We start from the raw sequence: 288,358 nt of genomic DNA, 5'->3' as shown, positions 1-288,358 counted from the left end.
AACTAAGCAGCTTTTGCCTGCAACAATAGGAAAGCCCTAATATTGACTGAGATTATGACACAGTTGGTATGAGAAAGTATTTGTTAATACTGCTCACATGAAAAAGGTTTTATTTCAGAAGAACCCAACAGAAAACAAGGGAGGAGGAGCTGCCTGTCCTTTATCCTCACTGTCAGAGGTCTTGTAGCCCTGGCTCCTCTTACTCAAGAGACAAGGCACTATCAAGTCTGCCTGAGCAGCCCTTCTGAAGCCTCCAGTTGTGATCATTCCTGTGTTCCCAGTCAGGTGGAAACAAGAGGAAGTGACTTCTGTGAGGTTTCCAGACATGAGAAATTTTACTGAGTTTCATTGTATATATTCTAAGAAAATCAGAACATGGTGTCACTCAAAAACCTTCTCAACAATCAATTCTCTCCTTGCTCTTATGACCTCCAGGTTGAATCCCAGGTGAGTTCTTGCTTCCAGATTTAATCTCCATCACTCAGCAATCTTCTAGGTGCTGCTGAAGGATTCCCATTCCTTGCTGAGCCTTGGGAACCCCTTTCCATTGCCCCTAAGGGCTGGATAACACTCGATGGCAATGTGATTCCATTTCTTCTCATAGAATCCCAGAATCACTCAGGTTGGAAAAGACCCCCAAGATCATTGAGTCCAACCTGTGACTGAACACCACCTTGTCAACTAAACCATAGCACTAAATACCACATTCAGTCACTTGTTAAGCACTTCCAGGGATGGTAACTCCACTACTCCACCACATTTGCTGCAATTTTTCATGCTCAGTGGCTTTCACCTGATCCAGTCAAAGAACACAACATAAATCACAAAACAAAAGCTAAATATACAGTCTACAAAAATATATCATTTTTTATTACACATAAGAAAAAAAGATTGTGTAAACAAATCAGATTTTCTTCCTGTTGTCACTCCTTTCCACCTGCCCTTAATAAATGCCCAACTCTGTGGCCAGAAGCTGGAGGGAATCTCCCATGGACCAGAAAACCCCAGGCTGGAACAAACATATCAGAGGTTCTTTCTTAAAGGCATTTACAGCATAATGGATATGTAGTTCCCTGAAGAATATCCTTTCCCAGGCAGTTGAAAATCATAATGTAAAGCAATTTGAAAGGTTAATGATCAATTAGACCTGGGGGCAAACATTAACTAGAGGGCTTGAAGGAGTTTGTCCTTTGGGTTTTCACTTTTTTGAGATGCTCCATCAAGCCAAACCTTCAGACTTTAGCTGAAGTGAATTACTCATTCAGTGTTTCTTCTAACATATGATTTTTTCCTTTGGGAAAAAAAAAAAAAAAAAAAAAAAAAAAAGGAAAAAGAGCAGAAACAGATTTCCAATACTCAGAAAAGAAAAAGTTACGTATATTTAAGTTACATATATTTATCTCCATAGGCGATGAACGTATAAAAAAATAAGGATATGAAGGATAAAAATGCAAACACCTATGGTAGTCAGCAGAGCCATGTCTGACAATGCTATAATTTGTATTTACCTCATGGGTTAGAGCTCAGCTGCTGAATGAAAACTCCAGTGTGCTTTATACACAACATCCTTCATCCATCACCCAGTCTTTATTCAGTTTTCTTTAACACAAAGGAAAACTTTTGTCACTTCAATTTTCTAGAAAGTCCTTGCTTTTCTGAAAGGAGCCATAGACAGAAGCAGTTTAACATATCCCACTGTGTGATCCCTGTGCATTTCCTGTATTGGAAATATCTGCTTCCTTAACTTCTGGAAAAAGATCATGGCTCTGCTGTGCTGAATGCACAGGCAAGGATCTGTCTTCCTAAGATACCCAGAAATACTTACTTAGAGAGGATGTAGTCAATAAATACTAGAAGTTTTTAGGTTGAAAAAGACCTTTAAGACCATCAAGTCCAACTACTCCCCCAACTCTATTGTCTCTTTATTCTATTATTTCTATAATCCTGCACAGAGAAGAAGAATAGAAATTGTGAACCTTGATATAGAGAAGAGCATTTAAAATTAGATTTATGTCCATCAGAAATACAGGTGCCTCATTCCTTGTTTCTTCAGTTTTTATGAGAATAATTGTGAGAATTATTGTTATATCAATATTTTGAGCTGATTTTGAGGAGAGCCTTTACCACCATGACAGAACAAGAAACCTGTTCTGTAAAGCTCAGACTACTTAGGATAAAATTATAGTATCAAATGCTGTGTTGTAGGGAAATGCTGAACAGGATTAATTAGAGCTATTTTAGGAAACAGAAGCAGTTTATGTGTCGAGCATAGAGTCGAGAAGACTAATATTCACATTCTCCTCTATCGGTCTGTTAAACTGCTATATAAGCACTGGTATGCATTAAAATAGAAAAAAAAAGCAAATTAGTTCATGCTGAGATCCATGCTCTGTGACTTTGTAGTCATAAAGTATCCCAAAAACTTCTTGGAAGGTATTTTTCCTCCCTCAGAGTCCTGCTGGTTAACTGTTAAACTTCATTGGCTTCATCTGCTTTCCATAAAGCATTATCTTAAGGACACTGAACATCTGAGATTATAAGGCATTTAGTTCCCCACATTGCAGTGTTCTGTGACAGAACTAATGTGATTTATAGCAGGCTATGGAAAAAGTCTGGATGAATAACCATAAAAATCCCAGGGTTAGGATGCTCATCTGTTACCACACTGGACCTTATTGTAATGCAGTGAAGAATACAATTAATTCAAAAGCCTTTGACCACTTTCCATGCACTAGAGGCTTGAGTCTATTAAACCTACATAAGTATTGGTCATTTATTAGGAATGAATTTCAAAATTGTACAAATCCATTTTTTATACAAATAGCAGAAGGCGCCAGACCAGATTAATGACTAAAGTATTGCCTGCCAAATTTCTTATTTAATTAAAACTTTGTCTTTTCCATTCTAAAAATGAGAAGAAAACTACTAGAAGTGACTTAAAGCCTGTTTTTCATATTATGTAAAAATAGTTGGCCTTTACTACTAATAAAGTTTTTCTGGTTTTTGTGTGAATTCATTTAAAAAGTAGATTGTGCAAATAGCATTTAAGACTCAAATTCCATCACAGCAAAAATCATCCCGTCAATGAAAATAAATCATATGAATTATTTTTTTACATCACATTAAAATAAATCATAATTTTATGTTTATTTGTTTGGGCCAGACCAGCAGTTCCAGCAGCTCGTCATAGATGTCTGAAAATGCAACATGGTCCTAATAATTTTTGGATCTAAAATGGTGCAAATTTTGGAACCTGATGGAAGGTTCCAGGTTCTCCAGGAGGGCAGGCAGAGGTGGAGAGGATGTGGAGGGTGTGTAGTGGAAGGGCTGGAATGCCTGGAGCACATTGAGAGCCTCTGGGCAAGAATCAAGGGGCAAACAAACAATGTGAGTGTCACTGTGGGGACAGGGCTCTATCTGCTACCCCATAAGAATGATCAAGATAACAGCAAGAAGTGCCATCTTCCTCAGTAGCAGGAGAACTGCAACCTCTGGTCTCTTCTCCAGTTTCTTTCTGGAGAAATCCAGAAATGGTCCAGAAATCTGGACCAAAAATGGTCCAAGTCCACTGTGCTGAAAGTTAGGATTCTCTTTCCCAATTATTCTAATTCTTCCTTGACACAGTCCTGGCAGTCCCAGGCAACCCATTCCCAAGATGATGGGTGTTATTCATTCTTTGAATTTCAGCATACTTTAACAAGGAAAATAAAGTTCCAGTAAGATTTCCTAATGGCGGGATCTCATCTCCAGGACAGCTACAAAACTATTTCAAGTCAAAGACAATTTCACAAATCCAGAACAGAAAAAGCAATATTTCTCACATTAAACCTGATTCCTGTTTGGTTTTGCCCTCTTCCCCTCTAAAAGCATCCTGCACCTGGAATACAGAAGTGCTTCCAAAAAGATAGGTTGTTTTTCATCCTGGTGGATCTATACAAGGGTGTTTTTCAATTCCAAGGAAAGCATCACCCAAGGGGAGTCAACACATTACAGCTGAGGCATTCGAAGGTCATGTCAGTCATCTGATGTTAAATCTCTCTCCTCAGCTCCCTGTAAGGTTTGTCTCACCTTCCCTGGGGACTTGTGAATATATTTTGTTGTTCAGTAAGATACAATACTAGAAGAGCTACAACCACAGCTCTGAAAGAGTGTCTCAGTCAAATCAGTCTAGTTGGAATGCTAATAACTTACACTACTACAAGATAAACCTCTCCATTGTCTCAGTGAACTACTTGGGTAGCTGGTCTCACCTTCCTCAAGAGCAGACACAGACTTACAATCAGTCTTAGACTTTTCTGAATACAAGCTACCTCTGTCTCCAAATATCACAATGCAACAGGCTCTGTGAGCTTAATACTATACATGAATTATTTTTTCAGAGTTGATAGACAGTGAGCTGCTTAAATGATTAACAGACATTTTCTACAAACGGGATTGTTTTTATTCTTTTCATCCATAAAGGCACAAAATGAGCTAAGGAAATGTGCAGGGAAAAAAAAAAAAAAAACCAACCCAAATCCTGTATATTTCTCCTAATTTTTTTTTCTTTCCTGATGAGGTTTATGAACCTGTTGTTGGCCTGTTGACCTCAATCTCTGGGGTGGGAGCAGTAGCCTGCACTCTTGAGGCACTTTCCATGTCTCAAAGTCAGTGGTGCTCAACTGCAACTTCAACTACTCATCCTCTGTCTCTACTCACTGCCAAGCTTTGACAAGTATCTCCAAAGTCCCCTTTGGGCTTCAAATCCCAGATCTTTAGATTGACTCATTATAAATGTTTCCAAAATATCAGCTCTCAAGCCAGAAGCATTTTGATGATAATTTTGTATTCATTCCATCAGGGAATCATTCTCTGCCACCTTTTTTTAACCTTCCTCCATCTTCTATGGTTTAATTTCAGTCATTCTGGTATATCACTCTTACATATCAGGGAAAAATGTGCCAGCTGAGAGACATCATGACACAAACCACCCAAAACACCTCTGCTCCTGACAGAGCATTAGACACCCTTCTCTCCATCACCTCTCTCCCCTGTTTTCAGATAATCATACAATCACTGAGGCTGGAAGGGGCCACAGAAGGTCTCTGCTGCAGTTCAGATGAGGTTGCTCAAGGTTTTGTCCAGTCAGGGCTCAAAAACCTCCAAGGATGGAGACAGCACAGACTCTGTGCAATCTGTTCTGCTATTTGCCTGTCCTATTTTCAAGCACTGTGCCTCTGAAAAAACCCAAAGCTGCTGCTTGCAGGATGCACAGAAATGGTAACAGAGCAGCAGTGGAAGAATTTAAGGGCAAAAATAATCATGCATGCAATTCCCAGAAATTTATCTAGAGATGGAAAGAGAATATCTTTCAATGGCTGCTTGTCCTGCCCTTTCTGACAATTTACATTTTCGTAACACATTTTGAGGACAGAACAGCAAGAGACACCCCTCTGAGCCACAGAAAGTCAAGGCACGGCTTTAATGGAACCCTCTCCAACTATTTTAAAACACATTACATGGCAATATCAAAAATTCTGTGGCCAGGACAACCTCTAATTGCTGCCTCCTAATACATTCCCTGTTTGCATTTTGCCTGCCATCACTCCATGCAATACACTTTACTAGAGATGCTAAATGGTTTTTAAAAATTGATTAAAGTTGACTAAGCTTCCTGTGTCTGCTTGCTCATTCATACATTGGAAAGTGAATCAGCACTGATTTAACATGTAGGAATTTCACAAGATGCAGGAAAACTTGCATGCTGGACCAGAGATATTTAATTATACAACATCTCTGGGCTAGCAAAATATTTAGTCCTATGATGCTGCTATTTAATTCAGTGGCTTTTCTATCCAGGACAAACTCCATGTATTACTTGGATTTGGCATAAATGTTACAGTAGTTACTATCATAGATACAGAAGCATTGATGTTTTTTTGCTATCACAGACATACTTCTAAAGAAGTAAATAGCTGAATAAGGAGTTAATGTTGCTTGGTGATGAGTCTTAGAAGAATTTCAGTTTTATTTCACTTAGAAATTATGGATCTGACTTCTTGGTGCTTTAAAAGTACACAATCTATAAGTTGTGTACTTTTGCAGTGGGAAAAAAAATGAACTGGAGGCAATTTGAGAAGGAAGCTCAAAGAATCTTTTTATATATGTGCATTTAAAATTTATATATGTATATTCCTACCAAATATAGTAACCTAATATGATAAATATATATATATCTCAAGCTGTTTACTTTCTGCAAGATTAACAGAGACAGCTTGGGTTTTGAAAACAAATAAATAACTGCTTGTTGTAAATTTCACATTAACTGTATCTTTACCTTTTTAATAAGTTTAATTGCTGCCTTGAAAAGTGCAAAATTGAGTGCAACTGGAGAACTGTTTTGACTTGCCTGCTAAGAATGTCAATAGTTATGTGAAAGCATATCACATTTAGAAATAGTGAGAAATATGCCAGACAGAGCTTGAATTAGATGACCTAAGAGAGCAGAATTAGTTAATTAGTACCAGTTGATGTACAGTTTGTGTAGGGCAGCTCTAAGCTCTCTGTTCATTCCATCCCTAATTTTGTATATTATATAAAATGTACAAACCTTCATTGAGGACATAAGCAAAACTGTGTGGATGTATTTTTATACACCAGAAAAAAATTTTATTCATCACACAAAGGTCTGTTTTTAAAAGAATATAGGTTTCCTTTCCCCATTCAAAAAAGGTATCTCTGTTCAGGCTCATGCTTTCAAAGCCGCCTACATTCAGAAGAGCACAAAACCTGCACCACAACTTTAGGGAAACTTTTAAAAAGGGCTGGGAAGATATGCTGAACTCTAACCCTCATATCCTGAACTGAAGACTTCATGGCTTAGACACTTCACTTTCTCTCCCTGAGTTTAGTGCATTCAGACTGAAGTTACCAAACAAAGTTTTCCTAATAGAGAGATTTTAACTGCTGAAGCATTTCCCAAGGGAAGTAACAAAAGTCTGGTAGTAAAGCCACTGGAAAGCAGCCATGATAAAATCCTGGTACACATGATTTAAGGAAGGCTGCTTCACTGGCTCTCGAGGGATCACCAGTTGTTCTGCTAAATAACTGCACTCTGTGGACACAAAGGACACAATTTACTGACATTAGCTGAGGGAAAGGGGCTTTTGGGCAGAGATGAGAATTTAAGACCTCTGAAGAATCTCAGAATCACAGAATATTCTGAGCTGGGAGGGACCCACAAGGATCTTTGAGTCCAACTGTTAAGTGAATGGCCCATCCCCAACCTTGGTGCTGTCAGCACCCTGTTCTGACAAACTGAACTGCTGTGGCATGGTGTTAGAGGGATGTAAAATTCTGTCAGTTATTACAACAACATCTTCTGGCATTTTTGAGCTTCAAAACTATCATTGCATCACGGTGGGGAAGAGAGCAGACATGTTTTTTAAGTTTTTCTGCCAATCCTTTGCACACAGAGATATATATATATATACACATTGTGTAATCTACATAGTCATGCAGCATATATACAGACATAAAACTCAGCTTGTCATGCAGCCAGAATCCACTAAAAGCAACGGGAACTTGTTGCTATGGAATTCTACATCCGGAAAGGATCATTTTAAACCTGTTTGTTAAGGCAAATTGTTTGTAGAGATGCCTCTGGGTTGGTGTTTTCAGCTACACTATCTAGTGCACATAGGTTTGTGCCAGAAGAGAAAACAGGACAAATCACTTTTATCCCATCTTGAAAAAACCCAAATCCCTGGCTGGGTATAGTTTACACTAAAACTAGGAGGGAAAACTTGTTTTATAATTTGATTTCAGCATTGTTAAGTTATTAACCACCATCTCAGCTTTCTCTCTCTGAGAATATGGACTGGATTAATTTTGGTAATCCATGTTTGAAACGTTAACTCAGATTTCTTTATAAGACAGGGAAGAGAAGAGGTCAGGGTCTAATTAATCGAAGTGACACCCAGTTTGTATCTTGTATCTATCTTTTCAAAAGTAAGTATCAGTTTTCCCGAAACAAGAAGCGAAAGAATATTTGATCCTAATGACATCCAAGGTTCAGCAATATTTTTCTGGACTGTGGTGCCTAACAGAGATAGATGATGTTATCTTACCTTCTAATGGAAAACTGCAGAAAGATAAAAGGTAATTGGGAAAATAAAATTCTTTTCAGGAAGCTATGAATTCAACTCTCTTTAAAGTATAGATAATTCTCTTAGTAAGCCCTTAAGAGGAATGATCATGTTTTCTGCTGCACTGACAATGAAAGGTAATCCAAGGAGATTATATTTTAGCAAATCATTAATTACATAGTTCAATATCTTAAACTGTATGGTAAATAGAGATGAGCCAAACAACCCAAATCTGTCACTGCTTTGTTGCATTGGGAAGCTGATGGGTTTCTTTACCCCAGAAGAGATTAATGTGGGTTTTCTCCAACTGTTTGTTGTGAAGCTGTGATACCTTGGATCAATAGCAAGCACACAAATTTAGGGGCATTCAATAGATTTTCCCTCAATTCAAGTGCAGGAAACTGAATCTTCGTGAAACATGCTTTTACAAGTGTAACAATTCAGTAACATAGAAAAAGGAACCATAGAATCACAGAATATCCTGAGCTGGAGTGACCCACTAATAGAAAAAAGGTACTAAAAAGGAGACAGGAGAGTGAGATTAAATCAAAGGTGTGCGTCTCAATGACTGTGCCGAGATGATTTGTGTTAAAATACAATGGGATGAAATAAAAAAAATTGACAGGTTTTATATGCCTGATTGGAGATCAGATGGGTGTGCAGAAAAAACCCAGGTAAGCTGCTCTCCCTATTTTCTCATCCTGTGCAATTGTAGGGATCTAGCTTTGGGAACATGGAGACAAGGTGGAGTGGCCACCATGATCAGAGCTCTGCAATAAAGAGGTTCAGGCTCTGCAGGAATGAGAGGATGCAAAGAGGGGCAATGGGCCTTGCCCTCCATGTAAGAAAACATCTATGGTGCATGAAGCTGTGCCAGAGGATGCATGAGGAGACAAGGGAGATGTTATGGGCTAGGGCTAGAGGAGGCAGGTAAAGCTCCAGGCTGCCTGACTGGAAAGTACAAGTGGATGAGGACTTCTATAGACAGATGGGAGCAGCTCTGGTCCTCATGGGGTTTTTCAACCACCCTGATATCCACTGGAGGGACAGCACAGCAGGGTATAAGCCATCCAGAAGATTCCTGGAGACCACCAAAGACTATTTCCTCACCCAAATGACAGAGTAGATGACAAGGAGATGGACTTTGTGGCACGTCATACACACCAACAGTGAGGACCTTCTTGTGAAGGCCAAGGGTATTATTGGCTGCAGTGGCCATGAGATAGAAAGTGAAGAATTAAGAGGAGAAAGAAGCTTCCCTACAGGTTGTAGAGCAATTGGGTAAGACATTAGGAGTGCTGATCTATCAGTAATGATGTTCTCTTGTTTTGATTGCTTTGCCCATCCTGCTAATTCCTTGCCCAGCGAGTGCCATGGTGTTGGCTAACATAAACCTGTCTTGAACATTCCCATGCATTTGCAGCTCTCTTTGAAACAGAAATCTCTGCCAACAGTCAGCAGCCCACTTGTCCATTTTATATGTGACTAGTGGCTGAATATAGAACCAGCAACATCTTCAATAGTCCACAGAAAACCAGTTCCATCCATAGTGAAGAGCTCCTGCCTTGCACGACCAACATGTGGATTCTGCACCACCTAGAGATGGATATTTTCTTCCATTTTCTTGCTAGATCCAAGAGCAGAAAGAGAATATGCCCAGGATCTGGATAGAAGGATGAGAAACAGTTCACCACAGTCCTATATATGTGGGTTGCAGACTACAAAAGGGATAAAGAATATGTAAAATACAAACATATTGAGAATAAAGGCGAGGTTTGTCAAGATGAGCCTGGCAGTGCCACCATAAATTAACACTCACAGGGACAGTGAAAAGTAAGAGATGAGTTTTAAAATACACTTTAAAAATCTCTTTCTGTTTGGCAGCTAATAATTTTTCAGCATTTTGGCTGGAAATAGTGCTTTGCCTCCTCCCAACCTTCTGTACATTTTCTGTACTCGTGTCTCCATGTCACTGAAATGCAACAGTCAGGGACCTCTTGAAACATTTCATTACATGTACAAATGTTGTTATATTTCAAAGGGAAAGGTAATTTAAATATGTCAGGTTTTGAGCTGTAGAGATGTTCTTTGCAGCACAGAAAAGGTAGATAAGGCAAAGTATAAGCATAACACAAAAATGGAGGAATACATCTTTTATTCCTTTAATCCTTCAAATTGATAATGATAATCAAGTACCAGAAACAAAAGAAAGTGCTAGAAAAAGCTCAAGGCATTAGATATGCAGTGCAAACAGACTATCTCTTTATAAATCACAAGAAATATGAGACTACACGCCTAAATTAGCTACAACATTGTCTAATTCCAGCAAGCCATGGGTGAATTTTAATTTACAGCATGTCTAAATATGACTGAGAATACTTGGAAAGCCCTAGTGTTTCAGATATTTTTCAACTTCCTTTTTGGAAAGCCAAACTCTGAAGTTCATGAGAAGATGAGAGCTTGCAAAAATCCAAAGTTTAAAAATAAGCATTTTTAAATTTCTAGTTCTTCACTATTAATTGATGCTTTCAAGCTCTGAATAATTTATAATGATAGCAATCAAAAGCAGCTGAAATGAAGTTTTGTGATTAGGAAAATAGTGGTTTATTGATGGCGTTGTACATTTGTTTGTAATAGCCAGGGCCACCCAGAAATTTGGTCTGAGAACCAATTCTTCCCAGAGAAACTGTAGCTGCCCCTTCTCCAGAAGTGCTCAAGGCCAGGTTTGGATGGGGCTTGGAGTAACTTGGTCCAGTAGAAAGTTTATGTAGGCTTTAATGCAACAGGATAATCTGTGAGTTCTGACTCCAGCCAGCACGAGTAGTCTGTACCCCGAGGTGGATGTCTGGCTCCATTTGAATTTCTAGAGATCTGCTTTGGGAATAGCACCCCCAAATCTCCACTCTTTCCTGTGGTCTTGGATATAGCTCAGATCACATCACTCAATTACCCTTAGTGTTCTCTTTCCTCTTCCTGTTGTTACTATTTCTGGTAGCAAAAAAAAGCCACCAGATGTCAACAGCAGACCCTGGGCACAGAGGAGCAGAAAATCACTGAAAAACGTGCAGGTATGACTATGAGACAGAAAGTGTTTCAGCTCATGGGTGCTTTTTTAAAGGATTTCAGTGAGGACATGACATGCTGAACTGGACTAGAAACCCACCAGAACCGTTCTCCACCAGAAGTGGACCCTCTGGTTTAAATTGGAGGTGCAGTGTTGTCTGTTGCCAGGCTTATTTTGAGGATTCACTGAGTTGCCTCAGGGCCTTTTCTCCTTTTAAGAATATATAGTTCTGTAATTAGTTTCTTCTGCATTTGAACCACTGAACAGATGCACAGACTGTCCTGGCTCCAGATCTTATCATTAATTGTCCCTCTCCCATAAAGAGAGGACAAGCACCTTATTCCAGCCTGCATTAGTGACCATGCCACAGTCATTACTTGTCCCAGTTTGTCAGCAATCCAGATGATTCCCTTCTGACTTGCTACTCTTCCCATTTAGGTTTGGATAAGTTTCCTTCACTTTTCTAATTCAAAATGAATTATGCTGAGAGTAGTATATATATGTTAACAAAATACTGTATACGGGAATTAGAGGTAAGCCTTATGCCAAATTCTGCCTATAATTCTTCAGTACTGCACAGTAGATGATATTCAGTCTCCAGCCATTTAATATACTGCCTGATTTACTTTTGTTCATTGTTTTGGATAAAGACAAAAAGCATCTTAAATGGAAGGTAGATAGAGAAAGCAATTCCAAATTTATAACTTTAAAAATGTACCATCCAGCCTTCAGCACGTCAGTTGCAATAAAAAAGAATTAGTAATTTTAGCTCTTGCAGGTGTATTTTCGTGTGGTTAGATATTGTGTTTTCTAAAGTGGCAACACAGGACGTGAAAGTTGGAGATGAGAGTAGAATAAGAATTCTACAGTTCATACAAATACAAGGTTTGTTAAAATCCCACCTATACACTATCAATAAAAGATGCCAACGATGAGCAGCACTGCCATATACTGGTCTAGTTCTGTGTGGAAGAAGTAACAATTTATAAATTCAGCCCATGAAAACCAGAAAAAAAGCCACCTACTCAATGTACAACACTCATATGCCTTTAGCTGGGCCATGTGGTTTTTAGAAAATCACTTTCCTGTACAATATTAAGAAAAAAAATCATTAGAATGGTAGAGGTAATATTTTTGTGATCACACTCCAAAAGGAAAAGCCCTCTTGTCAGAGAAAGGAGCATCAAGGGACATCTTATAGGGCTGTGGTTGCATTTTAGATGTTTTCAGCCATAAATAGTTAAATTTTGTACCTAATGGGTGAGTAAAGGGCTGATGCAGCTCTTGCACTGGGAGGGACAGGACAAAATTAACAGTAATGGAGAAGTTTTGACCATTGACTATTTATTCCTTCTTGTATGGATATATACATAGAATTAGAGGTTTTTCCTTGTTCAACATTTTTTAACATGAATATTTCTGTTTATAATCCTGAAACAGAACACCAGATGCATTTTTAAAAAGTCAGATCTAGATCTAAACTTTCTGTCTCAGATATATTATTAGATGAACAAGTTCAAATTTTAAAATTTTCTTATAAAACCACTCAGGCTGTTCTATATGAAGTAAAGTGACCCAAACAGGTCTGTAAGCACTGACATATTGCACCACAGGCTGATATATTCTTATTAAAAAGCAGCTACGGATTGCTCAAAGGAAAATTTATATTTCAAGCAGTGGAATAGAGAGACATCATAAAGTTTTTAATAGAATTACTGAATGCCTTGTGATTTGGAGTTCTTTAAAGATACAATAAAAATGACATTTAAAAATAAATCACAATTCAAATATCTGTCAACTTCCATAATCTCTAATATAGCTGAAGGAAATAATAATTTATCTAAAATTTAGAATTAGAAGAGATAATACAATATATCTTTCAAGTGCATGAGGGTCTCAGCTATTAAAACCAACATCTACATTGGGACCTTCATGCAGGTGTTGAAACGTTTGCTGGTTTTAGTTTTATTTCTAAAATCAAAGTCAGCTATGAGGGTCCCAGTAATATAAATTGTACAGGCACATCTAAACTGACAATTATGAACATTCTTGTATCTTTAATGGGGCCACCTGTAAACTGAATGGTAATCAAAGATTAACTATTTATTAGTCTAACTTCAGATTAAAAGCAACATCTCAACTTAGGAGAAGATTAGAGACTTTTGGTCTGAGCCTTCTCTTTCCTAACAGACTTCAAAATTTAATCAAAAAACATCCAGTTCCCATTTTTAGTGGCTTCTACCCAAAACACAACAATAAATAAAAGCTGAATATATTCAAAAGTACACGTCCATAATATAAAAGATTATATTATATAATTGCCTATGACACTGATCTCGTATCTAGCAGACACAGTGATCATCTTGAGAAAATTAATCTGATTTGCCTCACAATTTCACAATTCTTCTAGTCTAATCTTATTACAGGTTTTGGCTTTTTTGGATATTTCTATCTATTATTTTTATAAACATGTGTTGCTGAGACACATTTGGGGATGCAGTGAATTATTTCTGTTTGGAACAAGATTAACATCTCTGGTGCAGCTTCCTGGTGTATTTTTGGGATTGTATCAGTCTCACGATCACTGTGTGTTTTTGTCTCAGGACTTTTCTCGAAGGAAATGACAACAAAGATATTGAATTGGCTTAGGAATATTTCTGGAATATTATATTGTGGGAATCGTATCTGTTGAAAGCTATTTCTTAAATTCAATTTAGATAGAAAATGTAGACCTTTGTAACACATCTGAGTGCGATTTAAAAAACATAAATATACTTTAAGTACACCTCAGACTGAGAAAGTTCTGGCCAATACATTTCAAAGAATTCTCCATGATCCAAGAAGCACATGAAGTTTTCCAAAGTGCCTGCAGTATTTGGGTGTCTCATGTGAAGGAAGGCAGGATACCCTGAGTATGCAGGCGCATAAATGATGTAAGAGCTACCTACACTAAATGCTTGTTTCATTTTCATTTTACTTGTTCTTTCTTGAATTAATTAAGCAGTGAGAGAATATCCTTGAGGGCAGAGATGCCCTGCAGAGACCTTGACAAATTAGAGAGATGAGCAATCACCAGTTGTGAGGAGTTTAACAAGGGAAAGGGGCAGATTCTGCCCCTGGGACAGGGCCCCACTGGCTCTGTGTGTGTGTCCTGGGGAGGCTGTGGAACAGCTGTGGGAGAGACCTGGGGGCTGGTCCATGGCCAGCTGGGTCTGAGCAGCAGTGCCCGGGCAGCCAGGAGGGACATCCCTGCCCTGGGGACACCAGGAGGGACATCCCTGTCCTGGGGCAGCCAGGAGGGACATCCCTGTCCTGGGACAGCCAGGAAGGACATCCCTGTCCTGGGACAGCCAGGAGGGACATCCCTGCCCTGGGGACACCAGGAGGGACACCCCTGCCTTGGGGACACCAGGAGGGACATCCCTGTCCTGGGGACACCAGGAGGACATCCCTGTCCTGGGGACACCAGGAGGGACATCCCTGCCCTGGGGACACCAGCCCCAGCATGGCCGGTCAGGCCCTGCAGGGATTGTCCCGCTCTGCTCTGCCCTGGGGCGGCCTCACCTCAGGGCTGGGGGCACCTTGGGCTGCCACAATATAAAATAGACACTGAAATATCAGGGCTGGGCCACGAGGAGGGAGAAGGGTCTGGAGGAGCCATTTGAGGAGCAGTTGAGGGCACTTTGCTCAGCTGGGTAGAGGAGACTGAGACTTCACTGAGCTCTTCAACATCCCCCAAGGGGCAGCACAGGGACAGCTCTGCCCTCTGCTCCCTGGGACAGGGACAGGACCCAGGGAATGCCTGGAGCTGTGCCAGGGCAGGGTCAGACTGGAGATCAGGGAAAGGCTCTTCCCCAGAGGGTGCTGGGCACTGCCCAGGCTCCCCAGGGAATGGGCACAGCCCCAAGGCTGCCAGAGCTCCAGGAGGGTTTGGACAATGCTCCCAGGGATGCCCAGGGTGGGATTGTTGGGATGTCCTGTCTGGAGCTGGGAGTTGAATTGGATGATCCCTGTGGGTCCTGTCCAACTCAGCACATTCTGTGATTCTAAGGGGGAATGGCCTGAAGTTACAACAGGGGAGGTTCAGGTTGGATATCAGGAAAAATTTCTTCACTGAAGGAGTGGTTAAGCACTAGCCCAGTCTCTTCCCAGTGCAGTGATGAAATGACAATCCCTAGAGAGCAAGGGAGGGTGATGAAAGTTGAGGAGAGGTGGCAGTTCACAGTATGGTTTAGTGGCTGTCAGAGGCTGGATTAGATCAGTGTCCCAACACATCTTGGAATGGCTCGGATGGGATTGTTGGGATGTCCTGTGCAGGGCCAGGAGTTGAACTGCATGATCCTTGTGGTTCCCTTCCAACTAAGCATATTCTGTGATTCCATGAGAACTATTCATGACTGATTGGTCATTTGGGCTGTTCATCTACTTGTCAATATCTCCTGCACAACAGACAGAGTGTGATTTTTATTTATCTCTTCTCTCTCTTTCAGTCTCTTTTCTTGTATACTCCAGAAATGACCATAATCTGGAAACAGAACAAAATTAAAGCCGTGTTTTTGGCCACTATAAGGATGAAAACAAACTCTTGTGGAAGTTATTTTTCCTTACTCTATCACTGCTCATTTGTAACAAGAATCACAGAGCACTTCAGGTTGGAAAGGACCTTTAAAGTTTTTCTGGTTCTAATCTCCTGGAGAGAAGCACTTTCCACTATCCCAAATTGCTCCAAGCCCTGACCAATCTGGCCTTGAACACTTCCAGGGATCCAGGGGCAGCCAACAGATTATCTGGGCACTCTGTGCCAAGGCCTTCCCACCCTCATAATGAAGAGTGTCTTCCTTATATCCAACTTAAAGTCATCATCTTTCAGTTTAAAACTTGTCGTGTCCTTATAAACCTTGGGCAAGTTAGGGATTGTCCCCACAATCTTTCTTACACGTCTCCTTCATATATTAAACAGGCACACATTGCCAGCTCATGGCCAGTTTCTGTCCTCCAGTACCTGCAAGTACTTGGCCTTACAGCAGTGCTTAATTGATTAATTTACTAAAGAACTAAATCACAATAAGGATCGGAGCCTTTTGTCATTACATGATCTATTTCCCAGGTATTGAAGTGTTGGAGAAGCTGGTGGAAGCTCTACCCTCACATATTGGTCAGGTTATTAAGTCAGTGCAAAGCAGTTGCAGTTACCTTTCCTTAGAGTTTTGGTGTTTCTGTGACACGTTGCAGTGCACCCTCATGCCCCAGCAGATGTTCCCATATTAGGAAAAGGGTTTGAATAATAAGAGTTTGAAGAGAACTTATAAGGAAGATGAAGCAGAAACTTCCATGCTCTCCTCACCATAATTGGTTCAGTGCCAGGACAAAAACACCTGTTGGTGTCTCGAGCTGTTCCTCAAGAAATGGAGCTGTTTTCTATTGGGCATCTTGCCAAAAATCCCTCCTAAATCGTTAAATACTTAAGAGAGAGCATAGAGATTCTCAGGGCATTTTTGGGGTGTCTTAGCAGGTGTAAGGAATCTCTCTGCACTGTGCACAGCTTTTGTTCTTCTGTTTTGCATAGTTTGTTATTTTCTCTTTAATTAAAACCTTTTTGCTTTTGCAAAACACACCTGATCATGCTGTCTCACTAATTATTTTTAATCCATTTCTGAGAGGTTTGTGGACACCCTCAGAGTGTATTGAACCCTCGTGGGGCTAAAACCACACTGGCCCCACACAGAATTTCAGCAGTGACACAGCCATTGTTATCATGATCTCAGCTTAACCATCCTCAGTATATCCCTTGGACAAATCTGCACTCAGTCTGTACTTTAAGGATTAATGTTGGCTCTAACTAAAGACCAAATCAAACATGGACAACTTCCAGGAAAGCTATTTCCTGTTTCCATATAGAGGACATTATTTACAGCTCCTACATGTAATACACAATTAGAGTAGTAAATCTGTTTATTCACAGAAAGAATAATGAGTGCCAAGTAAATAGGAAAACTTAGAGGCAAGTATTATAAAAGCATTACTTTTGCTTGGAACACTATTAGCTATTAGCAAATATGTTCTAACAAACTGAAAAATGTCCAGAGGCTTAAGTGCTAAATCTGCATAAAAACCAACTGGTTTTTAGCTGGTTTGAGTTCCCTTCTGTTTTAATTGTATGGTATTTTCAAAGGATGGAATAGTTTATAGCTGTCTTTTGTTAACAGCACATTTTGGTTCCAGGTGTAACTGTTCCCTTTCTTCCTCTCACCCAGTTTGCAACTTTTGCCATTCTCATCTTAGAAACAAAATCATGGAATGTTTTAGAAATGTTTTTTGGAGATCATCCAGTTCAACCTCTTTGATTAAGCAGGCTGATCAGGGCCTTGGCCTGAAAAAAATTAAAGGAAATTTCACCTACAAAATCCCAGGAATTATTCTATATTCTTCCTCTTGAAAACAAGAGATGGTAAATACTATGAGGTCTACCCAGCACACGTTATTTCTAGATTTTCCCCTTTTCCTCCAACAGCAGAGAAAAGATATTGTAACCACAGTTGGCAAAAAACCTCTCTACAGAATTCAATTTCCTGTGCCTTTTTATTTTTTTTAGGGTTTTTTGAGAGTGAATAAACAAGCTAAGCCTTATAAAGCTAAAGTGCTAACATACCTGAACTTTGTCCTGTCTCTCACTAAGACTGGAATGTGTGCAAAGGGCTCTTTCAAACCTGTCTGTCTGCAACTACCATGTTGCAGGTTTTCCACTGCAGTTTTCAGGCCAGCCAAGAAATAAAAAATGCACTGTTAAAGGCAATAAATTATTCTACCCACTCTGTATTAGAGCAACATGTTTGTTTGTTCTTGACTGAAAGAAAGACATTTGATACAATAATTCAGAAGCAGATCAATGTTGTCCCTGGAGGAAAGGTCCCTGAGCCCAGGGAATCAAGTGTTTCAGATTTTTTTTTGAGACAGGGTAATGCCTTTGTTATCAAATAAAGTGTTCTTAGGTGACTCCAGCTTTATTCTATGTAGTATTTATATGTTATTTCAGAGAGAAACAGCGAGAAAATAGAATGATTTTTTTCAATATCTTTAATTTCTTACTTTTCCTATTCCCCCTTCCTTTTTAATTACCATCATTTGTGCCTTACCTCAGAACATCTTAAAAAAACAAGTCTGAAGATTAAATCTAATAAAGTTGATTTTGCATCAAATAACACACAGTCCATTCATTATGTTTCATAATCCCTTTTTCTCAAACTGTTCTGGCAGTCGTTGCTTAATTTTGACTTTAATCATCCGCGATCCCATAATGACTTTTTTTTGCACTTTAGAGTTGAAATAAACAACTGAATATAAGTTGAAATAAACAATTGAATGGTATCAAATTTGGAATGAAATAAAGCCAAACCAGCTCTCATCTTATTTCCTGGATGGCTTTAGCTTTCCAGTTCAGTTAAAAAAAATAAAGATATATCACACTCAAAAGGAGAGGAAATTACATATTTTGATGGTGAACCTCCACAAATGTTTGTTGTGGGTTTTTTTTTTTTTTTTTTTCACAAGAAACAAAGCTCTCTAGAATTCAGAGATTGCAATCATCGTGTGTGACACAAAACCTATTAATTAGCCATTAACTCCTAGTGTAAAGATAATGTACTTCTCCCTTGTAAACTTCTGAAGAAAATTAAAATGCAACCGTGAAGCAAACAGCAGCTAGTCAGGATTACAGCTATTTATTTCCTCAGTCACATAAATGAGTGATTCTTAACAAAATCTGGCAATTAGGCCACGTTCCAAGGTGATGTCAGCAAAAGCACCTTGTCATTGGAGGTGTGCTGCAGGTTCTTTAAACTGCCATTGTCAGCACCAATATGTCAAGTGTTGTTAAGGAGCACAATTTAAATTCAACAGAAAAACACAATTAAAAAATCAAATGACGAGTTTGATTTTATAGAGATACAGAAAAACTGATGTAACTAAACTTGGCTGGAAAAGGTATGAAATGAATTATGAAAGATCTCAAGGGAAAGATCTCAAAAAATCATTGTGCTGCATCCTTGCCCCAAAGTATGACATGTATATAAAATGCAGTTACTTTTTTGTCCCTATTTAATACAAAAAAAGATCAAAGATGCTATCAAAATTTTTTCAAGTAGTAAAGAAGCCTAATCAATAAAGTCTGCCACCCTGGTGTAGCACGTAATTTTTCATCTATTTAATAATTCAGTGCTATAATATATCAAAAACAAAGTAGAAAACCCAATCTGAAAATGAATTTAATGACAAACCCACTAAAATATTAAATTTCCCAGGAGTTTCTGGGCGTTTGAGCACTGTCTTATCAAAAGGTGAACAGAATGCCAGTTCCAAAAATCTTGCATAACAATGGTCAATATTTCTGTAAAGATTTATTTATATGGCTTTAATGTTGTGTGCTTACCTGAATTTGAATAAAATATCTGCTTCAGATATATGTGAATTGCTAGGGTGAAAAGTTGAACTCCTGAGAATTCTACAGGCACTTGTTGCTGTTTTTACTACGAATCTATCAGCTCTCTCTGCCTCCCCCACTGCATCCTGTTCTAAAATGTTTAGTGGCAGGGACACCATTCATTCTATTTACATTGTGACCAGACTGTCAGTGCACATTAAAAGTGGTTGCTTTCTAAATATGAAACATATACAAAGCTAAGGAAAAAATAACATAAATAATGTGTTCTGTGTGTTCCATCACCCACTCCTTCCTCAGCAGAGCACTGGATTGGCTGTTGTGTCCTGATCTCAGCCTATTGATTTGGAGAGCTAGCAGAGAAGGTGAATCATTTCCCTTCTGCCTGCTGGCCTGGTGCTTCCTCAAATCATATTTAAAAAGAAGCTCTGGCCTGCAGATTCACATGCAATCAGTATTTATATACGACCATGGATGTTCAATTATATATAATTACTAAATTGCAAATTGTTAGGGATGTTTGTTCATTCTTTCTTTTCTTCCTCCCTCCCTATCTTCTTTGTCCTCCTTCCCCCTTGCTCCTAAGAGTGATACTAATAAAATAAAAAAGCAAATAAGTTTCAGAAAATAGTGGTGTTAGAAACTGCATCTTCTGTCAGGTATTTATACCAGAAAACTTATAAACCCAGGGAAAAGATGACTTTGCGAATTAATCCTATGCATGCAATATTTCTAATATTATTTAATTATTTAATTATCTAATTTTAATATTATTCACTTATTTATTTTAAATATTATTTTAATTATTAATTTTAATGTCTTCTCTCTGCCTGCCACAGAGCAAGCAGAACTACAAGATTACATTGCAGTAAACTTTCTTTCAATTAAGAAAGAGTGAAGCTTGGGCTCCTCTGTTGTATTCAAATCTTATCACTTGGATCCCTTAGAAAGAGAACTTTTAAGCTTACCTGTCATTAGTCAATCAGCAGGAAAGATACAGAATCAATGTATTAGGAGCTCAGTTCTCCACTCACTTAAATCATCTGGAGTATCAGCTTCTTGCACATCCCAGTGAATTCCTGCTGCAGAGAAGCATGTAAGAAAAAATCACAAGGTTCCAAGCAAACAAATAATGAAATTTCTGTGTAATTCCCCATGTTTTGCTTGCATGTAAATTTGTTGCAAAAGAACACAACTGGAACAAGAACCTGTCCTAAACAAGCTGCTCTAGGTGGGCTCCTTGAGTACAGGGGGTGGGCAAACATCACCTGAAAAGGTCCCTTCTCACCTCAAACTTACTGTGGTTCATGAATAGATGTATTCCTGTACATCACTCAGGGAATCAGTGGGACAGAAATGCTGAAAATATTGATATATCAACATCAAAAGTGAGGATTTTATTTGAGGGATGATTATTATCAAATACACACAGCCAAGATCTTGCTCTTGCTTAGCAGTTACATGCTTAAACAAGTGATAACAGCTCATCTTCCTGCCATGTTTTGCAAAAGCAACGGGGTTGATGTTATTGGCCAGTCAACATCCTTTGTATCTTGCTGGTTTTATTCCTTGCAGATGACCTCCTGAATCCCCTTTGTGCAATTTGATCTCTTGAAGATACAAATTATTTACACGTTTGTGGCTGGGTGTGTTACAAAATGCCTGATGATGTGGGTGCTGTTAGCAAAGTCACAATGTGCTGTGGGTGGTTATACTGTATTCTTGAGTTTGTTTTGTTGTGTTTGAGGGTTTTTCCCCCTGTAGAAAAATGATGAGTTCCTTTGTACTCTACACAGTTTGAGTAAACCCCCTGTAAATGTTGGAGGTTGCGTATGCAAACAATGAAGGCCCAGACTTTCCTCCCATCACTATTTCCAAAGGTGAACCATTAACAGGGTAATAAATGTGTTAAAATTTATAGCCTACAGTATTCAAGTACAAGTAGAAATCAATTATTGTTTCCTATTAAAGTAGGAGCTATGGACTATTAAACAGTGTCTCAAATGGACCAAGGTTATTACTGGAAAAAAAAATTAATGGAAAACATTCTAACTCAATAAGCTCATGAGCTCTCACAGCAAGAGCCTTAATCGTTAGTGTTCCAAAATGATGTAGCATTACTGATCAATACAGAGGTAAGAGTGACCAGCAGGTTTTATCAGACCTCTGTGTAATGAAAACTAATGAAGTTTATGGGAAAGTGACACATGTTTACATGCTTGCAGACAAGTGAAAATAAATGAATTTGCTGCACAATTATGTGCAATTAAGTGGCAAATCCCTGACGACACGATACTTTCGTGGCACAGCACACTTCACATGGGTTTCTAGTGCTCTCCAAACACTGATGGAGCTTTCTGAGAAAAAACAGAATTTAGAAATGAAGATAGTTACTTAGCACATTTTCAAATCTCTAGCCAGTCGTTCAGATGGTAGCTAATTTAAATTAACTTTTTGGTTAAGGGTCTGAGACTTGGTAATAAAAGCATTGCTAATATTTAAATATAATAAATACACTACACTTATCCACTAAACAGGTATTTTTAAAAATAAAATTGAGTTTGTTCATAAAAGTATGCCAATGCTGTAATTATTCTTTTAGTTTTGATCCAAATCCCACTAGAGGCAATTGAAAATCTCCCAATGCCTTTGATGGAACAGAATCAGGCTCTTCTGTTTCTAAATTTAGTTTTGCCTGGGAAAGAGCACTGATATCTACTAAATGGTGGAAAAAGGAGTAACTACTGCCCAATTTTAATGTATAAAGCCTTTATCTATGTAAAATATTGCATGATACAGCTTGTTAACTGGAAGGAAATAAGAAAAAGCCAAAATTTTCTTGCAAAATGACAAATTGAACCATGTTCAAAGATCTGTCTGTATTAGATGTGCTGTTGAAAGGTTTCACTCGACTGTGCAGTTAAACACTTCTCTTCCATGCTTCCTGTGGATCAGTGGGAGAAGGAATTCAGAAAACCACGTAAAATTTGGGTTCAAAAGTAAACAGAAACATCATGTGTTGTTTTAGTGAGCAAAGGAGAAGAAATTAGAACAAAAGTAATTAGAAAAAAGTAATTAAGTGCATGAGGATGAGATAGTCCTTCTTTAAGCTGTAACCCCCAATATTCCAATTACTGGTAAAAGGTAACCTTGGAAAGACTTGCCTTAAGTTATCAGAAAATTCTTTCTCCCAAAGTTCAGGTTTTTAATTCAAAGGAGGGACAAATGAGGATTTTAGAAAGCCCATCCTCATCACCAAGACAGAGTGGGCTACACAGACTCTCAGTGCACTGACACCTCCTTTTTCACTCCTTTTGTCTCCTTTCCCCAAGATGATCTATCCCAAATGATGTCTTGTAAAGGACTCTTACACTGCAAGGCCACAGTGAAATGACTTCCCCAATTTTACCAGGTCTCTAATATATTAAAATTAGATGCTCATATAATTATATGCTTATATAGTTGTGCAATTTTATGAGTACATAATTATGGTGTAATTGTCCACTCTTCTAAGATTTCTCCTTAAGAGAAAAGGGAGTTAGGAAACTAGACTTTCAGAGCAATTTAAAGAAAATAGATGTTAACTTCTTCAAATCAAATAAATGGTGCCTGACAGGAGACCTGTGGGATTCTTCAATCACACACTCCACATACATACTTATATGGGACCATTCCAACAACACCAGCCAAGTGATTAAAAATTATTTTCCCTTTTTAGTTGCAAAGATTATGAGGCAAGAAGGAAACGTTGGTGCAGTAGTGCTTCATGATGTGGAAAAATTGTAAGTACACTGACTATTTTTTCTACTGGAATGACAACAATTCTGTCTCACAGGTTCAGCAAAAAAGGAAAATTAAATAAATTTGGTGGTGAAATAATTTTGAACAAAATAGTTCAGTCAATCTTTTTAAATATTTCAGGCTGAACTAGTCCTCCCCTTATTATTTTGAGGTCTTTGTAGGCTGAGCAGTTCAATGCCAAACGTGCAGTGCAGCCCAGTCTTCCTTCCTCACCAATTTCCACTTCTGAAGAAAGAAATGAGCTCCCATGAAGGTCTCTTTTAACTTGATTTTTCCCACTTAGGAAGCTTCATCCTGCTGGCACTAATTACTCCTGTTGCTCAGTTCTCTAAGTCACTGACAGATTTTAGCACCAAGTGCAATCCTACTTAGAACAGACTGGGAAAGGAACTTCTTTTCTTTAGACAGAGAGAGATATCCCTTTCCAAAAACATAAGACTGATCAGGGAAAACATTCAAATAAATGATACATGATGATCCCTTCTCCTTAACTCTTCATTTTTTGACGTCTCTATAATATACCACGTGCAGGTAAAACATCAATCCCCCTGAAGAAATCTAGGAGGATTACCTGCAAGCATTTCTCTAAAAACTTTTTTTTTGTGGGGAAATGGGAAATGTCAAGAAAAATTAGAAATCACAGTGGAATTCCCATGCTTTTAGATTCTGATTATTCAACAGAACAAGGATCTGAGCAGCATGAGCAAACCCACAATCAGACCCGCTTCTAGCAGCGGATTTGACCAGTAGAGCTACCAGAATAACCTGGCCTGTGAGCTTATGATTCTGCACTTAAAAAGTGTAATTTAGTGACAGACAACATCATTCTTACTTGATTTGCTCATTATAATCCTCAAGGCCTAGTGGAGGCACTGAGAGTTTAAGAACATCTTGATTTTCTGGAGGGGCCCATGTGTAGTAGGGATGTGACCCACCTCTGGCTGGTGAAAGTCATGTCACAAGGGGAAAACAGACTTTGAGAGTCCCTGAGGAAGACAAAGAGAGTTGTAGTTGATTTCTGAGGCAAATTTAAGCTGACCTAGACAATCGAGGGAAATGTTTAAAGAAAAAAAGAAGTGTGTGGGAACTGAAAAAGCAGAGGGCTTTCACAGCCTTACAATAAGCTTACACAGACAGAGGTTTGAAACAGTGTTGAATTTTAAGCCTTGAAATACTTGGAGCATAGAAAGTTTTTGAGCTGCAAAAAAAAAAAAAAATATAGAACAAGCAACTATTGTATGCTGTAAGGTGTACATGCAGTGTTTATTGATTGGCTTAAGTAGATGCTTATAAGCTTTTAGCAGTAGCCTATTGGCTAAAAAACTTTAAAAAGGCCTTGTAACAAAGAGAATTCTGGCTTCTATTGTTATGGCATGAGTTTTACCATCTTTTATGCCTCTACCTTCACTGAAACTGATAATGAAATAAAAAACTCATGGAATGCTTCTTGGTCACCCCATCCAATAACTGGTGATTAGATCCAACAGAATGGTGCCCTGTTCCATTTTTAAAATCAGAAATTAACTATCTATCAACCTTGTTGCTTTCCCTACCTTCCCACTGCCTTGGTTTTTAATTTTAATAAAAATATCTTAGTATTTGATGCTTTTTGTCATTCTAGGAAGTCACATGGAGATGTCTGAACAAAAGGAAATACACTCAGGAGAGACAGGCTTTATTATTTCATACTATATTTGGTCCTTGTGACTAGAGTGGATTTGTTCACTCAGGGTTTGTCTGTGACAGTCTCACACAGAACAGCTGTGATTGCATTTGTTCTATGAAGAGAACTGTTGGTTTATCAGGGATCATAGAGCCACAGGATGGTTTGGGTTGGAAGGGTCATGAAATCTCATCCAGTTCTACCCCCTGCCATGGGCAGGAACACCTTCCACTATCCCAGGTTGCTCCAAGCCCCATCCAACCTGGACTTTCACACTTCCTGTGGACGGTGCATTCACAACCCCCAGGGTACCAGTGGATGACCTTGCAGTTATTCAATTATTCAAAAAAGTAACTAAGTGACAATCAGTTAAATTCTACTGTGAGCAGCACTAGAATCCTAATCCATTTTATATCCAACATAGACCAGACCATCAGATGTCACAAAGCTGCTATAGTGCAGGGAAATCATGCTGGTTTCTATCAGCTGAGTGTATTTCTTAGTAAAAATGCAAGATGCAAATTGCAAGGATGTTGTTGTGGATAAAGGGATCAGACAGAGATTATGCAAAAAAGATAGGAATTGCCTACTGGTGTACAAGAATCTACTCATGTCCTGTCCTCATCTGACCTCATTTAATCTCAAATTAAGTGAATAATACAATCCTGTGTTATATTTTGAAATTACCCTGCTTAATAATACTTAAAATTTTCTTACCTGAAAATGCTGTTGTGCTGCCAAGAATATTTCCAAAGCAACACAGTTTTAGTCAAGTCTAATCTGTCCTTTAAGATGTGTAAGGCCTGCACTAAGTGCCTTGAGAATGTCTAATAGCCTGCTCTAATCTTGATAACCTGCTAATTAGGTGCCACCACCATCTGGTGTCCATGTGTATCTTGTCCTTGCTAGAAGGAGCTGGTGTTTTCACACACATAAACTTTCATTCAACTTGTCTTCACGCCAGTCTTAATATTTGTACTGCAAATCTTTACTGAAGGAAACTGTGCAGGCAGAATTGTTTTCTACCAGCCTGGTACAAAAGATCTGCTGTACCAACAAGTTGATTTATGGTGCAAAGCACCTGGAGGAAAAGGAACAACATGGACAGAACATTTTACAGGCTGTTAATAGGCTGCATTTACACAGATGAGTGAAGACTCTTGCATGTTCCTCCTGACTTAAGATTCCTATCATATGATAGAAGACTTCCAATCTTTAAGAGGCAGTAATCTGAATTTCATCAGAAATGTTCTGCTTTAATGCTGAACATTTACCTTGATTTTAAACTCTTGAAATGAATGCCTTTGCTGAAGGGTTTTATCACTAAAAGTCGTCGACGGGAATGCACAACACTGACTCCTTAAAAGAAAAAGGCTACATTTCATGTTTTATCAGACAGGAAATTCAAGATGATCTGATCAGAAACTGTTTTGGTTTTTGCCTGCTGAGAATCTGAATTGTGTGATTCCTAGAATCATTCATTGGTTAGAAATATGCAGATTTATCAATCCATGTATCCTGGCTTACCAAACAATTGCAAAAGCATAATTTCAATTCTTGAAGGGATGTTTTCTAGAAGAAAAAGGCTACATTTCATGTTTTTATCAGACATGAAATTCAAGATGATCTGATCAGAATTTTTTTTTTTTTTTTTTTTTTTTTTTTTTTTTTTTTTTTTTTTTTTTTTTCCTGCTGAGAATCTGAATTGTGTGATTCATAGAATAATTAATTGGTTAGAAATATGCAGATTTTATCAATCCATGTATCCTGGCTTACACAGCAATTGCAAAAGTATAATTTCAGTTCTTGGTTAATTTTTTTTTTTTCCCAGGGAAAAAGGAAAATTTCACAATATTTTATCAGAACAAATTCTGGAGCTCAGATTTCTCGGTTTTAAGAACTCATTACAGTAGGATATCCACATATTCTTTCATTTCAAAGTGCATTTCACTAGTTCTTGGGCCTATCTAAATGAGGGTGATATTGCCTATGTGAGTCTGTACAAAACAAACATTGAGCACAAGGGGAAAACTACATCAAACTCAGGTCCAAATGGATACATGTTCATGGTGCTTTTCTAGGTCTCCAATTTCTGTTCAGCCTGCTTCAGGAGAATAAAAGATGGAAAACAAATTATTGCATGTTTAAAGCCAGATTTTAGATTTGACTCAAGTCTTTCGATATCTAGAATAAGAAAGGAGCATGGCAAAGAGTGAAATATTAGGTAGAGACACAGCATTTAAATATAAACTATGTGAACTTCATTTAAAAATACCCCAAACCTTCCCACAGCCAATGTTAATACCAGTTTCATAGCGGGAAAAAAAAAGATCCTGCTTTGTATCTTTTCAGAAAATTATTCTAGCTCTTCTAGACATCCATCCATCCATCCATCCATCCATCCATCCATCCATCCATCCATCCATCCATCCATCTCAATCTGTTTCTGCATGGTCTTGTGTGGCTGTAAGCTCATTTTTGCACTATGGACCAAAGTGAAAAACATTATGATTATCTTAAAGTAAGTGTAGTATATATATATTAGATTTGAATATTACCAATGCTTTTATTACCAAGTCTCAAAATTTTAAGAGAAATTTTAATTTAAATTAGCTTTCATCTGAAGAGTCTTGGATTTGAAAAGGTTGAAATATTGACTCTAAAATAAATACTTTGCTATCTAGAAAGAGTTCACATAACAGTTGCTTATTATTCCTTCAAACAAAGCAAACCTCATCACCAAAGTACTTCTTCAGGCTGTGCTCATGGGAGAATTAATCCTCCTGACCCACACAAAAAATGTAATGAACAAAGTTGAATTTGGTTGAATACCAAACAATTCCCAGTGGATGATGAAGGTATCCTGAAAACTCCAGAGAAAAATTTTAAGGGGATTTTTAAGAAGGCACAGAGCGACAGGACAAAGGGGAATGGCTTTAGGCTGAGGGATGAAAGGGTTAAATGGGATATTATTGGGAAGGAATTGTTCCCTGTGAGGGTGGGCAGGCCCTGGCACAGGGTGTCCAGAGAAGCTGTGGCTGCCCCTGGATCCCTGCAAGTGTTCAAGGCCAGGCTGGATGGAGCTTGGAGCAACCTGGGATGGTGGAAGGGGTCCCTGCCCATAGCAGGGGGTGGCACTGGATGGGCTTTGAGGTCCTTTCCTACCTAAAAGAGTCTGAGATCCCATGATGCATAAATGAAAATGTCACTTGGAACTAGATTGTGTATATTTTTCATTGGTTTAAATAAGAAATATTTTCCTAGGTGTGCAACCTGCTGGTGCCTGATCTGGGCAGAGAAAAGAGAGAAAGTGAGAGCTATGGGCAAGAGCAAGAGTGGGAGAGAGACACCAAAACCATGTGCACAGGGAAAGAGCAACCACCTAAATCCTACTGGTGTCATAAAAGGATACAGGATGTCTAAAAAACACCTCGGAGATAAGCATTTCTCCAGCCCAAAGCGCTCAATTTAAGGCAAAACGCAACCAAAAATATATTATTTACAGCACAAAATCTCTAGAAATTGACTTTCATGAATTCACTGGATTTTAAATTATCTTTTAAAATTGCCTGCCTTATTTTATCCTTTTTATCTTTGGATTCCCAGATCAGAGGAAAATTCTGCATCTCCCAATGATTCTGAACAAAAAAATGTTTTAAAAATTAGACTGTTTTTTAGATATCTTTGGATTTTTTTTTTTCATCCTAATTAGTTATGAAAATCAACGCATATAATTTCTTGTTCTGCAGGAAAAAGATTTTTGGAAACAATGCTGTGATGTGTTTGTGAGAAGGAGGGATTTCCTTTTAATATATTTTCATTGGTTAAACCAGAATAAGTCACTGAAATGGACACCTGCAGCTAAATATGAAATATTAATTCAATGCAGTAATAAATACAATATTATTCTCAGTGGCCCTAATTAGAAATAAACCTCGACAATCTTCTAACACCATTTCTTATGCTTGAATAATGTGATTCATTTGAAAAACAGTCTATTTTCATAAAAAAACAACTGAAGCAATTAACTGGTCTCTATTTACCCACTTCTTAAGCAAAAAAAAAGTACTCCCAGTGCAGAATATATAACCTCTTTTATTTATCCATTTTAAATTAACATAGAAGACCTGGTAATCAATGAATTCATGGGAAAAATAAGGAAACAAAAGGTAAATCTGCTGATTGCTCACTGTGTTAAATTGAGCTTGGTTTAGTTTTGTATCCTTTCCCTTTTTCCTTCATTCCACAGGTAAATTCCATCAATCCTCACCCTGAAGAAGTTTGGAAGAGGCAGACGTGTTCCCAGAGGATAACTCAAGTGGGCTCCTTCTTAATGGCCCTAAAATCTCTCTTCTTGCACTTGAACTCAGTCTCCTGTGCTCCCTGCTCTGAAAAAAGCAGTGGGAAGTAAAATGTTAGTCCTGCCCAGGTCTCCAAGGGACTCAGATGATGGAAAACAGACATGGGTGATTGTGGAACACATGGAGCTGCAACCTAGGCAAGAGAAAGTCATCCTACATGATGTTTTTAATGGAGTTCTGGATGTGTGTTTGGTGTGGTATTTCAATGGTAATATATTTTTTAATGATGGGGGGAAAAAAGCAACAAATAATTTAGACAGAGCTGATTGGAATTAAAGAGCCCCTGGCTTTAAATTTAATTGGTTTATTCTTCTCTAGATCTAGATACATAGAACAAAATCCAGGGAGCATCCATGTAGCCCACTGCTCATGCAAAAAATTTCTGCAAGCTTCCAGAGGTAAAAGTATCAGGGGACACAGTAGTTTCTGTCTTCAGGGCCATGATGGTTCAGCAGAATCACCTGGTGCAGTTAATTAAAATTTTCTGGCATACTTTCTCCTCCTGTTCTTGAACCAAAGGACATTAAACTGAGAGAGTATGTTTAGACAGACTATTGGGAAGGAATTGTTCCCTGTGAGGGTGGGCAGGCCCTGGCACAGGGTGCCCAGAGAAGCTGTGGCTGCCCCTGGATCCCTGGAAGTGTCCAAGGCCAGGCTGGATGGGGCTTGGAGCAGCCTGGGACAGTGGAAGGTGTCCCTGCCCATGGGAACTGGGTGATCTTTAAGCCCCCTTCCAAGCCAAACAGTCTGGAATTCCATGACTCCATGATCTGTCATGGCCACAAGCTCAGTCACTCCTGTGAAGGAACCAGAGAGAGAGATGGAGGTGTCCAGCATCTGGGGAGGAACTGAATGCCAGGTGCTAAGGAATTCATTTTGTAAGTCCAATGGTGAGATTCAAGTTTGTGTCATAGTTACCAGCATGGTATATCTTGATATGTTGTGTCTGTGTCCACACTCAAGTGTGAAGTAATAAAAAACATCACAGAACATATTTATTAAATAAATAAGTTGAATTATTTATCCTGACAGAAAGAATGGGGCCACTTTGGCCCGTAGAAGGGTCCAATCAAGCTCACTTTCTGCACTGGAAGAAAAAGAAAATGTGGATTTTTGAAATACTTCTTTCCAGCAGGCAGTAGTTCAGTAGTAAATTCTTCAAACCAATTTTGGGGAATTTAGGTGTATTGTCACCACTCCTTCACAATGAAGAAATGAAATCAGAGACAGGAGTAATGTACGTATTAAATCAAAAGTGACAAGAAATAAAGAAAATGATCCCTCACTGAGCTTTCTGGAATGCTACCAGGATGGAATTGGTGACCATGCCAGGCTTCATATGAGACTTATGGAATGACACAAGAAAAGACTTCTCTGGCTGTGTATTTTAACTCAAGTCAGGATCAAAACTGTTTATGGATTTTTATTCGAACAACAGGTAATGAAATGGCAAACCCAGAGCTACACATTTATAATCAGTAGCAGCAATATGACACCTAAATGGCATGACTACATGCTCAACAGCTGTTAATAAAACCTTACAAATTTCCAGAACCTTTTAACACCTTTCTGCAAGATGTTCTAGGCATGCAGCCCCACGCGGTGCTGTTCACACCCTCCCGCGGATCCTCCTCCGCACCGTGTGTGCTGCCAGCACACATCCCTCTCCTGCCTCTGAGGGTTCCCCTCCCTGTACACCCTCTGTGTACAAGGAGATGCTGCTGGTGGTCCAGCTGTGAGTGTCCTCCTGCTGCTCCTCTCACCCCACTGAGCCACCAATATTTTGGCTGCCTGGGGCCCTGCATCCTTCCCAGTCTGGCAGGGATGGTTTGTGAGGAATAAACACTGGCCTGGGAGTGTCGTTGTGGGACACGAAAGATGAGAGACTCCAAATATTTCAGAAGGCAAAGAACATAGAAAAAGGCTTAATTGTCTAATTCTTACTACCTTTTATAAGGTGTTCCCATCCAGACTTAACATGGTTGGTGAATAGGAACGACACCTCTCTGATCCCATTGGTTAAACCAGAGAAACAGCAAAACACCACCTGGAGAAAGATTGTTTTGAGAAAGAAGAGTTGTTTGCCAAGCTTGTTTTGAGAAAAAGCTTTCTTGAGAATTTTTTTCCTTGGGGAAAAAGTTATCAGCTGCTAGCAGGCTGAAATCTCTCAGACCCAGAAATATCAGGCCCCATGGGAGGGTTGTTGGAAGGGTGACTCCTCGGGTGTCAAGCCCAGGCTTGTTGCTGTATGTTAGCTTCTTAATCCCTGCACCATGTATTTCCCATTCTTAATCTTATTCCTTTTCAAGCTGACTCCTTTCATCCAAAGTCTCCTGATCATGCTCTGGATGGATCTTAATGTCTCTATTCACAACACACAAAGGATGAAGCAGGCAGCAGCAGATCAACCAAGGAAAATCTCTGACTTCATTTTCTGAGTCCATCTTTTATACATTCTGGTCAGAGGGCCAAAGACTGGCTGTACAGGTTGCCACCCCTCTGACCTCATTGGTGAATATTACCGTCAATCATGTTTCTCCTCCCAGAGAACAAATATGTAAACACAAGTAGATAAATTCTAAAAATATACATTATTTTCATGAAGCTGAGTCAGAGCCTTACTGCAAAGATTCAAAGACTCAAAAGGAAGAAAATTCAGGGCGACATCTTAATTTGACTAATCATCACTGTAAGGAAACCTTGTTGTTTTTAATTTGCTCTTGATCGTAATCATCAGTGTTTGGGCAAGAATCCTCTCAGAGCTGAGAGTTTTGGGTGCTCTGGCCACACACTGTTGTGTTCACACTCCCTGAGTTATCCAGGTCACATTCCCCAGAGCTGTACTGGGTGTCTGTGGCAAGGCCTTGATACAGGGGGGCTCTTAGGGGTGGCTTCTGTGAGAAAATGCCAGAAGCTCCCTCGTGGTCAACACAGTCATTTCCAGGCAGCTTTGAGATGAACCTGAGTGGAAGAGGTTGTTGATGCCTACCTACCCTTGGCAGAACCTTCACAGCTGTCATCTGGAGAGCAGGCTGAAGTGGAGCAAGTCTTCTGGCAGTAGTTCTGACCAAGGCTGGAGCAGCCTTCTCCTGAAGGACTGACCCTGTGGAAGTGACCCCTGATGGAGCAGTTTGTGAAGAGCTGCAGCCCATGAGAAGAACTCAGCCTGGAGAAATTCATGAAGGATTTTCTCCCATGGGTGTGACCCCACACTGGAGCAGGGGAAGTACATGCTGAGGATGGAGTGATGTCTTAAGTTTCAGCTTCCATGTATTTCACATTCTGTGCTGCCCAGGGGTGCAGTTCTGAGCTCACAGTCAGTGTCACTCAGCTCTGCACAGAGCAGGGACACAAAAAAAATCCTTTTCCTGCTGAAGACCAAGGACAACTTTCAGGCCCAAAAGCACAAACAAGGGTGGCTGAAGGGAGGAACAAGAAGGACGGGACCTCACAACCTGGAGCTGGAATTGGACAATTAAACCCCAATATGCAAATGGACCAAAACTTATAAAAGTGTGAGACTTCATGACCAGTCCCCCGTTTTGTGACCATTCTTAGTCCACCTTGGGTGTAGCCCTGGCCAGGCCCTGTCCTGCCCAAGGTGTATCCTGGAGGTCTTTCAGTAAATCTTTACTTTATTCTTTGTTCCAGGTCAGCCTTTCCCAAGGCATCAGGAGCAGCAGGAAAACCATGGGATGCACAGACCACAACTCCTGTTCCTGTGTCCTGTGCTGCTCAGGTTCAGGAGCTGTACACGTTGGGAGTGAAGCAGAGCTCAGGAAGAAGGAAGGGTAGGAAAAAGTTCACTTTAAGTTTGTTGGTATTTCTCATTATCCTACTCCTTGGTTATTTGGTAATAAATGAATTCTCCAGAGCTGTCTATCTTGTCCATGCTGGTGATGTGTGAGGGATATTTTTGTCCTTACCTCGCCCACCAGCCCTTTAATCATAGTTTTTCTCCACTGTCACATTGAGAAAGGGGGAATGATAAAGCATCTTGGTGGGCACCAGATATCCAGGTCAGTCCAACTCAGGAGGCCATGCAGATTACTAAAAACTGGAAAACACAGACATAAGGAAAAGGTAGAGATTTTATTAAAGATTTTTTTAACTTCACAAAAATGGATGACAACATCTTTTAAAAATGTTATTCACCTGAATGAAGAAAGTTTAGAGTTCTTGGTCTGGCAGAGCTCAATCAATTTCACTTTATCTGTGCAGTGTATCTTGTTATTTCTGACACCCCCTTACAGCCATAAAGTCAAATATGATGCAGGTGGGTTGTGCAACCGTGGTGCCACCTGGCATTATTTCTGCATATATATAATGACATGACTTTAACAAATGCAGCCCAGAAACCCTATTTGCAATTTTTCTTTCATCTGGCATTCTGCCTTACTGATGCAGGTTTCATCTTTTGCCTTTTATGAGTTCTACTTTTCTCTCATATCAACAGTGAATCTCAAAAGTTTTGAAATAATTCTTCCTTAGGTGTATTAAGCTGACATTTTCCAAGACCAGTTTCATTGTGTTACTCTTTCCTGGCTCCCAGTATTACTATGTCCCTCTGCATTCTACTTCCTTGTCCTTAGTTTTGCTAGCATGTAAGTGAGTGATCAAGGACCACAGCATTTACTTAACAGAGAGATGAAAGATTTAACAGGTGCAGGTGGCATCTTCATCATCTTCATCGTCATCTTCATTCTCATCCTCATCAAGGTGCCTTCTAAAATCTCTTCTGAACTTAGGCCTAGATTTTTATTGCTGTTCCTTTAAACCATCTCACTCAATCTAGTTTTTTATCAGGAATTTTACTATTTCTTGTGGTATGCAGTTGATTCATGAAATTTTCATGTGTTCAACAAAATATACATTCTGCTTTTCAGTTGCAAAATCAATTAATTTGCTAGTGAAAAACAAGTTCTTACAGGTGAACCACTTGTCCTTATACCAAACACTTAAATCAACACTACAATCTGACCAAGGCTAAGTAAAGATGACATAATTTTTTGCTGTATATGGAAAGCTCATTGTTCAGAAGGGAAATTTCAGCTAAGGAAAAGGGAATACAACTTTTATCCATGAGTTCATCCCACAACTCTGATCAGCCTGTCCTTTGACAATGAAAAGGCACCAGAAGACAGGAACTCACCTAACTGGGTGATTACTGTGCAGTATGTAGGCAAACACCTCGTGCCAGTGAGGCTGGGACTTCGTGCCTGTGCTCTGAGGGACTCCAGCGAGGTAACAGATGAGATGGCAGCAGGTGTAGGAGTTCCCATGAATAAAACAGAACCAGCAGCAAGAGAGGAGGGGAGCAGTGGGGCTCAGCTACTCCATGTTGTCATTCCCTCACTGCAAGATTGATTCATTGAAATTATTTTAGCTGGCTAGTTAGTTTTTCCCCTAGAGTTGTCTGATAACTGATTTTCCCTCCTAGAGATGTGTTTTGAGTTTACCATGGCACACTTAGGAAAATGGCTAAGTAAAGTCTTTACAAGACTTGAGCAACTTGCTCAAGAGAAAATATAAAGTTATTTTCCTCTTCCTTTGGAGCTGCTGGAAGTACTGTGGTAGAATCAAGTCTGCTGTGTGTACTGTGCATTTTTCTTTTTTTCTGTACTTGCCTTTGGTTCTTAGATGCCTTCACAGAAGACTATAAAGGACCTTTGTTGGGTTAATTTTTTTTCTCACCCAAATGCATTATATAAAACCAACTTCTCTGCAGGAGAGCCTGGTAGTAACACGGTGGAATCTTTCCATTTATGTTGTTATGTACATTGTAAACTCTTGTCAGCAAATTGGATGCTAATAGAAGCAGAGGAGGATCCACGAGTGTGCGGCTAAATTCCTAACAGAGGCAGATCCAACCAGTGGGCTGCACTGAACTGGTATAGTAACTAAAAACCAAATTTACTGTTTTGCTACAAACACAGATGCTGGTGCTTCATCATGAGTCCCTTTTACCCAGGGGTGAGAGAGAGGGGGATTCTTGTGAGTAGCAGCAGATGGCATTTCTGCCTATTTTAAAGCCGTCTCATTAAGAGACGCCACTGAGAAAAACTGCGCGGACTTCATTATTTTTTGGGTAATGTGTAAATTTGGAGAGCATTATCAGCAGATTTAGTCATACTGTAAGAAAAAAATAAGTATGATTTGTGGTTATTTCCAAAGTAAGATGTCTCCTTTGCTCAATTCTTACGCTGTAAAAGAAGCTACAAAAGAAAGACAAGCAATTCTGAACTTCTTTATGGATTTACTAAAGTTATGTTGCAAAGTTCATGCAAAATGTTTCAAGATTCTTAATTGCAAAGAGGCCTGGAAAAGTTTGAAAATATAAACTGTTCTGAAATATCATGTTTTTATCCTCCAAGAAAAAAAAAAAAAAAAAGGATGAAATTTTAATTTCAGATTAAATGAAGAGTTTTCAACTGGAATTTCAGCTCAGAACAGTATTAGTGTTGTTTTTATTGTTTTTATCAGCCATCTGCCATGTACTTAGTCCTTAGTCCAAGTACAAACATGCGAGGACCAGTCCAGGGAATGTGCTGAGGCTCCAAGTGTTGCTTATTCCCGTTTCCTGTCTTGCTTAAGTAGTTAAGCAAAGAACTGAGAGATTACTAATACAGGACTAAAAGCTCCTTATTTCCTCGTGGCTTTACTTGCATGGAGCAGCAAATGCCTGCCCCAGATAGTGCAGGTCAGATGGGTAATGTATATCTGCATGTACTTCAGACATGGAGAACAACACAGACAGCTCTGTCAGGGATATAAACAAGCATTTTATGTTCCATTAGTCTCCCGGATTTTATTCTCACTTTGTCCAAGAGAAGCAGACTTTGATACCATACCTGCACTGAGTTATAGCCCATTATACTGAGAAACCTGAGAAATAAATTTGCAGGCATTCATACATCCCTCAAAGCACTCAGCTCTGAGATGCTTCACTCAGCCTCACCTTCCCAGCAGAATCCATTAATTGACAAGCCTGCCAAAGCACAGGAGAGAACTAAGGTGTGCACACTGAAAGCAAGAGGGAGGGCTGAGGGTCTTTGGCGTCACTGTCAAGAGGATGGAGCAGGCTCTGCTCCATGGGGCCCAGCAATGGCACAACAAGAGAAGCAGGGAAAAACTGATACTCAGGAGGTTTTGCCTGGACAAGAGGAAGAATTTTCCAGTGCAGTGACCGAGCACTGAAAGAGACCAGGTAGGGAGTGAAATCTTCCTCACTGGGGATATTCCAGAACCATCTGGACAATCCTGTACCCTGTGCTCTGGGATGGCTCTGCTGGAGCAGGGAGGAGCACTCGGGTGAGACACTGTGGGCCTTTCCAGCTTTGTTTGTGGTGTGATAATACAATGAGACCTTCCAGCCTTGTGCTGGTTCCTCTCATGGGTTGCTGTTTCTTGGGCTGCCCCACCCAGGCAGCAGAGTCCATGCCCATGACCCAGAGCTGGCAGCTGGGAAACCCAGAGCACATATTTTATCTTATTGCTGACCACCTCATCTTTGAGCTGGGCCTGACCTGTCCATTTTTTCATCCCTTCAAGTGAGGCAGATATTTTTTTAACAGTAGTTAGGAAAGTTTTTATTTCTGTAGCAGCGGAATTTTTCTCATAGAGCTGTATAACTGCAGAATCACAGAATCATAGAACCATAACTTCACTGCATCACAGAATGACAGAACAGCCTGGGTTGGACAGGAACCACCAGGATCATTCAGCTGAACTCCTGGCCCTGCCCAGACACCCAAACAATCCCACCCTGTGCATCCCTGGGAGCATTGTCCAAACACTCCTGGAGCTCTGGCAGCCTTGGGGCCGTGCCCATTCCCTGGGGAGCCTGGGCAGTGCCCAGCACCCTCTGGGGAAGAGCCTTTCCCTGATCTCCAGCCTGACCCTGCCCTGGCACAGCTCCAGATGTTCCTTTCTGTCCCGTCATGTGGTCATGACAGAGAAGAGATCAGTGTCTCCTCCTCCTCCTCTTCCCCTCATGGGGATATTGAAAAACTCAGTCAGGTCTGACCTCAATCCATTACACATCCACCATGTTGTATAATCTCCATTATACAACACCTCTGAAATGAGGGATTTTTCAGTGTTCACCTTATTTATTTTGCAGCATTGTCTCACATCTGAGAACAAGTGCTTTAGCAATTCCTTGGCTTTTTAATTCCCATGGTCAAGATTGCCAAAGAAGCCAAAATCACTACAATTTCTCAGTTGAATTCTTCCCCTTTGCTGTCCAGAAGCTTCATGTTCCACAAGCCAAGTATGTGAGCAGGAGAAACCTGCTTCACCCTTGGCAGTGTCTGGGAGGTTTTTAGGATCACAGAAGTCAATGTTGTCCAAGATTAACACACCCTTAGGGTCTGGATTTTGGATTTGGATTTTTTAGGTTTTGGATTTTTTGATGCAAAGCCCATGGAAGTTGTTATAAAGACTGCCAATGATTTTTGGCTTTAAGAGCTGATCCAAGTCCAGTAATGGTCACATTTTCTGCATCTTGTTTATGTAATAAATGAGGGAGCTTTTAATCCCTCTGAAATTAGTATGAGTTGAACAGTCATAGCATTGTCTGAGGGTCCATAAATGAATTTAAATGGGCATAGAAATAGATCTCTAGCTGCAGCTGTATTTCTCTGCAAACCTTGCAGATATCAAGTAGAAATAAGTAATTATTTTCTACTACACAGAATTTTAATACACCCTTTAGCTAAAATTTTAAAAGAATTCAGAAAGAACTTTAAATATTTTTAATCATCATAAAATACAATTATTTTTCTTTTCATGTTCTTGAATTATTTTCTGTCACTGATGGAAGGATTGTATTTTTCTTTCTAGTTTCAAAAGTATAGGTCCTACAAGGATGCAAAAGCAAAAAACCTCTAAATGATTTTCAATAAAGATTATAACTGTATTCTTTTTTCCTTTTAAATTCTGTTTAACTGGGCTTTTCAACTCAGGGGAGTAAGCAGGATGAGACACAGGATGTCAAAATGTTATATTTTCTAAATAAATTTCTGTTTGATTTTTATTAAAATTCCAGAAAAATGTAATATATATATTTTATATGGATAGCAAAACACAGCAACAAACAGCACCTTTTGGGCATCAGAGTCCCTTATGTCAGATTTATTAGTACTGAAGAAAGTTAACCTAAGATTCATATAAGCAAAGTCCCAAATTTGTTGACTGAAGATCTGCCTGCAAGGACTTAATTACATTTTCTCCTGAGCCATCCTGAAAACCTTCCTGAAGTTTTTGTTCTTGAAGGAGTGGGTAAACACTTTTTTCCTTCACCAACCTCTTCCTCCCCCTCAGACAAGGACAAGCACAAAAATTTGATCCATTAATTTTTTGCAGTCAGTTAATTGATGTGATAGTAAGGTTACAAAAGTGGGCAATTGCTCTCAAGTTCACCTCTTCTTATCCTTCTGTTGTCATTGCTTGAGAAATTAAATGCCTAAAAGTGGAGGTGCCAATTTAAAACCAAGCCTACAGAATGGCAGGGGATCCCCTTTTATTTAATCTGACACCAATCAGACACAAACCTCCTTCTGAATGCTGCATGGGAATACAGAAGGAAGATTTTCCAAGCTTGGATATTTATCACGAGATGGTCACTACAGCCTTGGCAGGGAAACATAATTTTCTATTGATTTAGGTAGAAGCAGAATTCCACTTTTAAAGTGAAGGGAAAATTCATATGCATAGTCTAATAACTGAGAGTCCTATTTTGATCAAAGAGTAATGCAAATCATGAGAATTGACAGTCTGTGTCTCTCCCTCACCCTAATAGCATACATTAACATCTATTGATACATAAATAGATCTCACTTATTAAAAGACTACTTTATGGTCTTATAGCATACATTTCATTTTTGTAGCAGATGGTGCTTTTTTGTTGCTGATGCTGATCACATTTGTTTTCTGGTAGGAAGTGCAACACTATCGACACGAGACCAAATTTAATATGTGAAAATAAAATCAATTCCTGCATTCTGCTTAGGGATGTTAAAGCTCCAGGAGACCTGCCTTTGTCTGAGGAGGTACAAACTCAGATTTTTTTTTTTTTTTACAGTTATATTGCCTAAAATGTTTAATCACAGCTTTCATTTTAAAATCCCAACTTTTCATTCCCCCGCAAAGCCTTTGTAAAGGCAACCTGTCAGACAGGACCACTTTGGGTGTTCCACGTTTTCCTTCCCCCCACCCAGTAAATGGTGTAGTTATTCTATAAATATAATAAGAGGTCAAACTTTGATTTTTCCACTTGCATGGGCAGCATGTTAAGTCTAGAAGATTTCCAGAGCCCCAACCACTAAGCTGTGTTCTGTGGACTGTGCCTGTATTTAGGTGTTTCAAACTCACACACTAGAAGAAGGGATAACCCAAACCTTCACAAAAAACAGAAGATAACAATTTACATTCAAGATGTCCAGGACAAGTCCAGGGAGTATCAATTTACCTGTGGAGAGTGAATTCAGGTGACAAAACTCCCTTGTGCCAGGGATCAGCTGCTGTAGGATAAACACTTCCAGCTTCTTCTGCTGCTGAGGTTGTGTTTTGCAGGGGAGTCCTGCCCTGTGAGGGGATGAGCAGGTGGAAAAGCCCCAGGGAAAAGGACTTGGGGGTGCTGTGGGTTATTGGGAGAAGTGAGAGATGGGACACTGAGAGTGTTAAAAGGATGAGTTATTGCTCTTCATCAGTCTCATGAGAGGGTGAAAAAGTCTTCACATCAGAAGTCAGAGGTCATGGTACATTTAGTTACAATGCTTTATATAAATTTATTAGCCAATAAACTGGTGCCTTAAGTTTGCGCTTTCATGTGTTTCACATTCTGTGGTGCCCAGGGGTGCAGTTCTGAGCTCACAGTCAGTGTCACTCAGCTCTGCACAGAGCAGGGACACAAAACAAATCCTTTTCCTGCTGAAGACCAAGGACAACTTTCAGGCCCAAAAGCACAAACAAGGGTGGCTGAAGGGAGGAACAAGAAGGATGGGACCTCACAACCTGGAGCTGGAATTGGACAGTTAAACCCCAATATGCAAATGGGCCAAAACTTATGAAAATGTGAGACCTTGTGACCAGTCCCCCATTTTGTGACCATTTTTGGGTCCACCTTGGGTGCAGCCCTGGTCAGGCCCTGTCCTGCCTGAGGTGTATCCTGGAGGCCTTTCAATAAATATTTACTTTATTCTCCAGCTCTGCCCACTCTCTGTTCCAGGTCAGCCTTCCCAAGGCATCAAAAGTACTGCCACAGTGTCTTTACACCAATCATTCATTGTTTTGTTTTACACATTTTGCTGCAGTGTGGATTTTCTTTACCAACTGCACAATGCCACACAAACCTACATTGCCACACCCAATAATTCTTTCTACCTTTATAACCACTTCTATAGCTAAACTTTAAAACTTTCCACTGCCTAGCTTGACATGTTCCTGCTTCAGCTACAAATCCACACCCTTGCTTCTGGTCTCTGAATCTGGAAGCCTCTTCCAAGGTCTTAAATCAAACCCTGCATTCATTTCTATGTCTAGGCCTGTAGGCACAAGGTTTTAGTAGTTTTCTGTGCCTTGATTTCCCACAGTGGAGGAAAGGCTGAGCATGAGTCAGCAATGCAAACTCACAATCCAGAAACCAAAATTGTGTCCTGGGCTGATTCCCCCAGTGTGATGAGAAGGAAAGGGGGGATTGTGCCCCTGTGCTCAGGTGAGACCCCACCTGCAGAGCTGCCCCAGCCCTGGGGCCCAGCAGGGGAAAGATGCTGAACTGCAGATTTTATCATGGGTGCATTCTGCATCACCAAAGCTAAATCGAATCCATTGCAGAGAGCACTTTTTGAACTTGTTAGCATGGATAGGTTATCTACAAGATGGGATGATAAAATTATTTGCTTCCCGAAGTTCTTTTATGGCACAAGCTGTGCTCAGTAGCTAAGTGCTCCTTTGAGTTGATGCACAACCTTTTTTACTCTGCAGCATGCAACAGCTATTCATCTATGTACTAATTCCATCCAAACTACTTCAAGTTGCTGACTTCTACCATCATTTAAACTATTATATCTCTGTTTTTCAAATAGCTGCTATTGTATTAAGTACTTTACCTAACCCTGGCATCTGTCTTTCATTTTTAGGCTGTTTTTGAACCTATATTTTTATCCAAGGTCTCAGTTTCCTTTGTGGATACTTGCAGAGCCTGGTTTCTTGTTCCTTATGAGGCATTTTCTTGTTTTCAGTGCTAGTCTAAGAACCTTTTTTCATCTTCTCATAGTCTTTATGTAGTGTACTAAAAAAGAAAAGCAAATGAGGCTTTGCTCTTGCTCTGTGTGTATCTACCTTTTCATTCTCTCACTTCTAGAGACATAATAGATGCCAAAATGTTATTTACTTTCTTGCTGCTGCCAGACATTGTGCACACAGCTGATATATCATCCTTAATCAATCCCAGGTCTTGTTACTGCTCAGTTCTGTGGGTTAATATTTTTATTTGTGCTGTAAAATTTGCATCATGAGGTTCTGGTCTCCATCTCCATTTTTTCCTTTCAAGGGGAATAACCACACTCCATTGAATCACACTGGAATTTAGGATCATGGCATAGGGATACTTTGCAGGATAATTGTTTCCTTGCAGCTGTTTCTGCACTTCTGTCATCTTCCCATTCTTCCTCCCCTCTTTTTTTCATTCAGGGAAATACAATGAGTCATTCCAGCTGATGCCTGGGAATTCAAACAGCTCGAGATGGTTGGGAACCTATTCCATATCCAATGATAGAAAATACAGAATTTTATAGCTCAAAGAAAGCCTCATTAGACCAAGTAGTGCCAGAGGCCACAAGTCCATGATATATTTACCAGCCCAAAAAGGAGTGGGGAGGATTTACTAGAAAAAGCAGCCCCTCTGGAATGTGTAGAGCACTCTGTGTCCTGGATAGTTTAATGTTAAATTTCTGCACCCTGGAGCTGCCGCAATATCTGTGTTCCCCTCCCCACAACACATTTCTTACCTAGAAATAACCATGCATTTAAGTGACAGTCAGTACAAGGTGAGCTCTGAACTTTAGCTCCCTGAATCCTGTGTTTGACACCTGTGAGCAGCTGCCATGGCAGAATTATCATAGTTCCTTAAAAATTTCCAGACTTTCAGGTCCCAAACCCGTGTGCTCGTTCCTCTGACTAAAGGGGTAAAGCACAGAAATGGGGAAATAAGTGAATCTTGCTGTTTGAATCGCAGCTGATTTGTCCCTTGCCAAAGCACCTCCAGCACCAGCAGAAATCTTAATTTCCACTTGAGTTCCTACGGAACAAAACAAACCATTTAGGAGCAGCGTGTGAATTGGTGAGCTGTCAGGCCACAAAGAGTGTTTTGTTTGCAAAACATCCATTTAGAACCTCATTACCCCAAACGAGCTCCACCTGCACTCCATTATAGCAGCTTTATTCTTTTGGTTTTTAAGTGTAGGAAAAGTTCGCCTTATCTTGAATCAAGTCGGTGAAACTCTAGGTAGGCAACGGTGTTGGATGGGCCAGTTTAAATTAAGGTTTACCTTGGTGGATGAAATATGTAACAGGAATAAAAACGCTGTACATGAATTACTGCATCGTTATAAGTAATAAGGTCAGAGGGATTTTTGCTGTTAAGTGTTTTCTGACCTTGCTCAGCTCTTATGCTGCAGAGATTTTTATAAGCTCAATATATTATTCAATGTTTTGCCAGGAAACAAAAATACTTTGTCTCTTTTTTCATGAGAAATTGATTAATTTCCTTTGATTCCTTAAAAAAATCTGAGGAAAGAGGTCACCAAAGAGAAAGACAGGTACCCCAAGTGTTCCTGAGCATGATTCCCTCTTGGAGCAGGTCATATTTATCCTAGAAGTTTTGAAATATAGAAAGTTGATATTTTCAGTTTTAACAAACAATTTTTTAGCAAGAACTGTAAACTTTCCTCTTATTCCACCTCATTTTCTAAACAGTTGTAGAGATGCTTAAGAGTCTGAAGCATTTTCACTTGTGTCTCGTCCTCCTGTTAGATGTTTTCCTGCCAGATTTTCTTCCAACCAGCTCTTCAGACCCTCACCATTGTTCTATTGTTCTACCTGGAGAGTATTCTTATCTTTCAATTTTCCACTTGTTTCTTACCCTCGGGATATTTGTCCTTTCACTAGGCCTACTGCAGTGTTTTAGTGCTGCAACATGGCTCTGCTGAAAGGTTCAGAGAGCACCTACGCTCTGCTAGGCTGAAGTGTTACCTCTTCTGGAGGGTTTTTCAGTGTGTTATCATGTTTTCTTCCAAATCTTGAAGCATTTTTTATATATAATTTCATAGAGCCCTGGTGACTTTCCAGCTGCCAACTAGTTAATTATTCTCTGATCATAAAGTCACGCAGAAACGTCTCCCAGATCATTCTTCCTGGTAGTTTAGTCAGAGGCAATGCATTCCCAGTAAGGCATTTTAGTCTTGGATAAATAAACGTGATATAGGAGCCAGCATCACCATCATGACACAGGATTCCTGTGCAGCTCAACTTGAATGTAATCAAATCTTGGCTTGGGTAAGCCAAGGGAAGAGACTGCTCTCAGAGACCCTGTACAGGCTCTGCCTAGTCAGCTTCATAACTACTTTTCATTATTAATAAGAATATTTGAACTGTTTTCTTTAAATGTGCAGTCATACCCAATTTTCAGAATCTTCCAGAGCAGAAGAAATGAAACTTTTGTTCATCCAAATGCAGCTTTCCCTATACTTTACTAATAAGATTTTTGCCCTAATCTGTATGTATCACATATGCAAAAATTCATTAATGCAGGTTAGCTTTAAACCTGCCAGTCAATGCAAATTATATTAAATGATAGGTGATGGTTTATATATTTGAATTATTGCCACCACCAAATGAAAGAATATGCTCCTTCAAAGCAGAGAGAGGATCCATGGCATAGAATAATAGAAAAAGAGCCAAAGGCTTTATTAAATTTGACACCTAATCTTTCCATCAACTTATAAAAATGCAACTGTTCTGCAGAAGTGACCTAGAGCCTTACACAGCAGCACTGCTGCAAGATGTAGTGTTCTCAGCCACTGCTGTAAAAATGCTGCTTTAATAAAAATGGTGAGCAGGTAGTTGTTATTTATTTTGCCATACAACCACAGCACTGTCATGGACCATCCTGAAAGGCTGCTGCACTTCAGAATGTCATAAATCTGGGAAGATGGCAACAATTGTAGGTAGAAGGCCCTTCACCTAAAAGCAAGAGGTTAATCCTGTGGTGTTAAGCATTGTGTAGCTTTTTTAGCATGTTGACAGTAAAAGGTACAATCCCACAATTTGCCAAACTCATGGAACCTTGTCAAAAAACTGTTACACATGCAAAGACACAGCAGTGACTTCTGGGTTTAGTCCCATTAATGTTTGAACTGTGTAATAGCTCAAGTTTCGTGCTTGCTGAGGAAAACCCTCATTAGTAATACAGTGAAAATGATATTAAAAAGGACATTCTAGTACCTCCTGTTTTCTTTGGCACTAGCCCTACCCTCCCAAGGTTCCTCTGTATCCTAAGGCTGGCAGCTTTGGTCTTCTCCAAGATTTTGGGAAGGGAGGATTAACCATGTGCAATCACCACCTTTACACATTTCCTGGGAATGTTCTGATGACTGCACTGAAGGATTTCTTCTCAGTCTTGGAGTCTGCCTGAGACTTTTACTAATATTTTTTTTTTTTTTTTTCTAGTAATTGTAAAAATCATATACCTTGGGCAACCAACTGGTAAATAGGTTTGTCTAGTTTCACTGTGTAACTTTCCTACAAGAAGTTGATTTCTCCTTCCTATCCTGCTCAGCACAATGATCATGTGCTAATCTAAACATTTTGGTGAATTTAAATTAGTGTGTTTTTCAAGATTTTAATTTCAGGGCCTAAAGTGGGCCAGGTGCTTAGTTGCTTTAATCCATCTACTTCTGACAAAATCAATTATTCTGATACAATACCAATGTGGGATTTTATCCACTACAGTTTTATCAACCTGTGGTCAGCAAAAAAATCCTCAACTATTTTTGCTGAGGGTGGAGATAAGACATTTATTTCAAATGCTTTCTATTTTTAACTGTTGTGGCTCTCTTGTTTTCGTCCCTCTTCATGGATGAATTTTACGAGCTGCTGGATCTGTCATCTGAAATGACAAATTTCTGCAACAATCTCTTAATTTTTTGAGATAGCTGAATGTATAAAATAGTACATGTAAATACACAGATTAGAGATATAGTGGGTTTGATTGCTTTTCCAATTCCTTTTTCTTTTATTTTTCTACCATTCCTTTAGTATGTGTGTGCTATATATTAATTTTCAAACCCTTTACCAATTCCTGCATGGCCTTAAAGTTAACACTTAATAGAGAATCTGTTTACCTATGTTCCTTACCAAAACTTTCATTGGAATTTGGAGTTCATGACAATTTGGACTCTTCTTTTTAATAAGTTGAGGGTTTAAAATAAATAAACAGCTGTTTTTCCTATGGAAGGGTTGATGGCAGAGATGTGAGTTTATGTGACTTTGTACTGATTTAAAAGGTCTCCCTGGTAGTAGCTCTGTTCTTTTTCTCCACTATAAGGTCATGACACAAGTATATTGGAGCTTTTTTACCATGAAAAGCCCCTATTAATGCTAAAGCAACCACCATGAAAGGAGAGCTGGGGGTCGTACTTAGTGGAGTGTGTCAAAAGTACAACTGTAGTGCCAAGGAGAATCTGTATCTCTTATGTTTCTGAATTTTCCTTTGGAGAACTTTAAGATAAATGAATTTATTCTGCTCTTATTCTGTTGAAATGGATGTTAACAGGCATATACTGGTTTGGAAAAACGGCATAAATATGTCAGATCAGAAGGGAAAAATGAGTAGTTACACCTTTGCTGAAGATGAGACAAGACACCCATTGCAATGAAACTATTATTGTTTGTGGCTCATTTATTTCTCTTATTTTATAAGTATTTCCTGTACAACTGGCTCACCACAACAAACCTCAGCCTCTACTCTGCTGCTCCATTTCCTCCTAAAGCATCTAATCTGGATGGATCTCATGGCAGAAAGCTTGGACAAGAACCATGGAGAAAATTATCTTAAGCTTATTCAAGATAGGCAGATGGTTCTTATAGTGTAACACAGGGAAAACTACGAGATTACTTATAGGTATTATTTGTCAAGTTATGCCTATAAAGAGAAGAGGAAAAAAAAAGCCTTTAAAATTGAAATTTATCCAACCAACCAGTTTGAAAATTATATTTATGTTACAAGCAATGCCTTTTTGAAGTCCAATGCAAAGTAAGATATAGGCTCCGTCAGATGTTCTAAACTCTGCACTAGAAAACTCTCCAACAAAACTAAAAATTGAAGGAAATGGGGACAGCAGGAGTATATGTTTCTCTCTAAGGGTAAAACCCTTTCTGGATGGAAATGAGAAGTGAAGTGATTAAAATACTTCCGTTGCTTCCAGAAAATATCTCTGCATTTAGAAAGACAACGTTGCTGCTTAAAAAGAAGAAGGAAAAGACTTTGGAAAACACATTTATTAAAAAAAAAAAACCAAAACCCTCACAAAACCAAAACCAACCAAGCAAAAAAAGCCCCAACCCCAAAACAAAAATAAAAAAAAACAGAGAATGAAATTAAAATTATGAGCACCACAATAACTCCTATCACTGTGGTCTATTCCTTGTTTTCTGGAGTCTCAGGCTCCTGACAGCCAATGCTCCCTGCCTGCTCTTCTTCACCTGCTGCCTTGCAGAGGGAACAATTTTGCCTAATCCCTCCAGAAGGAACATGGATAATAGTGACCCAGGTCTGAGCTAAGTGAGTGCAAATCCCATCAGCCTTATTTCCTCCAGTCCTGGAAGGCACCACAGACACTGCTGGGGATCTCCTCATACATGTTTTTCCTGGCATATCCCATTAGCTTGCACACCTGCTGAACATCATGCTATTATTTTATATCCTTGTCATGACCTGTAGCATTGGCCTCTGATAGTATCAGATATTTTGAATTAGAAAAGCTCAATATTATAGTGTGCTGTGAGTCCAAGGAAACTCTGGGTGAAAGTTGTGGGTCACACAGTCACGAAAAGTCAAATACTTGGCTGTGCAAATGAGACACTTGGTGGATCCAAAAAGACAGAGAAAGAAGACATAATAATCACTAGTCATATCATTGTCTGGAATATAATTTAAATGGAGATTCTAAAAGACCAAAATGTGTTCCAGAGAGGCTGCTTTCTAACTCATGCTTGAGCTAATCAATGCAGGAAAGAACCCTCAAACCAACAAAACACCCCAAACCCAAACAAAAGAAGTGTTAAGAGCAAAAAATTTTGACTATTTGTCTCACAAATTTTTCTCCCTAAAGGTTTTCATATGGCTTGCATATTACATAAACTCAGTCCAACACTTGAAAGAACCAAGCAGATAAACAGGGAGCGACCCTTTCTGTCAAGATAAGATTCTTACCTACACAGTGCATTGAGAACACTTCTTAGAGAACACCATAAACATAAACAAAGGGGCTGCTGGAACAAATCTGCCTGTCCTGTTGAGGGGATGTCTCTTCTGAGGGACAGCACCAACGCAGCTCTGATCTCTGCTCCCTGGGACAGGGACAGCACCCAGGGAATGGCTGGAGCTGTTCCAGAGCAGGGTTAGGTTGGAGCTCAGGGAAAAGTTCTTCCCCAGAGGGTGCTGGGCACTGCCCAGGCTCCCCAGGGAATGGGCACGGCCCCAAGGCTGCCAGAGCTCCAGGAGGGTTTGGACAATGCTCCCAGGGATGCACAGGGTGGGATTGTTTGGGTGTCTGTGCAAGAACAGGGGTTGAACTGACCCTGTGGGTCTCTTCCCACTCAGGATATTCTGTGATTCTGTGAGTGGAAGTGGCAGGATGAATGTAGGAGTATCCGTGGACGACAGGGAGAAGGAACTCTGCAGACCTGAGATATTCTAGAAGCATGTGGTTTATTACAAGGGTCGTGGGTAAAAAGGGCTTTGCCTTCAGGCACCAGCCTGGGCTGGAGGGAAGCCCCAAAGAGAGAGGGAGAGAGTAGGTATGAGGTAAGGGAGGCCAAAAAGCTAAGAGGGGTAAGAGAGGTAGGAGCAAGAGCAAGAGAGAAGAAGAGGGTGGTAAGAGAGATAGGAGCACCTCATTACAATACATTATATCTCTTTTTGTGTTGAATATTCTAATTTACAGTGACCAACTGGCGCAGGATAGAAAACCTACGACCTTTACATGCAGCCTATGAGAACTACTATATTACCGTACCATCCTATATTCTAAACGCTAAAGACTACTTTCTCATCTACCATTTCCCTGATGCCTTGGCAGGCTGGAGAGGGGCTGCATTCTTGGGTGTTTTTTGTTTTCTGTCCTTCAACCGAACTCCAACTAATCACCGTCTTCCTGCCTGCCATGATCACATCTCAGAGCTGCCCTTCATTTCTATTTCCCTCACAGGTTTTACATCTCCAGTATTTCTTACCAGGCAATCATATCTGTAAGCCCTTCCTGTCCCATCTTTCCCAACAGGTGATCATGTGGCAGCTGGCCAAAGCCAGCTCACCACTGGTATAAATTATTTCTGGGACAGGAGGCACATGGAGCAATTTCTGTGTGGTTTGTGTATATAATTACTGCCAGCTGCAGTGCTGAAGGGTTGGGTCACTGTGAATGCAGGTAGAGATCTTACCTTTATGATGGATGATGGATTGCCAAAAGATATTTTAGAGAATTTTTTCTCGAGCTACTTACAGATTAATTTTAATATTTGTTGAGAAGAGGGAGAGCTTGTCTCCAGGAAGTTTTCTGTGACCAAATAAGACTGTGTTTAACACTGGCCAGAGACATCAGTCATTATAGTGAAGGAGCGGAATCTTTAAAATGGACCATATTTGAGTAGGATGAGAAGAATTTTGGTTGTAGATTTTCATGGAGAAGCTAGCAGAATCAATCCACATGTCCTTTAGCTAACTTGAATGAAAAATCCTGTAGAAAACTTGTTAGGATAATGATTTTCATTTTCCAGCACTGCAAGATGTTGCAGGTGATGATGCAGTAATCACTGTGCAATAATAAGCACATTCAGAAACAGCATAACTTAAAATTACTTCATTGTTCCAGTTGCTGATTTGCAAATGGAAAATACTCCCAGTACTATTATAAACAGTGAGACTCACTGGCAGGCTCTGCAGAAGACTTCTTCTCTGCCACTTGCCAACTTTACAGCCCTACAGGAAGAGAAATTGACTAATCCACTGTAAAGTGCACCACAATTATCCGTGACAAGCATAAAACATTACTTTATTTATCAGTGTTGTGGTTTAGCCTCAGCCAGCAAGTGAGAATCACTCAGCTGCTCACTCACTCCCCAACCCCTCCAGTGGCACAGGGAGAGGAGTTGGAGAAAGGTAAAACCCAATTTCATAACTGAAATAAATGAAATAATAATATAAGGAAAACTCTTGACTTAGGGTAAGGGTTGCTGAGCAACACCCAAACCCTCAAGTGTGGGATTCACATTGTTCTCACTCTAAAAACCAAACACAGCACTGTACCAGCTACTAAAAGGAAAATTAACTTTATCCCAGCTGAAGCCAGGGCAATTAAACACTTTTTAAATTAACTGTTACATGTGGTACCTTGCAGAACAAGACCATCTACATGCAAACATGAACTGAATGAAATAATAATAAAAAAAAGTCTTGAAGACATTTATCCTGTATTTCTATAGAAATAGTTACCATTAAAAAAAGAACCCCTAATATCTGGTGGCTGTCAGCCCATATTGCTCAGTTCATTTCTTCACAGGCTTCTAAAAGTGAAGGGTACTTATTATTTTAAGAGTTCTACAGTTTGGAAGAAGTGAGAGATTTGAGTCTTGGTTGTGTTTTTTATTATTTTTTTTCTGTTTTTCAGTTTAATAGCAGCTTTATCTTAGGTACAGTTTGTATGAAATCCTTGAATGTATTTACAATTGAAGTTGATTTCATGTTGGCAGTGAAATGCCTGGTAAAATCTGTCAGAAATCGACCAATAGAACATGGACATGAAAAGAATGATTTTTTTTTCCAACCTAGTGTTAAATTTTTTTTGTTATTTGCTTAATTCAGCAGTTTGCAAGGCTCAGTTCAGAGGATCTGATTCAACAACAAGTGTCTGTATATCCAATGTGGTTCTATAAAAGAAATATTCAGAAACCAAAATATAAATTGGCAACTGAGACTATTAGCTAATGTTCTGAATAAAAAACATATTGTATAGTTCAAACTACTTCTAACTTGCAATCAATTCAGGAACAATTTTACAATCTTGTTTTGCCAACATTGTGAAAAATAACTATTTCCGTATCATCTTGGATTTTTGTGCATTTTAAAGTTATTTTTTTTTTTATTTAATAGAAAACATAAAATAATGTGTTAGTTACAGACAGGTGCCTGTGCAGGTAGAAGTGATGGCATCCCATGGAGCAGCAGGATCCCCTCCCCTGCTGTGCCCTCGTGGTGCTCCAAGGCAGCCCTGGAGCTCTGCAGGGGCCATCTGAGCAAACTTATAATGAGCCAGAACTCCTTAACCAAAAAAATTCCTGCCTCAGTAGGGTCAGAGCAGAACAGGCAAGTGTAAGATCAAACAGCAAGGAGTGTGGTGGAGGATTAAGGCAGTGATAGGATCCTCCAGTGATCTTTATTTATCAATTGCGTGCCCAAGTGGGTGATGAGCCCACAGCCATCCAGAGCCAGCTGAGTGCTGCACAACAACATCCACACAGCACAGCTCAGCCTTGGGGTTCCACAGCCCCTTGCTAAGGGGATAAAGGCTTTTTAGCTTCCCAAATAAAACTTCACCTGCATAAACTTCAGAATGAAGCTCCACGGAATTTGTTAAATATAGATAAATGCTGTTACCCATCTCCTGCAGCTGCTATGCTGACCTCTCTCCAGCTCGCTGGCCCCACACAGACCTCTCAGCAAAACTGCAGCAAATGAGCACAGCTGAGCCTCCCTGTGTCTGTGAAAGACATTTTTCTGGTTTTCCTGTCATTTTCTCTGATTTTTTATCCAATTTTTCTATGATTTTCTGTGATTTTTGTGTGTGTTGAACCATAGGCAGAGTAGCAGGAGATGAACAAGCTGGGCTCAATTATCAAGGAAATAAATGACCAAAGGAAAGGACAAACACCAAAAAACGGGACTCACCAAGCAGAGAAATGTGGTGGTGATTGGAAGCTGCTCAGAGAATGAAACACTGCAGCAAACCTCAGCTTAATATTATCAGTACTTTTTGTATGAGGAGGTACTCCCACCTTCTTAAGGGTTTGTTTTTATTTTCTATGTTTTACTAAATACATTAGGAACATGGAAAACTATTTATTTAACAGACATTGAGATTAGTGAACAAGGAAAGCTGCATGGAGATGCAGTGTTTTGCAGACAAGAAAATTCTGTGCCAAAGAACTCCACAAATGCTAAGGCAGAACAACTTCCCCATCTCTAAACCTGGTCCTGGAGCCTGTGGAGAGTTAACTGCATTAACTCTCAGCCAGCTGCTTCTTCCCTCCTCCTCCCCACCCCAAAGCAGGATGGGAGAGGAGAACAGGAAAGGCGAAAGTGAGGAAAACACATGGGGTGAGACAAAAAGAGTTTAATGACTGTGAAAAACCACCCCAAAACAGTGACAACAAAACTAAACCAAAACCCCCAGCTGATGGCAAGGTGATCCCTGACCACCTCCCACTACCAGACTGATGCCAAGGCAGGCTGTGAGCAGTGGTTGCTTTGGGAAATTGGTGATGTCTACTTTTGTTAGCGATTTGTTTTGAAGGTATGGCAGTAGAGGGTTTTTTTTTACCCTTTGCTGATTTTTTCCTCCTATTGTGGAAGGAAAATTCATTTCTGAGACTTCTGTTGTTGTTGTAGAAGGAGATGAATATCCTTGCCTTTGGTTTTCTTATTTTAATTATACAGAAAAATTGGGGTTTTTTTTACTAATTTACAAACCAGAGAAACTGCAATTTTTTTTTTCATTTACTTGTAACAGCAATTTTTATTTATTTATTTTTTTGCTATTTATGCAAGTCTTTGCGTTAAAAACACAATAGTGCTGACTATTGAATTTGGAAAAAGAATCACACTATGGTTATTTCTTAAGAGTGGAAAATGATTGGAGCACTAACTCTAAGGTAAAGTTACTGGGTCCAGAGTGGTTACACCATACCAAGTACATTTGGGTTAATACACACACCATCTTCTAGCTCCAAACTCAATTCAGGCTCTAACAGTGCTCAGTTGTCTAAAAAGAGCAATTGCCAACATATATGCTTGCAATATAATATATATACAATGCCAATTAGACACTGACAATCAATTGCCCAATAACTTCCAGGTTGAGACCACCTTCCATTTCCTTTGGACAGCCCAGATAGTGCTCAGTGAGAATGTTTCCTCAGGGTTTTGTTGTTGTGCTGTAGGGTTTTTTTAACTCTGTCATTTAAAGTGCACAACTAATGGGGATATTGAAATTGTCCCATGTTAATTCATTTTGGCAGTGTTACTTTTCATGTCTTTATCTGAAAACCAAACCAAGCAGGAGGATGGATGTCTGGTTCCTTAATGTCCAAATAGGAACAAGACAGTGTTTTGCTGTGTCAGAGCTATGCCAAAAAGTAAATGTTATTTCTAGGGCTGAGCAAAATCAAGGCAGCTAACTTGAAATTGAACATATGTCTTTTTTCAACCAGGTACTGAGATTTCATTTACTTTCTCACCAATCTCATTTGAAGAAATGCAACTGAAGTGTGGCTCTCTGGTAAAGACATTTTGCAACTCTTCAGAAATATAAATTCCTGCTGGCATGTGATTCAGCAAAACACATGCTAAAAGCATGAAGCCATCCTCATTTGCTGAAGTTTTAAATGTGTGTTTACAAGCCAGAGTGCTTCAGAAAACCCATGTGATGTCACCCTGATTTTTCAGCCTTCTGATTGTTTTTCATTTCTACTGGAGCTTTCTCATGCTTGTAACAAAACCAAAACGTGATATTTTGTAAACAACACATTGCTTTCCAGGAGGAAAGACTAATTGATGGACTTCTGAGTTGACCACTGGGGTCAGAGGGGTGTTTCTGTCCTCCCCCAATCCTTGACCAAATCCTAAAAGCTATATAAATTAAGATCCCCAGATAAACTGCCCTTTTCCTTTTCATCTCACATCCTGATGGGTGAATGTAGTTCTTTTCGTGTTCTCTTGCAACAATGTCAGCTCAGACAAATGGACAACTTAATCAAAGAAATGATGGAAGAGGCATTTTTATTTATTTTTTTTCACTGCCTCCTTTCCTTTGTGACTGGGAGGAGAAGCTGATACCTTCCTGCTCTCACCTCCCATCAGCTGGGAGACAGCAGAAATGTCAAAAGGCTGATGGCTGCTGCTGACAAGACACAAACCTGTTGTGTGCCATGACAACTCAGCCCAGGCTGCTGCGGGCCAGGAAAGCCAAAAAAAGGATACACAATTTTATTCATGTGCCACTTATTTTTCATATTGTTATGTTTGAGTTGGAAATTAAGTAAATGGAGTTCATCCATTTGAATTCTTCATGCTTTCTCTGTCTCATTAACTCCATAGCCTGGGCAAATGAGAAATGCTTGTAGAACTGCTGCATTTTAAGTGCAGGCTAGAGACTGGAAATGCGTGGAACAGAATGTGCAAGGAGCTGTATTTTTCTTGTTCACTGTCATTAGTGGCCATGTAGTTTGATTCTTATGAGTTAATGACACATAATAACAAAGGTTATTTTCAAAACTTACCACAGATCTTCTGCTCAGCTCATTTCTGTGGGAGATAACCAGATTTATGGAGATAATGCAGCAGATGTTATTCAGGGAATGACTGTCAAATGGAACCAATATCTGTAAAATAATCTATTTTCTAAATGCAAATCGCATTCTCTACAAGTTTTTCTTCACAGCAGAGCCACTTTGTAGAACTCTACTTTCTTATTGTGCAATTCCTTGACACTGCAAAGCATCCGCTGAACTTCACCTGGCTCCATCACCCTTCCAAACACTCTCTTTTTTCAGCTTACAGGACTTGTTCTTTTACATGTGCCACAAAAAATTCATTGAGAGGTTTTCTAATAAATTCAGGGTTTTTTTTTCTGTTCTACACCATTAAATCAAAAGTATTTCAGAGCCAAACTCTGTAGGAAGAGATTTTTTGTGTTAATACCTTGCCTAGTCTGGAAGGGACTGCTTTCTGGCTGCACAGAAATAACACAGCACCAACTGGGAGGATTTTTTCTAACTCTGTGTGCCAACACTAAGGTCAGGTGGGGCTAAAACCCAACAGAAGATGCATGACTCCTTTATTTAAACACAAGCACACTACAATTACACCTCAATTCCTCTACAAATCTGCAGAGGTCAGTGATTCTCACATTGCTTGTAAAGTCAGTGCTTGTGGCAGGGAGGCCCTCCTTGCTATAGCCATCATACCAACCACTGGAAATACAGATTATACTCCTTTCATAGGACTGGCCTTCTCTTACTGGGATACTACAGCAGCTGAATAAATTTTTCTTAGGTAAAACAGGTATTTCATGCACAGGAATCTCCACCACAACACTTCAACATGATTTAAAATGTGTCTCCTCCTTCATCTTTCTCTCTGCAAATATTTCTTGAAATGAACAGAGGCTGTTGTGATTTTCTAAAGTCCAGTTAGCAAGAAGAGATACCTGAATGCATTGGAGGATATTTTAAAAATGGCAAACCCATATTTTTTGCCTGCATGACTACTGGTCATTGAAACATGGCCAAGATATGCCAGAACTGAAAAAAATAGCAATGGGGTCAGTAAGGTATTGCAGCACGTTCTGCTGTCATTGTCCCACGGATTTGAAGACAATTCATTTTCTGTTGACCTTTTCAGTTTTTAATGTCAAGGCTGAGTACACTTTAGACTCACCTGATTTTACTTCTAGCACTGTGTGATGGCAGCCATCACTTGCCTTATGTGCCTTAAGAATTAACAGCTATGCAAAAAGTCCGGCACAGGACAGCCTTGAAATCCCTCAGAGAAATTCTTCCTCAGACACACAGTTATTCCTGTAGGCTGCTGGGTGTATTTGTATTTATATACCTCCCAGCTCCCTACCTGGCACAGGTGACAGCAGCTGTGAAGATTCAACAGAATAGAATCTTAAATCTTTCAAGAGTAGGGGTCAGTGGGTTGACAGGCCCTGGAGAAGTTCATGCCTCCACATCTCTGGTGCTATTGTGTCCCTCCTAGATGTGTCTGGCTGTGTCTACTGAGTTCAGCTTACAGGTCTTGCAATTAACACCTTCTGAAAGCAGTGGAGAAATAGCACCTCTTCAAAAAGGTTATTCTGCCTAGGAAAAATGGTGTTTCAATGGCAGGAAGAGCCTGAAAAAACCCCCCAGCCTTTGAGTTTGTCCCCTGCTGCTGAAGGACAGGGCAAGTGAATAAGCAAACATGTTTTATTTCTTTGATTTTTTGGGGAAAAAAAAAATTCTACAGTACTGGTTCATTTTCTGTGGGTGAAATGTTGGGAGATCCTAAAAATAATCTCCTTTGCAAGTGAGGAAAACCTCAGTGGGCATAATTTTATTCAAGTGAATCATATTTCTGTTAATGCAAGGTGCCCACCAAGCTGCTCTGCCCACTCCCCCTTCCAACTGGACAGTGGAGAGAAAATAAGATGGAAAACAACTCATAGGTTGAGATAAGGCAGTTCACTAAAACAAAAGTGAAAGGCTGTGTGCTCTCAAGCAAAGAGAAACCTGAAGATTTTATTCTCTGTTTCTCATCAGTGAGCAGGGTCCAGCCTCTTCCTGGGAAGCAGGACTCCAGCACGTGGAGCTGTGGCTCTGTGTGGGAACTGAAAAAGCAGAGGACTTTCATAGCATTGCAACAGGCTTACATTGAAGTTTGAAACAGAGTTCAATTTTAGGCCTTAAAATATTTAGAGCATAAAAATTTTCTAAGCTACAAAAAAAAAAAAAAAAAAAAAAAAAAAAAAAAAAAAAACCACCAAAAAAACCACAAAACCCCCCCCCCCACAAACAAACAAAAAAAAAACCACCAAAAAAACCCCACAAGCAGCTATTGTATGCTGTCAGCTGTACATGTAGTGTTTATTGATTGGCTTAAGTAGATGCTTGTAAGATTTAGCAGTAGCCTATTGGCTAAAAAAAACTTTTTGAAGACCTTGTGACAAAGAAAACTTTGGCTTCTGTTGTAATGACATGGGTTTTACTATCTTTTGTGTCTCTACCTTCACTGAAAATGATAATGAAATAAAAAACTCATGGAATGGCTCTCTGTCTAATTGGTGATTAGATCCAACAGCTCTGGAAGGTAAATGTTGTAAATAACAGATCTTCCTCCTCAATCCTCCACCCCCACTTGGCTTTTATCTCTGAGCTGATGTTACATGGTATGGGACATCTCTTTGGTCAGTTTGAGACAGCTGTGCCTGCTCCCTTCCCCTCGATGGCAGGGAATGGTGGGAGACAGAGCTGAGGCTGTGCCAGCCCTGCCCAGCAGCAGCCAAAACTGGGGGGTTACCTGTGGCCCTGAGAGATTTTAGCCTGCTGGCAGCTGCTGACTTTTTCCCAAGGAAAAATTTCTCAAGAAAGCTTCTTCTCAAAACAATCTTGGCAAACAACTCTCCTTTCTCAAAACAATCTTTCTCCAGGTGGTGTTTTGCTGTTTCTGTGGTTTGACGCATGGGATTAGAGAGGTGTCATTCCTATTCACCAACCATGTTCAGTCTATACGGGAACACTTTATAAAAGGTAGTAAGAATTAAAAAATAAAACTTCTTTTTCTATGCTCTTTGCCTTCTGAAATATTGGGAGTCTTTCTTTCGTGTCCTACAGCAACAGTTACTGCACCTCTGCAGCTCCCAGTGCAAAGCACAGCACCGAGGGCTGCGCTGGGAGCATGGACCCACCTCAGCCGGACCCACTGCAGCAGTGGAGCAGAAGCATCTCCTCTGTGACCAGGTGTCTCTGGTATGATTCTAAAGCATAATTCGAAATATGGCACCTTTGTTTCTATAATGAGCAAACACAGGGCTCGTTTAGATACGCAGGTCAATTTATGGGTGCAAACAGTAGCTAGAGACGAAACTCATAAATATGTGAAGCATTGTTTCCCAAGCAAAATATGAACGCTGGACACAGGCAATTAAGCACTCCCTGTGTTTTCTGGATAAATATGCAAATTTGGCATTCAAATCAGACTTCTAAAAAAAAATTCACCCAAGTTAAAGCACTAAGAACATAAGAAGTCCAAAGCTTAAGTCTTTTTGCTTAACTTTAATTACTTGCCATAATTTCAGTTAAGGGCAAGGCACTTTAGTAGGTTATCATTCTGCTCCTCCCAACTGTTTCAAAAGTCAAGTACAGTTTCCCCTGACACACCACACAGTGAATGGAATTTTTAGATGGAGAATTTACAGCAGAGTAGCATGCAGGGAATTCATTATAGCTGGGAGAAGGAAGTCACTGCAAGAAGGTGACAGTATTGTTTTGCATAATCGGTTTGCCTCTTGCAAACTGAGAGGAACTACTGAACTTAATAAATTACATACATTTTTCAGTAGTTAAAGAGAAGCACTTAGCAGGTTCTGGGAGAAAGAGGACCAAAAGGCTGATCATATGAAGTAAAAAAAAAAGTCATGGGATAAGCTGTTAAAATGTGCTTACCAACACAGATATACACTGTTGTTAAATGCAGATTTACAGGAGAGAGGACTCTAATGACCTCTAATTCAGGGTCACAAGGCTTATGAGAAGGGAGAATTTGATGTGCCACTCTCCCCTCACATCAGTCTGGTGCAGACAGCGTCCCAGTCTGGATTCAGCATTTTTGGTGGTGATGTAAGTTTCCACCTCGTTCAAGTACATTTTGTTCCATTGTTTGTGACTTCAGTACTCTGCCCTAGAATAAGATTTTATAATATTTTAAGGTTATAGATTATTAATGCCACTGAGCAAAAGGCATCGTAATCCTCTACAACCCTTTAACTCTGCTTCAGAATGATTTCCAGGGCTCAAATCAAACTGTGGTGGCAATTAGGTCTTGGAGTTGACCACAGGGAAAGATCTGTGTTGTAATTCCAAAGTAACTTTTTAACCTTTTGGTGACAGACATAATCTTTTCTGAGTGGACGGACAGACTTTATGATGGACATAATCTGTTCTACTGGAGTGTGGCAAGGGGCTGGAACTAGATCATCTTTAAGGTCCCCTCCCAAATGAACTATTCCATAATTCTATGAAGTGAATAATATCAGAATAGTCTTATTAAATTTAAAGTAGAAAAGAACCAGAAGAACTGGCACTACCTGAGGAAACCAAGTTGTCCTGCTCTGCAGGTGAAAGAAGGTGGCAGGGAGGGAAAGAGAGTGCAGTGAGATAAAGACCAGAGTATGTCCACTGCACTCCTGGATTCTGTGAAATAAAACCTCCACCTTATTGTGGAGTGTCTGAGCCAAAGACTAACGAAACCAATCTCTTATTGGGAGGGCGAGGTTGGTCAGGCTCAAAATCCTCCTTTAAGGCCGATTTAAACCACCTTTGGCGTGAAGGAGCTGCAAAGCAAGTTCAGCCCAGGACATCCCTTAGAGAGAAGAAGAAACCTGAGAGAAAGAGCAGAAAGGCACTATTAGCATAGCAGCACATCTCTTTGGGTGCATTCTGTGTGTGTGTCTCACACAGGTGTGCTGTAACTGGCCGGGCACTGCAGTACCCAGCGCTGCCGTGACGGTGCTGCTGCCCGTGCGCGCCCCGGCGCTGCTCACCCATCCCAGCCGCACACCGCCTCTGGCCTTTGTTTTCTATCAGATTTCATCGGGCTGGGAAAACGGACAGCACCCTTATTGAATGTCTTCAATCCCAGGTCTGTCTGACAGTCACTGCAGGCTTGATGTGCGGCAGTCTTTGTTAAGAAGCGAGGAATATTTACAAAAACAGGCTGACCTTTTAAACCGGCATTTTGTCAGGAGGAGCTGAAGGGGAGGAGATAAGGGGAGAGAAGGGGCAGAGGAGCCTTTGCTACCTGTTGCTGTAAGAGAAATCATATCCTGAAGTAAAGAGACCTTCTGTTTTTATATCTGCATAAAGAATCGGATATATGTCTACGTGTTTAACAGTGGCTACACTTGAAATGTACACTGAATTTTTTCCTTTACAAATTGTATCGTCCTTCCTTCACTCCTTTTCTTAGGTTCTCACTGGAGGAAAAAAAATCAATAAAGCCCCAAGCAGGGTAAATCATTGCTAAGATCAGCTCACTCCACAATTCTTTAGCATAAAAATGATTAAACATGCAGACAGGAACAAACCAATGTGATGCCAGAGGAATCTTGGGTTTCTGCGGTTTCTGACTTTTTCCCAGCAGATTCTGGAAACATTAAACTGCCAGACTGGCAAAGAGACAGGACTGCTCCACACTGGTGCTCACAGAGATAACAGAAAGGAGACAAAAAGCTTCTTAATAAACCCGCAGACCCTGCCATGTCTGTTACAGAGCGCACCCAGCACGGCGCGGTGCTGGCTCCACGCTGCCTTAGCACACACATCACACAGTGCTCGGTGCGCTCCCTGCGCTCACGGATCCCGCCGGGCACGGGCTGCACACAGCCGCGCTACACTGCAGGGATGCTCCGTGCTGTGTGCTGCTCCCTCACACGGGCTGCCTCTCAGCTCACTCTCGATAAGCCCTCAGCCCAGCTCTACCCGGGGAAAAGCATTTTTATTAGCCGTGAACGCGTGTGTGCTTCCAGCACGGCTGTAGGAGAGGGACCGGGAGAGGGGGGATGTACACCGAGCTCCGTAAATGCTGCCGCTGCCTCCCTCTCTACCCCACACGCCTTCAAATTGCGGAGCCGCTGTGCGAGGAAAAGGGTGATTTTCCCACCATTATCAGCGTTATTTCCGTGCCAGGAGCCTGGAAGCGCGGGGAGGCGGGGGAGTGGAGGGGCGATGCTCCGCTTACCCGGGCCAGGAGAGGGACACCGTGACGAGCAGGGACATTTCCCCCATCCCCTGTCCCCGGCACACGCTCCTGGTGTCGCGTCCCCCCGCTCGAGGATCCCGCAGCCCCTCCGTGCCGGGCAGGGCTGCAGGAAACACCGAATAAAGAGATGAGGAACAAAGGGCTGGCCGAGGGTGGGGGCCAGGTACGCTCTTACCCGCTCGGTACCGCCGCCGTGGCTCGCTGGATTGCGGCTGCAGCAGCAGCAGGAGGAGGAGGAGGAGGAGGCGGGGGAGGAGAGGCCGGTGCCGCTCCACCCGCAGCCTCAGGGCGAGCTGGCCCCTGTCCCCGCCGTGCCCGGCCCCGGGAGCTGTCCCCGGCCCTATCGCTGCCCCCGGCCCTATCGCTGTCCCCGGCCCTGTCGCTGCCCCCGGCCTGTCGCTGCCCCCGGCCCTGTCGCTGTCCCCGGCCCTGTCGCTGTCCCCGGCCCCGCTCCCGCCCCCGCCCCGGGGCACCGTCACTCTCGGCCCGGCGGGACGGGCCCCCGGCGCTCTGTGCCCCTCCCGGCTCTGTGCCCCTCCCGCTCCTCGGCGCGGTCCTGTCTGTGCTGCACACGCGTGGGCAAAGCCCCTCTGCTCCTGCCTGCGGCTCAGATCCCACAATTTGTTATTCTTTCCTCGAGAATCGCTTCCATCACCACCAAAAAAAAAAAAAACCAAAAACAACCCACCAAAAAAAACAAACCAAAACCCCTCACATCTACCCCAGCAAACCCATCCCTCTTCGCAACTCCTCTTGCTATTCGGGTTCGCTTCCCTCTCTCCTCCTCCTCCTCCCCTCCCTCTTTCCCGTTCTGGGCTGGGAGCCCGTCTCTGCCCATCGCACACACGCAGCGGGCACGCTGCTGTAAATGGGTTGTCACACACACCGAGCCGCTGCCGCTCCGCAAAGTCCCCCCTCCCCGCTCAGCCCTGCTCTAGCCTGAAGCCGCACATCATGGACTATATTCTTGGAGCCGGGATGCGTTTTATGCACAGCCGCTTCGCCTCCTGCAGTTTCTCCCGGTGAGTAGGTTTGATTTCGCGTTCAGGCGGCGCCTTCCCAGCAGGAAGGACGCTAAAAGCGGCAGGGAGAAATAAAAATAAAAGATAAATTTAAGAAAAGTTTTGCTTCCCCTCGCTCCTGAGCGGTCTGGCTCCACTTTCTAAACTCGCAGGAATTAGGGAACAGCAGTTCTGTCTCACTCCCCGCCGGTCCCCGCGCTGGGCGCTGATCGCAGCGCGCCGCAGCATCGCTGGCACAGCCTTCATCCTGCTTATTCATCTCATTTTAGTCGTGTTTCCATCGGGCACCGTACCTGCTCCATTCCCCGGGTTAACCCGTGCAGAAGAAGCGGCTGGCGTGGGCTCTGGGAGGGCTCGGTGCCCCCCGTGCCGGGGAAAGGATGGGCTCGCTGCTGTGCCCTGGGCAGTGCCGGGAACCCGCGGGGGGAGGGAGAGCCGCTGGAAAGTTCACCGCTCTGCCCCGTGCCCTGGACAACTTGGGCAGCATTGGGGGTGGGGAAGGACTCTCCAGAAGGGATAGGAAAGGATTTCTCATGTCCCGCCGCATGTGCTGGGAGGGCGCAGTGGCCGCAGGGGGGGCGGCCGGGGCTGTCTGTCTGTCTGTCTGTCTGTCTGTCCTACTGCTGCTGCCAGGGCTCCTCTCCAGCCGCTGCCACCTCCGCACCCTCTCCTCACTCACTTCTCCATCCCATCGCACCCGATTCATGTATCACTCTTTTCGGGCATACCTGTATTTTTGGCTGGCCAAGGAGCGGCTCTGAGGAGCGCAGGATAAGAGCGATGTTTGCCTTCCCAAAAAAGCGTACGCCCACCCACACATGCACCTGATGTAGAGGTAGATGGTAGAGGCTCTGGAAGCAAGCAGGGGCTTCTTTGAGAGAAAAAAAAGGAGAAGACCCAAGGGAAATAAACACTTTACGTTTAAAAAAATGGACAAGTGCCTTCAGAGCGCTATTTGTGATTGATACTTGCAGGATTTCACTGTCTCTAATTAGCGGCAGAGATCCCCCCCGGTGGATAGCAGCAGGTAGGGAGGAAGGGAACATGTTCTATCTCTCGGGGGGAGGTATTGACTGGGCTCCGTGTAACTCTCCTTTGGGTGCAGGATAAGCGTGTGTGTGTGTCTGTGTGTGCTCGGCCATGTCTCCAAAGCGGTACCTGCGGGGATCATCAGGAAGGTGCTGAAGGCTTGCAAGCAGGTAGAGGTGCCAGGGAGACATAACAAGACCCGAATTTATTGCCTGGTGGCAAGCGGGAGACGGGAAAGACCAATTCAATGCCAGAGTGTGCTCCCCCCGTGTTCTTCCCTCCACCCTCCCCCTCCGGGCACTGCTGCCTCCCCCCTCGGCCGCCAGATTGCTGCCTGATGTCTGCAAGGGAGTAGTGAAAAAGCCCTTCAAGCGTGGCATCCAAAATCCATCCTTCCCTCCCTCCAGCTCCTCTTCTCCCACCGGCTCGAAGCCCCCAGGCGTACTCATCTCCTTCCAGCTCAGCGTCCTTCTCCCGGAGACTCCAGCAGGTTTTCCCATTGCCCCTCTGCCCCCACCTCCTCCTGCCCCGGCCCTTTCCATGGGGCGGAGGGGATTATCCAAATCCCAGCCATTTCTCCTGAACTACCCGCCCCTGGCGCTGCCGCCGCCGGGATCCTCCCGCACCAGGGGCTGCTCAGGAAAGTTTCCGTGCAGTCATTCCCCTTCCCTCCCATGGCAGGCAGTGGGGTTCAAAACCTCGACCTGATTATAAACCCCTTTTCCCCCCTCCCATAAACCTTTAGGAAAGGAAAAAACCCAAAACAAACCAGCAAATCCTGAGGGATTTATGTTCTAGTGGGAACAGCTCAGCCAGTGAGCATCGCCTGGCCGTGCTGCTTAAATGTTACCGCTCTGCAGAGGAGATTTATGTGCCCATCAGCAGGATATTTCCCGGCTTTGAGAGCACTCGATATTCCCTCTGCTGACGGGGCTGGGAGATGGTGAGACACAGGCTGAGGGCACAGGATGGTTCAGCTCGCAGGGACTGTGACGGATGGCAGTAAAACGGTGTCTGGGCAGCAAAAGTGACACAGGTCGGAGCGGGTGGCGTTTCTGTGCTCAGCGGAAGGCGAGGGGGATACGCATCAAACCCTGTGCTCGCAGCACCAGATAAATCAATGCGGGTACCGTGGGCTTAATGGGCGATTGTGAGAAGCCAGAGTCAGGCGTGGTAACCAGACAAGGTTCCCAGTGCCCTCGGTTTCCAGCATTCCGCACTCCCAGCCCAGGGATGCCTTCTCCTCACACGGGGCTGGATGACTCAGAGAACAGAGGAATAACGGGCAGCAGCCGGGCGGGTCTCGCTTTGCCGGAGTTGGTTCTTTGCAATGCCCTGGCGGTGTGGGAACACCCCCCGAGCCCCGCGGCCCGGGGGAGAGAGCGCTCCCAAACACCTCTCTCCGCTGTATTTAGATGTCCAGGCTCCCTGCTTGTCCGTGTCTGGCTTCAGTGCCAAGCATTCCCTCCACCTGCCCTGAAGCCGCGGGGATTTGGGACTCCCTTTGGCCGGGAGCTCGTTTCCCCATTTCCCACAGCGGCGGCACACGGACATCCAGGGAGGTGCCTCTGGCACAGGGAACACCTTTGAGGGTCACAGTCAGCGTCCAGCCTGCCTCCTCAGCCTCCTGGGCTGAACGTGCCCCTCTCCTCCGTGTGTCCCGGGGGCAGGGCCGGGGGGCCGGTGCCGAGCCGGGGCTGGGGGACACGCCGCCCTCCCCAGCAGCGGCAGCACCGGGGGACAGCGCCTGTCCCGCCTGCGGGACCCCCGCCTCTCCCTCTCCATCCTGCCCATCCTGAGCAGCTCCATTTGTGGGGGAAAGAGCAAACCCCCCCGCCCCCGCCCGGGGCCAGGCGGCGGTCCGGGCGGGCTGGCCCGCAGAGCGAGCGGAGGCCGCACCGCAAAGGGTTAAGGCGGGGCTGCAGGGCGCTCCGGGCTGAGTCCTGTGTGCGCTCTGAGCCGCACCAGCCAATCCCGGGGACAGCAGCTCAACTAGATGTAGCATGCTGTAAAAAAGGGAGGTGAGGAAAATAGGGTGTAAGCTGTCACCCCGCATCGCCAGGCGGACCTGCTCTCCGGGCTGCGATTTCTTACACACATCATGCATTTAAAAAGGTAAGGGCTTTGTTACCGACAGCCTGTATTGTGGTTCGGTGCCGGATTAGAGTGCCTTTTCCGTGTAGCTTTCATTTAGTGATAAATTGTTCAGCGCAGAGTGGGAAGAAAGTGGAATGTGGCGTGATTTACTGTTCAGGAGTCGTTTTGAAAGGCTACATCAGCTCGGAGTTGTAATGATTTCATGTAGAGATGGAGCAAGTGAATGCATGTGAAGTAAAGTGAATTCATGACTGGCAGAAAAATGTAATGTATGCGATAAGAGAGGGCTGTTCTGTTGTAGCAGCAGAATCAGTTGTGGATCCATATGAAATGAAGGCTAATGTGAGATAGACCTGATTTTGAGAAAATGCAGAGAGTAATTCAGAGGCATGTATCTGCCAAGCAAGTCTGTCAGAATAAACAAAAATAACTTTTTTTTCCTTAGAAAAACCCCACGTTTATTAAATACAACATCACAAAAGAATACTATAAAAAGAAGTGAAGTCAGAAGCTTACAGAGTCTGTATGTTCAGAGACGAGTGACTCTGACACGTTGAGTGTAAGGAGATAAAGCTAGAGTGGCCCTGCTTACCCTCACAGGATATCAGAAATAACTTCAGAGGAGCAATCAGTTTAGGTATCAGACTTCACAGACTGCTGTCATTGCTCAACTCCATCCCTACCAGGAGTCACTCATTTTAAATAGGTGCTCTATCAGCTTCACCACATAGACCAGCTTTGGGAATAGAAACATTTGACTGGATCTCTTCCTCCCTGAATCTAAGCATAGCAACAGACCCTCGGTCTCAGATGCTGTTGCAGCGCTAATCAGCAGACTTCCACCCAGAAACTACCTACAAATTCTTGCCTCCAACTATTTTTCTCTCCAAGACGTGTGTAATTTAAGCAGGGGAGGAATTCAAAAAAAGATCTGTGATATTTTCTGTAAGCTGATCCACCTCCAGTGAGAGCAAACCTCCCCAGCAGATGCTGAGTTCACTGGAGTCGTGTTTGGGGTGCTTGTTCACGAAATGCTGAAACCCTGTGAGTGAAAACGTTAACTAAGAAACATGAAAACAAGCAGCTGAATGTTTTTACAGAGCTCGGTGCAGAAGGCAGCGTTTGTACAACAAGCCAACAAAACAACTTGAGAATCTTCAAGTGATGTAATCACCCCGTCTTGCCCTTTGCTATTTTTTCTACTACTCCCTGAATGCCTTTGTGAAGAATTAATTACGGAAGTCAATTCATTGTTTACACCAACGTGTCAAAAAATTTACTTTTTCGTCACATAGATCGCAGTGACTTTTTACTGCCCTCAGTCCCAGACTGTGATTTATGGGACTAAAATATTTTTACTTCATTTGTATTAATTCAAAATCACATCTGATTGTGATCAGCCTAAGTCATTTCTTGCTTGGGATGCAACACTCATTGAAAACAAAAGGAACATATTTTTTTACCAGCAAGCTTGCTTCTTCAGCAGTTTTTGAAAATCTAAATGGAGAATTGGATGATCAAACTACTTACCTAAGTTTTCCTTAGGAGAAAAAGAGTGGTGGAAGGTATTAGGTGATAGTTTCTGGAAACATTATTTTCTAGCTCTCAGCCGTACCTAGTGCAGCTCTTTCTTAATCCTTCCAAAAGCTTCACCTCTCCTCAAAACCAGTAGACATTGTTTTATGCTCCTGAAACACTAGTAATCTCATATGGGAGCAAAATCACCAGAACTACAAACAGAGCTCAAGTGCTCTTTGAGAAAGGTTGCACTGAAACCACTGTCTTGTTAGACCTGCAGGTAGTAGATTACAGCCAGTCATTTCATGGGGAAGTTATCTTCCTATATCATCATAAGAGAACATTTTTAAAAAATAATTTTGCAATTACGTTCTCTTCATATAATTGTTTTTCTTTTGCTCAGTCTATGTGTGTTCAGTGAGGGCCTGATCTTGGACAATTAAAGGAGAGCAGAATGCCCCTATTAACTTCAATAAAAGCAAGGTCAATTTCCAAACCAACATTTTGGGACCAAAATGAACTTCAGATTGAGAAGGAAAAAAAGTGATCATCATGAAGTTACTTGCTGAGCAGTGGGAAGCTTTGCTTGACATCTTGAGTCAAATAGTATTAAAATACTAAAGAATGGAAGAATAAGTGACCTGATCTTACGCTGATCTAGACCTCAGCAATTTTTAATGATTTATAAATCAACATTTTTCTGTATGAAGTTGAGTAACATTGAGAGAGCCCCAGTGAGCTGCAGGTAATCAGCACCTTGTGACTCAAGTCATCACCCCGCTGAAAACTGTAATGTGAATAAATTTGGTCTTTGAAGTTACTAATTTACATGTACCACAGTTTGTGTGCATACACAAATATGGTTTATATAGACATATGCATACATAGATATAAATATGCATGATGTGCACACCCATGGTCTGTGTAATCACTTTTTTGCCCTGGCTCACACCATGGGAATGATTATTTAGCCCAGTCTGTTTCCCATCTCCTGCTGGAAGTCTTCACCTGCTCCGTGTGCCACAAAATTAATGTGCTGAGGAGAGGGAAGAAGGACACTCTGCCACATCTGAGCTTTTCAACTTTAACTAATGAGCCTCTCACAAAGGCCACAGATTTTGTTCCACCTTCAGGAGAAGATTGACCAAGCAATATATATTGTTAGCTAAATTAACACCATTAAACTTTCTCTCATAATGAGGTGAGATGGTAAGGCTCCTGTGGCAGATACCTTTATTGTAACAGTTACATTAATGGGGAAAAATTCTGCTCGTCTGCAGTAACACCTTCACTGCCACATCCACCAGCCCTTGATTAATGAGGAAAGTGGTTTGTAAGGCACTTATTATACATTGGCAAGTAAAGGATGTAAATCTGGAGAACCAGAGCACTGCTCTATACCCTTAATCCCATATTATTCATGGCTACTGAGAATTCTGCAGGGCTAATTTAGCTCTTTCAGCACTTATAAATCTACTGGAAATGACAAAAACACCTGGTTAACTGAACATGGATGACCACACTGAAGTAAAATGGGATTATTAAAATCCATTATAAATGTTACTTCTTAGTATTTTTTTTTTTTTTTTAATTTATTTAAAATCTATTTCTAAGGAGGCTTACCATTGTTGGTGAAAAACACTATTAAATGCTGAAAAGGGCATCATGGATGGCGGTGTCAGCCTAAGTGTATATTTTCATTTCACTCTTTTTCACCTAAAGTATTATTGATCCCTATTCATTAACAATTTGCTGGGCAGAAAGAACATGCATACCTTACAACAATTTTAATATTGAACAATTCTGTGTGGTTTGTACTCAATGTGCTGCCCTAAAGGTTAGAACTGCTGTAGTTTAGGGCAGAGAGGATACCCACCTCTTTTTCTCCAGAACGTGTAGCTGCTCAGCATTTCTTGGATTAATCCCTTTATTCCTTTAGGTGTGTACCAGCATTTCTGAGGAAGATGCTTGTTTAGGTAAAGCACTGTTTATGCAGGTCGAGACTCATCCTGCTGCCAGTCTCTGGAGACTGGATTTATCTCACAGAGAGACATTAGTTGGTGATGTTCTCTTTTTAAGTCACTGCTCCTGTGGGATGTGAATCTGACTCATTGGCTTAAAAAGTAAAAGCTTTAGTAACTACCTAAGCACCCTTTAAGCTCTCTGTTAGCTGGAGTTTATTAGATTGATTCACATTAGTTGAAGAGATTGTAGTGGCTTTTTTTTTTTTTTTTAATTTGAAAAGTGCTCTTATATATAAACCAGTTTGACTTCTTCATGCTAGCTTGTCTTGGCCAGGCAAAGTCTAGAACATTTTCTCTGTCTTTCTGGAAAAAAAATTGGCTGAAATAAAGAAAACTGATGATCCTCATACTCAGAGAGACTGCAGTGATCTGTAATTCCTCATAAGCAGACGTATGTCTCTCATTCAGCACTGTACAGGTTCTACTGAAAGTTTAAAGCTCCTCAACATTAGCTGAACAAATTTCTGCTAAATAATAATGTGTTTTTCTATGAGCTACAATAAAATAGTATTTCATGCTTAGGCAGTTTTAGGCTGGGTCATATCTAAATTAAAAACAGTAGAGAGATTACAATTCCTGATGCAAACTCAGACTTTCACCCCTTGTAGCATAATGTTCGTAAGAAAGACGTCTTTTAGCAGACAGATTTTTTTTCCCTCTCTAATTTTGCAATTTCTTCTAATCCTGTCAAAGATCAAGCCTTGCAAGGCAGCTTTGGTGCTAGATTTATGTGAGATAGCAGGCTGCCCAGTACACATAACATAATCATTACTTGTACAATCAAGCTTTATCCATCCTGAGCTGCAATTAGCCCCAGACTGGTTTGTTGGAGCTTGAATCTTTGCTCAGTCAGCCATAAAGTCCCTACTCTAGCTATAAAAAATTAATAGCTATAACATGAACATTTAAGAGGACCTGGCTACTGCCCATGCAGTGGCTACAGGCTTGGAATGCTACAGCAAAGGGAAAAAAAATCATACAACAGTTTTGAGTAGGATCAGCTGTAGGACAATGGTCTCTTGAAGCTTCTACAAGTCCTGCTTTGGGAGCTGGCACAACAGGTGGTGTAAGTTTGCTTTTTCCTGCTAGAACAAATAGGTTGAAGATGAGGAACCTGAAAGGAGTTTTAACCGTCCATTTATATCAGCTGAAAACCATGTATGCCATCTGTGAAATCAGCTGTAAAATATGCTGTGAGATCTGGAGCACTTTTGTCTGAAAGACATAATAAAAGGCCAAAATAAAAACATTACTGTTCTATTAGATGTCATTGCTAAGAAATAAAAATTATAAAAGAATCCATTCTTCTTGCAAGGCATCCAGAAAAGTGTATTGAAAGAAAAATTTCATGCCATTAGATCTTTATGGATGTTATTCTTAACTACTGGTCTAAGTTGTAACCACTAATTTTTGCCTGGAGAATAAAATCAAGAAGAGTGTAAATCCTTGGCCAGATACAGCCTTAGCTAAAATTAGAGGGCTATGTCCAAGGGTGAGTCAGAGCCTCTAAACTGAGAAAATCATTCTTAGAAGTAAAAGAACCCCCAGCCACATTATTTGTGGATTAGGTCAGGTAATATCTGAAGGGATGCAAGTACATGAAACTAGGTTGGATTTTGTAAATATGTCCCCATTGCAATCAGTACAGTTCGTGGCTATTTTGGCTCTCAAGTCCAGAGAGCAAATATACACCATTATTTTTTCCCTTCATTATTGTACAAACAATATTAGCACTCCAACAGCTTCAATGAAACTTCTATTTTTGCCTGAGTCTGAAAATTCCTTTCCTCTCCATCCTTTTTCTGAGCATTTGCTGCAAAATCTCCAGGAATGGAAATTTTAAGCGGCAACAAAAATAGTCAGCCACCCTGTTGGTGGAATAATCAACTTCCTTTTTATTTTATAACATTTTTTGCCATCCAATAATTTGAAAGCATTCCATAAGCATTGATTGTTCAGGCTTCATAACAGAAACTGTCATTAAAGATTGTTAAGGGACTTGGCAGGGCTTATACAGCAAAATCAAAGTTGTACTCTAAGGAAACTCAGCTCCAAGTACTCTCCTTCCTCTCTGTAACCTGGATCTTCTTCAGTTCAACAATCTGTTGGTGAGCAAAGTTTCCTCCCACTCCATTCCATTTTAGCCCTCCTTCACTAATCAGTTATATTTGGATTTGTCCTCAGGCTCGGAAGCCTCTGGAAGCAAAGCTTTAGTGTACAGTGTGTAAAGAGCTGCTTCCTCCTGTTCTAGATGGCAGCAGCTGTAGGAGCTCGGGGTTTAAAAACCAGTACAGGGATGAATTAAAAGAGGAACGGACTGTTTGTTACTCCAGAATGGTTTGCAGTTAATTTACATTTGTCTTAGTCTCTTTGTATCCCACTGACACTTAGCTGTCAAACTGGGTCAGGAAACTTGTCTGGGGACTAAGAGTTACAAGTGAAGAGCAGATATGCTGCTGGAACTAGTATGTCATGACTTTTCAAAGATCTTTTATTACTTAATTTCAGGGTGTAGTTTTTACAAATCCCAAGAACCAACTCAATTGCCATTAAAACACACCCAAACAAGATGATCAGAGTGGAGAGTGTTGGATGATCAGAAGTTTAGCCCTTGGTTAAAAACGAATAATCCAGTAACCTGGAATGAAGGCTTCTAAACAGGTGTCTCCTGTTGGGATTTTCTTCAAACTTGAAAGCTCCAGTATGCAAAATTGTGTATCATGTCAGTCTGTGCCTGAGGAAATGCTGGACCAGAACCTCTGCCACAGCTGTTATTTTTCTGTAGAGCCACTCCCAAACTTATTCCAAGAGAGCATGTTCTGTTCCCCTTCTAACACTTCTCATACCATCAGATGCTTTAGCCAAAAATTTTTGGACAATTTGGGAGAATGTTTAGCACAACTTGTGTAATGGAAGAGTGACTTCAGACTGAAACATCATGCAGAGATTTCATGCAAAGAGTTTTTGCACATAGGATAGTCCATGTGCACTTGTGGCCTTGCAAGGATTGAGGTTTCATCCCCTGTGGACTTCAACTCCAATGGACTTTTATTATTGCAAATGTGCAGTCATCCAGCCTGAAGCAGAATTCAAGCTCTGAAGCAGCAGGTTTTCTGTGTCTTTGTGGCACCCTGGGTGTTGGTCAGAAACCCAGGGCTCATCCGTTGCAGAAATCAGCTTTGTTTTAGCTCCTTGTGTGACTGATACCTGTTGTCTGTCAAGAATTTTGGTACTATACACCATTTAAAGATGAGGAACTGAGACATGGTGAGGACTTGAATGGATTTTACAAGATCATGCAGTGAAAGGAAAATGGGGAAAGGCTTTAAGCTGAGAGAGAGTAGATTTAGAGACTTAGATTGAACATTGAGAAGAAATTCCTCCCTGTGAGGGTGGGCAGGCCCTGGCACAGGGTGTCCAGAGAAGCTGCGGCTGCCCCTGGATCCCTGGAATTGTCCAAGGCCAGGGTGGATGGGGCTTGGAGCAACCTGGGATAGTGAAAGATGTCCCTGCCCATGGCAGGGGTGGCACTGGGTGATCTTTAAGGTCCCTTCCAACCCAAATCATTCAATGATTTCTTCCTTTCAGTTCTTCACCTACATGGTCCCAGCAGCATCACACAAACTGGGACTGGAGGTCCTGGAGCCCCTGGTCAATCTGAGGTGGGTGCAGGACTCAGATAAGGCTGGTTCAGGCTATTGAGGCCTTTCTGTGCTCTCAGAGCCTTGACAGGTAATTTCTTCCCCTCAGTGGGCTCCTTGCAGAAACAGATTCACTCATTAAGGCAGAAGGACTGCAATGGCATTTTAGGGACGCTGCTTTACATCATCAGCTAAAACACATAAGGATCCGTTTGCACAGGAGGATGAACTTGAATTAACAGATTTAAAATGTGCCTGAGGGAATTTATACATCATGATTTGGGCAGCAAAGGGAAAAATTAGGTCTTTTACAAATATCAGACATTGGAACAATTACCTGGGTACGCCTGACAGCCATCAGATACTTCATGGGCTGAGGAGGCTGGCACTTGCTGCACTGGGAAGCCACAGAAAGTAAATGGGGACATCAGCTGAAGGTTCACAGGCATTTGCAGGAGTGGAATTTCTGCAGGTTCAGAGCAAATACCAAGGCACATTCTCTGGGCAAGAGCTGTAACACTCAGCAACCAGCCCTCACATTCCAGACAGACCCAAGGGTGGATGCACAGGTTGGGCTGACATATATTCTCTCTTTCCATGGATGCGTTTTATGTTTTCTCCTCTCCTCTGAAAACAGGGATGAGGAAAAAAAATATCAGGATTGTTTTTACAAAATAAAAACCAGACTGTGAGGGTGTAGTTACAGGGGTCTTGTCTTTGAGAGGGGAGAAGAAAGCTAAAATCTGTCAGTGGATAAGACTCTGTTTGAATGAAGGAAAGATGCTGATTTGCATGTAGTCAAAACTGCTACCACGAACTGATATGAAGACTTATTCTTAAGCCTGGAATGTAAAAACTCTCCTAAGCTTGTTAGACGTAGAATTAATTTCTCATTTCAGATCTATTTTCAGATTACTGTAGCTCAGAATGAACACCAGAGAACAACTTGATTCAATCCTCCTCTGGAAAATCATATTGACAAACATGGCTTGTCTATCTGGGTGCCTTCTAATTTTTCTGTAGTGTCACAGTGCTGTTCTCTGCAGCTCAGTGGTCAGATCTGGTGTCAGGGAGGCCTCACCATCCTCTGCCCCGGTCCTTCTGAGCAATCTGGGCCACTTGGCACTGGCACCAGCTGAGCTGTAAGATCCTTTCCAGCCCAAACCACAGTGACTCTGTGATTCAGTGATTCCAGTGGCCCAAACACCTGTTTTGTTTCTTTGCTCTGCCAAAGGCACATGTTGGGTCTCTTGCTCCTGCACCAGAGAGCTGGGGGGACTTCAGGCTGGAGCTCTGTCCAACAGCTGACTATGACCACAGGACAGAGCAGCCCACCTCAGCTCACAAGTCCTTTTGCTGTCCTTCCAGAAGTTCTGCTGGTGACATGTTTTTTCTGTGTATTTGAGTAACTTCTTTTGAAGAACAGAACCCATGTGGTGGCTAAGCCCAGAGAAGAGCACAACTGAGACACTTTTTGCTCTCTGCTCTGCCTTTCTCCTCTCTAGCTGATACTGATTGCAGCACTTGTGTGGGCCTGATATTTCTGGGTCTGAGAGATTTTAGCCTGCTAGCAGCTGCTAAATTTTCTCAAGGAAAAATTTCTTAAGAAAGCTGCTTCTCAAAACAATCTTGGCAAACAACTCTCCTTTCCCAAAACAATCTTTCTCCAGGTGGTGTTTTGCTGTTTCTCTGGTTTAACCAACGACATTAGAGAGGTGTCGTTCCTATTCCCCAACCATGCTCAGTCTGTATGGGAACACCACATAAAAGGGAGTAAGAATTAGACAGTAAAGCCTTTTTTCTATGCTCTTTGCCTTCTGAAATATTTGGAATCTCTCATCTTTCTTTCGTGTCCTACAACAACACACTTGCTGCTCTTTTCTTCCACAGCACATCATCAGCTTCACGGCTGTTTCAAATTCCATAGGCAGGTGCCTTCTCAGGTCTCATTCACTCAAAACTGTTACCATGAGAAAAAATGGCTTCTTGCAAAAAAAAAAGAATGAGAATCACTGATGATAACTCAGTAGGTCCTGTGGTGCTTTGCAAAGGTGGGCAATGTGATCATCACACTTCAGATGGGGAAGTGAAAGCAGAGACACATGAAGTGATAAACCCAAGGACTTACAGCAGATAAGAGCAATCTCTGAGACACAGACTATTGCTTTATTCTTTATGCAAAATGTCTTTCCATTTTTCCGTGTCAAAACACCTTTGAAAAAATGGTCTGAACTTATCTTGCCTTCTCTGGGCTTCACTGTTTCCCACCCAGTTTCAGTAAAAAAATGTTGTTTCTTGCCATTGATCCAAAGTTGCAGCATTCCTGGGAAATTTGTGTCATACCTAGAAAACAAATGGTTTGCTCCATTCCTGTTTTCCATGATGTGCGGTCTAAAAAAAATATGAAGAGTATTCTGACGCTGTTGTGCACCACAACGACACAAGACTCTGACTTCAGAAGGCTGAAAATGACTCATCTATTTTTGGGATGTGTCTTTCTTATATACTATTCTACATAGACCCATTTGATTGGTGAAACAAAGGTAAACCTCTTTAATCACATTGGTCAGACCAGAGGGACATCAAGCAGAAGTCCCTCCTAGGGAAAGAATGTAAACAAACTTGCAGTTACAAAAACACTTCTCCAGTTTACAAAAAAATCCCTGGGAAAAGCATTTCAGAAAACCAGAACATCTCAGGCACAGACCAGGGCTACAGTATTCTGCTACACCATGTATTGCACTCAATCAAAAGTAGTAACTTTGAAATCCCTAAGGTTTGTAAGTAATGGAGGGATGGAGTACCAAAACCCTCCTAAATGGTAAAAATTATGAGCTAGCTGAAATCCAACTGCCTACAGACAGAATTGGATGTATTCCCCTCCATCTGTTATCGTATTTTGCTTTGTTTGTTTATTTTTAAAATATGTATAAGTAATATTTAATATTTGGCTTAGTTCAAGGAAAGCCAAGCTTTGTGTAAAAAAAGCACCATCTTAGATATGTTAATTTTCTAAATGTTACAGAAAGTTATTTATTGCTTTCCTTTGAAAGGACATATCTGAGAATAACAGTCTTAAATTTTTATTTCATCATTATGGGAAGTTACAGTCAGGAGAATCCCACTTAAGCATAGACGATTCTCAATTTTCCATGGAGAACTGAGATGTCTCAGCATTTTCTTGAAATTTAGGCTAACATAAAAACCAAAGGACTCCAGAGAGACCTTGGTCTTCTGCATTTCCACTGGCAGAGGGGGATCTCAGACCAAGACCTCAGATGCATCTCTCAGATACCAGGGTAGAGAGAAATATTGAAAAAAAACCCCAAACCCAAACCTGATTTTTATTAAAAATGTCCATACATTTGGACAGTTATTTTATTTTGATCCTTGAGGACTGCAGGTAGATGTGGCCCAAAAAAGTTACTGATGATGCCTAACATCAACTTTATTGACTCTTACACAAAATGTTGCTCCACTAGTGAACCAGTAATGACCAATTTAGTAGCAACATCTCTACTGTATATTAAAACACCTGTATTATACTTCACTCTCACCTCTTGGGAAATAAAAGGTTACATGCACTGAGGTAACAATAGATTACTTTTTTCGGTTTTTTTTCCCTGAGATTTTTTTCCCACAATTTCCATTTTAGAAAGGATTTAAACTTACTGATTTTTTTTTTCTTGAGCATTGCTGTGCACACATCTGGGCTGGCTCTGTATATCTTAGTATACATGGGTCATTATTTAATTATTTATTTAATTATTTAAATAATTATTAATAATTATTATTTAATTATTATTTAATTATTATTTAATGTTCTGTAAGCGAGAGCTCAACCCACAGATCAAGCAGACACTTCAATCTGCACTATTTTAGCTTAGTGTCTTAGTGAGCTCATAAACTACCATGTGTAATTATATACATTTTTAATGTTAAAAAACCCCCAAAACAAACAAACAAACAAATAAACACAACAACAACAACAACAACAAAAAACCAACCCTAAAAACCTAAAAAAGAAAGACTGAATTTGGTGGGGCTTGCCTTACAATATGATGATATCAAAACCACCACAGATGTCCTGTTCTCTTGCTCACGGCTGAAGTTTGATGGAATTTGTCAGAGTGGCCAAAATGTTTGCACTGCACTGGCCAGCTCTATATCCTCACATGATGGAAATAAATGGATTTTGCCAGTCTCCAGAACCTTTACCTGTTCATGAGAAGTAGGACTTGGATATGGTATTTCCAGAAGATTCTGAGTCAAATTCCTGCTGCACTGATGCCAATGAAGAGAAAAGAGTTTTCTAACAGAGAAGAATTTAGCCTGTTTTGCTTCTTGAACTCACCTTAACCTCAGAATTTAGAAGCAGGACTAAAAGCTTAACAGCATTTACAAGTGGTAGCTGAGTGAAACCATGGGGATAACAGAAAACAATTGTGCAGAGCATCTGTACCTGATGCTGTCCTTTATGCCAGCACTTCAAAGAGACCATTGTTGACACGACATTTTTTATCACAGAATAAATATTGCATTATTTGCTCTCTGTATTATCTTCTCTACTTGAAAATCTACCAGCTCTGTTACTTAACAGGTGTTTTAGTTGCCATGCCCCACCCTTTATCTACCACAAATTTAATACAGATTGTTCTTCCCTCGAGTTCCATGATGGCTTTGGAACTGCAAACTTTGTGTGTTCCATATGCCCGGAACAGTCTTCCGAGAATGTTTTCAGGGCATTTGCATTAATTAGAGAATTTGAATATTCAAAATTATAAGATGTTTCTGATACTGTAAGCTTTGCAAAAAATCCTCTGGCTGGAATTTTCTGAATTATCTTTTAATAGGAAAAACACATTTAGATCCCTCTTAACCCCTCCCGTAGCAGTTGTCTTCTGTTCCTCATTTGTTAGTTTCCTTCTCAGGGGTGTTATGAGAATTAATGCAATGCAGAATGATTTTACAATGGCTGGACAACAGAGATGAGTGGATAAGTACCAGTTACAAATGCACACATGATTTTTCTCTGCTTATTTCTCTCCTGTATATTTATGCTCCTTTGGAATATACCTTCATAGATCTTTAAAACAAGGAGATCTTTAAAACCAGATTATTTTCTTCTGTACCCGCACAGGTTCTCTGCAGGTGTTTTTCCAGTGGTTAATTTATGACACACTATGAGGTGCAGCATTAAGCCAAAAATAAACTCCTGGCTCCTCCACTATTCCTATCCAAGTGCTCATTTAGTCTAGTTTTAGGAAGATGCTACGTACACACAGTAATTCATTTTCCAATCCTAATATTATAATTTTGAATTCAAAAGGGACTCAATTAGTCATCACTACAGTTTAACAGCCTGAAACCCTTTAGTGTTAATAAGTACACTAAAAAAGTAAATACTTTAACCAAGTATGTGAATTTTTCAATAGTTAGAAATTTTAATACAGCAGTAGGTATAAAATTAAAATTCTCATGAAACTCACTTTCTGTAGCTTCTCATAATGTCAAGAAATTATGCCCAGGGTCTTCCCTGTCTATACTAAGGATGATGGAAGGAAATGACTATGCTGTGGAATATATTTTTACCCCAATTAATGCTAAGAAGAGACAAAAGCATTTGTGGGTCTTCACTCTGTTGTGATGCTAAGGCTGGTCTGGAAGTGACTGGAATGTTTTCTTCATTTATACTGATCTATTTTTTAGCAGGAAATGGCAACCAAATGATCGTGGCTTTTATGGGCCAGTAGAACAATCTATTGCATTTCAGTTTTTCTTCAAATCTGTGCAGACTTTCTCATACAGTGGGAGGAAGGTTATGCAGTAGTGTAACCTCAAATACATGAATTTCAACCTGTGAAAGAAAAACCCCCCACCAGTCTAGGAAGATAATACTCAGACTTCAATATGCAGGCTCTTTTTGCATGGAAGTGGTGTCTTGGGAGTATAAATGAAAGTTTGAGAGGTTTCTGTTTTAGACTTCTGGAATTTAATTTCAAAAGGATATATAAAATTAATGCAATCTATTTTACGATCAGAAACTACTGCATGGTTGTAACTGTTTATGGTTACAATTCAGTGTCTTGGTCCATGCTCAGCATGAAATATGAGCAGGGTCTTTCTTTATACATTTATTGTTTGCAGGATCATGTCCAAATGACGTTACAAACAATTACACCACATAAAGCTTGAGTATTTATCTGGTTGTATAGACAGATTATTATATTCTTAGACTGTAAATTCCTGTTGGTTCACAAGAACCTCTGTGCTCTCATGGAGGCATTCAGCTTCCTGCAGACTCTTGAGAATATTAATGTCTCACATATATGAACTGAGCATATTTATTCAGTGACACAAATTTCATTATAATGTGTGGGGGTGCTGAGTGTTCAGTTGCAGGAGTGTTCTGTCAGAAATATCCTTCTTTTAGGGTGCACTTGCAGACCCAATTACTGATGGGAAGGAATAATTTCCCACCAAGTTCCAAAAGTCATAGCAAAGGGCATGGTAAAAATGTCATGATGAGTGCTGATGTGAGTGAATGTGATTCCAGCATTTTATTCCCTGTAAACTCATCAGCTAGCAAAAATTAAAGCTCTCACATTCATATGTTTTAGTTCATTCTGTGCTGTTTCACCTTAGACTGAAAACTGAAACCAGTTGCTTCTATATATTTAGGAATCTACATAACCTTTGTCATCTCATGATCTTGCATAGATGTTTTAATGCAATCTCTGCAGGACATTAGAAACATTAGCCCATTCCACAGGTATGAGTCCGAAGTACAGAGGGAAACTGAGGCTTGTCTTCACTGAGTTCCTACATAACAAAATCAATACTTGATTTGTGATTGGGCACACAAAAAAAATTGTTTAGGCACCATTTAAAAAGTGTTTCTAGGCTGATCCACTGAGCTGGAGTGATTTGGATTGAGAACAAAATGCTCCTGTTAGAGATACCCAAAATTTCAGCACCTGGAGTTGGTGTGAGTCACTTGAACTTGTCACTGTGGCTGCTCCAGAGCTCTTGATCAGGGCAGTCACTGTGTCCAGCAGTGCTGGTTTGGACAGGGTAACGTGGGTCTGTTAATTACACTTTGCAGTGAAGACAAACCACAATGTGATTTTCCCAAAGACATTAAAAGAGAAAGCAGCCTTGGTTTTCTGTATCTTGCCTGTTTTCTGTCCAATGTGTGAACCACGAGCTTATGTACAGACATTGCTGAATGATTTTGTACTGCTGCTAACAGACAAGAATCTGATGTTGCATATTTTTCATTAATGACTGGCATGAATGGAGAAAAAAACCTGAAAAAACCCCAACAATCCCTCCCCTGATGATTTGTGAAGGTTTCCCTTCGACAGTAAATATTATCGCTGATGATGTTAATGAAGACATTAGTTTCACAGCATTTGAAGTACTGAAACACTCCACTGTTAACTAGCCTAGTGGGGTTTATGCTAATGTAAAATATAATAAAGTAGAGGCCACTATCTCTTTAAGCTGAAAGAAAGGAAACTTGTTTCTACTTCCAAGGGATGCCTAGTGTGTGCTTATCTAATTGACTGTGTATTTTGTCTAGGTGTTGAGGGAAAGCTAAGAGAATGAAGGCTCTAAGTCCCCAGTGGAAGCATGATATGGCGATGCAGTGCTGGTGCTGAATTGTTCTCTCTGATGGCTCTATGGGAGTGGATAGCACTGAGTCTTCATTGCTGGGTTTTAGCAGTTGCTGCTGTCTCGGATCAGCATGCCACAAGCCCCTTCGACTGGCTCCTCTCTGATAAGGGACCCTTCCATCGCTCACAGGAATACACAGATTTTGTGGACAGAAGTCGACAGGGATTTAGCACAAGATACAAGATTTACAGGTATGAAGCAAAGGGAAAGCAATTACAGAGATACCATCCTCACAGGTTGTAAATGATCAATAAGGGTTTCCTTAAGGGAAAGGTTCAGTTGTGGGAACAAATCCATAGACACCAAATTCATTGCTGAAATATGTGCAAGGCCTTATGCAAGGCCACTGTGTATTATGGAAATGCTGCTTATGTTGTTTCTGTTTTGTTTGAAGAACTTTTTATAATTGATTATGTTGCTCTGAAAAAAATTGTTGTTTACTACCTACCTCTACTCTGTCCTGGTGATATGGTCAAAAATGTGCTAGGGATTCAAATACCACCTTTGGTTGCAGAGGGATCACTTTTGATCATGCATCAAATTCAAATGCTTTCCATGTGGCTCATCAAGACTTAAGCTGAGGTTTTAAGAATGAAATTGTGGCTCTGCATGTACTGCTGACAGAACAGACCTCATGGTACAAAGGAGGGCATTTCAAAAGTGACCCAAAAAGGTTTAATATTGGTTTATGCCAATGCTTTGAAAAGGGGTGGAATTGAGTGATAAGAGCCACTGTGAATTTTAACAGAGGTTGTAGGTGTTTGGTCCATCACAATTCTCAGCATTAGGCTGGGCCAATTCAGACCAAGAAAAGGAAAAAACGGGATGACTTCAAAAGTATAGGTCTGCTTGAGAATTTGGGCTTGCTGTGGAATTGTTTCAATGATATGTTTGTAACCTGTGAGTGTCTACTCTTTTGAGACTGGTGAAATATCTTCTCAATCTTTTGCAATGGGTGTAGCTCAGTAACATCCAATGTCATCAAGGACATGGGAAGGAAAAGAGGAGTTCAGTCTAATGTGAGTAACCTAATGGCAAATACACAGAAGGACAAATAAGAGGCCAGGAGAGGTTGAAGACTGAGAAAATAAATCTATAAGCAGAGAGGCTTTTCACCTCAAATTGTGATGGATTCCTCCCAACAGCCAAAAGAAAGTGGGGCAGCAGGGCAATACAAGGCAGATTTTCAGCTTCTCTAATAACTATCCATCCTACAAACACAGACCGTATTGCTATGGGAAGACACACACTGATTTCACTGAGAACCACGGAAGAGATTGTGCAAATGTCATATCTATTTTAGGCTACTATTCCCCAGTGATATCCAGTCCTTTAAAAGAAGGTAAGAGTGATATATGCCTATATGTATATTATATTTAGTGCAGTGTCCAGTGGACTGTGACAGAAGTGCTGGCCTCAGCGTGTAGAGATTCTATTTTTAAGGAATTGGCTTTATTTTCCTTTCCCAAATACATGCAGTAGAGGGCACTCTGTTGCAGGTCAATTTTGCAGTGGGCTCCTTTGCGATACACAGAGAAATTAAACACATTTTGAAAATAAAGTGTGATTTGGAAATATGCTTGATGAAGTGGCTTGTCTTAACAGAACAGCATTGCCCAATATTTACTGCATTTTAAAAGCCAGCTGTCAGGACCAATAATGTAAAGCCAATAATGCAGAGTCTGAGGCAGCATATTTTATTCCCATTATTCTGTATTAGTCAAAACTGAGCCGAAATTATCTTGCTAAAACATGAAAGATAGAATTGTATTTCATTTGAGCTCTTACAATCAGGTCCTTGAGAATTTTGCTCCTCTCAGCCATCATTACAGCAACATTGTTAAGTTTCACAGATCTGTAATCACACTGCTAATATTTATTTGGGTTTATGCATAGGTTTCAATTGACTTTAATTTACACAACCCCACGGAAAATGTTTCTCAGCTTTAATTCCATTCTCTGCCTATTCCCTCCAAGAAATGAATGAGGAAGCCAGAAGAGCCACAAGCTGTACTTTTTTTGATTCAGCCCTCCAAAACCAAATCTTATTGTAAAGTTTTCTTGTAAAATATGGCCCCATTAGTGAGTAGTGCAGAACACCGTGACCTTGTTAGAAGCCACACACTGTAAATTTAATCCCTGTTGCTTTTCTATGAGCTTTCCCAGGCTATAGGACTTGCAGCCTAATTGTCTGTTCATTCTCTCACCTGTCTTTTACCTAATGGAATCGATCCCTCAGGGACAGGCCTTTACTTGAAGGGAGAGGTAAGGAAGAGGAAAGCACCTGCCTGTATGGACTCAGCTGTATTAACAAGGGAGAAAGGTGCTCCAGTCCCTGAGCTCTTCATTTCAGCCCCTTGGAGCACACACCTGAGACCTGATATTTAAAGATTAAGGATGAAGGGAAGGCTTTTTCCTTCATTTTAAATCCATGCCAGGTCAAAATCCATGGGGCTTAGGGTGGGTGAAATGTGTAGGGTGAGGGACTTCAGGGGACTGTGTCCCATTTGAACCCTTCCTGGCAGGATGTTCTGGGCTCAGACAGAAAATGACTGCAGAACCCCATTTTTTTTTTTTAATGGCACAAATGTGGCAAGTAGCTGCAGGCCACCTAAAGGAATATCTCTCTTCTGCAGAAGGGGCTGGCCCCAGAAGAACCATTGGGGCTCTGAGCAGTAGCAGAGCTACTGTGTGTAGCAGAGCTACTCCTGTGTCTCCAGACCGACAGCATCCAAGCCTTACACAAGAGATGACCAATTGTATCTCTCTGCCAAAATCCATCAAGTCCTGCTGCCCACGGGAACTAACTTAGGATGACCAACTCACCCTGGGACTGTTGGTCTACAACTAACAGAAATGAAATGGCCTCAATAAAAATAACATAAACTCAGCAGTGAGTTGCACATATTCCATGTCATAGTTCAAGGTGTGTAGCAAGAGATTACAACGTGAGACTGCTGTCTGACTTTTGCTTTCCAACAATGGAGCAATTATTCAGTGACTAGAATGATATTTTCATTTCCCCTCCATTTGCAGTCTCAGGGGAGGCAGTAATGATGCGGAAAAAAATATCTTGATGGAATCTGTAATATTGCAAAGATTTTATTTCATTCCCTCATTAATAACATTCTCTATTTTAATCAAAGCCATATTAAAAAGCAGGGAGTGCATGTTATTCTGCTTTTGGTTATATCAGTTAATGCATTTTTCTGTAAATACCAAAGTTTCAGGTACAAAGGCCTTTGTCTTGTACCATTGACACTGGTTTGAATGGGATCAAGGTCATACACTGCAGGCCCATGAAAGACACAGAATGATTAAAATCAGATAATAGGACAGAGAACTAGAAAAGCACCCAGTAGAGAGAATAACAAAGAATATTAAAAGGGAATTTACTTGAAGGAAACATTGTCATTATGTTTCTGCTATTGAGTAAAACAGCGTTGTGCTAATTCTTCTATTTCTGTCATTTGCGTGGCAGGAGACAGACTGATTTTAAAGTTTAATTTCACATATGGCAATTGTTTTTAATGATACTCAGTAGGCTTACTTTTTTTCAGTTCTTATTTTACATAGCCTATTTCCATTTAAAATTAATGTAGTCAAACTTTTAGCCTAAAACAAGAAAGCTGATCACTCTATGGACTGTCTGGTAACACTTCTTTTCTCATGGAATCACAGACTGGTTTGTGTTGGAAGGGACCTTAAAGATCACCCAGTTCCCACAGGCAGGGACACCTTCCACTGTCCCAGGTTGCTCCAAGCCCCATCCAGCCTGGCCTTGGACACTTCCAGGGATCCAGGGGCAGCCACAGCTTCTCTGGGCACCCTGTGCCAGGGCCTCGCCACCCTCACAGGGAAAAATATTCCATCTAAATTTACCCTTTTTCATCTTAAAGCCAAGCTCTCCATTCACATGCCAATGAGGCAAAAAGCAACTGCTTTGTATCCACACCCTCTGGTCACTGTAAACAAGTGTTCATCCAATCATGAATCTTATAAATTATAGGGATGGAGCCAAAGATTTGCACCAAGGAACACACTGATTAACTGAGCCTGGTTTCTAAGAAGAGGTCTTAACTTCAGCATATTTTTTAAACATAAAAGTTACACTGTTTCTTACCTCCAGATCTGGCTTTCGTAGCACAAAGCAATCATGATAAAACCAACTAGTGCATCAGTTGTGGGAATGTACCAGCAGAAAAATCATCTGCTGCCCTTATTTTATTCTGTACATTAAAGTTCAGCTATATTCATGGGCAAACAGGCTGACTCCCTCCAAGGCCAGGAGTATTCAGTGTTGCAGGAGAGAGTTGGAAAAGACACATAAATATGAAATTAGTTTTAATCTGGTATTGCAGAACACGAAACAATATACGACTGGTATTATTGACATTGTTATAAGTTGGAAATGATGGGCTAGTTGTGCTGATAATGTGGCAGTGTTCTATTCCCTGTAGTGCTTCAAAGGAAATACCCTCCTGTAGGAAATTTAATAATTGCCAGAGTTTTTGGTGGTATTCATTGTCACTGACCTGTGAAGAAAACCACCAAGAAAGCACCTGGATGGATGGCTGCTGAAAACCCCTAGATTCATGGGAATGCTATGTCAATATTTCATGGAAGGTGGCTCCTGCAGTTAGCATCAATAAGTATTTTGGCAAGGAGAACCAAGTTTATAATTTGTTATTTAACACATAAAGGGAGTGCTGGGTCTCTTATGTAAATCAACTACCCAGACAAAGGGATTTAAATCCAAACAGAATGAGCCGAGAGGTTACCAGGATGGAAAGAGTGATTGTGAAATTATGCAAAGAACCTACATTGTATCAGAAGAGGTAATTTCTACAGAGATAGGGAAGTATTCATGCTATCAAATAAGGTCTTGAGGAAATCTCCTCGGGGATACTGTGGAGTTTTGTTGAAGCAAAATGATTTAAAACCTGAAACAGATGTGAAGAATCAGGGGAAGAAAAGGGCCTCACTTTTTCTTTTGAGGTGGAAATACTTGACAATACTTAGGGGGGGAGAAAAAAAAGAGCTGAAAGAGGATACAATTCCTGTCAACAGAACATATATTATAAAGTGAGATGAGCTATCAAAACCAAAACCCATTGCTGTGTCAAAACCAAATTGGCTATGAATAAACTGGCTATGAATAAATTTAGATTTGTTCTTTAGAAAAGATTCCTAATCATTAAAGAAATTCTGGGACATACAAAGTTACAGAACCTTCCCAATCCTACTGATAGGAGGAAAGGGTTATAAGATACGATGCAGATAAAAGTAGATGAAGTTTTAGTGACCACTGACATCCTTTGGGGCAACTGCATCTAATAAGTGTCCAATACTACTCTGCAAAAGGGAAAAAAAGAGAAATCTCTGGAAGTAGTGGGCAGCTCTTGGCAGCCTGGTATTCATGTGGCTTAAAAAGATTCTCTTAGAGGTTGTTTTAAAAGGGGTTATGTTCATGAGCAGCTACAAAAACAGAAGCATTTGAAAATAATGCCATCAAGTTAAAGATAAGAACACATTGGGTTCCTCTCCTTTGTCCTGAATCCTCTGGTGACTGAACCCAAAGGGCAAAGTGAGCAAGACTCAAGACTCTAACAGAACACTCACTAATGTGTTTCAACTCACGTGTGTGAACCTAGACTAGGGCCAACATCAGTTGGTTTTGTCATTTTTTTACTCCCTATCAAAATATTTTAGCCCACAGTCTCACTAGACTTCTTGACATGTGTGACAGACAGTGTTAATAAAATCCTAGGAGGATCGGTTGTGCAGGTACACAATATGCCCTGAATTGTAATTTTCACTCCAGTGTATGGTCTGGAATAACATTTCCTTGTACTCTTCCTGAGGCTGATTTGAACTGAGTAATCTGGAATTCAAAGCATGGAGAAGAACAAACAAAGTTCTTCCAACAATGGCTTTTAATACAAGTGTTTAAAGAGGAATAAAAGGAATGCTTCTCTCTGTCTTTTCCAGAAATTTGCTCTATCAGTGAATTGTTTCTGGTCTGTTGTAACTGGTCAGTTTCCTTTAGGGAATATTCCATTCAGCTTGGTGGATAAAATGTACAGAAATCAGATGAATCATCATTCGCATAATGTTTGCAAAGGGCTAGTCTGGGGAACGCACTAACTCCCCTTTTTAAATTCAGGGCTCACAGGCTGGTAACAGGGAAGAGCAGCTCAAAGAGTTTTTGTGATCGTGAGCTGATAAATTTCTACTAGGAAAATATATGTAGCCCAGCACATTTTTAAGAATGTCTGGATATGAAAAACATCAATGAGTTTAATTTTGGATTGTGATACTACAGCTTCTCTTATTCTAGTTAGGTGGGCATAAAAAACCATGACACCAGTTAAATACCTAGGTCTGGTGGAACTACTTGAATAAAGACATACCTGAGCAAAATTAAAGCTTTAGATGACTATTACTTCCAGGTCTAGAAATATCTGGATAACGTCCTCCAAAATTATTGAGTTTCAGTCCCTTTGTTCCAAATGCAAATCCCTTTCATAGGAAAGCATTTTTTGTTTAAATTTTATAGCCTAAAAACTGATCAGGTCATGATGCTTTACAATTAGCAATTCCTGTTATCAATATTATATTAGTTTCTTGATCTTGATCCAGGGGATTGTCTGGAGGGTACATGCTTGTGAAAAGGTGGAAATAAAGGAAGAGAAAATTTAAACTGAGAACCCATGCATACATAACTGAAAAGTTAAGAACTCAAAAGTAGGACCCTGATTTTTCAGGTGAATTTGATGAATTTTCAGATTAATTAAAACCAGAGCCTAGTTTAGTTTAGCCAGTATATTAAAGGATTGACAAGTCCCTAGACTGGAGGTTCACAAAGGTGAAGGAGGGTTTGGCTATCTCCAATAGCACTGGGAGAATCAGAGGGCTCCTAAGATGGGTATCAGAGTCATGAAAGGTGCAGAAGATAAGGACTGGATGGTTGTTTAGGTCTGTGCTCACAATCCCACTTGTGTAAAGGATCTACCATGCATGGATAAATGATCTCTCCATGGGCAGTAATGAAAGAACCTGGGATCTTGTGGGTACTTGTGGCCCAGGAAAAGGGCAGACAGAAATGAGGGCTCAGAGATGGACAGGAAGATAGGCAGGCAGTTCTGATTCCCAAAATGACCCTGTCCTTCCATCTCTCTGAAATCTATGAGCCTGCACGGCAGAGAAGTCATGTGCTCTGGGTTAAGGAAAGCCCTTTTTACTCAAGAGCAAAGGAGAAATCAAATTAATTTTTGAGACTGATCCGCAATATCAGCTCACATTTGAAGATCTTGGAAAAAAGGCCCCATCCCTGGAAGTGTCCAAGGCCAGGCTGGATGGGGTTTGGAGCAGCCTGGGCTAGTGGAAGGTGTTCCAGCCCTTGGCAGAGGATGGAACAAGATGGGCTTTAAGGTCCCATTTTGTGAGTCGCTGAAGAGCATGACAGCCCCTGCAGAAACAGTGTATTTTAAAGTGATTCTGCCTTCCTACAGAATCTTGCAGAACATTCAGTATACCACAAGTTATTTATCAGACTGCACAATTCTACAGAACCCAAAGGCCTGAAGGGTGTTTTTCCAGGGAGCAGACTCAGACCTACCCCATAACCCCTCTCTCCACTTGGCTGGCTCAGTGTCAGCCTGCTGGGTCTCGCAGTAAGGGTGGAGTTTCTCTTGGTGAGATAGAGCAGCCTTGGGCAGGGTGCTGGGGAGCAGTGCTGCTGTGCCAGCAGGATTAGGAGTGTTCTCAGGAGTCAGCTTGACAAGAACACGAGCGTGTTTCAGCTTGGCAACAAAGGAGGCTATTGATGCCGAGTTTGCCTTCTGTATGTCTTTTTTTCATAATACACCACAGGAGTCTGTGTTTTGACAATCTCTCTTTGTATTTCTCCTCATTTGTTCTGTGTATTTAATAAAAGATCCTAAAGAAACTCAAATGGCAAGGAGAAGAGCAAATCTTATTTTTTGTAAACATTATTATCATTCATTTCTAGAATATACCCTTTTTCAAAATCTAATATTTTAAGGATAATTATTAGATCAAACCTCCTACTGATATGTTTCCCAAGAACAAAGAACATTTATTTAGAGAATATGGTGTGTCATCATTTCAGTTAGTGAGTTCATGAATCATTTAAGTTGCCCTAAAAAAATTAGTATAATAGAGGCTGTAACTTAATGGTTTCATGCAATCACTGAAGTAGTGTAAAAGCTGTTTAACACTAATAACAGATACATTCTTCAGTCAGCAGGGTAGTCTGACAGGATTTTGCGCATGAAATCAGGTCATTTTCATTAATTCTTTGAAGACTTTTTGTTAGTTTGTTCTTTGTTCTTTCATTTGCCCTTCCTTTTCATTTTTGTTTCAGTATCCCTGCTGGTACTATCAGTGATGTTCAAGATGTAGAGGATATCAAACGCTGATGACTTTCATAAAGGAAAAAACAATTACCAAGATTTCTTTTAGTTACTGAAGAAAAAAGAAAAATGTATTTTTTTTTCATTACTTGAATCAAATTTTCTGTGTTTTGTTTTAACCCCCATGTTGTTGTTTTCTCTGTCTGCTGCTAGGGCAGTAGCTGTCTCCAAACACAATGGCTTTCAGGTTTCTTTCTTCACCATATGTTGTCTATATGGGTGGCATGTTATACAGGAAAAAAAAAAAAAAAATGACTGAGTAGGGCAGAAACCTTCTCTGTATAAAAAGACAGTGGTATTGATTGGAGTGTGTGATTCTTTGTATAGAAGGGCATTTGTGCCTTTTCCGTGCAGAAAAAGAACAACTGAAACCGAATGTGCTCACTGAAGAATTTTTGTCATTTTCTTCTACTATCATTAAGTTAAGGTCGTGGTCAATATCTCTGAATCCAAATCTTAGTTGTCTTCTAGCTCGGATTGATTGATTCTACAGGTTTTCACAGTCATTATGCTGGTTGTGAATATCTTTTTTTTTTTTTCTGTAGCTACAGGTTCATTCCAGCAAAGACCCTTGGGGAGAAAAGCAATACTTCAAAATAATGTCTTGTTGCTCAATTCTGCCTAGAATCCCAATATGATTGTTATGGATAACAGTGTTCTTAAGGTCATTAATGGCTCTGTATCTCAATTCATCTTCTGATACTCTCAATTTCTACTTTATTTATGCAGCTTGAGAAGAGAAGATATTGTTACTGACCAGACAATTTGATATATACAGAGCTCTGAAAAATGCACATGCAGAGCCCACCAGCAATTTAGAAGTTGTGTATGCAGGTCTCACATACATCCAAGAGATAGAATCTGGCTTTGAGGAGTGAATACTAATTTCTCGAGGGAAAAGCACACATAGAGGTTTTGACTTATATGAGTAACACAATTTAAAATCACACCAGAACAGACATTCTACCAAATATTCAGAAAGAAAGCAGAATCTGAGACCTGAGGAAATGTAACTGATTAATCTAAAACAAATATTTGTGTTTCAGGTAATTCTGGATTGTATCCTTACAGTTCTTGAAGTAAAACTAATATAGATTTCTTACCTATATCCTGACTGCTAGCAGTAGGGTTGGATGCTTTACTTGGAACTCAAATACAATATCATCTTTGCCTCCTGATAAATATGCTCTAATAATACAAAGTAAACAAAGACATTGGTTTATTATCAAGTCACTTTATTATCTAATTGTATTTTATTTAAACTACATCTTTAGCCATTAACACAAAATATTGGCTGCAGATTATAATAATAATAACAATAATAATAATAATAATGGAAGGCTAAACCTTACACAGCATAAGAAATCTGATAACCTCCATTAACAAACATAATGTGGCCTTTTCATGTATTTAACCATGCAAAATAAATTTAAAAAATAATAAGTTCAAGTGATTAAAACAGAATACATAGGATTCAAGCAAACAAGCAAGAGACTGATTATTTTCAGAGGTGCTTCAATTTCAAGGCTCTCAGGAATCTCAGGCCTCCTTTGTAGTGGAGAAGCAGGTGGACTTACAGCCCTGCAGGGTAGTTAGCCAAGGGTGTGTTGTAGATGAAGGCTGGAGGCAAGTGTCAGCACATAACAGGAAGAAAGTTTCTCTTCCTCCTCACCTCCTCAGAATTTGACAATTTGACAATGGCACCTCCTACAACAGGCACAAGGCTCTGGAACTAGAAGGCCAGAGAGCTGATGAGGTGGGCAAAAGTGCTTCTGTTGTTGTGGGGCCTCCTAAAACACCTGTATGACTTTTTGGAACTGGTCCTATGGGAGCCAATTTGGAAAGATGTCCTGGATCTGCTGCTTGCAAACCAGCTGGGGTTTTGTGAGCAAAGTGGAGGCTGGGGCTACCTGGGCCACAGCAAGCACAGAGATGTTGAATTTAAAATCTCTGTTGGCAGGAGGAAAAACCTCACCTCTGGCCATGAGGAGAGCAACCTCAGGCTGATCAGGGAGCTAGCGAGCAAGGGCCCCAAGAAAATGTTTTAAAGGTGCTGGGACCCATCAGCGCTAATCAGTTTTGCTGGTCAGCAATTCCCAAATGCTGGAAATCAAACAGATGAGGTGGAAGACCAGCTTGGCTGAACAGGGATCTTCTCTTGGAAATAAGGCTGGAAAGGAAGGTGTGGAAGCAGGATCAGATGATGTGGGGAGAATACAGAGATGCTGCTCTCCATTGTGGGGAGAAAATTTGTGCAGCCAAAGCTCAGCTGAAGTTGAGACTGCCAGAACTGTCAGGGAAAATCAAAGCAGTTTCCTCAAATACATGAGTGCTAAAAGGCAGAGTAAAAAAACTATTGGCTATGCCAGAGTGAGGATGGTCACCTCACAAACTGGGACAGGGACAAGACAGAGGTGTTTAATGCCTTCTTTCCCTCTGTCTTCAACATGGATGATGGACCCAGGGGATTTCAGTGCTGTGAGCTGGAAGACCTTGTCTGGGAGAATGATCAACTCCCAGTCTACCCTGAACTTGTGAGGGATCTGCTGCGCCAGCTGGATCCCTACAAATCTATAAGGGCTGGTGGGATTAATCCAAAAATCCTCAAAGAGCTGATGATCCTCTCATGACAATTTTTGAGCAGTCTTGGGAATCTAGAGAGGTCCAAGCTGACTGAAATGTGACAAGTCTTCTGCTGATACTCAGGAAGGACAAGAAGGACAAGAAGGAGGACCCTGGAAACTACAGGTCTGTCAGTCTTACTTCAGGGCCTGGTCAAATTATGGAGGAGGTTATTCTGGGAGGTATTGAAAAACACCAGGTGGACAACACAGTCATTGGTCACAGCCAGCACGGCTTCATGAGGGGAAAATCCTGCTTATCAAACCCGCTCTCCTTTTATGACAAGCTGACCCACCTGGCTGATCCAGGGAAGCCTGTTGATGTAATCTTTTCAGATTTCAGAAAAGCTTTCCAGACTGTCTCTTGCAGGATCCTTCTGGAGAAAATGTCCATCCCACAGCTGGATAAACACATCCTGAAATTGGTTGAGCATCTGGCTCACAGATAGGGCACAAAAGATTATAGTGACTGGAATGACACCAGACTGGAAACCTGTCACTAGTGGGGTTCCACAGGGCTCCATCCTCAGCCCTGTGCTCTTCCACTTCTCCATTTATGACCTGGAAGGGATACTCAGCAGGTTCACAGATGATACAAGACTGAGGAGCTGTTTGACTCCCTTGAAGGCTGAAAGGTGCTGCAGAAAGTCCTCAACAAATTAGAGAGATGAGCAATCACCAGTTGTGAGGAGTTTAACAAGGGAAAGGGGCAGATTCTGCCCCTGGGACAGGGCCCCACTGGCTCTGTGTGTGTGGCCTGGGGAGGCTGTGGAGCAGCTGTGGGAGAGCCCTGGGGGCTGGTCCATGGCCAGCTGGGTCTGAGCAGCAGTGCCCGGGCAGCCAGGAGGGACATCCCTGTCCTGGGGACACCAGGAGGACATCCCTGCCCTGGGGGCAGACAGGAGGGACATCCCTGCCCTGGGGACACCAGGAGGACATCCCTGCCCTGGGGACACCAGGAGAACATCCCTGCCCTGGGGGCACCAGGAGGGACATCCCTACCCTGGGGGCAGCCAGGAGGGACATCCCTGCCCTGGGGACACCAGGAGGACATCCCTGCCCTGGGGACACCAGGAGGGACACCTCTGCCCTGGGGACACCAGCCCCAGCATGGCCGGTCAGGCCCTGCAGGGATTGTCCCGCTCTGCTCTGCCCTGGGGCGGCCTCACCTCAGGGCTGGGGGCACCTTGGGCTGCCACAATATAAAATAGACACTGAACTATCAGAAAGCATCCAAAGAGGGGCTTTCCTTGAGGAGAAGCCTTGTGAGGAGCAGCTGAGGGCAGTCGATCTGTGCACCTGGTGGAGACTGAGGAGAGACCTCACTGCAGCTACAACTTCCTTGTGAGAGGAAGAGGAGAGATGGACACTGATCTCTTGTCTCATGACCAGGGACAGGGCTCATGGAAGTAGCCTGGAGTTGGATCAGGAGATGTTTAGGTTGGATATTAGGAAATAGTTCTTCCCCCAGAGGGTGCTGGGCACTGCCCAGGCTCCCCAGGGAATGGGCACAGCCCCAAGGCTGCCAGAGATCCAGGAGAGTTTGGACAGTGCTCTCAGGGATGCCCAGGGTGGGATTGTTGGGGTGTTTGTGCAGGGCCCAGAGCTGGACTCACAGATCCTTGTGGGTGCCTTCCAAACTGGCAGATTCTGTGTTTCTGTAGTGATGCTTTTGGTAGCAAATCACCAGGCTTGATACATTAGAATAAGTGGAAGACACGTAGACTGTGGTGCTTGTTAATTTACTGATGTCTAGGGCCCAAATATTGGTGATTGCTGTGAGAACGAATCAGTGTGAGTATGAATGCATATATTGATATATATTCATGAGTATATATTTCTGTAAACATGTATGTATGCACGTGCATGTGTGGGTATGTAGAGATATGTGGATATATACATGCATAAATATAGTTAAGTTAAATAAATTAGTTTAATTATTCACCTTTTTGCAGAGAGAATACTGTTCATTAGAAAGGAAAGTTTATAACCTCTGCAGTCTGGTGTCTCAATAGGACCCTTTGGCCAAGACATTAATGAAGTTTGCTATGGACATTTGCTCATGAATCAGACATCCAGAAAATCTTTGTAACTCTGGCCATGCCAAAAAATCTTTCCTGATTAGATCCTTGTATTAAAATGCCTATGGCAGAAACATTCTGTCAGATCTTGCTGCATTTTCTCATGTTTTTGGTCAACTCTAGATTATGCCTTAAACTTATCCATTAAATTTTAGCTATTTACAGCTAAACAGAAGACTTCTGAGAATCTGTAACTGAAACACATTGCCACAAAATTTCTTTTTCTTTTTCATTACCATGAAACTTATTTTTTATACAGGGCCTACTATGACTTTGCTCCATTTTTTTTCTCTGTTTTTCCATATGATTTTGGATATAGTTAATGAAATTAGCCTTGACAAGGTACAGAAAAAAAAATGCTGTATATTACAGGTGCTACAGAAGCTCTTCATTTAAATCTCATTTTCCCATAGATTCCTTGTGGGATAATGTCATGAGAAATTCATATGCTATAGATTTTCCACCTGTACCTTCATTTCTAGATCCACTACGTGCTCATGTGTTGATGGTGCTCAGACCTGTCAATAAATGTTTGATAAATATTACAAGTTGTGCACGACTCCAAACTTTCAAAGAATCTGAAAGGAGTTGGTGTTGAGTTCAGTGCCCAAGACTGCTTTGTTCCTTAGATATATTTGTCTTTTCACTTTTGTTTTGTTTTGTTTTGTTGTTTGGTTTTGTTTCAGGTCTTGTGTAGTGTCTGGAAGATGTTTTTATTGTCTTTGATTCTGAGTTGTAGTCCTTTGAAATTTGATTTTCCTTTTAGTAGAACTTTTTCTTGTGTGGTTGGTTTCAAAGGTGCATCTGTTTATTTAGGATTTTGCCTGATGAAGTAATGGTCGTGTATATTTTTACTTCTGACTCCTTGGCCTGGATGAGCACAAATGTGTGCTTGTTTACACGTTCTGAAGTAGCAGCTCTGTGTGACTTGGGTATGTGTTTCCTTGACACCCAAACTATGAAGGAGTCTTAGAAATCAATATAACACATCAAACTCCCTGACACTTGTTCTTTCAGAGGGACAAAAACAGTCAAAAAAACCAGAATAAGCAATCAAACTGTTCAATATTTTTTTTAAGTGATGGTAATTTTCCCATTTTATGAGATTGGCAAAATACAAATGACTCAAAAGGGAATTTTAACCGTAGTAATTAATTGGAATTTAGAGATAATTAACAAGAACATTTAAACTTAAAAGATTTTGAACTAGAACATCAAAATGAAAGAAAAATAATTGTACTTCTACTTTTAAAAATGTCTTAATGTACCAATTATATATTTATGGGGAGACAAAATTAGATATACAAGTCATGCTTATTTCACTCTATTTCTCTTGTCTTCACAGTTAAACCATGAGAATTCCAAACCATGAGTGGGTTTGTAAGATGTTATATGGTCGTTGACAGCTATAAAACAGTCTTTACGTAGTATTTATGCTAAAACAAATGGGACTTAGCTTGTTTATACATCACAAAAACTGAGGTCATGGGACTCCTGTTTCTAACTCAGCTTAAATCTTTGGAAATTCCTATGTGAAGTTGATATGCACGAGTTACCATTCCTCTCTTCCTCAAAAGAATTAGTTCTGTCACAGTAAGTGGACTAAAACAGTAGGCAAAAATCAGTTTTAGTTAAGTAAACTTGGTAATATTTCAGAATTTAGTCAGGGAGTGGAATTTTTGAGAGAGTAGAGTGGAAAGAGAAAGGTCCACCTTTCCAAACCGATTTATGGCTGACAGCTCTGTCTGAACAGCTGGTACCTGAGATAAAGTGGTTTTATCCTTGTGAAATATACATTTCCCAGTTGTGAAAAAGGGTTTGTGCTTTGCTTCTCTGCTGCCATGTGAGATCCTCCTGAAACGTGCTAACAAATCAGCAACTTCAGAAGGAGCTGGTCTGGCAAGAAATGCCCCTTAAGCCAGTAAACAAAGGAGGATGGTGGGAACAACCCCACGAGTGGAAAGGCCACTGGAGTGATTTCCTGCTAACATTACCTGCTGAGTGCAGGGAGAGGGAAGTGGCTCCTGCTTAATACCCACAGGGCAAATCCAGAGAGCCAGATGTTCTTCGAGGGCCAGAATGAATACAGTTGGATTTTCCACAACTTTCTGCCCCTTGGTTGATGGCTGATGATCTGACTGCATCTTGCAGTCAAGGCCTTTATACAAGGGTCATGTTTTGGCACTCACATTCAACTCTGCAGGGAGATTTTTGGGTGTGCCATTGTGATAACATTATTTTGGCCATTATGATGTATGGTCGTCAAATGTGAAAATAGTTTTAAAGTGATTTGTGGATTAATACGTCTAGAAATGGGTGAAATTCATTTGAGGATGTACAGTAAGTTCAGAAATAGATATACTCATCTGCCTGTAACAACTTCCTATATCTGTAACATCTACTACCACAATGCTGATCCATGACTGCCACTTTTTAAGAAACTGGGTTAAATCAAATCTAGAATCAAAGTAAAAGCTGTGGCTGCCCCATCCCTGGAAGGGTCCAAGGCCAGATTGAACAAGGCTTGGAACAACCTGGGCTAGTGGAAAGTGTCCCCACCCATGGCAGAGGGTTGGAACTGCATGAGCTTTAAAGGTTTTCCAACCCAAAGCATTCTATGATTTTTATGATTCTCAGAAATTGTGCAATAAGTTGGGTGGCTTTCATTATTCAGGCAATCAGACAAAATCACCAGTTTTCCTCTGCACATTTACTACTGATCAATATACTTCTCATTTTATGATTTCATGAGATATATCACTGAATATCTCACCTATCTGGTCTTAGCAAAATGTTCTGAAAGGTGGCCTACAACACATAACTAATAATCAAAACAGTCCTTATGTTTTCTGCTTGCTGAATTAAATTATCCTGCCATAAGTTTTGGTAATACCTTTCACTCAGTGCTGAAAAGAAAGGAGTGACATGAATGACTTCACATCACAAATGCCTCAGGCAAAGACACTTGAGTTATTTACCCTTTGGCTGTTACCAGGTCTTGAAAATCAGGAATCATTCTATCTCTGTGACAACATTATGCAAAAATGACATGACCTGTGAATTAGTCTCGTGGGGTATTAAACTCTCTGTCCCAGATGAAGGTAATCCACTTCCAGTTAAAGCAGGGGGGCTGAACTGACAAACCACAGAAAGTTCTGGGTCTAGACTAGCATGAAATGGTATGCTGATCTTCATTGTAAATTGACAGGCATACACAGAAGGAAATATATAAAAGTATAAATGTGTCCACTGTGGACTTGATGCTGAGACTAATCCAGCAAAAGGATTAGGATTTGGGATTTATTTAACTCCTTTCTAATATAAAGAGTGATGATGTTTTTCTCGCTGATAGCAAATGGTGGAATTTGGAGCAGTACTATGGAGATTTAATTCCCATGCTGTGAAATGAGGAACAGTCATGCTCCTCACAGGCAGGAGGTGAAGGCAGAAGCCTTCACAACCAGGGTGTTCAAGGACCATACATTTAGTTTTTACTGAGTTCAGTAGAAAAATGTTGAGGTGCTGGAGAGTAAGAAGGCCCTGCAGAGGGACCCAAACAGGATGGATGGATGGGCCAACACCAGTGGTGTGAGGGTGGTCACAAGGCCAAGTGCCAGATCCCTACACTTTGTCCACAATAATCCCCTGCAGCTCCAGGCTGGACCAGAGTGACTGGAAAGTGCCCTTTGGGAAAGGCCCTGGGGGTCCTGGTGCCAGGGGCTGGAGAGGAGCCCAGGGGTGCCCAGGTGGGCAGAGGCCAATGGCCCCTGGGCTGTGCCAGCCCTGGTGTGGCCACAGGCCCAGGGCAGTGGCTGTGCCCTGTGCTGGCCCTACTGAGGGACTTGGAGTGTCCAGTGTCCAGTTCTGGGCCCTCATGGCCAGAGAGGGGCTGGAGCAGGTCCAGGGAAGGGAACAGAGCTGGGGAAGGGTCTGGAGCACCAGGAGAGGCTGAGGGAGCTGGGAAAGGGGCTCAGCCTGGAGAAAAGGAGGCTCAGGGGGGACCTTGTGGCTCTGCACAACTCCCTGACAGGAGGGGACAGCCAGGGGGGTCGGGCTCTGCTCCAGGGAACAGGGACACGAGGAGAGGGAACGGCCTTGGGTTGCACCGTGGAAAGTTCAGGTTGGCTGTTAGGGAAAATTTCTTTACTGAAGTTGTAGCCAGGCTCAGGCACAGGCAATAGTGGAGTGCCCATCCCTGGAGGAGTTCACAAGGTGTTTAGATGTGGCACTTGAGGACATGGCTCAGAGGTGAACATGGTGCTGAGTTGATGATTGAACTTCACAGCCTCAGAAGTCTTTTCCACCGTTAGCAATTTTATGATTGTATGATTTCTCTGAGGTATTTCCAGGTTGGCTGAATGCCTTATTTCATACCAAATAAATTTTTAAAGCATACTTTTTTGCTGAAGTCAGTTATATAATTAACTGTTTACAAAAAGAAAAAAAAAAAACAACTTTGAGAATATGTGTGAATACATGTGTGCAGATTTTGGAACCAATCTTGAGGCAGAGAGGATGGATGTTACACACACACACTATGTTCCCTTTGTTTTCAGCCATTTTTAAAATACTGATAAGCTTAAATGAGCAGTTTCTGGAAGAAAACAATTGTCCAGTTTAAACCCCTTTTTTTTTTTATTGTCCTTTTTTTTTTTCCTAATGTTCTCATGTCATGCTGTGCAAGTTTGGTCAGGGTGGTGATATTTGTGAAAGGATTAGGTGTATTCTATATCTCTTTCCACTCAGGTGTCAGGTGTATTTGATGGTACAAGATGATTTTTTTAGTTTTGAATCTGGCAGAGCACAGAGCAACACATTCCTCGTTACCCTGAAAAACAAATGGAGTTCACCTTTGCTGTTCTACTGCAGTGCTTGTTCCTACTTTTCTTTTTAAATTATGTTTTATATTAATTTTCCCCCATGCCATGACCATCACACAGTTCCAGTTTGCAATGGGAAAAGTGATTGAATATTACAGGATGGAAACTGTCCAATTCTGCTTTTGCTAAACTGGAGAAGTTATTCAGATGTGAGTGTCAGATGAATAACATCAATTCTGATTTTCCAGTTACGTATTTAACTGCTTTTGTAGGATGGGTGCTCCTCAAGTGTGAAATACTCTTGTATCTCACTGCTAAAGAACATGGCCTTTTACATTTTCACATGCTTTGATTTCATGATAAAGTAGTAATAAAGGTAGGGGAACAAAGCTGGCCACGGTTTTTGTATTAGTCACTGATAGAAAGTGGCCTGTGTAATTTCTCTTACATGCTAAGCTACCTCTGGCTGTCAATATAGACACAATTCACCAATCAGCAGCAATAAAAGCTTTTTAATTGCATATTTTTGTTGCAAATATTTCTAAGTAAGCATGTCCAAAGTATAAAAAGCATAATTAAAATCTATAATTCAACTATCTGGGTCTATTGATAGAAATATGGCCACATTTTAAATGAGCTTTAACAGTTTAATAGCTCTGTGCTTCAAAGAAAAGTAGATTAATACAAATAGCCTGCAAGGAAAGATAAAGGTTCAGATCTCAGCAATCTGTAAAACTTTGCATTTCTATGGAATCCAATTTCAGGCTGCACAAATAAAGTTAAGAGGATGAGTAAACTTACTGCATAGCATATTTTGTTATCCTAACTATTGTTGCTCTTTGAATTAAATTTGATCATTCTGCTGAAGTTCCATTTTTGCTTTATATTCCTCGTGGCACAGATATGTTCTGTCTTTGATGTTCTCTAAATGTCATTGAGGCTAATGCCATATCAATTAAATATGCTGTTTAAGTGGTACTTTTTTTTTCACTAGTCAATCACTGACATTTTCTGTACTTCTTAGCATTAGCATTCAGAAACAGATTTTTAAAAGAACCTCATATTTTTAAAAGACTGCAGCCCTTGGTGTGACATTTGTTTATTTTGGTATACAAGGACAGTAATTGCTGTACTGAAGAAAGTGGCTTACTAGTTTCATATTAAGTATGATGATTCCACTGTCATTACTGGCAAAATATGTGAATTACTTGATGTGTTTAACAGGATTATAACTCCTGGTTTGGCTTATATCAGGTTCATATCCTGATTGCAAAAATCTTTGGGACAGAGAATGAAAGAGCAACAAAATAAATAATGATGTGAGGCTATAAAAATAAAAGCAAAAAGCTCGGTCTGACGGGAGGAAATCTTGAGGATTTTGTGAATTACAGGAGTTTAACACATGGGACTGAATTACTTACAGGAGGTGGCAAAGTACTGTGGATTTGATGATTAAGGAGCAGGAAAGGAGTTTGCAGAGCAACAGCATTGCTACATGAAATTCCATGGTTCTTAGACATAAATGAGGGAAAATTTACAAGTGAAAAGTTCAGATAATAGATCTAAAATTGAATTCAAAAGGCTTCTTGCTGTATATTTTTCCATAATATGAAGTGCATGGGTTCAACTTAATTTTACATAGTTTATGTCATCCTGCCTTAAGTAAATTTTGCCACCTGGTTGTGCCACTGGATGACACTATATCTCTCACCTAAACCCAAACGATTTTATCAGTTGCTAAAATTTTACTTTCTGTGTCACCATTAACCAACTTTTGCTGTAGAATAAGCAGTGGAGATAATATTTTGCTACAGAATAGCTTGGGAGATAACACTCCCCTCCACGCTCCTGTGCCTCTGAACCTTTCCTTGGTGTTGGCTTCTGACAGTGGCACTGACAGTGACACCCTTGGGTTACTTGCAAAGAGATTTCTTGACCCAATGTCAGATGTGGAAGAAAGCAAAATTCCTATTAATTCTGGTTTCTAATGGCATACCCTACCTTTGAGCAGCTGGAATTGCAAATTAACCATTCTTCAAAGATATGGACTTATAGTTACTCTAGGTTTTGTTATTATATTATATTACATACTACCTATTATAAGTATTACAGTTTGTACTTATTTTATTTTAAAAACCTCAATCCAACAACAAAAGCACTTCAGTTGTGTGATAATGGGTTTTGTTTCCTTACTTTTGAGAACTGTTTTTTTCCTCAAACATTCTGGACAGGTCAAGAAATATTTTGGAGAGGACAAAAACCTTTTGGGTGAAATTTTCCTCTTGTCTGCTTACCAAACCTGTGCTTCCTTTACTTCCATGTTATAGATGGATCTCAGGAAAACTTTCACCACTGAAAGGGTTGTAAAGCATTGGAACAGGCTGCCCATGGAAGTGGTGGAGTGCAAGTGTTAAATACATTAGATGTGGCACTTAGAGACAAGATTTAGTGCTGGCTCTGTCAGTATTATCTTAACGGTTGGGCCCAATGATTTTAGGGGGCTTTTCCAACCTTAGTTTTTCCATGATTCTACTATTCTATATTTTAGAGGCTATGCTTTGTAGTGCATCCCATGCCAATAGGGTAGGGAGCATTCTGCATTAACAGTGCAGGAGAACAAGGGCAGGAGACAGTCATGCCCCTCTTGTTCTACTCTTTAGGAGAAATGGCCATGTGGGAAAGAGGGATTAAACCCCCCCAAGAATAGTGACAGCTAAAATGCAGTGTAGCAATCTTTTCTGTGTATGTTAGTGAATATGTGTTCAGATGGGGACAGTTTAGGCTTTGAGTTCTACCAGATGGGTTCTAGAGCTGGATTCAGCTGTCTTAGTTGTACAGGGGACTGTAGATAGCCTGATTGGAGATCTCACAGTAAAATTTCCTCATATGGTCTATTTTTCTTCTTCTGAATGGCTGTAATTGTCGCTAAAAAGTCAATCTGTGCTCTTATACTGAGTGAAAATGGACTGGGCTATTCCTTACGTGGATACTCGTTTGTAAATTAGCTTAGAGATGAATTTGTAGCACAGCTAAATAACTGGGTGCATCAATGGCAAATCAACCTGTCCTCCTCTGCACAGGATGTGCCTCGTAAGGCCAGTGGGGGCCATAAAGAAAGTGCTCTGCCAACATGCCACGCCTCATTAGCTGAGAACCAGTCCTTAAAGATTGATCTTGAGCTTTCTTAAACTGAATTTTGCAGGTCAGATCTTTTGGGAAGAGCAGAATTGAGGTGTCTCCCAGACTTCTGCTAAGAAAATGTGAGAACAAACAGTAGGTTTGTTTGATTTGTGTGAGATTGGTGTCGTGCTGGGCATTAACCAGGTCAAAGAGAAATGCTGGTCAATTCAATCAAGCTTTAGAGGCGTAACTTTATTTTTTCCAGATAGTGTTTTTTCACTGTTTTTGACTGGCTTTCATGGTTTTCTCTGTGAGAAGCATACTGCCAGCTTCCTGATCACAATATTTTATAATGTACTTATTCTGAAATTCATTTGCTAGTTTGAAAGTATATATGTGTGTGTATCTGCAACACATACATACAATTTTCCATCATCCTCCCTTTGCAGGATGGTTTAGGGGGCTTTGAGCGCATTTAGCCTCCATATTTACTGTTACAGTGTCCTTGGGCAGATGTAAGAAAGTTCTGGACTTCTCTGAAATTAGCTGAATACATGAAATATTCCTGAATACCCAAAATATTCCTGAATACCCTTTGTAGTAAGGATGTATGCATGTATTAATATCACATTTATGTGTGCAGAAGGGTATGAAGAGAAGCAATTTTGAGGGATGTTTTACACAAACTTAGACTAATGGCTTCATGCAATCACTGATAATATCAACAGTGTGCTAAACACAACCAAACGAAATGCAAGCTTACTTTGGGAAGTCACTGCTCTGGAAGCATCTCAGAAAACAGTGTTGATTCACATCTGTTTCATCTGTTTGCTTCAAAAAAGACATGTAGAATGGAAATATATCTTGTCATATCAGAGGGTGGAGCTCAGGTGTACCCCTTATCTAAAGAGTGTATGATCAACCTGAGGATTTCTGTATGTTGATCTGTTCTCAATCTCCAAAACTGATTTGAAAACGGTAGTGGGTCATTAGCCAGAGTAAAGAACTCTTCAACATTAATTCATAAATATGCTCAGGTACTCAAAAGCATTTCCTCCAAAAAACTGAAGTCAAAAAAATGTGCCAATGTCACAGCTTTGTTGAACTGTTTTAGGTACTGTCAGGACTGACATTTCCTTTGGAAATCTGGAAAACATGATCAGCTCCCTGACTGCCATCTCTCCCTTTATGGAACAGGCTAAAATGCTGGGAATGATCTAATTCAGAATGTCAAATATTTGATGCTGGTAATTCCAACAGTTATAGAGCTTTCCTCCAGTGTCTTTCTGCCATTTTAAAGTAAAGTTATACTGACAAAATGCTGAAATAAATGTATTAACATTTCTATTTACTTTGTTAGGTTAACTTCAAGTAAGAAGCTGAGATGATAACACAGAGAGAGAAATGGTTACAAAAAATCCCAGAGAAACCAAGTTTATTAAAATTTCCTTACTTCCAAATAGTCAAGCTGATGAACTCCAAACACTGCATTATGCAATGGCTTTAGCTCTACCTGAAAGGAAAGGAAATATCATGATATAGCCACAACTTCAGAAGTGATGCTGCTGCAACCTGTCATCCTCCCCCAAAATCCCTAGATATAGATTCTTCACTGCAACCCTCTGGATGCAGCTTCCTGGAGGTTTTTCTAAAGCACACTTTCACCTAACAGTTGAATTTAAATATAGCCTCCCTGTTGCAGGCTTGTGGGTTAAGTGTCATTTCAGTGTAACAGTCAGCATATGGTGCCTGGCGCAGGGAGAAAGAAAATTGAATTCGAAGCCAAGCTGTCAGGAAGCTGCTGCATGTCTCCAAGATAAACTGCAGAGTTTCTACACTGCTTCGGGGCCCCTTTCTGATATTTATATTTGTATTTGACACTTTGGGAGTGGTCACAAGGTGTCCTTGGAGGGGAAAGAAAAAATTACTCAGAAATTCTGGTGCCCTGGCACACGGAATTAAAAAATGGTTGAGACTATTACTGCAATTAGTGAGCAGCTCTTTTAAACTGCAAACCTGGATGAAGAGAGAGTGCTTTGAGCAGAGGGACCCCCCTGAGCAAGGCTCAGAGCTGTGCTTGCCCATCTGGCCTCCAGATTTCACAAACCTCTTAGGAACAACAGGTGAAAGGCCAGGTTTGACCCAAGACAGCCTTTGGTTTTCCATCTATCTCTTCCCTACTAAGGCAATCTTTTCCCCTGACTCCTTCTTATCACTTTGGTTTACTCAAAAAAATGGCTTTTAGCAGAGAGAGTAAATCCAACAGAAGGGGTTGCTGCTCTGGTAAGGGAAAGAACATTGCCAGGCTTTACTAAATTATTACATCATCCCTACAATTTAGCTCTTGTGTAGACTGGATGGAACAGGTTGCCCAGAAATTCTGTGGCAGCTGCCCCATCCCTGGAAATGTCTAAGGCCAGTTTGGATGGGTCCTGGAGAAACCTGGTCTAGTGGAAGAGGTAGGGTATGGAACTGGATGAGTTTTGAGATGCCTTCCAACCCAAACCATTCTCTTTACAAGATTCAATTCTGAAACCACATGAAAATTTTCTCAAAATTATTTCATTTAGGCAATCATTTGAAACATTGACTTGTTGAGAGTTAAATATTTCTGTATGAACTGCACATAACTCTCTCCTAAATGTTTTTTTGTTTTTTTTTTTTCATTTCTCTTCCTGGTAGTTTTGGGAATTATCTAATTCACTATAAAAACATCAAGAAGTGTGAACTTAATATGGTGTAATGACTAGCAAAAGTAAACCTGTATATGAAAGATGTTTTGAGATTCTGTAGAGGTTTAGATTCTCAGTAGTCACAGTTCTGATCAAAAAGTAATTAAAATTCTAATTTCAGCTACCCTCCTGAGAGACTAGTATTCCATCTCTTTGTGTTAGTTTAGATTTTCATTTTTTAGAATTCTTATAGTTTGACTTATTTAAAAACTAAAAAGACCAAATAAACTAAACCAATTCTTTGTATTGTTGAAATATTAACACACTTCTGACCATTATTGCACAGTCAATAATCAGCATTACTCAGTGCTATATTCATCCCTGTTCTTCCTGGGAATGAGGTAATTCTGGTGATACTTGGGAATACAAAAAGGTGACTATTGTAGGTCACTTGTGGCTGAACTGCTCTGCTCTACACTACTCTAATCTGGTCTAATGAATTTCCTTGACTTCCTTCCTTCCTTCCTTCCTTCCTTCCTTCCTTCCTTCCTTCTTTCCTTCCTTCCTTCCTTCCTTCCTTCCTTCCTTCCTTCCTTCCTTCCTTCCTTCCTTCCTTCCTTCCTTCCTTCCCTTCCCTTCCCTTCCCTTCCCTTCCCTTCCCTTCCCTTCCCTTCCCTTCCCTTCCCTTCCCTTCCCTTCCCTTCCCTTCCCTTCCCTTCCCTTCCCTTCCCTTCCCTTCCCTTCCCTTCCCTTCCCTTCCCTTCCCTTCCCTTCCCTTCCCTTCCCTTCCCTTCCCTTCCCTTCCCTTCCCTTCCCTTCCCTTCCCTTCCCTTCCCTTCCCTTCCCTTCCCTTCCCTTCCCTTCCCTTCCCTTCCCTTCCCTTCCCTTCCCTTCCCTTCCCTTCCCTTCCCTTCCCCCTGGAGGGGAATGAGAAAAGAATAGCTGAGTACAGACCTTGTGCTTTAGGAGAAGAAGCTTTGGGCTATTCAGGGAACTGGACAGCTTGTTGGAAGGCAAAAGAGCTCTGGAAAGTTGGCAAGGCTGAAAAAGGAGAATCCTCTAAGCATCCTCAAGGCAAAGTCACCAAAATGAGTGGATGTATCAGGGGACCAGCTTGGGTAAGCAGAGCCGTGACAGAGCTTTAAAGCAAACAGGCCCTGCACAGGAGGTGGCAACAGGGACAAGCTGCCAAGTGAGAAACTTAAAGACTTCCCTGAACATGCAACAATAGTAGTAGTGTCAGGAAAATGAAAGATTCAGTGGAATAGAGACTTGCAAGGGACAACAAGGGGAACAAAAAGAGCTCATACAGTTAGGTAAGCAACTGCACAAGGCAAATTTGGACTCACTGCTGTATGGAGCAAATTACTTTAAAACAGAAGCACAGTAGGGCAGAGATTGCCAGTTTGCATCTGTTGATATCAACAAGCTTTTCTCCGCCCCTAAACTGAGTGAAGAGGTACAAAGGAGAGAAGAATTACCGAGAGAGAATGAGGGTGGAGTCAGGAATTACATGAGAAAAACTGGGTCATGCAATCCCATGGGACCTAGCTTCATCCAAGGGTGCTGGAAGGGCTGGTTGGTGTCCTTGTAAGGCTCCTTTCTGCTGCTCTTGAAAGATCATAGAGACTGAGGGAGTTCTGTGATGAATGGAGAAGTAAAAGTTGAACTCTTCTAAAATGGCCAAAAGAATGCTCTGAGAAACTGAACACCTGGGTTGTGATCAGTGGGAAAACCATGGGGTGAGACCTCCAGGAGAACATTTCTGGGGACGTGATGGCCACATAAAGTGGCTGAGGTTAGATTAACCAAGGTTAGATCATGTCTGACCCACCTGATTACCCTGTAGTGAAGCACCTGGATGAGTGAATGAGTGCACTGGCTGCCCTTTCCCCCTGCTGTAGTGAGGCTTTGGACAGTCTCACAATGTGCTTGAGGGCAACTTCTGATATTGCAGCCCAGATGGGAGGACAATCACATGGACAGCAAACACAGCTTGACTGCTTTCAGAAGATCTAGGCTGAGGGGCCTGATCCTTTACAGTCTGCTTATTAATGGGCTTACAGTGTTACTCCTATAAACTGAAATAAGAATGGTTCAGATCACATGTGGGGAGAAACTTGCCCTCCACGAGGATAATAGCTGTTAATAACTGTTAATAACTGTCAATAACTGTAAATAACTGAAGGGGTTACCCAAAGATTTGGTGCAGTCTCCATCTTTGTCTGATTTCAGCAGGAGGTTGGACCAGTGACCCTCTGAGTCCCCTTGCAGCCCTTAAGCCTGTGATTCTATAACCCTCACTGAGCCAGTGAGATGGCACTGACTGCCATTACAGGTGTTCAGAGAATGTTTTTCTCTCAAATGTCAGCTTTTCAGTAAGACTGAAAACCTCAGCTGTTCCTTGTATGGTTCCCCTCCAGACCCTTCACCATGTCCATGTGTCTCCATTTGGCTCTCTGTAACAGCTCAAGGTCTTTCTTACGGTGTTTGATGATTAGGTCAGTACAGTGCTATGATGGCAGCTGCATTCAGGGAGGACATTGAGGGTGAGGTGAGGCCACTGAATCCTTCAGAAAGATCCATGAAACTGTTTCCAACAGAAAGCGCTTCCAGATTTGGGTAAACATAGAGGAATTTCTCCCCCAACCTCTCCTAAACCACAGTGAACACCACTTCTGTCTTTAAAAAAAATGACTTTTCATGAAGGAAGGAAAAATGAAGTTGCGTGAGGAAGACACACATTCTATCTATACTTCTAACTGATGAAAAGCATTTTTCCTATTGAAAAGAGTTTAAAAGCAGAAAAACCCTTGTCCAGCTTCATTGTTCATTTCTTGCAGAGAAAGGATGCCCTACCATATTATCTTCAGAATATTCCATTGTGTTTTCTTTATGTATGGCTCAAACATATCTGCTTTATGAGGTGAAAAAATAGGCAGTGGTATATGTATGTATCCTGGGAGATTTAGCTCTGTAGGTTTAAAAGAGTAGGCTCAGGTCTTTCTGCATTAAGTCCTAGAAAAATGCTGATTTATACAGCTCATTAAGGGACTCAGAACTAACTGCTAACTGAGAAAATATGGGTGACTAAGCTTATATACCTTTGTTTGAGACAGATTCAGAGTTCAGGGCTTAGAGTGCTTTTTGCAACTGAGAAAACTTCTGCCCAAATCCCTTTTTCCTTATAGATTCATTGTGTGACCATGCACAAATCCTTTAGCCTGCTTTGCCACAGATAAAACCAATTTCCTGCCTCACAGGAATCTGTCAGAAGGAATACATGTAAATGTGCCCAGGTACTGTGGCAAGGGTAGGGGGTGTGGAAATTAATTGAGCACCACTTCGGCTCATTCTGAACTTGTTTGACCTTTCTCATTTAAAATTTAACTTTTGTATAGGTTTAAGGGGATTGTTTCCTGCATGTGTGTATGTGTGCCTTCTCATCCGAATCCTCTAGAAATGAAAAAACATAGCAGGAGGCAGAAACAGTGATTATAAATTGAGTTTATGATGAACAAGTTTCATTTCTGTTAGCACAGAGGGATGAATTTATCTTTTTCAAAACCATAACCTTGCATGGTTTAGCCCTTGATTTTACAGCACTGTTGGATTTTCAGCGTACTGTAGTGTCTTATGTGTTTTGCAGGTGTGATTTCTACGCAAGGTGCTCTTTGCTCTTTGTAGAAAGAAAAGCAAAGTGGTGGATGAAAGATTTAGGGAAAAATTGTCCAAACCTTTCACCCGCCTAGAAGTAGGATCTGGTTTCCATGGGATGGCTTTGTGAGATGTGAGCTGCAGAGGTGTTTCTAAAACAGCTCCACACAGATCCCTTGATCAAGCTCTTGCAGCAGCCGATGGTGAAGTACAGGGTCAGAAGCCAAAAAAAGCCTGATTAAAGTTTTCCCTGGACTAAAAGGGACAAGGAAGGTTTATCCCAAAAATTGGAAGCTTAAAAGAACAAAGGATTACTATGGATTATCCAATAAATATTAGTTTCCAATGTAAGCTGGCCATAGAAGGATTTGTTGGCATTTATTAGACTCCATCACTATATTCAGTGCCTTTAGCTGTGAGTAGAGAATTAGATTCAGAGTGCTTAATTTATGATTGGACATACTTTAAGAGAGATCCTGCTGTTCAGCCATGGCTCCTGGGACAACATTCACCCACAGGATAAGGAGGAATCTTTAGTAGACAAATTGGAGGCACCTCTCATTGCCCTGCGCTGTACTAGGTCAGATCAGAATTCCACAGTCCCTCTTAACCTTAAAACATATGGATAAAAGAATCTCTGAAACAGTGATGCTTCTTGCCCACAGATCATCACCCTGTCACTGGAAATGAGGGGACAATCTGTGCAATGAGAGCAGCTGCTGCACTTTCCACATCTTATAATAGGGCATGTTGCACTTACCTTCCCTCCACAATTTACACTGCATTCCTCACTGAAAGCACCACACAGGGGTTATTTGATTCTCTCTTTCCCCCCTCCGTGGATCATTTGAGACACTTTGAGACAACTGGGGGCTGTCATCGTGTGGTTTTACTTTGGTGTGTTAAAATATGAGAGTCAACAAATATGTACACAAAGCCCTACAGGCAAGACAAATTTTAGCAATTCACATCCACTTCTTTCACTGTTTTCACCTTTTGAATATCTGCTTGTTAGACCCAGACAAGGTGATGACAAATGTAATGAAGTCACTCTATGAAAGTTTCTCTCATTGATCTACTTGGACAACAAAATCAAGATTTTGCAGCATGAGCTCTTAACAATCTTGGAGACAGTCAGTGAAAGTGAAAAAATACGAATAAGAGATAAGATACAAATTTATTTCTTCAGGAAGGTGGAGAAGACTGGCAAGTGGCTTTTGTAATTGCCATCAAAATTTGACTACTTCTTCAGCAAACCTAGTAGATGTGAAGAAACGGAGCTGGAGAACAAATATTCTCCCATGTTAAAAATAGACTTCAAATACTGGAATGAACAGTTTAAATGTAAAACTCTTTGTGAATGAACAATCCATTGAGGAATTATTCAGTACAGCTGAAGGTCTTTATTGCATTTTTAAAACGTTGAATTTTGACATTTTCACCTCATTACTTGCATAATTTTCCAGATGATTTAGGAATACGCTGAACAAGAGAGATCCATGTGGGATGGGATGCAATAATCTTCTCCCTGGTGCACAACCCATCATTTTCCCCCTATATTTGTTTCCTCTCTTTTAGCAATCCACCAGAGGATCTTCTCTCTTGTCCCAATCCACCATGGCTTCTTTAGGAGATTTTGGCTAGGAAACTTCTCTAATGCCTTTGGAAAGCTGAGTGCCCTAAGATGAAAGTGAAGCTGTTTCTGTTTGGATAGAGGAAAGAACACCCTCTCTCTGGTAATCCCCTCCAGAAGAGCTGTAATGGGACCAAGCACAGCCAGTGTCATTACTACAGCAAAATCATCAAAGCCTGCCCATTTTTCTCTCCATACTGAAGTGGTGTCCTGGGACAAATTCTGCCACAGGCAGAGCAACTATTTGTGCCTCACCAGAGACATTTTGCCTAACACTCCCTTGCTGCTGTTGATCAGACCCTGTTCCTACTTTCCCAGTGCCTTTCATCACAGCTCAGAGCCTAAGCAGTAATAACCATCACCTGAACCCACGCAATCCAAACTGCTGGGTTTAAATCCTGAACCAAACCGAGGAGTCAGAGTGAGCATGTGTCCTCACAGCCCCCTCTGATCACATCTGCCTCATTCAATTTGTAGCTGTATAAGATTTAACCTGTAAATGAAAAGTGAAAATTGAATTTCTGGTGTTACTCAGTAGGCAGGCCAGGTTGCCTGTGGGCTTGGTAGCAGATGTGTAGTAAAACAGGCCTCAGTACCTTTCCAGTGCCATTCATGGTGTACGGAAATCTGCAGGACCCTTGGAATTCCAGCAGTGGTACCAGCTGTGAACAGAGAAAGAAATCGAAAAAGCTTACGTGGAAGGTGGGGTGTCTTTCTTCTCCAGGAGATTTCCTGCTAGTAGTTCTTGGATAACACAAAGAAACTGCACTGAACAACTACAAGAAGATATAGTGGAAAACACCTAAATATTTTCCTGTGCCCTTTGATCCATATTCAAAGCTGGTATATGGATTTTCCACAACATTGTGAAAAAATTGCATTAGGACAGTTTATACAGACTGCTTATAAAGGCTGAGTTATTCTTATGTTTTTATGTGATAGATTTGGAATTCTCTTTTTAAAATGAGTCAACTAAACCCCAATTTTGATGGGAAATTTATCCTTGGGTCGTCATGCATTTTTTCCAAAGCAAAGCATTTCCTTGTGCTATATCAAAATGTCAATTAGTTTTTATTTTACATGTTATCCTCAGTCAGAATATTATTCATATGGTACACCATGATCTCACTGGATAGAAACGTATTCCATCTCCTGGATTTGCAAATGAAAGCTGTAGTTTGGCACAAATTGTGCCAAAACTCGTGTTGTTGCTGCCTTGTGCCTTTTTTTGCCTCCTAGGGGCTAATCGTGGCATTAAGTTGGTCATTTATTTAAGATAACATAGAGGCAGGAGAGAAGACAAGGGTAAAGAAAGGTTAAGAAAACGTGACCCAGCAATTTCTTGGGAAATTAATATTTCATCTGAAAAGAAGCATTGCTCTCTCAAGTTGAAGAATGTGATGTGTCCACTGGGAGTGGCCTTTTGATATTTTTTATTATCTGTTAGTTTGCCAAGACTGATTAAATTACTCCTGAAGTGTTCACAGGCATGTTGGACCAGACTCCAACAAGCTGGTCTGGTGGAAGATGTCCCTACCCATGGCAGGGGATGGAACTGGATGGTCTTTAAGGTCTCTTCCACCCCAAACCATTGGTGCTGAAATTCTGCATTATTACTCTGTACAATAATATGTTTGCATAGTTCTGGGGCACAGAATCAATGGCAAAAAACCATAAGGGAGACAAGAACGGTCCTGGCTGGTTTGCTGAGCATGGAAAATGCTGCATAAACTTCCCAAACACATCAAGGTGCAGCTCCACCTGTCTATCAGCCTTCTGCCCTTCTTCCTTCAATGGGGAAACATTGCCAAATTCATGGGATCGTTCCACAGGCTTCTAGTGAAAGTCATAGATTTGTCTTGTAGAACCACAGCATGGTTTGGGATGGAAGGGACCTTGAGCCCATCCCATTCCAACCTCCTGCCATGAGCAGGACACCTTCCACTGGACCAGAGTGCTCAAAGCCTCATCCTTGAACACTTTCAGGATTCCAAGACTTTCACTAAAAAACAGAAGGCAGGATATCTGGAAGTACAAGAGGTAACGCACAAGTAGACCTGTGGAATGTGCTGTCACAAGGTAGTAGAAGGAGAAATATCTATGTGAATATTTCTATGAGAAACCACAATAGCTGTTGTCCAACGTGAACCTGACAAGGCTGTGAGCGTTCATATTTCAATTTTTAAGCTGGTAACCTTCTGGGCAATGAAGAAATTTGCTTCCATGGTGAAGCATTGCACAATTAAGCCTTCTCGGTTGAGTGCTGAATGCCTTCAGCTTCCAGGGAAGCTGAATACCTCACAGGCTTGCATTCCCTGCCAGATGCTTTGTAGATGTTAATCCACTCATCTGTGAACCATCCACTCTACCCCAGCTGGAGGTGGGATGCAGAAAGCACAGAGAAAATAGCCTGTTAAACCACGGTCATTTCCTATATTTGCACTGAAATGTGTGGCAGGACAGATCAAGGAAAAACATTCAAGGGAGTAACGTGTAATTCCTTCTTATTTTTTTTTCTCCTAATATTAATATTATAAATCTACTGTCTATTTATTGATTTTATTTAGCTCATTTAGAACTTTTTAAAGTGACAGGCCACTTAAAAAACCATTCTAAATCATCAAAAGAGCAAGCTTGGCAACACATGCGGACTCCCTCCTCTGGATCCAGTTGCTGTGGTTCAAGGGCACTGCTGAGAGAGGTTCTGTGGAGGATGGGAGAGGAGGTACAAGGGGAAGAGAATGAAGTCAACCTCAGTTCCCAAAAGGCTTTCTGTCCTGGTAAGAATCCCAGCCAGAGGTCATCCAGGGCTCTTACTGAAAAACAGAAGCTGCAGAGTCAGAAACAAAAAAGTATTTTATTTCTTAGCCAGCTCTGTTGGGTTTCAAGTTGCAGGCTGGATGGGATGAGTTTCATCTAACAAGTTTAGCTCCAGTAGGAGAAAAGCAAATCAAGGGTCTATCAGCTGCCAATTTTCAGTAGAATATTTTACAGAGAAAATATTTTGATTTTGAATCATGAGCTTCCAACTTTTCACAAGTATTGAACTTCACTCAGACTACCTTATGACACATCAGCAGGTATATTAAAGGAGTCCTTGACCTAGGAGGAATTAATATATCACTAAAGCATATGACTTCCATTTTTCAACTGGTAATATTTATATTTTTTGCAGAAACCAGCTTTTAAGATATTTTTCTTCTTTCCTTTCACTCTCTCTTTTCCTCTGAAGCTTTAGAATTTGATATCTGTCCTCCTCTAGCTAAACTTAATATTTTATCTGGGTGTTGAGATGAAAATACACAGATTTTAAATGAGAAGAGAAGCTGTTTACAGGTGTTAGATTTCCCTTGGTTTCCAATCTGTGCTGCAAAAAGCAATGAAGCTTACTCAAAGTATAAAACACCATTTGCCTTGGACATCTCACCTCCATTTAAAGTAGTTTTGCACCTGTCAATGAGGTCATGATTAAAAGCATATTCAAATTGCCTTTTACAGAGTACTGTCACAGCTCAATAATAATTGTCCCCAGTCAAGCAAGGAAATTCATATGATGTTTTCCTTTTGCTTCCAGTAGAAATTGAGAAATGGTGTAATAGGTTATATACTTTAATGTCTGTAAGTCTTGCAGCTCATCACCACTGTAAATAACTTCATTGTTTTTCCATTATTTTTCCATTCCATTTATTGCCCCTTCTGAGAATTACACAGCACACATGTGCCTCTAGGAGTTTGTTGAATTCTTATCAGATATCAGGTACAGTTGCTGCTCTACCCTTTCTAGCTGAGAGCTCTGAGCCAGGCACTTTTGAAAAGTGTGGGAGGAAAACATTCCTGTAGTGTTTTCACATGTGGGACACAGTAAAGAGAGTGAAGAGCCTTAGCCCTGAGCAGAGCCACAACTAAACAATCTCATTCCTTTGGTTTCCTTTCAAACAATGTTGGGCTAAGGGAAAGATCTCTCATCCTGCAGAGCTGACCCCAGGGTGGGAAGGGAAGAAAAGTGGTGTATCACCTTATTGCATAAAAAATTGGTCTCATAAATGAAAACAAGTTCTGTGTGTTTTTTGTCTATGTCTAGGCTGGAGGGCCTTTGGGTAATTATCAGTATCTTTCCATGAAAAATGGAAATAAACAAACTGATGAACAAGGACATTTGCAGTAGAGGAATTTGAACAGACTTTAAATTTTTTATCTTCATGGTAGATGATTCCTTTACTTTACTCTAAACATGTATGCTTTTCTTTTTTCCTCGTGGTGGTTGTTTTTTTTTTTTTTTTTTTAATCTGACCAGCTCCTTTTTCCTTTCTCTAGCCCCTGGTAAACACAACTGTGAGCCTATAAAATCCCTCTCTCTTTATCTTTTATGGGGATGCAGCAGTAGTTTGTAGCAGCTCCACACATTTTCGAGTCAGTAAAAGTGACACTTGTAATAAGCTTAGAAAGTGCATTTATTTAAGCAGTTAGTGACTCTCACTACAGTAAGTTTTCATTAGCTTGTTTTTTATTTTCATTCTGTTTTCAAGTCTCCTCTTTTGTACAAGGAATAACGAAGCTTGGTACCATGGCAGAGGCTTTTGATTTGCTTGCGAGCAGCAGCAGTTCTCTGAACAGCCTCAAGTTGCATCAGGAAAGGTTTAGATTAGCTGTTAGGGGAAAAAAAATCACAGAAATGGTTGTAAGGCATTGGAATGAGCTGCCCAGGGTGATGGTGGAGTCACCATTGCTGAAAGTGTTCAAAAAGCATTTGAATATGGCACCTGAGGAATGGTTAGTGATAAACATGGTGGTGGTGCTGGGCTGGTGGTTGCACTCTATTTTAAAGGTTTTTTCCAACCTTAGTGATTCTATGATTCCATTAATTGATTCCTCTCTGATTCCATGAATGTCCAATTGTCTGAATCTTCTGCACCATAGTGCCTTTTCCAAAATCCCATGAGGATGTCTGAAGTTGGCCAGGCACACCCAACATTCAGAGCCCCTTACATCCATGTAAAGGCATTTGTTGTGCACTTCCCTGGGAGATGATGTCAGTCTGCAACATTCGAGGACTTTGCCCATTGAAGCATAACCCTTCTCCTCCTCCAAAACTTATTACGTTGCAAATAAAATGGGATTTTTTTTGCTCTTTGTTACTCAAATTGCTTTAGCTGGAGTAATTAAAAGTGCAAGTGTCCTATGAAAGGCTGTTTTTGTGACACCCTTTTTCAGTCATCTCCTTAGACCTGACAGTGGCCTCACACCTTTCCTACCAACAGTTCTCACGACCTGTGTACCTCCGGTTTGAAGGCTTGTTCATCACCAATAAGTAGAGCAAGGAAATGAAATCCAGGAAATATATAAATAGAGGGATGTGTGACCACAGGAATAATCTGTATGAGATGTAGACTTCAGCTGACTGTAACTCAGCTCCCTGTAAATCAGCCTCCCATTCCCTGGCAGAAGATTTAACCAGCTTTTTCCCATGTACGCTGCTGAAAAGTCTTAACAATTATATAATGATTTTACTTTTTAGGCAGGTAGAGCTTTAGTAGTTGCTTTTCTATATGAAATCTCATATGCTTCAGGGCATGCTGACAGTTCAAAGCAGGGCATTCTTCATTAAATGCTCTCTACTTTGGAAGTGTCCTCCAAGCCACTTGGATTTTGTGTCTTTCAGAAGTATTTATGCATTTCTCTGTGCCTTTGTAGGATTAGATTGCAGGATAGAAGTAAGTCACATTAAACTTTTAAAAGTATTTCTTTAGCTTTTGGGTGTCAAAGTAGATATTTTTTAGGAAATAAGTAATGAACAGTGGACATAATAAAAAGTCAAAGGCTGTTTTCAGCAAGCATAGCCAGGGACTATATAAATAATGTTAGAAAACTCAATGTGAGCTGCACTGCAAGGTCTCACTTCCAGTTTTAGCCATACTGTGTTTTCTCATTAAAACAAGGAGCAAAAAGTAGGTTGTGAATCAGCGACAGCGTTTCCTAAATTGACCTCGCCTTTGGTGCCAGTAATAGAACTGGGTCTTTATTAAACCACTGAGTGTTCATGCCTCTTAACGTGCCCAGCTGGGCCATGTCTTTTTAGGCACTTATGCTATTTGCATCACAGTGGCAGGACATATGAAAAAGGTCCTGGGGCCATGCAGCTGCCATTTCTTTAAACTACCACCACTCCAGCACGTTTAAGGCTTTAAACAAAATGTATTTTAATGGGTTCTCTCTGTGTTCAGACTAAAAAACATGTAAGGTGACATGCTGGACATGAGTGCAAAAGGCTCCAATGTGCCTGCTGGGATGGAAGAATCTGGAAAATAAGAGATGAAGGAAACATTTGACAACCTGGGCAGTCCCAGCTGCTGGTCCTGGGAAGAGTGAGCAGTGTGGACAACCCACTTCTAACACATGGCAGCAGGGAGGAACATCTCCTAGGAATGCAGAGGAAGGACTTACTGCTCTTCTTGGTGAGGAAATGCTGCTTTCCTGTGGGCTAGAGGCTCTGAAGATAACTGGGATCTGAGGCACCAGGAACTGAAAACAATTCAGCTCGTCACTCAATGTGGGTTCATAAATAAAGGTACCAATATGCCAAATTGCAGAAGATGGGGTAAAAATCAGTAGCATTGAACTACTGCCGTAATAGTTGTCAATACTGCAATTATTTCTTAGAGCAGAGAGAGAGAAATGTTTGCATAGTTGGAAAAGATCTATCTATAGAAACAATCACACATGACTTCAAGATATACAACCTGTAATCTGTTTGTCTTGGCCAAAGGGCTCCTTTAACACTGCTTGACCCAAAAGGCACAGAAATGTTAAAGGGAAGGGATGGGAGCCCCAAAGGCTGGATCCCTTTCCATTCATAGAGTTTGTTTTCCCTTCAGCTCTACACTGAGAAGCTGTTCTTCAGTTCTTTTCCTGTGCCTGACTGTGCTGCCATGAACTGAAACACTTTTCATATTTCATGTCAGCAGTGGTTTCACTCCAGGGGTGGATGAAGTCATCCAGCCATAGGGCCTATATACACCTCAAAGTTTTTTTAAGACCTTAATGCTATTTTGTATTTTAAAAGCCATTACACTAATGAATTTTTTCCCCATATTAATCAAAGTGAAAATATTTACTTACTCTAGTTGCTTTATTCTCAGTTGAGAAAACACAAACAGTGAAAACTTTAAATAGTGTCCTTCCTGAACCAAAACCATGATGCCTTTATCAAGATGTTCTGTTTTTCTCATTGGCTCTTTTCCTCACATTTCAATGTACCATCCCATAATAACATCATGACTGTCTGTTGGTTATTAAATTAGCTTGAGCCAAGACCAGGCAGTCAGCAAAGGATGTTTGCTGCCTCTAATAACTAGAAAATTAGTTTAAAAAAGCTGCTTACATTAAGAAATAATGAAAATTATTTTAATTTGTAGTATGGATTAAGTGAAAAAATAATACATAAGAAGGTTATAAGGTCAAATTGTACCTAGTACAGAAGGGGAAAAGCAGTCTCGTGATATTTCACATAAACAGAGCAGAAGAAGATTTGGTTTTCCTTTTCTTTTTAATATCAACACAGACATTAAAGTACACAGATCCAAGAAGCACATGAATTATCTTGAGTGTTACTATATTATTTCCCGTGTATCTTGCAGTGTGTGCAGCATATCTCACAATTCAGGTTAAAGAGGACCACAGGAAGCAAGAGATGCATTCATGGCAGCCACTAATCTGCTCTGAAACCTGGGCTGTGTTTTTGAGAGTATTTTGGACTATCTGGATTTCTGTCACCTTTCTGAGGGGATTCTCAGAATTAATTTTTGGGATCCTAAAATATTTCAGTTAACTTGGGATTTATCATTAAGCAAATTAGTAACTTGACTTATTGGCTAAAATTACTTTGATGAGCCTGAATGAATTGAAATATTGAAGAAATGTGCGCAGCAATGACTTTTTTTTTTTTCAATGCAAGTAAATAAAAATCAGTTTTCAAATAAAATCCACATGCACAGATACAGGCATTATCTTCTTAAAATAAAATAACATTGCAAGACTAAACTTACAAAACCTATACACAACTTTATTAAAATACAGATAGGAAACACATCTTTTTCCTCTCTACAATTCCAGTAAAATCACCAGATACTACATTGGACAGTGTAAATGACATTGTATTCTGCTGCAGGACAAGTTGCAGCTGTGACAAAACCATATGATTGCAGGGACAGCTCTATATAATGGAAATTTCTTTAGGTATGAAGAGGTTACAGAAAAGGTACAATCTGCAGCTATCATATACCATCCAAAATTTCTTCCAGGTGGTATAAAACAAAGAGATTACTGAAGAGTGGATGATGGAGATGTGAAAAGCAAAGCCTGGAGGGGCTGTTTCATATGTTTTTTCATTTAGTAGCATTATGTATTTAGTTTCTTCATCCTCTGTTAGACCTCTGTTGTTTTTATGATTTAGTCTCTCTCCCTTTAGTAACTACTGGGTGATATTATAGAACTGGAGTATTTAACAAAAAAAAACCCACAAAGTTTTAATACTATTTAAAATGTGCAGATAAGAGGAAACAATTTGTTTAGTGACAATAGAAATCCAAAGGATTCTTGTTTTGGGGTTTGTTGTTATACAGATATTCTCACTTGGAAAGAGATTACCATTTAGGAAAAAAAATGTCAGCAAAAGTTGATGTTATTAAAAATAATTATATTTTAATTGTATTCTCTTTAATGAAGAAATTTCATTTTCAGAAAAGAATTTATGTTCTTTGAAAAATAATCTTTGCTATCCAAAATTGGCAATATTGCAAAGCAAGTTTTGAATGTGTGATAACTTTTGAGGCAACATCTTTGTATACAAATATCTTTCCAGAGTTTGTATGACCTTAATAATAAACTGATGAGATTTAAAGAAATTCTAGACCTGTAGTAGATACCATCCTATACAACATATAATACAGTCAGTCATTTATTCAGGATGAAAGGCTTCTCCTTGTTTCAATGATGAAAAGCTTTGAAAATTATCTGGGTTACACCTTTGGAAGTGAAGAGATGGTGCTGGTATTTTTTGGACTAATTACAGTAATATATCTAGATTTAGATTAGATATCTTAGAAATCTTTCCCTGTGAGGGTGGGGAGGCCCTGGCACAGGGTGCCCAGAGCAGCTGTGGCTGCCCCTGGATCCCTGGAAGTGTCCAAGGATGGGGCTTGGATCAACCTGGGACAGTGGAAGGAGTCCCTGCCCATGGCAGGGGGTGGCACTGGATGGATTTTAAGGTCCCTTCCAACCCAAACCATTTTGTGAGTCTGTAGTTCTGTATTTTTGTTCATGGGCCTTCAGGTATAGCAGAATACATCAAGAATGGAAATATGTTTGGAAATGCATTGTGGTTTCAGGGGGAGAAGGGTGGGAAGTGGTGACACATCAAGTCCTCTGGTGGCAGGAATCTGAGCCCTGCTTTGCCTCTGCTGCCACATCACAGAGCCATGCTTGGCTCTGTGGTAAGGAGGTGTGAAAAGCACACACAGTGCTCTGGAGCAGAAACTCTCCTGTCACAAGCTGTTGAGTCCTCCTGTAGCCCTCTGCATTCAAGTGATATTTGATGGACTCACTGGGACTGGGTTCAGCTTCTGGAACCTGCAATGCAGCAGCACCTGAATGCCTTAGTCTGGGCATTTTGCTTGAGAGGATTGTGCAGGGTTTTGCAGGGAACAGAATCAAACTAGAAATGCTTTTATCAGTAAAACCTTTCGTGATAAATATTCTTTCCTTCTGAAATGCTTATTCTTTTCTTCTAAAATGCTGTGCCTTGCTCAAGGAGAACCAAGGGATGAATTTTGGAATTTTTCTTTCCATCCTGTTTTTGGATTGTTGTCTGAACCCTCCAGAATGGTGATCAGTGCTGCCACTGAGATTTCTGCCTGTGTAGTTCATTTCTGTGCACTGAGGTGGCAACACAAACTTTAGAGGGGTGCTCATTAATGCAGAACTCCTTTGTAAATGCCCTTAAAATTTCCATGAAAGAAACATAATACTTACCATCTGTTGTGGTTTGAAAGCAAAACGAATGAGAGGCTCCAAGTCAGAGATATAATTTAATAAGAAGAAAGGTAAAAAGGTAAAAATAAAATAAAATAAATGCAATAACACAAAGGATCACTGACAGGGTCAGAATACAATCTGAGCAGGATGGTGGAAGCAGTCCAGGTGAGGTGCTCTTCCTGAAGCAGTGATCCTGTAGAAAGGTCTGGGAGCTCTGGTCCTCTGGGAATCCAGTGGGTAAGTGCCCCTTGCACTGTCCCAAATTTCAGCTTATATCCAGGTGAGAATGCTTGGCTCCTCCCCCTGGGCAGAGCATCTCACAATGGCATAAGAAGTGTGAAATGGGTCCTTGATGGCCCATTAACAGAGATAACCCCTGGAGGGAGTTACCTGTGACTCATGGGCCAGGCGTTAATGGGCCATTAGCAGGAGACACCCCAAAGGCCATTAGCCGAAGAGGCAGGGGGCTTGGGAAAACACTAGCCCACCTGGTTTCAACAGTTCATGAAGATGGTGATAGAATAAATACTTTGTGTACATCCTACACTGCAACCCAGGACACCATCTCATATATAGTGACAAGGCTTTATTTCTGTTCTTTGTGGTTGGCTCTGTTAAACTCCAATATTTCTTGATGAATATTTTTTATATTTGGAAAGAAGAACTTGGTTATAAACTTCTCTGCATAGTGGTTGGTTACAAATTTGTTTTTTGCCCCTTTAGATTTCCAATGATATGTTAAGCACATTTTTGATATTTCATTTGAAGGTTCTAAAGATTCTAAATTCTAAATAATAATTATGATTTCATTCTAAAGATTTTTTCTCATTATTTTTGAGATAGATACCAATGTTTGTTTTTACTAGAGTCCGCCATGTTTTATTTTGAAGGTCCAGAGTCCTTAAAGCTGTGTCATAATTCCTGTCAAGAAAAATTAAAACTGATGTTATTTTTTGAAAGATTATTATTAAATAAGTTTCCTACCTTTTTATAAAAGGCTAAGACTCAGTATATCATTGTATACCTGTTGAACTGGTAAAATTTGACTCAGGAATCCACAGATAGAAAGCAGCACATAAATTAATTTTTAATTTCTGTCTTACCTTTCCCAGTTGCTTTGAGTTCTGTGTACTTTAAAAGTTGGAGGGCCTGATATTATTTATTAATTCCTTAAATTTTCAGCTGGTCATTAGGAGCAGGAGTTTGGTCCCTTTGGGTTGTTTAGAGGAAGAAGAGATCAGCACAGCTCGGTGTCAGAGCCCTGTGCAGCTCTCGCGGCACTCAGCTAATCCCACTTTTTGTGGGCTCTGAAGGCAGGCTTGGGCTCATGCAACTGCTCAGCCTCCTGCTGAAAGACATCATTAATTTTCAGGATGAATTGGAACATTGCAGGGATTATGGCTTTTTTTTGGCAAGTGCAACTAACATCCCTTTCTAAACCTGAACAATGTCACAGTGTGTGCTTGCACAGGCTGCACTGACAGGGTATTCTTAATGGTGAAATAATAGAGAGTGAAAAGTCATCCTGTAGGCAAACTGTCAGCACAAGGGGAAATGGCCTTAAGTGGTGTCAAAGAAGGTTTAGATCAGGTATCAGGTAAAGTTTCCTCACAGAGAGGGTGGTCAGGCATTGTTATAGGCTGGAATCACCATACCCTGAAGGGGTCAGAAATTGTGTGCCTGTGACACTTAAGGACATGGACCAGTGGTGAGCGTGGTGGAGGTGCTGGGTTGATTTTCCAACCTTAACAGTTCTGTGATGCTGTGAAATGCAAACATAAGAGACCAATTCAGCTGCTTGCAAGGTTTAAAGCAGCACCCAATCTACTTGTATCGTAAAGTGATAAAAAAGGGTGATTTTCAGCAAGCTGACATTAGTGTCATGTAATTTATTTCCATTTTCTGTTTCTGCACATTGCCTGTGCTCTAGAAAACAAATGAGTTTTTCACAGGCAGCATTGATGGCAGGGTTTTATTTCAAGACCAGGTCCTATGCTTGCTCCTTATCACTTTTTAAGATAATCTGTCTTGCTAAATGAATAAACACTAAACTCCCTAGTAGGTAACTTCCATCTGTTTGAGGGAAGCATTGCAGGTTCACCATGTCTCTCTTTTCTGCACTATTTCCAGGACTTATCTGGACAGTTTTAATTATTTCTAGCAATAAATGTTCTCTGGACATTTACTTCAGTTACACAATTTTTAGAGGACATTCCTATCACTTTGCTTTCAGCCTGCCTGAACTGTTAATATCCTTAGCAGAGCTGAAGTTCTCTCAATACCTTTTTTCCCCTAAATATCTTTTCCTAGAGCAGCTGATCTTCTCTTACAACATCATTATTTTTATAAATTCAGCCCATAGGTATCTAGTTTCAAACACTGCAAGGGTTTTGTTGACCACTCTCTATTGCAAATAATTATTCTTGTTTAGGGACTCATTTAGAAAGGACTTCTTGTGTAATATACACTTTTCACTTGATATAATTTAAATTATTGTGATGATGTTTTTGGGTCTCCTCGAGAGCCAGATTTGATACCCTGAAACACAGTGAGTTGCTTAGGCTTGGCCCACCAAATTATTTTCTTACATCCCATGGCTGGAAATCTGTCTGGAAGAATTGCTTTCCTTCATAGCCCTACAATAATTCAAGAATCAAAGCAGATAAATCTGTTATCCCCATCCTTGGTGGTTTTCACCACCCAGCTGAATAAAGTTCTGGGCAATCTGGTCTGACCTCAGATCTGCTCCTGCTTTGAGCAGGATTTGGACTAGAAATGTGTTGAGATTCCTGTGACCCTACTGACACAATCAGCACCTGTTCATAACAAAATGTTGTGGATTTGGGGTTTTTTTGCGGTTTTTTTTCAGGAAAAAAACGAAACCACAATTGCTCTGCAAGAGTTTAATGCTTGAGTTATTTTCACATCTGTCTTCATAACTCTTCTTTCTTTATTTTTTTTTGGTAGGAACATTTTTCCCCCAGTTTTTGTAGACAGCATATCAGGGCTTTAATTTTCTTCAGGTCTTTCCTTCAGTCTTTCATTCATGGATTATCCACAGTGCCAGCCACACCTGTATAAGAAGGTGTGATGAATTTAACATTAAGCTTTCATTACAAATGTGGTTGCAAGTGTGTAGTGTCTTGATGACCTCTCCTTAGGTTTTCATACTCAAAACTGTTCCTAAATCTTGCAAGATCCTCCCATTAAAAAAAATTATATATATATATATATATATATATATAACGCAGAGAAATGTAAATTGACCGTATGACAAAAATAAAAAAATTGATTGCAAAAATCACTGTAAAGCCAGTGTTGCCATTTGCTGGACTTGCAGTTGTTTAGAGCTTGTGTCATCAGCAGGTGCCTCAGACAGGGAACTCAGGTTGCCTGGGTAAGATGCAGGATCTCTTCTTCTGTAACTTGTCCACCCACCAGTGGTCATTTGGAAGTGAGATTCAGAATTAATGTGTAAAATAGTTTCTGCTTTACAAGATTCATGAGTTTTGTACTATGGTAATCAACTATTTTTTCTCTTTGAGTAGAATTTATTTTTCAAATTTGTGTCATTTACTTTATGCTTAATATTTTGGCCATATCCCTTTTCATCTGAGATTTTGAGTGTCTTTTTTTTCAGGCTCTTTAAATTCCCATCTCAGTGATGCCTTGGGAAGGCTGATCTGGAACACAGACTAGACAGAGCTAGAGAATAAAGTAGGGATTTATTGAAAGGCCTCCTGTGTGAAAAATGAGGTTTATTTTCTTGGTAAATTTTAAGAGATAGATTTAATAAAAAATTAAGACAATTAGGAGATAAAAAAGCAAAGTACAGCTGATTGGGTGACTTGGCACTTAACCAAGTCTATACACTGCTATATTAGAGACATCTGTTAAATACTTTTTTTATTGCATCAGTTTGTTGAATATTCATATTTTTTTATAAACTATTCTCCATATTTTAGGAACTGGTTTGTATGGTCTTTCTTTGGGTTTGCCTTTTTAGAGTATGTGTGTTTTGTGGTTGTGTCTTTATTATTGCTTTCAGCTTGGGCTTTTGTTTATGCTTTCTTTAGGTGGTAGATGTTGATAGTTGGTATATCAACAGTAGGGTCTTTTTTATATGTTTATTGGATGTTATTTAGACCAAACAGACAGTTTAAGCATAATATATCAACTATTACTACTATGCTTAATTTTCTTTACTAAAAGTAGAAATAAAAAACTCATATCCTATATTTTTACTGCAATGTTATGAATCATATAGCACACATCTTGCAAAAAGCCAACTTTATAATATACATTTATAATATCCAGGATACACCTTGGGCAGGACAAGAGCCTGGCCAGGGCTACACTCAAGGTGGACTCAAAATGGTCACAAAATGGGGACTGGTCACCAGGTCTCACACTTTTATAAGTTTTGGTCCATTTGCATCTTGTGGTTTAATTGTCCAATTCCAGCTCCAGGTTGTGAGGTCCCATCCTTCTTGTTCCTCCCTTCAGCCACCCTTGTTTGTGCTTTTGGGCCTGAAAGTTGTCCTTGGTGTTCAGCAGGAAAATGATTTCTTTTGTCTCCCTACTCTGTGAAGAGCTGAGTGACACTGACTGTGAGCTCAGAACTGCACCCCTGGGCAGCACAGAGCCTGAAATACATGAAAGCTCAAACTTAAGGCACCATCAAGGGTGGGTGTGAAGGGTCTGAGCACATGGCAGCCATTTGGTGCCCTACTCTTAGAATGCCTGGTTTGGAATGGTGTCATTACATGATATTTATCTGCATGAAATGTAAAGGAATCTGTCCTTGGTAAAACACATTTAGAGCTCTGACACTCCCATTTCAAGGTTTTCATCAAAAGGAAACAAATCTCTGGGGGAAATTGCTCTATCTCAAGTGTCTCCACCATCTTCAATGCTCAAAGCAAGCCCAGTTTGGAATTTTGGGTCACAAAGCAAGTTCTACCAGGTGATGGTTTGATTCCCAGCACATAGTTTAATGAGACTGCTCTAGTTTTGTGTTTGATTGATGCTTTTCACAACTGGAATAAGAGGGGAAACTACAATTTAATAACACCTAGCTGAAAGGAAAGTGGAACTCAGATTTAAGGTATGAAAGATCTGAATATGGAAGAAATCACTGTTCTAGTGCCTGACTACCCTCTGGGGGAAGGACCTTTTCCTGATATCCACCTAAACCTCCCCTGACACAGCTCCAAGCCCAGGTGCAGAGTTTTAGTTTTCCATTCAGGTATTTATTCCAGCATACATTTCCCATTTCAATGGTTTCAGAGTTCTGATGTCATAAAAATTAGATTATAACAAATCCCAAGGATTCAATGTAATATGAAACATGAATCACAGCATCATTTAGGTTGGAAAAGAGCTCTAGATCATCTAGTCCAACCTTTGGCTGATCACCAGAGTCATGCTATGAGATAGATTAAATAAAATTTAATAAGAGACAGATAAAAGATTGTAAAGATCTTAGACAGCAAAGCTGATTAGGTTTTCACATAACAAAAATACACCACATGAAGTAATGTATTTAATTTAATGGAAGTGAGGCTACAGCCATTAGGAGGCTGGGCTCATAGTTTTGAGCTGATCTTTGCTTCTTAATTTACTTCTAGTTGTCATGACAGAGGCTTTACCCTCCGTCCCTTGCTCAGCTGCAGCAGGTAAATACTGTTTTATTACCTCTGAAATTAAAAAAATTGAGCTTTGCATCTGTCTTTCATCAAAGCAGCTGATTTCATATTCAGGATTTTTTATTTTTAGTGGTCAAAATTATGCACTTTCTAACTTCTGAGGATTTAAATGTAATGAGTTTCAGAATCTCTTATTATAAACACAACAAATTATTCACGGGATAATGGATGGAGAGTGATGAATTACCGGAACATAAATCTGTAACATTCACTCATGGTGGGAAATAACAGAGGAATGGCAAGGCTGATTTATTACTTGCTGGTGTATCTATTCCTGTTCGAGAGTGTTAAAAACTACAGTAGATAGAAAAATTTAATTAAAGTTATTAAAATGAGAAAACTATTTTCTGTTTTCTATTCCATAGTTGTAAAAGTTTTTCATTCTCTCATAAATTTAGGAGTAAGTGTAACATTCATCAAAGTGTAAAGAACAATGTTAGACATAGAGCTTATTGTAAATCTCATATTTCATCAACAGAAAGGATAATATGTGTCAGAGAGTGGAGAGCTCTGAGCTTTAGAAAGCCTAGCATAGAAAGAAATCATTTCACAACTATCTGAAATTCTCATACAGACAAAACACATTAAATCCATTTGAATGTTAAAATAATACATATAATAATGGCACAATGATTTTATTTCCTGTTTGAGCCATGACTTTTCAGTACATTGGAGAATTCTCCCCATGAAAAATTTCAGAACCTCTTTCTCTACGGTGTTGTAAATTCTTTCAAAAAGCAAGAAAACCCAGCAGTGTTTACTGGGAGGGAACAATATATCCTTTATTTGATGCTCCAACATGATCCAGATCTAGAGGAGGAAAAACGCAACAAAATCTTTCCAAATTGACCACAATCACTTTTCTTTTAGACTTTCCAAAGAGATCATGGGGGGAAAAAATAGTTTAAAAATGGACTTCTTCTTCTTTGATGGGTTTTTATTCACTGACACTTTATTTTATTGGTTTCTAACCTTCAAGTAGTTTGAATGTAATTTGCAACAAACCGATACGGAATCTCACTCAAACCAGCAATGTGTTTTATTCAGAAAAGGAGACTATAACAGGAAATTAGATCAGTTTTCAAAGTCTGAAGTAAAAGCCAGGCCAGTTAAGGTTCAGCTTCTCAGACAGTGCCTAGCTCTTGGTTATCCAGAGTTACTTCAGCCCAGGCTTAAGGAATATTTTGCCACTTCAAGAATTTTCAGCTCTACTTAAGAGCTGGAGCTTTTGTTCTCAGAAAGGGAATTTTTCTGCTGAGCCAAGGACATAAAACAGAGTTTAAATTCAGAGCATTCTTAGGGCTGCCTGTACTCCTGGAAAGATTTATTAGCTTCTAGTAGCAGCAGATATTTAGCCAGACTGCACTGGCAGAGTTCTGTGGGGAAATGCAACCAATGGACAGCCTGCAGAGGAGGAAAGTCGTGAAAAGCTTGACAAATCCAGGCAAGATCAGTGAGCTGAGCAGATGAAACAAGATCCTAACGAATGATCAAAAGGCTGTGTTAGCTCATACCAAAAGGAAAGCACTTGAACAATTTCCTATATTTCCCAGGAATGTGTATTCCCATGGTGTCTGCTCATGAGAGATCAGGGTGGTTTCCTTAAACATGTCATTTTAACAGAGTAGAACAGGAGCATTTGAATCCATCTCATAATTTATCTTGAATCAATACAATCTTCTTTTTGTTTTTGTTCTTATTTCATTTTAGATATTTCCTATAGTTTAACCTTGTAAAAAGTCTTTTGCTCTACACCAAAGGCTCTCCTTGTGTTCAGGGAAGAAAAATTCTTTAGAGTGGGGTGAGGAGGAATAACTCACACAGGCAGCCAAGGAGAAAAGGGGGAGAAAATCATGTGGGTCGACAATAGTAGAAAAAAATACAGGGAAAGCATCTTGATTGACCCACAGCATTTCTCATAAGGCCATAAAACCAGTTTTATTTAAGGACAGTTTTGCATCATTGCTTGCTAGGAATAATTCTTACCTGAATATTTGGACACTTCTACATCATTATATGCTTGAGGAACATGCTTAGTTTAGAACAGTAGGAAAAAATTATAGGGAAAGCATCTTGATTGGCCCACAGGATTTCTCATCTGATGGAGTGAGAGTTTTGTACAGACAGCACAGGTGTGAGAGCTGCCAAAAAATTTCCCATATGTTGAGAAGGAACATTGACCCATGTAGACAAAACTTGTAGATATTTACTTGTAGACATAAAAATGTGTATATTTAAATAATAAAACAGGAAGCTAAAAGAGAGCTGGAAAAAGACTCATTTATCACCCCTGTTTCTTAGATGGCTGCAATGAAGCACAAAGGTCATATAAAAGCTCTCTGGGGATTAAAATACTGAACTGCCATAGACCATGTGTTGAACTTAATGCTTTACCCAACAATGTAAATGCTCTTCTTCATTCAACAAGGGTATTTAGAGCCTTTAAACCAGTGGCAGGAACACACACACTGGGCAGGGACTCCGTGAACCTCTCCAAGCAGGAGGAACCTCTCCCAAGAACCTCTCTTATTTAAACCAATATCCCTGTTTTAAATGGTGCACTGTGTCTTGCAGGCAAATACCTGATTTAAATATGCTCATTTGAAGAGTGTGCAAACAGCCTATTTAAATTTACAAAGCAATCTTGTAGTTTTGCAGGCCATAAAAGCAGTTTTATTTAAGGACAGTTTTGCACCATTGCTTGCTAGAAATAATTCTTACCTGAATATTTGGGTGCTTCTACATTGTTATATGCTCAAGGAAAATGGTTAGTTTAGAGCAGTAGGATAACAGAAATAGAAGCAAACTTGTATATGTAGAAATGCTGACCAAACTTTAGCTCAGTAAGAATACCTAAATTAAATTCAGATAGTGCAAGTTGAGCACAAATGGTTCATTACCAATACAGAGATTAAGGCTTCTCTATTTTTCTTTCCACAATAAAAATTCAAGAAATCTGAGCTAAAATAACAACAAAATCAGCAATCCAAGCCCTTAGGTAAATTAGAGTTGCATGAGTTCACACAAATCTGCAATTAAAGATAAAAGAGAGAAATCATTCTTTTTGGTGTCATTTCTGTTTCATCAGATTTGCTATTTTCCAAGGATAATGAGGGATGGACATGCTCTCCTAAGAGTTCTGAATTAAACACCTGAAAAGGCAAGCAGAAAATGAGTCACGATGCTTTGTTAGATAACTGGAGCTTAAATGGTGACTTCACACAGTCACAAAATAATCTGGGATAAAATATTCATACACAACCCTTTGGGGCACAAGTTACCTTAAAAACAAAATAATTGATGCATTCAAATTTCCAAACTAATGGTGCCCTCAAGAACAACATGGAAAAGCTTAGTTTTCACAGAAATCTTCCTAAAATGAATAATTATTTTCATTTCAGCATCGCTTGTATTTTAGTATTGGCTTATTTAAACAAAATTGCAAAATAAACCAGTATTAGACAAGCCACTGTTTGGTTTAGCTTTCTGTTAGAGATGGTGATCAGGGATGTAGTAATTCAGAAGTAAATCATGAGCTTGCAGAGGGTAAGATGGATTGGAAGTGTTCTGTGCTATAGCATTAACATGGAAATAAAAATATTTGTGAACGTGTGGCCATGGATTGGCCAACTTGGTGAGGTGGACTTTAGGCTGAGGATGTGTTGGAAGTCCAATACAGCAGCTCCCATGTCAGTTCAGGTGATGTGAAGCTCCTGCAATGCCTGGAGCACTGCTTCCTCCTACATTTTTATATATGCTGCTGGAATTGCTCCTCCCAAGCCAGGAAAACCTGCTTTGTAGTTCCTCAGTCAGTGATGGATCCTTGACTGCACTTTGGGATCCTGGAGGTTTGCACTAAGACAGAGGGTTTGGGTTTTAGAAGAGCAAAGCTGAGCTTTCTCAGAGCTCAGCTGGGAGGGATTCTGTGGGAAGATTCCCTGGAGGATGAAGGAACTAGTGTGTGCTGAGGTTGTTCTAGAATGTTCTCCTGGAAGCACAAAAACATTCATGCTTTTTAAAGGAAAGGGAAGTAGCAGAAGAGAACAATGCCCCTGGCTTGCTGTGAGCTTCTGAGTTTGCTCAAATGTGAAAGAAAGAGTAGCAGAGATGGAAAAGCAGCCACTGAGGACTCCAAGGGCACTGCCAGGGTTGGCAGACCTGCAGTTAGAAAAGGAAAAAATCTCAGCTCAAACTGACATTGGCCAGAGATGTCAAAAAACTACAAGAAAAGGTCAATCAGTTATTGAAACAACAAGCAGAAACAGAAGAAAAATACCAGCCCACTGTTTAACTGGAGAAGTGTCACCAACAAAGCTGGAAAGATGGAGATTCTCAAAACGTCCTTCATCTGTCTTCCCCAGCACTGTTGGAGCCCAGAACTTGGGAACACCAACCCAGGGTTATGCAAACAGACCCACCACCAGTGAAGGAGGAGTTGTTTGTGAGCTGTTAGAGGAGTTTGACCCTTATAAATCCTGAGGGTGTTAAAAGGCTTGGCTGATGTAATTTTGAGGCTGCATCCCATAATCTTTGAGGAGTTGTAGAGGTCAGAGGTTATCCCAGAAGACTGGAAGAAAGTTAATGTCACCCCTACCTACAAGAAGGGGTTAAAGGAGGACTGAGGCAATTACACATCCATCAGTCTTACTTTGTGCCCTGGAGAAGTTGAAGAAAACCCTCACAGGTCAGGACAAGTCAGTTTACTCAAGGGAAAGCCAAAGGCTGTACATGCAAGCAATGAAACAACAAAATTTTATTCTCTACTTCCCATCAGCAGCACACACCCATGATTATTATTATTTTTTTCTGTGTACCACCCCAGAGATTTCTGCTAAGAGCTAGATTTTGACACCCAAGTTCAGAATGAATAATTATGTATTTCATAGGTGTCTCTCTCACCTACAAATACATATGTTATTTAAATCAAAACTCTACTGAGAGAAGTAGTGTGTTATATACTTGATGGCAGTGAAAAAAAAAAGCATCAGGAAGTGCCTACCAGCTCTCTACAAAAACTTCAGCCTGTGATATCAACACTGTTTTTATCACATATCCAAATACAACCCCATACCAGCTATAATGAAGACAATTAACTCCATCCCAGCCAAAAAATTGTGAAAGAGCTATGGAAAACTTGTCCTTTCTCTTTGAGACATCCAGTTGGATGCCTTATGAAGACCTTCTAATTCAAAATAAACATAATATAGAGCAGCATCTATTTCTGCATTAAAAAGACACATATCGAGTGGGCTCATGGTTGCATAAGGCTTCAGGAGAGGTGAGGAGGATCAATACATGGATTTGTGTGGGAAAACTACCCTGGTTTGGATTAAAAGCCAGCTGAAGGTATTGACAACATATAAAAAGTAAATACGGTATAGACTGGACACTGCTTTCCAAGAGTGAGCTGACTGGGATCTATATGGATTCCAGACTTGCTCAAATTACATTCATTTGGAGTTGTTTTCTCTCTGGAAAGGCAACATTTGCTTTTAGGTGCACTCCTCAGCATTTTAGGAAGTACTGGGTCCTTGGGGCTGCTCAGCTGGAGTTATGGTCTCACACGGCTTCAACTGCTGGGGGTCAACTAATGAAATAAGTTTAGGTTTGATTGCCATTGTCATCCCCTTGACAGGGAAAGAGACAGTGCTGGAAAACTCTGCTGAATTACCTGGAGTCTGCTTGTTCTCAGAAGTGATCCACACTGGGGGTTTTTATAATCTCCTCAAAAATTTACCTGTGGGAGAAGAGTAGCTGAGAGAAGCTCTTCAGTGAGACTGTGACTCATAGTTAGTTTTGTCCTATTCTCCAAATTTTCTTTTAGCTGTGCACCTGATTCCAGCAGAACCAGGCTTCAAACAGACTGTGATCATGAGCACTTGATTATGTTAGAATTTTTGGTACAACCAAGTCTATTCTCTTGCTCTGGGGGCTGATGGTTGCTGCTGGTATGTCTGAAGTACCTAATAATGCTTTGGAAAATCATTGGCAATGAGTTCCTAATTAATGACTGACCCAGCTGTAACTTAGGAAATGTCTAAAATGGGACATATCTTGAAAGCTGCTGCTGATGTCACAAGATTGGGTACATCCATATGTTGGTACCATCAGGATTTATGTTGTTTGTACCAGAAGGATATTTCCAGATTGAAAGCAGTCCAGTTGGTAATGAATTGGAGGCAGCAGATTTCATTCATTTCAAGAAGAGAAAAATATGTAACTGATGGGATGGACAAGGATTATTTTCATTGAATAATCCTTTTTTGGCTTCTTTGTTAGAGAAAACTTGCCTGAAAGCTTGAGAAACAGATTAACTATAAGTTAAAGGCTCTCTCCAGGTTTTGATTGTGCTTATTATTGAATGAGTTTTTAGTAGGTTTTATGACTCTGCTCAGATACAGAGTCACCTGGTGACAACCCAGTAAAGATTTACACTGCTGCAAGCTCAGAACCCAATTATTGTAACCTTTGCTCCATTACTGGTGAGATTTGTCCATTGAGTCAGAAGACAGCAATATGATTGCATGCATTTTTACAGGCTGGTCAGCCCAGTTTGTGCTTCAGGGTTGGCATCCATCAGTTTAAACTCCTGGTTTTGATTGTGAGATTTATATGAGGTTTTGTTTAGGAATTTCCACCTCTTTACCTTGTATCAACAACTGAACATCCATGACACAAAGTCTGTGCTTTGTGGGCTCACCATTTTGGAAGTAGATATTCCTTGAAATCCAAAAAAATATTCATCTTGCTCTGCTTCTAGAAAGTGCCCACCATAATTTTTCAACTTACAACCTCATTAGTTTTATAGTCTCTTTGGGTTTTTTTTCTGATTTCTTTACAGGTTTGATGACTTTAGAGAGTGATATTTTACGAATAATTTTGTATTTGGCTTTGTTATTCAGCATTTCAAGTGCAAGTAGCTTATTAAGAGGGAGAAATATTAGTTCAGGCGTGTATATAGATGTGGCTATTTTGTATTCTTGTTCAACTTCTGAAGGTGAGACTTTAACAACAAATTCTTTTGAAAAGGAAAATCCTGTAAGAGCAACAGGGTTTTCGAGAATAGCATATCTTTCTCCATTAAAGCGTGTCAAGTCTTATCTCAAGTGTATTTCTGAGTTTGCCACTTTCCATTCTTGTTCTGGTGTCACTGAATTAACCTTCTATACACAGTGTGATCTCAGAATCAAAAAGTTGTTAAGACCTTGAAGGTAAAACTCTAAAGATGTCATACATCTTCAGAGAATTACTTGTCTGAATGAAGCTGTCTTCCTTTTTTTCTTTTGAAGAGAGGGAAAAGTACATTGTAAAAATCCTGAGCTTCATAGTTGTGAATCCTGTCATTGTTCCATGCAGAAACCAACTGATCAGCTATCCTGGAAAACAGGTTGTTCTCACATCAGCAGAAGCCTCCTTTTTTGGGCTGAGTCTATGTCCACTGACACTCGGAGTTACTTAACAACTACTAGTCTTGTTTTTATATTTTTTCCTTGTGAAGGGGTGCAAAAATGAAGAATTAGCCCCCAAAGTTCTCTTTGCTCCCTCTAACATTCCCTCTGCAACTACTGCTACTACTCCAACTTAAGGAGTCTTAAGGAATGACTGGCTAAACCCCTGAATAGTGCAAATCTGAGTGTTCGGTTTATGATAGAAATTAAACGTGTGCCCATTACTGCAGCATCTCTCAGTCTTTAATGCAGACAGCCTTGTATTACTTTGGCAAATAGGGTGCTATTAGGAAGGACTTTCAAAGGGATGGGTAATTGACTGGTGCTATTATACTTGATGTATATTAAAATCATTCATTGCTAAAACTAGCCAAAAGTTCCAAAAGTAAACAAGAGAAAATAAATCCTTCTCATAAGGCAATAAGAAATGTAGAAGGTGTGGTTCTCAGCATGGTTGAGGAAATACAGATAAATCACTTTTTTTGCTTTTTAATTAGTATTTGAAGCTTGCATTGGTAGGAACTCTTTGACAGAACTGACAACTTTGGAATTTCATCACTTTGATTTCTACCACTTTTTCATTCCAATTTCCCTTCTACCGTGAAACAGGAACTCCAGCACTAAGTGCCACTAATGAGATTGTCATGTTGGGTTGTCAAGTCCCAAAATCTGGGCTGAAAAAAACTTTATTCTAAAAAATGTTATTCTAAAGCTTTGGTTTTTCAAATATGGGGCTAAATATTTTTACCATTCACTTGTGTCAGAAGTGCTGCCATATCTCCTGGGGAAGAGATGTCTTACAGTTTTGGCCCTTTTCCGAGCAGATGTCTAACAGAGTGATCCCAATATTGACTGCTCCAGCTAAGGCAAATATTTGCAGAACTTTGAATCAGAAGGGAAGGATTATGGGTTTTCATGCCCTGTGGTATGCCCAGGAGATGACATATGCAGCAACAACCACTTTTTCTCTGTATTTTGTCATCCTTGAATTCCTACAGTGAGTCATTAGCATTTATCACGTCTTTTTCTTGACCTGGGCACCACTATTCCAGTATTTGGTCTGTCTCCAAAAACACAGAGCTCACTTCTTGCAGCTGAAGGTTACTTTTGTAAAAAATCAATTTATATGCTGAGATCTTGTGTCCATAATAAAGGTTGGTCAAAAGAATAGGAAAAATTCAATTGAGGATTAAAGCTGGCTAAAGCATGATCCATATTCCTGAGAAATTATATTACTGAGCATTACCTTGCAGTCCAAAGAAAAAAAATCTGTAATGCTGGGCATTCCTCCACCTGTGGGCACAGCACAGAAATTTGGCATGAGGGTGAAGGGTACAGCTGAGCCTTAGGGGTGGGTTCAGAGCAGGGTCAGACCACAGTGTCTTCCACAGATCCTTTTCCAGCATGCACAAGCCCAGGGCTGCACTCAACTGAGGGGATTCAAGCAGTGGCTTCTTGCCAGTTTATTCTGCTTAACTAAATTCTTTTACAGCTGGCTTTCTTCTCCTGCCAGAAATGGTACAAGGGAATTGAAACAGAATAGAAAAGAAGCTGATCCTGAATATTGTGGTTTATTTTATTATTGTGGTTCATTGAAGGAGACAGGAAGCTTCAGTTTGGTTTCATTCTCCCTGCAGCTCACACACCCTCCTCCCACCCCCAGTCCAAAACACTTTTTTTTTATTATTTACAAGTGATGGGATGCACATCATAATTATCAGTTTGTTTGTTAGAGACTTGACCTAGTTGAGTTGAAAAGCTGTTTTCACTTACGCAGACAAGCAGAACCACCCTGAAATGTTTATGAAAAAATCTGGTGTACAGAAATGTTCTCACTGTAAACATTTTTCTACAAGAAACACCCAGATAAAAACTGTGGGCTTCCAAAAGATAAAACAGGCCCTCAATGTAGTTGTTGTAAATCTGTGTGGTGAATTTTTGATAATTTTTGATAAATTTTGATCCAAGACTACAACCACATTAACATATCTTCATGATATGGTTTAATGGCCATGGTGGGGTTCAGATGAAGGTAGGACTTATCTTGGAGGTCTTTTCTGTCCTTAATGAGCCTATGAAGTATGGTAATGAAGCAGGTATTTCCTAGAGTCAAAAGTTAAAATATAGTGGCAGTATTTTTACTGCCACCATGAAATCTTTCTTCCCTCTTGCAAGGTGCAGCATTACTGTGTGGGCCTGATATTTCTGGGTCTGAGAGATTTTAGCCTGCTAGCAGCTGCTAACTTTTTTTCCAAAGAAGAAGTTTCTCAAGAAAGCTTCTTCTCAAAACAATCTTGGCAAACAACTCTCCTTTCTGCAAACAGTCCGTCTGCAGGTGGTGTTTTGCTGTTTCTCTGGTTTCACCAATGGCATTAGAGAGGTGTCATTCCTATTCACCAATCCTGTTAAGTCTGTATGGGAACACCTCATAAAAGGAAGTAAGAATTAGACAATAAAGTCTTTTTTCTATGCTCTTTGCCTTCTGAAATGTTTGGAGTCTCTCATCTTTCCTTCATGTCCTACAACGACATAACCGAGTGTGCGTTTTCAAAATGTGAAAGTCATGAACATGGACTGAGCTGATGCTTTTGCCAAGATAAAAGTGTTTCACCCCATTTAAAATTGATTACCACGTGCCTAAGGGTGCATAGATACAAATCCATAGTTTAGGATACGAGCAGACAACGTTTCTCCAAAGGGAGAATTCCATAAGTTCAAAGGTTTGTCCAGCTGGCTGAACCAAGAGCAGCTTTCTCCTCCTCATTGCTGTGTGCCATGTTTTCTTCAAGCCACACTTGCACAGAACTTTCACAGTATTCCCTTGTTGTCTGAGATAATTTACTTTCAGCTTGATCTTGAGTAACTGGCCAGAGCTGGTTCTGTTCATCTGTGAAACAGAAGGTGTTACATCAGCGCTAAAAGTGCTTATGGAATGCAAACACTGTGGAAATACCAGCAGAAATATGCATGCATGAGAGTGTTAGCACTCTTAATTTTCAGCTGCTGAAGAATCCCACATGAGCTTTTCAGGGTTTTTGAGTGAGGGGAGGTTCTGCTTGCTTCCTAGCAAATTCCCAGGTGCGTAGAAATGAGACGGGGTTAAACTATATTGCAGAATATATAAGTTGTCGCTGTTTTACAGTGAAGGAAAATTAAAATTGTAACTGCTCAGCATAACCTGTGGGGAATTGGCTGGTGGCACAGCTTTGTAGAACTTTCCTTGTAGAACTGCTTAAGGCAGTAGGACTTTGCCCAATGTGTTGTTTATTAAATCATGTGTTTGGTTTTGGTTTTGGTAATCTTTAAGCACAAACGTGCTTTATTTACCTCAAGGGGTACCATGAAAATTCCCCAACAGTCCTTTTAATTTAATGTGATAAGAGAGGAGTGAAAAGACAGACTTGTACGATGCCAAATTTCTCCTATGGTTTTTGTCCTTTTTCTTTATTTTTCTCTAGTAACTGAGAGAGAAAAGGTTTACTTTAAATATTAGGAAGAAATCCTACCCTGTGAGGGTGGGCAGGCCCTGGCACAGGGTGCCCAGAGAAGCTGTGGCTGCCCCTGGATCCCTGGAAGTGTCCAAGGCCAGGCTGGACGGGGCTTGGAGCACCCTGGGACAGTGAAAGGTGTCCCTCCCCATGGCAGGGGGTGACACTGGATGGGCTTCAAGTTCCCTCCCATCCCAAACCCCTCCTGTGATTCTGTGACACCAGTCTTAATAATTTCTACTTCCACTGCCCACATTTCCTTCCTCACTGCCCACATCTCAGCTTATTTTTATTTCTCAGTACAAAAATTTGCTACCTCTTCTTCTCCTGTCCTTCTTCCTAATTTTCATCTGCTTTGGGTCTTATCATCAGAGCCTTCATCTCCAGTGGCTCATCTGAGATTGTGGCTTTCTTTGAACTTTGCTTCTGACCTTCTTCCTTATACAGGAGATTTGGGGTCATATTGAGGTCATAAAAATCTTCCTGGCAGTGGGGGGCACAAGCTGATCTTCATTAGGACCAGAAACTGGAGCCTGTTTTTTCAATTTGTGGAGAGATACCAGTTTGACACACTTGTATGCAATCCATGTTGGAAAAGAGGGAAATGAGCCCCTCTTGATTTTATAGAATTATATCTAAATTATATCAATAGGTATAAAAAACTTCCTGCAACTAAAGCAAGAGAGTTTCATATGTAAAACAACTCTCAATGATGAAGTTTTAAATAAATTCTACCATATTAAAAACAAAAACAAAACCAAACCAAAACAAACAAACAAAAAAAACCCACCAAAAAACAAACAAACTTTGTTTCCCCAGAACTTTAAAATCCTGGACAGCCTATTTCATTGTGCAATCCTAGTGGAAGCTCTTGAATGGGAGAGGGAGGGCACGAGGTTGAGAGACCCTGCAGTCAGATTTCCAAGCAATCCTGATAATGTTTGTTTTGGAGACAATATTGTTTCCTGAATGATCCTTGAGGAGTACAAGGTTGTTTTCAGTCTCTTTTTAGAGAACCTTTAGCAGAGTGGAGTCTGGTCCTGCTGGTGAAGTTTGCAAACATTGTTCTGATGATGGCACTGGTGACTCCAGCAGCACTGTGCTGACAGCAAACCTTGATCCACATGTCAGGGAGCAGAAACCTCACCTGCATCCCTGCCCAATATCTGTATTTGTGGGAAACTAAAGTTTGCAAGTTTGCAAAGAGAGAACCCAACTTTACTCCTCAGACAACACAGAGCTTTAAAAAAATAGTCCTTCCACTTCTGCACACTTAGATGTAAATCTCAGCCATCACCGGGCCCTGCTTGGTATAAGAATGGGGCTGTTTCACAGTCGATTTTCTTCTAAACCCAGGGACTTTCCACTGAGTTAATCCTTGTGGTTACATTTTGGAAGGTACTGCCAAAGGAAACGGCCTCAGCAATCATCCCAAATGGTTTATGGGATGTTCAAATCCAACACGTCTCTCATTCACATTATGCCTTGATGCAGATCAGTCTAAGCAGAGTGTGTGCAAGCAAATTCATTCACATGCACTGTAATAAGGCTCCACATCCCTCCAGGAGCTTTGAAAAGATGAGGGATACTTATCCCATTTTTATTCATTGATCCATCCATTCTTGAAGCAAAAGATATTATATTTCAAAGCTTCAGCCACAAGGACCTCCAGCCTTGCTGAGGAATTTTCTGAACCACTGACTCTAATTTCCATATTCTGGGGAGAACAGTAGAATGCATTAGATTAATATCTGAACTTAGTAAAGCATTTGATATCATAGTTCACAAGAATTATTCATGAAAATAATCTATCTTGGCTTGACTATGATTCTTTGGAGGAATTAATACTTAAAAATGCTTAAACGTGATTGTCTATGAGGATGTAGCTGACCTGGGGAGCAATCATATCAACCTCAGCCCACAGAATAAAAATAAAAATAATGTCATTTATGTAGTCCCTTATCCTACTCAAGGGAGGAAGTTTAGTCAGTAAAGTGTTTGAAAAGTGCTTTGCTATAAGTGACTGGGATATTTTGGCTGACATCCTGCTTTGCAATAGTACCCATTTTAGATTTACTTGCATATAAATACTCCCTGGCTTATTTTCCCTAAGAGGCCTCTGGGTGCATTTCATCAATTAAAAGAATATTTTATAAACCATTAACAATACTCTGCCAACAACTGGCAACACTTACCCAAAGCCCAACTAAATTAAAGCTGCCATGGTGCCGCAAGTGAGGAGCAAACACCACCCACACCTTTTTACAAGACTTTATTCTTCTTTCACTGTCCTTTAGAGAAAGAGAGACCAGCAGAGGCCATTCTGATGGGCATTGATAAGTGCCTGGGTGAAACACAAATGCCATGGAAGTGTTAGATGGCTCATTTTTGGAGAGCAGAAAGAAGCAAGGATAGACTTAGATACTCGATTTGCTCCGACCTTAAAGCACAAAGGTTGTGACCACTGAGAATTATTTATTGATACCTAGTTGCTAGCTTTTAGGATTTCTAGCTTTTGTCCACAGTGATGGAGAGAAAGGCACTCACAGTCACAAATTTAATCATTTTCAGGACCTTCTGTTTGCCAAGAATTTCCCGTTCTCAGAGTCACCTTTTCCCAAAATTCCCTATAGCTCGTGTACAAGCTGGAGAATTCTGAACTTGAAACTGAAAATTAAGGCTGAGTGTGAATTTGCCTTTTCCTGGGGGCAGTGGAGTTTGATGCTTTCTAGGCTGTTTCAGTGATTGAGATAAATATTGTGCAGCTTCTGCCTTGAAAATGATAGGAACTATCAATTTAATGAGCAGTTGCACTTGCTAAAGTGCTTTGCTCAATTTTTTTTTGTGCGTGTGCCGTGATTGAGTACAATATCAGGGTCACTAAACTATATCTTTATACTTTAATTGCATGCCCACATGTGTGATTGACTAAAAAATTGATAAATTGCACCTTGCAGAAAACAAAGAGCTTGAAAAAAAAATATGCTCCAGATCAGATTTTCTGTTTGTCGCCTTTTTTTTCCCCCTGCAGCAAAACTCTGCACAGCCCTGACAGCGAGGATACAAGGTCAGTGGAGATGCTGACATTTAATGCCTGTAGTAAACATTTCAGCATACAGAAAGCAATTATTTACAGCTTAAGCAGTGAGAAATTACAAAGCTTGTCTTTAGACCTTGTGGCTTCTTGGCTGGTATTTGCAGAGGTGATGTATACACAAAAGGATTTCTTTACTGCTGTATTTTCTTTACTGTATTGTCTCTAGATGTTATTGTGCTGAACTTTCTGAAGGCTAATAGCTCACAGAGCACAATAAAAAGTGGTTATTTAGCAACACTTCCATAGGTATAATGCTTTTCTTTTTTACCCTCTAATGCACCTTTTTAATAACTTCCAGCTGAAAATACTGCCCTTATTTCCTAGGAGCTCTTTGCCTTTACTAAATCACCAGTAGGTATTGTTGTTTTTACAAACCTCTTCACAAAAACAACCTTTAAAATATTATTATTTCAAGTAGCAGTTCACAGAACAGAGCAGTCCTTGTACTGAGCAGGAGAAGTCATGTAGTAGAATGCAAACTTCCTATTCTTTTAAATAATAACATGTTTTTTTGAAGCTTACCTAGATTTTTTGGGGTTTTTTTTATGTGAGTGGTGTATGCTGCTGTAATATTTTATAATGCCTGCTGTGCTATGTGTATTTCACAATTAGAAAATCCCACTTTCAGAATTTTAATGCACTACATGCTTTATAAAATCTGAATTTAAAAATAGTTTTCTATACAAAATCAAATTATAATTGTTTATTATGCATTGCTATTATTGTGTATTTTAACCCATGATATCAGGGCAAGTACCAAAGATGAGTAAAATGTGAATTTAAAACTGTAGCAGACTGTACAAGGAAAAACACCCAAAGGATAAATGACAACAGAAATAAAAAGTTGAGCACAGCAGGGATGTTGTGTGGTTACATTGCCTGAGAACGAGGCAGCTTGATACAGGTTGCTAAAATCCAATACAAGAAAACAGGAATTAGGGTAAGTAAAACTATTTCTAGGTAAGGACATGGCATGTAAAAAAAAAAAAAAAAAATAAAAATCCATGAAGGATTAGGAAAGCCAGGATATTTAACACTACATGTTAAATTCTCATTCTAAATTTGGGGATTTTTTAGTGTTGTGGTTGTTGGACCTTTGCTGGCCACTTTCGCAGTTCCCCTCCTTAACAGGACATGAGAATGAGATGAAAAAGCTGATGGGTTGTGACACAGACATAGAGACCACATAACAGCTACCAAGCTAAATAAGGAAAATTAATTTAGTTTTTTGCCAATTAAAATAGAGTAGGAAAGTAAAAACCAGAGACAAGAACTCTGGGACAGTTTTCTGAAAATACTTTTTTTTTTTTTTTTTTTTTTTTTTTTTTTTTTTTTTTTTTTTTTTTTCAAAAAAAACTGTGAATAATTTTTATGTATAGTCTGTTCCATTACTTTTTTTCTTTCCTCTCTGTCAAACAACTCCACTAGCCAAAAAAAATAACCCTCCAACAGTTCCTTTTTTTCCAGCTCTTGAAAATTCTTGAGCAGCTACAGCTGTTGGCCTTTTCCTTTGGGGAAACATCAGAGTTATCACCCTTCAGCTTAAAGCAAGACACTCTGCAAGTCTAGAAAAGAGCTGAACTGCCCTTGGCAGCTGTACTTGGAATCAGTCTCGGCTTCCCTAGGATGGGTGGCCCAAAAATAGTCAATTCAGGCCTCCAGTCAGCATCTGAGATGCACAAGACAGGCAGTTTAGGTGAGGAGATAAAATATGCAAGCTCCTGTAAAGATGTTGTGAGCAGCTTTTAGTGCAGGTGCGTGGCTCAGTCACACTCCTGTAGCTCGCAATACATTCTGCTCCTCCAAGAGTTACGAGCCTCTTCCTCATATTTATTTGTATGTGGAGTTATAAATTCCTGATCTTATTTCTCGCTTGTGGGATAAATTTTTCTCCCTGTGCATTCTTATTCATGCAGGCTTTCATTTGATCCTGCTGTAAGGTTCTTTCCTCCTTTTCATGCGCTTGAAAATCGTAGCTGCAGCAGTTCCCGTGCTCGTGGAATTATGCAGCTGCTTAACACTCCTGTCTTTCTTGTTGTGCTTATTCTCCTTCCTGGTGTAATCCTGGGGACAGGAGTTATGGCACTGGAGCCTCTTAAATCACCAGGGTTAACACGAGCACGGTTTGCACGCCCTGCAGTCAGAGATCCAAAGGCAAAGGGTGCCCTGGGGTTGGGTGTGATCCTGTCTCATGGGGCTGCTGGGGCAGGGGGTGGCCGTAGCTCTGGACACAAACCACCTTTCATGTTGCTTTTTGAGCTCCGTGGAAGTGCAGTTTTTTAAAAAAAAAACCTCAGCCAACAAACTGAGTAAATTATTTCCAGTGCCTTTAATTATGCATGAGCATTCCTAGAAAATTGTCTTAAAACGCATCCAGTGTGACCTATGGACTGTTTGTAATTTTCCTGCTGTAGTGGACACTTCACTGTACCATCTTCCATTCAGCTGACTAAAAAGAATGGAAATTATGCTTTCAAATAAATGAAGATGCACTTTCACCCTCCATTGTTTCTTCCTGCCCTTGTTCTTTTTTCTTTTGAGAATAAGCTGATCCCATCTGTCAAGGTCATGTACTGGGAAGTAGAAAATGCAGGTGCTGGGAGTTGTCCAGCAGTCTGGAAATATTTACTTGTGCCTCAGACAAATTGTTCATTTAGTTCTTAGACTGTTCAGCTCTCTGGCTCCTGACATTTCGAAATGACAGTAGTAAAAATGAATGTGGTGAGTGGAGTTGTAGCTGCTGGTTTATGTACTGCTGGAACAGGGGTTAATGAACCCCTTTTCTACTGTGTGAGGTTACAAAATACAGCGAAGAAAAGGCTTGTGGGGCTGGGAAAACCCTGAATGACATCAACATCATCAATAAATTCCTGAAGTAGGAGTAGTTCTACCTTCTGAGCTAGATTTGATAACATAGTGCACTTCCTCCAGTGTTAGGAGAAGGGTGAGGCACATCCAAAACTGGATAAAAGGACAATAAGAAAAGGTAAAAGTTGAGGAGGACTTGCTTCAACTCTCCTGTAGTAAACCTAAAAGAAAACCTTTGACAAAAATCCATGTCCAGTCCCACCATAAGAAGTATTAGCCTTAAAAAAATCTACAGGACCAAGAATTCAAAAATTACTAGAATGAGGAAAGGAAGAAAAGATCCTGGGAGAAAGAATCTCCACCAGTTGTCATACTGGATTTCTTTTTTTACCCCATGTAACCAACACCACGAGCTTCAGAGCACCTGGTGCACCAGTGACACACATCCCTCTTGCCAACCAAAAGTGGTTTCATGAGATTTAAATCAATTTGGAACTGAAAAAGCTTGTTAATGCTAAACAGTTTTGACTGTCAGGATACATTCAGGATCAATATTGGTAATGCAATGGATAAACGACAGCCATATATAAACAAGTAATAAATGTACACCCCTAATTTCCTGGTGGTCTTCTATAGCTGCTTGAAGGAGCTTTAATCTGGCACAAACAGACAGAAATATGCGCCTGTCCCTCAGCAAAAAGTGCAATAGCATCTACACAAAGGAATGAGTGCTTGGGAGGAAAGTGCAGCCAAAGTAATAAATAATAACATTGTGATTGCTGGATATGGAAAATAAAAAAATAAGCGCCTGCAATAAAAAATCACATTCAAGAGAGAAAATCAGAAAACAGATTTTAGGAGTTTATCCTGAATTTTTATATAAAGTAAAAATAATCTTAAAATGGAAAATATCTAAAACTTCAAGAAAAAATTGAGCAAATGAAAGGGGAACCCTGCAGGGTTATATGTATGAAGAGGCAGAGAAATAACATTATTTAAATCATCCTTTAATACCAGACTTAGAAGGATGTGAGAAGTTTTTTCTCTTCAAAAACCAGGGTAAAATAATGAATTTTTAGAAAAATTTGGTATTGTTACTATGGTAAACACAGATCAATCAAAGCTTACATGTCCTATTTGTTAGACATGTAGAAAAAAAGTCCCTACTACTCAAACTGCAATAAAAAACCCAAATAAAAAGTTTTTAAAAACCTATATATGTTTGATCCTTGCTTTGAGTCTCTCTAGATTTTTTTTCGTTTATAAAACCTGTTGCACCTGGCACACAGGTGACTGAACAATTATTTGTATGTCTAAGCTCCTAAAAAGCTTGTAAAAGGACTGAAAAATAATTATTTATGCACGTACGGAAATGGAGTTGTAATCAGAGAAAAGTGACTTTATAAGCAGTCTGCATGGGTTATGAAGGGATTTCAGTGTTTTACTCTAAAAAGCAGAGATAAATGATGATCTTTTCTAAATAAAACATATATTTTTAGTTTCTTTGTGAAAAACCCCTGGAAAAAAATATCAGGAGGTGCCATTTTCCCACATTGTCATTAACACTGTAAATGGTGAAAGTGGTTTCGAAAAGGAAATAGTGAGACTTTTTCAATGAAATCTCAGTCTGATGAAATTCTGTAGGAATATTGTGCTTCAGGGTGCGGGGGAGGTCCTCTTCCTCCTTGGTGGCCACCCTGCTGGTTCAACACCTATGCCAGGGCTGCAGAAGCACTTGCAAAAAGGAAAAATGAAAAAACACAAACACATAGTCTGGGCACAAAACCTCCCAGACTCTTTTTTGACCCCCTTCTCATCAGTTCCCCGTGTTGGTTTTACCCCAGTTACATATTCTCTCCTTCTCTGTCCTGGGCTCCCCCTAAATTGATCTATTTATTATTTCATTATCTATTATTTCACTTGTCCCTGGTTTCTATTTCCCCACTGACGTGATTTTTCCTATCTCAGCATACAAATTTAGAATGTTTGACAGCATTTCCAGCGTAATCCTGGCACTGCTGACACAGTTCCCTGGGTGCTGCTGGCCTTTCAAACGGTCTCCACAAAAAGTCCCCAGTGCTCCCTTCCAAATATTTCTAAAAAGTGCCTTTCTCTCCCATAAATCCCATTAAACTCCTGAAATTCTGGCCATTCCTAACAGCACTGTCTGTATTTTTTTTTCTTATCACTGTGCTTTTTGTTACACCCAGGAATTCCTTGTGTCATTCCTGGTGGTTTCCCAGAGTCTGTTCACTTCTCAGGGCTTAGTCCTTTACCTGTGTGCCCAATTCTCTAGAATCTCTGAAAATCTCAAGATAAAAGAACCATAAAATGAGAACAAAAAATTGAAAACTAAAATCATTATTAAATTTTAGTATCTTCTTCTTTCCTTTATTGCATAGTATTATTACACTTAGCAAAAATATTTAATAAGTCTAATTTGATAATAAAGTTTCCAGAAAATGTTTTGATAAGTCCAGTTTGATTCTAATCTTTGTTACATCCTCACACTACACGAAACTTCAGAACAAAGTGCTACACCAGAAGGCTGGGAAAAACATGTCTCCTAAAAATGTAACCCAAAAGTTACCTGATGCTGTTGCACACTACAATGACACAGGCTCTGACTTCAGAAGGCTGAAAATGACTTTTGTATTTTTGGGATGTGTCTTTTTTTTATACTATTTTGCACCAATTTGATTAGTGAAACAAAGACAAGCTTTTTCAATCACATTGGTCAAACCAGAGGGACATTAAGAAGTCCCTCCCAGGTAAAGAACGTAAACATAGTACAGTTACATAAACACTTCTCTTGTTTATAGAAAGTTCTCTGAGGAAAGAATTTTAGAAAACTAAAACATTTCAGGCAGAAACCAAAGCTACAGTTACCCAAAAATTCATTAATCCAGTAAAATATTGATCATATTGTATGCAATTGCCATCATATACAATCCACACATGACAAACTGATTTAAAAGCGGAAAAAGCCCTCCTCATGTGCTCTGTATCATGGCTGATAAGGCAATAATATTGAAGTACATCATTAAGCCTTGCAGCTAAATGTGAAATTCTGGTGGTTCTATGATGCTGTTGTTCACCACAACGACACAAAGACTCTGACTTCAGAAGGCTGAAAAAATGACTCCTTTATTTTTGGGATGTGTCTCCCTTTTTACACTATTCTACACAGACCAATTTGGTTGGTGAAACAAAGACAAAACTCTTCACATTGGTCAGACCAGAGAGACATCAAGAAGAAATCCCTCCTAGGGAATAAATGTAAACAGATTTACAGTTACAAAAACATGTCTCTTGTTTACAGAAAATTCCCTGAGAAAGGAATTTCAGAAACCAAAACATCTCAGGCACGAACCAGGGCTACAGTTCTACAAAAGCCACACACATTTTAGACCTTGCAGCTAAATGTGAAATCTTGGTGGTTCTGCAAAAGCCACACACTTTGGCACAGCAGGAAAAACTGGACACGTGGCTCCCCAAACTTTGTTCTGTCACGTCAATGCTAAAGAATCGATGACCAAACACCCCATCAGAAAGGCTCAAATGTACAAGCTGCAACTTCACAGACACTGCACAATCAATAATTTGAAAACCACATATCTAACCTTCAGGATGAACCCATAAAGGCAGCATCTTTGAGCTTCTTGAATTGCCACAAGGACAGTGCTGGATTAATGAGCACGCCGTGCCTTGTGGCTTGTCACCTCCCAGCAGCAGTGGCTGAGCCATTAGCTTGCAAAACATTCCCTGTCATCCCAGCAATCTGCAGATGCTGCTCCTTTGACCCCACAAAAACCTGTGTGCGCTGATCATTCCCATCAAGAGCAGGTGCTGAGGCAGGAGTTTAATGCAGTCACCTCCATCCTGAAGAGAGACATCCCTTCACCTTGGTGCACACTGCCAGGGATACACATCAGCCTTTCTTGGTGTTCAAATGTCCCTGACATGCCCTACAAATCCAACATCAGGTTTTGTAGTGAGCTGATTAACCAGGAACTTCACAAATGCCTGGCATGTTGGTGAACATTGGAGATACTCAAATATATTGGAAATATTCAACCAGCACAGAAGATTCTGCCTTGAATTTTCCCCAGCAATCTGGGGAAACAGGAATATTGCTCTCTTGATTTCTTGGGCTGTTGGATCAACAGGGATGAGCTGCACTGACAAACCCTGAGCTTTGGCTGGTGTCCCTGTGGGGCCCTGCACCTTGACGCACAGACAGCAAGCCAAGCCTCACCAGAGCTGCTTTTAACAATATTTCAGCAAATAAAAACTGATGAACTCCACACCATAGAAAGAAGGTTTGGACTTTTGAAAAGCTCCAAATCTGGGTTCTGCTCAGGTGCCTTCAGCCTGGCAGTAAACTCAGAAAGAATGAAATGCCAAATCCCTAAACGTGAGAAACATGTAGTTACCACATGAATGCTGTCCAGATGGTGACCATCCCTCTACCTGTGCTTTAGCCAATTTGTATCTGTGTATGCAGCTTTGACAGCTATTGAGTTCTCTTAGTTTTAACACTGGTTTTGGAATGCATTTAATTTTCATACTAAGAGGCTCAAATTGCTGATGTGGGATGGAATCCAAAATGCACTGAACTGAGCAGGAAAAAAAAATAAAATCACAGCCTGACTACATCTTGGAAATAGCAATTAGTGACTGAAACTTTTCTATGGCTGGCATCACACTCTTTAATAAATGCAGTGGAGTGTTGAAAGGCAAGACATGGACAGAACTGCATTGTCATGTGAGTGATTCTTCTCCATTTATTGTCTTGGCTTATTGGGACCAAACATGATTGAATGTGAGGTGGAAGGGATTCTGGTAGGATAGCCTCGTTCAGACAGCTCATCACAGCAGGCAGTTTAACATCAATATACTGTGTAAATAAACACCTTTGTAAATGGGAAACAACCACATTTCCAGTCTTTTTTGTACTCCAGGGCCTCAGCTGACAGGCAGCATTTTGGCTTCCTTGACGTGGAGTGATTCATGCAGTGCAGATACACTGCTGCTCATAACCAGGATGGCGCTTTTAAAAAGTGCTCAGTACTGCAAAATGTCTGTTTTCACAGCCCCAGGTACCAATAAGGGCTGCTCTACAGTCATTTACAGCATTTTCTGTATTATCAAGTTGAAATATAGTGTCATAGGAAATACAGAAATCATAGAATCACAGAGTGGTTTGGGTGGGAAGGGACTTCAAAGCCCATCCAGTGCCACCCCCTGCCAGAGACAGGGACACCTCCCAACAGCCCAGGACCCTCACAGGAGAAAATGTCTTCCTTGGAGCCTTCGCTTCTCCAAGCAGCCCCAACTCAGCCTGTCTCCATAGCAGAAGTGCTCCAACCTCTCCTATATATATTTTTTTAATAACATAAATAATTTTATTTTTTAATGCTGGTGCACAGCATATCCTGGTTCAAAGTATTACCACGTATATTGCAGGCTAACAGGCAAAGCTCCCCAGATTTCTTGGCCAAGTGGAATAAATCAGTTCTCTGAGTCACTGGGTGAGCTGGAACTTGGAGGACTTTGGATCTCTCAGGCCAGGCCAGGCTTGGTTTAGTTTTCTGTATAAAATCCATTTCAATTAAAAGCCTTGCTGACAGTAGCACCATTATTCAATCTGGGAAGAGTCATTCCATGCTGATAAAATTGGATTTTTTTGTCACAGTCTTTCGGACTCTATCCCCACAATGTGTAGCAATTTTGTGCAGAAAAAAAAAAAAAAAAAAAAAAAAAAAAAGGGGGAAAAGTGATTTAATCCATAGCGGTTATTGCAATTACAAACAGTGTTCACAAAACTGAATTCATAATTCCCCAAAGCGTCACAGGGCCATTCAGCCACAGCACAGCTGGGGAAGAGAGTGCTGAAGAAGCTGAACAAAATAACTGATTGGGGTGATCACAATGGGAGTGGTTTATTGCTGCCACCCAGCAGAAATTACCCACTTCCACCCCCTCGGGGCTTGCTGGGAAGTCACAGCACAAACCACTCAGCTCTCTCTGAGGATTGATGTTTATACACATAACTTCCTAGAAGGTATATTAATATAATTATAATCATTAATAAGCAGATATTTTCCTCTTCAGCATCTTCTGCACATTGAGCTCAGGAGCTGGATGTGGGGAGTCTGCAAGGACATACTGAGATATCACTGCCCCTGTGTCCTCTGGGGCCTGGAGGTCTGAAAATGGCAGCAACGTCTGTGGCAAAGCTAAAGGAGTACAGATGGGACAGTGGCAGGTTTGGGCGTTTGACTAAATCTTGTAGCTATTTGTGGCCATTCCTGGAATACTGATCCCACAATTTTTGGTATGAACTTTGCAATATCATAGAATCCTATCCCAATATTGGACACACAAAGGATGAGGCATACAGCAGAAAGTCAGGCAGGAAAGTTCTATTTAAATATTTCTGAGTCCATTTATATACACTTTTACAGAAGGCAAAAGATTGGCTACACAGGTTGCCACCTTTTCGACCTTGTTGGTGAACATCACTATCAATCATATTTCTCCTCCCAGAGGAGAAATGTCTAAACAAAGTAGATAATTCTAAATATATACATAGTTTACATGAAGCTGTGTGAGAATTCCCACTACAAATTTGCAAACACTCACAAGGCAAGAAAATTTAAAGTAACAGAATCATGGGATGGTTTGGGTTGAAAGGGACCTTAAAGCCCATCCCCTACTATGGGCAGGGACACCTTCCACTGTCCCAGGTTGCTCCAAGCCCCGTCCAACCTGGCATTGGGCACTTCCAAGGATGGAATAGCTACAGATTCTCTGGGCACCCTGAGCCAGGGCCTCCCCACTCTCACAGGGAAGGATTTTTTTCCTAATATCTAATCTAAAACTGCCTCTTCCAGCTCAAAGCTGTTCCCCCTTGCCCTGTCACTCCCCAAGCCCTTGCCCAAAGCTCTCCTGGAGCCCTGGTAGGAGCTGGAGAGCCTCAACAGCTTTACCCCAGAATCTTCTCTCCTTCAAACTGCACAATCACAACTCTCCCAGCATTTCTTTCATAGGAAAGGTGTTCCATCATTTCACAGCCATGGATGCCCTTTATAGCAGGGTTAATTTTACACCTGTCCATGAAGAACCTCCTTTGCTTCAAGGAAATCACAATCAAAATACACTTCTAAGCACAAAATAATCATTCATTATGATTTCTCTTATCTAACTGGTCTTTAGGAGAGCAAGGTGGGAGCAAACAGGCCCTGCTGATGCTTCACCCAACAAACTCTGTGGGATGAGTTATCTTGCAAATTCCATTTTTGATGACTTTTTCACTCCTTCCATACATGAAACAGTAAACAGGGGCAGTGAGGAAATGTATATCACTTCTGAGAAGTACCAATTGTATGTTGCTTTCTAAAGCAAGCCATTGAAATACTTTGAGGATTAGTATGCAACATGCAGAAGATGTTGAAGAGGAAAATATCTGCTTATTAATTATTATAATTATATTAATAAACCTTCTAGGAAGTTATGTGTATAAATATCAATCAGCATTTTTTATTTAATAGGATTACTTCTCTTTCTCTCATAACCTTATCTGGGAATGCAAACTGACAAAATAGAAAAGGAAAAGATCAATTAGATGGGGAAAAAAATGCATTGCCATTCAAACACTGAGTCATTTCTTAGCCCTCATTAACGAGCTCCTCAGCTCACCTCCTCTCCCTGTTACTCCCACAAGTTCAGTTTAAGCTTTTTCAGAGCAGCAGAAGTTATTCAAGCTCTGACTGATCAACAACAAACACAAAAACAGGTCAGAACCTTGAGTATCTCTGAACCATACACTTCACATAAGCACAGCAACGCTACTAAAAATAAAATTTTTTGGCATCATAGCAGGTGTCCAAAAGATTTCTGTTTTTCTGAAGAGTTACAGAGACTTGAGCTCTTATTCCAAACATTTTGAACATTTGAAGGACTCTGAAAGCAGCCACTCTTCTATAAAATGAAAACAGAAATGGTGCTGGGATGATTTCCCTCTTTGTTCTGGCCATGCCACAGCCCTGGCTGAACATGAGCTGTGCATACATGTGCACATACAGGGATCTGTGTCACAGAGCCCCCAGCCAGCTGTGCAATAGCCTTCATCTCTCAAGACCAGTGCTTTCAAGTGCTTTTCTGAGCCCATTTTTGCTACCTTGAGTCTTTTTTAGCTTACTGCAAAACTTGTAAGGGTTGGTACTGAGTTTAGTGAGGCTGGGAATCACCTCCCTTCCCTTCTCGTGGCTATGTGGGGGATCAGGGTCTGACAGATTCAGCTGTCTGGTTTGATCAGGGTTTCCACACTGAGGTTGTGCTATTTGGGTTCAATGTCAGGAAAACACCATTTCTGTTTTTCCCCACAGACATTGTGCAAACCTCAGAGTTACCAAGTGAAATATCCCACCTCCAACGGCTTTCCAAACATGCTCTCCAAACATGCAAGGTGTATTTGTGTTCTCTAACCTTGGAACACACTTCTCCTGTTTTCGTTTTTGGTTTTCCAAATGGTGTTAGCAATGGTGAAATTATCAGAGGCTCTCCTCAGTCACAGTGGTGTTAAGAAGAAGGAATGAAAAGAGAATGAGAGAAAAAAAGCCCTTTTTGGAAAGAGTTATTTAGCTGACTCTGTCCTCCATCCCTATCTATGACTATAATGTGCCAGGAGTATGTGTATAGACCATCCATGTGCAGAATACCAGCAGTGAAAGTTAAATTGAAGCCCATTGATAGTGGCACTTTCACCATCCTAACTTTTTAAAACTCAAGGTAAAAATAAGCCCCTGCTAGGAGGGAATTTCAGACAGGTACAGGACACCTGGGTCCATGTCTGTGTCTGCCAGTGGTCCCCTGAATGACCATGGTCCCCTCCCCTATTAATATCTCACCTTTTATAAAGCTGGTGTGACAAATACTGGATTGATTTGCCAAATAAAAATAGAAGCAGTTAAGGATGTGGGAGGAAGGTCAGGATTGATGCTCACATTTGTGCTGAGGGGTTGTCTCATTCAATACTCACTGATTTCTTAGTAACTGAACTTGGAAACTCTTCCTGGTATCTGGTATAACACTTCCAAAAACACACATTAAACTTGTCAGCATCTCAGCTCTGCAGAAGGAGAGTGACATCATTATAAGAACACAGTTTTTATGAAAGGATATATCCCACCTGATACATCCTGCATAATTTCAAAAGCACCAGCTTTTTTACTTCAGTATGTCAGCATTTCCATTGAAACCCTCATTTTAATGGCAATACTGTTCATCTGCAAAAAGTGTGTTCTAAGCAGAAAACAGGAACATCCAGGATCAAACATGAGCACACAACCAGTTAAAGCAGTATTAATGATTTTAAAGAGAGTCACTTGCCTCTTTTTAAAAACACAGCCATCAAGAATTTCAGCTTAATTTTTGAAGATTTGTTAAATCTTGGCTGGAATTCCAGATGGTCCATAAACCTCTTTTTAGAGAAGTATCTGCTACCAGGGGAAGGAATGGGCTTGGGGAAAAGATTTATTGGACCTGTTCAATGTTGTTAACACAAATCAGGAAATAGTGACAGTCTGAAAATGCAGGATTTCCAGGGGGGAAGGGAAAAATCCCCCCAAATACAACCCAGTAAAAAGAATGAAGATAATTGGCTCTGATCCTAAGATGCCACTGGGAATTTCCAAATGGGCCTCAGGGGATGTAGGAACACTGATCTTCAAAGGAAGGGCACACAGGGCTGTTACAAATTATGTAAGGTCTGATAAGGAAGTTACACGGTCTGATAAGGCAATTATCTGGAAAAATACCGTCCTTAAATCCAAATCAATCCAGAAAGGCACTCACAGGCAGGATTGGCAGTGTGATTTGGCCCCTCTCCATGTGCTCCTGAGCAGGATGGGGGGAGGAGAGGGGGCTTGGTTCTGATTCTGGCATGCAGGACTGTACAGACATTACAGATTAATTCATTGCACCTCGTGATTTCCAGCCTGTGGCTGCCCTGGAAAGTCTGAATAGTGCAGTTGGACATGATGGGCTTGGCTCTAAACTCTCACATATTTGAGTGCTGGACAGTCATGATGGCATGGGAGGCCAGAGGAGTGGGGAGCTGAGGCAGCATCTCCAGCTGCACCTTGGTGTCCCTGGATCTGTGTGATCCCAACTTGTGCAGGTTCCATCTTTGACCATGAAGCCAAGAATCACCTCGTGCACAGAATGGAAATGCTTCAGACCCATCACAGCTTGTTTCTCAACACGAGCTTGCTCATACCTTAGGTATTCACTTCCAGAATATATTTTCCCTTAGCTACAGCCACCCAAGAACAAGGGCTATGATTGCAAATTTAGTGGTTTCTTCAGCAGGAACTTTTCTCTAAAATGCACCCGTTAAGCATCTTTCCTGTGATTTGTAGCAGCTGTTGTGTCTCCATGCCAACTGATGGGGAAATGGGGGAAGGACAAGCTCAAAGTCATCTCTGAGCTCTGCAATATCTTATGAAGAAAAGCTCATGATTATAATGAGAAAAGTAATTCTTCAACAAAAGCTGATGGAGAGCACATGAAGAAGAGTAAGACTGTCAAGTAAAGAAAACCTGAGCAGGATTATCATCCTACATGAAAAGGGTGGAATTGCTTTGGAGATGAGACCTTCCTCTTGCCTCCTGAGATCAGCTCCTGGGAAGGGCTGATATTGGCTATTGTGAGTAATCTTTGTGCCAGTGCTTGTGGGGTGATAAAAGGCACGAGGATTTAAGGCAAATTTCCTTGCTTGATAAATCCAAGCCTTTTACCTGAGGAGAACAGGTAACTTTTGTCAGAAGTATGTGTGTAATTGCCTCAATTCTGAGGAGAGTGGGAACTGAGGCAATAACACACTAGTCCTAATGGCAAGAGAGAGAGCAAAAAACCCTTCAGCATCTCCATGAACGCAGGAGTATTTCAGAAATGCAATAAATAAAACACAAGTTCTCTGCCAAGCTGGAAGTAGAGTGACAAGATAGACAAAGAGAGAGAAACAGACCTGGGGGAGGACGAGCTCACATTGAAGCAATGACAGAGCTGCTGCATTTGCAGCAGTCTCAGCACATTCTCAGCTGTGCCGCTGTTGTTATCCCAGACAATGCATTTAAGTATTTGCTGCAATGCTATTTAGCAGATGATAATGAAATAGCAGACAAATGTACACGAGAAAAAAAAGATGGAAATATCTTGTACCTCCTCACAGGGAAGCCATCAAGCACAGAAACAGGGGAATGACACTGGGAGCACTTGGAGGAAGGCAAATGGTCCTCTGCTGTAAATTGGGCACTGGGGAGAAGGGACAGAAGTTCCAGTGAAGTGCAGCAGAGGGTAACGTTTGCCACCATGTGTCACCACTGCACCCAGGGAATGCAGAGGCACGAACTGCAAGAGGCACCAGTTTTTAGAAATTTATCTGCAGCCACTTCCTACTGCAGAGCAAAACAATAATAAATAAGAAAACATTGAAGGCAAAGAATGATCTCTCTCTCATCTCAGCTTTGAACAGCCCCAGTTGTGTGTCTTCTTCTTCACTCCTCTCTGTAGTCTCTGCACGAAGTCTGGAAGACTGAGTAAATTTAAAATATTTTTGTGGACAGATCTACTGACAAAGGACAGGGTTTGAATTTCTAACTTTAATAACAGACATGGATTTAATTGATTATATCAAATATCTGCTGAAAGAATTGCCTACACCAATGGATTTTTGCTACATTAAAGTCATCCTGAATTTTTAATTCACTCCCTAAGTTGAATTTACAGAATAATGAAATAGATGCACACACAGAACATGCAGGTAAATGAAATTGTGATGTGAGGTGGATACAATTGAGTGAACTTCACTATGGCCTACAAGTTACCTCAGCTTTGCAATTTGAGGTTAATGTGACTGATGCATTCAGACTAATGGCAGTTTGAGGGGTTTTCTTTTTCTCCTTCTCAATGTCAAAATATGTCCAGTATAATTTCATCCATTTTCCATCAAATTGGATGTGCCTCTCCTTTACTACTCAGAAGTTTCTGGGCATCTTTAACCCTGAAATTACGAGTCAATAACTTTGCAAAACAAAACTCTTGTGATGCTCTGTGTATATAAAAATTGGCTGCTCCATGCAAAATGGAAATAGGCAAAGGCCACTTTTTTCTGGCTGGTAGGTTTTCTCATTGTCAGGGAGTTCCAGAGGACATTTTGACCAAACTCTTCTCACTTTTATCTGCTTATAGTACTGCTTAAGAAGAGGTGTGAGCAGTACTGAGGAATCCTTCCAACAGCCCACAGTTCAGATTGCAATGAAGAAACGTCCAGATTAACTGGCAGTGACCTTTCTGAGTCAACATCCCTGCACTTTGAAATCTGAGCATTTCTAGTTCTGCCTTTTTTGCCTTTGATTCTGACCTGGTACAGCTGGAACTAAATATAGATGTGTAAGGTAAAACCTATGATCACTGCACTTCAAATGTGTCTTTCAACTTGCTTGCTAGAGGCCTTAAAAATTGTGTCATACACCAGTAGTCAGTGGGAAATAATCGCCTCTTCCTCGGATTAATTTATGATAAAGACACTTTTATTTAGGAATGTGTTTTATTTAACACCCTTCTTTTTATGAGAGACAATTTCCTATCATTCACATATCTTGTAGATGCATATTTTATCACTTTATGGTAGTGGCATGATGTTTGTAAAATTAAACAGAAAAATATTTTTACTTTCACTTATCAGTACTTGTTTGACTTATTAATAGAATAAATTTCAGTTGCAACCCTCTGTGGTGTCTAATTTTATGTAATAAACCTTGCCAGTAATGTAGGTTAAGGTACTGGGACACTGCTAAAATATAAATAACAAAGAAGAACAAATCATATCTGTAACCAAGAAGCTGACATATCCAGAGGGTAATTAAAAAGTCATTAGTTAGTTTTTTTAAAGTCATCTGAGGTTTTGGTTGATACAGTAAAAATTTAACATTTGTGTTCCGAATATTGATTATCAAAAAGATACACAATTTTCATCACAGAAAACGAAGCTGTTGGTTGAAATCGAATTTCTTATGTACTTCAGATTTAAAAAAAAAAGATCATTTACTATACTCTCCTCTAACAGGAAAAGCTGGAGTCACATCCAGTAATGAATGGGGTATGGCTTTGGCTCTTGTCCAGTTATCCAGAAATTCTCATAGATCAACAGGAATAGACAAGTGAGCCAAACCCAATGAAGCTAATTTTAGCTGGCTGAAACCAACACCATCTGGATCTCTGGCCTTGGTGACTTTCTATTGATCCAATTCTTCCAGAATGATTTGGTGCCAAGTGCATAAGGAAGCTTTCCAGGCTCATACTCTGCAATGGGAAGGTTCTGGTATCTTCTCCTTTGAGGGGTTCACATGCTGTAACTTTCTTTTTTGTTTTGTTTTTTTGATTGAACAGCCTTCTTTTTGTGTGTATAGCAGGTAAACATTAGTATCCATTTCTTTGCACAGTTCAAGAAAAGAAATACATCAATTTAAATTATTTTCTCTCTGAAGCCACAGAAACAGTTTGAAGTGGACAGATGAGCACGTTTCCCATGTGTTTCAGCTCATCTATACATCTGTTTGCTTATCCCACTTATGTTAATCCAATCAAAGGAGATTCATGCAGTCATCCCAGTTAACTGGCACTCTGGGTGTGGTGTCAAGTAGATACAATGAATTATCCCCAGCACTAAATACAAGGGAAATATTCTTACTGCATTCAAACATTGAATAAGCTACAAAAATATTCTGCCGCTGGACGCGCTGTGAACAAAAAGAATTCAAATTGATTGGGCATTGATTGTGAATAATTTACTCAAATACGTAGTTTTAAATCACTTTTAAGACCAGAGGGCTAAAATTACCAGTTAAAATTTTGTGGCTTGTGGATTTATTTACTGTCTCTTCATTTACTTCTCTGGGCTTTGTATTGAGATCCCACAGAGCAGACTTATATTAGATGTTACAAAACTTAGGGTCCACTTTACAGTTTTTAATGATGGTAATTATAATGCTAGCATTTGATATGAAAAATAATTTGCATCTAGTACTTCTTTTCTCTGTTAAAATCTCTAAATATAGTAAACATGATGCTCTAATCCCTAGGGACTGTTAGCTTTTCTGACAGGCCTTGGGTTTAATTTACTTACAGAGCAGTAGGATTGTCAGCAGAGCTCACTAATGGCATTATTTGTCTTCAGTGTGGGTATTTTAGGGTGTCATTAAATTACATCTCTTACACATGCTACATAAACCCCAAATACAGATATAAACTTATTTAGACCTACTACAAATTAATAAATTGGCCCTTTTAGATTAATTTATTTTTTTTTAGTTACTGTGTCCATTCAGGATGAGAACATTTCAGCTGCTGTTTTTTCACCAGTGCTGGGTAACTTTGCTTTTGCATATCATTTTCAGTGTCACAACTGCTTGCCAACAGTATCGGAGGGACTGGAATCCTAAGGCTCAAAATATTCTTGCACAACATCACAACATCAGAGTCGTGAGTGTGTTTATTAGACACTTGATAAGCCCAGAGAGTTGCCTTTCTTTGATGTTGGTATAAACACCAACTTCTGCCTCATTATTGAGGACACCTCCCAGGGCGAGGCCTCCAGTGGCTCAGGGCAAATTTGCATAACTCCAGCAGGTGCAGAACAAGCGTTCTCCTTTCCTCATTCCCCTGCCATTCCTGAACTAATCATTGTTTACTTCATTAGTCGTGCTTCCAGACCTGTATTTAGAAGAATGCTGCTTTATGGGAGCTATTGAGAGGATTTTGATGGCTCATCCTTGTAAAGATGCCCCGGGGAGAAGTTAGATATTCAAATGTCTGGGTATAGATTAAAACAAAGGCGAGCATTTACAATTTTTTTATACCTATTTTTGATTGTCTTTAATCAATTAAGTCAGAAGCCAGGTGGGAGATGGAAAGGCAAAAGAGAATTACTGACACTTTGCATATTTACTCCTCACTGAAGCGGATGCTGAATTTAGAAGACCAGATTCTACCTTAAATTAAAACTACTCTATCTTTAATTTTAATCATTCTCTTTGGCACATTTTAAATGCTTAGGATTTCCAGAGGGGTGATTTTCCATAGAATGCTTCTGCTCTTTGATTTATCTTGATTAAGGCAAGATATGGGCAAACTAATCCCCCTCAGGTAACAGCAAGTTTATTGTTTAATGATCCTTTGCACAGGTCTGCCATGCTTCTGATTTTTGCCATTACAGAAGCTTGTGTTATAGAGAAAGAGAAATTAAAAGCCCTAATACATCCAATTTTTTTTATGGTATCAATAAACTGGTCACAGAAGTGTCCCATGTGTGGGTGTGTTTGGCCAACAAAGAAAGTGCCAACCAGTAATGTTTGCTTTGACATGGCCTGAGGTCAAAGACCTGGGCAGTAAAGGGCAGGTAGAAACCAAAAGGGCTCCAGCAAGCAAAGGGATTTACTGCTGTCTCCTTATTTTGCCTGCCTTGCACCTTCCATTTGAAGGATTCACTTTTGTTCTGGGCAATTCAGCTATGACAGCTACAGCTGCAGTTTGAAATGAGTGTGTACACAATTATAAAAATACAACAATGTCAGGCAATGCCCCCTGACCTCAGCTCTGATGCTGGGAATATCATACCAATAATGCTCTGATACCTGTGCTGCTGTCAGCAGTCTGACTGGCAGCTTGATGTGAAGTGTTTGAACCATCTCATCCATCCATCCATCCATCCATCCATCCATCCATCCATCCATCCATCCATCCATTCATCCATCCCCATCTGCACCTTCCCTCAAATGTTCAAGGCTTGTGGAAGTGATATAGCCTACTTGCCTGTGGAACTAAATATATTTTAATCTCGACAACTTTGATTATTGGCACATTTTTGAGGGGTTATTGACACATGGCTTAGATAATCCTATGATGCCATGGTTATTACTTTGCTAAGAAATGGTGCTGGCAGGGCCATATTCCTGCCTGGTTATCAGAGTGCAGCTCAGAGGCCCAAGCACAGCTGCACAGAGATACAAATAATTGCCACTGGAGCATCTCAGGGAGAACAGAAACTGCTGCTTCTGCCCCTCTCAGGTTCAGCAGTGACTGCTTGGAGCTAGAGGGGGCTCCATTGCTGCATAGAAGTGAAGTAAGATCCTTTAAAATCACAAGGGAAAAGGAACCTCTACACTACACAGATCAAAGGGTGTCCCCATGTAACGTTATTTTTGCAGAAAGAATATAATGCTGGAAAACCCATTTAAAATCCCATCCTATTGTGCTTTCAAGAACACTTTACAGATATAGGTATCATGACTTCCATAAATGTCTCAATACTTACCTTTTCCAGCTGGGAAAACTGAGGCTGGAAGGGGTTGCTCTCTGTGTTTAAACAAGTGCGATTGGCAATGGCCATATGAGACTCTTAAAACATATTTTGTTCTTAAAATCCCTAAAGCTGCTTCCCAAACAACATAAGGTCAGAAACATACTGATGACTCACATAGTTTGTATCCTGGAACACTTGCTAGAAAAAAAGGAAATATTTATTCTGATACAGTGTAAATGTGTAAGGACATAGAATACCTACAGAGAGGAGGTTTTGCTCCCCATAAAGATGAGATCAGAGCTCAAACTGAGATGCCAGGTCTTGTCCACTGCACAAAACCATTTGCATTCCAGCTGTTGGCTGAACAAATACAAGCAGGAAAATATTTTGATTTAAAAAGCCTGAAGATTATTTAAGGCAAAGAGAATCTTGAAAGGACATTTTAGTTCCACTTTCCCAAGACATTGTCATCGAAGATCTAGGGCAGGGAGTTCCTGGAATCTTCAGCACATCTCTGGTGCTTTTCTATTTCCTCATGTACGGCTCCCTTGTGAGCCTTGTAAATGTTTAATGGAAGATCAACACCCTCTGATCATATCCCAGAGGGATTCATATTCCAGGGTGACAGGAATCCTGTCAGGGGTCACAGCCACTCCAGCACTCCCAAAGGGCTCTGCTGCTGGGAGCAGGGCTCTGGGAAGCTCCACTCCTCCCCTGGGATTGCTGCTGCTCACCCATCCTCGACTGTGAGCTTGAGAGATTTGAGCCTGCTGGCAGCTGATAACTTTTTCCCAAGGAAAAATCTCTCAGGAAAGCTTCTTCTCAAAACAGTCTTGGCAAACATCTCTCCTTTCTCAGAACAATCTTTCTCCAGGTGGTGTTTTGCTGTTTCTCTGGTTTAATCAGTGAGATCCAAGAGGTGTCGTTCCTATTCACCAACCATGTTAAGTCTGTATGGGAACACTTTATAAAAGGTAGTAAAAATTCAGACACTAGAGCCTTCTTTTCTGTGCTCTTTGCCTCCTGAAATATTTGGAGTCTTTTGTGTTCTACAGCAACACTCGAGTTCATCTCTCTCCTGGCAGCACATTCCAGCTGTGTCAGTGTCTCCCCTGGAAGAGCTGCTTGTCCCCCATGTCCAGCTGTGATCATCCTCGAGTTACAGGCACAGCTGAATCCCTACAAATGCCATTTATAAAAGACCCACAGAATGCCTGGAAATGTTGTTTCCTGATAAACAACCCTCCACTTTGAACGAGACATTTTCCCTTCTCTTTTCCTTCCCACCGAGGACATCAGCTTTTAAAGAGTCGCCCGTTCTCAGCACATTCACCTGAAATAATCCTTTATAAGGATTAATCCTCATAGGGTTTGTAATGAGGCTTTCCTTTCAGGAGCTGTGTGATTGCTATGAGCAGCCAGAGAGCACTTTAGTCTACAGCAGTGGTGTAAACAAAAATCAGCACTTTTGCACGGTCGTGCTTCAAGCAGTCACTGAACAATGTAGCAGAGGATGCAACGACGCAATGCAAGTAAGAGCTGGAGGAGAGAAATGCTTCATGCAAATAAGGATTTTTATATAATAAATAAGATCATCAATCAATCAATCAATAATAATAAATAAAATGAGATAATATGAAGTTTCCCTCAAATCCCATAGTAAAACCTGTTTGTTTTGCAGGATGTACCCATGTGTATGTTCAGGACTGACTGTTCCTCTTCCTGCAACCCCAAACACAAACAATCCTGTGATTTCAGGGATGAGCAGCAATTTCTTTATGAGCACTGCTATTTGTATGAACATACATAATTTCTTCCCCTCCTCTTCTTGGGTGTGAGATGAAAATGATAACTCAGAATCTTAATAATGGCTGAAATGATTCAAAGAAGCCTAGAGCTTAATAGTAATAAAAAGTTATACATATCTGCGCTTTTTCTTATTTTTAATCCCATGAGAATAAAAATTTACATAATAAAACTTTCAATTGCCCAGCTTCTCTGTAATTAAAATGACATCTCCTCGGTGTCTCTGAGTCAAAATGTGTCAGCTTTAGAAAAATACCAGCCTAAATAAAATTACAGTTGATTAAAAAATAATCTTGAAATAATTTTAATATCACCGAAACAAAACATTTTATCTAACCACGGTAAATCTACTGAAATGCTGAAACAGGCAGCTTCTACTGCATATTTGACATTTTCAGTGAAAATAACATTCTTGACTACAGCTCTAGACTACAGCTCCACTTTGGCATTTCGGAATAATTCCCCTTGCACACTGTGCCATCCACTACATGACAGATCCTTCAGGAAACATAGCAATTATAATCAACACTTAATAATTTCTTTTATTTTGTGTTCTTGTATCAACTCGTAGCAAACCTGCCTTGCATAAAGTATAATTAAACCCCATTCTTTTGCTGACAGTCCCTTATTTTCCTTGGTGATAATGCTCCTCTACTTTTCAGGAACTATTGAGGTGGGATAGCACAGTAACTGTGAATATTATTAATTTGTGTATTGAGACTCACCAACACGCCAAGATTTTCCTGTGCTGAAGTGTGTACAGGCACTGGGACACAGCTCTTGTTCAGCCTGCTTTGCCCCAAACACAGTTATTTATTCCTAAGTGAGCAATTGTTCACTTTCTATTTCTGAATAACATTTCATATGTTATTGGAAGTCTTGTGTTCTCCAATAAGATCCAACTGTGCAAGCTTTCCTACTAAGGAAAATCTTCTATCTCTTTTTATCTTCTTGTTATTTCGAAAAGGATTTAAACAGTTAGTTGATTTAATTTAATTTAATAATTTAATTTTATTTTATATTTTAATTTTATTTCTTTGGGGGCTATGATTGGGATCTTAGCAGCCCTCTGGAAAGTGGTGTGGCTATTTTGTTGTCACACGTAAAACCTTCTTGTTCTATGTTAGAATTTTTGGAGATTGCAGTGGATTTCCAAAAATAACTAGGTGGACTTTTTGGAAATGGGTTGTATTTTACCATATTTCTACTTGCTTAATTATTTATTTTCATAAAATTATACAATGGGAAAGACCTCCAAGATCACTGAATCCAACCTTTGACCAATCCCATCATACCCAGTAAACCACATCCCTTAGCACCGTATCCAGTCATTTTTTCAACACTTCCAGGGGTGGTGACACTGCCCTGGGCAGCCTGTTCCAATGCCTTTATTTTAGTGAAAATGCTTTTCCTAATAACCTGGACTTCCCCTGACACAATCTGGGGATGTTTCCCCTTGTCCTATTACTAATTGCCTGGGAAAAAAAGCTGATCCTCACATTTTGTGGGATTTTCTCTTTTTTTTTTAGCCTAGTGCCTCACCTTTTATCACATGCCATATTCTCAATTTTCAGCCGCTTTCCTGGTTTCTCTAAACCTTCCAAAGTGCTTGCCAGGGCCCTCAGCTTAATATTGTCTGCTTATTTTATGAATATACTTTCTATCATTCCACTCAATAATAAGAATTTTTTAAAAAGAGCAGGTTGAGGATAATCTCTGTAGGATCCTTTCTAATTTGATAAAGCACCAGGTACAGCAAACCCTTGGCCAACCTGGGTCTGCTACATTCACCCAAATGACTGTGATCACTCTTTCTGTGCTGAGATACACAAACCTGCATCATTTATTGGGGCTGTACAGATACTTATAGATAAAATTCTATCATGAAGGACTCCAGGCTGATCCACAGCACAGAGATTTTCCACTTCCTGATCATTTCTGGAGCTACAGAGTTTCTGTGGAGAAGGAGAAGACTGTAGCAGACTGCAGTGAGGTCTTCAATTAATTGATGCAACAATTTTCTCCCATGATGAGAGTTGGGGAAGTGCAATTTATGTATGCAGAAAGCTACAAAAATTAATCTAGAAAACTGAAATTTGCATGGTTAATATTTTATATTTTTATGTTGTTTTCCCATAAGCCAAGGTGTACAAACCACTAACCAGAAAATAGATTAAAAATTACAGTGCAAGTGAAAAGCATTTGATTTATAACAACTTTTAACTTTTCTTTGGTTCAGTAAATTAATTTTAATGTGACACGGATGTAAGACGTGGAGGATCTTTTTTCCTGTAATTTCCTTCAATTTCAGAAATTTCATTACTTATCACAGGATGCAGCAGTACCACTTAGAACAAGTTACAACAAAACCAGCCATTTTCATAACGAAAAAGGCTTGGATTGCTGCAACTCTTTTTATTTCTGTTTCAAGGAAAAAAAAAAATCAGAGAGGAAATGAAATCACCTGCTGCCCCAATTAGCATTTAAATAGTCCCTGTTTGGCAGCGAGTTTCTCGTGCTTATTTAGGTTAAAGAGGTGAAGAAAGCGTTTGTTCTTATCTGTGCAGCTGCTGCTGGGTCAAGTTTCTCTTGAAAGGGTGCAGGGATTCATGGCTATGTCACAATTGCTGGATCCAAGACCACTTCCTAATTCTTCACATCAAGGGCATTTTTGGTTTTATGCAGAGCAGGATATCCATGTATTATCCTTGTGCTTTGATTTCCTTGGGGAAAAAAAATTTAAAAATTAAACTTTTTGGGCTTTGTGGGAGAGGAGGAATTATCACCTCTCTGAGGTGACCCTGTGGCAAGGGGAGTCAAAGCCCAACCACACACAAGTGTCAGGTTTAGGATGAGCAGAATGCAGAGTAATGGAGAGGGTGGTTCCACCCTGTGTGTCTGAGCAGTTGTTTGAAGCTCATGACACAGGGTTGGAGCTCCTGCCAGGAAATCATAAGGAGAGATGTTCCTCAAATTTGAGATATTGGAGATATCAAAGTCAAGATATTCCTCAAACCCTAGGAATATTCACCTCTGCCTCTTTCTGCCTGGCAGAGATGGCACAGGGAGATAGGGGGTTGTGGGTTGGTGACTTTGTTTGTGTGTGAAATACTTCTTACAAGAAAAGTACAGCAAGGAGTCTGATGGAGGGACATTTCTGTTTTTGTGCTGTTTGGATAGTCGTTAATTTTCTGCTCTTTGACCTGATTTCACCTGGTCCTAGGTTCAGTGGGAGGGAAGCTGTTTAACACATGTGATGTGAAGCACATCAAGAACCAGCACAGGTTGTACCAGCTCAGAGAAAATGAATGTCTCTGGTGGTGGCTGTGGGTTTCTCACTCAGAGAGGACAGCTTTGTTACAATTCAAGCCACCAGCAGCATGAAGTGAGCATTTATTTCAGTGAAAGGAAGTTCTCAACCATCCTGTCTCTTTTCCCCTCTGCTTTCATGCTGTGAGACAGGAAGAGCAGACCCTGGTGTTCCTGCCTTGTTTTCAGTAAGACTCCTCATGAATATGCAGATTAGCTTGCTCCTGCAATATGTTGATAAATTTTTCCCCCAGGAACTGAAGTTGGGGGTCCCTTCACACTGGTCACTGCCAAATATCAGATGGCAAAAATTCCTGCTTTGTTGCACCTTGAACTCTACTCAAGCTGACAGTTCAAAGGGCAAGAATTTGTGATTGCTCACAGGGCCCTATGTCAGCAGATTTGCCTTGTGCACTGCCATTGCTCATAAGTATGGTATAAATGACCTCATTAATTTTCACACCTTGCATTTAATGGAACAGGTTCTTATTATCCATAAAATACTGGACTATATTTAACACTTAATCTCGATTTGGGGAATGCACAACACCCTGCAGAGGTACACTGGTGTTTTTTTCCTGGCAGCACTGCAGAGCTGGCAAGTGCTACAACCAAACAAAAATCATCTTGGCCGAGACATTAAGAGCAAATGTTAACTTTATTCTGGCCAGAACTGAATCCCTGGTAATTGCCCACCATTGTTCCTTACACAAAAAAAAAAAGTTGGAGAATAAACACCATCACATCTGTTGGACATATGAACTGAGAAGTCAGTTAATCTTGGATTTATTTCTAGATCTGCAGAGCCATGTTTCATTCTGTTTCCTCCTAAGCAAGCTTCCTAGGAAAAACCTGCAATGTTCATGTAGGGCCCTCATTATCCTGAGCCTGAGGCAGAACAGCAGCTAGGACAAGACAAGGTGGTCCAGAGCATGGTTGCTATACTGTGGCTAATAATCTAAAATTATTGGCTAATCAACCTCAAACTGAAATATACCTAGAAGACAAGTAATAATCTTAATGCTAATTTTAGTTATTGTGCCTCCTCTTTATTTCAATTGGTCTGCTTATCTTACTGCTGCTCCCAAATATGTTAACACTCATGTTTAATGAAAAAAAAAATGGAAGAGAAAGGCAGAATTACCCTGCCTATAGTTAAAGGTTTGGGAGGATATATCATGTATTGCTCCTGGTCTGCAGTTCTTGTCCCAACCTCTGCTGGGTGCATAAAGTCTCAGTCCCCCTCACTCTGTGTCAGGACTTGCTACCACAAGTCCTTTAGATTTATAATTAAAAATTAGATTTATTACTAAAATCTACAGTGTAGATGATAATTACATGGCATTATTCATACTACTTCATCTCCCTCTGGTGTTTATATCCCATCTGAAATTTTCCAAAACCACCTTTATTTTACTCTCTAAGACCTCTTCTACATAAGAGTGATAACAAAATGAATTTAGAGGCACAGAAATTTTATAGCAATGCATTTTCAATACATATATTTTACAACAGTAAACATGTAGAGCTTCATTCTATTTTCAGCTTCTTTAAAAAGCTTGTATTTGGACCCTGTAGAGGGGTTAAGTACCTTTCTCAGAATTTTTAATGTAGGTTGAGCTTCAGAATAGGTCAATACAAAATGTTAACTCTCCACAGGATGTATTACAAGGTACACTACCAGCTGACCTACCCAGTTTTGTACAATTCCCAGAGACCTGAAGGGTTTGTCTCCCCACCTTGTGTAATTCCCACATCCCTGCCATTCAGGAAGATGGACCAGAGGGCCTGGGCAGGTCAGAGAGCTGGGGCTGTGTGAACCTCATGGATTCCACAGAGTGAAGCGCAAGGTCCTGCACCTGGGTCAGGGCAATACCAAATGAACCAACAGATTGGGCAGAGAAGGGGCTGAGAGCAGCCCTGGGAGAAGGATTTTGGGGTGCTGGGTGACGAAAAGCTCCCTATGAGCTGGCCCTGAGTTCTCCCAGCCCAGAACCCAGCAGAGTCCAGGGCTCATCCAGAGCACTGTGACCACCAGGCCAGGGAAGGGCATTCTTCTCCTCTACTCCACACTTGTGAGCTCCCACCCAGAGCTCTGTGTCATGAAGTCCTTAACACAAGAAGGATGTTGGAGCAAGTCCAGAGGAGGCCATGGAGTTGCCGAGGGCACTGGAGCACCTCCCATATCAAATTGGGATAGGAGAGCTGGGAATGCTCTCCCATCCCAATGCAGAGAAAGGAAGGTTGTGTGGAGACCTCACAGCAACTTCCAGGGTCTGCAGGGGCTCCAGGGAACTGGAGAGGGACAATCCATCAGGAACTGGAATGACAGGATGTCACAATTGTACACTACAAGGACACAAAGACTCTGACTTCAGAAGGCTGAAAGAGTGACTTCTTTTTTCTTTTTATAGTATTTTACACAGACCAATTCAATTGGTGACAAGAAGAAAAACCTCTTCAATCACATTGGTCAGATCAGAGGGACATCAAGAGAAGCCCCTCCTAGGGAAAAATATGTAAACATTCTTTCCATTACCAAAACATGTCTCTTGTTTACAGAAAGTTCCCTGGGAAAGGAATTTCAGCAACCAAAACATGTCAGGCATGAACCAGGGCTACAACAGGATAAGGGGGAATGGCTTCCCATTTCCAGAGAGTAAGTTTAGATTAGATATTGGGAAGAAACCTTCCCTATGAGTGTGTGATGCCCTGGCACAGGGTGCCCAGAGAAGCCGTGTCTGCCCCTGGATCCCTGGAAGTGTCCAAGGCCAGGTTGGATGGGGCTTGGAGCAACCTGGGATAGTGGAAGCTGTCCCTGCCTATGGCACTGGATGGGCTTTAAGGTCCCTTCCAACCCAAACCTTTCTGTGATTCTATAAAGTAAGATAAATATGGGCTTTATTCTTTCACAGAACACATTTAACACTTCACTGTTTCTGTGGCAGAAATTAATAACTGAACTCCCATCCAGTGCTTTGATTTAGTTAAGAGCATTAGGAAGCTCTGTGTTTATAATCTGGAATTATATTGACAATTTTCTTGCCCTGATTCTCTGTTTAGCTCACCAGTGCAATTCCACTGCTTCTTTAGAGATAGTTGCAATTTAGTCCACTGGAGAAAAGAAGAACACCAGGACCATCTTTAATAAACTAACACTCCAAATTGAGTTTGGAATTAATACAAATAGTTTTCCTGAAAGCACCCTTTGCTGTGGTAGAAACATTTTCATATGCAGAATAAGAATCCTTGACGTCTTTTTTTTTTGTGTGTATGTAGAGATCTGAGCATTTCCTGCTACCAGTGAAACAGCACTTGCATAGGAGGAGAACATTTAGATGCAAAGAAGATCAGCTGCACATTCCCCCTAGAGCCAAGCCATAAACAAACAAATAAAACACCAAAGCATTTTCAGGAAATATTTTGGTTTACCTTCTACTCCTTTCAACAGTTTGAATTTGCTACAGACAACATTCGTGCAGTTATTATATTTCACAATATCAAGGCAGCATTTATGCATGTGTTTGTGAGATTTACACTTGTGTGAAGCCAGACTCATCCCAGAGGGTTGGTAGAAACAACTGCCTTTATAAATTCAAGTGCAGGTTAAGTAACTGTCATCCATCAGTGCTGTAAATAGCACTGCTGGCATCAAACTGGAGACAAAAAGCCTCCACTTTGGAAGGATAAACTTATAAATTGAATAGAAAATGAGCCAAATAATCTGCACTGTAGAAGGTGAAGTTTATACAACATTCTTCTTGGAAAAGGAACAATCCTGGATTTTTATTCACAGTTTCATAAATAAGGCTTTTTAAGGCTGTGTGACCCAGAGGTGTGTACCTGTATTTAATTGGCTAATCTAGTTGTAAGTGGGGGAAAATTCCATGGGAAATTAAGAGGCTCCTCTCCTAAAGGATTGATGAAAGACTATATTTAAAGGGTGGAACTGACTGAAAATCACAGGTTTTGTCTCTATGTTGTTTGTAGAAAAGTGAACACTAGTGAGGGGAAGAGAAGGGTTTTGAAGGTTTCATTTTTTCTTTCTCTCTGCTTTTCTTCTTTTTCCTTAGTGTGTGTTAATAAAATATCTGTTTACCTTAAGTAGGGACCTGTTTTGCCTTTTCCTCCAAAACCCTGTCTCCCAGAGGTAAAAAGGACACTCAAACCAGTACACTAAATTTGGCAAAACAGAAATTTGGCGAATGTGAAACAAACCACTACAAATGTTCTTCCTGGAAAAGGAGCAATTCTGGATTTTTACATACAGCTTCATAAACAAGGCTTTGGATCAGTATTTCTTTGAGAATATGTCTGAGACTATTTTGTTTGAAGGCAGCAATTTAGGTGCCTTTCCCCTCTTTTAGGCAGTCAGGAGTAACACCAGCTTTTGTTTTGAATGGAAGGCAGTTTGGGCTCTGTGGCATCAAGCACAAGCCAGTCCTGAGCATCAGGAACATCCCAGAAACAAGCAAGCAAACAGCTTCCAAAGGCTTTAAGAACTTCTATTCCCTGCCACACTATCCAGGTCACAAAGGTTTTTTTTTGGCTCTGGGTATGGGGTGGAAAGAGGTCATGGCTGCTCACAGCACTGCCAGAATCCTTAGCCTGACTGTGCCTCATTTTTCAAATGAGAACTAAGGTGAGTAAGAACACTCCTTTTAAATTTGAAATCATTTATCACGGTGTGGGTTTGTCTGCATGCCTCTCCATTGCCCAGTACTACAGATCAATTTGTAGTTCTGAAGCAGAAGTTGTAAAAATGGTAATAGAAGGCATTTCAAAGACTTTGAGACTGTGAGTTCTATCACATAATGATGAAGAATTTTAGCAGTTTGTGTTTCCCCTGTGATTCATCTGGGATTATCCATCAACACTGAATCTATGAATCCTCAGCTCTGTTTTATTTTCTCCAACAGATCTTTATGCTGATTCATTCTTCATAAACCGTATTTTCATGTGTTGATTTATGCACTAAAACACTTCCACAGATTAAAATTTCTTCCTTATCTCTACAAGAAACATGGTTCAATTCTTTTTCTTTTTAATCAGGACAAAAAGCTGAAGGAAGAAGAACACAATTTTCCTGCTGATTCTGAAGCAGTATAAGGTGTAGCCAAATCCCTAAAATCCAGCCCCAGTGAGAGTTCCAGAGACTTTTGAATTTCATTTTCTTAGGGTCCAGAATAATTAGTTTTTTTCCTGCACAATTAACTCCAAGGACAAGACCATAATATCAATTGACTCTTAAGGTTAGGCAAAAAGACTGTAAACAGACCTTTTTGCTTCTCTTTCTCATAACTCTTCTCCTTTTTGTGTCAAAAAGCTCTTTTCCAAGGCAATCTTCTCCATTTTAAAGGTTAACTACTGTTTCAGCTATAGGAAAGATACCTTCTTCTCTGAAAGTGAAACAGTTTTTTATCCCTTTTACAAAGCATAAATCCATACCTTTTCCTCACATTGGATTTCAGGCAACATTGGCTTTCATAACAGTCATAAATAAAATGAAAAAAAAAGGAGCAAGAATCTCCCAGTCAGAGGATTTTTTTGGATTTCATTTGTCTTCTGCCAGTCTAAACCAATGCACCATTTTATCAAACCTGTTACCTGTTTAAATAATAAATGGTTTCTATGAGCATGACATGAACTGGGAAAAAAAAAGGATGCTTTGAGTTTGCATGTAGAAGGTGTTGGAAAGTCTTGATACTGTCAAGGGGAGAAGGAACAGTTTTCCAATCCCTCTAGGACATATGACAAACCATGAAATCAACACTTTTTGCAGGGAAGAACAAATATATAAACCAGTGAGAACAGATTATTTTAATTATTTGGATGGACAACTACTTTTGAGTCCAAGTATGGGGTCAAAATACCTTACCTGCAGGCTGTGAACCCAAGTTGTTATCATCATTTTCACAGGATCCCAGGCAGGCTGGGGTTGGAAGTGGCCTCTGGAGATGATCCAGGCCAAGCCCTGCCAAAGCAGGGTCACCAGAGGGGTTGCACAGGGTCACACCCAGGCAGGATTGGAATGTCTCCAGGGAAGGAGGACCCACAGCCCCTCTGGACAGCGTGTCCAGTGCTCTGCCACCCTCAAGAAAAAGGAGTTTTTCCTCATCTTTGGGTGGAACTTTGCACTTTCTGTGTGTCAGTTTGTTGCCCATCGTCCTGTCCTGGGCACCGCTGAAGGGTCTGGCCCCATCCTCTTGGCATTCCCCTCTAAGATATTTGCATGCACTGACAAGTACCTACAGGCCAGAGCACATCTGAAAAACGAACCCCAGAAATATAAAAGAGGTGCAAAATCTCTTTCCTGCTTGCTCAGCCTGTACAAAACACCTTCCAAGCATCCCACCCCTTTTCCATTTCAGATGCAGTAGAGGCAAGGGAAGGTTTTACTGGGAATTCTCCCTTTCCTCTCTGCTCCCTGACACTGCTGCCACATGCAGAGCTAATGAATCACTTGCTTGGAGTTTAATCCTTGTCTTACAAGCCTGTGCAAACTGGTGAGATCTTACAAGCCAATTCACCAGCTCCTCACTCTCAGGTGATTCATGCAAACACATTTCAATTCTGAGGTACTGTACTGGCTGTTTATCCCTTGTGCCATACGTAAGGTTCTCCTGGTAAATGTGTTTCTGCTTTATTCTGTGCTGCTTGGTGATTGAGCTGCCTCTGAGGCAGGGGGTAAATAGGATTTAGCCATTAGGAGCTACTGATTTTGTGCAAATACCTTTGTATGAACATAGAAGTCCAGCTAAATGTGTGGATGGTGAGCTCCTGAATGAATGCACACAAAGGTATTTGGGGAGTTAATCACACACTGCGGGTAAAAGGCAAACAGGAATGCCACGGGACGAGATACAGAATTAATTCCCTCTTGCACTTCACCAGAGGAGGAAATTTTTCAGTACATATGTTCTAGAGGCTAAATATCAATCAGACATGCACAAAAGGAAAGCCACATCCTTCCCTCTTGTATCCCTTTGATGTTCTTGACAGGTGAGAGGTTTGAAATCATTGATGCCACAGGAGCTGACACAGTAATCCTGCTATCAGTAGTCATAAAAAAGAAATGTATCTGGGTACATTCTAGGTATAATGTATGTACTTTTCATTAAAATTCATTAGTACATTTCCACCTATTTCATTTGCATAATGAAAGAAGACAGGGAAGCTGATACAGATAAATTTGAGTTCTGGAAGTAGAATTCCAAATGCTATGAAGCTGATAAGGTGAAAAAGGCATAGAAAGGGGGGAAAAATTACTGGGATAAAAAGATATTAGGATAAAAAAGAAATCCTACTGACAGTGCTTATTCACTGTAAGGTAAAAAGCAATAATATAGAAAAAAATTACATATATTCAGTAAACCTTTCTGTTTTGACCTTGGCAAAAAGGTCAGACAATTACAAGCATAAAGTTGATAAAGAAATACTTTCCATTTCATTGAGGGCAAATATGTTTAAAAGGAGCTTATTGTAGCTTCAATGTTTTTCTTTCTGATCCCCACATGTAGATAATTGAAAATGTTAAGGGACACAGATGAGATGTGTTGTGTCCTATCAAGTCCTGCTTCTTTTCCTCAGGGGAATTTATTCTGTTTGTTTTGCTCATATTGCAATGTTTTTTCTCTATTATCATGTTTCTATACAAAGGTAGAAATTTCCAGGAGGTTGCTCAGTCACAATGTAACTAATTTCCCTTCTTTTTCACCTTGGATAGAGAAATCAACCCTAACAAGCATTTAGTAAAGATTGTGGCAGATTGTCCATTGTTTAACTGATTGAAATAAGCATTGAAAGTTCTATGACCTCTGCTGGAAAGGAGAATTTTTTCACTTGACAATCTGTGAATATCAGAGTCTTGGATATTACCTGATTCTAGATCTGTCCACATCTGGGTGAATCCTTTCTTTAAAAGTACTTTTTTTTTTTCTAGCAAATATTTTCTGTACTTCCTGTCTTGGAACTGCTAGCAGGTAAAAGGTTAGTATAAAATGAAACTACTTTCATCTCATCTTGGCCTTATTCAAGCCATGGCCTCAGGCATGAGAATTCTTCAGGCTTTTAAAAAAGGTAGGAGGAGAAAAACACCATAAATTCTCTCAATGAGAGAATTGCTTGCACTGCACGAGAAAACTCTAGACTCAGGCTCCCACTGTCATTCCAGCCCATTCAAAGCAGTCATGCTCTCACCATCCAAGAGTGAAGGTGTCTCATTTAGAAGACATTGAGAGAAAGGAACACAGAAGAATTCTTTTGTATTAGAAACTGTATGAAATTAATTTTCCAACTGTGCTCCACCTTATGCCACAATATTGTTCAATACCATTTAGGTTTACCAGTAATAGTACTGGTTTATAAAGCACAATAAATTACTTGAAATGAGGCCTAACATTGTTAATTTTGCCTGGGCTCTGTTTTGTGTGTGGTTGACCTTAGGTAGTTAGGAAGGATCCATCAAACTCACAGTAAATCTCTTTATAGGCTGATTCAGTCACTGCAATGGAAACGATTATATTCCCATTTCAAATCTCCTCACACTACCATTTTAGAGTACAATGATATTTTAAAATTTTTCTTTATCTTGATGTTTTATAGAGAGCTTTCCTTACAGCTCCCCATACCATAAGATTTAAAATGTATTGAAATGAATACAGGGATAGAAGCAAGTGTATAATTAAGGTACACATTTGGAAAAAAGTTATGTCTTGAAACTCAAAAAAGACATTGACAGTCCTTGTTGGCCCCTGCCCTAGGATTCCTTTCAGATCCACTTGCAATTTAAGCTTCTTTGAAGGTAAAAATTTGTCCAAAACTTGTATGATACTTTACCAACAGCTCTTTCCTGTCGGAACACTAATGGTTTCCTGAGATTAAACACCTCTCTCAATGTCATTAATAAAAGAAATAGTGTCAGAATGACAACTGCATTTTAAACTGTGCTTCTTTCCATCCCACACTGGTACTCTCTGGCTGGTCATTCTCCAACCTTGCACCCTCAGCAGAACTACTGGCAGGAGACAGGCTGTGGTCCACCCTTTGGGCTCAATATTTTCTGAGTCTAAGAATTGCTGAGCTCTTCTCAAAAGAAACTTTTCAACAGTTTTTCTTTTTCCCAAAACAACCTTGTGTAAGCAATATTCCTTTCCCATAACAACAGGTATTTTTTGCTATTTCCGTTACTGAGCCAATGAGAGAGGTGTCAGCCCTATGGACCAATAATGTGCCTTTTAGGGCAGCATGTTACAAAAGGGCTGAATGAATTGTAAATAAACCTTCTGATTCCTACTGCCTTCTGACTGGAGTCAAACATCTTTATTTCATGCCCTACTGCAGCCCCACCCAGTGGGAGTCAGCAGTGCTGAGCTCCAGGGCCCCCATGGCCACAGCAGCCAAACCAGCCAGGGATCAGATTTGTGCCAGGACATGCAAATCCACGGCTCTGATGTCTGGGAAGATGGAGAGAATGCTGCCCATGCCCTCGGGCACTACTTATGATAATAACATGATTCCATTACAGGCTTCGTCCTAGGAGCCAGCCTGACTGATTTCCTCTCTCTTGTGCGAGCCTGGGAGCTCTGAGCCATCATCCTTCTCCACAACAGGCTTTGCCTGGAGCTCTGAAGGGCTCCATGCAGGGAATCACATATTGGGCTGGAAATAGATGGGCAGCACAGGGGGCACCACCTGCCACTCACTCCTTGAGAGCACCATGGAGGCTGCTGCTCTTGGCTCTTACAGAGCACAAGAAGAGGAAAAGTAGGAAAGGACAAGCTTCTCATGGCTCCAGTGTTTGTTCTGAGTGGAAAATCGGTTTTCTTGAGCAGCAGCCAGCATGGATGCCATGCACTTCCATGGGAGGTGTTCTCCTGATGAATGGAACTCAGTGACTCTGCAAAGCAGCATTTTCTCTGCTCAGAGTAAGATTATGAACTCCACCAGATGTGCTGGTCTGCCTTTGGCAATGGGCAGGAGCTTGATTTCCAAAGGGGAATAATGCACATTGGGCACAAAACAAAATGTTTGGGGCTGGAGAGTTTGTGTTGGAGAGACTACAAGACAAACAGGTAAACAAAGGGGCGACAAGAGAGGGGAAAAGCTTACAAATTTGCTTGTTTCTAATCTTAATTTCACTTTGCTTGCAAAGTGAGATTAAGATTAAACCCAGAAATTATATGAATAGGTATATAGATAGACATGTTTATGTGCCAAATAAAAAGGAAGATAAGGATATGATTTTACTTAGAGTGACATTGCTAAAAAGGGAAATCAGCTCTAATTTTAGGAGCTACTAATGACCCAGAAAGCATTTGTGAAAACCTCCTCACTCAACATGCTAGAAATAATGCAGCATAACCCCTCACCCTGGACTTCATCACAGCTTTTACCCTGCCCCTACACTTTGCTCTCATAAACCCAGTTCTTTCTGCAGCCTGAAATATTTCCTCAGCTCTGGAAGCTGCTCATCACTTCTCGCTTGTCCAAACCCAGGTATCCCTGCTCCTGCAGACAGACAGACAATTTTAGTGTCCTGCATCCCTATTTTATCTTCAGAGAGGAACCTTATTCTTATCTCCCACAGGGATATTAGGTCTTCATTTCACCATATTCCAAAACACTTATTTTAAGAAAGACCTCAGCAAAATGGAAAAGCTGTTTTCTGAAATCTCTAAAAGCTTCAGCTCTGTCTGTGGACAACTGTAAAACTGTCATCTTTTAAAAAGGGTTCCATCTTCCTTATTCTACTCCCCCAGATTCCTCAGTAGTCAATTTGAAAGGATGATTACTTGCTGCACTAATAAATGCTTCCATTGATATGTTCTGGACCAAAAAATAATGATGAAACTTTTACAAAAGCACTTGCCTACTTCCTCTCTAAACACACAGCAAAAAAAACCCCCAAAACCGAACAAATTCTTCTGTAGCAAAAACTGTGGAAGGAACTCAAATTTGTTTAAGCCAAGCAAGTTTCTCTTAGTGCCAGAATAACCCAGTCCCTGGATTCAGTAAATAAAGGATTTGCAGCAGGTCAGGGCAACCTCAACTTGGAAATTCTTCTGAATTTGTTATGGATGTGGCCACTGTTTCCAGTTTAACTCTTCCAAGAAAGGATTTGCTGCATGTGGAGAGGGGCTGTAAGACATAATGTCTGAGCCCACTGTTGCCAGAGAGGCACCAAGGAAGGCGATGGATTCAGCCCAAGGCTAAGAGGGGATTCAAACAGGAGCTGTAATTACTTGCACAGAATGTATTTAATATTTAGAAAATTTTTCAGTTGCCCAGCATGCATTAAGAGCTCTAAAAATTGGAAACTGGAATTGGCAACGTTCAAACTGAAAATAGAATGCAGTCTCTGTGGTTAAATACCACAACAGATTGCTGAAGATTTCTGAGAAGTCCTCAGAATTGAAGTTGAGATGTTTTTCTGGGGGACAGTTTCTTCTCAGACCCAAAGGTCTGACAGCAAGAGGCATTTAGTGGGATTCCTCTGACTGCACTTTTTTAGTTTGAGGGGTTAGGGTGGTCTTCTCTGTCCTTAAATGCTGACAATGAAAATCAGATCAAGGGTGGCAGCAAACTCTTCTATAAGAATTGTATCTCTTCTGTTAATATTGTGTTTGAACCTCAGCTCAGATAACGAGCTTAGAACAAAAGGTTTCCTCAAGGCAGAAAATAAATATTTTACAACATAAAACTTGTAATATATTCTTGGTGTCAAAGCAAGTCTGTCTTGCTGGTCTGTTCAGGAGCTACAGTTAACCAATATTTTCTGATGTATTCAAATGAAAAATATGACCAGAAAGCAGAGAATTTAAACAACAAAAAATGGATGATTTTTTTTTTAACTGATTTATTTTTGGTGGTTTGTTTTTCACTTGAAAATTACATTTACAGTGCAGGGTAATTCACTGCTTTTAGTGTTGGCATTAATGTGATCAATATACGCAATGAGGATTTTTTCATTTTACAGGCAAAAAATATTTGTGTGTACTTTTTTCATTTCTCTCTACTCATATGCACTATAAGTAATAGGTTTTATAGTTTCCTAAAAGGAAAGGAAAATTGTGAGTGAAACTCCAAAATCTGACAACTAAATTGGAAAATCCCCTATCAGAAAGCAATTCCCAAATACTAATTTAGGCACGTTGATGATGTATGGAGTCTTTAAGAACTATGAGGATCTGTTTAAACTTGTGCCTTTGATGGTAAATTGCATTAAATTTCAGTTAAGTTCCAGAAATCTCTCCCTACCATCATCCTTCCCATTTGTTTGTGATTAAAAAATGTCGTCTGCCAGAATGTGTCTGAGAGGAAAGGCAGGATTTGGGAGAGAAAGAAGAGGATGCTGGAAATCAGAAGAGCTACACAAAAATGTATTTATTTGAGTTCTACTTGTAACTGTGGACTTAAAAGTATTAAAAAAATCCTAGTGTTGAGTATGTGCCACACAGCCTTGGTCACTCATGCCTTTGTTTCTGTCATCCTTCAAATATTCTTTTTTTGCTGCATCTTTGATTTCTTCTTCTGTGTTAATTTCATATTTGAGCATCTCTCTCTATTTACCTGGGACCTTCAGTAGGGCCTTGCAAGCTCCTTAAGCTCTTTTCTTTTCTTTTCTACAATCTTGTCTAAGAGGAATCCTGATTGATGTGGCAGGACAAAAGACTCAACAAAGTGGTGGCTGAAGCAGAGTGCTCAGGTCGCTTTCACTTTATTCCCAGAGTCTTTAACCAAAACAGCTGTTGCTGTATCTGGGAAAAGCCAAGTCACTGCCAAGGCTGCCTGTCTTGTCTAGATTTGAGGACAATGAGTCCTTCTCACTAATAGCTCTATCTGGTATCTTAATTGGCAAGTAAATTAATAAAAGATGTGTTTATTGCTGCACAATGAGTTGTTTGTTTTCCCCGCTGTCGTTGATTTATTTTGGGGAGGGGAAGGGGACAAGTTTTTGAATTAATTTATATCCTTCTTACAGCTGAAATATCATCACTTTTTAGGAGTCAGTCTTTCTGTCTATGTATTTTCTTAAAATGGGGGCCAAAATTATAGAAAAGAGGAATTATCACAGTAAGGTCAAACATGGTGTGACAGTGTTTCTTCAAGTTATCACATTTATCCTGTTCTGTACCAAGTGACTTAACATCAAAAGGCATGGACTCCTTCTTGTTACAATTTTAAAATTAACCTTATTCTAACAAAAATACTTTTTGCATCTGGTCCACATTTGGGGAAAATCATCGCTTTTTATTTCAGTTTCTACCAAATTGGGTTGTTTTAGAACTGCATCCACACAAGAGGCCACACAAAACCAACGGAAGCAGCAGCAACCTAAGTGGCTTAGTTTTTATTTATTTCTTTCCCAACAATTATTTTATTATGGACTACTGTCTCCACTTGTAATAAATAATCCTCTTTGCTTGTCCTGTCCATAACACATGACAGAGTATCACTGACAAGGCCCGTTGTAATTCCCAGCGAGTCGCCCCCAGCTACTCAGCAGAGCAGAGTCGTTTGCAAATGAAGGACATTTGTCTGAATGACACATTTCTGAATGAGAACTGCTTTGTTTTGCAGAGAGTTTGGCCGCTGGAAAGTAAACAATCTTGCTGTGGAAAGAAGAAATTTCCTTGGCTCCCCACTGCCGCTCGCCCCGGAGTTTTTCCGTAACATCAGGCTGCTAGGACGGCGCCCGACCCTTCAACAGATCACAGAAAACCTCATCAAGAAATATGGGACACATTTCCTGCTCTCAGCTACCCTGGGAGGTAGGGTGAATTCTTGGGAATGTTGGGGATGAGCTTGGTGTGAGTAGACCAAAAATGATGGTCACAATTGTTCCTCCTCCAAGCCAATGGGATGAGAAATGCTCTCTGCAGGAGCGGATTTTGTCTACAGGTCTTGTGGCCTCTCCTTATTGGTGCTTTGTATAGGATTAGAAGAATGTAGAAGACTTTCTGTAGTTAAACACCACAACAGATTGCTGAAGATTTCTGAGAAATCCTCACAATTTCAGTCAAGATGAGAGCTTTTCCTGGGGGATGGTTTCTTCTCAGTCCCAAAGGTGTGACAGTAAGTGGGATTTGATGACATCCCTTTGGCTGCACTAAAAAGGGGGCAGGTTGAGAGGATTAGGATGGTCTTCTCTGTCCACCTGTGCTCCTGCTACCCCTAGTCTTTTGGGGGTCTTTCTCTGCATTGAGGTCATTGAAGAGAGTGACTTTTTTTCCTGTAAGTTTCCTTATAACAATTAGATAACAGTTTACAGAAGTATCTAGGTCTGGTTGCAGTCCTGTAGAAATGGAGCCAGAAAACCAGTAACGAGTATTTCCAACAAATCTTTTAATTTATGAGACTTTTTAAGCTACTTTGTCAGTTGGAAAATCCCTATATTGTCACTGTGCCCTTTTTAGAATTAGTCTTCACTTAACCAGTGGGACTGCATTTTCACAATGGGATGATGAGGCTTTGCCATGTCACTCCCATTAACTTAATGGAATCTGCATCTTTCAGTCCCCACAGACTAATCTGGAAAGGGTAGCCCCATGGATAATTGGGATCCAGTCACCAGATGGATTGAAGAAATCCAGTGAAGAGGCCTAATGTTCAAAGGAGAGCATAAATTGTTCCAAATGAAAGATAATTAGTACCTGTGATTACCCATCTAGGCATTACACAATGAACTGACATTTTAGAAATGCAACTCTATCCCATTGTGGGTGATAATATTAAAGATAATTCTGGTTATTGAGTGTCCTTCCAGCAGGACAGGCTTGTCGAAATCCTTTATTCACCTGAGGAATGGTTTTCTCTAATACATTTCATAACTGAATCCTAACCATTTGTAAGGGAAATGAGAGCCCTCCTGGTCTCTCTTGGCTGATAGCTGAGATGTGTAACAACCCAAATGGCTCACAGAGGCTTCCCTTAGAAGGAGACCATCCTAGAAACAAGAGGAATTTCTGTCTTGCTGTAGTTATTTTAAAAAATAAAGAGCTAATTTCTATCATTATTTTGAGAACCAGTACCTTTGTAGCATTACCAGTAGAATTTGAAAAACAATTTATTTGTGTTGGCCAGCAATTTGTAACAAAAATCCCTGCACTTCTTTTAATTACTTTGAATATGTTTGCATGCAAAATATACAGGTTCTATGAATGACTGATTTCTTGAGTTTAGAACACATGGCACATTTGAAGAGGAAAATGCTGAAGAGAAAACATTTTCTTAAAATATAAAGTGTAAGAATTAAAGCTTTGGATGGAGCATTTATCCTACTTCAGGGATTATCCAATGGTAAAAATTATTTCTCAGTTATTTCTCATTGCTACCTATCTGCTAACTATTAACTAATGTAAACAGGAGTAGCTTCTCAGCCATGAGACAAAATTCACTGTTCAAGGTGAAATTGGATCTAACGGCTCTAGGAAAACAGTCTAACATGACCACAGCAGATCTTTATTTTCAATGCACACAAATTACCAAAGAACCACAGAGCTGGCAACTCTCAGGAGGTCTGGACCTGAGTAAAAAAACCCCTAAAACTTAATGGTGTTTCCTTTGAAGACATTTGAACATTCTAGCTTAGACATTCAATATCCTTCCCAAAGCCTCAGGATTTGCTGCAGGGAAGCTGAGGTAGGGTACCATTTTCTCACCTCAGAAAGGCTCTAAAATGCAGTAGCTGCCAGAGTCTTGCCCAAACTTTTGCTCAGGGGGAGACAGTGTTGAATTTTGGGCTCTGTCACTGCATAATGAAGTCAAAGGGAGTTTTTGTATTAACTCGGGGTTTGATTTAGATCCCTAGTCTCAATTTTTAGGTGTGATTTGAGGCACACCTGCTGCCTTCCATTATCACTGGGTGGGTGCTGAATGCTTTGAAAAATTAGTTCAATTACAATAATTGCAGGGAATTAGTAATTTCTAAGAAAGCTTTCATGAGGTAGCTAATAAACCCATACTTTCCTGGATGTGTTAGTTCTCATTTTTGGGCCGGATTGAATGGGGATTCCCACAGATACTTGTCCACATCTGATTAACATGTAATTAGATTTTTTTTATTATTTTAATAATGTATTAGCTCTTTTCCTTTAATTACAAGTTTTTTATTGTGAAAGCTTGTCACTTATGCAGCTTGTTAAAAGCAGAAGACCAAATGGAGTGTGCACAGCACTTTCATTTAATGAATCTCCAATCATCTGTATTCATGGACAGAGAGGGAAACTTGGCAAATGAACGATGCTGTGATAAGATTTGTGTGCCTCTGTGACCATTTGGTTTCCATAAAGATCCCTTTTCGAGCATAAAGGGAACTCTTGCACATGGTTGTTTGTGAAACATTCCCTAGTCTTTATTCACAAACACAGAAATACACCCCTCAAGGGCATTCAGAAATGAGAACTAGGGGAAAAAAAGTTCTATATTTCCTGCTGCCATGAGATAATGTGGAAAGTGACATTTCTCACTGCTTTTATTTCTTATGGAAATTTTATCTCCTTGTGACACAAGCCCAAAGTCCATAACTGGCAGCTCCAAGCTGCTTGATGGAAGGACCCTGCGTGACCCAGCGGATCCAGCACTCGGTGCTACTTTCCCTCCTTTTGTTTTGCATTTATTCTTTTGTCTTTTGCCTGCCCACCATATCATGCAATGATGGTCCAGTTTGCTGGAACTACACTTTAATGACTTTCAAAAAAAACAACCAACCAACCAACCAACCAACCAAACAACAGATATGAGCTTGGGAGCTGGAGGGTGTTGGGAAGCCTGGGGTACTGCTGTGGGATGAGCGTAAGAGGACAAAACTGAATCCCTTAAAAACATTTTGCTTTAATGATGTTCCTACAGAAAAGGCCCTTTAGCAAAGCAATAGAGTCGGTGATGAGGAAAATTAGCACACCACAGTGAGATGATAGGCTCTTGTTCCAGGCTTTTGGGTGAAGTGAGGCTGGTTTGGGTGCCCGGGCTTCACAAGGAATTTTTCCTTGCACCTGGAAACACGGTAACAGCTCCAAATAAACCAATTTGTGTGACAATGCCAGAGCTTCTTATGAACCGAGAACCTCGTTAGGGAACTGTCTAAGTGGTCATCTGAAATATGCTCCAGGTCGATTTATTTTTCCTGCTGTTGTCAGTCATCTTTGCTCAAGGTGTTCATTACCAGACTATCAATCCACTCGGCTCCTTGGGTCAGGAAGCAGCCCTTGATGCCGTTGAAGGCTTTGTGAATTGGAGGGAAAAGAGGTGGTTTTGTCTCTAAGACAGACAGCCTTAACAGGGGTGGGCAGATCAGCTCGACCCCAACCTCCCTCCACTGATTACAGCCCTGCAAGTGTGATGGTTACACCTTGACTTTTCCAGCTTTTCTGCCCCTCATTAGTATTCCCCTGGAGCTGTGTATCATTCTGCCTGCAGAGACGGGGGGAAATTGTCAGGTAGTGTAAAAGAGTGAATCTCAATGAATTCTGAAAGATTTATTAGCACTTACACTAACTGCTGATACGACCTCTGCTTTCCATAACGCTCTCTCAAGGTAAGATACAAACTGTTGGCAAATAAGGGAAGGAGAGGACAGTTTCAGATGACTGATGTGAGAAAGAAACGTGAAAATTTTGCATCAGACTTGCAAACACCAGTCACACCCCCTGTCTGGGTATGAAAATTCCCCAGCATTTAAGATTATAGAAGCTAAGGGGAGGAAAAAAGAGCACAAAATATATTAACTTTCTTTCCTCTCCCGTCTACTTAATTAAGAAAAAACTTAAATCCTTAAACAGATGGTCTGTATAGAATTAACGTGCACTGTTATTCACTTGAACCACAGAAATGATACCACATCTGGCCTGACATTAATTTATATCGTTTTTGAGCCTGTGCCTTTCCATCAGCATCTGCTTAAGTTTGGGAAAATGACCTGATAAAACCCCAATGGCACCTTTGGTGATCCAGACAGGAATAGATTTTCCACTAGCTAGTAGTAGCTGGTGCATTTATTTAGGTGTAGTTATTTAGGTGGTAACTGAGGTATTTTATTTAATCAAGAAACCTCTGAGGAGCTCATAGGCCAAAGACCTTTAGTCCTGTAAAAGATACATTTATGTGTATGAAGAGAGAGCTCTAAGCAGGCATCTGTGGGTTATGCCCAGCTATAGCTCCCTTGGAGTGTTGTCCCTTTATTCCTGTTTCCTCTCTTTCTGGCATGGAGTGGTGGGAACTGCTTGGATCACTGCCTTTTCCTACTGCTTCCCAGTCTACAGATGAAAATGTGAAACATCAAGGCCTAAAATCCCTTTATTATTCCAAAGATGTGGGTACAGGCAAACAATGTCTCAACGACTGAGGCAGAAAATAGCACTAAGTATTTATATCATATGAATATGTATTGTTATGTATAACAAAATATATTTACTCCTTCAATAGATGGTTATATTTAGTTACAGTTGTTACAGCATTATTCCAATTCCTCCATGTTGATTGAGATTTGCATTTTTAATTTAAATAATTCCTGAATATGTTCTTAAGACGAACACAAAATTAATTTCTAATTTCTGAGTGCCACCTACCAACAGTTATTTAGGAGCCTTACATCTAAATGGCCACAGATGGGTTGTATATCTGGGTAAATTTCTATATACCTATTTATTCTTTCTTTCTTTTATATATTTTTTTTTTTAACAGCATGTGTTGTTGGGAACAAGTTGAATTTATAAATGTATATCATGTACAATATGTTCCTATAAACCTAGCAAGAATTAAAAATTGAAGTTAGCTTATAAGCTTGCATATTCCAGGGCTGGTGGGGACAGTTGCTGTGTCAAGGTGAATGAAGAGCATCAATATCAGTGCCCTGCCCCTGCAGTGACTCTCTGCCAGTGACAGCCCCTACATGGCAATAAAACATCCCTGTAGTGACTGAGGTCTGCCTGAACCACCACTGGGGCTATGTGCCATTGTTTTTTGATAACTGGGTGTTTCCATGCTACTTCCTTTAGACCTGAGAAAGTGAATTTTACTGTCTCTTGAATTTTAGGAAAGGGAGCGAATGCTGCTTTCAGAACTGGTGAAAAGCACAGCTGGGAGGATTTGATGCTGAATAATCATGTTTTATAAGTGTTCACTGTCATTACTCCTTTTCAGTTCTTAAAATTCCTAACCTTGAACAGTTTTCTAAATCACACTTGTTTTCAACTGATGCTTGGATGTCTTCTTAGCCTGTTTTCTGGTGGGAGACAGTAACCAGTGAAAACCAAGATTCCTGTTTTCAATGCGACAAGAGAGTCTCTTTTGGCATGGGTTTCATTTTCTCCAGATGAACTTAAAACTCAAATTGTCTTCCCCAAATCAGGGTTGGCAGTGTTACTTCCCAAATCCTGGAGTTCTGGGTGCTGAAGGGAGCCATTTCCCAGTCCTGCATGGGTGTCTAAGCACTGATGTGTGGGGGAATCCACTTCTTCCAGTGAGAGCTCAGTCAGCTCTGACAGATGAAAAAACTCTGTTAAAAGACTTTTGGGCAGCAAATATTTTTTGAGCTGCCCCTGATGGCACCTGCTGGGTACACAGTGCCTGAGAATGCCAGGGATGAGCCAGGATTCCTTCAGTGAGACATTCAAAGTAATTTCAGCCTGGTCACAAAGAATGAAAACCCAAACATCTGTAAGGGAGAAGGGACAGAGCCTGCAGGGCTGGAGTGCCAGGGGATCCTGCCTGCCACAGCAAACCCACCAGAAACTGCCATAGAAAGTGTAGGGTCAAGCAGGACAAGGCAAATAGTGTTGGGGTTTTGGCTTCTTTTCAGCCACTGCCAAAGCAGAGATTGAAACGTGGGAGACACAGTTCTCGAGTTTGGACTTGGATGTTTATTATTTCTCATCCATTTATGAGTGACTTATGAGCCATGAGCTCTAACTAGCAGGTTAGAGAATGCAGGTAAAATGGAGGTGCTTCTAACTCTTTTCAAGGTATTTTAAGTGCTGATTACCAAAAAATGAGGTGTGACACCTATATTATCTATATTTCCAACCCAATAATGACCACCCAAGGCTGGAATGCAGACCCTTTTCACCCAGTTACAGAAAACCACCCAAATCCACAAAGAAGAAGGAAGAAGAAGGTGAAGAAGAAGGACTTAGATAATGCCCAAAATCCTCCATACTGCTTCACACATATATTACTTTATACAAAACTCCTAAAATCTAAGTTTCCAGAATTCCAACAAAATAGGACGATGTGATAACTGTGACGTGACCCAAAACATTCTTTTCCTGAGATGCTCTAATCAAAGTAAAGCATCACAGCGCACAACCCTGTCCTTTTTCAAGGTTTGCTGCTTTGTCTGTTTTCTGAAATGGGAGCTTTTATTGCAGTTCTGCTGTCTGCTCCTGGAGAGAAGAGAATGGGAAAATGGCTGAGATTTTTTTTTAAATTTTTTATTGTGAATGAAACTCAACAAACTCTGTTTTGGTAATAAAACTTAGCAGAATTATGTTGAAGTCTAAGGAGCCCCACCATTTTTACCAATGACTAATACAGATCAATCAAAAGTGTTTACATGAGAACAAGGTGTGGGTGGTGGGTGCTCTGTGGGCTGGAGAAGGTTTCCAATGGAGACAGGCTGGGAGAGCTGGGGTTGTCCAGCCTGGAGAAGAGAAGGCTCTAGGGAGAGCTTATTGTGACATTCCAGGACTTAAAAGGGCTTATAAAAAAGAAAAAGAGTGACTTTTTACATGGGCAGATAGTGAGAGGATAAGGGAGAAGGGTTTTGAGTTAAAAGAGAAGAAACATAGATTAGATGTTAGGAATATCTCAACATCACACTCAGCTCCCAGTGAGGGTGGGGAGGCCCTGGCACAGGGTGCCCAGAGAAGCTGTGGCTGCTCCTGGATCCCTGGAAGTGTCCAAGGCCAGGCTGGATGGGGCTTGGAGCAACCTGGGACAGTGGAAGGTGTCCCTGCCCATGGCATGGATAGAACTGGATGGTCTTTAAAAGTCCCTTCCTATCTGAACCAGTCTATGAATCTATGATTCTGTGATAATGAAACACGAAGAACCTCAAAAAAATATATTTTTGAAATATTTTCCAGAGGCTTTCTGCAGCTTTAAGTCATTGTTTTCTTTGACCTCACAATTCATTATGTTTTCAGTGGAAAGGTGGTTGACCTTGCAAAAGCCACTTTAATCTAAATAAACTAGCTCAGACCTCTGGAAAAGAGGAAAACATGGAGAGAAAGCTCCTAGTAAAATTTTGCATCTATTCTGTGCAGCCTGAACTGGTCGCTGGCACAATATCCACCCTCAGACCTCTGATGTTGCCTTTTCTGATACCACAGAACCATGGAACGGTCTGGGCTGGAAGGCATCCTTGGGCTGGGTTGCTCCAAGCCCCATCCAGCCTGGCCTTGGACACTTCCAGGGATCCAGGGGCAGCCACAGCTTCTCTGGGCACCCTGTGCCAGGGCCCCACCACCCTCACAGGGAACAATTCCTTCCTAATATCTGCTCTAAACCTTGTCTTAGCAGCTCCACAAACAGCTACACAAATCCCACGGTCCCTGGCTCAAACCTCAGCCCAGTCCACTGCTTTTCACCCCAGAAACATCTTTCATCCTTGCTGCAGTCACATGGCAGGTTGTGAGTCACAAGTCAGGTTTTATTTCATGGGCACAGTTGAATCCCAGCAAAGCTGGAACCTAGAGCAGGTTCTGATGGCAGATTTCTCCCAGGGGAGAGGTCATTAGAGCTTGCTGTGCTTTCCCAGTTCCCTCCTCATGGCACTTGTGCACCTTTGTCTACACATTACAGCAGAAAGATTAAATAATTGGGTGGGGAAATCCTGGTGCTTAAGGAGGCTGTGTTAATTCCTGGTTCTTTGGAGCTTCAGGCAATTAATCCCTGCATTGATGACTTCATGCACAAAATAATGACCCATTAGGAAGCTGTAGGAGGAGAAGCATAAATGCAGTGGTGGAAAGTGAGGTAAGCTCTAGCTGGAACAGCCACCTGTCCCTTCCAGGACAAAAGGAATATTCTGGACAAACCTTGTAGGTCTAATTAGAAAAAAAACCCCTCCTGTATAATGCTAGTTTTGCCTGTGTAGGGTCTTAAGAGCTTGTCTGAATTTCTGAGGGATTGGAAAATACATATTGCTCATTGGGGAACAAGGAGTGTGCTCATGTTAACCAAAGACAAATTTTGGGGGTCAAAACTTGCCAGCAAATGTGACCTCCTGCACGGAGGCACACGTTCCTCACTCAGCATTGCTCACCACCACGATTATCTCCCTTTGAAGATGATGTCATGTTTTCAGCCTAGATTTTTTTTTATCCTACAGCTTTTACTTTTTGGCACATAAACCCATGTGAAGTTGGCATCCCACCCTCTGCACGGGCACAGTGCCACTGCAGCAGATGGGTGAGCAGGGAAAGTAGCACAAGTGGCAAGGCAGACCTTAGCAGGGTGACTTCCTTTCCAGGGACTAGGAAAAGGCACTCAGTGGAGTTGTTCAGCACCTAAAATCCAGGTATAATGACATTATCAATCAATTGCTGAGCTAAATGCTGAAGCATGCAGGTTACCAAACACATGCTCAGAGAGTGAGGGAGTTTTCTTCTGTCCAATTTAGTTTGGACATAAATTGCACAGAAGAAAACGCTGGGTCCAGAAATTACTTTTCCAATTTGTTTTGTGATGTAAAGAGTTTTTGCCTAAACACTTTACTAAATGAATGAATTCTTGCTTAGCCTGAAACACAGGAAAGTATACCTATGAACTAGACAACAAACATGGGAAATCTGACTGCATCAGTAGGTCTGTTCTGAAAAGGTACCTAAGAACTCACTCAGCAAGTCAGATTATTGGTATTCAATAATCTTACAGAAATTAAAATTTCTGAATTCAACGGTATTTATCCACCTCTCTATAAAGAGAAAAGAAGTGAGAAATCCACAACACAAGATGCTGGCGCTTCTATTTTCTGTTGGAAAAACACCAGTTTCTGAAACCTCCACATCTTTCAGTTACAGAAATTTGGTTCGAGGCAACTCTTCTATCAGATTTCAGATAATCCGAATTGATTACAAACAAGGTGCTCCAAACAAGGTGTAACAAGGGGCCTTTCTTCTAAAATCAGCTTTGAGGGGTGTTGTGAGAGAAGGGAACAAAACAAACACCTCAAGTGTAGTTCACACACACAGGGACAGTGTCACACAGGGACAGTGTCACACACACAGTGGACATTGTCACACACACAGGGACAGTGTCACACAGGGACAGTGTCACACACACAGAGAACAGTGTCACATACACACAGGACAGTGTCACACACAAAGGACAGTGTCACACACACAGGACAGTGTCACAGAGAACAGTGTCACACACAGAGAACAATGTTACACACACACACAGGACAGTGTCACACACTGTCACACAGTATTATAATTATTACAATACTGAATTTATGAATTTATTCTCAGGGATGAGGCCCTGAGAACTATACTCCTAAGCAATATACACAGGGCTATGAAAGCCTGCTTTCATTTTCTTTTATGCTTACACAGAACACTGCAGAATGAACGCATTAAGTGACCTTGGAAATAAAAACATTTGAAATATTTGAAAAACAGTTGAATGTCTGCAAAATCTCTCTGTACCATTGCACATTGCTGATGCCTGCTGGGGGTTTCTGTTTGCCTGCCCAGGAGAGGAGTCCCTCACGATTTTTGTGGACAAACGGAAGCTGAGCAAGAGGTCAGAAGGGAGTGATCCCAGCGCCAACAGCTCTGTGGTGACGCTGGAGACTCTGCACCAGCTGGCAGCCTCCTACTTCATCGACAGGGACAGCACCCTGCGCCGCCTGCACCACATCCAGATCGCCTCCACTGCCATCAAGGTAGGCACAGACCCAGGCTTGTGTCATGTTACACCCTGTTCTGACCCAGAGGTGAGGCAAATGAGAGGTGTTTTAAATAGCTTTCGTCCCGTTTTCAGTCTCGTGTGAAGGGTGAGACAATATAGATGTTATAATTCACGCTGTTACAATCAGAAGCCAAACTATTTCCTAATTCCAATCTATTATAAGTGTTTCTTGGCCTATCAGCTTTTGTCACACAATGCTGTTAATGCCTTAAAGCCAATCATCTAAAATTACCCTTCATGGGTCTTACTACAATGCACCTTTCACAGTTCTATTTCTCCAAAGTATCCAGTCTTATCTGCAAGACCATCCTTAGAAACTTGTTTTTAGTTCCAATTCTCTCTCAACAATGTCCATCCTACCCCATGGCATTTCTAAGTCAGCATTTCTTATCTCAGAGTTTGCACACAGATGCACAGGACTGTGTGAGCCCTCTGTCAGGCTTTGACAATTCTCAACAAAGCCATTTCCCACACCAGGACACACCTCCAGGGCAGGCCCCTGCTGCACCAGCTGCCTCTTGGGAGGGCTGAACAGGAATAGACTGGACAGAGCTGGAGAATAAAGTAGGTATTTACTGAAAGGGCTTTAGGGTACACCTTGGGCAGGACAAGAGCCTGGCCAGGGCTACACCCAAGGTGGACTGAGAAGGGTCAGAAAATGGAGCCCAGGTCACAAGGTCTCACATTTTTATAAGTTTTGGTCCATTTGCATATTGGGGTTTAATTGTCCAATTCCAGCTCCAGGTTGTGAGGTCCCATCCTTCTTGTTCCTCCCTTCAGCCACCATTGTTTCTGCTTTTGGGCCTGAAAGTTGTCCTTGGTGTTCAGCAGGAAAAGGATTTGTTTTGTGTCCCTGCTCTGTGCAGAGCTGAGTGACACTGACTGTGAGCAGAAAACTGCACCCCTGGGCAGCACAGAATGTGAAACACATGAAAGCTCAAACTTAAGGCATCAGGTGTGGTTTGATTAGTAATTGCTAGCAAAATAATCAGCTTTATTTTCTTTTTTACTCAAATCAAAATGTTCAATTTATAAGGAAGGTGCTAACGTGGGAGAGGGTCTAAAGATGTACTAGAGATATTAGTGATGAATGACACATAATTTGATTGATACAGAAGTGTTTACAGAAGTGTTTGGTCATTGGGACAACCTCATGATAATGTGTGACCAGTAACTCTATTTGCAGACGGATTTATGTTTCTCATGCCTTTTTTTTTTTTTTTAAATATATATATAGTTATTGTACTTCTGTGCCTGTTTTTTTTTTTTTTTTTTTTTTTTTTTTTTTTTTTTTTTTTTTTTTTTTTTTTTTTTTTTTTTGTGACCTTTGGAACAGTTTGGAGCTCTTGGCTCTCTACAGTTTCATGGAGATGCATTATTTTCTGTTAGGAACTAGTTTTAGCACAGTTTGTCAGTCAAAGCACCCTCTGCTGAGTGCTGCAGGTCACTCCCAGCACTGGAGGATGTTTGGCCAGGATTAATGCCCCAGGCATGACATAAAGCAACAATTTCCCTCCTGAGATCTCTAGTCTTGTGTTTCTCATTTGAAATATCCTCTCCCTGTTCATTTCCAGCTTTGAAGGGCAAACACAATTGCAGCTTGCAGTTGAATGTGCAGTAATTATGAAGCTCTTGATGTGAGATGTGATTTAGGATAGTTTCTGCTCATTGGATCTTTCCACTGGTAACCAAGATCTTCACTAAAGACACCTGAAACCAGATGCAATTCCCAACTGCCTTAGCTGTTACTCAAGTAAATATAAATTTACTTCCTTGGGAGTGCCTTTACTGGGGGAAGGAAACAACCAGAATTTGTGGCTCCACGGCACATGTTCAGTTTGGTCTGGGGGAGGATATTCCCAAAGTCCCATCCATCCTGGAATGGAAGCTCAGCCCAGCTCAGGGCTGGTCATCTGCTGGTGCCAGAGCTGAGCTGAGAGTGCAGCAGAACAAACCCAGGGTGTGGCTGGGGCTGCCCACCTCATCACTTGGTCTTGGAGGAAGGGCTGGATTGGGAGGTTTTGGCCAGGTGGGATTGGAGCCTTCTCCCAGGCAGCTTGTGATAGACAAGAGGAAATGGCCTCAGGTTGTTCCAGGGTAGGTTCAGGATGGATTTTAGGAACACTTCCCTCACTTAAAGAGTGGTGAGGCATTGGAAGGGGCTCCCCAGGGCAGTGGTGGAGTCCCCACCCTTGGGGGTGTTCAAGGAGTGGATGTGGTGTGGGTTAGTTGACAGAATTGTTTGAAGGTTGATGTCGTTGGAGGTCTTTTCAACCTTAATGGTTGAATTCTATGGTTCTTGCTGCAGACCATGGTATCACCCCTCCTTCAGATGTGACTTCCCTTCATAATCTGTTTATAATGTAGATGTACAGCAACCTTTAAAACTAGGCCCCCTCTACACATGAAAATTCCTTCTATGTGAAGGTAATTGATTACTGCAACCAGTGGTAACTCAAGTGACAGAACACAGAAATGTAGAGACAAAACACTCCCTGAAAGAAATCTGCACTCTCTAGCCACTGAAATATCTTTAAGAAAATTTGTGTTACAATGCAAAATTCAACCCTGCCTGCCTACAGTTTATAGAGTGAACCTTCCGTGTGTCCAAAGATTTCTACAAACACTAAAAATGAAAGATTTCTCTCCAGCCTCCTGCTGAGGTGGATGCAGACCAAGTGTGAGTTCACCAGCAAATCTGATTTGGTGAATTGACGGCAGGAACCTTCAGGAAATGGTTCTCACATCTGATGGACCAGTGCTGATAAATGAAACCCTGGCTTCTTCCACTGCTTTCATTGAGAGTCTGGGAACATTTGCATGACAAATTTCTACTGTCAGAACACTTAATTGAACAAAAAACCTGTTTCTATTGGAATGAAGAGCACAAAAACAGCCAAGGAAGGCATTATTAGTTTTTTTTTTTTTTTTTTTTTGGTTCTGTATGCACAGGTTGTTGAAAGACTGCTGTTTTTAGATTGGAAAACCATCCGGTTAAGTTTTAGATCCAGGGTGTAAGTAGCACATTTGAAGATTGTTCATTAAAACTAAAATACTGACATCTGAGTTAGAGTACTTCCCACACAGCTGCTGAAGCAGGTCTCTGTCCCAGCTTGAGGGGTGGCTTGGGAGAAGTGACACCCTGAAGGACCAGGGTGACCATCAGAGCCTCCCCTCCTGTGCTGCTGCAGGGAAGAGTAACCCAGTGCTTGTTACACTGCAGACTCCTGAGCAGCTTTGTGAGTCCCAGTGCCACCAAAAACTGTGGGGAAAACAAAAACCCTCCTACACAATTTTTAGTGTTAGAGAATTAAGGCATTTATTCTGGACAGGATGTTGTTCTGGCCAGGGTGTGCAAAAAAAATTATTTCATCCACATGTTGCATGGGTTGTGCAGAGTGAATCATTCTGTCATACATGGTTCTTTACTAGACTTTTCACATACTTACACAGACAAAACTCAGAGAAATTCATTGGTTCAATGTCCTTTGGTCCCAAATCACACAGTTCTCAGTATTTGGTTTCCTATGGGTATTGATCCCTTCGATGCAAATTAGATCCTCATGTGCTGCTCCCAGGCTGGAGGTGTCAACAGCATCAGGCCTCGCCCAGGCAACAGAGTCTTTTGAAAAGAAACTTAAATTCCCTTCCCCTGGGCAAAGACCAGCAACCCCTTGGACCAAAGTTTGTTAAAAATGTTAAAAGTTGTATCATTGCCAACACCAGCAATTCCCCTGTATGGCGTACTCATCATCAGAGCTCTGCTCAAAGCCTTCCTCTGTGCCAGGGGTTTGCCAAAGGAGCCCAAGAAAAGCATGGCATAACTCCCTTCTGAGCAGCATCAAAGAAATCCAAGATAAAGGTATTGAAACAGGTTGAGAAATCCCTAAAATTCTAAAGTAATAGTAGAAGTTTTCCCACCAATCATTTTGGATTGCTGACTAGTTAGCAACAGCAACAAAAAATAATCATGTTCAGGACGTAGTAACTATTTGATACTGTCATTTTTTAATTAATTTTGGATAGCTTTTTCATATGCAGTATTCTAGATTCTACCATACTAACAAGAATTGTTTATATTTTTAGAATAGAGAGCTGAGGGTATCAAAAATGTTTCATATAACTCATGCTCTTAGTAGGAAGAGCATAACTACCCTGTTGGGAGTGCATATCTGAATAAACCAACCAAAGAAAAATATGATATGGAGCAGGAAGTGCAGTGGTTCGGCTTTTCCAATGGGTGCAGCTCCGGCCAGCCCTGCCGCCACTACAACCCGGGGGCCACTTTGCCAGAGGCGTGGGCAAACCCGACCACGGTGCGGATAGTGCGCAGAATAGAAAGGCGGGACTCTCAGGATGTGCAACCAAGGGGTGCGTGTTCCCCAAGGCAGCGCTCCGAGGAGAGACGCTGGCCTCGAAATGGCACGGCTCTTTATTGAGTGGGTTACAGGGGTGGGATTGCGTGGGACCAATCACAACCTTTTGCCAACGTATAATGAGGGAATGCACAACTTTTGAACCAATAATAAGTAACTTGGGGAGGAGGAATACATGATGAGGGGGTGGGGAAGTTATATAACTTAAAGATTGACACTTAACAGAAAAGTGGTAAACAACTATTATGGGATAGGGTTACCAGGACAACCAAGGTTTTGGCGGGAAAGTCTGGGGGAAGGGGAGAAGGGGAGAAGGAGAGGGAAGGAGAGGCCATCTTAAACAATAGTAATAATTACAAAATTATAAAACACAAATTATAAAACCAAACTGGAGCAGTGAAAACCCAATTGGAATTGAATTTAAGCACCACCACAAGGAAGGACTTAAAACACAAATCAAAAGCCCTGACATTTGCAGTTAAATCAGAGCACCCTGGTGCACAGATGAAATCTGACACTCAGGTTCCCGGAGTTTTGGGCTTCAAAATGAATAGGAATAATTTGCTTTGCTATTTGCCTTATTGTTTGTCACATTCCCCGTGATGATGGCCAATCTGAAACTGCAGCAGGATGTTAGGAAAAAACAGCACAACTGCTTGCACACCAACATACTTCTTGATTGCAGTGCTCAGAGACAGCTATCTTGATGGCTTGGGCACCTCTAAAATATTATCTGAGAAGAGAGATTACAAATACAATTTCTTTCCTCCAAAAGCACACTACCCCCCACAAACAAAGCCAATATGTGTTCTTTCTTGGGAGAAGAATGTATAAGCATCCCTTTTCATATTAGACTATATCACTCTCGCACCTCTTTATTTCTCTGTATGTATGAAAAAATTTCAGACTTTCTCCTGAAGAAAAAAGGCTAATTTTTATCCACACGTGATGAATCTTCTAAACAAATAACTGCATTAATTCTATGTCCTTTCTTGTAATTTTTTTGTTTCTATTACTGCCCATGACATAATTATCCTTAAAAGTAGCATTGAGGCTGCTGCTGATGAAGGCTTTGCATTAATCATGCAGACAATCCACTGTTTATTCCACATTAAAAGAGGCAACATCATCCCGTGGCAACATCTGACTGGAAATCAAAATGTCCATAGGAGGAGCCCATAGCTCGTATCAATATTTAATATATTTCAAAGTCCCTGACACGCACATTCTTTCAGTGTGATTTTAGCACATGCATTTCAGTGCAAGTGCTAAGGCTCCTGTGCTAAATCAACAGTTTGGAGCCTCAGGGGCCTGGCTGGATCCTCACCAGGTGCCTGAGGGCTGTGTCTCATTTGCATAGCATTTACATGAACATACAGCCTGTTGTGTTTGAAATATGACATGTCCAACATCTCTTCCTTGGCACGCTCATTTGGGAGGCGTTTTCCTAGGAAAAACCTCTCCTCAGCTGCATGGATGGCTGCTGGTTCTCCTTATTAACAACCTATTAGCATGATGGGCTGTGCTCTGCTCTTGTGTGATAAAACCCTGCCCGGCTGTGGGAGCAGAATGCAGATACAGAATCTGGATGCGGAATACAAAGGCAGCATTTATTCCCCGTGTCCTGTCACTGCCCACTGGCAGAATGACCCTGTTGAGCTCACCCTGGTGCTGTGGCCACACTCCCACCAGCTGTGCACAGCACATCTGGATAAAATTCCTAAATTCCGCTTCTGGAATTTAGGCAACGTGCTCCTCTCGGATGACCACTGATATAGTTTAACACCTGTCCAGTGTCATGAGCCACCTGTAAGTGTATCAATCTCTGAGCGTCCAGCCCTTGCAGATTGGCTCAAAATAATTTCAGCCAGACTGCTCTGCAGAGGTGTTTTGTAAAGTAAAAGTTTAATAAATGAAAAATAACAAATGTTACAGAAACAAATGAAAAGCCTCACACAGGTGTCTGAGAAAACCTCTGACACCCTGCTGGAAACACTCCAGAAATCCCTTAGTCCCTTTGAGCTCCTTCCTACACACTGAATGTTTCAGGAGGGACAATTTGGCTGCTCCCAATAGGGAGAGGTGCAAGATTTGAAGAACAGTGACAAGGTTCAGTAGTTGCTTCTCTCTTGGCACTGAATAATCACTGTCAGAAGAATGTGGGAAGTTCTAGGTCAACTTCTTAAAATGTCTAAAGGTAAACTGAAAGGTAAACTCTTTCTTTATACCGAGATGCTCACTCGGGGGTGGGGATGCTTTACTACAGACCACAATTCCAGCTTGCTACAAGCTGTAATTCCAGCACTGTCCCTAACAAACTTCTGCAACGAGTCCAAGCAATCATGCAGAACACACAAAAAACCACCCTGGCTGCACAGTAAATTAAATATTACTGAACAGTCTCACTGCATTCTTCAAAATTATAGACACGGTTACGTTACAGTACTGCCATTGATGGAGTGAGGCTGTTCCATAGCTGTCTCTTGGAGGAAATCTTCTTCCATCTCAGAATACACCTCCTTTTGTGGGAGCTGGGCCAGGTGAGTGCAGCAGAGGTGGTGTTGAAGAGTCCAAACAGTTCTGGGACAGCCACAATGCAACAAAGGAACAGGAGGCAACAGAAGAACAGATGCATAAATTGAATTTTCCACCAGCTATTTACAGCTATTTACAGCCCATTTATTCCATCTGAGTGAGAAAGAATAAACATCCCTGAGAACGTGCCCTGTAATTCCAATTAAATTTTATTGTGCAATTTGCTTTTTACTTTCCCCAAACCACTTTTCTTTTCTTTGCTATGAGAGATTTAAGCATTTTGTTTTATCTGAGAAGTTTAGATTACAAAGAACAGGCCTCTATTGTGGTGCTAACTAAATCTGATTATCTCTAATTAACCCGTGAATGACTCATGGTGGGCTGTTAGAGAGGAAACTTAAGTGTAATGAAATTAATTTCTCGCTCAAAACTCAGACTGAAATACAGTCTTATTTTTTCATTTTCTTTGTTTTGTCTGAAAAAGCTTCCTTGGTTCAATTTTTTTTTTTCCTTTATACCTCCTATTTGCATGTGTTTTTCCGTGAATTCAAGTAATTGCCGTAATCAAAAGCAGAAATGCTGAAATACTCTAAAAAAGTCTTGAGCTTTTGTCAGATTTCTGGCAAATTCTAAATCTCACAGTTTCGTATAAGCAGCCAGTTTTTGGGAAGTTTTTGAAATCCAGATCTCAAACCCTTCTTGCCCTCCCTTTATGCATTCAGTTTGCGGGTAAAATTTCAGACTGTACAGCCGTGAAACTTTGTAAAGGACCAAACACTGGGAAAAAAAAATTTGCCCAGCAACAGCTTTAAAGTATAAAATCACAGTTAGAAACATTGTTTTGGAAAGTCTTGTGAGAGCAGCTTTTTATTGATTTCATTGATGAAGTGAAACACAAATGTAAATTTAATTGTAACAATCCACAAAATTAAGGGGCAGGAATTGCTGATCCTTACAAAAAATTTGAGGTTTTGCTGTTGTGTAGGTTTGGTGACATGACTTAGGAATGTCAAGGAAAAGCCACAGGACAGATTTCCAAGGACATTTCCAAGGTATTGCTTGGGACCACGATGAAATGCCAAGTTCTCCACTACCCTGGGAGATCAGAGTGCCTTCATACAAGACCAAAGCTTGACAATTTTCCAAAGAGAAGTTAAAATTTAGAAAATATATAGGAATTGTTATCTTGGATATTTTTCTTCCCTGAAATTTCTCTGAGAACTGAATACTTTTGCAGGTGTCTTTAGAAATCTCACTCAATATTAAGAGTTTCACAATCCCAGCCTGCTGTTAATATGGCTAGGTACAAATTTTAAATTTAAATTTGGGTCATTATTTTAGCTTACCAGAAGGACTGGGACCTGCAATTAGATTTTTACCATCACCCAAAAATAGCTAAGAAGTCTCTGTACCATCTTCTACTGCACAGGATAGGATTTGTGTTTGTGTCACTATAAAAATGAAATACCTGAGGTTTTTATGGGGTTTTTTTTATGTGGAAACAGTTGGAGATCTTTGGATTAAATTCACCATAGGTGTAGCAGGGTATCTTGTGACTGCTATGTGTGGACTGTTCACTAATTTTAAGAATATACCAAGCAAAAGGTTAGGGATCTATTTCCATATCTTATTGAGGAATTAAAGGTGATGATATTAAAAAAAACCCCTTTAATTCATTCGGGCAGCTGAGTTTTAATTAAACTGAATCTCCAGGGCTGCTTTCTCTGAAAGGTAACACAGAGGTCAGTTCTTGAGCAGGTGGAAAACAGCACAATTCCTGTGAGAATCTGGCCCTCAATATTTCAGAGAGTGAGAGAAAAGAGAGAAGGGGGCAATCTAAAATATCTAAAGGAGGCTTTCAAGAGGGCTGGAGAGGAACTCTTGATAAGGACAAGCAGTGATGGGAGAAGGGAAAATGACTTTAGGCTGAATGAGGGCAGGGTTTGCTGGGAAGAAATTCCTCCCTATGAGGGTGGGCAGGCCCTGGCACAGGGTGCCCAGAGAAGCTGTGGCTGCCCCTGGATCCTTGGGAGTGTCCAAGGCCAGGCTGGATGGGGCTTGGAGCAACCTGGGCTAGTGGAAGATGTCCCTGCCCATGGCAGGGGTGGCACTGGATGAGCTTCAAGTTTTTTTCCATCCCCAAATCCTCTTCTGATTCTGTGACACCAGTCTTAATAATTTCTCCTTCCACTACCCACACTTCTTTCCTCACTGCCCACATCTCAGCTTATTTTTATTTCTCAGTACAAAAATTTGCTACCTCCTCTTCTCTTGTCCTTCCTTCTAATTTTCATCTGCTTCGGGTCTTACCATCAGAGCCTTCATCTCCAGTGGCTCATCTGAGATTGTGGCTTTCTTTGAACTTTGCTTCTGCCTTTGTTTCTCATAACAGAAGATTTGGGGTCACATTGGGGTCATGAAAATGTTCCTGGCAGTGGGGGGCACAAGCTGATCTTCATCAGGAAGAGAAGCTGGAAACTACTTTTTCAGTTTGTGGAGAGATACCTGTTTGACATAGTTCTGTGTAATCTGTGTTGGAAAAGAGGGAAATGGAATGAATTTAATGTAGCCCTGGTTTCATGCCTGAGATGTTCTGGTTTCTGAAATTCCTTTCCCAGGGAATTTTCTCTAAGCAGGAAAAGTGTTTTTGTAACTGTACTATGTTTACATTTTTTCCCTAGGAGGGACTTCTTCTTGATGTCCCTCTGGTCTGACCAATGTGATTAAAGAGGTTTCTCTTTGTTTCACCAATCAGATTGGTCTGTGTAAAATAGTACATAAGAGAGACACATCCCGAAAATAGAGGAGTCACTTTCAGCCTTCTAAAGTCAGAGTCTGTGTCATTGTGGTGTTAAACAGCATCAATTTAATTGTAAATTAATTAATTGAATTCCCACCCAAACCAGTCTGGGCTGCTGTGATTCCAACCCCAGACTGGGAAGTGAAGGCAGTAACATTCCACTAACCCCTCTCAGTGCTCACTCAGCAGCATCACTTGCCACAGTCCCTCACAGCAGCTGCAGTGCAAGACACTCATTACAGATGTGTCTCAGCAGCCTCGAGGAGCAGGCACACTCGTTATCCTGGCAGCAGAGTGTGCAGAGGAGTGATGAGTGTGAGGAGTCAGAGCATCTCCAGCTCGTTGGCAACACACTGTGAGATGCTTTCAGAACAATAAAGTATCACAACTATAAAATAGCACGTAATGGAGATGCTTGGATAAGCATTTTGGAAAGATTTTGGATAACTATTCTCCACTTAATTAAAAAAAAAACAAAAAACAAACCCACCCCAAACCACCACAAAACAATAGCAGAATAGGATAGAATACGTTACATGATGGAGCAAAACAACTTGAAGGGCTCCTCTATTAGTTATGAGTTTAGTCAAGAGAGAAGAGTCAAAAAACAAACAGGGAGATGAAGACTGCCAAACCCTGAGCAGGCTATAAATATACATATGTAAACGAGAAACCTTGACAGCACTCACACAACACTTGCCATCACAGTTGTCAAAAACCTATAAACAATTCACACTACAGTTCCTTAAATGTTCCATACTACTTCTTTTTTTTTTCTTTTCTCCTAAAAAAAAAGTGAAACTAAAGTAAATAAACCCAGGAGATGGAGAAGGATTTTTGTATAGAGAGCTCCACAGTGAACATATTGAACAGTGCAGTTGGACAGAGCATTCCAGCAGGAATTTGGAGGCACTCAGATTTGTACAGATTTCAATTTGATCTTTATTCTGGCTGGCTTGTGCATGGATTGGGAAACTTCAGCACTCTGCCTGTCCTCCACCCTCTAATTGGCAGCTACTGCTTGCCAGCAGGTCAGAGAATGTCAGGCAAGGACTATAAAATTCACAGAACATTTCCCTGCCTCTGAGCTCTCAGAAATAGGAGATAGCATGTATCAACAGCTTGTATGAGCACAGAGGTCAGATAGGAAGAATATCTCAGGCGAATAGAGACTGCACTAGAAGGAATCAGCTTAGAAAATAATAAAAGGCTGTGGAAAGTTTTCTGTTTTCACGTTGTTTTTCCTAGGGAATTTTTGGCTGTAATACATTTTTGTGTGTTTTGTTATTAGGATTCAATCTGCAATCATTCCCTTTGATCTATTCATTTAGTGTGAAAAATTACCCCTTGTGTGGGAATCCTTCACAGCTAACTGGCACTGAGAGTTATATCATTGCTGTCTTCTGCACCTCACTGTTATTTTTACCTTGTAGACCTTCTCACAGAGCTCCAGCAGAATTTGCATGTCTGACAGCAAAACTATAATTTAATCTCTTCCAAGATCATGCATATAATAAGGCCTCCACATGCTGGAGCAGAGCTGGGTTTAAGAAAGGTTCCATTATTCATCCAGGAGACCTTCTACACTGTGGAGTGATCATTATTTCCAGATCTTTAATGCCTGAAAGGTTGGGAGTTTCATCACTGTTCCACAGGTTTTGTAGCAGAATCCAGGGAGCAAAACAAAATGTGGTTCTAATTGTTCATGGTGAGGTTCTGACCTTATGCAAGGAATAAAATGATGTCAAGGAAATTTCTTCTCATTCATGTTACTATCACTGAGATCAGGGTTTCCACAAGTCAGCCTCAAATACCATCTCTCCAATTTATCAAACTCTTATTCATTAGCTCTTCCTGGACAGCCCAATTTAACCCTTTAGTTCCCAGGGAATAGCTAATATATTTAATGGGCTTTGGGTATTCTTCCTTTGAATTTTATTAAAAGTAATATGAAAAGAGATAATAAAAAGGCCCTTTCGTGTTGTGGTTATAATAGTTAATAATTTTCCACCAAATAGAGGATGTGAGCGTCTCCCAAATAATATGCAAATTTACCAGGAAAAGTAATTTTATCTTCTCCAAGTGTATCTAGAGTCTGGCAAAGGAAAAATCATTTCATGTTTTTTTCTTCAGCTTTTCATGAGCTTTTCTTACTGTGTAAAATTAGGTGATGATAAAACTTTGATGATAATAGAGAGAATGATTAGAGGAGGACCATTAAAGTATTTTTCCTGTCACGTTTTAGTCAATTTAAGTAGAGTTTGTTCTTACTCAAATTCTCTGTTTAAAACACAACATTCACAAGAATACTGAGCCAATGTCAGAAATAAATAGCTCATGTTCCTTCAGGCATAAAAATTAAAATATGTTGGTCTGCTCCTCTTTGGTATTGATTTACAGTGGGGAGGATGTGTCCTGCCTTGATGTAAATACCTCAAACTGACAAATCCATAGTGTGTGACCTGAGAGTTCTGCCCTGATACCTCTGTGTAATGGCTTGGAAATAAATGTGCACACATGTGAGATAAACATTCTGATAAGCAAAAGGGCATAGAGAAAATATACAGTGGCATATATGAATTTAATCCACATATTGCCATGTGTGAGACCTTTAATTGAGAAAACAACTCTTGTCAAAAGGTTTTTTACAAGAGTTATTTTCTCCATACCATGAGAGGAACTGGACATGTAGGTATCTAAGAATGTCCTACCTCACATGGTTATCTGCATAGAAACAAAGCAAAACTTGCAGGTGGTTGAGTTTCTTTCAATTCTGAGCAGAACAAAGTCCTTTCACTCCCACAGGGCTCCACAGTCCTGACAATAAGTGCTGCTTTCTTTTCATAGGTTTCCTCTTTTCCCTCTGAACTTCCCTCCTTCCCTAGATTCTTGTGCTCATAGGAACTCTGGCTCTCTCTTTTTCTGCCTGTTTTTGATGGAAGAAATGCAGCTGCCCCTATGATACGTCATCTTTTGCCCTTGCCATTGGCTCATCTGTGTGAGGACCAGAAAGGAATGAATAAAACCCATATATTCTATATTCTTAATATTTTTTTTCCTACCCACAGTAGGAACTACACATTCATGTATGTTTTAATGAACAGGTCTTGCTGTTTGATACGTCTTTCTATTCCCATGAATCAGGATGATGTGAAGGATTTTCCAGCTGAGCTCAGCAGTCAGCCTGGGTAACGTTGCCCTCAGAGCCTAATTCTAAGACCAGTCTTCTGTACATTAAAATATCTCTTCTAGTTTAGCTCATGAAATAACAATATTGAGACTCACTGGGTTCTCAGACAGAACTTTCCATATGAATGAAGCAGCCATATGAAATGAAGTTTAAAGCTTTGGTATTAAGTTGCTTTTCTTCTCTAACACAAATTTAGCAAAGCTCAATTCCCTTTAGCTTGAACAGCTGATACAGATTTAATGATTAAATTATAGATCAGTTGTAGCTGCCTGGTCTATAGGTAGGTCTGAAAAGATGCAGGAAACCACACCAAAAACCAGTTGCATAAAAAGAAGGGTTTAGCAAAACTGTAAATTCAGAGTTGGCCACACCAATGAGACAGAAAGGGCAAACGTGTTAACAATCGTTTACCAGAGGGAATAGATGGGTAGGAAGTAATGAGGGTATAACCTAAAAATAAATCCCTGCACACATCTCTGTGAGCCAGGCAGACACCCATGTTATGGACACTAATGTGATTCCTTGTGAGAGCTTGGGATGACAACCCCAGGAGGGGGAGTTTGATGGCAAAATAAAATGGACATGAGAAATGTCCTGCTGCAGACGTGGCTGCCAGCGAGGTGCTGGAGTGCCTCGGACAGCACAAATAACTCAGGAGTTTCTGGGCAGGAAATGTAAGACCAGCCTAAATTAGTCAATTGTCAGAGGTGTTGCTGAAAAGAATATTGCAACCAAGTTTTAGAGTAGCCCAGGAATGTATAATGGAAGGTAAAATCTCTATGGAAAATTGAGTTCTTAATTAACCTGCCCTTGTCATTTTGATTTTTAGGCTTCAAGACGTTAAATGCCTTTCATGATCTTTTTAGGACCTAATGTTAACCTGTCACATTTTTCCTTTGGCACAAGTTTGGGTTTTTTAAAAATTCTTTTCTTCTCTTAAAAATAGCATATAGATGATTTTAAAAACTGACCACATTAAAGGTATAATGTTCCCAAATGATCCAAAGATATGTTTTATATTTACCAAGAGGATCTTTTTTCTGACACCTCAAAAAGAGAAGGAACATTTTAACCTTTCATCCTGATTTAGGAAGAACTATATTTTTTAGTCATACTTTCCCAACATTAAAAAAAAAAATCCATTCAACTGCAGTGTTAATATGACTAATAATATCAGTGAGTCTTACAAACAGGCAAATCATTCTGTCTTCTTCAACCAGTGGGGACATAGCGAAAAATCCCAGTGGCCCCAGCACTGCCTATTGGAACTGGTCCATGGATATACAAATCCTGTACCCAATACACTTGGGAAGTCCTTGGATGGGATTTTGCAGTGGGGTAAATGTAAGAAGAAATTTAACATGTACAGTATGAGCCCTCAGATTTCTTTGGAGCCTTTTGTCCTTCATATAGTATTGGAATCATGTTTGGAAAAGGATGGAAAGTTGGGAACTGGGGTTTTCTCGACTAGGCATCTTTGCTTCTGCTTTCTGCAGATACCTTGAGATTTTTATGAACGTGAAATATTATTTTAATTTGTATCTGCGCTGTTCTCTCTGTTTCTAATTTTATCTTTTAAACCAAATATATAGATTTCATTTACTGTTTGTTGCTCAGCTGTCTTTTTAGGCAATAAAAGCTGGGAAAAATAATATTAGTGTTAATTTAAGTAAGATATGAGCAAGCAGAAGTAGCTAAATGGAGACTGAAACAAAATCCTCCGTTTTTATTACATTTTTGCTAACTCTATTATTCCTCTGTAAGAGAACTTCACTGTCATCTCTTCTTCAAGATTAATTAAAAGAGATAACCTGTTCTTTTGGAGATAATGCTTGTCCTCATTCTCTGTATGAGCCTGATGCACCTTTGATTTCTGAAAGTGCAGGAAATAAAGGCTCTGGCACTGCTGCCCTGACTGGTTTTCCAGCAGCCTCATTTCCTGCAAACTTCCCTGTTGCAATCCAGAAGGCTGCACGGGAATGTGGCATCTGACAGGCAGCGGATTGAAAATGTTCTTGAAAAGGGAAAATCGTGGCTGCGGTGCCAGAGCTGTCAGTGCTGCCAGACTTGTTCCAATATTCTTGTGGATTCTCCTGGAATTTACAGACAAGATATTGCTCCCTCAGATAGTGGGGAATGGACTTGAGCAGAGAGGGGATTGTTCTCCATCAGATAGACCTGAACAGCCTTAAAAAATCATAACATTTTCAACAGATGTGACAGAGCAGAATTCAAATAGTGGGAGTTCATCTCCAGTTCTTGAAATATTCTGATTTCCGAGGTATTTAATGCTTTATATAAGGAGAATACATTTCCATTTCCTCCTTATTTTAAGGTAACAATCTGGTTCACACTAAATTCCTGGGAGTGTAGAAACAAAGACATGCGAATGGAAGGATTAGACTGATCTCTTGGGAAGCTTTAGTGCTGCATTCAGTAAAATTCAAAGTCGTCTCTTTGCCCAGAAACTTGAAAGCAGTCCCTATTTCCCTTCTAATGAAGTTAATGGAAATTTTGCAATTATCTCTTTTGCAGAAAGATCAACTTTACTGTTCCTCTTCCATTTTACAGATGACAGAAGAATATGATGGGAGTGTTTCCAGGTCTCCCGAGTTAGGGGGCTCCTCAAATTAAAGTGTCAGCCTTATGCTGCTAGAAAATCTGTTGAAAATATGTCATGCCTTTGAGGTATTGTTTTAGATTCCTGGCAATTAAAAAAAATCCTACTGAAAACATGAATCCAACCCCTGACATTGTCAGTGCTTCTGGTTTGTCTGTACCTCCTTCAGAAACGTTCATCTAGCTCATAGTGGGAGAAGTATCAGCGCTTGGAACACCCAGAAAATTTGATTTATTTTAATTACACACTCATTAGCGGGAGTTTTTTAATATGTTCAATGACAAAAACGGGGCAGTGGGGCAGCAGCTACTGCGTGGCAAAGGGAAGTGCTGGAATAAAGGTGCTTTTGTGAAAAACTGTCAAGCCTGGGGGAAAAGAAAGAAGAGAGTTGGCAGGAGACCCACATCTGAATAGAAAGTACATTTAGTGCCTATTTATTTGATCAACTCTTTTTTAAGGTGAAATGAGTGTTGCAGAATGGGCAGGGACCAGAGTGGGTGGGAGCATGGGCTGCAGGATGAGGCCTGGAGGTGAGGTGAGTTGGGAGAGTCATGGAATTATAACAATCATGGTTATAAAAGACCTCAAAGGTCACCAGGTCCATCATGGTATTCAGGAGAATCCCAAATCAGGCTTCACACTTTTGCCCCATCTCCTGTGAGCACAGCTGCTCAGAACAGACCTTGCTCCCTCACGCAGACATGAGGAGTTTGCTCTAAATCCTTATTTGAATGTTTAAGGTATTTAAAGAGGTTTATGTGAATGTGAGCGCAGCTGCCTGTTCTGCAGTGACCAGCATTGCCTCATCCTCCTTTGTGCTGGCTCAGTGCTCGTCCTCAGAAGCCAAATCCGTTTTTAAAGAGTCCTGCTGAAGAGGACAGTCCTTTATGCAAGGCACACACCACCTCTGCATGGGCACTTCGTTAGGAATATTACCTACGTGAGCTTGAAAGGACACACCAGGAGCAAAATCTCTGCAGAAATGTGTTTCCCTTTTATTAGGAAAGTCTTCTGTAGGCTTAATTATCATGGACGAAAAAAGCAGGCTGTTTCCCAGGGAAATGCTACCCACCGATATCACAAGAATTCAGCCCTGCTTAAGTGCTAGGAGGTATGTTCTCAGTGCACTTATAATCGGGTCATTATCACCATGGTTATGAGATTTAACTGACTGAAAACTGTAGGCATTTGTCTCGTTAATGCCAAACGTTAGAGTTTATTTCGGGGAGCTGAAAACTCCGCTGCCGAGGGACACCTGTTCTGTGATCATCTCTGAAAACAAGGCACTGCAGAACATCCCTGCCTGCTTCGTGTCAGATCATTTCACAGGTGTTTTTTTACTGCTTCTTGGGGGGGGTTGGGGGTTGGTTGTTGAATAACTTTGTTCCTTTGCTTTGTGAGTTAATGTTCTTTGTGGGCTGCAGGTCGTGCAAAACAAATGTGTGGTTCTGGTGCTCTTTGCACAATGTCAGTCACTTCTGGGCCATGCTGCGTCTCAGCATAATCTGCATTTCTGTTTTATTACCTGTCCCTCTCCTCTTTTGGGCTCATCTTTTTTTCATACCCTTTCTGACAAAACAGTTTTCAACTGTGATCTTGGAACTGAACACAGTCACACTTCTCTCCTTGGAAGATAATTAAAGACGTGCCATCGCCTTTCCAATTCCATTCCTATTGTTGCTGAAACAAAAAAATGTAAAATCATCAGTAACACTTGGGTCAAACCCGAATTAACGTATTTTTATCCTTTCAAAAATTTTTTCTTCTTCTCTAGTCTGCCTTTTTATCACCAAAGTTGCCCCAAAAGGTCCAAGACCAGGTTGGATGGAGCTTGGATCAGCTTGGTCTAGTGGAAGTGTCCTCTGTGGCAGGGGTTGGAACTAGATACTCTTTATCTGTCTGTAACCGTATAATTTAGGAAAATCAAATCCTTTCACTTGATCTCAAAATTTGATAGAAATTTGAGGCTTTCATTTATCAATCACTCACATTTTTGTCTGATTTACCATCTTTGCAGAGAAGGATTTGTGTAGAGTATACAAAAGCATATGTAACTGCCTAGCTTTGACCCGTAATCTAGAATTGACATCTGTCAAAAGCTGTAGGTTGGATGATTTTTATATTCTTTAGCATTTATTTTTTTACATACTGAGACTATTCATTTTGAATTTTGTCTTGCAATGTATTTTCTGTGCAGAAAATAAGAGTACCAGAGCAAGGCAGCTGGCAGAGGGTGTGAAGGCACCCTGGAAAAGTAAAAAGAATGAATAATATAAACATATAGATTGAAATGAAAAATTACCATTTAGAAAAGGTCCGTATTTATTGACATATTTATAGAGCACTGTCTACTACTACTACTATTATTATTATTATTATCATCATCATCATCATTAAATTTTTAATTACTTCACCGCAATGATTGTCTATAAGTCATATCAAAACTGCCCTATATAATTTCTTCTGAATCAATGTATTTATAAATTCTATCACTCAAAAGAGTGGTAGCCTCTACCTATGTATAGTACAATTCAGATAAGAGTGAAGAAATATGAACAAAAAGGGGCACAATAACTACAAAGCTACTTACAAACCTTCCTTATTTTGTGATTTCAGGGGGCATAAAAGAGTAATAACAATGTATAGGAATTGTAATAATTTCTTTATAGTTTATACATTCCATATAACTTTATGAAACTGCATTGCCTTGTAGAGAAATGCTTGAAAACCATAATAATAATAATAATAATATGCAAAAGAAAACAACACTAAAATAAATGAATCTTTAAAAAAAGAATTGCATAGATGAATGCTGAGTGTAATATATCAGAGTAAGGATAAAATTCATTGTAATGTTTACCTGTATTTTTTTTTTTTTGTTTTCTGGCAGTTTCTCTTATTTAATCTAGGTAACGTTCTTTGTTATTGCAGAAAGAGATTAGGACTCTATATATGGACCGGGGGTGCTTCCAAAAAAATCATATTTTAGACTGCAATTTAAGACTACAACAATTTTTTGGTTGGCAGAAGCCTGAAGTATTACAAGTGGTAAATCACAATTGTCATTCCAGCCACATCCAATCCAAATCTTATCCCTGTGCAAGACCCTTTGTGCTGACTCAGGATGATTAAGCAAAAAGCCATGGCAAATCTGCTGCTGTCATAAATATTAAAGATTGCCAGACATGTGCAGAGAGGACACAACCTGCATTTGTGCAGGTTTTCCTGCATGATTTCCTTGTGCATCTCGAGCTCTGCCCACAGGTTTGGTGTAGTGCTGTGTCCTTTCAGGAACTCCACCTCCAACTAATGGAAAGGTGCCAGGAGCTTGAAATGACAGCAAATCTCATATATTCTTTGCAAAAGGGCAAGAAGAATGTGAAATCTCAGTGGCTTCAAGAATATCATGACCCAGTTGCAGCCAGCCACAGGCTGTGGGAGAGACAGGCAACCCTCAACAACATGAAAAAATCAGGGTTTATATCAGCAAACCTTCATATTCCCATCAAATCAGACTGTTCAAACAGCCCCTTCCCTTCTGTTCTTTACAATTCACATTGGTTGTCTGGCTGTCACTTGCTCAGTGTAGTTAGGAAATCTGCTCCCTGAGCCTGTAATTTGGGTTTATTCTCCAGGAGATCCAGACCTGAATGTGATACCTGAAGTAATAAACAAAAGAAGCAGTTGCATTCAAAACTGAGGCAGACACCAAATAAGGGTAAATCTGGCCTCAGTTTCTGAAGCAGCCAAAGGAAGAGCAGTAGGAAGTTCCAGCAGAGTGGCTAAAAACTGTTTGGGAGGTGCATGGCAAAGGGATCTGTTGTACTTCTCATTTGAAAAGAAACTGGCCTTTTTAAGTGCTTTGTTGACACTTAAGAATTATATACAATGCTCCAGGAAGCATATAAATTATTAACTTTTTTTTCTCTTTAATTTATATGTTTATGTGTTTACTCACCAAGTTGCACCAGGGATAGGCATTTAGATTGGACATTAGGAAAAAGTTTATTCCCTGAAAGGATGGCTAGTCACTTGTACAGGTTGCCCAGGACAGTGGTGGAAGTGTTCAAAATCCATGATGTGGAAATTAGGACGTGGCTTAGTGGTGTCTTTGGCAGTGCTGGATTAATGTTTGAAGATCTGAAAGGGCTTTTCCAACTTATAATGATTCTATGATATAGATAACTGCTTTTTTCCCAAATAAAAACCTTCACTGTTAAGCCAGAGCTCTGCTGGTGGAGGTTCAGTTTTGACAAATGTATCTGTGTTTTTGGTTCTATGGCTGTGGGTTTGGTGATTAGAACAGACAGAATATGCAGAATTTTGTGCCTAAACTTATCTTAGGCCCTTTCCTTATGGAAAAAACCCCCAACATCCCATTATAAAAACTGCCACCATTATAAATACCACTCATATAGGGTTTTTAATTCAAAATCCTGATCTTCACTGTAAAAGTCAAAGCTTTTTCCATGACTTCAAGTAGTTGTCATGTGCACAACTGTCAAGAGGGAAAATCGCAGTCCTCATTTTTATAAACTGTATTTAGCAGAGTCATTGTAATTCCCACAGCTATGAAAAATTGTCTTCGGATTGTTGGTGTGGCACCACATCATTCTAGCATTGTACAACTGTAGTATTTGTGCAGTGTTTGTAAGGGTTCCATGTGATAGGAGCAGCACTTCCTGCTGTCAAAACATTTGCGCTCATCATTTCGGCAATTGAATTGTTATTCCACCATAATTAGGTCTGAAATGTATTTCTGGCTGAAACAGAGGGAAACTTAATGAAACAATCTTCTGAGCCTGCTCTGAATAATCCAGCAAGTCCTTCTGCCTTCCCTCAGGTGACAGAGACACGGACGGGTCCCCTCGGCTGCAGTAACTATGACAACCTAGATTCCGTCAGCTCCGTCCTGGTTCAGAGTCCTGAAAACAAGATCCAGTTGCAAGGTATGTAGGTACAATTTCATTAATTTGTTTCTGAATGGGGTGACATTTATCATGCTGTTTGTTGTTGTGTTTTTTTTTTCTTTCTTTCTTCCTTCCACCTCATAAAAGGTCATTTCCCTAATTTTTGTGTGCGTGTGTGTGTTCCAGCCAAAGTGAAGGAGGAAATGTCAGCACCTCGTGTTGCCTTTCAAACAGAAACAGTTTCTGCACCCACCAGAAAATAATTTGAATAGCCCTGTTAACATTTTGCATCCCTATTTAGCACCCACCTCTTAAACTGCCTGAATTCCCAGAGACTCCACCAAGCTGGGAGTGACATTTGGTGTGCTCAGCCTGCTTTGCACATACTGAGCAGTAGCTGACACCCCTCGTTGTATCAGAATTAAAGGAGTCACCAGAGGAGCAGCATATACATTTTCAAATACTCTAAGCCAGGAGGAGTCAAAGGGCTCCACCTCTTGGGAATTTAAAAAATACACCCCAAAAAACTCGGAAGGTGAAAATCTCACTCATTAGTAAAATAGTAGTAATTGTGTATAAATAAAAATGAAAAATAGAAAGAAGCAGAAAGGGGAAGCAAAAGGAAGAAAGAAGAGAGTCATCATTTCTAAATAATATCTTTTTTTCAAAATTCCAGCAGAAGCATTTCCCAACTTGCATATTAGGACATAAAATTTTTTGAAAAGTCCTCCTTTATGGTATTAGGCCATTAATAATTTTTATTTTCAGATACAAAAATAAAGCATGAGCTAATTATGACTATGAAAAAACCCACTAAATTCTCTTCAATGTGTGTATCTATTTGTGTATACTCCTGACTTTATGCCATGAGAGAACAATACAATTCTAAATTTTCAGCTGAAGATAGATGTACAGTTTTTCCCTAAAACTGAAAGTTTTCTATATGAGTTTGTAAATCACTCAGACAAACAGTGTGAGGTCATTGGAGATATTAAGAACAGCTCACAGGGATGATGATCCCTGTGGTCCCTTCAGTCTCAGGATAGTCTATGATTCCATGACTCTTCCTTAAAGTATCCTTATGTGTTTTCTCCCTTTCCTTTCTCTCCATAATCGATTAAATCCATAAAAACATAAATTTATTTCCCAGAGAGAAAAAAAAAAAAAAAAACAAAAAAAAAAAACCACAAAACAAAACAAAAACTTGTCATTTCCATTGGGATGCCATGAATATTTTCAGAAAATATGATTTTTTATGGTTTCCAGCATATCTGTATCTGTGATGTTTGTCAGTTAAAATTTTGGAAATAATCTCTGCATCTCTCAGACTGTGGTTTGTCGTTGTGTGTAACAGTGTAAACTCTTTACTGGAAGAGTTGAACTGGACTTTTTTTTCCTTTCACAACCTCATGGTTTTTCACAAGCACACAACTACATTATAATATTTACTCAGGGAGCAGCAGAGTTTTACAAATTTTGACACAGGACAGAAGAAAGCAGAGTCAGACCAGGTTTCAGCAGTTGTGCTATGAGTTTTGACTTGGAAGGGTTCTGAAATTACTGTTACAACTATAGTTTTGTATATATCTAAAAATAAGGGATAAATCTCTGTGAAATCATCCAAATGCCTATGGGGAAGAAACTTATATCACCACATACCCAATTCATACGATAAGAAATTACTTGGAACACATGTAGCAGGAGCTTTTTGAAGCCCCACAGGAGTTGGACTTTGCACCCTTTCCATGTTAAAGTTTCAGTAGATTTAAGAATGAGTTTTCTTTCTCAAGGTTCTGCAGCCCTACCCTTCACATCCAATTGACTGTCCCAGAGCAATTTGCTACCAATGCTAGAAAAACAAACAATCAGCCAAATTTTACTTTTCAAAGATTTCTCCCAACCCAATTTCCCCCTTCCTTCCTAGTTTGTCCCTACAGAATCACAAGAGATAACGAGTTATTTAGACAAGCTGCATCTTGTTGTGCCAAAGGAAGCATGGAAAACAAGCCCAATTTCGGGTGGAAATGTTTACACCTCTTTTCCTGATTATGCTGTCTCTTTACTCTGTCTCTCAGGGCTGCTTTCCCTTCATCAGCATTTTCAGAATCTGCACTATTGCTGGCACCAAGATTATAATTCAGCTGTGTAGTTTCCTGCTGCAAAGCTCTGGCTGCTGTTCACTCAGCAGCTCTTCCCAAGGAGAAGCTGATGTTACCCCATCCCCTAGAAAGATTAAAATAATCAACGCTCTCTCTGAGGAATACAGGTTACTCATTAGTGGATGGATGTTCCATGCTGAGAGGGAAATGTGAGGAATATGCCTGAAAATAATTACAAAGAAAGGAAATACACGACATAGTGCAAATGCTGGACAGATGTGCAGATTGTCCTAAAAACTCCACGTATTTTTGTTTTTCATAATTGTTTGTTTGTTTGCTACATAAGTTGGGAAAGCTGCTCGGCTCCAGAACTTCCTTTGTGTTTGATACCTTAATATTTCCTCCATTTCTTTCAGGTCTTCAGGTCATCCTTCCTGAGTACCTGCAAGAGCATTTTGTGCAGGCAGCTCTGAGCTACATCGCCTGCAATTCCGAGGGGGAGTTCATCTGCAAGGACAATGACTGCTGGTGTCAGTGTGGCCCCAAATTCCCCGAGTGCAACTGTCCCTACATGGACATCCAAGCCATGGAAGAGAACCTGATCCGCATAAGTGAGACCTGGAATGCCTACAACAGTGAATTTGAAGAATCTGGTGAGATTTTTTATGTTGGTTTTTTATTTTTTCCCCCTCTTTGGCTGTGTCTCATGGAATGGTTTGGGTTTCTACTGGCTTGATCCATGTTGTCTTTACAACTTGCTTGTGCCACATGGATGCCTTGGGAAGGCTGACCTGGAAAAGAGACTGGACAGAGACAGAGAATAAAGTAAATATTTATTAAAAGGCCTTTAAGACACACCTTGGACAGGACAAGAGCCTGACCAGGGCTACACCCAAGGTGGACTGAAAATGGTCACAAAAAGGGTGACTGGTCACGAGATCTCACATTTTTATCAGTTTTGGTCCATTTCCATATTGGGGTTTAATTGCCCAATTCCAGCTCCAGGTTGTGAGGTCCCATCCTTCTTGTTCCTCCCTTCAGCCACCCTTGTTTGTGCTTTTGGGCCTGAAAGTTGTCCTTGGTGTTCAGCAGGAAAAGGATTTGTTTTGTGTCCCTGCTCTGTGCAGAGCTGAGTGACACTGACTGTGAGCAGAAAACTGCACCCCTGGGCAGCACAGAATCTGAAAAACACAAAATCTGAAACTTAAGGCATCAACATTAGTTTTCCCTTAATGCACCAAGGTTTGTTTCATACATCATTTCACCTGTCCTGATCATCAGAACTTCCCATCCCACAGAGAATGGGAAGTACAGGTAAAATCAGCTTCTGAACAACTGTTTTCACAACTCACTTGTTCAGTGCTATCAGAAACAGCTGCCTGGCCAGATGGTGGGAAAAAGTAAGGAGAACTCAGCAGACCTGGGAAAAATTGTTGAGAAAACAAAAGAATTGAGGGGGATAAAGATAAGTCAGAAAAAATACAAAATCACAGGTTTTTATGAGCTGTGCTGTGAGAAGGATAACAAATCAGAAGAAGAGAAAAAGAGGAAGACCATACAGTGGTCAAGGAAAGAGTAGAATAAATATCAGTAGAAGAGTGTTAATGGACAGTACTTTATTAATTCATTTTTATATTTCTTGTTTTATTGTTAAAGACTGATTCCTCAGTTCAAGAGAATTGATAATTTCAAGAGACCGTGTATCAGTTAAAACCTCATTTGTTGCAACTTTTAACCTGGTGCTGTTTTTTATCTGAGTCTGCATAGAATATCTGAGGGCCTTTTCCCATCCCCATTCTCACTTTTAGCAGACATCAGAACTTAGAATATTTTTCCTTGGAGGATCACAGACATCTCTGACTATAAAAACAGGAATTCATGTGTTGGTTTGGTTTACATTTGGGTGCACTTCCCCAGTGACTATTTGGACACTTTTAATTATTTGTGGAGCCATGCTATCATTTACTACTTTGCAAACTAGGGCAAATCTATTGACTCTTCAGAGGGGCACATATTTTGCTATATTTTGCTCTATCTGAATGGGCTGTGACACTGTTCAGTGCCTGAAGAATGTCCTTTGTAGGCACCTACTCCACAGCAGTTTTAGTAAAGTTGGAAGAACACACACACCTGGGTCTGTGGAGGATTCTTACAGCAAGCTGTATGTTGGACATCAAGCTAATTATGAGTTTGAATCATTGTCAGCTACGTTACTAGTCCTGTGCTCAGGTCTGTGACATGAATGTCAGGGGAAAATTGGTAAGAGTTAAATTCTGGGCTTTTAAAAGACTCTTAAGCTCTGCTGGGTGAATCTCTAAAATGCCAACTTCACATATATCTGTCAATTTGGTAATTGCTGGTTGGTGTGGTTACTAAGAAGTGTGAAATTTAGGTTATTAACATCATTAAGACATATGCCACGCTCCCCTCTTTAGCCCTTGAAATATTTAAATCACTTTTAATATAATAAATATACCAAGCATGACTTCCACAACTCAGAGGTAGCTTAGAATATTTCTGCTTTTATCTCATAAAGCGTTTTGCACGAAGATGTTCATGGGAAGATGAGATAGATAACCTTGTATGGGTCTGCACCTGGAAAAAAGTTGGCACGTGAATTTTAGTCATTGAGCAGCCAGCCTCATATAAATCATATATTAGCACTGAGCAGCCCAGTGCTGCCATACATGGTCTGTAAGCATTTCCAGCTACACTGATTTTTTATATATTTATATATATATATGTAATTACAATATATTAAATATAATATAATATATTACAATATAATATAATATAAATTATAACAAATACAATATACTTTTATATGTGTATATATATATCTATATATATATTTATATTTATAACCATTGAGACCTATTCTGAAACACTTGGAGCTTGAGCAATATTTCCATGATGGAAAATTATTAGCAAATATCAGTGTGATCTGATGCATGTTAATAGCACATTCTGGGAACAAAAGTGACCTTTATTAAGGAAAATTTTAAAAAATGCTAAGTGTTGGTCTAAATCAGTGGAAGTCTGCTTTTAAGATAACAGTATGTTGTTTTATTCTAATCTGTTTATAATAAAAAATAACTTCACTAGAAAGGAGGCCAGATTATGTAGTAATTTCAGCCTGAGCAGGAAGGGGCAAAATAATCCAGAGCACCCTCTTCTGGCCCATGTAGTCTACTATGAACTAATGAATTCCCTTCTCTGACACTGTGAACTCCAGAGTCAACTACAGGTAAATACAGGAGAATTTTTTTTTAACCTTTTTTGCTTCCAAACCCTTTCTTAGCTTACATATTACAAAATAGTCTTCTGACTCCAGAAACTGATCTTGTCCCCTAATACAGACCTGTAAGACTGACTGGGTTCACTTGAGGCCATTCACAGGGTCTGTGGGCAGGATTTAGTTTGATGAGGAAGAAGTAAATCTTCTGTTGAAGATGGTTTGTTTACTCTCTCTGTTATCTTCCCTCCTGTCTGTTCAAGATAAAACAACTGAAGAATGGTTTGTTTTATTGGGATTTTTTTAAAGAAAGGATGAGAGGGCTGGGGCTGTTCAGCCTGGAGAAGAGAAGGCTCAGGGACAATTCCTATAAATACCTGAAGGGAGGATGTACAGAGGACAGAGCAAAGCTCTTTTCAGTGGGCCCAGCAACAGGACAAGGGGAAATGGGCAGAAACTGGAACACAGGAGGCTCCCTCTGATCACCAGGAAAGAGTTTTTCACTGAGGCTGATGTAGCCCTGGCACAGTTTCCCCAGGGAGGTTTGGAGCCTCCATTCTTGGACTTATCCTAAGGTTGACTGGACGTGGTCCTGGGCCCAGGTGGCCTTGCCTCAGCAGGATTTGGACCAGGGGCTCTTCACCATCTCGGCCATTCTGTTGCTCTGTGATCAAAGAATTGTCCTGGTTTCCATGCAGGAAGACTCTGCTCTGCAACCTGGGCCTGCTGGTGGTGACAATTGTCTTTGGAGCCACTCTGACTGTCACAGGTTACATGACCAAACACGTCCCAGTCCATGATGTGCTGTCTGTCCTTATGTGCAGACTGCATTTCACTAAAGCTGTTCTGGCACTTTTTAGCTACTCAAATTCCATTTTGGAGGATGTGCAGCACTCTGTTATTTATCTCTTAGTAAACTTGGCTGCCTTTTTCATCTCTCTAGCTGCCCTCCAGCAATAAATACTTGATCATCATTAGCTCAATGAGCTCTTGTATAACCTCTTAGTGTCAGGTTATGTACCAAGATCTTAAAGAAATTACAAGAGCTACTTCAAATTGTTTACTCTGAACCATCTGCTTATCCTTTATCAGATCCTGTGGCCTCCAGACTCTACCACTACCCAAGAAAATGAGCAGCTGTTCCCTTATCAAAAATCCATACGAAAGCTGTTCAACCTTTATTAACAAATTTCATTAGTTTCTCGAGGCGTTTGGCTGAATTACTGTGTAAGCAAAGTTCTCCCTGGGACCATCATTCCAACAAGCCGTGCTCTCATCACTAATACTAAAAATATTCAAGCAGTGCTCCATTTACCTTTCCTGATGTAGCCTGAAAGGACAGCTAGATGATCCACTTTGACCTGCTGCTATCACTGAGTTTCCCTGAGATTCCAGACTAGGAGTCCAACCACGTTACATTAAAAGCTGTGAAATCTTCATGAATGTCCCTGCAGCCTCCCTCGGTTTTTCAGTGTTCAACTGCTCTCTAATACTTCCAATTTTCTTGTTCCCCTTCTGCCCCAAGAGAAGAGCAACCTATTTGTCCAGGTGCTTCTCCTACCTCATCTTCTCAGTAACTCTGAACTTTCTATTTCAGGAAAAAAGTTTGACCTAAGCACTTGGATGCAATTTGTTTCCCACAATGAAGAGTGTCAAAATATTCCTTGAAAAAATTCTCACATTTTGGAAGTAGGTGGGACTTTCACAGCTTATGGTTGGAGCAGTGTTGAAGATGCTGCAGATAAAAAAATTTCTGTGTTACACATCACTGGTTTGGGAAGATTTTAAGAGTGTTAAAGAGTTAATATACAAAGAAACCAGTTCTGACACACAACACTGACTGGCTATTTAGCACTTTCCAGAGATCATGACCCACTGCCCTAAAAAACAAGAAAGTCAAGAAGACCCCCAAAACCTTTCACAGGCTCCGGATTCTGACAACAGGGATAAGAACATGACCACACATTGCCTGTGCCATAATCTTGGTGTGGCTGGCTGCTGAGTACCTTTGGAAATCTGAAACAATTTAAATCACAGCAATTTTCTTTAAAGGTGATCTAGTAATTGACATTGAAAAAAAAATTGTAGCAGTCCCTGTAGTGTAATTTCATTTTTTGGAATTAAAAAGGCTATAAAAATAAATAAGGACATGGATGATAGTGCTGCTCAAACAATAGAAAAAGGCAAAATTGCGTTTTCATGATTTCTTTTTTTTTTTTATCATTAACATTTATGAGACCTCCTGGAGATATGAAAGTAAAATCTTCCATAAAGCATTTATTTTCACATATCTGACATGCACTGGCAGCTTGTTGCCTTCTCTCTGCATATTTCACAATATGCTGAACAATGGATATTTTTACCCCCTTGAAGGCAACAAAATCTCTTTTGGAATATTTCCTTGGAAAGCACTGGATCAGGAGATATACAATAAATATTATAATACATAATTTCAAAGAAGCTTTGAAATGACAAACTCATTCTTTTAAGCATTTAATTTAAATACCAACTGTTAGTGTAGGAAAGAACACACAATCATGGAATGATTGCATGTGGTGTTTTACTGAGAGCTCTGGGAGCCAGGGGTCCAGGACCCAGATCTTGACTCCGCCAAAATCAAAAAATGACACAGTTTTTATACTTTTCTTGTTACATAAGGATACATGCTAATCATTAAACCTCATTATTCCATTGATTCTACCCAAGACTAAACCTCTACAATGATTCTCGTGATTCTTGCTTAAGGTTCTGGTTTAAGAGAATGATCATATTTAGTCATCAAAGTAATGTTACAATTAACAATAATGTCATTTATTGTATTGATGGTTATACAGGTACAGATCCTCCTGACCTAACTTTATTCTCAAGGCTTACGTACTTTATTAAGAATCACCATCATCCCCCCTTCTCCCCCATTACCTAAGCAAAGTTATACTTGTTTTGGTTAAAACAATAACATGGAATAATATCCTGGTTGCAGTGAAGCCAATGTCCCATTCTTGGGCCCTGCTACCTCAGAAATCATTTTAACCCTATACTATCACAACCAAGAGGGAAGGAAAGAGAAGACTCACCACAAAATGGACATAAATTCACCTGTCACAGATGGGCTCAAAGATGATTCAGTGAAGCCCTGAAATATGTGTGAGTCATTTGTAGTCCATTAACTTCAGGGATTTGACTTGCATGTCCAGCAGAAGCTTTAGTGGAGCAGAGCCAGAGCCACTGAGACCTCTGAAGGGTTTGACCACTGAGCACAAACACTGCTCACTGCAACACGGCTTCACAGACAGAATTAATCAAAAGTCACCTTGCAAATATTTTGAGCTGCATCCTTCTACAGCTTTAAACGACAAACAACTTCTCAAAATGTCGAGTTTGATTTTTTCAGTCACTTCTGTGTCTGCTTTACAGAGATAATTCAAAAGGTAAATTCCAGTATCACAGAAAGTGCAAGTGATGAAAGTACAGCCAAAGTAAATTGATATTAACTTCCACATTAATATTTGCTGAAACTATTTTTCATTGTCCATCCACCCACCCACCATCACTGCTTTGATTGCAAAGTACTAACAGAAATGAATTGCTGGTGCAAGCTATTCTTAAATCCCTGGTTTCATTGGATTTGGATTTCATGTCTAATGCATTCCATAATTCCCTAATAACTCTGGGATGTCTTGCTATTGAGCATTGGTTGCCCTTTACATATACAGACTTAAAAATCATCTGAAAAAATGCACAGCTTTGAAAGGTTCACCTGAAAACGAGGTCTGAACCTCAGTTAATACATAGCACTGCATAGATGTTAACAAAGTTTTTTTGTTTGCTCAGCAGAGATTGCTTTGGAGACTTTGGAGTCCTGTTCCTCAGTTCAATTATATTTTCCCCTTTCTTTACAGTGATTGAATTAACGATGTTTGCAAAATCCCTTGTATAAAAAATTGGATTGAAAGGGTTGGAGAAAGTGGATTCTAATAGGGGAGATGATAAGCTTATTACTGAATTAAATATCAGTAATACTGAAGATGAGGAAGTTCAACCATTTCATTATTTTTTGGGGGTAGCATTTGCATCCTGTATAATTACTTTTATGCAAAACCTACAGAAAATAATAGGAAAGATCATCTCCAGCATTCCATAATCTGCAGTGAGATTTAGAGAGCCATCCATTTAATAGTGTCATGAATTTATATCTTCATCTTCAAAACTGCAAAATGTGGAAAACCACCATATTTTGCTGATACAATTTCCTAAGTATATCAGTATTTTCTCAAATGAAGTAAGGCCATGGTGCAAAATACCAACTTTGGAGCAAGAAATGCTCTTTCCACTAAGCACATCTGCTTCCCAGAACTGTGAAAGTGGTTTAGGAAAGCCAAGCACAACTGAAGATTGACCAACCCTTTGTGGTGACACACTGTGTCTTTATAAAACAGGACCCTGCTCTCACTCCTGGCTTCAAAACTGGTCCACTGTTTCTTATGGAAGGCTCTGATCCCTGTTTTCATTATCAGTGGAAGTTGCTTCCAGCAGCCAGGCTGCAGACTGCTGTAAAATACAGCAAAATCAAAGCTGGAAATGAAACGTTGGCTCACACCTGGAAGCGCAGGTGCTCAGGGGAGAATTCCTCACACTCTCTGCCAGCCTCATCTATTTGTTACAGATGGACAGCACTGCCTTGGTGATTGCTGAGGCTCTAAAGAAGCTGCAAAATAGAAATTCTAAGATTGTTCCAATGTCAGAGACAGTCTGACAGTCAATCAATACACCCACCCATAGCAAGTGATCATATTTGATCTCAAAATCTACACAAATCTCTTTGTACTTCTTAGAAAAGAGAATTATAGGCATAATTATTTCACGTAGATGCTCCTAGATGCTGAGCACACAGCAATACAGAGTGATACATTTGTTGAGTTGCTTTTTTGTTCATTTTTTGTAGCAATCAAAAAATAACAGATACAGCTGGACTTACTTAATTTGCTATAAATATATTGATACTTTAAGAAAGCAGGTGCAAAGCCAGGCAGTTAAACAAAATATAATGTTATATCTTTAACTTAGATTTAAATAGACTAAATTTCAAGTTTAAAAAAAAAAAAAAGTAATGTAAATAAATTTAAATAGATTCTCCAGTGCTGAAGACAGAAACCTTAGACATGTAATGCACAGAATACATTATGAGGAGGGCCAAAGATAAATTCAGACCTTCAAGATCAAATGTGAATCAACACAGCATAAAGACACAGAGGGCAAGAAGCCTGCACCATCAGATCAGTACTAGTTTTTTCACCATTTCATACACTAACATTCTGGAATCACCTTAATTATGGATTATATTAATATCTCCTGTCACTGCATTAAGGAATGCAACCAGTGGAACAGTCTTTCTCCTCCTCTTCACCAGACAAGCATTTTAAACTATTGCTGTCATGTTCTTTCTGATGGACAACTCCAGAAGAGCTGCAGCAAACCTGCATTCAGTCTGTGAAGTTTAATCTTAAAAAATCCCTCTAGTCAGAAAAATCAAGTGTAATTTTGTTTGCCACCCTAATAAGGCACAGATTTTTGCTATTCCTGTGGCAGAAATCCTTCCTTAAAACTGCTTTTGCAGAAGAGGACACCGTGGGATTCCTTTTTATTGCCTCTCTCTGGATCCAAAGTAAAAAAGGTAATTCTTCCCAGCAGCCAAGTTTGCAGATTGACATCATGGAGACACTGATCCAGGTCCCAGCCTTCTTTCTTCTTACCAGTAGTAATAATGACAACCCTAAGAGCTGAAAAATACCCTTAGTAACTCCTGTGGAAAATACAGTGATGTTGTCTTAAAAATTTTGACTGCCATTTAATTTCTAGTTAAAAATTATCTTGGATTCATAGCGTCTGCTATGGTTTTTCTACTACAGGACAAGAGAAAATAACCACCCCCTGCCCTCTCAAAAGAATCCAGAAAAGCTCTCACCCCAAAAAAGGCCAACAAAAATGCCTCAAAGAGAAACCGCATTTTAAGACAGACATTTTAAATCATGTACCAAATGTCTCATTTATACCTGTTTCAAATTACTTAAAAGGAAGTAAAAGGGCAGAAGGTAACTGCAGGCATAATTTGGAAATGTCAGTTTAAACAGAGATGTTGTGTTGTACACTCTGATCAGAAGAAACTTATTGCATTTGTAATGGAAAAAGAGATGCCCAGACTGGTTTTCAGACTCAGTGTTGAGATCCCAAATCTTAAGTAACGTCACAAGATGACAAGATTTGACTTGGCATCACAGACAGACTATAAATTCATAGGCCTACTCCATCATTTGCAGTGAAGGCAGTTTGCACTAGAAGCCCTCTCTTCATCTGGTGACACATTCCTGCTTTTCCAGCTGCTGGGATTCAACTAAAATAAGACTAAAAATGAAATCTGGAATTCATACGGAATGCTGGAGGATTTCTTCAACTTATAGATGCCAGAAACCTAACCTTACTGTCTGAAAAGCTTTGTTTTTGTGGGTTTGGGAGGATGTCCCTCCACAGATCCTTGCACCGAGCTCACACCAGATGTGCCAGGGTCACTCAACACAGTCTGTGTCTCTCCCAGGACAGACCCATTGCCATGCAAAGTGAGTCTCATTCGAAATCCTAATTGAAAGACTCCTTGTGAAAAGTCTGAACTGTCTCACTGGCAGTTGAAGGTGCTTTTTAATCACTGAGAATGAAGACTTCAATCAATATGGTTCAAACTATTTGCCCCTGAGCAGTGGAGCGGCGGTTTGCTTTCAAACGCCGCTTACAGCCTCAGGCTCAGGGCCAGGAAAACTTAGCCCCCCTGAGTTCTTAATATAATTATTGTTTTCTCTATTATCTTGCAGGGGTGTTAATTTGCCTCCCAGTAATTAACTTCCCTCTGTGGTTGTCAGGAGGTTTAATCAATAACATGAGCAGATACACCAAGCTGCCACTCCTTCTGTGACCGATGCTCTCCTCCCCACCTCACCCACCCCTGTGGAGGTGTCACTGCTCTAATAAAATGAACAGGTGGGATGTGCATAATTTCTTTGGAGGGTCAGTGTCTAAATTGTTCCTGTCCTACTCCAAAAATGATGGTACAGCTGATATAATTGCCCCTGTTCCCAAACTAAAAGCATTATACAGCTCCCGCTAAAGCTGCACCTGGCAAATCAAGTTATTAAAGTTTCACGTGGCATTGCACTCTGAGATGCTTCAAACATTGTGATGACATTGTAATAAGAGGAGGAGCAGAAGGCCTGATCTAATATAATTCTACTTATGTCCACCATGTACAGGACATAATGTAATTCCCTTCAAAGCTAGTGACAAAATCCCCTCGTTCTTGGTGGAATTCCAATCTGCCTTGGCAGCTTTGGGCTTTCTTTATTAAGAGTGATGTCACTCTGTGGCCTCTCTTTTCTTCTAGGGCAGCGTTGTCTGTTTGGATTCATAGCTTCCTAAATCTTCTCCTGGAACAGCTTAACACTGGTTATTTACTTCAATGTGTTTTCCAAGAACATTTTTCGGTTTCATTCATTGTCTCCCCTCCTTCATCCTCCCTGTGAATCATTACATGTTTACTTACCCTACCCAGTTTTCAAACTGTAGGAGTTCCCAGCATGTTCAGCTGAGGTAAATTTTGGACTGACAGAGGTTATATCTATATCTGCCCATAAGGAATATGTCTTATGCATTAAGTGAATTTACAGTTCTGTAGAAAGATAATAAAGGACTTTGAGACCCCCATGTTGGAGGACTGCTTCTAAACCACATTGAAGTTATAAAAATGTTTACAAAAAAATCCAAAATAACCTGTGGATAATTTTTTGAGACATTTTTCTTGAAAGCTCACTGTGACTTCCAAGGAACATCCCTTTGAAGGGCAGCGATAGAAACATTTTTAAAGGAGTAATGAACCAAAATCACACCTGAAAGCAAACCTGACAGGATGAAGGGAACGTCCTTCAAACGCTGGGATTCACAGAGACAGCTGTGGAGTCTGGCTTTGTGGTTTATGAAAAGGGAACTTGCTGTCAAGGTCATATTTAGATTGACAATAAGAAACAAGTTACTTCATTGTAGGAAATGTGAGTCCTCCCAGATGGTAGCAGAGCCCAGACAAGGTTGTTATCTCCTTCCCAGCAGACCATCTCAATTAACCCACAATTTATAGAATGATATTCAGGTTTTACTACTGATGTTGCTTTACACAACAACCACACAGACTCTGAGATTCAGAAGGCTGAAAATGACTCTTTTATTTTTGGGATGGGTCTTTCTTATTTGGGATGTGTCTATTTTACACAGACCAATTTGATTGGTGACACAAAGGCAAACTTCTTCAATCACATTGGTCAGACCAGAGGGACATCAAGAAGAAGTCCCTCCTAGGAAAAGGAATGAATAACAAAGTTACAGTTACAAAAACACTTCTCCTGTTTACAGAAAATTCCCTGGGAAAAGAATTTCAGAAAATCAAAACACCTCAGGCATGGAACCAGGGCTACACACTACCAATTTTGACTGCCACCTTTACGTGGCATCAGGAGACTTTCAAGGCTTGTGAGAGGAGGAGTTTTGGTTTCATGTTCCTATGACAGGCTGACATTACTACCATTAACTCTATAACATATAAATATTGCAGGTGTGTTTGTATATTTATACACATATCTAACATCTATCATAGAATCACAGAATCAGTAAGGTTGGAAAAGACCTTTAAGATTATCAAGTCCAGCCATCAACGAGCACCCTGTTCACCACCAGACCATCTCCAAACATTTTTAAAGCACTTCCAGGGTGATGAGTCCACCACTGCCCTGGGCAGCCTGTTCCATACTTGACGACCCTTTCCATGAAGAGATTTTTCTTAATATCCAATCTAAAGCTTCCCTGGTGCAGCCTGAGGCCATTTCCTCTGATGATTTTTAACATTTAAAGGTTAAAAAGTTGAGGTTCCTCAGAGCTATGTATATAAATGACTGACCAGAGGATCTCTGTTTTCCACCAATTCCACCTCCAGGCTGACACTTATCCCTGTTCTCTCCTTCTTGCAGAGCACAGGGCTGCAGGAGCTATCCTTGAAACATTCCTCACTTCAAAAAGAAATCATTCAAACCCAGCCCACCCACACCCAACCCAAAATCTACCCCATTGCCAGAATCGTTCAAATTTGATTCCCTGAGGTTTCTGTACACCTGGATCACTCCACTTCAAATAGTCTGTCCAAGAGGAAGTGTGGGCCTCCTTTCCTCCTTGAAAAATAAAGACCATATATTGCAGAAAACACACGTTTCCTTCCTTCCTTCCTTCCTTCCTTCCTTCCTTCCTTCCTTCCTTCCTTCCTTCCTTCCTTCCTTCCTTCCTTCCTTCCTTCCTTCCTTCCTTCCTTCCTTCCTTCCTTCCTTCCTTCCTTCCTTCCCTTTGTCCTTCAGAAAGCTTAAAGGAGAAATCCTTTGCTTTGGAGAAGGAAATATTTTAATTATCAGAAGAGCTGGCTGATTTAGCCTAAATTGGAGGGAGAAGGGAAAGGAAAATTCAGATTTACTATCTCTTCTCTGAAGAAATAAGGTTGTTTCCAGCTGCAGTCTTCTGCTTCTTTGAATTGGATTATTTTCAAACATATATTTCTTGGAACACAGCTGCTGCTTCTTTGACAAATTGAGTAATGCATCACGAAGAACTAAAATTCATGGCAACATAAAAACAAATATATGTTCATTTTAGCACTTTGTTTTCTCCAGGCTTCTGAATCATGGTGGGATATTTTTAAAAAATCTATCTTTTATAAATCTCTTTAATAACATCTACACAATATTGAGGCAGCACTTTAATGAACAGCAATCACATCCAACCATTTGAAATGTGGGTCCCGTGGTTTATATCCTCCCAGACCTCCAGCTTTGTGCTTTCAGACCTTGATTTACAGCTGACAATGGTGTTTGACTCGCCATCGTATTTATTGCCCTGATTAAAATTTTTGAAAAAAGCATTGTTATGGAATAACAATGATCGCAGTGGTGGTCACATTGTTGGAGCAGTAACAGGTTTTCACAAACAGTGCAGGAAAAATGTGGGATGAAATGGAGATTAGGAGATCTTTCCCACCAGAACTCTCACCCCTTGCACTAATTCCAGCTCCCACTCAGGACTCCAAGGAGGGTGCAGATGCCTGGAGCAATAGGCAAAATTATCTGTATTATTTGTAATAAATGGCAACAATTAAATTTGGGGTCTGTTGTGCTAACTGCCTTATAAAGATATAATAAGAGCCAGGCCTCTCCCCTGAAGAGCTTGTGGTCTAAACAGAAAAGTCTGTTAAGTGTAGCAGAGATTAAGATTTATATACAGGATATTATAGAGACAGCTACTTAGAATATTTGAATAAACCAATCAGGAATAGTCTTTCGGTAACTCAAAAATTATGTTTGTGGTTTCTTTTGTATTTTTTTTTAATAGGAATTCAGTAAAGTGTTTAACCTTCATTTTGAAATATTTATTTTTTTTTTAAATTTCTTCATAATTTTGATGTCATAATATGAAACTAAAAGTTGACATAACAACAAAAACATTTCTATTCCATCAAGGTGACGTATTTTGACTGATTCAAAACAAAGTAAATGAGGAAAACTTTGCAATGTTCCTTTTAGAGGATTTCAAAGGAATTAGTGGCGTTTGAAAAACTGTAGAAAAATTCTAAAGATTTAAGATAACTTGGAATGCAAAAAAATCCTTTTACAAAATGTCTTGGCACAGTTCTACTTAAAGGGAGCTCTTCCCTCTTCTAGGTGACTTGAATAGCTTTAGCAGCTTTCCTTGGCTCTTGTGTGTGATGAACTTCAATCTTCTTTCCAACTCCTAACCTGTAAGAAAACCAGCCAGCATTTATATTAAATAATAGTCATGTTTACAGCACCAGCAGATAATCAGAACTGAAATGGCCACACAGGAGGGCTGGCTGACTTTGCTTCTCCGTGTCACCTTTTCTGTAGGGAAATAAACTTCTGGATCTACTAGAGATATTTTCTAAGGTTTTTTTTGTTTTTTTCAAGGAGAGCTTCTGTTCTGAATGTTCTTGTTGGTTCTGTTTTTCCCTCATGCAATATTATCTGTTTACTTTGGCTTGCTGTTAGAAGGAATTGTGCCAAAGGAAGGCTGGAATCATATTAAAACCAAGGTGTAGGCAAATGATTACCAGAGACAAGGAGACAGGTTACTTTGAAGGAAAAATGCAACAGGAATGAACTAAAATGGCAATTTTTTTTTTTTTTAATTTAATGTAAAATTTTGAGTTCCTTAAGTAGATTTTTGTCCATCAGGCAGTAACCTGGAAAGGCATTATTACAGGCACATGCCTCTGGAATATCATTTCATGGATGAGGTGAGGCTCAGAGGGAATAGCACAGCTGGAATGCATCAGGAGTCACACAGGGTTCAGGCCTGTGAGGAAAAGCAGGAATCTTTCCTAGGAGTGCACAGTGCAGGGTGACAGCAACAAGAGCAAAGGTAGAAGATGGGAGTTGGAAACTCACCTTGGGTGTGCTGCTGAAATGCACTCCATGTGTGAAACCAGTAAGATGAGGAGGGAATTGCCTTCTCTGCTATGGAGTGGCCTGGATGTTCGGAGCTCTGCTCTGGGATGGACAACAGGGATGAGAGTTTGTGGGACAGGGTCAGAGGAGAGGCCAACATGGGTGACATTGGGGTGGGACCCTGCTACAGACCACTCAGTCAACGGGAATAAGTGGCTGGAGCCTTCCCTAAGCACTTCCAGGATGTCTTGGGATCACGATCTGCTTTTCGTGGGGAACTTTAATCTCCCTGACACGTGCTGAAATATCAACAGTGGGACACAAGCAGCCAAGGAGGCCTTTGAAGGTTGTCAGCAGTAGCTTCTTGGTACAGGCACTGGATCAATCAAAAGGAGTGACACAGAGCAGAGACTGTTCCCCAACAAGGAACTGCTGTTTGGGGATGGAATAATCAATGGCAGCCTTGTCCATAGAGGATTTGTGCTAGTGGTGGTCAGGATTTGGAAAGCACAGGGTTTGAGAGCAGCAGAACTTAGACCTGGACTAGTCTATTTTTAACTGGCAATATATTAATCCTCCCCATGCTAAGTCACTTTTGCCCATATAGAGACAGTAACTTTGAATAAACCAGCCAGGAATAATCTTTCAGTAACTGCAAAATGAAGTTTTGTGGGGGGGTTTCTTTGTTGTTGTTGTTGTTGTTGTTGTTGTTGTTGTTGTTGTTGTTGTTGTTGTTGTGTTTGTTTGTTTGTTTGTTTGTTTGTTTTTCCCTTTTTTGGTTGGTTGGTTGGTTGGTTTTTCAGGAAAGCAGTAAAGCGTTTAAACTTATTTTTGAAATATTTATTAATGATTTTGAAATTTTTCCGTCATAACTTTGATGTTATAATACGAAACTAAAAATTGACAGTTATAATATGAAACTAAAAGTTGACATAACAATAAAAACATTTCTATTCCATCAAGATGAAGTATTTTGACTTATTCAAAGCAAAGTAAATGAGCAAAACTTTGCAATGTTCCTTTCAGAGGAATTACAGTAATTTGGAAAACTTTAGAAAATTTCTAAAGATTTAAGATAACTTTGGCATGCTAAAAAATCCTTTCACAAAATGGCTTTTCTTTGCACAAGAGCCCTCTTGGTGGTGACTTTAATAGCTTTAGCAGCTTTCCTTGGCAGTTTGTGTGTGATGAACTTCAGTCTGCTTTCCAAGTCCTAACCTGTAAGAAAAACCAGCCAGTATTTATATTAAATAGAAATAATTCTGTAATAATACGGCTGTAATTCTTAAGTGGGATCTCCCTATCCTTATCTAAATCTGGGAACTTTTTTATCTCATGATGTCACCCTGGGGAGTGAGGGAGAAACACAGGGATCATCTGGCAGCCAGGAAAGGTGAAGGGAGAGCAAGGGACACAAGGGAACAGATGACAAATCATCTCTGACCCATCTCATTCTCTCCACAACAAAATGCTGATTTATGGATGTGAGGAGAGAAATAGGTGTAATTCACTTCAGTTTTAGCAAGGCTCTCCAAATGGAATCTGATCACACAACTGGATTTTTACCCATTTATTTGTCTTTCCATCCATAGCACTGTCTCTGGGTACCAGAATTTTGTGGGACACAGAGTTAGGGGGCTCCACATCCTGTCTGGAAACTGGTGGCAAGTGCAGCACAGCCAGAGTCAGTCCTAGGTACAGCCAGGGCCTATCCCAGATATAGATATCCCAGGGTCTGTCCCAGATACAGACATCCCAGGGTCTGCCCCAGGACTTGTTCTCTTTACTTCCTTTAACAATGACTTGGAGAAAGTGCACTCTCAGATGTTGCCAGTTTGAAGGAGTGAGACAGAAATCTTCAAGCTCAGGGCTGGCATACAGGGGGACCTGGACAAGCTGGTGGATCAGGACAACAGGAGCCTGGTGAAGTTCCACAAGGCAAAAAACATAATTCCTGCTCTGGGTGGGCAGAGCATCAGCTGGGGCTGGATGTGCAGCTCTGCAGGAAGGTTCCTGGGCAGAGAACAGAGCAGCCTGACAGCACCAAGGCCACGTTGTGGGTGCTGTGAAGGAGGTCAGGGACCAGGAGATCAAGGAGGGATTGCTCCCAGTACTCTTCAGCCCACATTCAGATGCTGCATCCAGCTTGGAGCTCTGTGGGTTGGACCCACATATCTGAGGGCCAGCCTGGCAGAGGTGTGGCTATAAAAATGAGTGAGAGGCTGATCATAGGTGCCTTGAAAAATAAACATGGTTTTAAAAAAGATGGAAAATAAACCAAAACCAAAATAACAAAGCTGAGCACAGCACAGAGACAAAGCCCTTGCTGCTACAGCACTCTAAACGCAAGAGGCAAAAGCAAAAAAGCGTGGAGCTCCTTTGTTCTGTCTCTTCAGCACCTAATGGTTTAGGTGGGCTTTTTGGCCCTTGCCCCAATGAGGAATAACAACATTCTTTGAGTAACATTTCCAGGGTCCAATCTACATTTCTGGGCTGGCTCTGAGCCAATTGCAAAGAGAAATCCACAGAACTTTCTAGCTAACTTCCTAACACATCAAAAGGTAAAGTGAGACCCTTTCTCTATAAGAAAACATCTGCTAAAGGTATAGAGATTGCATTTCTACAGGGCTCCACAGTACAAAAAATCCATCAGCAACCTGGAGTGTGGTCAGGGGCTGGAGGAGCTGCCCTGAGAGGAGAGGCCCCAGGAGGGGTTGGTCAGCCTTGGGCAGGGAGACCAGTGAGCTCAGAGCAGCCACCTTGTCTGCAGGGAGGGGACGGAGAGAGCCAGGCTCTCTGTGGGGAGATTCACAGAGAAACTAGAGAGATTCTCACTGGGGAGAAGGAGAAATCTATTCTCCATGAGGGCAATTGAGCCTTGATTGCAGTAGTTTCCTAATCCTGGCTGGACCAAGCTTTGAGAAAATTAATCTGATGCCAGAGTTGACCTGCTTGAAGCACAAGATCATCTCTCCTTGGACTACAGGCTGCCCAAGGAAATATCAAATCTGATTTAGCATCTGATCCCAGAACTCTGGTTCGAGAAGCGAGCTGGCTTCCTAAAGTAGCAGTGCTTTGTGCAGAGAGGAGTGGTCATTTGCAATTCTCATTATGAGAGTGAGAAAAGAGGAAATGCCATGGAGAACAGTTTTGAAGTTGCCTGAAGCATTCTGACTTGACCCAGCACATCAGGCAATATCATTGCTGATCATTGCTCAGACAGCATCACACCCTCACACTTCAAAGACCAGTTGAGTTTTATCATTTTGCATTTATCCCACTGTAACACTTTGTTAGAGCCAAAGCAGAACAGTTTTAGCATGAGGTATTACTCACTCCTAGGCTGTGATGGCAGAATTTGAATACCTCTAGAGCAAGTTAAAGGACTTGATTAAAAAAGAGGATGTGTGTACGAATGACAGATGTACAGAATTTTAAGGGAGAAAAATGTTTCCTTAGAGCCTCATTTAGAGAAATTATAAAACAGGACATTACAGTTGCTCTCTAATGGTAGATTTTGACATGATAATTTGATGCAAAAAGGGGTTTTCTCTTCTATACATATTTTTTACTGAACTTTTTTAGATGAAAAAAACCTCTAAAATCCAAATCCCATCTAATATTAGAAAACACATAGACTATATAAAATTGTGAATAGTATGTTTCAGTCAAAAAAAGATTCTTACTGTTTTTTCAGTTACTGTCAGGCTGCTTTTGCCCAGAAAACATAATTGCTTTTTCAGGGTTTGAATATTGTTTAAAAAAATTAAAATTGATTTTGGGTAGACCATGTAATCCACAATTAGACAAGACTCTATATTCACTGAAGCACTACGCTGTAATTTCCAGTGCTAAAGGTTTTGTTTCCATGAGATTATATAATTTCATTCTAGGTAAACTGGCTCATCAGAAAATATGGCATTACATTAAACAACAAATAATCTCTGTTACACTGATTGGAGAAACGGTGCCTACATGATTTAAAAGAAAATTTCAGGAGTGACAGTTTCAAAGCTCAGTGGTGGATTTACTCTGTTTACTCTAAAAGAAATTGGGAGACAAAAGCACAGTGATAAAATTTGGTATTTTCATGTTTCCAGCATGACATTGCTGTCAGATGTCAGCCTGCAGCACCTTTAATACCCTGGTGTTTTGAATCCCCAAGCAGCTATAAATCCATTGACCTCTAAGGGACCTTAGGAAACAAACTAACCCAAGACATTTTGGCAGCATGGAGAAGTTGCACAAAGCACTCAGTGGAAACAAAACCAGAAGTGTGCCATGTAGGTGGGACAGTCTTGTAGCAGAATACCAGGGAAAACCAAAATGCTCACAGCAGAGATATCAGGGCTCCTGTTCTCCCCCAAGCAGAGAGAGAGCAGGCATCTTTTTCCTTTGTAGTGATGCCTTGGGAAGGCTGGCCTGGAACAAAGACTGGACAGAGCCAGAGAATAAAGTAGATATTTATTGAAAGGTCTTTAGGATCCACCTTGGGCATCACAGGGCCTTCTCGTTTAGGCACTTAGGGACGCCAATTTTTGGGTTTGGTTTTTTTCACTCGAGACTTAAGTTGTTTAAAGTCTTTGGCTTTCTAAAAGTCTCGAGTCGCATTGGTACAAAGAAGCGGAGTCTTCAAGGCCTTGCTTTTTGGTTTTTCAAGTTGTTTATTATTTGATATCGCAAAGTTTTTCTCCGCTCCCAGCCGAGGTCTGGACAGCGGCTGGGACACGAGGCGACTGCCCACCGATGGGACGTCACCTTACATTTATACAGATAATTACGTATAGGATATTTACTATTTCACACCAATGCCTAGTGCTTACACTAAGAGGGTCACTTCTGCTTTGACCCAATCTACTTTAACTATCTTGTTTCATCACCACCCCAGAAGATGGAGGACGAGGAAGAAGGAGAGGGACACGAGGTACCACCCAAATTCTACCATCTTGTCCCCCATTTACCTCTATTCTAAGAATCCTAAAACTACTGAATTTTGTATGTTCTACTGTATTAAACTACTATTTTCACTTCTTGGTGATTTGCAATTCCTCTCCTAATGCTGGAAGTTTCTCCCATGGGCTAAGATCAAACTCGGTGTCTTCCTGGGCTCTGTGCCAAGGTTTCCAACCCCCCTGGACTGGTTCCACACCCCCCTGTCCAGGGCTCAAATTCTCTTTCCCAGGTCTCAGGTCATCCAAGGGGATGTCCTGGACCCCAACAGGGCCTGACCAGGGCTACACCCAAGGGGGACCCAAAATGGTCACAAAAAGGGGGACTGGTCACAAGGTCTCACACTTTGATAAGTTTTGGTCCATTTGCATATTGGGGTTTAATTGTCCAATTCCAGCTCCAGGTTGTGAGGTCCCATCCTTCTTGTTCCTCTCTTCAGCCACCCTTGTTTGTGCTTTTGGGCCTGAAAGTTGTCCTTGGTGTTCAGCAGGAAAAGGATTTGTTTTGTCTCCCTACTCCATGAAGGGAGTTCTCCAGCAGTGACTGTGAGCTCAGAACTGCACCTCTAGGCAGCACAGAATCTGAAAAACATGAAAGCTAAAATTTAAGCCATCAGTAGCAGAGCACTGTCAGATCCTTGGGTGAGGCTTCCTGGATTTTTCTGTCCTTTGCAGCTCAGTGTGCAGGGTAGTAATTCCTGCACTCAGCACTGAGCCCTGCTATGACACCAAATGACAGTGAGGATCCAAGGTACATATCTGCAGCTCTAGGTATTTTTCACAGCCTAAATACATCTGATATTCGTCTGATTTCAGCAGTAATGTTTGCTCCCATTATGATATTTCTCATTTATTCTTTCCCACTGAAATATGGGATGCCATTTCCATCTCTAGGCACTGATGACACAAGAAAGATTTCCCTGGCAGAAAGAGGAAGTGAAAAGAGACACATCCAGCCAGAAAATGAACTTGCTTGATCAACCACTGCATATAATATTTTACCTTTTTTACCTTATTTGCAATTAGTTAAGAATACATAAAATCGTGTTGCACGTACTACTCATGTGAAAATAAAAGGGGAAATGCTGTAATCAGATTTTATGTGGTATAAAGAATCATGGTCTGGGTTTTGGGGTTGTCCTGTGCAGGGCCAGGGGTTGGACTCAATGTTCCTTGTGGGTCCTTCCCAGCTGAGGATATTCTGTGATTTTATGAATTAAAGTATCAATTTCTATGGCCCCTGGGACTGTAATACTGGCTGTTAATCCTCAGGAATGGCTGGCACCGTGTGTTGATTAGAGTGTAATAGTTTAATCATCTCTTGGTGTTAGGAGTTCATGTTGTAGTTTCACAGATCATGAAATGTGTCTGTTTAAGATATGGGCACATTATCTTTCTTTTTTTTTTTTTTTTTTTTTTTTTTTTTTTTTTTTTTTTTTAGGTACTAAAAAAAAAGCAGCAGGCACTATGTAACCATGCTCATTTTATCTCTGTCTCTCCTCCACCTGCATTATGGAGCTCATTAGCAGGATCACACAGGGCACAAGGGTAGTCAAATATGATGCCTATTACAGGGAGAAAAAACACATTTTCTTATTGGAAGTGCTGTTGCATTGCAAGTTGAGGAGAATAAACCCTCCTTATCACTCCTGAGCACTGCATGGAGCAGTTGTTAGCTGTAGAGATTAGTGCCACCGAGCAGAGGACAGCAAAGTGACAACGCTCCTTAAATACGTGGTTAGAGCCATATGAGGCTGAAAAGGCACCGTCTGAGCCCATTGTCTCCTGAGGGAGCTGCCTTTGGTTTGTTTTGGCTTCATGAAGCTCATTTTAAGGAGCTATACCAGTGCCTCAGAGGAACAGAAGGGAAAAGAGACCTTAGGAATTGAGCAGGTAGTCAGTCAGGAATGTGGCTTTGGGATCTAATCCCCCCAGGGTGGCAGAGTATATATTTATATATATATAGACCCTCAGTCCTCTAAATCTGGTAGAACTTGTCTGATTTTTCCAAGCTGCAAATCTGCACTTTGTAAAGGACATACTTTGTATCAGCTCAGTTAACCTTATTTCCTATTAATTAGTATTATTATTTTTAAATGAACATTTTAAATATTTTTAAGCCTTTAGACTTGGAAGGTTTTACCAAGCCAATGAAAATGTGATTCCTTTAGACAAGCCAGACATAACCTTCTGTCACACCTTGTGTGCAGACCTGGGAGGGACTGAGGGCTGGGAGGGGCAATGTGAGGATGTCACTGAACTCGGGAAGGAATGAAATTCTTGACACAGTCTTTGAGCTGCCAGTGATCCAGGTATCCCTTTATTCTGGCCAGGATGTGCACTGGAAACCATCATTCCAACTGCACACATCCATTGCTAGGCTTTTCACATATTTATACCTTTATAGAAAACAAAGAATTCTTTGGTTCTGCATGACACAATTCCTTTAATTAGTTAGTGTGTGAACTTCTGTTAGATATTGATCTCTTTGCCTTTCATGCTCATTTGGTGCAGTTCTGTGGTTCCCTCAGCATTCTTTTCTCACAGAGGAGGTCTCCAGCTTTGCCAGGCAGTAATGTCTCCTTACCCCCTCCATATCTTCTAGGTTCCAAACATGTAAATTTTAAAATCCCAGACCTCCAAAACTCCATTTTGTTTGTTGAGGCTTATCAGGCCCTGCCCAGCCAGACCCAAAGCCTTGGTGGTTTAAAGGTTAAACTGACAACAGAGCCCAGCTCCCTCCACCTTGACAAAGGTGGACAAACCCATGACTAAAGTAAATTAAAACTAAAAAGAAAGTAATGTCATTTCCAACAAGGAATCAGAGGTTGGTAAAATTGGATGGGGCTCTGAGCAACCTAATCTAGGGGGGTTGGACTATAAATGGCCCTCCTGACCCAAACTATTCTATAATTGTAAGGAAGGAATAATTACTTCTTGGGAAGGATAAAATGGATCTCTCTATCCCAAGACTACTCTAAGATTCACAGAGATGCTCATCTAGTAATGCAGAGTTTTATTAAATATTCCCATTAATTCAAATTGTTAGCTGTACATCCAGGAATGGATGTTCTTCCTGGACAGAGGATAAAAACCAACTTAGACAAAATTAAGGAAGGGAAAAAGCAAAAGATAAAAGGCTCCACATAGTTGATAAGATAAAGACAGTTCAGTTTCCTCATGCCCTAAGGACAGCACAGGGGCTGTGCAAAGAGGAAGGCATGAAGGCAAAATGAACAACACGTTCTCAGAGGAATTATTAAAACCACTTTGTTAAACATAAAATCATCATCTTTGACACTCCACTTTCATTTTTTACCTTCCAGAAGACCTTTCAATGCCTTTTGTTTTGTTATGAGTCTTCACCCATCAGAGAAAATACTGTGCTGAAGTGGGACTGTTGTATTCCATCACTGCCCTGTGTCCTTCAGGATGTCCTTCAGGTCAAGGGCCACTGCAGCTTATTTAAAAAAGATCTTTTTTTTCTCCATCCATAAAAAAAGAAAATATTTTTGCCTGCTTTGTGTAAAAATGTTGTTAAAAAACCTAAACTAAAGCTAAACCAAAAGACTTATGAACAAGGAAGTATTCTTTGGTGTGAGTGAACGTTTTCCCCAATCAACCCTTGTCCACGAGCAACCTAAAATTACACCAATGTTAAATATTATGATTATTCTCATTTGAAGAGAAGGAGGCTACTTCAGGCAGCAGCTACTTCTTTGCTTTCACATAGCCTGCTGAAGTGTAGACTCTCCAAAAGGAGCATCTGGCAGGGTGAAAGCCAAACTGTGGGATGAGTGACTTCATTGCAGAAACAAGCTGGAAGAAAAAACTGGATTGTGAAGGGTGGGAGGATGGCAGCAGGCAGAAGGGCAGCCAGGGAAACATTCTGATATACGAAAACAAGACAAGAAAGGAAAAGGATAAATGTGTGTGTTCAAGTGTGCCACTCATTCTCACATATTCCCCCAATATTTGGAGCCCTTTCAATGGAAGTTTATTTAAGTTCAGAAGGTATAAATCATTCTACTTATGAAAACAGACTCCCTGATTAATAAAACTCTGTTAATAAGATTCTGTCTACATATCTTGTGTGGACCCTGGAGCTAATAGAACAAGTCACAAAGCATGGCATGTTCACAGTAACAGTGACCTTGTGATTGAAGGACTCCTTTCCAGCAGTTCAGAGTCAAAAAGAAGTTATGGGGACATTTTTGAAGTGTCATAAAATTTTGAAGTACCGTAAAATGCTTTTGAAAGGCTCCATTTTAATTGTAAATACTTATGAAAGTCTAATTTAATGGCTTGTGTCAGGTGAAATAACATATATATATAAGAGAAATGGCCTGTAAAATGACATTTACTTGCATGCCCTAAATATTGGAATATACTTCTTTTAAGACAGTTTCTGATGTTCTTCAAATGAGTCCATAAACACTGATCATTAAATATACATTTGCTTTCAGATCCCAGATTTGAATGTAAGAAACTTTGATTCTTATTTAATCTTCATATTATCCAGGTCGAGAAATAAGGACAATGCTTGTATTTGCTTTAATGTTAATTTAAAAAAAATTATGAATATTGGATTTTGCTGGCTTTATTCTAATATTACCAAGAAAAATGTAGTCACCTTTCCAGTTTGAAAGAGTTAAAATGCTCAATTTTGAAATTTCAAAAGACTGAGTTTGTGAAAATTGGCTCAAAAAAAAAAAAAAAACAAAACCAAAAACCCAAATTAAAAGTTAATTTCTGCTGCAAGAACAACCATAGCTGCATAATTAAAGACTATTAATTGTTTTCTTTTTTTTTTTCTTCAGATGAATTCAAATTATTTATGAAGAGGCTGCCTGTGAATTATTTCCTGAACACATCTGCTGTGATGCATTTGTGGACAATGGATTCTAATTTCCAGCGCCGCTACGAGCAGCTGGAGAGCAGCATGAGGCAGCTCTTCCTCAAGGCCCAGAGAACGGTGCACAAGCTCTTCAGCCTCAGCAAGAGGTGCCACAAACAGCCCCTTATCCGCATGCCAAGGCAGAGGTAAGGAACCTGTGAAGTCCTGACAAATTTGAGCTGCTGGAAGGAAATCCATAAAACCTTGAGAAATCCAAACTTGGTCCCAAAATCTCCTCAAGGCCATGGATGTGGGAATGGTACAGGCACAGGGTACAGCCCTCGTGTTTGTAGGATTTGAACAGTCTCATCTGTCAAAAAAACAGCTCCATTGCTGTTTTCCTAAACACAGTGGGAAAGGTCAGAATAAATCCTGATTTGTTCCTGTATCCTGTGTAGGGTAGGAGGCAGCTTAGAAGTGACACGAGCACAGATCCATCATCCCATTTGGTTTGCTCTGTTTTACAGAGCTGTGTTTTCTGTGGCACTTGGCCAGGTGTAACAGTGCCAGACAATTGTGTACAGAATCCTGAATAACTGCTCTGGAGCAGGCACAACTGTTTTAGGAACTTTACAGGTCATTATTCAGTGTATACTACACGCAATTGATTTCTCGTCTCGTTTGTCAAATATGAATTGGAAAGGATGCCTGAGGAAAGAAAATAGAAGAGTTTCAGTCCTTCCCAGAAACAGAGAGAGATCCTGAAAGCCAGCTAATCAAATCTACATTAGCATAAAGCGGGTATACTTGATTGCTGGTCGAAAATTGCTTTGTTGAAATTAGTGCAATGACTCTACAGTAAATCTCAAATGAATGAGCTTTTAAGGACATTGTTCTTCTGAGCACAAGCATTGTGGGATAGTCCAGTGACTCCTGCATTTAGCACCTTTCTCCATTGATTTTAAAGAAATCTAGTTTAGGTTCAGTGTTCCAGAACTGCCAGGGATACTTTACACTCCCCTGCTTTCTTTTGCAAGCTCAAGCACCATCAATTCCTCTTTGCCTTTCGGTGGCCCTCCCCCTTCTTTCAGGAGGCTGTGCTTGTAGCTTTCATGCCCCCTTTCTTCTGCATATTGTGCTTTGTGCTGTGATCTGGTAGCTGAAACAAAAAAATTCACTTATGGGGTCATTCCATGGTTAGAAAACATTCTGCCAAGCGAGGTTGTATAATCACTGCAGAGACTGGTATCCTCTCGGGTGTGTCTTGCCCATGACCTGAATGAGCATCCTGCAAAGAGATGATTCACCATGAATGACTTCTGAAGGAGCCCAGAGTTCCTTAAAACACAAGAAGCAGTCCAGGCTTACCTTTTTCTCTCACCAAAACTGAATATAATAGATTTCAAATAATTGAAAATAATCGGGTCTGCAAAAAATAACCTCCATAGGGCTTTGGAGCAATGTTTGATTGTCATAGATAACAGCAGTGGAAAAGATTAAGTGAAAGATGTAAAGTTGTAAGGATTGATCAAAACACAGCTTTCTTGTTATATAAAGGATTTTTTATTTCAATGCAGAACTTGCAACTTTACAAATTAATTCTTTTTAATATAAAGTTGTGGCACTGTGCCAAAAAGATGTGGACAGGCTGGGAAAGGTCCAGACAAAGATGATCCCAGAACAGGAAGCTGCCCCATTAGGAAAGGCTGAGAGACCTGTATTTGCCTGGCTGTGAGAAAAGCAGGCTGAGGAGAGACCTTATTTCCATGTGCCAGTATTTAAAGAGGGACAAAAAGAAGATGGAGACTCCCTTTTTACAAAGAGTCACATGGAAAAGACAAGAGGAAATGGGTACAAGGTACTGCTGGGGAGATTCCGAGCGGACACAAGAGGAAAATGTTTCACAATGAGAACAGACAGTCACTGAATAACCTCTTCAGGGAAGCAGTGAACTCCCCAGTGCTGGACAATTTTAAGATGCAGCAGGACAGGGTGCTAGGGCAGTTTTCAAGACCACAATTTTGCCACAAAGTTTGGACCAAATGATCCTGGAGATCCCTTCCAACCTGAAGGCATTCCATGATTCTGTGACAGAAAATGTCACCAGCAATGAGTCTTGCCTGTTTTACAGGGAGTTGCACCAAACTTTCACAGCAGTTTGATTTTGCAGTGTTTCTCAAACTTAGAAATACCATCACTTACTTTTGAGTTAATTATGTCCCATTTTAGTGACTACTCCAAGTTTTTTTCTTGTCAGTACAGAGGGAGATGGGGCGTATGATGTAGTGATGAGCAACAGATGACTCAAATATCAATGTTAAAGCAGGCTTGGGAATACTTTGCCAGTGGGATACATTTGCTAAAAGAGACAGTTTTTCAAAGGTTGGACTCCATCTGACTATCTGGGAAAACTGCCTTCTGACATCCAGGCTTTTATGGCTTTTAAAGAAGAGCTTTAAAAAGAGAAGTGAGGGGAAAAGGTCAAAAGAAACTGGTTTAATGTCCAAGCCAGTTTTAAAAAAAATTGGATGGATCAAGATAAAGTATTGGATAAAGGAATATCAGTGGTGAAAAGACCAATGGTGAGAAAGAAAACAATGTTGACAGAATAGTTTTCAGATATTTCTCTTGATAAGAATATACCTAATCCAGGTAAAATACTGAATTTTTGATACCTGCCAACAGGTAAGTGAATGTCAGTGTAGAACAAATGCCTGAGTAATGCCATGGAGAAACAGGAACAATTGCTCAGGCTGTAACATCAAACATTTCAACAGACAGTGAGTGGAATAAGAGAACCAAACCCCAGTACAATTTTTTATTATGTTCAAGAGAAGATAGAAATAAAAGCAAAAAAAACCATCTTGTGCCATGGACAGTCTAGGCTTCAAACAAACAAGAAAGGGGAGCTGGAACAAAATGTCATTCTTTTCCAGGGCTTTCTAAACAACTCCTTCAGGTTGGTGTTTGGGCTCTGCTACTGGGTGAATTTTATTATGGAAAGAGAAATTAGATTGAGTTAATGAAGATATAAATAGTATTTTCAATAGTATTTTTTTGGCAAATTTCTTGTAGATACAGATTAAAAAGGCGATGCTTCAACTTTTCATAAAGGTCATGGTGTTGGCAGTGAGTACAACCAACTCTGCTAATGTTTAATTTTACACCAAATTTCACTCATCAATAGAATACATGCATAAAGGATTTTTAAAGGAACATCTCAAGAGTGAGGGTTGGCTATTCTCTCTCATGAAACTGAGAGGTATGTCCTCAAAGTTTAATGTAATTCATGGAAACTTTCTCTGAGACTGGAGTTTTATAGGGATTTATCTGTGCAGTCTGCCAGAAATCATTTGGTCACGCCTGAAGGAGCTCCTGCATACAGTCAAGGTTATCATTAATTACTGAAAATAATAATCTCTTTTCTCTGGTCACAAAATTTCTTTCCTGAACATGAAACAAGTTGTTGCCTGATTGTTTTAAATGGGACTTAATTAATGAGTTACACGGAATTGGTTGCAACTTCTTTCATATTTCCTGAAGACCAAGCCACTTAGTAATCATAATACTAAATTACATTAATATTTTAATTTCTAAGCCTGAAACCAAAATACCATTGAATCCTCTCCTAACATCATTGTTCACAGCAAAAAAAAGACTCAATTAACTTGCAGAGTAAAGAAACTAAATTTCCATGTCTCCTTTTTGAACACACTTTATATTCCTCAGCTAGAATAAAGTACAAATAGTTATCTTTCAGTTCAGAACAATTTACTACAGCACTTTTGTGTACAGTGGGCTGGGCCCAGGATTACAGTTTTATTTTATTCTGTTCACTGCAAATCTTTTAAAGTTCCAGATGTTCTGCCCAGCTTTTAAGTTTACTTTCATTAACATGAAACAGACAATTGGTCCTTTTCCTGAAAGTCAGATCATACCCAGATACATCAAACACCCTTAGATTTCCATTGTGGCACTGCTGAGTTTAGCTTTTAAAATTCACCTGAATTAATCAATCAATCTGTAATCAGTGGAGCATTTACTGGTTGTCTGAGTTCAGCAAAAAATACCAACTAAAACTCAAAGCCAACAAGGTGCAGGGAAATTTCTGTGCAGGCAATCTGCTCCCATGTTGCGTATAAGGATGGACCAACAAAACATTCTGTTTCAAGAGAAAAACAAGGTTAAAGAGAAAAACAAGGTTAAAAAAACAATGCACTCCAAAAAAGAAATGTGTTCTGCAGAGTAGTACTGCCAGGTGAGCTTCTGCCTCCATGAATTTGAGGCTCTGCTACTTCAAGAGGCAGGAGTGATAATTTCAGTGTGTTCTCACTGCATTGACACATCAGCCTTAAAAACATTCTTGTGTTTTCTTGGGCAGATCCCACTGTGTGCAGCAATTGTTATCCTCCTCGATGGCCATCTCCTGCTGCAGCTTTTGTGCAGGAATGTGTCTGACAGAGGGCACAATCCATTTTGCTTTGCAGGAATCAGCAAGTGGTGTAAAATACAGATTGGGGGGATGGTTGAACAGCACAAGGAGCACGTTGGGTTTGCAGGAATCAAACACATGTGTGCCCTGAGCTCATCACATTAATTTCTGGGCTTGGACCATGAGCTGTGAGAAGCAATGGTCAATCTTTGGAGGGGAATTGTTGTGGAGTGCACCCACCCTGAGGAAAGGACTAAACTAATCCCAAGGATTAGGACTAACTAAACACAAGCTCTGGATTCCAGCAGCATCTTCCTCTAACCAGGTCAGGAAGTGATGTGCTATTTGGTGAGGGCAAGTTTCCTCCCAGGCTTAGGCTGACCCTGCTGACTCACACCCACACTGGAGGGTGACATCTGTGAGCCATCTCTAATATCACCTTCATGTTGAACTTTTTCATTTGAAACTTTTCATTTGTCGGGAAAAAAAAACAAAAACAAAAACAAAAAAAAAAACCAAAAAACCAAACAAACAAACAAAAAAAAAAACCCAAAAAAGCAGGGGAGGGATTTAGTACATATCGACTGTACTGCACAGTGCACAGGGCCACTTGTAGGTCACAAGTGGCAAGGGGAAGACGTGAGCAACAAGCAAAATGTGGCTACACAGTTGTCACTGTGTTATGGAGAGGGAAAGTGGGTTCTCTTTCTGTTTTGGTGAGCACAGCAGTAAGGTGTAATTTTAAATGCAATGACTGTGCTGAGAAACTGAAAATCCCAGGAATGGAAGACCTGATGTTACCCTTGAATTCCTGTCAGTGAAACTCCTGATGTGAACCAGAGCTAGGGGTGTGCTGGCACTCACATTCACCCAAATTACGGAACCAAAGTGAGAGGACTGGAATCTCTGTGCTTGAGAGCATAAAATAAATATTAACTGTCTTGGTGGAGAATCTTCCCTTTCCCAAATATTTTCTAGAAGCATAGCAATGATTTCCTCTGATTTACTTTAGTATCCAGCCACTAGTGAAAGACAGGGAAGAGAGAGGAAGCTTTAATTTCTTCCTTCAGAACTGCCAGTTTTTCTTTTTGTTTCAATCAAATGAGTTCCTTCACTAATCATCCTTTTTAGTGAGTACACTCAGTACAGGACATTATTGTAGGTATGAACCATATCTGTATGCACTTTAAATCATTTCACACTGAAAAAGCATCGCTTAAGGTCTAATATAATCAGCACCATCTGTGATTTAATAAAGGCATAAACAAAAATATTAAAAGGAGAAATGCAATGTAAACACAGTTATAAGTCAGTGGGAAAAAAACCTGCATATTCCTTGAATAATAACTAAATGGAAACCTGGTGCAACAAGTTGCAGATGAAGATTATCAGCATCTCAAGTAAATAAGAATTTCAATCTTAGCGCGCCAAGGTATGGCATGGGCACACAAAAGCATGGAGCTTTGAATAGAATGTTAGTACTTGAGTTTTTGAAAAGACTGGATGCTTAATATTGCCATATAATTTACATTGAAGGTGATAATTATACCAATTGTTCAGACACTTTTAAAAATGATATTATTCTGGTAACAGAAACTGAAGACAAATATAGACAAAACTTATTAATAACTTTAAAAAATATTTTAACATAGAGACCCCCCTATTTCTGGAAGGAAATTCATTCTTGGCAGCCTTATGTTTGAAGCATGTCCTTATCTCCATGAAGGATGTTTTTTTTAAGAAGCATACTCTGAAGCTAATGTAGACTCAGAAGGAGTTCATCACTAGAGGCAGTGAACAGCTACATCAAACAGAAGAGTTTCATAAAGAATTCTGCATTTTAAAACCAGATTTTTTTTTTTTTTTAATTTCCCACAGAATGCACCACAGGCAGCTATGAAAGAAGGAAGAGCCATGAATTTGCATTTTCTTGTTTCTCTCTTATTCTTGAATTTCACATAGCAAAATATTCACATGGCCTAGAAGCACAACAAGTCTAAAACACTTCAGAGAAGGGGATTTGTGTCTTACTCGTCTCTTCAGTCCATGGGCAAAAAACAGATTTAAAATAGATGGCTCTTCTATAGCATCTGTAAACACAGTTCATCAGAACACTAAGGCCTGGAAACCTGTTTCCTTCAGAACTTTCCAGAATGAAATACATAATAAATAAAGGGGATAGTGCAGGTTAATCCCATTCCTTCTGGATGTAATGCAGGATTAGTTCCTTACATCCCAAAGTTGTTTATCAGCTACTTTAGATTGCTTTGCTATAAGTGTAATTGATTCATGGGCAAAACATCACTAAGGAATAAAATTTTCCACCAAGGAAGCCACAGAGTTCAAGATATGAAAGTTTCTCCGTGCATCACACAGACACTTTTCTTCTTAAAGAACATTTGTGGCACTGGATGTAAGGGAGAAAAAAAAATCCAATTGTCCATCACTTAACAGGCTGCTGGAATGAAGGTGAGCAGTGAGTCTGGAGGAAAATTATGTTTTAGAAAGGCAGTGTAGGACAGACTGCAAAAGCTCCTCTGGATGGGCTCAGTCTAATGTAAATGATTCTTCTGAACTTGAGGCACTAAATAAACAGTATTTTGCCTGATTTTAGAACATCTTTGACAAGGATCATAAAGATGCTTCTAAAAAAAGTGGTTCCAAGAAAAAATGTGTCATCATCATCAGAATATTTTAAAAAAAAGAATATTAAAAAAATGATTTTTATCTGGTCCATTTAAGATTTTGCATTTGGGAGTCAAAAATGGATCTACAGATTTTAATGTAAAGGAATTGCCTGTCCAGTGGAAATTCAGATTGGATCTGACACACCAGGTGCACATCTGAAAGTCACACGCCACAGACGAGGAAGGTGATAAGATGAAAGTGTGTGAGATAAAACGAAGGTCAGTTTGGCAGTGGTTGCTTTACTAACCCGAATACTAACTCTGCCTTGTTCTCAAAGGAAATAAAATGATCTGCTTCGAGGTGATACCTTTAATTGGATTGGGGATTAGAGTTATTTAAAACTGACGTGACGCACATAAAAATATGATCTGGAGCCCTGCAAATAATAGGTCTGATAACAAGGAGAGGCAGAGATAAACTCTTGTGTACAGATGTGTTTTCACACATGCTTTAGGAGATGTATATAGACAGGGCAGCCTGCTCTTGGCACCTGGCCTTGGAATACCTTTCCTCTCAAGGAGATTTGGGATTCTGATGGTGCAGCATCTTGTTGCACATTCACAGAGGCTGTTCTTGACCACCTCCTACCCATGAAATTTTTTCCAGCTGCTCCTCAACTCCATTTTTGGTATTTTTGATGAATAGCATCATCAAAATGAAGTAATTTCAGCAGGCCAGACAGTGAAATGAGTAGAGTTTATATTAATATCGCAGGGCAGGAGTATTCCTGCTTTGGAAATATGTGCAATATGTGCAATGAAATCACATTTCCACACCAATGTTTTGTCCTTTTCAACTACAAACAACTTGCCAGTGCTCCTGTCCCCTAAAAGCAGTGTTTTTGCAATCATGGTTTACATTTTGTCATAGGATGTTAAAAAAAGGAAAATCATCTTAGTAACAGTTATCTGACATGAAAGGTGTTGTACCAACACAGTATGAGATATGATTTAATGATATTGAAGAGATGATATTTGACATGATACTGATTTAATACTGCAGGGTGTTGAGTTACACCTTGTTGTGATACTTGCAATACTGAGAGATGGTTACTGAATCACTGACCACGTGGCAAAGAGCCCGTACTTCAAAAGGACACAGCAGATGTGACTTTGTTGCCCACACATTATCTGTGACTGCTGGATATTCAGATAACATTTCAAAGCAGTGCAACAGCAGAACATGATTCAAGGAAATCATCTGTTCAAGGAGAGTGAGTTTCTTGTGGGCTCACTTCTGTGAGTGACAGGGTGATAAGAACTGAAATCACATACTCTGTTGGAACATGAATTTCCCCTATACAGTCCAGCTCTGAGAAAGCTGGGCTCAGTTTCCTCTTCTCCCTCATGAAGCAGTTTCTAGAGTGTTCATTTATTTCAAATTTGCTGACACGAACTTGCTACAACTATAAATTGCCTCTGTCCCTTCCATCTAACAAAACATCTCTTTGTTTCTAACCCAAAAGTCCAAACTTCTTTTTGTTTTCCCCTAGGCAAATTTTGTAACTCAACTGATCCAGCCAACCTGAAAATTTGAATATAATTAAGCACGAGGTGCTTAAAATAACATTTTATTTTATAGATATGTGGTGTTAAAATAAAAAAGAAAGAAAAACACAGGTTAAGGAAAAGGTACTAGAGAATTTTATCTGTAAAGTACTCAGCACATTTAATCCCCAGTGTAAATGCACAGTACTGAAGATCTTGCTTTTGGCCTTTTGGCTTCTACTGTGACCAAACTGCTGTAAAGGACTTTTCCTCAGGCCAGCTTCAAAGACATCTTAATCACCTATCCACATGAATCACCTGCAGAGACAACATCAGAGCCAGCACTGACTCACAAGGCTTGGAAGTCTACACCTTAAAAAAAAAAAAAACAAACTGGATATGTGGAGAGGTCCTGGCACACATTTCTGGGCTTGGCAGCTCCTGTTTGCCCCTGGGCTGGTGACCACCTCTCTGTGCAGTTGTGACATGGTGGCCATGAGCCTCTCTGGACAGCACCCCACCACCTTCAGCATAATAATGCACTCCACACGTGCAGCTGGAGGTCAGGCAAGGACACCAGAGGGAGAGTGTCGTGGTTTGAAAGCAAAACGAGTGAGAGGCTCCAAATCAGAAATACAATTTAATAAGAAGAAAGGTAAAAAGGTAAAAATAAAATAAATGCAATAATGCAAAAGACCACTGACAGAGTCAGAACACAACCTGAGCAGGGTGGTGGAAGCAGTCCAGGTGAGGGGCTCTTCCTGAAGCAGTGATCCTGTAGAAAGGTCTGGTAGCTCTGCTCCTCTGGGAATCCAGTGGATAAGTGCTCTTGCACTGTCCCACATACCAGCTTATATCCAGGTGGGAATGCTTGGCTCCTCCCCCTGGGCGGAGCATCTCACAATGGGATGAGGAATTGTGAAGTGGGTCCTTGATGGCCTATTAAACAGAGATAACTCCTGGAGGGAGTTACCTGTGGGTCCTGGGCCAGGCGTTAATGGGCCATGAGCAGAAGAGCCCAAAGGAGGGGCCTGGGAAAACACTGCCCCACCTGGTTTAACAGTTCATGAAGATGGTGATAGAATAAATACTTTGTGTACATCCTACACTACAACCCAGGACAGAGAGATTGGAGCTTGGAGCACCCTGGCCTTCAGAAAGTTGCAGTATTATCCAGATTTCTTGTATAATAAAAGCAAATCTGAACAGGCAGGTTATAAAATCTACCATAAGCACATATCTTTTATCATCTCTGAGTTATAAAGTGAAACATATACAAACTCAGTAGAAATGAGCTTTGTCTTGAGCATCACCATAATGTAAGAAATATCTAAAGCTGTTGTGGAGCAGCCAAAGGAAGCCATGAGGATGCTGAAGGGCTGAAGGGCCTCAAGGTGAATGAGGAGCAGCTGAGGGCACTTGGTCTGTCCAGCATGGGGAAGAGGAGACTGAGGGGAGACCTCACTGCAGTCAAAACCTCCCTTTGAATGGGAGAGGAGGGACAGACACTGATCTCTGCTCCCTGGGACAGGGACAGCACCCAGGGAATGGCTGGAGCTGTGCCAGAGCAGGGTCAGGCTGGAGATCAGGGAAAGGTTCTTCCCCAGAGGGTGCTGGGCACTGCCCAGGCTCCCCAGGGAATGGGCACGGCCCCAAGGCTGCCAGAGCTCCGGGAGTGTTTGGACAATGCTCCCAGGGATGGGATTATTGGGGTGTCCTGTGCAGGGACAGAGGTTGGACTTGACAATCCCTTTGGGTCCCTTCCAAATCAACTTTTTCTCTGATTCTGTTGTCAGGGATCCTCTGTGGAGCCACCAAAGCCCCTCAGTCTGTAGCCAGCACAGTCCCACTGCCTGGCCTAGATCCCACCTCCCTCATCCTCTTTTTCCATTGTGTCCCTTCACAGTGACAGCACAGAGGGGTCCCAGCCCAGGCTGCCGTGAGCTGCTGTATCACAAACACTTCTTTGCTCTGTGCTGTTGGAAGGAAAAATCTCCTCTGTGGGGGATGGTACTAATGTAGAGCACTAGAAAGCTTTGACACAAGTGCAGGGGAAAAGGGGAGGTGAAGGCTGGACTTGTGAGGTGGGGGATATTTCCAGGCATATCCATATTTCAGCCAAAGCTTTTCCTGCCTTGCTTTGACAATGAAGTCTCTGCTTGTCAGGTCAGGTCTGTCAACACTGAAATTAGCTTTTCATGATCAGAATCAGAAAAAAAATCTCAGTTAAGCAAGCAGAACTGTGAGACATGCATTGACATAGAAATGGACAGAGACTAGTGAGTATCTGATACTCCTCACCTGGGTTAAGTCATATGGGATTTACTTTGTGAGGTTGCTCAGAAGGTGAGGTACCAGCTCCTCAAAGAAACACTATTCTTTAACCTTCAGGGTTGTGCCCCAGGTCATCTTACAGGACATAGAGTTGCTTTGAATAGATAAATTTGAAGATTGTAGAGTTTCAGTCCTGCAGATGATGGGAATTTCAAGCCTTTGACTTTTAAAAATACATTGGGAAGTACTGTAAGCCTGTATCTGACTTGTTCATAATGTGCAACACCTACTCTTCCATTCTTTGTAAATATATAAATCAATCCTTGTCTTCCAACATGCAGAGTGCACAAATCCCATTGTCCCAGACTTCCAAAAGACATATTTATGGAATAAGCTCTCTATCTGGCCAGTATGGAAGAAGATTAAATATAAGCAATAAATTCTTCCCTGTGAGGGTGGGGAGGCCCTGGCACAGGGTGCCCAGGGAAGCTGTGGCTGCCCCTGGATCCCTGGAAGTGTCCAAGGCCAGGCTGGACAGGGCTCAGAGCACCCTGGGACAGTGGAAAGTGTCCCTGCCCATGGCAGGGGATGAAATTGGATAAAGTTTAAAGTTCCTTCCAATCCAAACCATTCCATAGAGTTATGAAAAGATTTATGCAAAGTTTCATAAGACTGATTCCTACTAGGCTGTTTTTTCCATTTGCAGCACAAAGAAAGGAACAACTCAGATATGTCAGCTTCACAATTACCAAAACTTAATAACTCTCTCTTGTTTACAATCTATTATGTCTTCTATAAACCTGAATTTTGTTAATTTTTGGTGTAATATATTATCTTTATTCTCTCATATGCTCTTGATAAGAGCAAAATAAATGAATACAAAGAAGTTGAAGGGTAAAAATTAGGTTTTTCTGAGATTGAGCTGTTAGATAAAAATTCAGTTTCTGCATAATTCCTATAGATACTTTCAACTGTAATTTGTGAACAAAATCATTAGAAAAAAAAATATATAAAGAGCAGTTGTTGTTTTTTTAGAAACACAAAGAAGCCCATGAAAAATCAGATTTTTCAAATTAAGAATTCATTACTGGTATCTCATGTGTGCAGCCATAACCATAAGAGAATGTACATTGATTTACCCCAAGGGGCAATATCAACATCTCTGCTGTCAGCAGGGATATGACATGAGTGCTCTTGTCCTTTTCCCTTCCTGCCTTCCTCTGTTTTGGAACCAATTTCTCCCTCTTGAGAGGTGCCAGGCAGACAGCCCAGGAGCATCCAGCCCTCTGTGCTCCTGGAGGGACAGCAATCAGTAGCAGGTCCAGGCTTGCACTGCCTTGCCAACAAATGTCACCTTTCTGTGGGAGGGATGGCAGCTGGAGGGGTGAGAGCGAGTCCATGACAAACAATAAACCCAGGGCTGATTTATTCTCTGCTGGCTGTGCTGTGACATGTGCACAGGTGTCACCCAGGGAAAAGCTTTGCTGTGGAGGCATTCACCTCATACTCTGTGTGGCCAGAACTTTCATGTCCCTGACAGGTTTCTTACAGCCCCAGGACTGCACCCAGGGACTCTGACAGAAACAAACTGGAATCCTTCACTCCTGGCTTATTTGGGTGGGAAGGGACCTTAAAGCTCATCCAGTTCCAGGGTAGAGGACACCTTCCACCAGACCAGGTTGTTCCAAGCACCTTCCAGCTCCATCCTCCCTGCCCTGTGCTATTGTACAAAAGGCACACACCTACACTAATGTAAATTTCCCATGTTTTTATTCTTTTGGAGAAGTGCCACAAATATACTTCAGAAAATGAACATAAAGCGCTGTGTTATCAGTAATATTCTTTATAAAAAACCCCTTAATTTTAGAGTCGTTTTTAGGCAGGAAACAGAAAAGCTTCAAGTTGAGAGGATACAAATGAATTTTGTTGCACCAACAAGTGCAGGAGGTCAGGGCCTTAAAGCAACCTTTGAAATGAAAATGAGATTGCCTTGCTATCAGGTTTCCTTCCTCCACCTTACATCCAGTGTTTTGGAATTAGACAGTTGTCTCCTTATCCTACAACTGCATAATGACCAATGACAAAGAAAAAATCAAATGTCCAAGACATTTGTGGCCTATGGCTTTGACCCACACCTCTGCAGAAAATGGCAGAAAAGTTTTATTTACACAGAAAAGCATCAAGAATTCATAGGAGGAAATCACATCCTGAGATCACATGTGATTTATTCCAGGAATGCAATGCTGATTCAGATTACAGAGTCTGTTTACCCCTTATTTTGGACTCCAGGACACATTAATGAGGTACAATCAGTGCAATGATTTAAAATGGAGAAGCAAAGATCATTACAAAATGCTCCTCAAGTAGAGGATGACACAGCACAGCTGCAGAAGGCATGAATTCCAGTTAATGTGCAAGGAATTTGTCCTGCTCAGAGTATTATCAGACTTCTAGAAATTGATCTTTGAAATGGTAGGTGACGGTGAGTATAAAATAAAGGACTTACCTATTGCAAGGAGCAGAACTAATGGCACTCCAGAAAAAAAGGTGACACTTGCTAATTTTCCAAAAGAGTCATATTTTATTATCTTTAATAACTGACTTATCTCAATTGTTGAAATATTAGAGAAGATGACCCAAACCAAACTAAAGCCTTCTCTGAATTCTACCCAGAATCACCTTCTCTTTGCTTGCTTTGCAATGGATTTATTTGCCTAAAACTCAAGAAACTGTAAGTGTAATTACAACCTCTACAGAAAGGCAAGGATTCTTTTTTCCCGTTGTGAAGCTGCCACCGTATTTACCTCAAAATTTATTTTCTCCAGGTTTTTGTTATTAAAAAAACCCCAAAGTTTTAATTTTTTTTTTTTTAATATTTCCCTACATGGCTTTTTAGTAATTCAGATTCTTAGATAATTAGCTCCTGCCCTACCCATATGAAGGAAAGACTTCAATGTGCTTTCAAACCTCTCCTGTTACACAAAAGTACTGCAAACATCAGCATTTGTTGCATTAATTGAAATTATGACAATATATATTTGTGTTAAAAAAGAAGTTTGGAATTATTTAACATTTTGAAAGGCATTTCCTTTTAAAAAGCAATTAGAAATCTCTATCAACATGGGTTAGACTTTGTTCATTATATCTCTATTTCTTATTTTCAACAGTGATATTTCCAATAAGATCTGAAATCAGGATCGTTACCTCAAACTTTTAATAATTTCTTGTGGTTTTTTTTTAAATCTTCCAAATTTAAGACACTATTTGTTGATAGTTCAGATGAAATCCTAAACAATTCTTTAACTGGCCTGAGAAGGGCCCAAAGGCATCGTGTCCTTGAAACTGTGCATATATTTTTCCACAGATTTTCGAACAAAGCTGCCTTAATTTTGGAAAAAAAATTAGGAACAATAACTGATGATTTTTTTAATGTAAGTTGATAGCTTACCATCTGTGTAGATTGCTTCATCAGTGCATTATCTGCAGCAAGCACTACTGGGCTGGATCATTCCTGGAGTGATGGCTAAGACAGAGTATAAATATAAACCAGACAGTTGGCAAATGTGCCCAAGATGGGAGCAAGGCACTGGGAAGTGGAAAGCTGAGCTGCTGACGGGGCTGGCCCAGCCTTCCTTGACAAAACTTCAGTGAAATAAGCTCTGAGCAGAGACCAGTGTAGCAAATCCCAGGCCAGCATGCAGAGTTTCTGTTTCATCAATTCAGCCCTCGGTACCTCACAAAACCCTTGAGCAGCAGTTTCTGTCTTGCTGAGCCCAGCCCACGGTTTAATGAGTCTTGCCACTGGTATGAGATTGTTGGACATTAAGTGATTTTTTATTTCTCCTGCTGACCATCTGCTGCATATCCCGACTACTCCTCTATGTATATCCACACTTGGATATAACATCAACTGCGTGGGAGAGAAAACATTTGACTTGTGGATTTAAGAGATGAGCAGAAGTCCATAAAAGCCAGAATCCTCAGCCTCGAATGGTGGAAGCAGAGAAACAGGTTTCCAGCCATGAATATTTAAAAGGAAGTCTATACAGGATTTCTGCATCTGGGTGTCCAAGTGTTGCTGCAACTTAGGGTTGGATTAACTTCAAAGACAAAAATAGACCCTCTGTCTGTGAAAGGCAGAATTTCTCTGCCCTGAATAGAGATTAGTGTCCTGACACAGAGCAGTGAAGCTTTATAAAGAGGGTTTCTACACGAGGCACCTGTGAAACTTGGCTAATAATGACTCCAGAGCCTGTTTCTTCTTTTTTAGCTGAATAGCAGACAGTCATCTGGTTATAGAGCTCTGTAGAGAAATTGGGATGAATGGTGCCATGCATTTGTGAAATCCATGACATTGCAAGGCTCACAATCTATGGGATCACATATCTCCCCTGAACTTTCAGATTTATTTTACAAAAACTAATTGAATCTATTTCACCTTTGAAGTCTGCAAGAGCATTCACTATGTTCTTGTTACCCTGTGTATGACAGTGATAATGAAATGGAACTGGTATCCTGTGTCTATGAAATTCACAAAATTTGTATGCAATTCCTGTTCCTGTTCCAATTTAAATATCTAACCCTAATAGTAAACACAACAAGAAATTCCTTTGCAGATCAAAGTCCCTAACAGCTGATATAAAATATACAACATTGCACACACAAAATCATATTCATGTTTACCTATGATAAAAGAACATTTACAGAGCTTTATTTAAGAAAAGTATTCCATTTTCCTTCAAAATTTCCAGGTAAAAACTTCTTGAGCATACAAGTTAAGATGCACAGAAGTTGGCCTCTTAAAAAAAATAAAATTAAAAAAAATATATGCATATAAATGGTTTCTCAAATCTATCCTCAGGAATTTTATAAAACTGCTCTGACTTGTGGTTTCTTCTTTTACTCTCTGAGAAACTCCATTTTAGGGGGGTACATCACAGATTGATCTCTCTGAGTCACAGAACTTCCCACACTTTGGAAGAAAAGGCTGTTTCGCATCATTCCCAAGGGTCTGATCTGAGGTATTGCCTTGATGATAGAAAATTAGATTTCCAACTATCTAGAAAAATTGGATTTTCAGCTATCAGATAAAAAGTAGTAACCACTTAGAATTTATTCCTCTCTTCTTGACCTTGTCATATAGAATAATGGAATTATGGAATGGGTTGGATTGGAAGGAATCTTAAAGCCCATCCAGTCTCACCTCCTTCCGTGGCCACGGAAAACCTTCCACTGTCCCAGGTTGCTCCAAGCCCCATCCAGCCTGGCCTTGGACACTTCCAGGGATCCAGGGGCAGCTACAGCTTCTCTGGGCACCCTGCGCCAGGGCCCCACCACCCTCACAGGGAAGAGGGTTTTTTCCTAAGATCTATACTGAGTTGCTTGCTCACAATTCAGATCCAACCATCCCACCAATGCTTTCAGCTCCAGGAAAGAAATGAGCAGTTCTAAGTATCACTTGTTTTCACTCTTAGGTCTGCAAGTTCCCACAGGCCTTAAGAAGAATTTCATGTCTTTATTGGCAATGTCAGTCTTGTATGCATTCATGTGAACCCCAAATAATCCAATCTCTCGTACCCATAATGATGTGGGTTTACCACACACTTTTATTTGTGCTCAGTAGCCTCATGGAAAAGATCCTAAATCAGTTCAGATAATCCATAAAGAAACAGAATTATTGAACTACTTTTTTTTTTTTTTTTTTTTTTTTTTTTTTTTTTTTTTTTTTTACGTGTTTAACATGTTGTATTCAGGTCTGGAGGCTGTCACAGTGCTGAGGTTTCATTTGCTCACCTAGAGTTTCTGGCTGCTCTGCATATGTTGTTGACATCAGAAGGTGCTGAATTACCATTTCCACTGGAGGAAAGGAAAAGATTGAGTGCTTAATTTCTTGAGAAGATAGCTTTTAAAATGCAGTTAGGGTGTGCAACTGCCAGTACTAAGGCACCTGAATGGCAGCAACACTTTGCATACCTTTAAGCTGTAAAGTAAAACTGAGTGTGATTAATGGGATGGCTTTGCACATAACAGCACAGCTGGGGATTATGTTATTTTATATTCATCTTCCAAACTCCCATAAAAGTGGATTATTGTAGCATAGCACTTGTGAATAGTTACATGATGACTGGAGCCTTAACAGCTCCCATGCTCTCCTTACAAAAGGAAATGTACTGCCTAGAAACTCAGCCCTCCTCTGTGGAATTCACCCTTCAAGGAGGATGAGGAACATAAAAAAGCTGGAAGGCTGCTTGGAGGACATTGGGGTCACCATAAAAATACTGGGAGAGGTGTAAATACTTGGCTGAGCACTGGGAGTGTGTGAAAGGATGTCTGCTGAACTCCTGTGGCCCAGCCGGGCTGGGCAGGGGTGGTGGGCAGGGCTGGGGCTGGGCTCTGGTGACCTGAGCACCAGTTACAGCTGCCACTGTTCCCTGGGACCCAAAGCCATGGTGAGAGTGGGAAAAAGGTTTTAAGGAGAACATCTGAGCCTGAAGATGTGATGATGCTGTTTTACACCACAACGACACACACTCTGAGACTCAGAAGGCTGAAAATGTCCCCTTTGTTTTTGGGATGTGTCTCCCTTTTATACTATTTTACACAGACCAATCTGATTGGTGAAACAAAGGCAAAACCTCTCCATTCACACTGGTCAGACCTGAGGGACATCAAGAAGAAGTCCCTCCCAGGGAAAGGAAAGAATAACATAGATGAGGTTACAAAAACACTTCTCTTGTTTCCAGAAAATTCCATGGAAAAGGAATTTCAGAAAACCAAAACACCTCAGGCATGGAACCAAGGCTAAAATGTGCCCCAGAGTGTCCTGGTGGTGCACCCACATTGGGAGCTCTACATGAGCTCCTGGGTGACCTGGACGACAAGAGAGAGGTTTGAGGTATAGAAGTTATTTAGACACAGAGGAGAAATTTATTAATGGAGCTGTGAGCAGCTCTGCATAAAAGGGTGTTTGACTTATGGTTCTCACTGCCCACTAATTACAAGATAAAAATTTGCAGCCATCCAAGCTCTGCTGAAACCCAGCTGGAATTGGAATTGCTGCCATGTGTCGTGTGAAAACCCTCTCACAAAGGAAGTTTTTTTAATGGGCTGTTGGCACCAGCTGGAAGATGCCCACTGGTCTCATGGCATGAGAATCAGGGTTCTTCTTTATGGTGACTCTCTTAATTAAAATGCTTTTATATATAAAAAAGTAATATTTTCCTTGATTCATAGTCCTTGATTTTGTTACTTGTGATCAATTGAGTCACGAGAAGAGAAATTTCTTATCACCTAAGTTTTTCCCCATTCTTTTTTGCTGTTATTTGTGAGACAATGCAAGTTTATCAGTAATTAAATATTAATACTTTAATTTCATTAATTTTAACTGCATCCATATCTAAAAGGATTCAGGTTGATTCTGCAGCAGGAGTTGTATTGATCTGCAGAAATTCTTGCTCTCAGTCTGGCAGATATCAAAGAGATACAGTACAAAGAATATTAAACATAAATAATGCAAAAATTTCTGAAGTTTCTTTGCACAAATAAAATTTACTGGGTAGGATTTCAGCTATTAAAAAAATTACTTTTAATAGAAGAATAATACTCATTAACTCCACTTTTTTCTGTACTCTGTGTTCTGCAGAATGTGTGTTAAGGACCAGACCAGCCACTGACATGGCCCCAGTACCAACCTTCCTGTATTAATTTTTATTTTGTCACAGATATGTTACACTTTTAGTGAATGAATAAGAGAAAATATTAACTGTACTTTACACACCCCTGCCCCCCTCCCCCTAATTTTCTGTGGAAAGTCTCCTTTTTTTCAGCTGTTTATTTGGAAGCATAGGATATTGCACACATTTACCAGGCAATGATGATGTACTTAACTCATGTTAAACACTGAATATTTTCCATACATTACTGCAGTGCCACTTCTGTGCTCCTAAAGTTCTTAAAAGGGTAGACACCACTAGGAGAAGCATAAATTTAATAAGGAATACTTAGCAGGTCAGCAAGAAATGAATAATAACAGGTGACATTGCCTTACCTCAAAACAAGTAGGAATAATGCAAATATGCCAACCTCAGCAAAACCCTTTGAATGATAAATAATGTAAATGCATATTAACATATTGTGGCCTATGGTTAAAACACATTCTGATTCTTTATGCTTTTAAAAATATGTTGAAATAAAAGTTGGAGGTTTTTTCAGGAATCTTTTTAAAAACTAAAACGAATTTATTTATTTATTTATTGAATTATTTTTTAAAAAAAGGCAGAAAAAAGTGATTCAAAGAGAAAATAGCTCTATAAATGCTGAAACCAGCAAGTCCTGTTTCCCTATAAATTAGCTTCTCATTGCTGAATTCCTATGTGAACCTATGGATTATTTGGGCTCATGCTGCAAATTAAGAGTTTCTCCAGTCTATGTATATTTACTATTTTCATAAAACATGGAGAAACTCAATGTTCTTGATAATTCTGACCTTTTCCAAATTTTTTAGAGATTATCCAGAAATAGCATAGGAGTGGCAGACAGCACTGATAGACCACACTGCTAAATAAACCTTTTTCCCCTCAGAACCCAAGTGGAAACACATGCAACATTAAACCAAAACAAGTGAGTGGTTCCTTTGGGGTTCCAAATGAGAACATTTAAATGGCAGTGAGATTATTGTAAATCTCAGAACTAGAGACCAAGTTAGGAGGGTTTATCCTCAGTAATTTGTTCACTTTTTTTTTCCTAAAACTTGCTCTGTTTCAAATAATTTATGAACATCTCTTTGCTGCTCCTTTCTTTTGCTTTAAGATGTCTGTTAATTTTCAGCACCATCCTCATGGATGGATTTTCGTAGGATCTCCTCCAGCTTTTGAAGAGCATCAGGGAGGTGTGAGTTTGACAAGAAGTCGTGTGGAGATTTAAGAGTGAGCAGAAAGAACAAATGTGTCTCCACATGAGTGCAGAGTAACCAGAGCAGTGCTACAGCAAAACTACTCATCTCTACAAATTGTTGGATGTTGAAAGGAAGAATCCCTCAAAATCAGACACATAAGCAGTTAATAGGGAATGCAAAAGACCATTTGAATAAAAAACAAGCTTAAGAAACCATCACATCCAAGAAATTAAACTGTAAGTTTGAAGAAACAAATGAAACTGACAAAGTCCTCACAAAGAAGAGAATGTAGAAGACTCTTAATTGTCCTTTTCTTTAATATTTGTATTAAATACTCATCAGGGTAGGGCTTGGCAAGTCAAAAATGTGAGAATCATTTTTGCTATCTGTAGTAAGTTCTCCAAAGTAACAAACAGAAATTCGCCCCACTACATACACCTAGTGATCTTGTGGAAAACTGCAAATTTAGCAACAGATGGCAGGAAATGGAATTTGCTTTCTTATCAGGACAATAAAGCAGAAAACAGTTGGGTTAAACTTGTTACAAAGGAAAAAAAAAACATAGCAAAAGAAAATGGAACAGATACTCTACTTCACATTTATAGATTCTATTAAGGACAATCTGTTTTTAATTGGAGAGGGCTCCCTGAGCCTGAAAATGTAGTGCCTAAGAAAGTATTTGCAAGTTGTTGTCATGCAGAACATGAGTGCTGCTCATGCACTAAATTAGATTCACTGCTCAGTGACTCCACTCCTGTAGCAGCAAACCAGGAGAATCATGAGTGGTGTCTGAAACAGCTTCTCCACCAATCACTCACCTTGTAGTGGAGCCTGAGGAGGGAAGCTGATTATTTCTGCAGCTCAGCTCAATCACAGCTGCTCAAAGGTTCTGAAAATGTTCTGCACAGGTGACTGGTGCCTTCAACGTGGCTCAGCACACACTGGGATGGGCTGGAGGGCTCAGCTGAACTGAGATGTGGGAAATTCATGGCCCATGGGCCATTCTCAGTGCAAGAGAATGAAAATAAATAAATGAGAGACTCCAGGTATCTGCATGGAATACTGAGACAGCCCGGATTTAGGGCTCAGCCCAAATATTTGCACTTCTAAACTTTGCAGGGTTTCTCTTCTCTTTGGTTTTGTTGCTGTTTTAAGGTTGGTATTTGATGAAGGGAAAGGGAAAGGGAAAGGGAAAGGGAAAGGGAAAGGGAAAGGAAAGGAACGGGAAAGGAAAGGAAAGGAAAGGAAAGGAAAGGAAAGGAAAGGAAAGGAAAGGAAAGGAAAGGAAAGGAAAGGAAAGGAAAGGAAAGGAAAGGAAAGGAAAGGAAAGGAAAGGAAAGGAAAGGAAAGGAAAGGAAAGGAAAGGAAAGGAAAGGAAAGGAAAGGAAAGGAAAGGAAAGGAAAGGAAAGGAAAGGAAAGATGGAGTGCTGGTTCTGAGTTCACTGTGATGTGACCCTTAGAAGGAGCTTTGTGTCTCTTTGTCCTTGTCACAGTGTCCTTTGTGGGCAGAAAGTCTCATCAATCAATCACTTCTGAGAAAAATCTTTACTCAAGGAGAAAAAGAATTGCAGCTATGTCCACTATGAATCAGTCACTGGCAAAAGAAGGAAAAGTCATGTTTTATCCATTCCCATCTCTCTGATGTGGGGACAACATGCTGCTTCCACCTCCTCCCCAAAAAGGAGTAACTGCTCTGTGTCTGAAACTAGAATAAGGCAATTCTCAGCACAATGTAAATGATGTATTTTCCTCAATATTTGCTGAGTTTGCCTAGAAACAAAGTTTGTAGACCATATTTCACGTATTAGTAATAAATCTCCCTGTGATATTTAGAGGAAAATCTGGTCAGTGTTATGTACAAGGTGCTCGTAATTAGCAGTTTGTTTATAGTAGATATTGCCCCTCTGTGCTCCAAAGAGATTGTATATAAAGAAAAATAAATAAATGAATATTTTTAAGAACAAACCAAACAACCCACTCCAACAGAAATGAAAATTAGTCAAGAAGAAAATAAAAAAAAATGCTTTCCAACATTAAAATAAATGTAACTTTACTGCAGAATAGTATGAGAGTTGAGAAAGGTTATTTTTCTTTTGGTTTCCACAGTGCTAAAGCCAGGTTTCTGCAACTGGCTTTCCTATTTTTGGTAATTTCCTCTTCAATTTGTGTCATCTTCACTTTCTGTTTCATCTGAGGTCCAGTGGTTCTGTCTCTAAACTGAAGTGCCCTGACCCCAAGCCATGATTCCTGCTTTAGGAGAGGCCACAGGAATTATCTCCCTGGGGTCTCCTGGCAGAATTCAACCCATCTCACAGCTCCCTGTTCCTGTAGGTGAGGGCTGGACTTGACTTCAGGATTACCTGGAGGATGAACATAGAGATTTGGGGCTGGGGGATCATTCCTTGGCACTGCAGATGTTGTTTTGCGCCCCATCTAATGGGTTTATGTTTATGGGCTTGTGTTTTACATGCTAAACAGCATTACCTGAAAACAAGCTCATGTTTTTTGAGGTGCAAATCATAAAAGATGAAAATATAGAAGATATTAAAGAGGTTGAAATTTAAAAAGTCTGTGAAACAACCTCAACAACCATGCTCAACTTCAGCAGAATATTTTAAGTAGAAGAATAAATCAAATTGCAGATCAGCAGGAAAACAATGACTCCCTTGGCAAGACAATGAGGCTTTCTCCCACAGCAGCCCTATCTTGCTCTTTATAATGGTTATTTTTACCCTAATATCATCCTCAACTCAAAGATGGGAAATCATTGAGATCCTCGAGCTGCAGGATTTAGTAGGATGCATTAAAGATTATGCCATGACAATTCAAATTTTCTCCCCCATCACAATTGTTTCATGCTGGGAAACTAAATGGTCTTTGAGTACCCAACAAACCTTTATTTCTAGAGCTGAGGGTAGAGATATTTCATTCAAGAGTTCAAGTGCCCATTTGTGGACGGGGAGTCTATGCAGCAATTCAGTCCTGTGTGACAAAATAATAATTGAATGTGTTTCCATAGAAACTAAAGACAGCCAGTGGAAACTGCTGTAGAGTATTAAAAGAATTCAGTCAAGTTTTATTTGAGTAAATAAGGATCACTGGCAATATACTGCTGGTTACAAGGACAGGTGGTACTCTTAAAATTACTTTTAAAATTACATCACTGAGCAGGAGCTTCTGTGGTTTCTTGCAGAGCTACAGGCTGGTATGAAAAATATTAGGACTATGTAAGTGATAGATCAGGAATGCTCTCAAGTTAAAGGGGTCCTTTTTACTACTGCCATAATTTTTTTTTGAGCAAGCCCATAGTAAGGTGAATTACATAGATGAAGGGAGTAATAGGCATTCAGATAATAGTAATGCTGGACAGATCTATATTGCAATGAGCAGCACTGATTGTAAAACTCCTGCCAGAGGTAAAGCCAATGTTAATTTGCTCTCCTTGTACCACGGCCAGTTTGGGGTTTAGAGAAGGAATATTTGCCTCTTAAGAGTAAACTCCAAAATCCAAGAAAGGATTTGAGCAGAGCTAATATTTCTCTGACTTTCTGGGGATGTCAACCCTCTCTGTAAACAGCCTGGTGAAAAGCACTGGGCTGTGTGTGGGTTTGGGCCCCTCAGTCTTTTTGCCACTGGAGATGGATGGTGTGGCAGAGGCAGTGTAATCACTCCTCAGGGTGAGAGCGTGTGTGTAGCCCTGGTTTGTGCCTGAGACGTTCTGGTTTTATGAAATTCCTTTCTCAGGGAACTTTCTGTAAACAAGAGACATGTTTTTGTAACTATACTACGTTTGCATTCTTTCCCTACGAGGGACTTCTTCTTGATGTCCCTCTGGTCTGACCAGTGTGATTAAAGAGGTTTTTGCCTTTGTTTCACCAATCAAATTGGTCCGTGAAGAATAGTATAAAAAGGGAGACACATCCCAAAAATAGATGAGTCATTTTCAGCCTTCTGAAGTCAGAGTCTTTGTGTCGTTGTGGTGTACAACAGTGTCATCTCTGTGCTGCTGCAGCCCCTTTTACCTGTCCCTGACAAACCCTCTTCCCTCTGCTGTCCATCAGCAGCACCACAAACTGCAGCACCTTGGGAAGAGGGAAAAGACACCAATGATGGAATGAGAGTGTCATGGTTGGCAGGCTGGAAGGGATCCCACCAAAACCTGCCTGTCCCTGCAAACTCCCCTTTAATATAAATGCTAACCCATCTCATCCACTAGAATCCATGTGAAAGATCCTTCCAAACCCCATGTGTTGGACAAGCGGGAGAAATCATGGATGATATGTTTACCTGGGGACATCAGTGCTATTCTTGTGGCTATTCCTTGTTATTCAGTGGTATTCACTGTGCACAGCAGGAAATCTTCTGTATGACACAGAGACTATTAAAGACCCACCCAGGCTTGTATTTCAGCTTGTGGCTCTGCAGTTATCCCCTTCCAGTCCTTCCCATCCCTCACTGCAGCTCTAAAACCCCTGTGAGCACACCCTGTGGCCCATTTCTATTTATTCTGTCTGGTTTGCACTTAGAATGGGAACTCTTCAAGGCAAAGGCTCTGGAGGCAGATTGGTTTTTTCCATATGGATCATGTCTTCAGGCTTTTGTCGTTACTTCTACTATAAATACAATAGAAGGTGCAAAATCAATTGTAATATCAAGAATGGATGGAATCCCTTTGGGGAAATTTTGGTAGTGCTTTCATCCCAGTAATTAAACATTTAAAAACTATTATATTCCTGATGTTTCATGACCTCATTCATGATCTTAAAATTTAACCAACCTTCATGAGCTTCAAGAGTTTAAAGTGCAAAGATACTGAACTCCAGGTGGTGTAGAATTCTGCACAAAGTGGTAAAGAGAATGAAGTCTTTGCCATTTCTCTATCCTCAGTAAAAAATTCAATTTTATCTCTTCATCATTCATTTCCATTAATTAATATCATCACCATTCCCCTGATGCCATCATGACCCTTGTTCCCTTTGTTCATTTAGAGCCCCTGAGTGTGTTTTTGGGAGGGCTTTTTTTTTTTTTTCAGGGGATTTTTGTGGCTTTGCTTTTTTATTTTCCTCAGGTGGAAGCATCTGGTCTTTCTGGAATGGACAGATAAACCTTTCTAAGTGTGCCTAGGGTATTAAGGAGGAATGTGTGTTTTGTATATGCATGTATATACATATATATCTCTATCTCTCTCTATATATATCTCTATATACATATATATACACATATATTTATATATTTTTGTATTTATATAATGTTATATATCGATATACTATGTAATACATATGATATATTTATAAATATAAATATACATTTGAACATATTTACATTATTTATATTATATACATTACATTTATATAATATTATATATTTTTATATATAGTGTATATATATGTGTGTGTATATATATATGTATTTATATAAAGCATCCTAGAGACCTTGTTAATGACAGAGTTCCTTCAGAGCCTTTAATGTCCCACTGTGATTAGAATCCAAGATTCTTAGAATGACTCTCTATAAATGCTAAATATGCCTTAAAACATGCCTTTGTAGGCCCTGAAATGTTATACTCCACTTGTCAGAAAAACAGATTCTCTAACAGATCTTTTTTTCTTCTTCTGCAAGGAAATCTTGTCTGCTCCAACCCACTTTTGGTTATTGATGTGAACACTTAAGAATTCTTTGTGGAAGACAAGGTCCTTAAATTATTTCCTTCTAGCAGCCTGTTAGATTTACTAAGGAGGAATTTAAAGCAGACCAACATGTTGGGTATTTTGTTGGCTTTTTTTTTGGTGGGCTTCTGTGTGTGTTTTTAATTTTATTCCCTTAAATAAAAAAAATGAGGTTTCAAGGAAGCTGTTCTGCATGGGGAGATTTTCTTTCCACATTTGAATATTGTGGCATATAAAGGCATAGAATACCAATAGGAGATGAAGTCATCAGAAGGAGATTACCTGTGTAGAAAAATAGCATTTCAGGAGTAACATGGTTCTTTCTTTGCAATAAGATTTGTCACTGCTTCAGGATGTAGTTCAGAGTTCCTGTAGGGGTGCAGATCACAATTCCATATGTTCCAAGGGAGGACTTTGGGCCCTCACTCTGTTATCTGTACTAATTTCTCTAATATGCAGACTAACATGTAGAAATCTGCTCTTTTTTTCTTCCTTCCTATCCCTTTCTATCACCTTCCATATTGCATTTCAGGTGTGGGTTTGGTTGCTTAAGGAAGACAAAAATGTCCCAGGAAATACAATCACTTGATATTTGTCATAAGCATTATTGCAAGTCTGTCTCCTAATTTATATTATAGACATGCAACGTTTGGCCATTTATTTTGATACTTCCCCTATTTATGACTGTTACACAAGTGAAATCTTATCACAAGTATTTTACATTATTAAGTGCAGTGAAATATGTGTTGTTTTTAAAACAGCAAGATCCAACTTTTCTAGACAGCCTTTAATTTTCCGTCAGAAATTAAAGGGTGTCCTTGCAATTAATTTGAACATACCATGGCAGAAAACCAAACCTCTCTTCTGCAATGTGTATTAAAATTTTAAGGGTTTGCTCAAAATTATAGTTATTTTCAGTTATTATAAAATTAGAGGAAAAAAAAGCACTTTGATCTCACAATCTTATTTTGGTTTATTTTGTTTAATATCATGATAAGCGAGGTATGACTACAGAACTGAGTTTTGTGTTTTTTAATTAAGACCATTACTCTTGTCTGGGAGATTCTTGCATTGCTGTAATCCTTTTGGTTCTACACAATGGAAGAACATGACAGATTGTTGCTGTTTATATTACGGTAGCTTTTAGGGATAACTACATTTATAATCCAAACAGGAAACAGCAGGGAAAAAATAAGGATCATTATCAAAGGGAAGAGCAAGTGACTGGTCCACAGTCATCATCACACAGAAATAAACCAGGAATAAAAGCAGATTTTTTTTTCCCTAGCTCCACATTTATAGCTGCCACAAAGTTAGCAGAAACATATTTTCATTTATTTATTTGTTTCTTTGTTTGGTTTATTTCAGTTATTTGTATCTGGGCATAAGAATGCCTAAAATGGGATTAAAGGTCCTGTCTCAAAATCAATAGGAAAATGGGAAGAGGTAATGGTCTTGTATCAGCTTCACAGGTGTGAACTCATCTCTCTGCTGCTGGCTGTGAATGAGCCTCTGGTTTTACCTGGAATAATGAGGTTTAATTCCAGGAATTCTGGAACTGAGGGCTGCTTTTTCTGGTGCTAAATCTCTTTTCATATCCAGATTTACCCCTTACCATGATGAAAACTTTGGATGCTTTTGTCAGCAGTAAGGTTTTTGTGGGTCTATTATAGTTTAATAACCCTACTAATTACCCTTTTGCTTGGTTTTTAATTATCTCACAAAATATTGGAAGGCTTTAGCTCAGAAATTTTGTCCAGTCCCTGAACTTTCTATTTTACTCCTGTTTTGAAGAAAATACTCCAAAAACATGGATGCTGCTTCCTCCTATCTGCAGTACAGCATTAAACCACACAGCATTCTGTTCTCATCTTCAATTGATTTGTGATCTGCTACATTATACACAGAGTTCTTTCAGTCAAGGCTACTTTTTGATTAATTCTAGAATTTCTGCTGCCTACTAGAGCTGCTGGTACATCTTGTTATTGTTGCCAGTACAGTTCACACAAACAGCTTTGACAATTGTTGTGCCTTTGGCCTCAAGATCTCGACAAGGGAATCCAGTTTTGGTCTTAGTAGCTGCTACTGGCTCCCTTCCTCCAAGAGATTAATACTGAAATTAGGTTTATGCCTGCTATATATACATACTAAAATTCAAAGAAACCCTCAAACTAGCTACATTTATGCAGCTAACTTCCATCTTAAATTAATCAGTGAAAGGAATTTTCATTTCAATATCCTATTTAATTTTTCTCCTTTTTTCCAAGTCAGGGTGTTCCTTCACTTCTTTCTTTTTTTAACTCTACCTCATGGTCTGTTGAACATAGAGCAAAGAGCTGCCAGTGGCTCTTGCTCTACACTAATGGGAGCATCTTTTTGGGATAATAAATCCAGCTGGGAGGGAAAGTCTGGCAGGAAATGCAGGGAAAATGCACTGGACAATATCAGTACAGACTGAGACATGAATGGACTTCTATGAAATATGCAGAGAGACTTTTAAAGAAGAGCTTTAGTGAGAGGACAAAGTGCAGTGGTTCTAAAATAAGAGAAGGTAGATTTAGACTGGGCATAAAGGAAAATTCCTTTTAGGATGAGGGTGAGGAGGCCCTGGAAGTGTCCAAAGCCCTGGAAGTGTCTAAAGCCAGGTTGGACATGGGGGCTTGGAACAACCTGGATCAGTGGAAGGTCTCCCTGCCCATGGGGGAGGATTGGATTGAATTTTCTGAAAGGTCCTTTCCAAGCTGAACTCTTCCAGGATTGTGTACAGAAATGTACACAGCATCCTCATACCCTCATCTCACCTCTCCCTGTAAAAGGAAACACAGGGCACTGTTTGCTTTCTGTTTGTTCAATATTATGATGTTTTCACAGTTTTCCTTCACACAAAACAAGGGTGATTACATTGCAGTAAATTTGGCTGTTACTTTTCTAATGCCTTAAAGGGGTTTATTGACCTGACTGCCACAGGGGCATTTAGTTAAGTCTTATAATAACTTCATAATTTTTTAAAATATTTATACTTAAATATACATCTAGAAAATTCCACCTAAAACTCCATGAAATTAGTGGCTAATCTGTGAGCCAAGGTTTGCTTTTCACAGATCTAACACTACAAACACAAGCACACACATTGATACCCAGGAGGTGAGTGGCTCCAAGAAGCACCCATTGGTTGGGCTGGCTTGGTGGTTTTTGGCTGGAGTATTTTGGTGGGGTTTTGTGCATGTGTGTGGCAAGTTTCTTCCTCCTTTACATGGAACCTCTCAATTTTCCTAACAGTTCTGATTCCTTTTGTTCTACAGTTGACTCCATTAATTAATTTTCTGTGTATTTCCTTTGTCTCTGCTGCACTTTGGATCATTATTTAGTAAAAGCTTTTAAAGCTTGTCTCTGATTTGGCTCCCTTTACATAAATATTTGGTGCTGCAAAGCAGTTTGATTCCCAATTAAACATACCACAATGTCATTGTTAGGGCTGTGTCAAAAGAATTGTGGATATATTGTCTTAAAGTTTTAAAAAATAATTATTCCTTTGGGGGGGGGGTGCATGCCAGAAATGTTTCATATTAGAAAAAATTTTACCATGAGAGTTATAAGGGTGCAATATCAACATAGTCAAAACTACCAAGCTTTGTACATCAATTCATAACAGACCAACTAGAAATATCCTCTGAAATATTACATTTTAGTGCCAAAATGTTGTTGAAATATCATTAAATCCATGGCAGTTTTCTCTAGGAGATGCAAAAGGTTTCAACCACTTAATGTAGGGGTTTAATTCCTCTACTTCTCGTAATATAAAGACGATCTGGAATTTTAAAAGGGAGAAGATGTATTATTGATTTTAGACTGTACTGTACCAGCCCTGAGGGGCCCAGGCAACAGCTGCAGAATGGTGGCACGAGGGCCAGGGGGTCTGGAAAGACTCTCCTTAAATCTGATTAACAGGGAAAACAAGGTGCTTTGCCTCCATAATTCAAAGTAGATTCAGTTTAGACTGTGAATAACCCCAGCAACATAATTCAGAATCATGCTCCAGTCACCACAGAGTATCCTTACACCGAGACAGATTTCTTTACTTACTGCATCCACTTCAATGCTGGGAGCAATTTTAGCATATAGAGACAACATTTCCATTAAAATTCCAGAGCTAATTAATATCCTTTCTGTGTATGCTGACAGGCAACCCTTAGGTAGAGTTTTCTCTGTACTTTACATGCATTTAGAAAAGCATCCTAGTCCTTCTCTGCTTTAGACCACTCTTTGTGTTCACCATGGCCCACATAAAACAGACCTTTGGATCAGCTTTGGATCTACCTGGCTCAGGCAGAGCAGCTGTGAAATGGTGAGATGTGAACTCAGAACAGCTGCACTGCTCCTCTCTGCCATCTTTGGGGTTGGCAGTGTCACCAGGAGTCTCACGGCCTCACCTCCAACATCAGCCACAGTAAAATGATTTCAGGCATGTTTATTTGGTGGTTAATTTTATGAGGCTGAGTAAACTAAGAACACACTCAATCTTTTAATGACAGAGGGATTGAGGTCACCCGCAGCAGCTTTGCAGGTGACACCAAGCCAAGCGTGCAGTGACACCCCTGAAGGACAGGATGACATCCAGAGGACCTGGACAAGCTCCAGAACTGGCCCATGGGAATCCCAGGAGGTTTAACAAGACCTGGTCAGGACAACCCCCGGGGTCAATCCAGGCTGGGGAGGAGCAGAGGGAGCAGCCCTGGGAGAAGGACTTGGGGCTGCTGTGGGTGAGAGCTGGAGCTGCCCCAGCCCAGAGCCCCCCGTGCCCTGGGCTGAGCCCCAGCGTGGGCAGCAGGAACGGGGGATTCTGCCCCTGTGCCCCTGAGCTCAGGTGAGACCCCACCTGCAGAGCTGCCCCAGCCCTGGGGACCAGCACAGGGGGGACCTGGAGCTGCTGGAGAGAGTCCAGGGGAGACTCCAGGATGATCAGAGGGATGGAGCAGCTCTGCTGGGAGGAAAGGCTGGGACAGATGGGATTGTTCAGCCAGGAGGAGAGAAGCTTTGAGGTGACCTCAGTGTGTCTGCAGGGAGCCCACAGGAAAGAAAGAGGGAGACTGTTTACAAGGGATGGAGTGACAAGACAAGGGAGAGTGGATTCCCACTGCCAGAGGTTAGGCTAGATTAAATATTGGGAAGGAATTGTTCCTTGTTAGGGTGAGCAGGCCCTGGCACAGGGTGCCCAGAGAAGCTGTGGCTGCCCCTGGATCCCTGGAAGTGTCCAAGGCCAGGTTGGATGGGGCTTGGGGCAACCTGGGACAGTGGAAAGTGTCCCTGCCCATGGCAGGGGTGACACTGGGTGGGCTTTAAGGTCTCTCCCAGCCCAAACTACTCTGTGGTTCTCATTCTGTGATCACTCACTGCTCCTCTGGCTACTGTGCAGCTGGTAGTTTTACCCTGATTCCTAGAAGAAAACAACATTCTCATAAAGACCATTATTAAATTAAGTAGCAATTACTGTTGTTATTTTCAATCACAGCACAGAAACAATTTACTTGGAGCCTGATTTGTCCTTCCCAAGATGTAAATCCACCTGATCCAGAGTAGGACGTTGTAGAGATGTCTGTAAGTGCATTTGGTGTTGGTGTTGATGTTGCTGTCTCACAGATTTATACTGGACTTGGCCTCCAAAGGAAGGGAAAGTAGGTAATGGGTATTTTACTGCCTCTCCTCTTCTTGTTAAATTGTCTCCATTTTTTTACTTAGCATCTGCCTCACTGAGTACTCATCATCTGCTACTGAGCCATCTGATGTACAACAGATGTTAAGCACTTAGTGAGGCAGAGAAGGAGGTAAAAGTGTCATATCATGATTAAATACTTGCTCCAGTTATTCTATAGGGTGACCATAGTGCCTTGTTCTTACATTTAATGTTGCAGTGTGCTGAACAGGAATAGGCACATGGTTTGGATCAAGCTTGTAACTGCTCCAGTAAAAAGGATCCTGTTTTTAAGTAAAGTTTTTTTCACAGTAAGAAAAAGAATTGCAAAATATTTTAAATGCACTTTAGAATTTTGATTTATGCCTCTCATTAAGATTCCCATCAGAAACTTGGCTGATGCTAATTGCTGCATAAACTTCCCTAGGATTATCATATTTTTTACCAGGCTTGTGCAAAAGTGAGATTATCTGGCAGGCTTTCTTTGCCCTGCAAGCATTCCAGCTGAAAGCTGGTGCAGTTTATGGGGCAGCAGATTTAACCACAGGACTCTCTTCATCCTGCAAAAATTGCCTGAGCTTGTAGGAGAGTAGAAAATGAGCAGAAGTTGGAGCTGAAGTTGTCATTGAAGCAGAATTAGTTAACAATCTGCTTTAAATTACGTTTTAACAACTGAGAAAATTTGTGGAATGTTGTTGTGCACCTCTAGGTATTTCACATTGACCTGTTTGATCAGACAAGTTGATAAGGAGGGAGGAATACAAGTTAATAAGGAGGGAGGAATTGTTCTTCCATGAGAGACGAGATTTGTGTGAGCAGATCACACAAAACTCTTTGCAGCCACTGGTGAGATTCAAGCCCCAGAATAATGGAGACCCAGTTTTGGGGTCTTAACTAAAAGGCAGGAGTTTGGGCTTTGGATGGGTTACCTGGCACAGTGCTCATAGATCAGAGCAGCAGCTTGATGATCTATTTCCTATAGAGACAACAGGTTTTCTGCTAACAGGACAGTCAATATTGACATTTTCATAGAGATTCTGTCCAGATTTAGCACTTCTTTTGTACTTTTGTGTTGGTTTTGAAAGGTTGATTTCAATGAATTGATATTAACAAACAAAAGAAGTTAAAAAAACATCCAAACAACATCCAGGAAGGTGTAATTTGTTACATGATTTGACAAGTATCTTGTACTTACCAAGTATCATATTTCAATAAAGTAAAAATTATTTTACTTCTACAGTAAAGCTGTGATTTCAAGTGTGTGAATCACCAGAAACAGCTTTTGATTATAAATGATCCCATAATTTTGCATGATGAGGAAGACACAGGTATCTCAAGCATTCCACTTTTATTTGAGGCTCAATTGAGTGACTAGGAATATTCTTGCTGGTTTCATTAGGTTTGGAAGCTGGTTTCATACCCCAGTGTTTGGAAAAGTAGCTCATCAGGCCAGCATATGTAATTTTCCAAATCAAATAATAAGATATTTTTGTTAAAAGAATAATTGAAGAGCTCTTTCAAGCCTCACTCAAGGCACCTGTGGTCATGATGCTTTCTCCAGCTGGTTAAGGGAGGCTTCATCCATTTCCTTTTATCTCATGGTGTGTAAAGATTCTGACAGTGCCCCTCTCACTGTTCTCTCCTCTCATCCCTGCTCTGGAGATCCTGACCAGTCCATTGCCTGTTCAATAGAGAAATTTTAGTTCTGCAGTTTTCTTTTTGTGTGCAGTGCAATTGTTCCTCTCCTACCTGATTTCACCAAGGAGTCTCTGTCCCTCCACCACTCCTGTGTGATATCAAGGAAGTCACAGTAGTGGAAGTGTGTCCAAATCTGCCTATTTCCCACACACACCCGTGTCCAGGCACACAGAAGGGTCCCTGAATGGATCACAGGATCTTTTGGGTTGGAAAGGACCTTAGGGATCACTGAGAGAGGTCAGCACGTGGTCAGAGTGTAAGGAACCAGCTGTAAATGTACCAATCTCTGAGGGTCCAACCTTTGCAGAGAAGTGGTTAAAATTAATCAGCCAGACTGCTCTTCAGAGGTGTTTTTTAAAGCAAAAGGTTCAATAAGGAAAAATAACAAAATAACAAACATTACAGAAAACAAAAGCCACTCACGGGTGTCTGAGAAACCTCTGACATCCCGCTAGAAACACCCCAAAAAGCCTTTTTCTCTCTTTGGGCCCTTCTTAAATACTGAATGCTTTAGGAGGGGCAATTTGGCTTGCTTCTAATAAGATCACCTAGAGGCTTTGAGTTACACTCTCAGAGCCCAATCCATGTTCCTGTGCTGGCCCTGAGCCACTCACTGCCAGGAGGGTATTCAAGTTTCTGCGTTCTTTACCTTAAGGGGTGACTCTCAAACTTTTCCCTATATGGAAAACACCTGCTAGGTGTGGGAAATGCATCCCTACAAATCTCCTCGTTCCAACTGGATCCTGCAGTTTCAAACCACATAAAACAGCCTCTCTCCCTGGATGCTCTATTTCCCATCCCCTCCATTAAACCTCCAGCCCCCACCCCCCAACCCAACAGTGCTTGAAGCCCTTGCCACTGGGTTAGCAAGTCTGGCACTGGAGATGTCACCTCTTTTCTTCTCTGGAACCCCCCTGTGTCCTCAGGGTGGCTGTGGCAGCCTCACCTGCACCAGCAGATCAGCCAGGTGGTGACCTGCAGGACACATCTGCTCCCAGTCAAACCTCTCCCTTGGCTGCAGGGTCCAGAATTTATCTGCTCTTGAATTTCTAGGAGAAAGAAGAATGGTTTTGCAACGACATGCCAGTGTGAATTTATCCAATTAAGGATGAGTGGCTTAAATAAAGTAGGTATCACCGACATTTTATGTACTTTCACATAATTTACTTAATTCGCTCCACTGAAAGCGATAAATTTACAAGGAGTAACAGTATTCCTTAATGACTAATTTTAAAACAAGCAGTTAAATAAGGAAGTAGATTTTTATTTTTTAAGTAGACCGTACTTGTTAAATAATCAAAGACAGGTATAAGCAGATCCTTCATGAAATCTCTCTGGTTAAAATCAGGTAAAAAAAAATCAAAATAAAGCAATAATATTAGAATGTTTTGAAGTTCCTTGGAATAAGGAGATAACCTCCTTCTCTCTAATATTGTTGACCTCTTTGCAACTGCTAATCATCAAAGACATGGCAGTTTAAATAAGCTAAATAATGCTAATTTGCAAACAACACAACTAAGTTATAGAAAGAAACTTACTTAATTTTGCAGCTTTTTAAACTGCTGCTTCTATTCCCTAACAAAATAAAAGGAGGAAGAAAGGCTCATTAAAAGAAAAAAAAATAATAAATGATTTAAAGATTTTGCTTCTCATAATCATCCAAACAGTAGATTGCATCATTAATAAAGGAAAAGTCAATGTTTTATACACCATGTAGTTGGAAATGTGAGTAACCCAAACCAAATCAGCCCTTGCCAGTAAACTAATGTTGCTGGTTTAAGTAGGCTTATTTCTTATTTCTAGCAGAAAACTCTCCTCTTCCAAGAGTGCCAAATTCCTCACCAGGCGTCTCTCTTCCAGTCACCTTCCCTCTGTTCCCAGTTCCATTCTCTCCTCCGCTCTGAGGCAATCCCACAGTTTTCACTTGTTTTTCTTTGCTTGGTTCACCCTGCATTCCAGACACTTTTCCCACCCAACCATGCAGGAGTTCCCTCACAAAACCTCTGCTATATTAAAAAACCGCCCTAATATGCCGAACACTTTTAAACTTGTTTCAATGCCAAATAATTATAAGTAGTAATGTCATATATAAATATGAAACATTGTAATGCTGTTGACTAGATCTAAGAGGAAGAGAGGGTACATGAAACACAACAGGGATCAACTTTAAACTGGAAATTATCTCCTTGTGTGGTGGGTTAATCACTGCCCTCATACACCCAGCCACTCTCTCACTCACTGCATTCAACAGGAGGGGAGAAGGACATCAGGTAAAAAAGCTCTTGAGTCAAGATCAGAACATCGGGCTGGAACCAGCTGAAACTCTGTGGACCCAGCTGTGTCTCATCCCTGGCTTCTCCCTCCAGAGGACACCACTGTGCCTGCCCCCCTGCTGACAAAACCTTTCCAGGGGCACCCAATCCACCTCAATAAAACAATGTTCAAAAATTCACTCAGAATATCTCTTCAGCTGTTTATCCTGTACTGAGATGAATTCAAAACCGCAGCTGGGAGCTCAGAGTTGGTCTATGTAGAAAAAGTTTTTTTGGAAATGTGTTCTGGAAATGTATTCCTAATATACAACAAAACTTTTCAAAGACATGGGCTTCTGTTCCTGACAGAAGTGGAAGAGGATGCTAAAAGTCACAGCCACAAACCCAGGTAACATCAGTAGCCATGTGGCAGCACCTGGGAGTAACAACACCAGCAGAAAACTTGGAGGTTAAAATGCAAATAATACAGCCTTGAAATCTGCCCAGTTATCTGGCCAGTGTGATAAATCACAAGGCAACAAATTTATGAAGCCTGAAGTGAATCAAATGGCATTAACCAAAAAATTAAACTAAACATACCAGACTTTCATGTCTTGCCTCCAGCAGCTTTTGGGACTCAGTATCAATTCTTTAATAGGCATAGAGAAGCACAAAGGATTAGGGAGGAGCTGCAAAGACAGAGCTTTGAAAGGCTGGTTTCCCTACTTTGGGAAGAATTTGTTCTGTTTTGATGGCTGTGGTGTCCATGGGGTTACAGCAATAAACAGGAGAGTTCAGCCCAAATTGGGCTCCCACACCTGGGCTGGCTGGGACAGCTCCAGATGTGCAGGCTGCTGTCAAAACAACCCAGACAAAACACACAGGATCTTCCCATTCCACCTGGGACAGCTTCAAGGTCTTCTCAGTTTTTGGGTAACTTTCATTTTGTGACATTGACCTGGCTTGTGAAATGGACATTGTGATTTTTAATCAGGAAATAAAGCTCACCCAGAATATTTTTGCTTAATGCTGACTTCCAAACAAGCACGAAGAAGAATAATGATATGTTCATGTTGTTCACATTGTTATATTTCCTTATGCTTCTAGAAAATACCTAGAGCTATAGGCATATAAACCCCCAATCCTGAACAACCAAGATTCCTGCCCTAAGAAAGGGAAAAAAGAAAAAGGTTTCAAAACTCACTAGAGTATACAATGATGTATTTTTTTACTGAACTTTATTTTTATATTTCTAAAAAGTCAGACTTGGAGATGTCAAGGATTTCTCCTTGAGACAAATTCAGATATGGCTTAAAAGGGGAAAATGAGGGTCTTGCATTTTGTCTCCAAAATAATGTGATGAAAGGGACAGAAAGTCTACAACCATCATCATTCATGTGGCAACAATAAATGTGATTGCAGCAGGCAAAACAAATTCTTTAAACTGTGCATTGCTGGGGGTAATAGGAGCTGAAAAAAAGCAAAAAAGATAATTTCTCTGGCTATTTTCATGTAGCTCTGCTCTTCCCGTGGTCTTTCTTCTAGTGGCTGTGCCTCATCAGCCTAAACTGTTGGCTTCAGTATATTTTCCCACTGTGATGTAGGACATTAACTGTTCCTCCTACTGAAACTGAAATGAGATGACAAGAAGAGCATTAAAGTGATCTTTTAATTTTGTCCCCGAAGATGAAAAGTAAACACAACATGCTCATGCATGGCTTCCTTTAGAGATTCTGTAGTGCTGGAAGTCATCTAAAGAATCTTTTCAGCAAAGATTCAGGTGGGGAGCAGGGAGCTATTGCTATTCTAGGAAAGAATTTTGGCTCACTGTCTATAAATCAATGCAGCTCCAGCTAGTAAAAAAGAATAAGTTCTTAATAATAGAACAGAGGGACAGTAGAGTTGCAGACACTTAGACACACACAAAGCACTTCTTTGGTCAAATAGAACACACAAAAATAATCTCAGCTGCGTAGGATTTCAAGATGTTAATCTGAATACGGTTACAGAAAATGGCTCTTTGTCAGGCTTCCTTGACAGAGACACAGAGAAAGCAAATGCATGAACTAAATGTTCCTGTCATGCCTGTGGGTCTTCAAGGAAACTTTTCTTTTGTGATTTTGCATTGTTAAGAGGCAATTTATACCTGTATTTATCTGACAGCAGATGCTTAATCTGACACTAAAACCAGCTTTATTTTTTCCTTTGTGATAAAATGTAACAAAGTTATACTTGTTGCATACAGACATCTCTTTTCTCAAATCTGTATTTTCAATGTTGCAGGATCATAGAGATCCTGTCCAGATTTAGCACTTCTTTTGTACTTTTGTGCTGGTTTTGAAAGGTTGGTTTCAATGAATTGATATTAACAAACAAAATAAGTTTAAAAAAACTTCCAAACAATTTCCAGACAGGTGGAATAATTCATTATATGATTTGGCAAATATCCTATACTTACCATATTTCATTAAATTAAAAATTATTTTACTTCTACAGTAAAGTTGTGATTTCCAGTGTGTGAATCACCAGAAACAGCTTTTGATTATAAATGATCACATAATTTTGTGTGATGAGGAAGATACAGGTATCTCAAGCATTCCATTTTTATTTGGAGCTCAGTTTAGTGACTAGGACTAAATATACTTCTTCTGCACTAAAGCTATACTTTGCTAAAATCAGTTATTTCCAACATTTCAGGTCTTCCAACTATTGGCTCATAGAGATCCTGTCCAGATTTAGCTCTTATTTTTAGCTTTTGTGCTGGTTTTGAAAGGTTGATTTCTAAGAATTGATATTAATAAACAAAAGAAGTTAAAAAAATTCCAAACAAAAGAAGTTTAAAAAAATCCCAAACAACTTCCAGGAACAACTTCCAGGTGTAATTCATTATATGATTTTACAGGTATCCTGTACTTACCAGGTATCATATTTCATTAAACTACAGTCAAGTTGTGGAAGATGAGGAAGGCACAGGTATTTCAAACATTCCATTTTTATTTGGAGCTCAGTCGAATGACTAGGAATATACTTGTGTGCTAAATCTATACTTTGCTAAAATCAGTTCTTTCCAACGTTGCAGGTCTTCCAACTACTGGCTCAACCGCATCCAGTCGTTCCTCTACTGCAATGAGAACGGGCTGCTGGGGAGCTTCTCCGAGGAGACCCACACGTGCACGTGCCCCAACGACCAGGTGGCCTGCCACGGGTCCCTGCCCTGCACGGTGGGGGACGGCCCTGCCTGCCTGAGCTGCGCCCCCGACAACCGCACGCGCTGCGGCAGCTGCAACGCCGGCTACATGCTGAGCCAGGGGCTGTGCAAGCCCGAGGTGGCCGACTCCACCGAGCACTACATCGGCTTCGAGACTGACCTGCAGGACCTGGAGATGAAGTATTTGCTGCAGAAGACTGACAGGAGGATTGAGGTGCACGCCATCTTCATCAGCAACGACATGCGCCTCAACAGCTGGTTCGACCCGTCGTGGCGCAAGAGGATGCTCCTGACTCTAAAGAGCAACAAGTACAAGTCCAGCTTGGTCCATATGATACTGGGCCTCTCTCTGCAGATTTGTCTGACTAAGAATAGCACCTTGGAGCCCGTCCTTGCTGTTTATATCAACCCTTTTGGGGGCAGCCACTCTGAGAGCTGGTTTATGCCTGTGAACGAAAATAATTTCCCAGACTGGGAGCGGACTAAGCTGGACTTGCCCCTTCAGTGTTATAACTGGACACTGACCCTGGGCAACAAGTGGAAGACATTTTTTGAAACTGTGCACATCTATTTGAGGAGTCGAATAAAGTCAAATGGTCCAAATGGCAATGAGAGCATCTACTACGAACCCCTGGAATTTATTGATCCCTCAAGAAATCTGGGCTACATGAAAATCAACAACATCCAAGTGTTTGGCTACAGCATGCACTTCGACCCAGAAGCGATTCGAGACTTGATCTTGCAGCTGGACTACCCCTACACTCAGGGCTCACAGGACTCAGCACTTTTGCAGCTGTTGGAGATTCGGGATCGTGTAAATAAACTCTCTCCACCCGGCCAGCGTCGCCTGGACCTCTTCTCTTGCTTGCTCCGTCATAGACTCAAACTGTCTACCAGTGAAGTGGTGAGGATCCAATCTGCTTTGCAGGCCTTTAATGCCAAATTGCCAAACACAGTGGATTATGACACAACCAAATTATGTAGTTAACCATAAATGTGAAGCACAACATGAAACCTTGAAGGAGTTTTTACAGTGCTTTTGTGGAACAGTTTATGTTTGGAAGAGTAAATTTAAATTGTCTTTTCAATATCTGTCTTATATCAGTCAATACTGTTGGATGGCAATTTACACACATGAACTTGCTGACAATGAATATATTATACCTGCAGTTTTGGTTTATGAATGAAATAAATACTGACACCAGTCTAGAAGACATTCTACTTTTTACAATAAATTTCATTTGTAATTTTATATGTTCCGTGGCAATGCTTTTGTGCATTACATCCTCTAGAGGGAACATAGAAGGAGACCAATAAAATTTTGTAGCTGAACAGTTATTACAAAGAAATGCTGTGGGATTCTTTTTTCTTGCACAAAAGTAGTAACTTTGATACACTTTTGTGTGTGTTGGACTCAGGAGGGGCAGGTAAAGAGAAGAGATTGACTCCAGATTTTAAGAGAAGCTGTCAGAAAGTCAAAGCAATAGGATATTTTACTTTTAGGATCCAGTTTATAAAGCTGACAGTGCAAGTCATTATTAAACATTATCAGTTACTGAAATTAATTAATTGTAAATGTTTGTGGATCAGAATTAGGTTCTTTGCTATTTGACACATCCAGGCAGAAAAAAGGCACATCAGAGACAGCAGAACCTGGGACTCACAAAAACCTTTTCTGCCTTTTGCAAGAGAATAGAAGAAATGGTTGGACTGTCAGAAGTCCTCATTAGTAAATGCAGGGTAAAGTGAAGGAAATGGATACAAAATGGTTTAGTAGAACCTCCTCACATTCAGTCTGAATCTGTGTCATAGATTCAAAAGTCAATTTGTATTTTTTAAATGGGAAAGAATTACATAAGGAATACTATTTTATGGACAAGCACAGAAAGCAAAAAAAACCCCATTTCATCCATATATACAATTTTTATTCAGCTGGACTTCAATTCAATGAAATTCACTTTATTAATTTCAATTTATTATATTACAGTGTCATTTGAGTTTAGCCCACTCCTCACTTCCAGAAAGACTCCAGCAGCACAGGGGAGAAAACACCTTGAAATGAATGTACACAAAATAAAATAGAAGGGCAGAAACTCTTTAGAAAATCCCACTGCCAAGGGAAATCTTTTCCTTAGTGATTCCTCTCTCTCCTGATTTAATAATTATTTATCTGCTTTATTGTTTCTCTGCCACCCGTTTGGATAATTCCTCAGACCTTCCACATTAAGAAGTCCCTCAGAACTAAAATTAGGGTGGGTAATTTTTGTTTTTATATTTGTTTTTGTTTTTCTGGGGTTTTTTGTTTTGGTTTGGTTTGTTTGGGTTTTTGTTTTGTTTTGTTTTGTTTTGTTTTTTGGTACTGGAAGTACTAATCTATGGATGAATCCCTGTTTGTTTTCAACTTACAGCTTTCTTTTGCTGATAATTAATGTGTCCCAGCCTCTCTTCTACGTGCCCAGATTTTGGCTTGCTCTTGCATTAGTAAGATCTTCCCAGTTAAAATTCTCAATATTCCTGTTTTAATCTTCAAGTCTTTCTTCTGCACTTTTGTAATGTCTTTGACAACTATAAAAACTTGCAAAATTAGATAGTTGGATTTTTTTACTCAATATCTTGTGTAGTCTTTTCAAACAAGTGAAAGACCCTGATGTTATAAAATGAACAAAAAGACAAAAATAAAAGTCCAGATCTGCTTACAGAAAGTAAAAGCTATGATGGAAGTGTGGGGCAATGATGAAGCATTTGCTTCCCTTCACTAAAAAAACCCAAAACAATTGTCACAGTAAATGATCTGAGGAGTTTCCCCCTCACCTTTCATTCTCCATAAAATTTTCCTCCTAAGACTTTTTTTATTCCTTTTTTTTACATATCTTTCTCTGCTAAGGCTTAAAGTTCTTCAGTGTGCAACAATTATGTCCATAGATCAGAAGAAGTTCCCAAAATGAGACATAATTTTTTTATTACACAACATATTCATTGTGTTGGACTGGAGCAGTGGAAACCTCCTGTTGCTACTCACCAACTTTGTGCCAGATTTCCTAGCCCACTAGTTGTGGATTAGTTTTGGAACCTGTAGGCTCATGGAATAGAGAGAGACTGTATTTTGCCAGAACTGAATTCTGTAAAGATAAATATAGGAAAAATCCCCACAAGTATTATAGTGAGGAAAACAAAAACAAAAACAAAAACAAAAACAAAACCAAAACAAAACAAAACAAAAAAAACCCCCACACAGATTTATCTGGTTTTCAAACAGGAGACAATAATATTTCCCTTTTGACATTTTTTCCATTTGGAAACTTTCTATGTTCTCAAAACAGAACTTTTTTTAGAAAAAGATGAGTCTGGATAAGTCAAATCCGCAAACAACTTGATCCATAAGAAAGTTTTGTAATAAGACATGAACCCAGTGGTGAAGAAAGAACCGTGGCTACATCCATGTGCATTCATTTCCATCTGGGCATTGCAGATATTTGGAGTGATCAGATCCTGCAGCTTTCTGCTGGCATTCACCACTGCTGTTATTTCCTGCCATCATAAACTGAGGAAAAAAAAAAACAAAGCAAGGAAAGAATGGTAAAAGAGAATCACAGAATCATGGAAATACAGACTTGTTTGGGCTGGAGGGACCTTAAAGCCACCCCTTGCCATGGGCAGGGACACCTTCCACTAGCCCAGGTTGCTCCAATCCCCATCCAACCTGGCCTTGGACACTTCCAGGGATCCAGGGGCAGCCACAGCTTCTCTGGGCACCTCAGCCATGGCCTGCTCACCCTCACAGGGAACAATTCCACCCCAATATCTAATGTAAATAAACATTTCTTCTGTTTAAGGCCACCCACCCTTGTCCTGTCACTGCCCGTGCGCTGTACCCATGGAATGGCACAGTGACAGTCTAGGGCAATATTCAGAACAAATCCTAGTGACTACAGGTACAATAACCAGATAGTCATCAATTAGAACAGAGTCACCAGCCTGTTTAAGTGAAGGCTTCTCTGATACTGTTGCTTCGCGTATCTGTCTCTCAGGTCAGCTCAGCGTCGGCTGGGCCACCCTGCTAGCTCTGATACGCCCAACAGTACCTTTGCGTGGGTCCTTGGCTCCGCAGCGCTTTTGCCTTAGCTGTCTCGGCCGTGGTTTGAAAGAGGGGACACTCCGGAGGCTCAGGGAGAAAAGGTTTTATTCGGGTAACTCAGGGGGCAGCCCCTGGTTCCAGGCCTGTGCCTCTGGGGAGTGACCCCGGGCCTCGGTTACAGGGGGTTTTTGTTCCCCCAAAATCTCAGGGGTGGACACCAGTTACAAGACCAATCACACAAAGCCAGGTGGGTAAGGTCAAAATGCAATACACAACATTAACAAATCAGGTGGATTTGGGATGTGGCCCTGGGAGACTCACCAATCCCTGTCAGACACCTCTCCTGAAGGTCTGGGGTCTGGGGGATGGTGGACATGTGGGGGAGAAGTACAATGGGATGGGGGAAAACACAATAGGACGATCGAAACCCAGGGCAGAGGATTAGAGTTGTCTTGGCAACTCTTATCAACCTCTGATAAGCACATTCCAAGACAGTAACTTTACCTGGCTAGGGTTAAAGTCCAATTCACATCAAACCTACAACTAAGAAACTTATGATACTATTCCAGCACCCCCACATGATACAAAACTCTTCTAACACTATTTTACGAGCAAATCCAATTCAGATCATGTCTGAAGTGTGGGATCCAAGTTAATGGCTAGAAATTCTATTGTGGGAAGTGGCTGCAGTAAGGATGCAGAAAGGATGAGCCCTCTTATCACTACCTGGGAACCAGAATTAAGTTTCCCAGACTGATCTGAGTCTCTAGGTGACAAAATTCAGAATACAGAGGCTGAATGGGATCATACTGAAAACATTGTGAACATGAATAAACTCTAATTTACCTCATTGCTTGCTGAAAAATATATAGGCAGGAAGAAAATGTGTTCATATTCTAGTGGCTGAAGGTAGAGAGAGGTGTAGTCACATTTCAGGGTGTTTCTTCCCAAAATTTGAGGGAGAGCCTTTGTTTTCAAAGGTATGCATGTACTGACTGCATTTCCTGTGCAAGTGCTTGTTTGGCAGACACCTCAAGTCAGCAAAGAGGCAAAAGCCAAAAAAAAAGTCAGTTTTCCCAGGCTGAGTAAGCAGCTTGTGCAGGAAGGAGGATGCAGGAGGGGGCTACAACTCCCTGAAGGTCTTTTCTCTGAAAATGCAGCACCTGTTCCAGGGACAAAGCAAAATGTCAAGGGGAAGAAAAGTGATCCACACTCTCCTCACTGCTGGACTGACAGCAAGCAGGTAAATGGGATATGGTGAAGGGCCAGTGCTTTACAGTCCAGCAGCAATTGTTTCTGTGGCAGGTAGGGGACAGAACCTGAGCTGCTGTGCCAGCAGGGTCACCCTTGGGAATGGGATTTGCCTCTGGCTGCTGCTGCCAGGGCTCCTGCCAAGGTGATTGGATTGCAAGGGGGAAGCCAGGGAAAAGCAGAGGGAGGAAAGGAACCAAGACCTCATTTGAGTAGGCTTGTAAACCACCAAGAGAGCCTGTGTGCCTCATTACAGCTAAAAGTAGAGACGAAGATCTCGCTGGGTGTGGATGAGGTTTGGAAAAAAGGAATTTCATGGCTACTTTTTAATGAGAGTCAGTGCTGGGAGATCTTGACACCAGAGCAAGTGCAGTGTCAGTGCTGATGTGCAGGATTCGTGGAGACCCAGCAGGGCACTCCAGGACTCCAGACTTTGGGGTCTGTTCACTCAGCTTCACTCTCTAAGCACAAAATCTACTCCAGAAGTAGCACATACCTAACACTTTCTGCATCCACAGACCACCAGTGGAGCACCCCACAGCCCTGGGTCACAGTGGATAAAATGTCAGCTTATCCACAAGACAGAGAAGTAGATGAATTTCTGACATTCCAGTTTCACAAATTTGGCAGCATGGCCACACCAGAGGTGACACTGCTTTGGGAGTGAGTGCATGTGGGAGAGCAGGATCATAAATTCTTTCTTTCCCTGCAAGCCAACCACAGTAAGGTTGAATTAGGACCAAAAAACCAGTTTTATCCCCCAGAAATGGTGGAATTTTCCTTCTCTGCAGATGGTAATGTGTATCTAAAAACATCAGAGTATCTTGTCAGCACACTCACATATTCCTCTGCTTTAGGCAACATTCAGTGCAACTTTCAGATATGAAAAGGAAACACAAGAAATGGCAATGTTAGTAACAATAGGTACTGCAGGATTGCCCACCCTCTGGCCACACCTGCACGAGGAATTGTTTGTCTGCCTATGATCTGCTCTCAGTTTAAGAGATTTAAGTTAAGATGTCTTAAATTTTAGCTGTCACGTCTTCCAGATTCTGTACTGCATTAGTACATAACTCTGAACTTCATATAAAGTGTGAGCAAGTTCTCCTCACAGTTTAGTCGGACAAAACAATCCTTTTCCAGCCTGATAACCAAGGACACCATTGAGCTTCAGGCCCAAAAAGTATAAACAGTGAATTGAGGAGAGCAATCTGTGAGGATGGGACTCTATAACATGAAGCTGTAATTGGACAATTAACCCCAAAATGTAAATGGACCAAAACTTACAAAAGTGTGAACACTCGTGACCCGTCATCCATCTTGGGTATAGTCTCAGCCAGGCTCTTGTTCTGCCTAAGGTGTATCCTGTGAAGGCCTTTTTAATAAACACCTACTTTATTCCTTTAACTCTCTTTAGTCTCTGTTCTAGGTAGCCTCTCCAGGCATCATCAGCACACAGCAGACAGAAAAAAGAGCTTAAAACCACCTGGGAGGCAGAGATAGCTTTGCTCTAAAAACAATGCTCCCCTAAGAGGCACTAATCCAGAGCGTGACCACCTTTCAGCATATTCCAAGAGCTTTCTCTTTTTAGAAAATGGCTTTTTGCCAGCTCTCAGCTGACAGGGGAGAGAGAAGAGGAGGAGTAAAACAAAGTGAGGTGTGTACATGTCAAACCACAATTCTTCGGTGGGGAGAGAGGGGAGAGCAAATTGTCTTTGAAGAGCTTTGGGATCCCATCACAGCTCTGTAACTCCCTCCAAACGCATTTAGATACCACAGGGATGACAGAAGATCAAAAATGCAAAGATCAGATGCAATTGCTGAGTGTGAGTGTGACAGAAGAAAATCGACCATCACTAGTTTTGAACACACAAATTTTTGTCTTTCCTTCACTCTCAGCAGAGAAGAAACTTTAAGCATTATACAGAAATTGGAGAATGACAAAATTGTCATTCATGGTATAAATGTGTAGACCTTCCTTCATGTGGCTTTTTCATTGGGGCCCCTCATGTCCCCCTCAGTTATTCAGTTCACCAGGTGTGTTTTAAGGCACAGCTCCTTTGCCTACCAAATTAAGGCATCACAATATGGGAGAATTTTATGGTTGTGTAAGATGTCCAAATAATTTTAAATAACCATATGTGTTGTGTATCATTGTAAATTTTCCAACTAAGTCCTTCCTCAGCATCAAACAAACAAAACCAAACCAAAACCCTCCCTCCCCAAAATAATATAGAAAATTTCTACAACATTAGGCAGTAATTCCACCATATATCAGCTCTATGAATATTTAATTTTATTTTTTTAAAGTGGTTTTGTACCACTGTCTTTCTATGAATTTAATTCCTCTCTTGCTGTCCAGTGCTTAAGATTTCCCTCCCAGAATCTGTATTTCTGAAGGGACTAGTCTGACAGCTTGAGATGTGAAAGTTCTTGTTTAACAGCAGGACATCAGAGAGCATCACAGTTACCTTTTTAGTGTTTAGATGCATAAAGTTAGGATGAGGACTGTGCTGCTAAGCACTTTAAAAGTGCTGACTTGTCAACACAAAATAGGAAATGGAAATCCTTAGCTATGAATTTTATCTGGACTCCAAGCATTAAAGCCTCTAGTCAATCAGAATTTAGTCATAAACATGTAAAAGTACCAATCATTTATTTTCCTACATTATTTCTCAGCTTTAACAGACTCAGAGAGCAAAATGAACACGTGAACTGTCTGGAATTGAAAACATTGGTGCTATTTCTAATATGCCTTTAGTAGAATGGAATACATTGATGACAATTTTTTCCCTTCATTGGAAAGGCAATATTCTGTCATATTCTCTTAAAATAAATTGGAGTGACTATATTCCTTCACTTCAACCCAGATATATATGATTTTTTTGGTGTGAATATTTACTAAAGTAGTTGGATTTACACGCACAGAGACATTGAACTGCCTGGTTAGTTTTTTTTCCTTAAGAGATAACTTTTAATGTCATTGATAGAGTTGGGAAAAGCTATTCTCTAAAGAACTTGGACACACTGGGCAGTAATCCCCCTGCAAGTGCAGATATTTGACTTTCAGGTTAATAGATGTCATTTCCACCTAAGCACTCGGGGAGCAGGCAATTCCTGAGCAGGTGAAGTTGCTCTGTAAGCAAGGCCTTTGTCACACTGCTAAAATTAACACACATTTCAGGTGGCTGAAGCCATCCCTGCCCATATGGAGGCACCCAGCTGATAAAACTTACAGCATCTGTAATGAAGGCTTTAAGATAGGAGACGGTTCTATTTATAATAAAGCTCTGAAGGGCAATTTGGACATCTCATTAGCCTGCACCTGTCCATCGGAAACCCGAAGGTCCTAGGTTCTCAGCCTAGATCAGATGTGTAATGTTGGGAAATGTGAATGATCAACCCAGAACTACTAAGGCTGTTATTGACAATTCCATTGAGCCCAAGTCCATTTTCTATAAAAAAAAAATCTGCAATTTACATAAGAGAGAAAGAACAAAAAAAGGACAAAAAACTAAAGGAAAAAATAAATAAAGAAAAATATCACCAGTGATAGATATAAAAATAGCAGCTATTAAAAAAAAAAAAAAAAAAAAAAAAAAAAAAAAAAAAAGTAAGAAGTGATTAAGGCCCACATTTAGCCACTGCATGGAATTGTGGAATCCCCAAATGGTTTGGAATCCCAGAGTGGTTTGAGTTGGAAGGAAGATACAGATCCTCCAGTCCCACTCCTGCCATGGGCAGGGACACCTTCCACTGTCCCAGGTTGCTCCAAGCCCCATCCAGCCTGGCCTCGGACACTTCCAGAGATCCAGGGGCAGCCACAGCTTCTCTGGGCACCCTGTGCCAGGGCCTCCCCACCCTCACAGGGAAGAATTCTTTTCCTAGTATATTATCTAAACCTTCTGTCTGCCAGTTTGAAGCCATTTCCCCTTTTCCTGTCACTGCAGTTCCTGATGAATTGTCCCTCTCCAGTTCCTGATGAATTGTCTCTCTCCAGTTCCCTGCAGCCCCTGCAGACCCTGGAAGTTGCTGTGAGGTTTCCACACAACCTTCTCTTCTCTGGGCTGAGCATTCCCAGCTCTCCCAGCCTGGATCCAGAGGAGAAGTTGCTCCCTCAGCAACTCCATGACCTCCTCTGGATTTGCTCCAGCATTCCATGTCCTTATGTTGGATTCACCAGGACTGGACACAGAGCTCCAAGTGCTCTCAGCAGAGCAGAGCAGAGGGAATGTGCTGAGGGTGCCTTGGCCCCACTGCCCCTGGAGGAGAGCTGTGCAAAAATGTCCCCTGATGGAATTCAGCAGGTGGGATGCAGCTGCATACGGATGCCACAGCACAGTCACACCTCAAGGAAATGTATTTTTAACGCATTAGAAGAGAATGTAAAATCTCCTTATGAAATATGATGTTTAGATTTATAACTGAGTTTCCCCTGGTAAGTTCTGGGAAATTTCCCTAAATCAAATTAAACGTGGGGAGCTCAGCTGGCCTCATAAATCACCTGTCTAAACTAGGAATGCTCCAAGTGATGCACGTCCAAGTCAGGAAGCGTGACAATAAATTTGATGACATGAAGTGAGCCTGTTAGGCCTGGATAAAACTGTGAATAGGCAGGTTTTATGCCTTTCCTAGACAACTACAAATGAGGCTTGCTTTTGTGAAATGCTGGATGAAGTGTCCACATGTGCAGCTACAGCCCTGTTGGAGCTTATTCACAGCAATGAAAAGTTCTCTGCTCAGAGAATTTCGGGGGTTACTCCAATGTTTGGATCTGAAAATGTCCAAATGAGTATCAGGTCTTGGATATCTCCTTCTCCAGTGTCTGTGCTATCAAACAGGAATGCAGTGTGAACAACACAAAGATGAGAAGGAGTTTGGAGCATCTCTCTGATGAGGGCAGATGGTGGGAGATGGATCTGATTAATTTGGAGAAGGGAAGGTTTAGAGGGGATTTCATCAATTTATAAAAACATCCCAGGGGCAGATGCCAAGGGATGGTCCCAAACTATGTTCAGAGATGCCCAGCGTGACAGGACAAGAAGTGATGGCCATAAACTACCCAAACACAAGTTCTACCTCAGCATGAGGAACTTCTTTTCATGGAGGGAGCACTGGAACAGCTGCCCAGGGAAGGCCTGGAGTCCCCCTCTCTGGAAACACCCCAAACCCCTCTGGATGTGCCCCTGTTGGGAGGGACAGAGGATCTCCAGAAGTCCCTCCCAACCCCAAGGACCCTGTAATTCTGTGAATAAAGACCCTTCAGCTCTGGAAATTTTTTGCTGGGATAGGAACAAGGCCTTCTTGCCTCTTAAAAAATGTCACTAATTCACAACATAAAGCAAGAGTTAATGGATGAGAGACAGGCTGGGAGAGCTGGGGCTGTGAGAAGGCTCTAGAGAGACCCCAGAACTCCTCCCAGGGCCCAAAAGGGAGCTCCTCCAAAGGAATTCATTGCTCAAGAAAGGGTTGGAAAACACCAGCCCATTATCATTCAAAATCTTTTTATAGACAACGATAAAACATACATGAAAGCAAAGAATTAGTTGTCTGCCTATTGAAAATCTTGCCAGAATAATCAGAGAATCAATATTGGTTCAGATCAAATTATTAGAATAAAAAGGAGTAGAATACTATTACTCAAAAAATAATGATGACAACAACAGCAATAATAATAATAATAAATACCAACACTAATGATAATATTTAAACCTATTCCATGTCTTCAGGCAACAGTATGTGGTGGGAGGAACACAAATTATCAGCATCTCATTTCCTTTCCTGGGGAAAGAGGACGTGATCTCCCACATATTCCCCATCAGCTCCCAGGGACAAGTTTGGTATTTTCATGTGTTTCCATTAACTTTACCCACTTTTATCTTCCTTCACTGGTGTGAAGGTCCCTACCATAAATGAATTCACTGCACATGGTGCATTTTCTGTAAGTTACATATTTGGGATTTGTTCTCTTTGTTGCCTCCAAATTGATTTTGTCCACCTCCAGTTGGAGTACACAGCTCAACATAAAACACCTATATCTGACTGACATGCTAATAAAAAGAAATAAATAGCAAACTGTGACAGGACTTTCATTGCTACCCTGATCTACCCTATTAACCCCAGAGGACACATTAAAAGCTCAGCACAGTTTCAGGTTTTTCAGTGGGACTCTGGTGGCCAAGATTCCATTTAGAAGGATGTTGGCTTGCCTTTGTTTTCATTTCCAGAGTGCTTCATTAAGCTTACAAATGTTTAATTAAGTTTTATTAAATGCATTAAGCTGAGAGTAAGGAGCTGCACTTTGCACGCTGGGTGAAATGGACTCAGTGGAAAAAGCCCATTATCAAGAGTGATCAAGATTGATCTGTGAATGCTTTGGCCAATTTGTAGCTACAGGGAGGCTGATTTTTACTTGCTGTTTATTTAAGGGAATGAATCATACAAGTAAAAAATAAATCATTGTTTTGATTAGCCTTGTTTTTCCTCTTTCTTTCATTATTATTTTTATTTCCTTGTAGCAAATATCTCTTCTCCCTGTTAGAGACTGCACTGACTCCTTTAGGAAGTACTGATGTTTTGGCAGCTCAGGGATTTTACTTTAGGGCTGATGATACCACATTTATTTTAAAGTCCAGGTCTTGGAAAGCTGTCACAGAGTGAGTCTTCATTATGTGCACACAAAAACCTCTATATCCTCAAGGCTAGAAATAATTGGTGATATAACAGGAATATTGTGGGGAATGGCCTTCCAGGTGGCATGTCCCATACCAGCCTGAGCTAAAAGAAAAATCCAAAGATTTTTTTTTTAAGCTGCCAAAGCCATCTGATGTACAAAAGTTTCCGATAAATAAAACCTCCAGTTTTTGTGGCCGACTAAAATCTTCTCACTGTCCTTGCCCTGGGTAAAACTGACATCTGTGGGTGAGAGTCCCTGACTGGAAAACCTAAAAACAATACACTAACCTAAACAAACACTAAATTACAGCACAGTCTCATGCTTTTAAAGCCAGATTTGAAGGATCAAAGTTTTTTTGTTTTTCTTACCATTCTTATTATGTGTAATTTATGCTAATATATATTCCTGATTACTGGTGGGATTTTTTATTCCTGATTACTGGTGGGTTGGAAGCTTACAAATAATCAAATAACTATTGCTATCCTTGGCTGAACTTTAATTTTCGTACTCAAGAAGTTGTATCTGCTACAACATCTTGGCTCTTTGAGAAGATACTTGTTTTGGAAAAGAGCAAACTCTTCACTTGACATATCCACTAATTTTGTCTTAGTTCACATATACTTTGTGCTAATTGGAACAGAACCTTACATTGAGTTAATTATTGTATCAATTGAGCACCGAATCTGCACCAAACAGAACAACAGTTTAATTTGTTAATGAAACTCTGCCATATCCCTGCTTTGAAAATAAACTAAGAGTGAGAAAGGAATTGGGAAAAAACAGCCCTGAAACATCCAAGGAAGAGAAGAAGGGGAGAAGGTGCTCCAGACTTCCCTGCAGAGTTTGGGGAGACCCCAGTGGGGCAGACACCCACAGTGCAGATGCTGAAAGCTTCAAGTTGTATCAGGGAGGTTTAGATATGAGGGAAAGGTTCTTCCCCAGAGAGTGCTGGGCACTGCCCAGGCTCCCCAGGGAATGGGCACAGCCCCAAGGCTGCCAGAGCTCCAGGAGGGTTTGGACAATGCTCCCAGGGATGCCCAGGGTGGGATTGTTGGGGTGTCTGGGCAGGGCCAGGGTTTGACTGGATGATGATCCTTGTGGGTCCCTTCCAGCTCAGGATATTCTGTGATCCTGAGAAAACTATAATTAATCAGTAGACCACTTTGCCAGAAAGACTAATTCCAGTAATAGAATATGAGAATCATGGCATGATTTAGGTTGGGAAACACCCATCCCTGAAGCCTGACTGTCAAACAGGCCTGAGGACAGCACTGACAGGGCTCAGCTTTTCCAGTGGCAGAGAAGGGAAGGGTGAACCAGGTGAAATAACTCCATGACCTGCTCAGAACCTCCTCACAAGGCTGATACAGGTTAACACCTGTCCAGTGTCATGAGCCACCTGTAAATGTATCGATCTCTGGGGGTCCAGCCCTCACAGATTGGCTCAAAATAATTTGAACAAGACTGCTCTTAAAATATGTTTTGTAAAGTAAATGTTTAATAAATAAAAAGTAACAAATGCTACAGAAAACAAAAGCCATGCACAGGTGTCTGAGAAAGCTCTGACACCCTGCTAGAAACACTCCAAAAAGCCCCTTTGTTCCTTTGTGCTCCTTCCTAAACACTGAATGTTTTAGAGGGACAATTTGGGTGCTGCCAATAGGGAGAGGTGCAGGATTTGAAGGATGATGACAAAGTTAAACAGGCTCTTCTCTCTTGGCACTGAACCAATCCCTAGGAAGAAGAATATGGAAAGTTCTAGGTAAACTTCCTAAAACTGAAACTAAAGGTAAACTGAAACTCCTTCCCTATTTGGAAACACCTGCTGGGGGGGGTGGGTGATGCTTTACTGCACAAGGACTGCTCAGAACCTCCTCACAAGGGCTGCTCCTCATGGCCCAGACTGAGGGACAACCACAGAACCTCAGGGCAGAACTTGCACTTGACATTTTGTTGAACTCTGAGCAAAGCAGTAGTTTGCATGGCTTTTCACCATTGCTGGTAGGAAGCTGTTCTCAGAGCAGGGGTGGCTTGACAAAAGCTGAATAAGAATCTGGGCAGAGCTCAGCTCTTACCTCCCCTGACATCAGGGGGACTAAATTTAACCACTTATGTGACACCTGCCTTTGTGTATCAAAGCTGCAAAAAGCCCATTTGTCATGCAAAGCACATTTCTTTTTGGTTTCTAGATGTTACGAGCCACAGCTGATCAACACCAATCAGTAATGCAGATTTTGGGATTCTTTTGCCTTGTGCTTCATGGCTTATAAACATTTCTGCAGCATGACAGTGTTTGAAAACACAAAAAAACCAGTTTACACAATGTTTTCCACCTGAAAATTTGAGAACGACATAATTTGTAAGTTATATAAGGTAGGAGATATATGGGTTTTATACATAAAATATGTATTTGTCTCCTATCCTGTATTTTACATCTTACATCTTGCAATTATTAAGACATTTCCAGGTAGCTGACACTAGAGCTAAACAGCAAGTATCAAATGATTACTTTTTCATCCTTCTTGGCTTTTTAATCCCCTAAACAGTTGAGATCTTAACCTCAGGGCTATGAGCACCCAGGAATTACCTGGAAGTTTCCATCAGTGTTTCCAAATTGTGCTGAGATCTGGAGGTGTTTGAGAGAGTCAGAATGGATTATAGACACCTCTGCTTGTGAATGTTGTTGTTTTCAAAGCTGCTGCAACTGGAACAAGAACACAGAACTCCTCTGCTGCAGCTGAAGGCTGGGAGACCTGCACACCAGCACTTCCAGGCTTTCACAGGCACTGAATTCAAATTCCAAGTAAGAGTCTCTCACTTTCCTCTTCCTCTGTGAATCACTGAGCACCATTCGAGCCTGCAAATCTTGCTTGAAAGAATCTGCATTAATTACCACTCATCAGCCTTAAATATGGTGACAGCTCCTGTTGGCAGCACTGTTTATTTTGTGACCACCTTTTCAGCTCTGCTGTCAAATGGAGTTTTTTTTTCCTCGTTCCCAAGAAAACAACCTTTCTCTGTGACCAGCTGCTGAGAACAAACCTCCTCTGCCTCCCCTCCCCAGTCCTGAACATCCTTATTTCCTTGCCAGTGAAATTCTGTCCTTATAAATAGGGGACAGGCTGGAGTTACAGATATCAAAGTTTAGGCTGCTCAGAGGAGAGAAGGTCTACACTGCTTCTCTGGTTTTCCTCTTGATAGATATTATGATCCATCTGTCAAAATGTTCTTAATTTTCCGTGGCTGTCAGTGGTTTCCCTCCCTACAGATTTCCTGTTATTTATTTCCTAAATATTTCCTGTTGCAAAGGTTTGTTTAGACCTCTCTCTACCAACTTACTCCCTGTGATAATCCTTTCTGATGGAGATGTTATTTAGTATTTTTTTTTAAATTATATCTTGAGTAATCTAAGTCTGTGAAAAGAGAGCTTGGAAAGCTATAAAACAAATAATCTTCTACCACCCCTTTCTCATTAAAAACAAACAAACAAACAAACAAAACCCCCTTAAACTCTCCCAATTTTCAAATAATAACACCCCTAACTCTATCAATATAGCTGAAGAAGAGTAATTATTGCCTGAGGAAAAAAAAAAACCCAGTCCCTGAATAAGACACCTCTGAAAGAGAAGAAACAAAGATTGTTAGAGAATTAAAAGGTTTCAGAGTCTAAACAGTAGAACCCACAGCCATTAAAACAATTTAGAGTAAATCACTTCACTTACAAAAGAAAACCTGAGTGAGAGAAGATTTAAGGGATAAAGTGTGAGCTCTTGGTCAGCTCCAGAGGAGAGAAAAAAACAAGTGGGAGATGGGAGGAAGGAAGGAAGGAAGGAAGGAAGGAAGGAAGGAAGGAAGGAAGGAAGGAAGGAAGGAAGGAAGGAAGGAAGGAAGGAATCAGAAAAAGCTCTTTTAAAGCAAAACAGGGGAATATTAATTCTCTCTTCCTGTACTCATCTACATGGGTACAGTAACAGATGTGTGAAAACATCAGGATCATTTTTTTCATTTTTTTTGTTTTGAAACCTTATGCCTCTGTCCTAAACATCCTGTGCAAGTAAGGATAACCCAGCAGAACTTGCAGCAACTCACACTGCTTTGATGGCTACATTTAAGTTCCTAAATAATAATGCAGAGATCAGAGTTACAGACCAATCCCACTGTGAAAAGCAACTGGGACAAGGAAGGAAACTTATATGAGACCAGTTACCTGTTTTTTTTGTACCAGAGTACATAATTGAACACATTCTACTTTATTTAATTTTTTATCAGTTTCTGCACTTGCTTCATATTTTCAGCTGCTATCTCCTTTGTTTTTGTCCTAAAAACATATTAGCAGTATGAGCAGAAACCCCCCCATACGCTATTGCTTGGCAGCAAAACCAGAAAAGAAAATGCATTCGGTGGGAGCAACAAGGAAGCAGCATAAGACACCTT

General features: G+C 40.5%; 1 protein-coding gene across 2 annotated transcripts; it reads left to right on the top strand.

Annotated features, from left to right (window-relative positions):
* The first annotated feature begins 60,947 nt into the window (after nucleotides 1-60,947).
* LOC310912676 (BMP/retinoic acid-inducible neural-specific protein 3) lies at nucleotides 60,948-273,179 on the top strand. Of its 2 annotated transcripts, XM_083867430.1 has the most exons (8): nucleotides 60,948-61,546; nucleotides 79,441-79,726; nucleotides 176,221-176,411; nucleotides 186,336-186,526; nucleotides 206,917-207,022; nucleotides 209,499-209,735; nucleotides 233,618-233,840; nucleotides 271,794-273,179. In XM_083867430.1, exons 2-8 carry the CDS (start codon nucleotides 79,491-79,493, stop codon nucleotides 272,908-272,910), a joined length of 2,301 nt encoding a protein of 766 aa, XP_083723556.1. In that variant the 5' UTR covers nucleotides 60,948-61,546; nucleotides 79,441-79,490; the 3' UTR covers nucleotides 272,911-273,179. The 2 variants fall into 2 exon arrangements, with proteins under 2 accessions (XP_083723556.1, XP_083723557.1); XM_083867431.1 differs by lacking the exons at nucleotides 60,948-61,546; nucleotides 176,221-176,411 and having other exon boundaries at nucleotides 79,512-79,726.
* Nucleotides 273,180-288,358: the final 15,179 nt, after the last annotated feature.

Source organism: Zosterops lateralis (assembly GCF_965231275.1).
Source record: "Zosterops lateralis genome assembly, chromosome: 9".
Taxonomy (NCBI): domain Eukaryota; kingdom Metazoa; phylum Chordata; class Aves; order Passeriformes; family Zosteropidae; genus Zosterops; species Zosterops lateralis.
The sequence above is the reverse complement of the archived record's forward strand: the minus strand, read 5'-3'. Positions and strand labels throughout refer to the sequence as shown.

Excerpts from the sequence above, each read along its gene's own strand:
- LOC310912676 (XM_083867430.1), top strand. The coding sequence starts at position 79,491 with ATGATATGGCGATGCAGTGCTGGTGCTGAATTGTTCTCTCTGATGGCT. Across the intron at positions 79,727-176,220 it reads ACAAGATACAAGATTTACAG|AGAGTTTGGCCGCTGGAAAG; the intron begins GTATGAAGCAAA and ends TTTGTTTTGCAG. Across the intron at positions 209,736-233,617 it reads CAGTGAATTTGAAGAATCTG|ATGAATTCAAATTATTTATG; the intron begins GTGAGATTTTTT and ends TTTTTTCTTCAG.